This window comes from Prionailurus bengalensis, chromosome D1 (genome assembly GCF_016509475.1).
Source record: "Prionailurus bengalensis isolate Pbe53 chromosome D1, Fcat_Pben_1.1_paternal_pri, whole genome shotgun sequence".
Taxonomy (NCBI): domain Eukaryota; kingdom Metazoa; phylum Chordata; class Mammalia; order Carnivora; family Felidae; genus Prionailurus; species Prionailurus bengalensis.
The window spans coordinates 55,332,014-55,620,371 of record NC_057346.1 but is presented as its reverse complement, the minus strand read 5'-3'; the positions used below and the strand labels follow the sequence as shown (position 1 = coordinate 55,620,371).

The 288,358-nt window shown below is 42.8% G+C and overlaps 3 protein-coding genes across 7 annotated transcripts; all 3 read left to right on the top strand.

The window, feature by feature from the left end:
* Positions 1-22,361: 22,361 nt before the first annotated feature.
* Positions 22,362-36,856, top strand: TSKU (tsukushi, small leucine rich proteoglycan). 5 transcript variants are annotated; one of them, XM_043580160.1, is made up of 3 exons: positions 22,429-22,469; positions 29,051-29,837; positions 34,366-36,856. In XM_043580160.1, the coding sequence occupies exon 3, from the start codon at positions 34,374-34,376 to the stop codon at positions 35,445-35,447; it is 1,074 nt and encodes a 357-aa protein (XP_043436095.1). In that variant the 5' UTR covers positions 22,429-22,469; positions 29,051-29,837; positions 34,366-34,373; the 3' UTR covers positions 35,448-36,856. The 5 variants fall into 5 exon arrangements, with proteins under 5 accessions (XP_043436094.1, XP_043436095.1, XP_043436096.1 ...); XM_043580159.1 differs by lacking the exon at positions 29,051-29,837 and having other exon boundaries at positions 22,362-22,469; XM_043580161.1 differs by lacking the exons at positions 22,429-22,469; positions 29,051-29,837 and adding an exon at positions 23,255-23,478.
* A 51,180-nt stretch (positions 36,857-88,036) lies between these two features.
* On the top strand, positions 88,037-265,647 carry ACER3 (alkaline ceramidase 3). The gene is made up of 11 exons (XM_043580156.1): positions 88,037-88,263; positions 150,029-150,139; positions 186,855-186,907; positions 205,637-205,689; positions 207,886-207,967; positions 212,588-212,623; positions 226,034-226,092; positions 242,902-243,003; positions 245,376-245,480; positions 255,296-255,341; positions 255,863-265,647. The coding sequence occupies exons 1-11, from the start codon at positions 88,161-88,163 to the stop codon at positions 255,914-255,916; spliced, it is 804 nt and encodes a 267-aa protein (XP_043436091.1). The 5' UTR covers positions 88,037-88,160; the 3' UTR covers positions 255,917-265,647.
* Positions 265,648-274,645: 8,998 nt separating this feature from the next.
* B3GNT6 (UDP-GlcNAc:betaGal beta-1,3-N-acetylglucosaminyltransferase 6) lies at positions 274,646-275,976 on the top strand. The gene has a single exon (XM_043578860.1). It carries the CDS (start codon positions 274,801-274,803, stop codon positions 275,974-275,976), a length of 1,176 nt encoding a protein of 391 aa, XP_043434795.1. The 5' UTR covers positions 274,646-274,800.
* Positions 275,977-288,358: the final 12,382 nt, after the last annotated feature.

Below are 288,358 nucleotides of genomic sequence, written 5' to 3'. Positions count from 1 at the left end.
TAGACGGAACTTAAGAAATTGTCAGTTTGGGGGTGTCTGGGAGGCTCCGTCAGTTGAGCGTCGGATTCTTGATTTCAGCTCAGGTCATGAGCTCACGGTTCTTGAGATCGAGCCCTGCATCAGGCTCCGCGCTGGCATCCTGGAGCCTGCCTGGGATTCTCTCTCTCCCTCTCTCTCTGCCCTTCCCCTGCTCTCTCTGTCTCTCTCTCTCTCAAAATAAATAGACTTTAAAAAAAAAAAAGCAGTCGTCAGTTTTTCAAATAATGGTTTCACCTAATTATCATCTTTATCAGTATTAGCGTAATTATTATCAACCGTGCATTCTTGTGCATGTTACTTTGTCTCTCAGTTCCCTCATCCAACAAAACGAAGATGGTACATGCAAAGCATCTTGCGTAAGACACGGCACATGGTAGACGCGCACTAGAACTTGGTCTCCTCGGCTCCTCCCCCTCCTCATGCAGTCACTGTGGGAGGTCACTCTTCTCTGAGTACCACAGCCCTGCGAGGATGAGGATGAAATTGTGACTGAGAGACGGGGGAAGAGTAAGGAGCTGACTCCGAAAGTCATCGTCTCAGGGCAACTTAAAAGGCTAACAGGAAAAAATACCAAGTCCCGTTTTCAGAAACCTGACATGGTGCAACCCTGTCAAGCCATGCCTGGGACTTCAGGTCTCAGGGACAGGAGACCAGAGCACTGTGGATAGACACTCCCTCTTCTACTCCTCCCCCCCCACCCCCACCTCACCGCCTCCCTCCTGAGGGATTTAGCAAGACAGTCAGTTCAGTGTATTCTGGGTCATAACTGAGCAAACAGCCAGAATGTCCTTTTGGCAGCTGGATGCCACCTGGAACCATAGCGGAACTGAAGATTCCAGATCTGGGAACGCCCCTCCTTTCTGAGTCCAGCCTCCTGCCTCTGAATGGGTGGCTGTCGGACCCTGAGTGCAGAGGCTGGAACCCTCCAACGATGGAGACGCCACCCCGGCTTTAATCCCCTGCAGGGTTTTCTCTCATGCCGGTCAGGAAGCCTCCCTTTTGTCCAGCCTCGGCCCTTCCCCCCTTTTATCCATCAATCAATAAGTGAGGCTTATCAGCATCTCTGTGCTGGCACGCGGGACACAGGGACAAACAAGAACAGGCCCTGTCCACTCCCCAGGCTGTCTCACTGGATTGCTGTCACTTGTCGAGCCCCCAATTTCTCCACCGGTCTGGATACAGGTTAAGGCTAGACCCCAGGTGAGGCAGGACCCAGGTGAGGCAGGACCCAGCTGGCACAGGGCATGTGGGAGGTACTCCCGTAAACAGTTGTTCAGTGTTAAATGAACGAACAGCCAGGCTCTACGGGAACATTTTCAGGAACAAGGTGCTCACTGTTTCACAGGTAGCCCATGTCCCTGAAGGAAACAGGTTGGAAGTGATGGGCCCAAGCCGAGGCAGGTGCAGCTGGCCACCCGGGTCTCCTTCTGCCCCTGGGCTGGCTCTGCCCACTGGAGAGACCACAAACCTTCCCACACATGCCTGGGCTTCAAACCAGGAGCTGGGGGATCCCCAGGTCTGGAAATTCCCTCAAGCCTGGCACTCGGCTTTCCTATTCCATCCCACCTCCCCCACAGGCCTGGATATTCTCAGCACCATTTCTTGGAAGGAGATACTGGCTTATGATCAGAAGTGCTGGAATTCACTACAGGAAGTGGCCATTTGAACAATGGGGAGAGGACCCTGCCCGAGGAGCCAAGGACTCCAGGTTCTGGTGGCCCCTCCAGCAATTACACGCTTAGGACGCGGGACTGGGTTCAACTCTAGCTCTACCGCTGAGGCGTGGTCCGATTTTCTGGCAAGCCATTCACCTCACTGAGCTCCGGTTTCCTCTTTTTAAGAAGGGATTATAGTATCTGCCTCAGCAGATTCCTGTGAGGATTAGATGGGGAACCAGCTATTCGGCTGGCATGCAACGATTCTAACTTACTGCGGCGTGGCAAAATGGCTGCTGCTCCGAGCCCCCTGAGTGCCCTCCCATCCAACACGTCACCACCCCCACCAACTAAAGGGTTCGGCGACGAAAGGGTTAACGTCTTGCCCGGTAGAGGAGCTCCAGGACCCTGCTGACCCTTCTGATGTGTTGGTGCCCATATTAAATTAATGGGTGTGAGTAAATGCTTTGGAAACTGCCAGGTGCTAGCTAACCCTTAGACCCGCACCTCCAGCTCGGGTCCGTCTCCTGATTGTGGATATTTTGCCCTGCCTCCTGGACCCTATCTGGATGCCTCATGGACACGGCATGCTCTCCGCTCCCAGGCTGAACTGGGTTCTGTTAAACCCAGCCCAGGAGCTGGCTGCACCGTCTGTCCCTGTCTGGCAACTCTGGTTCCCCTCAGTCCTCTAGATCCGTCCCTCCTTCCTCCCCCCACTCACCTCCTGCCCTCACCATTCCTCTGTCGATCGGATCAACCTCCTCACTGGCCCCTGCACTCCAGCCTCTCCCCCCATCCCATTCTCACACGTTGACATCCCTCGGTGATAGTTGTAACAGGCTGGGCTCCTGGGGAAGGAGATTCTGAGATGAATATTGGCTGACAGGAGGCTTATTGAGGATTGATCTCGAGATCAATCCCTGTGTGTGGTGGGGGGGGGGGGGGGTGTGACCAAAGCAGGACTGGGCAGAGGGACAAGTTGGGCTGTGGTGCAGACCCCCCGAAGGGTTCAGCCCACCCCTCAGGGAGCTCTGTAGTTGGAATGAATTTTCACAAGTTGAACCAAATTGAGGCATGGGGGCTGGGCATTATACCCCCATAAGGACCAGTCACTAGATGTGGGCTGGTCCCAGCAAGGGGACTGACATTAGGTGAGAAGGGTCTCTTCAGCCTAAGGCTGGGAAGAGCATCTCGGCTTGTGAGCTGTCAGCCATCAGGGGGATGAATGTCCCAGTCTGAGTGGGGAGGCACGGGGAACTGGGCGGTGTATATGGTGCCCCCTAAAGGTGCTTTGGGTAGGGTAGATCCTCAGGACTGTTTGTTGCGTGATGAACAGATGAACCCTCCATTGCCTTCTACATACGTTTTGAATCAGCACATGAGGTTCTGCGTGATCTGCCCCCAAACGTCCTCTCCATCCTGCTCTCATCTCTCACCCCGCCCCACTTGCTCTCCGCTCTCTTCCCATATTGTGCTTCTCGCAGTTTCCCAAGCCCCACGTGCCATTTCACACCTCCCTGCTTTCACACATGCTATTTCATCTGCCCGGGATGCCTTTAAATGGAAGAAGAAATCCTACTCTCTCCTTGCAGCCCACCCCTGCTCCTCCATCGAGATTCTGGCCAAGCTCTGCCTCCCCCGGGGAAACCTTCCACCGATTCCTCTGCGCGTGCTGCTGCTCCCACCACACCCAGGGCGATGAGATCTTCGTCCAGCCTCCGATCCCTGGGGCCTGGTGCCTCGAGGGCCCTCGGCAGCCCAGGACGCATTGCGGAGCTGTGGTAGGAGAGTGTCGGGAATGGCAGCCAGGGAGAAGGAACAGTAAAATGCAGAGCCCGGAAGCTGGAAAGTTCGGGCACGCTGGGAGAGGGCCTCGCAGTGTCTCATGCTGCCCAACGTGACTGTCGTTGTCATCCTTCTCCCCCACTGCCGTCATCACCATCATCATCCTGTCAGCAAGGCCACACTGTTGAGTGCTTACTATATACCAGGCACTGGGCCAAGGTTTTTACAGACACTCCATTTAACCCTGTTTTATCCTCACTATTAATAAATGCCCCCCAACAGTAGGGGTTATTATTAAGTTCAGGAAGGTTAAGAGCTCTGCCCAAGGTCAAACAGCTGGTTCATGGTCTGTCTGGCCCAAGGACTATTCACTCACCAGCAGGCAGCTGGGCCACACTGACCTCATCCCTTCCTGCCCCTCCCGTCCCATCACCGTCTGTGGGAACTTTTTTCGTAAATGAAAGGACATTCCGCCAAGAAGTTGTAGGGTGGACCCGGCTGCGGCCCCGAGAGAACTGGAAGGGGTCTTGGGAGAGGATGGGGGAGCACATTCGGAATCGCATCTGCCCTTCCGGGTCAGACCAAGATGGCGTTTGATTCAGCTACAGCTACGAGTGCTGCTTGAAGAGGCTTGTCTGAAAATAGGAAATCTGAAGCCCTGAAGGGAAGGAGCCCCATTCAGGGTCACACTGTGTTACAGCCTGGACTCTGGGCTCCCAGACCAGGGCCCTGCCCACTGCCAGGCTGCAGCAACAAAGGCCCCCTTTAACGGAAATTTGGGGATTCAGGGAAGAGCCCCTCTTCACCAGCCCAAAGGTGTGCCTCCCAAGGCTGCTGGGATGTGAGGAATCCCTCCAGGGTGACAAGCCTCCTGACCCTTGACTCAGGCCCAAAGTCTCCACCCCAGCTGGAAGCCACCCGACCAGCTCCCTCGTCTCAGGAAATGCACAAGCAGCCAGGGACTGACTCCGAGGAGGCTCTGGGAGTGAGCAAACCCCAAATGCGGTCATGACAGGGCCAGATGAACAAACAAGAGGCAGCATAACCCAGTGAGAGGATTTAGCCAGACTGGTTTTAATCAGGCTCCAAGTGTACTGGCCAACTACAAAATGGAGTGGCTATCTGGCGAGGTTGTTGTAAGGATTCGACGAGATAGACATTGAGGGTGTTTGATGAGGCAACAGGCCCGGTGCCCAGAAGGGGATGTAGGTGGCAGCTGGAATATAACTGAATTTGGGGTTGGGGGGGAGGGGCACCCCGGGGGGCTCAGTCGGTTAAGCGTCCGACTTCAGCTCAGGTCATGATCTCACGGTTTGTGAGTTCAAGCCCTGCATCGGGCTCTGTGCTGACAGCTCGGAGCCTAGAACCTGCGTCAGTTTCTCTGTTTCCCTCTCTCTCTGCCCCTCCCCCACTCACACTATCTCTCTTTCTCTCAAAAATGAATAAACATTAAAAAAATGTAAAAAAGCATCTGAACCTGGGGTTGCACGGAGCCAGTGGATTTGTCCACATCTCTCCTATCCTGGCTGGACGACACAGAAACTTCTTGGGCTGGCACCTGGGACACTCCCCTGCCTTTTCACCTCTTCTCACTCAGGCCTTCTTCCAGCGGTTCCAGGGCTCTCTGTCGTCACAGAAGCTTTTACTGAAAATTTGCCTTCTGGTCTGTCTCCCCAACTTGGCAATGATCCCCTAAAGGAACACGACCATTTCTGGTTCTCCTGTGTCCCCAGAATCCAGCACAAGGCCTGGCCAGGGTTCCCAATGCTGAGGGTTTACTGAATTACACAGAGCTCTGTAGCTTCCGAAGGCAGGCTTCCCAGTGGTTGGGGGTTGGAGGAAGAAAGATACAGGGTGAGGACGGCCTTTCTGCTAGAACTCTCCAAAGGCAGAAGGGAGCTGCAGATGTGGTGAGTTTCTTGGATGCCTCCAAGCAGAACCTGGGTGGGTATTTGGCAGTCACGTGATCACCAAGGACACCTGGATCGCAAAATCAATGCACCTGGGAAGAATGTCTGAGTTGGAAAGCCACCTAGAGGCCCTCGAGCTCAACCTCCTTAACATGCAAATGGGGAGACCGAGGCCCCAGGGTACCTAGGGTGAGCCAATGCCAGATCCAGCATGAGGAGCAGGTCCCCTGGCTCTGCAGAGAGAGGGCAGATACCATTAACATCCATTTTACAAAAGGAGAAAGTGAGGCCCAGAAAGGGGCCGAAATTTGCTGAGGTCACCGATAGAGTGGGCGATCGACAGGCATCCATCTCCCCGGCTTCAGGGCTCCGCCATGGCTGTCTAGGCTCAAAGGTTTCTGGCTGGAGAAGTAGGAGCCAGAGGACTGATCCCCACCCTTAGAGAGGCTGGAACAAGTCACATTTCCTGGGGCCATCCTGCAGTGCCTCTCGGCTGGAAAAGGCACCACGTGTGCCCCAACCCAGCTCCACCAGCCAAAACACCAAAACTCCAGGAGGGGAGGCCTGCAAGGCACTTCTTACCCAGCTACTGAGAGTCTGAGGAGGAAAGGGGCTCGGAAAGGGGAGTGGCTGCTCCAGGATCTTGCCGCCATCCCAGCCTGGCCAGGCGGGCCTTGACCCCCAGCCTGTTCTCTCAAGAGAAAGGCGGGGACAGACACCATTGCAGAGGGGAGATTGTGCTAACCTGGGAAAGTGGGGCAGGAGGGAGGAAACATGTGCCAGCACTCAGCGCAAGTGACAGACTCTGGGCAGCCCTGCCTCTCACTAGTTGGGGGGCCTTCGAGAGCTGGGAGAAGAAACAGCTCAGATTTGCACATCCCTCAGCTGTGCTCCCATCAGCCCCCCTGCTGTCCTCCCAGGGACCCCCTCCCTACCCTAGTACTCATCCTCCAAGTTGCCGCACTCATTGGCCCTACCCTGTCTTTATAGCATCAATCAACCTTAACTTGAGGTACGTGGGTGTCTCAGTTGGTTAAGCGCCAACTTCGGCTCAGGTCATGATCTCACGGTTCGTGGGTTCAAGCCCCGCGTCGGGCGCTGGTGCTGACAGCTTGGAGCCTGGAGTCTGCTTCCAATCCTGTGTCTCCTCTCTCTGCCCCTCCCCCACTCATGCTCTGTCTCTCTCTGTCAAAAATAAAATAATAATTAAAAAAAAAACCTAACTTGACATGACCTCTCATGCCTCCATGTCTTCCACATGCTGTTCCTTGCCTGGAATGCTGTTCCCTCCCTTGTCCCCCTAAGTTTTACTCATCCTTTACTCCTTCAGCTGAGGCTTTCCTGAGAGGCTACCCAGGCGCTCCCATCCAGCCCTCCCCTGCACCCTGAGGCAGGTCACATGCCACCTGTCCTAACTTCCCCCAGCCCAGGTGCCTCCTTCACTCTGTCACAGGGCAGGTCTCATCATGGTAACTGTCTGCGTCTGCCCTTCCCAACAGACTGGAATGGAAGCCTCTAGAAAACAAGGTTAGGCTGTGATTTAGGCAACATCCACAGATGCAGCAAAGAGTTGACCACAAAGGATTCACTCATTCATTCATTCATTCCACAAACAATGACCAAACATTGACCATGTGCCAGGAACTGTTCTATGTGCAGGAGACAGAGCAGGAACAAAACAGACGAAATTCCCGCTGCATGATTCCCATTCTGTGGGGGATAGGGAATGAGAGGTAGACGATAGTGAAAATGTAATAGTCCAAATAAGCTTAGATGGTGACAGGCGCGATGAACAAAGTAAAACAGTGTTTCTTGAACCAGGAACTGCAGAGAGGGAGGCGGGTTTCAGACAGGCACAGTAGGCTGGAGGGAGGTACATTCCAGACCCACTCACCTGTAGGGCCCTCTCGTCGCATTCCCTCAAGCTGCCAGGCACTGCGGGAAGTAGGCATGTGGGAAGGAAGCCTTGGGGGCCCCCTGGAAGTGCCAGACGTCTCTCCCACCCACAGGCACACTTCCTGGCTCTCCAGGAATTCGATTCAGCAACAGTTACTGAGCAGTTAGTTATGAAACAGTCACAATAGCTGCCATTTATTGCGAGCCTGGAGGATTCCAGGGGCAGAGATGGCCTCCCTCTCTCATGGAGCCTCTCAACAGCCTGGTGAGGTGGGGGACTTGTCCAGAGTCACGCAGTAGTCCCTGGCCCAGCTGGATTTGGGCCTAGGTCTGGTGACTCCTGGGGCCATGTACTTCCCACCACAGCCCACAGCCGCCCAAGTAAGTGGTCCCACTGATGGAAAGAGCCAGGACCTAAGTCTGGATTCCAAGGTCCTCATCCCAGCATGGGGTTGCTGAGTTCAGAGGAGCCTCTGAAGTCCTTTGGGCCTCAGTTTCCCTTTGTGTCAAGAGGAGCCCATTAACCCAGCTCACCTGACAGGGTTGCTATGAGCATGAGATGAGATTCAGAGTGTGAGTATGTTAGGAAATACGACCACAACACAATAGTCAGCACCTCCACCCCGAGGGCCCCTCCTGGTCCACCCTCCCTATCCTTCCGACCCTGCCCTGCTGTTGGGGCCTAAACCGAGCTGGCCAACAACTCACAGCAGGTTTACTGCTGAGCTCAGGCAGAAGCAAAAGGCTCTGTGAACCCTGATGACCTCACAGCCCGGCAGACAGAAAGCCAGTGTCAAGGCCAGGGGTGGAGCTGAGAGCAGCATTGCCAATCTGGGGAAAGATGAGTTCCAGGTCAAGGGTCAGGGGTCCTGGAAGTTCATGCTGAGGCAAGATGACTCAGTAACATCCCTATTCCCCTCCCCGGAGGGGAGAGCCAGCTGCTGTTCCCATGCTAAGAGGGGAGGCAACGCCAGCATTCGCGAAGGACCTACTATGTGTTGGTGCTTTCTCAGGCATTACCTAATTTAATCTACGAATGACACAGAAAGATTAAGGTCTATGCTCGAAAACGCATAATGAGTATATTAGTGTGCTCAGGCTGCCATAACCAAGTACTACAGACTGGATGCCTTAAACAGAATTTTTTTTTTTTCCTCACAGTTCTTCAGGCTAGAAATCTGAGATCAAGCTGTCAGCAGGGTTGGTTTCTTCTGAGGCCTCTCTCCTTGGCCTGTAAGAGGCCATCTTTATATTCACATGGCATTCTCCATCTATACGTGTCCAAATGTCCCCTTCTTATAAGGACGACGGTCATACTGGAATTGGGTCCACCCTAATGATCTCATTTTAATTTAATTACTTCTGTAAAGACCATATCTTCAAATATAGGCACATTCTGAGGTACTGGGGGACAGGACTTGAACATACAGAACTGGGGGGTGGGGGGTGGCTGGCAGGGCGGTCAATTCAGCCCATAACAACGATTAAGTGGCAAAGCCAGACTTTGACTTTGGGTCTGCCTGCCTCAAACATCTGCCCTCTTTCTATCATACCCAACCATTTCTTCTTCTTCTCCTCTGAACCCAAACATTTCCCAATGGCCAGCCACAAAGGGGAGCTAACATACTGTAGGCATCTACTGTGAATCAGGGGCTTTGCCCCACTGCTTCATGGAAAACAACAACCCTGTGAGGTGGGCACCTTAAAGAAACTGAGGCTGAGACAAGAGAAGTGTTCTGATGGCACACGGGGAGTGAGTAGCCGAGGCAGGGCAAGAACACGCGTGCCTGACCCTCTCCACCCTGCCATGCTGCTTTCCCTCCCAAGCAATATTCACATTACTCAAAGGTGGTTCGGCCACACAGCAGTATGGCAGTGTGGCCAAAAGGAGCACGGCATTCCAGGCAGGGGCAGAGGGCTGGTCAGGCATGAACTACTTAACTGCCAGGGTACCCTGGGCCGAATAGAGAACATCAAGGGAAGTTAAGGAAAATGCAGAATATTAAATTCTTTTATAATCGGCAAAGTACTTCTGACGCGTACCAGCCCTATTCTCCGCCGTCAGTCATTCCTTTGAGAGTTAGGTCAACACTAGAAACCAGAATTTTCTGGTGGAAGTGGAAAAACTCCTCCTGGCCTAGAAGGTGCTGGACAAGGAGTTTCCTTCCTTTGAAAAGACAAGCCACGTCTAAGGAGTTATAACTCAGAGTCGGGGGGGGGGGGCAGGGCTGGAAGGGGCCTGAGAAATCATACCCACCAAGCCCCTTACCATACAGATGGAGACATCAATACCCAGGGACAAGGATTTACCCAGGTTTGTGCAGTAAGCTGGGTCAGAGCCAGGCCTGGAACTCCAGGATCCTGCCTCCAGACTACATCTGCCCATGCCCCGACCTCACTAGAACAAGCCCTCCCACGACCATCCATTGCCTCACCCCAAGAGGGCTTCCTGTGAGTTCAAGGGCTGCTTGGTCTGCTGGTTGCCCCTGGAGATAAGAATCCCAGAACAGTGCACCAAAGTCCCTAGAGGGCCTAACCTGCCCTTCCCTATCCTGCTCTGCCTGGGTTGGGCTGAACGAGCCTGGGAGCCATCCCTCTTGAAGATGCCTCATCTACTGGCCTGTCCAGGGCCAGGCTAGCTGACCTTGGTGTCCATTGCAGGGTCTGGTTGGGCCCCTTTTTTTTTTTTTTTTTTAATTTTTTTTTTTAACGTTTATTTATTTTTGAGACAGAGAGAGAGACAGAGCATGAATGGGGGAGGGTCAGAGAGAGGGAGACACAGAATCCGAAACAGGCTCCAGGCTCTGAGCTGTCAGCACAGAGCCCGACGTGGGGCTCGAACTCACGGACCGCGAGATCGTGACCTGAGCTGAAGTCGGCCGCTCAACTGACTGAGCCACCCAGGCACCCCAGGCCCCTTTCCATGAACTGGGGGGAAGGGGCCTCGTGGCATAATTGGAACTCCCTCCACCCTGAACTCCCATGTGAGTGAAGAGGTTAAGAGTACAGACTCTGGGGGCATCTGGGTGGCTCAGTCAATTAAGCTTCCGACTTCGGCTCAGGTCATGACCTTGCGGTTCTTACGTTGGAGCCCCACATCTGGCTCTGTACTGACAGCTCAGAGCCTGGAGCCTGCTTCAGATTCTGTGTCTCCTTCTCCCTCTGCCCCTCTCCTGCTCTCTCTTTCCTTCTCTCTCTCAAAAATAAATAAATGTTTAAAAAAGAAAAAAAACCACAGGGGCGCCTAGGTGGCTATGTCTGTTAAGCATCTAACTTCAGTCAGTCATAATCTCATGGTTCATGAGTTCGAGCCCTCCATCAGGCTCTGTGCTGACAGCTCAGAGCCTAGAGCCTACTTTGGATTCTGTGTCTCCGTCTCTCTGCCCTCCCCCACTCCCACTCTGTCTCTCTCTGTCAAAAGTAAATAAACATTAAAAAAAAAAAAAAGCACAGACTCTGAAACCAGAGGGTTAGATTCCAGTCTATTCCACGTCCTAATTCCATGAAGCAAGTTTTTTAACTTCCCTATGCCTGTTTCCCTTTCTATAAAATAGAGATGACAGCAACAGAGCCTTCCACATGGAGATGCAAGGATTCGATGAGTTAAAACAAGAACCGTGTCTTGCCCGTTAGGAACTTCGGCTAAGCTGTTAACTGAAGCCACTCTCACAGGCGCCCAGAGCTCAAAAACTAACCTCAAGTCCCAGTTCTGCCACTTTCTCACTGTGTGAACCTGGACAACCACTTCCGGTCTCTAAGCCTCAGTCTGTGAAATGAGGGCATGAGCGCCAGCGCCCCCCCCCCCGCCCCGACCCCGCCCAGGGTCATTGTGAACATCAAAGGCGGCCACAGCGTGAACCCTGAAAAACACACATGTTTGATTCCTATGACTACCACCAGAAAATTGAAATGAAAGCAGGCTGACAAACAAATATCCTTTTTTCCTTCGTGGGTCAAGGCCTGCCCCGCAGCTCCAAATAGTAGGACTTCGATCTGGCTGGGGCGTGAGGGAGACCACTGCCCCAGCCATAGGCAGGTCACTGACACTGACTCACCGAGCTCACCCTGCGCTGAAGCAATCCTCCTCTGTATCAACATTCCCGGGGTATCTGTTCTGGTAGCACAAAGCCCACGGCTGATGAACTTTCCTCACCTACCTGGCAGGGCACCTGAGTTTCATCATGCACTGGCCTTGAGCCTGCACCCATGTGTGCATGCACACTGGTCCTGCCCTGGTCTTTCACCCTCTCCTCTCCCTCCTCCTCCTGGCCCCCTCTCCTTCACCCCTTATTTTCTACTTTCTGCATCCTTAAACTCAGACCATCCTCCTCAGGTCCTGGTTGTGAGGACAGACCTTGACCTTCCACCTCCTTAGGCCTTTAATTAGAGACGCTCTGGATGTCACTCTTTGGTGATGGAGGAGCGGTTACTGTGACTAGCAGAAACATCCAGAGTAAAGTGGAGACGGTGGAAAGCACTGAAGTGCCTGGGGGCTTGTCGCCTAGTGCAGGTGACTGGCAACTATATATGGGACTGGCAGACGCGTGGTGGGATCTGAGCGGGACGGGCAGGTGGAACCTCACCTCATGATCCCTCCAGAACAAGGAGAGGTTCGGAGTAGCAGAGGCAATGGGGCAAAGCCCCGATGGTCGTGTGCCCTGGGATCAGAGCTCACTCAGAGGGTCTGGAGGGGGGGGCTGAACATGGATCAGGGCACGAACGAGGGACCGCTCAGCAGGTGAGCTGAAGCTGAACCAGGTGAGAAGCTGTTGGCAGGGGTGAGCATAGAGGCGCATGGTCAGGTGCTCCCGGCTTCTCAGGTCCTACAGCCCAAGATTTCAACCTCCATTTAGCCATTCCCAAGCCATAGAACAACTTCCCCTCTCTGAGCCTCAGTTTCCCCAACTATAAAATCAGACTAATAATTGCATCCACTTTGTCGCGAGCTTTCACAGAGGGGATACCAGCATCTATGACATTTAGCACCGTGCCTGGCGCCCGGAGAGAACTCGGTAAATATTAGCCCCTTTTCTTGCCCGCAACTGCATTACTCTCTGGTCTCAGCTCTGAGGGCAGGTGTCTGAACGGAGTCACCCCTATTATTCAAGAAGGCTTTACTGAACACCTCCTTCTAAAACATATACTGTGAGGCACCTGGTTGGCTCAGTCAGTTGAGGGTCCAACTCTATCTCAGCTCAGGTCTTGATTTCAGGGTCGTGAGTTCAAGCCCCACATTGGGCCCCACACTGGTTGTGGAGCCCACTGAAAATTTAAAAAAAAATTTTTTTTTCAATTAAAAAAATTAAATTTTTATTGTGAGAGATTATTATTAATAGTAATAAACACTTACTGAGCAATTACTATGTGTCAGAATTGTGTGAACCACTTTATATAAGGGATTCCATTGAATCCCTGCCACCATCTTGCAAGGTAGTCATTTTCTTCGTTTTACAGAAAAGGAGTCTTTAAGGGGCTTAAAAGGAGAAGCAGAGCCAAAACTCAACCCCAGGTCCATGCGGCCTAACAGCTGAGCCCTTCCTCACTTTTTCTTGCTGTTCCCACCGTATTTTTTGGTCTGTCCGTTTTCCCAGCAGCCTCCCTGCTCTGTCCATTTCCCAGGGCATGAGGCAGTGAGTGCCTAAGGCAGGCTACATCATGCAGCGGAAACAGCATGAGCCTCAGAATCAGAGCCCCGGGTTCAAACCCAGGCTCTTCCCCTTGTGAGCTGACTGATTCGGGGCAAGTTGTTCTGACTGTCTGAGCCTCAGTTTCTTCATCTAAATTACAGAGATAATATGAAATCATGGATACGTGCACTCAGCTCAGGCTCTGACCTAAATGCCTCTTTCCTTCTCTTCATCGCACACAGGGATATGAGAACCACTTTGTGCACGTGACCTTGCTCCGGTCATGTATGGAAGAATTACCTAGAACTTTCCGCGTATCTGGTAAACCCAGAATATAATCATCTGTCACCATCTGAAGCCCTGGAACATTGCTGCCTTCAGAAACCACAAGCCTGGTTCCTATTGTTCTAGACCAAAGCAAATGCCTTCAGATGGTCTAGACCTAGGGAGGTTGAGAATTTAAGCAGAAGCCTGAAGAATCAGAGCCCAAAGGAGTGGATTCTAGTTGTGGTTCTGCCCCCACATGCTGTGTGACCCTGGATGAGCCCCTACCTTCTCTGAGCCTTGGTTTCCCCATCTGTAAAATCCGGGCTTCTAAGGCAGTTCAGCCTGTCCTGACTGTAGAGAATGCTTCCTGAAGGGTGCTTGTCCTCTCTCCCAGGCCCTGATCCTGAGCACTGATGTATGCCAGGCTAGGACAGAGAGGCTCTGTCCTCTGGGGCCCCGGGAAAATAGGCCCAAAGCAGTCAGGTTGGGTAAAATAACCCGATCGAGGTCTCCCCATCGGAACCCCAGGATATTTGTTTGGTTACAAAGAGACTCACTGAGGTCAGACAACACTACCTTCACCCACGTATCAGCAGGAGCAAGACGACGTGTATGCTCACAGTTGGACTCCATGGTCCCACTGCTCGCACCCCTAGACTGTGCAGGCAGGGCCTCTTATCAGCACTTTATAAAAAATTAAATGGAAAGTCAGAGCAAGGGCTTCATCAACTTGCTTGAGATTACAGCTGGCACATGGTAGGACTGAAATATTCTCTGGTCCCATGCATCTACCTTCTGTGAATCCAATCGTTACATCTCTATGATTCCAACGTCCTGTGACTCTGATCGTTAGCAGCCTGTGTTCCAAACATCCGGCTACTGTTCCTTCCGAGCAATCGTGGTGTTTCTGTTTTGCTTCCAACACTCATTAAGTCTAAACGCCCATTCTTTCGGGGTGCCTGGGTAGCTCAGTCAGTTAAGCATCTTGGCTGACTCTTGGTTTTGGCTCAGATCGTGATCTCACAGTTCACGGGTTCGAGCCCCACGTCAGGCTCCATGCTGACAGCACGGAGCCTGCTTGGGATTCTCTCTCTCCCTCTCATTATGACGAAGTGTGGTAAAAGCCATGACAGAAGAGGCCGAGGATGCTGCAAAAGCACCGGGCCGAACTCAGGACCCACACATAGTGGGCCAGAGACAGCCTCCTGAACAACAGTCAGCTAAGCTGTAACTGGAGGAAGCAGTGGGCTTTAGCCAGTGTTCCAGTGAGAGAGAACAGCAGGGGCAAAGGCTGGCGGGGGGTGGGGGTGGGGGACCTCACCCAAGGAACTGAAGATGGTTGCACATATCCAGAACTCAGAGGTACAGGTGAAAGGTGAGGCAGGAGAGAGAGAGGCTGGGGCCAGATAACGCAGGCTTCTTTATGTCATGGTAAACATGGTAAGCTTCATCCTAAAAGCATCAGGGTAGATTTCAAACCAAGTAGAGGCAAGATCAGTATTGCATTTGAAAAGAAACCCTCTCACTGTTCCAAAGAGCTTGGTCTGAAGGTGATGATATGCAGGCAGCGAGACCTCAAGGAGGTGATTTCCATGGTCTAGGCAAGAAAGGCTGTCACCTCTCTCACTGGAACACTGGCTAGGCTCCAGTGATGTGAACAGAGAGAAGGGGACAGACAGAATTGAGACACTTAGGGATGCCCCAACCCCGGGGACAAGGAAGAGGAGGGAGTCCGGGATGGGTACCAGGCTCCAGGTTTATACAGCTGGGTGGGCACCTTTCCGTAAGATGAGGATTCAGGAGGGGCAGGTTTGGGTGGGAGCAAAGCTCTGAATGAAGTAAACGAAGTGTAAGGCCTATAGGACTCCCTAGTGAAGAGGGTGAGCAGGCAGATTGGCCAGAGAGGTCTGACAGAGGCTGACATGAGCAGCGCCACCAGAGACAGAACATTCTTCGGCATCGGGCAGTAGCAACTGAAGGCATGGGGCAGGGAAGGGGTGAGCCACCCAGGAAACCCTGCAGAGTGAGAGGCATAGGGGATGCAGAGCAGAGCCTGGGGAACCATAGGGCTGGGAACCAAGGGGGAGCCAGCAAAGGAGAGCAAGAAGGAGCAGCTTGTGGTAGGAGACAACGTGAGGGGGGAAGCCAAGGAGAAAGACAGAGTCCGCTATGACAAATGTCACATGGTGAGAGTCGGTGAGCCACTGTCAGCAGCTTAGCAGTGGCAAGGACCAGTTTGTGGTTTTCTACAGGGATGAATGGGAGTGAGAAAGTGGAAACAATGAATCTAGACTGTCATTTAAGAAGCGTAACTGATGCAAGCTGGGATCTTCCGTAAATGCTCAGCAAATATTTCTAAGTGAATGCATCAGTCAGAGAGATGGCTATGGGAGGCATTCTCTGGTTTTCTTGGCTGGTTTGACTTAAACACCAGAGATACTAAAACAGAGGTTCTCAAACTTCCCATTTTAACTTGGTGGGACGAAAAATCAATTTACAGGGTTATGTCCACCTTTGCTATAGCGAATAGAATAGAATAGAATAGAATAGAATAGAATAGAATAGAAAACATCAGAGCATACTACCTGTGGTAAGGGTAAGTATCATTCTGTCAAACTTTTGTTTCTGTACCCATGTCCCTGGTTGTGTGATACTACGCATTTCTTACTACAGGCTGTCATTTAAAAAAAAAGTCTGAGGGGTGCCTGAGTGGCTCAGTTGGTTGAGCATCCAACTTCGGCTCAGGTCATGATCTTGCAGTTGACGAGTTGGAGCCCCACGTCGGGCTCTGTGCTGACAGCTCAGAGCCTGGAACCTGCTTTGCATTCTGTGTCTCCCTCTCTCTCTGCGCCTCCCCCGCTCATGATCTGTCTCTGTCTCAAAAATAAATAAACATTAGAAAAAAAATTTTTTTAGGTCTGAAAACCTCTCGATAGAACAGGTTTGCTTATGGATAGGAATGATTCCAATGTTTTCTGACAGTCAACTTGTGTGGGGGTAGCATTCTGTAGTCTGTTTGTCCCTGGGACAGAAGGTAATAAATTGAGCACACAGCCCTTTGCATGCAATAATGTAATCATGTAACCCAAGCCTGATAACAAAGGTCCCCCGAGTTCACTGGCCCTCAAGGACTGAACCTAGTCAGGAAGTCTTCTGCACGATGGTGTAAATGAGACATCTTCCCTATAGAGGGCGCTGTAGTGAGGGGCCAAGGAGACACTGGCTAGACTGACTTTGTCAGCTGGTAATGGCCCTGCAAATATATTGTTATTAATAAGCTGCTCTTGCCCAGGTCAGTTGGTGACAAAGCCAGGACTGGAATCCCACATCTTGACCTCCAGACAGGGGCTTTTGCCTGCTGAGGGTAGTGGTAGGATACAATCTTGGGCCTCTTTGCAAGCCAGGGTCTCCTGCTGAGAGGGCGGACCAGAGATCCAGGGGGCCAACAGAGGGAGCCTCCCTCTCTACTGTGTCTCCCTCCCCACTCCCTAGGCCAAAGCCACCTTCCTTCCATTTTTTTCTCTGCATCTGGAAAACAAATCATCGTGCCTACCGAACTTTCCACACCCCACACTGTGTTCTCTAGGGCCATCCAATCAGGCTCCTGCTTCAGTTTCCCTGTCAATTTTTACAAACGCTTGTCCTATGCTGTAGGATGAATAAATAAATCATAATAGTAGTAGCCAACATTCAGCAAGTGCTCACTATATTCCAGACACTCTTCTACACATTCTGCATGGATTCATTTTAATCCTTACAACAACCTTTGAGGTAGGGACTATTTTTCTCACTTTACAGATCAGAAATGTAAGGCAGGGGCTCCTGGTTGGCCTATTCAGTGAAGCATGCTACTTTTTTTTTTTTTTTTAAGTTTATTTGAGAGAGAGCAAGCGTGAGAGCAGGAGAGGCAGAGAGAGAGAGGAGGAGAGAGAATCAGAAGCAGACCCTGCACACTGTCAGCATAGATCCTGATGTTGGGCTCGATCCCATGAACCACAAGATCATGACCTGACCTGAGCTGAAATCAAGAGTCCACTGCTTAACTGACTGAGCACTCAGATGCCCCTGTAGCATGCTACTCTTTTTTTTTTTTTTTAATGTTTATTTATTCTTGAGAGAGATAGAGACAGGGCGTGAGTGGTGGAGGGACAGAGAGAGAGAAAGAGAGAGAGAGAGAGAGAGACACGGAATCTGAAACAGGCTCCAGGCTCCAAGCTGTCAGCACAGAGCCCGATGCGGAGCTCGAACTCATGAACCTTAAGATCATGACCTGAGCCCAAGTCAGAAGCTTAACCGACGGAGCCACCCAGGTGCCCCTGGAGCATGCTACTCTTGGTCTTGGGGTTGTAGATTTGAGCCCCATCTTGGGTATAGAGATTACTTAAAAATAAAATCTTAGAAAAGAAGAAGAAATGTAAGGCAGAGAAAAGTTTAAGAACTTGCCTACTGTGGAGCAGAGATTCACACCTCAGCAGTTTGGCCCCCAAGTTTGCACCTTGCTGTAGTGAGTAAGTGAATGAATGAACCACCTTGTTCATGACAGAGGTAGCTTCACTGTCATGGAAGGACAGAGGAAGAACCCCCCAGGGATAAAGTGAAGGAGTGGGAAAGTTAGGAGAGGTTCCCTGGAGGTGATACTTCAGCTGAATTCTGAGTAAGAGATGGGATGGGCTAAGGGCCACTCCCGTAGGGGGGGGACAGCAGGAACAAACACACGGAGGCAGTGAGCCACTGCCAGAACCTGCAGGGATCCCCAACAGCTGGGGGAGGTCGGGGCATCAAGTCGCAGCAGGGGGCAGGGTGGAGAGGCCCCCCACCCCCCCAACCCCCTAACCCCCCCCCCCCCCCCCCCGCAAAGAAGCACAAACCAAGTGCTTCCAGGCTCAAAGGAAGAGAAACTGTGGGGAATGAAAATGTCTTTGTGGAGGAGGCAGCAGGGCTTGGAAGACCACGAGGACTGCAGCTGGCAGACTGAGCCGAGAAAGTCATTCCAGGCAGGGGAAAAAGCATGGAGGTGGGAGAGTGGGAGAGAAATATTTAGGGAAGCATTTGATTTAGCAGGAGGAGAAGGGTGCTCATCGCACAGTGACTGCTGAGGCACCAGCAAAGCCCGTGCACAGAAGTCTGCAGAGGAAGGGCTGGAGTCATTTCAGAGCCAGTTTTAAACTCTGTGTGCCCCTGGACGTGTCACTTCTGAGTCTCCGTTTCCACACCCGTAAAATGGAGATGAGAGACTACCTAAGAAGTTTGCTTAGAGGTGTAGACATGAGAATGTGTGTGCAAGGACTCTGCAAACTCTAAGGAAGTTCTGCCATGACCCCCGGTCCCCGAACGGACATCAGAATCACCACACAAGCTTTTATTTTTTTTAGTTAATTTTTTTTTTTTTGAGAGACAGAGAGAGACAGCATGAGTGGGGGAGGATCAGAGAGACAGGGAGACACAGAATCCGAAGCAGGCTCCAGGCTCCGAGCTGTCAACACAGAGCCCGACGCGGGGCTCGAGCCCACAAACTGTGAGATCATGACCTGAGCCGATGTCGGACGCCCAACCGACTGAGCCCCCCCAGGCGCCCCACCACACAAGCTTTTAAAAAACAGAGCATACCACAAGCCAACTCAGCTCTACGAAATCGGGGGGGGGGGGGGGGGGGGGGGGGGGGGGGGCTAGGAAAGGCATTCTTTTTCTTCCAGCTCCTCTTTTCTATTATTTCCTCGCATAGTCCTGGATGCTCTATTAACTTTACATCTGCCAGCTTCGACAGCTGAAAAGAAGAAAATGCAGCAAGAAAAAATAGTTAGAGATCTGGGAGTTTCATGGAAATGCATTGAACTTGGAGGTTTTTTTCTGGTCAGGCCTTGATATCCATGATGAGAGAGAGAAAGCTTTCTCAAAACATGGGATATGAGCAAGGCAACCAAAGGGACTACTGGTGCCTTTGACCTCCAGTCTGGAGAGTTCTGAGAGAAAAGAAATCCTCAACCAATCACCCTCAGTTATAGTATGGCCGGTCAAGTTAGTCAATTACAGGTACACAGCACCCTACAGCTTACAACGTTTTCGCCTTTGTGTTGATTCATTTGATCCTCCCTACATCCCTGTGAGGTAGGGCTTCTTGTTTATTCCCATTTTACAGGTAAGAAACTGGGGCTCAGGGGAAGAAAGGGACTAGCCCCAAGTCCATAGGTCGCCACGAATATAGCAACAGTTTGCTATAAGAATCTGGGGCTCTTCAGTTCCAAGGCCTCTCTTACTAGACTGCATTCTGCTTTTTGCGTGGATTGTAAGGTAGTACAAGGAACACCAGAGCCCTGTTTGTTCCATTTCTGCAGAAAACAGGTTGTGTGACCTCAGACAGATCTCTTGCCTTCTCGGGCCCTCCACCACTATCAATCTGGGTGGTTGTTACAGGGATTGAATGATACAATGACCTTTTAAAGTATCTAGCCGCAGTCCCTGGCATGTGATCACGGTCAGGATGACCCCAGAAGGGTGAAGAGAACGGTAGTGAGAGTGCATACGTCTAAAGGGAGTGGCAACAGAATATAATGAAGGACCTACTTTACCTGGCAGAGGGCTTCTGGGGGAGGGGAATCTGAACAGAGACTTGAAAAATGTACAGGGGCTTCCCTCCCCCAGTTCCATGTAACTAGAGGACTAGAGCTTTAAATGTGTAAGAGGGAGTGGTCAGAAAGGAGATTGAAGAGGTGGGAGTAAGGTGGGGGCGTATCTCATGGGCCTTGAATGCCGAGCCAAGGAGTTTGGCTTTTGCCTTGGAAAGGTTCTAGGCAGACAAAATGTCATAATCAGTTTTGTGGATTTGCAGTTTAGGAATGCTATTTCTGCTGCAGTATAGACAGCAGACAAGGCTGCTGGACATTCCCTCTCCAAAGCCCCAGTTAGGAAAGATCAGGGAAATGATGAACGTGGGGAAGCTGCCTCCAGCCACCAACCAAGATGTGAAGAGCTGTTCATCACGTGTCTGTTAAGTGAAAAAGCCCTTTGGGGGAGCCTGGAGGCTCCAGCCCAGCGGGTAGACCCTGCATACAAAGGGCAATGGGAGGTAGCATCCCCCTTCCCCCACCCCCTGCATTCCCTGGGAGTTGATTATTAATCTCCATTGCTCAAACGCTCAGCAGGAGCCTCACTCCGTAACTCCACATCAAGGAATGTGAGTCTCCAGGCCAGGGCAAAGGCGGATTCACCAAAAGAAAGCCCCCTCCCCCACGGGGAGGGGGGCCAGAAAGTCAGGTGACCATGCCCCCTTCCCCTCTCCTCCCAAGCCTGCTGGGCTTTCCAGACTCTGCACCATCCCTGATGGGAGACTTCTAGGTATAACAATAATGGCAATTTAACAATACAGGATGGCGCTTCCTGTGAAGCCGACTGAAGTTTTACTAAGTTACCTTGTTTACTTCTCACAACAGCCTCTTTTACAGAACCTCAGAGAGTTTAGGTAACTTGCCTAAGATTAGGCTACTTGCCGGCTAGCTCCGGTTGGAGCCTAAACCCAGTCCACCCTCAGGGCCCTCACCAAATGCTTTTTGGGGGTCTCCTCCCCCAGGCAGGGAGGGGGCTGTGGGAACGGTCTGACTCCTCCTGAGGGTTCTGGGATGCAGAGAATGATTAGGGGATGCAGAGTTGAATCTTAGTGGCCCATTTAGTATAAGCTCCACTGTGAGGAGGTGACTGGATGCAAAGGAGCCTATGGTACAATTTCAAAGACTGATGCGAAGGGCTGGTTGGTCCCTCTGGCCTCCACCTCTGGCAGCTGGGTTTCTAACTCCGGGAGGACAATGGGCAGAGGAGAGGGGTGAGCTCTTCCTGTGCTGCACTGATAAGATGGGGCTCCCAGCCTTCTCCCTTCACCTCCCTAACCAGCAGGGACTCTGGGGGGTCTCAGCCCAGGTGAGTGGCGCCTTCAGGACCACACAGTGACTGGGTGCTGGGAGGACTTGCACGAGTACTTGGTTCTCCGTGCAGCAGATTCAATTTTGCTGCCCTGAGGCCTCCTCTCCTCCTTCCCCATCTCTCTACGTGCCTCCCTCCTTCCCCAGGCAGACAGGCACACATATACACACAAGCCCCAGCAACTTTTTGTAATTAAAAAAAAAAAAAGTAATAAATAAGGATCAAAAAGACTGGGAGTGCGAGTCTGGGCCACTGCAGGGGGAACATTGCCCAGTCTCTGCACCCAGGGGCCCTCTCCACACCAGAAAGTTCCTGGGAGGTCCAGGGTCAAGACCAAAACCTCCCTCAGCCCCTGGGCCAGATACCTGGGGGGTGCCTAACAACCTCCCTCATCCCTGTCTAAGCGTGTAGACTGGGAGACTCAAACTCACCCTGTGCGCCAACCCCACATAGGGATTTCTCCCCCGACCCCCACCTTTAAAAGTTTGGGGTTGTTTTATGTCTTCCTGCCCTTACAACCATAAAAAGGGGTGAAGAGAGGATGGACTGCAGAGGGAGGAATAAACCGGTGGCGACTCACACACACAGTTTCCCTTCTTAGAAATCCAACCAGCAGTCCACGGTCCCCTTCAGAAAAAATTAGTTTGCTGTTTTCCTTCTCTCTCCCCAGGTTTTCTGCCTGAGCCTGTCTGTCTCCTCTCTGTGGGTTCGTCTTTCAGCCAGTCTTTCAGTTTCAGATTCCTGATGTACTTCTCACTAAAGTCTCTGGACCTCTTTTTCACTCATTTAAAAAAAAAACAAACGGGGTTGAACTCGAGAAGAGGGGACCCTCACCCACCCAATCTCTTTCTTACCAACATACCCCCCACCCTCTGTCTTACACACACACACACACACTCTCTCTCTCTCTCTCTCTCTCTCTCTCTCTGGCGACCTCCAGATGTTCCCGACCGTGCGGCCATCTGCTGAGGTTGCTCAGGCGCTCCGGGGGAGGGGGCAGGGATCCCGGTTGCAGGAAGCTGGGAGCCAGGCCGACTGGAGTGGGCGGGAGCTGCGTGCGCACTTTTGAGACGCTCCCTAGGGTGGAACCCGGGCTAGGCTCGGGCTCGGCAGGCGGGCGGGGGGCGGGGCGGGCGCGCGCCGGGAAAGCCGTCACTTTGGCGACACTCCCTAGGTCGCCAAGCTGCGGGCCCGAGCCGCCACTGGGCGCCTGGCAGGCGGGGCCGCGGGGCGGGGGGTGGGGGGGGGAGTGGGCTCCCAGCGGCGGGCGGGGGCCGGGGGGGGCGGGCCGCGCCGCGCGGAGAAAAGCGCCGGCCGAAGGGCCCGCGGCCGGGCCGCCTGGGTGAGCGCGCCGAGGCGGCTGCGGCGCAGGCTTCCAGGTGGGTGCGGGTCCCGGGTGGAGCGGGAGTCTGCGCTGCGGGAGAAGGTCCGGAGCCCACGACCCCAACCTCGCCGCCCCATCCGGCGAGCAGGCGGGCGGCGCTGGACTCTGGGGGCGGGCCCAGGGCCCCTCAACTTTTCGTGGACCCAGGGCGTCGGCAGCCGCTGCCGGACGCCCCGGCCTCGGCCGGGGTAGGGAGCCCGAACTAAGGGGAGAGGGCTTCCAGGAGACAAAGGCTCTGACCGGGGGCCGGCGCCTCTGGGGTCTTTGTGCGGACACGTGCATCACGCGTTTGTGGGTCTTTGTGGATTTGGATCCGGGGACGTGCATCTGCCTGCGCCTTTGTGTATTTGTGGCTTTGCGTGGCTGTTTGGTGCCTGTGTCCACGTTCTGTGGGCTAGCGTTTGGGTGTGGGTGGGCGCATCGTTGTGTGTCCGCGTACGTGGTCTGTGCCTGTCGACGTGTCTGGGTTGGGTGTCCGTGGAGTGTATGCGCGCCTAGATCCAGACACCGCCCCAGCTCCTCGCTCCCCTGCTGTCCACCGGGGCCCCACACTTGACTTCAAACTTTTCTCCTGGTTCCTCGGGCAACAGCCCTGGTCCTCCTCCCCCTGCAGCCCGGGCAGGGGCGCTGGCAGCCCTCCCCTCCTTCACCTCCTGGGGTCCTTAGTGCCGCGAGGGGATAGGATGGGGGGGGGGGGGTGGTCAGCCGCGCTAGCGGACTGGCCCGGGGCTGGGAGGAGCGTGCCGGACGCCCCAGCCGAACCAGCTCGGACGAGAGAGGGAAGCGGCCAGTCCTGGGCCCCGGCGGGGGGCTGGAGACAGGAAAGGAGCCGGCAGCTGGGTTTGCCCGCCCTGATCTTCTCGGTGCGAGTGTATGTGACCGAGAGAGACGTGTCTGCTCGGCGGAGAGGCCGGCCCCAGCCCCCGGCTCCGCTTTGAGATCCGCTCTCCGCTGGCGTCCCGCCCCCGGGGGCTGGTGGGGGGACCAGCCCTCCGATCCTGTAGGTGAGGAGGCGACGGCTTCTGGGCTCCTGGGATCCGGGCGCGTCCGCGGCGCCGGCTCCAGTACCCTCAGCTGGCCTGCAGAGAGCAGGAACCGGGCACCTACTGGTTTCCGATGGGACGGCCACGGGCCCACAGTCCGGCTCTGGGCGAGTTGCTCAGCCTCTCGGAGTCACAGTCACCCTGTTGTGAGTGGGGGCGAGGAGCTTGCGGTGGGGATTACCTGCGCCGCGGGAACCCGCCTGAGAGCCTGCCGCCCACACTTGGCCGGGGCGAGGAGGTGACTCAGGAACTCTTCTCCCATCCTTCCTCCCTGCCTGCTCTACCCTTCAGAGAAGTCCAGACTTGCGGAGCCTAGGTCTGATAGTGAGGGAGGGCTCAGGGGTGGGACTCTGCTGGGCCTTTGATCCTGAGTGGGAAGATAGTAGCCCTTACACTTTCACTCCCCTGCCCCCCTCACCCCCTACCCTGCACCAGTCTTTAACCTAGAATTTTACCAGATGCTGCAGATGTGAAGGAGGGCCACGAGCCACTCACATAGGAAGGAGGCTACCATGGGCTCTATCCGTTCCCCTAATGGGCTTCAGTTTACCTTCTGGAAAGGAAGGTGTTGACTTCTCCCCTCCCTTGCTGTTGTTGCTGACTGGTTGAGACCCCAGAACCTGGGGACACTTTGATGTTTAACACACACCTCCATTCTGACTTGAGAAGTTCCCAGGCACTAATTTGCTGTGTTGAATGAGGGGGAGGAGAGGTGTCTTTGAAGTTAGGGAGGGATGAAGTGAGGGGGGCCTGGAGCCCCTGCAGCCCTGGAAGGGAAGGCTGGAACTCGGCAGCCAGGGGAAGCCGGGGAATATGTCCAGGAAGCAGGAAGTGTCTCCCACTGAGGAACACCACTGCATGGCTCTGTGTTTTCTGATGACACAGACAGAGGTGGACAGCATTGTGGACCAACAGATGCAAGGTGTGTGTTTGGGGGGTGGGAATTGGACTTCAGCAGGAAGGGAAGGCAGGGGCCAAAGATGAGGGCCTTGAATGCCAGGCTTAGGAGCTGGAATTTGAACCTGTAGGCGGTAGAGAGCTGCCGGAGGGTTTAAGCAGGCATAATAGAGTGGGATTGGTAATTCTAAGGAAACTTCCTCTGGTTTGTGGGTGGTGTTGGAGACTGGGAGACCAGTCTGCAGGCAGAGTTAGTCAAGAACCTAGATTGTACCCCCACTCCATTGCTTCCTAGCCCTGTGGCCTCGGGCGGGTGACTTTACCTCTGGTTCTTAGTCTCCTCATCCTTCAGATGTGAATGGTAGTAGTTCCTGTCTCACTGATCTGTTGTGTCAAGTGGCGTAATGAATTACGTGTGCTAACAAAATGACACGAGGTTTGTAGTCTGCCTTACGTTGTTGGATTGCACTGACAACAGAAGGCAGAGACAGCATCGACTGTGGTCCTAAACCTGATTTCACCACTTGGCGGGGCCCTCAGTCTCCTGGAAGCTCGAGCCAATTGTTGCCCTCACCAAGCAGGAGGAAGCTCTCTCTCGTCTGCTCTATCCCCGTTCACCTGGCCAGACCCCACACAGGAGACGAGCTGGACACAGATACGAAGATGGCCACAGACCACAAAGTGGGCAGGAGCTGCCCAGGGGCCATAGGAGCTTAGGAGGACCGCGACCTTTTGTTGGATGAGGGGCAGATTAGGCCTCACAGAGAAGGTGGCTTTTGACTTGAATGTGTGCATTTGCGTGGTAGACAAAGAAAAGAAGGACATCTCTGTCATCTTCATCACAGAGGACAACCTGTGCAAAGGTGTGGGGCCCTAGAAGCAAGATAGGCTTCTAGCGTGGCAAGCTCTCTTTGTGGGAGGGGTTTTAAGTGGGAGGGGTTTTATTATTTTTTTAATTTTTTTTTTTTAACATTTTATTTATTTTTGAGACAGAGAGAGACAGAGCATGAGCGGGGGAGGGGCAGAGAGAGAGGGAGACACAGAATCGGAAGCAGGCTCCAGGCTCTGAGCCATCAGCCCAGAGCCCGACACGGGGCTCGAACTCACGGACCGTGAGATCGTGACCTGAACTGAAGTCGGACGCTTAACCGACTGAGCCACCCAGGCGCCCCATAAGTGGGAGGGGTTTTAAGTGAGAGGGGTGGTGAGGGCCGATTCTTCTGTTGGGACTGTACTCCCGACGCCCAGCAGGGCTGACAGTTGGAGGCAGGGGGCCAGGAACAAGGCTGCTGTAGCAGTCCAAGTCATGAGGCCTGCTGAGCCCGACCTGGGCAAGGCGAGGTAACTGCCTGGCTTGGGGGGATGAGAGAGGGGAAGATAGTGACCCACCTACCCAGGCATAGCCGCTGATTCTCCTTCTGTCCTCATTCCGCCACATGTGCGCCACAACTGTTTCAGCCTGCTTTGGCTCCTGCCACCTTTCCAAACCCCCTTCCCAATTCCCAGATAGATCCTGCTCAGCACTAGTGGCCCTGGTAGGGCCCTGGATGGTGCACTAGAAGAGAATCCAAGGCTTGAGGACGCATTTTGGATTCTTCTCTAAACCCTGCCACTGCCTCGCTTTCAGATCAGCTGGTGTCGAAGCTCCTTTTTCTTTCCTGGCCCCTGCAAGGTGTCACTGGGGGCAGGAACCCACACACAGTGAGCACCAAAGCGTGCCAGGCCCGAGGCCGAGTTTTCATTTTACCTTGTGTAATCATCCCAGTGACCTGCTGGGAGCAATACTAGAATTCTCAAGCATGTTACAGATGAAAGCTCAGACTCAGGTGAGGGCACGTGCAAGCCTCCTAGCAGGAGAGGCCCTCTGGGGTTGGAGCCCGGTCTACCTGGCTGCAAAACCCATTCCTGTGCCCCATACTGCCTCCTCGTGTGTCCCCACATTCTGCGTTACACCGAAGGGAACTTGGCAAGCTTCAGGAAGAAGATACGCTGCCTGGCGAAAATAGTATGGGGAGCCTGGCCCGTCTCTCTGTAGATCATCCTCCTTAGGCAAGGTTGCTGGGCCTCCAGGGCCTACCTTCACCAGGGATAATGTCACCGAGGAGGCCAGGCACTGGGTGTCAGAGTTCCTGGATCCTGAGTCCAGCCCCTGTCTTCACGGGCTGTGTGACTCTGGACAGACGACCAAACGTCTCTGGGTCTCTTTACGCAACTGCAGGATAGACACAGCGCTGTCTAACCTGCTGATCTTACAGAGTGCCTGAACAGCTAATAGTTGAGGCATTGGAAAGGTTGAGAGGTACCGTTTGGGGAAATAATAGTATTCTACATGCCTGGTATATCTTCATATAATACCGGCTCTGTGCCAGCTCCAGTGCTTCCTTAGCTCCAAGGACATAAAAATCAACCTGATCCCATCCCTACTCCCAGGAAGACAGACAGGTAAACGTAATTAGAGTCCAGCACGATCGGCTCTAGCCGTCACCCACACGGGCCCATTTGGAAGTAGAGTCACAGTGGCCTAAGGAAGGGTTTGGAGCTCAGACATCTGGATTCGAGACCTGGTTCTTCGACTACCCAGCGGAACAGTGTCATCTCTCTGTCTGCAAAATAGGGACAGTAATCCCTGCCTGCGGTCAAGGACGGTGATGAGGCAGAAGTGAGACGGTGACGTAGAAGCGTGTGGTGAGCTGACGTGTTTGTACAGATGTGCGGCATTAGCGATCGTGTCGGGAGAGCCAGCCCTCAAGGCTCTGGGAGTTTGGCCCTGAAATTCTTTTTGCCTTGCGTTTCCAGAGCTGACCAAGTGGCGGGGGTGGGGGAGGGGTGGGCAGGATGCTAATGGAATTTCCACCTGGGGATTTCGTTGGCATCATCTCAAGTGAGCTCATGGCAAAGGGAGCCCGGTGGGAGGCAGCTCAACATTGAGCAGCTGGTGGAGGCAAAAGTCTGCCTCAGGTGGGTGCTGGGGCCCTGGTCCAACCGAAGGTTCAGCCTCCTCCCCACCTCATCCCTGTGCCAGGAGCTCCCTCTTGCAGGTGTGGTGAGGAGTCTGGCAAATCTTGGGGCCAGAAATGCTGTGGTGCAGCACCAGGGGCAGGCACGTGGGGCCAGGACGGCCCAAGCTAGAACCCCTAGCTCTAGACAGGTCTCAGGGGAGGAGGAGAAGAGGGCTTGGGGCCTGGCCAGCCGATACCAGCGCACTGACCCAAGAACATTCGTACAACCGGTCATAGACCCGCCAGGTGCCTGGCGCTGCACTGGGGACTTGGGTAGGGGGGAACGTAAAGGAGAATAACATGGTCATTACCTTCTGGAATCTCAGTACATCATCACCATCACCGTCTATGGGGCACTTAGCATGAGGCAGACATTGAGCCAAATGTTTCACACACCGTCCCTTAATGCTTTTACCAACCCCGTGGTGTTCTCCCTATTGGAGACACGGAGACTCAACCAGGCGAGTAGGTACAGGGCTGGACTTTCACCTGGGTCTGAATCCCACAGTTGATCCTGAATTGCTGGGCCGCCCACTCAACCGACAGTATTTGCCATGCCTGCCAGGCCTGGCTCTGACCCCGGGCGGAGGTCTGGGGGGAAGGGATAAACAGGTGAAGATGTCAGAGTCAGGGTCCCAAGCTGGCCGCACTTCCAGTCGGGAGATGGGCAGGTGAAGAACGGTAGAGAACGTAGTCAGTGTGCAGCCGGATGGACGATGTGAGAGGCCCGGGGAGGGAGAGGTGGCCCGGGGGCCCCAGCGGACAGAACAGGCTTTGTTCCACTGGCGGGGCCAGGGCAGGCCAGGTGGGTGTGGGTGCGGGTGCAGCTGGCAGCGGTGAGGCATCGAGACCCAGGTCCTGCTCTGCCATTTCCTTGTTGTCACTGCCCACTCTGGGCCTCCGTTACCCGTGCGTTATCGTGGGGGACCCTCCAGTTCCCCAGCCCTGAATTCTCTGAATTTGAGGAAGCGTGACAGGGCCGGGAGTTGTCCAGGGTCACCACCGTGGGTTCGGATCAAGATGGGGGCTCAGCTAGGGGAGGGAGGACGGTGGGGACAGCTGACAGATGCCCTGTGCCAGGGAGAACTGGATTTCTGCGGGTTCAAGTAGAAGTTGGGAGGTTTTTGGGAAGGGGAGTGATGTGGGCAACGCTGTTCTGGAGGGTCTCCTACCAGGGAGACCTACCTGGCGTCTGTTAGTAAATAGCCACACTGCTTAGTCTTTTGACCTCACAGGGCCATCAGCAGACTTTCCTAGTGTCACAGTGGGTGCACCAAGGAGTAACTCCTGGCCCCTGCCCAGAGGACCTTATGCTGTGTCCCCTGAACCCAGAGTGGGGAGCTTCTTTTTTTTTTTTTTTTTAATTTGTTAATGTTTATTTATTTTTGAGAGACAGAGAGAGGCAGCATGAGCGGGGGAGGGGCAGAGAGAGAGGGAGACCCAGACCAAGGAGCAGGCTCCAGGCTCTGAGCCGTCGGCACAGAGCCCGACGCGGGGTTCAAACTCACAAGCCAGGAGATCATGACCTGAGCCGGCTCAACCGCTCAACCGACTGAGCCACCCAGGTGCCCCCAGAGTGGGTAGTTTCTAACCCCTCGTGTTCTGTAAGCTGGCTGACCAGTGTCTTTGATCCGCAGGTCGGGGTTTGGAAAAGAAGTGATACATCTTGGGCCAAAGATCTCCTTTCCTCCCTCAGCTTCAATGGTGGCCCCCTGTCCGCCTCTCCCTTTCTCCCCAGGGTAGATCACAGGTCCCAAGAGGGAGACAGAGTTCATACTGTTACACAGATGAGAAAACCAAGGCTCAAAGAAATAATGAAAACCATCAGGGTCACACAGGGAGTGGCAGACCTTGGCACTAGAGGCCTGGTCTTCTGGGTCCAAGACAAGCGTTAGTGATCTTGTTCTGAGTTGGTCTCCCGTCCCCACGGCTGGTCTGTAAGCCTCATGAGGACAGGGGCCCTGGTACCCCCAACCCCCACCCATCATATACCTCACATGGCCTTGCACAGCACGCCCTGCACTTCGTAGAGATTTAGTAAACGCTCCTGATAAGTTCTGGACTCCTGAAATGCTAGAGCTGCACTGTCTAGACTCAGCCTCTTACTGTGAAGCTAGAGAAGCTGAGGCCCAGAGAGGAGACGGGACCTGTCCGCAGAGGGAACAGGCCAGGCAGAGCAGGGACTAAGGCGGGCGCCCCTGACTGTCCTCCAGGGTCTGTCTTGTCACCATGCACAGTTGTCCTCCCCTTCAGCCCCAGAGAGTGGTGAGAGGGATGGGGAGGGGCCTCGGCGGCCCTCTCTGGGGGCCCCTTCTACCGTGTAACCTAGGAGAGGCATCCACTGTTCATCTGTCAAGTCCTGGCCCTGTGGTCTCTGATCCTCACAGCAACCCCTCGAGGAAGGGCTTGCCGTCTCCATTTTCGGTGAGAAAACGGGCTCAGGGAGAGGGAGTCGCTTCCCAGAGTTGCCCAGTTTGGCATGTGACTGCTTCCCAGTGTTGCAGCTCCTTCAAATCAGGGAACTGATCCCAGAATGCCAGTTTTTGTCTTCAGCCCCAACTCTGATCAGTGGGTAGAGGCCTCCTAGAGCACCGTGTCCGGAATAGCTCGGAGGCCCTGTGCAGGGCCCCAGGAAGCGGTGCTGTGATTGATTCGTGACCTGTGCAGTGGATAGGGCTATAGGTAAGATCAAAAGGCACCACCTTTCCATTATGTGGCCTCCACCCCCGGGGGCCCCATTTCTCTATAGGAACGTTCGACTTCGCCTTCACAGTCCCCTCTGAGGCTGATAAGGACCATCATTTCCATCCCAGACTCATAGTCTAAGGAACTGGTCCAGAGATGCAAAATGACTTGCCTGGTTCACCCTGCCAATTAGTGTCCAAGGTTTCTGGCTGTGAAGGCCTTCTCTGCCCACGACGCTGAGGCTGGTGGTTTTTGTCAAGGGGAACTCCCATTACTCATCCCTTCCCAGAGCCAGCAGCGCTGTTGAGAAACTCGGGCCTCCCAGGAAAGAATCGCTCTTCCAGAGGGTGCCGATAAGAGCTTGGGCACGTCTGATACGTGTGTGCCGAAGCAAGGAAGAAGAGAGATGGGGCAGCCCCCGCCCTCCGCTGGTGCCCACGCACCTGCTCCCTGTCTGTGGAGGAAGGCGGGGGAGCCCACACTGCATTCTCCCCATGTGCTAGGAAGGCTGCCAGGTGCCGCCCTGCCATCGTTTCATTTCGTCCCCGTGATAGTCCCGGGAGGTGGCTATTAATATCTCCATTTTACAGACGAGGAGACTGAGGCTCAGAGATAGTAGCTACACAAGATCAGAGAAAGCAGAGATGGCCACGGGGCACTCTTTCAGGAGGCTTTGTTACTATGTTTGCCAGTGTGTTGCATGCATTTTTTACCGTAAGAGAGGAAATAGGGGTAGAAAAGGAGATTAAGCCATGTTTAAATCACTCAACGGTTCTACCATCTGAAGAGAAACTACTGTTGTGTGGATAGATTTTCTTCTAGACTTTCCAAAGTTAGGATCTGGGTGGTGGTTGTTGTTTTTAATGCATAGTTATAATTTTCCTAGACATGCAATTTATCCTTACGATACCTAGCATTATGGCATCAGCCCCCTCTGTGAAGCCGCAGGCTTTTCTGAGCATGACTTTTATGGACTTTGTAAGATCCCCAGGGGACTTCCTGAGTCTCAGCAGCCATCCTGAGCGGGCTGGGAAGCCCTAGGCCTGGAATGAGCAGACCAGAGCCTGAACGCCACCTCCTCACGGGGAATCCGTGGACAAGTCACTGCACACGGGGTCACAGCCGCCTCATCACTAAAGTGCCAGATTTCATGCCCTGCTCTGCCGCCCTCATGGCATCAAACGAGCAGAGGCCTTTTGTAAACTCTAGAGAGCTGTGCCCCTGGCAGGAATTTTCCTTATCTTCCCTCGGTCTCCTTCTGAGAAAGTTCTGCCTTCCCCTTGGCCCCTGAGCCTTTTGCTAAGGGCTTAGAGCAATAGTGGCAGACCCTAGCATCTCCGAGACATGCATACCTAAGGCATCCCTCCCAGAGGGGACATCTCCTCAGAGCAGGACAAGGGCACTGACCCTCAAAGACCACCAACCCACACACCTCTGCCTTTGCCCCCTTCTGGGTCCACGTTGTAAGGCATCTCAGGGGTTTCTCCCTTCTTTCAACCTCCTAGGAGACCTCTGAGAGGCCTCTGGGCTCTCTTCTTTTCTCAGCTAATACAGAAGTGCGTGTTCCACTTGAACCAAACCAGTTATAAGGTCACCGAGGCCTGAATTCAGTTCCAGGCTCTGTCACCTTCCCTTTCGCGTCCTCGGTTTACTCTAAAATGGACACAAGATGCTGACCTCCTGGAGTGACCGCAGAAGTGGGAGAGAATGTGAGTCCGGCACTAGCCCATAATGGGGACAGGCTCCGACTGTCCCCGTCAGCACTTTCCACTGCCAGTGTGAGGCCCGGAGCGTGGCCCCTGTGCAGGGCTGAGCGCGGACCTTGTCTAGGCTGCCCTGGGAGCATTGGCGAGCACAGGCATCCAGGTGGGTCTCGATCTGTGCTCCTGCTCCCTTTACATCTGCTGTTGTGTCTCCAGCGGCCCAGGAATGACCACCTTGCATTCGTGCACAGCTCTTCACAGTTTGCATTGCACTTTGGTGGGAGTCGAATCACCTGACCTGAGGAGGGCAGGGCAGGGATTATTGCCTGTGGTACAGAGGAGAGGCTAAGGCCCGGGGAGGGCAGTAAGAGGCCCCTGCTCTGGAGGGAAGGTTTGGGCTGTGTCTGGGCTGCCGGTTACATAAGCAGGAGCTCACGAGGGGCCATCTGGCATTTAATAGGCACATTGTATAATCACCTTGGGGAACCAAAGCGCAATCTCAGGGCCATTGTGTGTGTGTGTGTGTGTGTGTGTGTGTGTGTGTGTGTGATGTTTGTTTAAACCCCAGGAAGGGTGGGTATGGACAAATAGGCTTGGCAGGGAAGGTGGGGCTCTGAGTGGTAATGAACCCCTGTGGTGAGAAGCTCACCCAACAGAACAAAGGGGGCCTGGAGCAACTCAATATTTTCCTTTTGGTTCCAGACAACTGGAACACTCTGTCCTGCCTCAGTTGGGACAAAGTCCAGGATGCACCTGGGCCGGGTTTAATCCTCAAATTGGCCTCTACAAAAGAAAGGGGTGGGAGAGGAGAGGCCCACAGAGGGGGGCGGAGAGAAGAGCCCCATTTCTCGCTGTCCCTGTGCAGAGCCAGAGTGTGGATCAAATGGCGGCCCCTTTAAAGTTTCATGTAGGGCTAGTAATGCTATCCTGCTTCTCCCTCCCCTCTACCCCCGCCCTGAAGGCCAGTAGGGGCAGGTGGGGAAGGGGAGACTGGGCAGGGGGGCAGAGCAGGGCCACGCCAGGTGAAGAGACCTGCTGGGGTGAGGCAGGGTGCCTTCTGTCCCCCCGGGTGGAGTGGTCACTGTGTGGCAGGAGCGGGGGGAAACCCCAGACTGTCCGGTTAGAGGCCTTCATTACTCAACCCTCTCTTTCATCCCCCTGTGAGCCCCTCCCCCAGCACCTCTGTCCGTGGAGCTACGGTGGGTGTGAGCTCAGGCTCTGGGTCACACAGATGTGCGTGGGTGTGAGGAATGAAGGTGACAACACACATGCAGGTCTGGCGTCGCTGGCAGCTGCTGTTAGAATCATACAGGGAGGGAAACCGAGGCCAGGGGAGGGTAGTGGCTTGCGTCATGGCAAGTGGCAGTGGGAAGAACGCCTCGTGGGCCTGTCTCCACTGGCCACCTGACCAGCCCTGCTTGAGGCAGCAGGTGAAAATAGCGGAATTGGGGCTGAGCAGGCGTGGGTTCTCGTCCTGCCCTGCTTTTTACTAGTTTGGGATAAAACCCAGGTCCTCTCTGAGCCTCTAGTCCTTCTTCCATATGAGGGAGTCAGCCCAGCTGCCTGCCCTGGGTTAAAGAAAGGGCCAAAGAGGCATAACAGCTGTATCAGCTTTGGGTAGGGAGGGACAAGGTGGGGCAGGGGAAGGGACTTGGGACAAGTGTCCCCAGAGCCCACCTGGAAGTCTAGACACAGGGTCCCCAATTGGAATGAACTATGCTGCTTCTGGAGGACAAGCCAGGGAGAGGGCTTAGGACTGTGGACTCAGCTATTGTTACCCACAAGAGGGGTCAGGTGGGTAGTCAATGCAGGCCCCCCTTACAGGGCGAGACCTCCGTCTGAGCGGATGGAGTATGGGTCTCAGACGTGGTTCCAGCCACTGCCAAAGCACGACAGTGAGTCATGCCTCCCCTGTACTCCATCTAGTTCCATCCCCCTTACGTGTGGCCATGCATAGCTTTCTGAACCTTTGCATCTCAGTTCCGTCTTCGTGAAGTAGCTGCCTTGAGGTGTCTGTAATTGTGAAGGTTAAGTGGGGCCAGGCCGTGATGGCGGGTAGCGTAACAGCCAGCTCATGGCGCACGCTCAGAGCTGGATGGAGCACCCTGACCCCTCCTCAGCAGGGCCTAGGGCAAGACCAGCCCATGGACCCTCGCCCATCAGAGCCGGAGGGGCCAGACCCATCTAGTCCAGGGGGTTTCCGGCAGGGTTCCTCAACATCCTACGGCAGGACTGGTAAGGAGGCCTGGAAAATTCCAAGTCCCCACCCTCATGTCAGCCAGAACATGCCCATTTTCCTCTGCTAATCTTTTTCTAAGAAAGCCTTCCGCTGCTTTCAGTTTACAATCCACCCACCTGGCCTTTTATCACACAGATGGAGAGACTGAGGCCAGGGAGGAATTACATGAGGAAGGGTGTTCGGGGAAAGCGTCCTGGGAGGACAGGACTGGTGGTGGCAACTTCCAGCTGGGCCTAGATACGCTGGCTCGTGTCTTACGTGGTAGGCCAGAACCACCTGGTGTGGGGTGCCTGCTGCCTTCCCTCACCTGTGGCTCTCCTTCCAGCCCCCACCATGCCGTGGCCCCTGCTGCTGCTCCCACTGCTGCTGCTGGCCGTGAGCGGGGCCCAGACGACCCGGCCATGCTTCCCCGGATGCCAGTGTGAGGTGGAGACCTTCGGCCTCTTTGACAGCTTCAGCCTGACACGCGTGGACTGCAGCGGCCTGGGCCCCCACATCGTGCCCGTGCCCATCCCTCTGGACACAGCCCACTTGGACCTGTCCTCCAACCGGCTGGAGACCGTGAACGAGTCGGTGCTGGCGGGGCCGGGCTATACCACGCTGGCAGGCCTGGATCTCAGCCACAACCTGCTCGCCAGCATCTCGCCCACCGCCTTCTCCCGCCTTCGCTACCTGGAGTCGCTCGACATCAGCCACAATGGCCTGGCAGCTCTGCCGGCGGAGAGCTTCACCAGCTCGCCCCTGAGCGACGTGAACCTCAGCCACAACCGGCTCCGAGAGGTCTCGGTGTCTGCCTTCACGACCCACAGCCCGGGCCGGGCGCTGCACGTGGACCTCTCCCACAACCTCATCCACCGCCTGGTGCCCCACCCTGCAGGGGCCAGCCTGCCCGCACCCGCCATTCAGAGCCTGAACCTGGCCTGGAACCGGCTCCGCACCGTACCCGACCTCCGGGACTTGCCCCTGCGCTACCTGAGCCTGGATGGCAACCCGCTGGCTGCCGTTGGCCCGGGTGCCTTCAGGGGGCTGGCAGGCCTCACGCATCTGTCACTGGGCAGCCTGCAGGGGCTCCCCCAGCTGGCGCCCCATGGCTTCCGTGAGTTGCAAGGCTTGCAGGTCCTGGACCTTTCAGGCAACCCCAAGCTCAAGTGGGCGGGAGCTGAGGTATTCTCGGGCCTGGGCTCCCTGCAGGAGCTGGACCTGTCAGGCACGGGCCTGGTGCCTCTGCCTGAGATGCTGCTCGTCCACCTGCCAGCACTGCAGAGCATCAGCGTGGGCCAGGGCGTGCGGTGCCGGCGGCTAGTGCGGGAGGGCGCCTATCCTCGGCAGCCTGTCTCTAGCCCCAAGGTGGCCCTGCACTGCGTAGACCCCCGGGAAAGGGCTGCGGAGAGCCCCAACGCTTTGTGACAAACGGTGTGGCCCGGGGCCGTCTGATACACTGCTGCCCTGGGCTTCCTCAGGGCCTGGGTAATTTATATTTTCATGTGCCAATGCCAGGGGGCACCCTGCAGGCCTCTGTAGCAGCGCGGAAGAGAGCTGTGGACCTAGGGAGAGCTTTGGGGCTGGGGCCGACACCCAGGAGCAGAGTCTGGCCCCTCTGTCTGTGTTGCTCCCCAGACCATAAGTAGAAGGTCTTAGATGCCAAACCCAGACGGCAGTCCCCTGCCGTCCTTCCCCGTTTGTCCCCAAAGTGCCTTCCTTCAGGCCTGGGCCAACCTGACCTGTGACAGGGGGAGGGTGGAAGGGCGATACTGTTGCAGAAAAGAGGTCAGGCCCACGGCTGAGCATCCCCTTGGGCCCACGGTCCAGTCACTCAGGGGCATGAGTTTCTTTTATGAGGTAGCCCCCGCTTTGCCCTGGGCCCATGAGGCCCACCTCATCCTTTTGTTTTCCTCTAGAACGCTGGGTAGAACCTTAGTCATAGAAGGGACTAGAGAAAAAAATCAAGTGCACCTCCTCATGTGACAGGTGGGGACACTGAGGTCCAGAGAGGGCAAATGGCTAATCTAAGGCACTAGAGCCATGAGGACATAACCGGCCCCAGCATCCTGCCTCCCGGCGAGGCCTTGTGCACTTCTCTGTCTTCTCTAAATCATGCCCTCTGTCCCCTTCCTGGGCTCCCCCATCCTGCCATTTGTACCCTTTCCCTGTCTTCCCCAGGACAGGCAAGGGCCTCAGAGGTGGGACTCGGACCCGAGACCAGCTGTATGGCACAGGTTAAGTGAGTTCACCTCAGAGCCTCTGGAAGCTTCAGGCATGCCAGTCCCAGCCCTACCAGTTTCCCACTCTGCAGTGGGGTCCTCCAGCGTTGAGACTGGAAATTCGTCCATTGACCCCTGCGGTACTGCCTCGGAGTGCAAGGAGTTGATGCAGTCCTGGAGCCCCAAGGGGCCTCCTGGACTCGGTCCCCACTGGCCCTGAGCCCAACAGCCTCTCTCACCCATCTTTGGGCAGGAGGCAGGTACCCCCATCAATGTTTATGCTCTCAGCTTCCCAGCCCTGGGCTCTTTCCTTTGTATTTGTTCTATAAAAGTTGTTGCCTCTGTAATGGACTGTTACTTCAACCACCCCTCCCCCCACCCCTGCCGGCAGGGGATGGAAACGTGTCATTTGTAAAAGAAGAAAAACATTGCATTTGTTCACTTTTGTAATACTGTGTCCTGGGGGTGTGCTGAGGGAGGAGGTGTTGGGGGGAAGCGATTGGGCATCAGGGGTCCCAAGGAGCCACCCACAGGACAAGGAGAGCTCTGTCCTCCCCCACTTAGCCCCACCCTACACCTAACTGATCCTTGATTTAATAAACACTATAAAGAGTCCATCTTTCCATCCTTGGACTAGCACCCTCCAACATGCTCTGGGCAGCCTGTTGTCCCGGAAAAGCCCCATCCCCTCTCGCAGGATTTGAAGAGTGAGCTGACCTGAGGGAGGGAGTTACTGGGGGGGGGGGGGGGGGTAACTGAAAGGAGTCGTTCCTTTCCCTGTGGCTTGCACCCCGTCCACCCTTCTCTCCCCTCTCCCTGCTGCCCCAACTCCATGAACTTGGCAGGCCCTCCCACACCTCTGCTTTTGCTCAGGCTGTTCCTCTGGGGCCTTGCCCTCCCCGCCCCCCCCATCCCTGCCTCTCAGCTCCTTCCCACCCGAATAGCGCCAGTTCCGGCCTCACCTCAGAAGCTTTCCCTAAGACCCCCTCCCCTCCCTCCTCTGAGCTGCTGCAGTATTTTGTGACTTCTTGGCACTTTGCCTGCTGTGGTACCCTAAATCCTGTTTGCACACTTCCAGTCGCAGGGAACTCCCTTCCAGTTCATCTGAATGGGTCCGCTGTCTGTAAGTTATTCCTTCTCACTGGCCAAGGTCTGCGGGAACATCCATCACCATCATCACCAACAATGACCAGTTTTTTCTGATATCTACTCTGCCAAGGGAATCTTGTTCTTGGGGTGTGAGTGGGAAGGACACACAGAAGACACCTGAGTGGCAGGTAGCTGTGAGAGCCTGCCGGGGCAGGGTTAGGAGGGCTTCCTGGAGGAGGCCGGTCCACAGAGCTGAGAAGAGCAAATGGACCTGGACAGAAGAGGATGGCACCTAGGAGGAGGGAGTCACAGGTGAGCTATGGCACAGAACCTAGAACATTCAGGCTACTGGGAAGCTTGCCCGTCATGTCACTTAGGCCCCCCAGGCTTGGGCTCCAGGTGCTGGAGGCTGGCACCCATCAGTCAATATGGTCATAGATAACAGTTCTCAGATTGGTTCTCCACCCTTCTCTCATCTCCTGGGATAGGGGAGCCTTCAAGTGCAGGGGCAGGGGAGGGATCCCAGGGGCTTTCGCCCAGTGATGCTGGGCCCTCCCCAAAGCTCCCCTTGAAGAAGAGTCGTGGGGGGAGAGAGGGAATGGAACGTAGGTGTCTTTCAAATGGGGACAAAGGCACCGTGGGGAGGCCGAGCCTTCTGCGGGAGACATGTGAGTGTGTCTTCCGGGGCAGGTCACCTCTGGCCTGAGCTGGAGCTTCACATCCGCAAAATCGGCAGGGATGAAGCTCTATGGCGAGGATGGGACCATCACATTGTGGGGCTCCCCCGCACATCCCGCAGCTCCGGCCTCTTGCAAGCCTTCGGGAGAGCAAAAGCCCCGGGGGCCAGCGGCCCTCACCTAACCCCGCGTCCACGTGCCCCTCCGGAGGCTCCCAGTCCGCAGCGCCACCACGTGGCCACGCATGGCCAGACACCCCGGAGCGAGCTGTCGCGCAGCTTGCAGGCGAGCACTCCTTCCCGTAGCCACACGGCCTTCATGCTGCTACAGTCCGCCCTCCTGGGATCCTGGGGCCGAGAAGGAGGACATTGCAGAATTAGAGGGATAAGTGCAAAGATTCCATTTTGGAGTTCACAGAAAAGGGGTAATTAAAATCCTGGGTCCATCACGAACCAGTTGTGTGACTTTGGCCGAGTCACTGTACCTTTCTAGGCCTGGAAAATGGGGATGAAAATATCTCCCTCCACAGGACCCAATGAGCAAATGAAGTAATGTTTGTAAAGAATCGAGTACAGTGCCTGGCACAAAATAGACACTCCATAAATGCTTGGTCCCTCCTTCATTCAATCACAGAATTATGAAATAGGTCAGAGAATCATGCGGTCTTAGACTCCTGTTTTGATAACTGACTCAGAACCGAAGGGTGTCATAAAGGTTCGGGATTGTGGCTGCAGAACAGTACTCGAATCCACAGGATCTTTGCTCTGTGTGCCGGACATAGACAAGAACTTCGACACATGCCAGTCAGGTTTTAGGGATGGGCAGACGACTGAGGCACAGTTTGTCATCACAGCACAGGCCGGCTCACAAACATTTCCTTACGTTTCACTAATAATCAGCTGCCACTTACTGGACACATATTCCTGGGACTTGGAGTACTGCTAACATTTCCTCCTCACAACTGCCCCGAGTAATATTGTTCCCATACAGGTGAGGATACCAGCCGGGGCCTGGCTGCATCTGACCAATGGTGAGTCGTTTTTGCTTGTCCGATATCGTGGCTGGGCCAGCTGTATAGACCTCACGTGTCAGAGAGGGCAGAGGTGCTCCGAGAAACCAAAACAACACTGGGATCCCATTTATTTTCCTGTTGAAAGTAAACTGGGGAGGTTATGCAACTCTAAATGTCTCCAATCAGACCCCTGATTCTAGACCCTAGAGCATGAAAAGCCAAAGAGCCAAGTCAAAGTTCTTCCCCTCCTGGTCCCCATTTCACAGAGGGAGAGACTCAGGCCCAGAGAAGAGCAGCCCAAGGTCGCATGGCAGGTGACCAGGATTCTTTTCTTCAGGACTGACTACACAATTCGTGCGACCCAATGTAAAGTGACAATATGGGTACTCATTCAAGAATCTCGGGATGGCAAGAGCAGAGCGTTAAACCGAGCCCAAGACCCTTCTAATGTCCCACCGCCCACGAAGCCAGCCCTGCTGTGCTTCAGTCACATCATTTACGGAGAAGGAAGGAGCCAACGCCCAGTTTTGGTCAAGATGGCAGAAGAGAGTCTGTGTTGATTTGTGTCGATTTGTGTGTAACCCCATCCCTCTGGGAGCCAAGGAGTTTCCCTCCATGGGTGTTACCATACCACCTCTTTGATGTCCCCAAACTGTCACGGCCAAAGGCTCTCAGAGAGAAAGGGCGGATGGAGATAGAGATGCTTCCACACCAGCTCACAGGATGTGTCTCTGGGCAAGGCCGCCAGGCATGTCTGGGGCAGAGGCCTACCCTCTGTTCCTACCTGATGTCCACCACGACGGTAGAGGTCATCATAGGTTAACAGGGCCTTGTCCCATCAGTGCTCAGTGCTCTGTGTTGGCCAATGCTCACCAGGGAGCCAATGTTCACTGACACCTAACACTTAGTACCTAATGTCCATCAGTGACAGTCCCCACCAACAGCTGATATCCACAATCGGAAAATGTCCAGTGGTGGTAAGGTTCACTACTGCTCAACACATACAAGTGCCCAGTGTTTGCAGGTATCTAATTGCATTGTAACCGCTCTAGGCATCCATACCTAATGTCAGTCCATAGTTCCACACCTTAACCATCCAGTTAAGTCCTATGGCCTGTGTTTATTCTTTTATTTATTTAAGTGTCCGTGGTTGTATTTATGGATATGATTAGGTCATTGAACTAGGCAGGAGCTTCTTCCTGGGTTTACTGTTTAATTCCAAAAGCTGGGGCACCTGGGTGGCTCAGCCGGTTGAGTGGCCGACTTCGGCTCAGGTCATGGTCTCACGGTCCGTGAGTTCGAGCCCCGCGTCGGGTTCTGTGTCTCCTTCTCTCTGATCCTCCACCCGTTCATGCTCTGTCTCTCTCTGTCTCAAAAATAAATAAACGTTTAAAAAAAAATTTTTTTAATTCCAAAAGCTATTTATTATTTTATTGTGCATACCTGTTAGTCAAAATATCCAGATTTAGGAATACACACTTGTGTTTATGTAGGTGTATATGTAACGTGTATATACAGTATGTAATTATCATGTACATGATACAAGAAGACAGAGAAAAAGAGAAAATGCTTTTGGAACAGAAGTGTCAAGCCAGGAAACATTTTCTAACTAGTTGCTTCTTAAAAGCAGCAGCTTTTCCGAAGTTGAGTGGTGATTCAACGCATCAGCCCTCCCGCTCAGGTAAGGTCAAAGAGCCCGACTTCAGGCTGAAAAAAACCCAGGTTCCCAAATCGGTTAAGGCCCTGAATGAGGGCTCCTTAAAAGCAGCGTAACCTGCAGTGAAGGCCCAGGCTCGAAGCCCAGCTCTGCTGCTTATAGCGAAGTGGCCTGGGCTAAGCCATTTAACCTTTGAGCCTCAGTCTCCACATCTGTGAAATGGAGTTGGTTGCTATCTCACAAGCTTGTTTGTAGGGAATAAGTTAGTCAATGTACAGTGTGCTTAAACTAGTGCCTGGCATATAATAAGTGCCATATAATAAATAGCATAAAATACTGGGTTGTTTTTTTGAAAATTCTTTCTTTTGCCAAACTTGTTAGCATGCTATGATGCAAAATATTCTCAGGCAGGGTTTCTTCAGTGGCCATCAGGTGAACCTCATATTATGCTTACGAATTTGCCTGAAGAGAGGTTCTACCCTCTGCATCGGTACATTTCAAAATACCCTTGGGGCGCCCGGGTGGTTCAGTCAGTTAAGCGTCCAACCCTTAATTTCATCCAGGTCATGATCTCACAGTTCGTGAGATGGAGCCCCCACATCAGGCTCCGTGCTGACAGCGCAGAGGCTGCTTGGGGTTCTGTCTCCTTCGCTCTTTGCCCCTCCCCACTCACACATGTGCACACACTCTCTCTCTCTCTCTTTCTCTCTCAAATACATAAACATTAGCACTGGGTGTTATATGGAAACCAATCTGACAATAAATTATATATTAAAAATAAAACAAAATAAATGAACCGTTGTTTTCATTAAAAACAAAAACCAAATTGCCATGCAGTTTCCTTCCGACCCGATACTTGTAAGGGCACAGTGCTTAGGCAATCTCCTAACCATCCTCCTCGGGCCTGGCGGTCATGGATGGAGATGCAGGGCAAACCTTCCATTCCCGTCTCTCTTCCTGACAGCCTCACTCCGTCTGAAATCCCACCGTCACTCTTTGGCTTAAGCTATGGAGACGAACAAGTGTCTGTGTGGGATTAGGGCATCTGCGAACTGATGGAGAGCAAAGGGATACCTGACCACTTTCTCCAAATGTGATACACCCTAAAAGTGACTTTAAGGGGATGTGCTCGGCCAGTTGCGGAGGCAAGATGGTGAGATCCATAAAGAAGGATAAGGTCTCTTACACACGCGGCCTTCTCTATCAACCAGTGTGATATCCTGTTACATTGATGACCCCATGACCCACCTCCTAGTATTATCACCCAGTGTGGAAACATCCTTTTGAATATGGATTGGATCTGTGATTTGCTTTAATCAATAGAACACAATAGAAGTGGCTCTGGGCCAGTTCCAGACCTAAGTCTTAAGAAGGCCTGGTACAGGCGCCGGGTGTCTCAGTCGGTTGAGCGTTGACTCTTGATTTCGGCTCAGGTCACGATCTCACGGTTCATGGGTTCACTCCCCAGGCTGCACTACCAGTGTGGAGCCTGCTTGGGATTTGCTCTCTTTGCCCCTCCCCTGCTCATGGTCTCTCCTCTCTCTCAAAGTAAATAAATAAACTTAAAAAAAAAAAAAAAAAGGCAGCCTGGTAGCTTTCACTTTTGCAATCTTGGGAGCCCAGAACTGCCACGTATGGAGTCTGATGAGACCGTGCAGAGAAGCCGTAAGGCCATATGGAGAGAGAAAACTCAACCATCCTGTATCCCAGCAGATCTTGGACCCCCGGGTCCAAATCACCAGCTTAACATGCCAGGGACCCCCAACAAAACCAGCAGGGGAATCTCAGCCCTGATTGTAGAATCATGAGCAAATACAAGGATGGTTGTGCTAAGCCATTATTCTTTGGAGCGGTTTCTTACAAGGCAATAAACAACCAAAACAATCCAGTCTTAGGCCCCACGTGCCCTCAGCCCCACTGCCCCTGTTTTACCCCCTCTGGCTTCCCTGGTAAAAGAACTGCTAACCAAGCCCCGGGCCAGAGCAGCTGAAGATGCAAGGGGACCAAGTGACAAAGCCAGACAGCCAGAGCCCCCTCCAGGGACGGGGCAGAGAGGCACAGGTGGCAGGAAACACAGGTAGCAGGTGTTTTAAAGTTTACGAGGTGCTGCCCTGCCCATGAGCTCATCTCTCGTCATACTTGTGTCTCATGGCCTCCCAGGGAGCTTGGCCAGGCCCCCCTCAGGTTCACACTCTCCTCGAAGCCCCCCGCCCCCCACTCCAGCCCACACAGAGGACTCGCAGGTCCTCCGACAGACCACCTCTCAGCCAGGGACTTCTCTTGCCTCACCCCCACTCCCAGCCGAGAACTGGAGGCGTCAAGAGCCAAACCCTCTGTCCTGCCAACTGCCTTCCCCTTCTCTCTGGGGCTTTCTTCCAGACGGAGGGACTTCCTTGAGGAGCCCGAGGCCAGTCACAGACGGGGGCGGGGAGAGAGAAGCTGGTCTGGAACACAGCGGCACCGAGCGGACCACAAAAGAGGCGTAGCTTTTTGTTGCTTCCCGCAGACTGTGGGCAAAGTCATACTTAGCACAAGCTTTAAAAATCCTCTCCCCACACACAGACACAAACACTGTAATTCGCTTGAGTTGCCCCACCCGCCAGCTAAATCCAACATCGTGTACAGACATGTGAGAAGCGGGGAGGAACCAGGATGGGTGCTTGGAGGGAACGTTCTCTCGGGGTTCAGAGCAGACCTCTCGGGAGCGGCTACACAGAACTTCCCTTTGCTAACACGTTCTGAAGAAAGCTCCCCGTCGAAGGAGTAAGGGAGGGGGCAACAAATGCTTCCCGGTCCTCACACCCACCAGCCTGATTACCTCCCACGTAGCCTTCCTATCTCAGCATCCATGCCACCACCTCTGGGAAGCCTCCCTTGACCACCCCCCCGCATTCTTCCCCAGGCAATGTTAGATGCTCCTCCTCTGCGTTAACCCAGTATCTCACCTTCCCTCCAGAGTGACACTGATCGCATTTATTTTCTGTTTATTTTTCCAGCTTACACTCTGCCCTGAGGGCAAGAACTTGCTTTCCAAAGGGTCCCTAGCACCGAGGCTGGTGCCTGGCACATAGCTGGTTGTCAATACTTCCCTCAAAATAAGTAAATGTGTCCGTCTCATCCATTTTACCGACAGTTAAATGGAGGCCCAGGGGGGTTAAGTGACTTCCCCAAGGCTGCACAGCAAGCTCATGGCAGAAACCAGCTCTTCGGACTTCCAGCTCCTCTGTCCCTGTCCCCTCCTCTCTCCCTCGGGTGGCAGGTGTGTGCTTCACCACCTGAAGCTGGGATGGGGAAGGAGTCCCCTGTGAGTATCCCCTCCTCCTCTCCAGATCCTTGGCAGGGAACTACCTCTGTTCTGACTTCCTCCTGGGTGACTAGATCTGTGCTTCATCCACCCCAACAGCAACCCTACCGGCAATCAGTTCCCCCCTGAGCCTGCTTCCCCAGCTGTTAGCATGAGTCCGCCTCAGAGGGCAAGGGGCTCCTTCTAACCAAGGGTCTGTGAACCCCTACGAAAAAGACCGAAGGAGGCACGCCCCATAACGCTTGCGGTGGCACACAGCACAAACCTTCCCCAAGCACCAGAAAGGCCCAGAGGTCTCATTCTTTCCAAATGTGCCAACATTTCACTTCCACGTTCCGTAAGTTTCAAACTTTCACACGTGCATGCTTGGTATGTCGGTACCCACACGGACGGTGGTGATGGTAGTTTTGGGGCTTCAAAAACAAATCCTGATGATTCGACTGCATCACCAGGTTCGGCCAGCATTTTAAAATTTTTTTTTTTTTTCTCGACGTTTATTTATTTTGGGGACAGAGAGAGACAGAGCATGAACAGGGGAGGGGCAGAGAGAGAGGGAGACACAGAATGGGAAACAGGCTCCAGGCTCCGAGCCATCAGCCCAGAGCCTGACGCGGGGCTCGAACTCACAGACCGCGAGATCGTGACCTGGCTGAAGTCGGACGCTTAACCGACTGCGCCACCCAGGCGCCCCCGGCCAGCATTTTAAAGTTTGCACAGAGGGGCGCCTGGGTGGCTCAGTTGGTTGAGCGTCGGACTTCAGCTCAGGTCATGATCTCACAGTTCGTGGGTTCGAGCCCCGCATCGGGCTCTGTGCTGACAGCTCAGAGCCTGGAGCCTGCTTCCGATTCTGTGTCTCCCTCTCTCTCTGCCCCTCCCCCACTCACACTCTGTCTCTCTCTCCTTCAAAAATAAATAAACATTAAAAAAATTTTTTTTAATAAATAAATAAAGTTTGCACAGAGCTTACATTTCACACCCATCCCTCATTTACTCTTCACAACCTTCTCATGAGGGAGGCCGGGCAGGCCTTATCACTAACCCGTTTCACAGACGGGGAAGATGATCCCCAGAGAGTAGGCGGCCGACCCCGGGGGACTTGTACTCAGAAGCGCTATTCCAAATTCTGTTCTCCCCACAGAGTGAATCTGTTTCAAAACGTAAAGAAACGAAAGAGAGAAAAAAAAAATCAAGAAGGACGAAGATAATTTTCTAGGAGATGGGAGTGAGTGGTGACAAGAAGAATAAAACCCTAGGACAAAGGTGACAGGACGCTGAGAGAGTGACTCAAAGGATTGGGGCAGCCCAGGGGGTGAGACGGCAGGCCTCAGGGCTCAGGATCCACCCACACACACTTTGAAGCCCTGCAATTGTCAGGAAGACACCACAGTCTGGCCACAGGGCGCCCAGACACCCTGACCCTGGCGGCTCCCCAGGACTGCACCAGAAGGTGGCATAAGTGAGGCCAGAGCCCGAGCTCCCATCCGACAGAGTGGTGGGGGAACCAGGGATCCTTGCAAGAATCGAGTTGGTGGCAGAGCCAGGAGCAGAATCCAGGTCTCTGACCTGTCGGGGCCGTTCCCACCAGAGGGTGCGGCCAACGGCACCTCTTTCTTTCTCCACCCATTTGCCCCTTTTCTTTTTTTTTTTTTTTTTTTTAAATTTTTTTTTTTCAACGTTAATTTATTTTTGGGACAGAGAGAGACAGAGCATGAACGGGGGAGGGGCAGAGAGAGAGGGAGACACAGAATCGGAAACTGGCTCCAGACTCGGAGCCATCAGCCCAGAGCCTGATGCGGGGCTCGAACTCACGGACCGCGAGATCATGACCTGGCTGAAGTCGGACGCTTAACCGACTGCGCCACCCAGGCGCCCCAGCCCCTTTTCTTACACCCCCTGTTTCTGGCCTGAGGCTTGGGTCAGGGAGGCATCCCCAGGAGGGAAGAGCAGAGGGGGACTCGCAGAAGTAGGAGTCTGAACGAGCAGTGGATTTCGGTAGTCACCAAGGACTGCCTTGCCTTGACATCTTCCCCTCTGATTAAATAACTTCCAATCTTTGTGCTTTACAGAATTTTAAAACATTTTTCTCAGGTGTGTATGTGTGTGTGTGTGTGTGTGTGTGTGTGTGTGTTAATTCAACAAATAGTCACTGCTTATATGTTGATTTATTTCATCCTCACTATACAGGAAGATGTTTGACAGATGGGACTCCTGAGGCTCAGAGAGGTTACCTGATTTACCCAAGGCCACACAGCAGGTAAGTGACAGATTTCAGATTTTCTTTTTTTAAGTCAGCTCTATGCCCAATGTGGGGCTTGAACTCACGACCCCGAGATCAAGAGTCGCATGCTCCACCCACTGAGCTAGGCAGGTGCCCCCCGGATTTCAGATTTCAAAAGCAAGTCTGGAGGCACCTGGGTGGCTCAGTTGGTTAAGCACCTGACTCTTTTTTTAAAAAAAATTTTTTTTCAACGTTTATTTATTTTTGGGAAGAGAGAGACAGAGCATGAACGGGGGAGGGGCAGAGAGAGAGGGAGACACAGAATAGGAAATAGGCTCCAGGCTCTGAGCCATCAGCCCAGAGCCCGACGCGGGGCTCGAACTCGCGGACCGCGAGATCGTGACCTGGCTGAAGTCGGACGCTTAACCGACTGCGCCACCCAGGCACCCCAAGCACCTGACTCTTAATTTCAGCTCAGGTCATGATCTCATTGTTCATGGGATTGAGCCCCGCGACCAGCTCCATGCTGACAGCACAGAACCTGCTTGGAATTCTCTCTCTCCCTTTCTCTCTGCCCCTCCCCAGCTCATGCACAGGTGTTCTTTCTGTTTCAAAATAAATAAATAAACATTTTTTTTTAACATTTATTTATTTTTGAGACAGAGAGAGAGAGAGAGAGAGCGCATGAACAGGGGAGAGTCAGAGATAGAGGGAGACACAGAATCTGAAACAGGCTCCAAGTTCTGAGCTGTCAGCACAGAGCCCGACGCGGGGCTCAAACCCACAGACTGCGAGATCATGACCTGAGCCAAAGTCGGACACTCAACCGACTGAGCCACCCAGGCGCCCCAATAAACATTTAAAAAAAAGAAGAAAAAGCAAGTCTGTCTGACTCTGGAGCCCATAAATAAAGTGCGTATGTGGAAAGCACAATGCTAACCTTACAGAATCAGAAACAGAAAATTCTAAAGTGTCAGCCTCCTTGGCTCTTCCCTCACAGTAGCTGAGGCTGGGGTTTGGTGGGAACCTTGGAAGGGACTTGAGGTCCTGAGGCTAGTGATCTGACGGCTCTGGTTCCCACTCCAGCCCAGTCCAGCGACCTCTGAGCAGGGCCAGTCACCCCTGCTTGGTTATCTCGCTGGCCAAGGGCGGTTACTCTGGGGTTGGGAACCCCCTCAGAGAAAGGCCTTGTGGGCCCAAGCCTTCATTCTTCACCTGCTCAAAGCCACCCAGTCGAGTGGGCCTGGATTTGAACCGGGGTCCTCTGACCTTCCTGTCCAGGCCTCCTCCCGGCCCATGCTGGGGCCCTGTGCAGCATGAGGTGTACCCAAGGATGTCTCATGGGCCACTGCCAATTGTGGATGAGTATGGCATAGTCCCCGCCCAAGTCCGTGGCTCTTTAACAAGGACCGCAGAGATTTAACTAAAAATGTTTGGTTATATGGGGATACCGAGGCATGAAGGTAGGTCAGCAGGGGAAATATTTAGCCTCTGGAATCAGGGGGGCAGGAAAAGTTGGGGCACCTTGCATCCCGGCTGCTCCTGCCACTTCGTAGCGGCATCCCCTCAGCCAAGACATTGGAGCCCCAGGTCCCTCACCAGAGTGGGGACATCAAGGCTGTTTGCAGCACATTCACACCACCCTCAGAGTCCCCATCACACTGAGGGCCTCAGATGGTGCCGGCAACTCCCCCACTTCCCAAAGCTGAGATTCAGGCCTGTGTCCGTTTTGACTGGGCAGTACTGGGTGCCACACTGGTACGGAAATCCTGTGACTCTCTACGCCATTAGGTCTAAGCAGGACCCAAGTGGTGATTGGGCCATTATTTCACTGACACCCGGCGCTGATAAGACAAATTAATGGGGCATGTAGCCAGAAACTAAAGAGGAAAAGGAACTAAAAGTAACAATAAAATCTGTCGTCTGAACAGTATGTAATGTTTCAGAGCAATTGCCTATCCGCGATAATGCTTAGATCTTAACAAAAACCTTGTGAGGAGCCCAGATGGCATTGTTAGCTCCTTTTACAAAAGAGGAAACTGAGGGTCAGAGAGGAGGTATGTGGTTTGTCCAGGGCCCTGCATGCAGTGGCAGAGAGAATGAGTGAACTCTGGTCCTGGTCCCCGACCTGGTGAGAACAGGGGTGGGAAGTAAGTGGGAAGATGTGAGAAAGGAGGGAAGGACGTGGGAGCACAGAATTCCCCCTATGTCTCCCCCCACCCCGAATTGCCCTTAGTAATAAAAAAAAATACAAATTAGGGGCGCCTGGGTGGCTCAGTCGGTTAGGCGACCTGAGACTTTGGCTCACGGCATGATCTCATAGTTCGTGAGTTCGTGCCCCGCGTCGGGCTCTGTGCTGACAGCTCGGAGCCTGGAGCCTGCTTCGGATTCTGTGTCTCCCTCTCTCTCTCCTCCTTCCCCCTCCCCCACTCGTGCTGTCTGTCTGTCTGTCTGTCTCTCTCAAAAGTAAATAAACATTCAAAGAAAACACAAATTAAAACCCTGTGGAGATCCATTTGCCCTGGCTTTGTTTCATTTCTAAGAGGTGGTCTCTCCTTGGAGGCAGGAATGGGAAAATAGCCAGTCTCATGCCCAGCTCAAGAGAGAGAGAACTTTGGCACAAACCTCGAGAAGGAGCAGTTTGGCAATACGTACGCAACGTCCTAGAATTATTTCAAAATAAATGAAGCTGCAAGAACCCCAGCTAGGGGATGGGTTGTTGCGAGAAGGGGGGCCTGAGGACACCCCCTGGGGGCGTATAGGACAGTAATACCCTGTCCTGTTGATCTGGTTACACTCTGTGTTGTGAAATTCAATAAGCTGTACCCCTTGACACATGTACTTTTCTGAGTCCATATTACACTTCAGTACAAAGATTTTTTTTTAAGGGTATACCCACAGAATAACATTTAACTATATATGTGCGTGCGTGTGTGCGTATGTGTGTGCGTGTGTATGTAGTTGTTACATTTAACTATATACATATATATAGTTGTTTCAAATGCTAACCTTCCATATTTGCATGGGCTTTCCTAGCTTGTAAGTATTTTTTAATAACCATGTTCTTGGAAAGATCCACAGGACAGAGATTATTATTCCCATTCCACAGATCAGGGAACAGTAGCCCCGGGAGGGAGTCACTTATCCAAGACCTCACCACGGTTACCTATGGAGTGGCTAGCCTCAGGCCTCCCAGCTCCTGCACTGAGCTCTCGCCACTACCCTGCTGACACAGCAAAAGACGGTGCTGGGCACAAAGGAATTTCAAAGGTAACTAAAATCAAAGCTCTCTGAGTCGGACTTCACATCTCATTTAGTCCAATCCTACGATCTTTACATCACGCCCCCAAATGGCTACCGGTCTCTACGTACACACCTCCAAGGACAGGGAACTCACTATCTCCTAAGGCAGCCCCTTCCATTCTAGATCTGCTCTATGCTCCATAAATTACCCAGCATTATCGCTGACTCCAAATCTATACCCACTCCTCCACCTTCCTTCATCTATCATCCCGCTCATTGGGCTACGCAAACAAATGTGCTCCCTCTTTCTTGGGTCAGTCCTCTAGAATTGGGGAGGCAACAATCTGTCTCTCGTTCCTAAGGATAGGACTTTAAGCTTCTAATTTTCTAGACCCAAACTCTGAGACCCGGAGAAATTGAATGGCTTACCTAAGGTCACCCAACAATGTCAGTGGGTGATTACTGTATCTGCCATGGTACAACACATTCTGTTGACTCTGCTAATATGGCTGGAGCCGCCTGGACACTGGGGGGGACCTCCTGGGACCTCCTTTTCAGGAGTAGGGAGTGGAAAGGAGACATATCTCAGTGCCAAACCTGCTTCGGGGTCCTCCGAGAGCCATAAGCACCCTACCCTCTTCCCCCACCGCACGCACTCAGGGAGTCGGCACTCCACCCACACACTTCACTGCCCAGGATTACTTCCCAGCGTCCCCAAGCCCTCGGGTCCTACCAGGAGTCCCAGCTCTGCTCCTGCAGTCCTGGGGGAAATGACTCAGGCAGGAGGGGCTGAGGAAAATGTAGGGAAGGAAGGAAAACAGCTCCTGGTCTCTCACGGGGGGGCTCTGAGGTAACCTTGAGCAAGCACTTCTCTTGAGAGCTCAGCTTCCTCATTTGCCCACCAACATGCAGGTCCCCACCCTGACCCAAATCAGGACTGCTGTGAGGATCCAGGAGGATCAAGGATAGGGAAGGGCGTAGGCAAATCAGGGACCTGGGATAACAGAGCGGTACAGGAGCTATTGCTGTTTAAAACGATCTCAGACCCTCCTTTCTTCCCTTCTCATTCATTCATTCATTCATTCATTCAAACCTCCTCTCTCGGCCAAGCCTTGGGCCAGGCACTAGTGATAGAGACATGAATCGGCCCAGGTACCACCCTCAGGAGTCCATGGTGGCCAGAGGCTGGCGGGGAAGGGGGGCAGAACACAGGCAAGTAAACCGACAATTGCAAACGGTAATGAGAAGCTCAGGGCACTGGGAGAGAATCCAGAGAAATGGAGTCAGCTCAGTCTGTGAGATACAAGGAGGGGGAAGTGGCCTCTGGCGGGACTTTGAAGAAGCCCTGGTAGACAAGATGGAGAAGGGCATAGAGCAGAGGCATGGATGTGAGAAAGGCCTCCCCTCCTGGCCCCAGAACGGCTTTCTAAAGATGCCTGCAAAGACAGGAGAGACTCCCCGGGAAGGAAGGGCGTGAGAAGCCGCCCTCTTTTGCCTTGCTATGGACAGACAACGTGAAGCAGAGAACAGAGAAGCTGGAACAAAAGGCCTTTGAGGTCTTCCTGAGGTCTGAGATTCCGAGCTGACCTTGATTAGAAGGAAAGCACAAGGTCGTTTTCCCTCTGTGCCCAAGAGGCCGTGTCACATCTCAGGACTAAAGAAGGATCTTGAGCCGAAAGATTACAAAACCCTCGGTGGCATTTGTGTGCCATTGGAGCAACCTCAAACATGCACAGCCTCTCCTGCCCTGAGGGCCCTCATCTTCCCAGAATTCAGCTTTCAGCATCCCATTCTGAAGTTCCTCAGGGAGGGCCTGGGCCCCGCACCTCCTGCCAGGGTGAAGATCCCTAAGAGAGGGTGTGGGTGGGGGAGGACCCGGAAGGGCTTCGGCTGGCAGAGGGGGGCTGGGCCTCCAGCAGCACAGCGGCCCAGCCAGTGACCTGACCCCCAGGACTTCTAACTAGCACCCAAGTGGTATAGAGGTCCTTTCCCACATGGATGCCAGTCACCCATTTCTCCCCTGTCCCCTTGGACACCTACCCCCTTAAGACAAAGGTACAGCGATCCCCTTAATCACAGTTGTCCTCCTCTGCCAAGACTAGCAGCTTTGGCTTCTCTCTCTGCCCTCAGGGACCTTACTGGGTAAAGGTAACACCATCCTGGTTCTGAGATGAGTCAGAATGGAGACAAAGAGGAGTTAGGGGGCAACCCCAGGAGGCGGAGCCTCGGTGATAGTCCCCAGGGAGTGGCTGAGGTCTGAGCTGGGGCTGAGGGCCGGCAGAGGAGACCACCACAGGATTAGATGTGGGGGTGGGCGACAGTGAGGGGTGGGAGTCGGCTCCATATTCTGGAGTGGCTGCTGTGTGGGTGGGGAAATGCAGAGGAGAAAACCAGGGGAGAGGGCTACAAAATGAGCTAGCAGGAAACGCCCATCATCTCTTTTAAAATTTGACCTCATGGGGGCGCCTGGGTGGCTCAGTCGGTTAAGCGTCCGACTTGGGCTCAGGTCACGATCTCGCGGTCCGGGAGTTCGAGCCCCGCGTCGGGCTCTGGGCTGATGGCTCAGAGCCTGCAGCCTGCTTCCGATTCTGTGTCTCCCTCTCTCTCTGCCCCTCCCCCGTTCATGCTCTGTCTCTCTCTGTCTCAAAAATAATAAAATAAACATTAAAAAAAATTTTTTTTAAATAAATAAATAAAATTTGATCTTATGAGGGGCGCCTGGGTGACTCAGACGGTTAAGTGTCCGATTCGTGAGCTCACTCAGCTCAGGGCAAGGTATCACGGTTGCCAGGTTCGAGCCCCCGCACCCGGCTCTGCTCTGTTGGTGTGGAGCCTGCTTGGGATTCTGTCTCTCTTCTCTCTGCCCCTCCCCTGCCGGTGTGCATGTGCTTTCTCTCTCTCTCTCCAAATAAATAAACTTAACCAATTAAAAATAAAATTTCACCTTATGCACAATAGGAAAATAATTGTGAATGACTTAATTAGTAGAGAGTTAAGTTAAATAAACTGTTACATCCATCCTAGGCTATATCACAAAATACGAGGTATGGGGAAAGAGTCACAGTAATTTATGTTTTGAAAGTGGGTCATAAAAAATATTGCATAATCTTAGTTTTATAAAAATAGATGTATGTATCTTTATATGAATTTTTAAAGTGAAATAGCAAACAGCAAAATATTAAAAGAGGTTATCTCTCTTCCTCTCTCTCTTTCTCTCTCTCTGAGAGAGAAAGAGAGAGAGTTCAAATGGGGGGAGAGGGGCAGAGGGAGAGATAGAGAGAATCCCAAGCAGGCTCCTTACTCCAGAGCCTGTCACAGGCTCGATCCCACGACCCTGGGATCATGACCTGAGCTGAAATCAAGAGTTGGACACTCAAAAGACTGAGCCACCCAGGCGCCGCTAAACATGGTTAACTCTTAAAGATGAATCACTGGGGATTTTTACTGTCTTCTTTGTGCATTTTTTTCTATTCTTTCATAAGGAACAACAAGTATTACTTACCAATGTGCTCTGTTGTGAGGAATATATGGAGATATATTCCAGATATGGAGTCTGGACTCCTTGAAACAATGACAAAGCATCTGAAGATACTTCTGCCCCCCTGTGTGTGTCCCCCACCTTGCGTGTTCTGTCATGTGGGAAAGCAGCCCTTTGGACCCAAGCAGCAGCTGGGTGCTTGCTTGTCTGGGTTCTAAGTGGCACAATTCCTTTTGATTCTTGTGTCCCGATCCATGTAGGACAGAGGCCACCAATAAATTGCACCAGGATCTCTGACCTAGAAGGGCCCTGGGAGCTTACCCCAAGTGGAGAGAGGCCGACCTGCCAAGGCCAAGAGTCCAGAAGAGAAAAAGGGCAAAGGTAATGTGCTGTTGAGCTGGTCCAGGTGCATGTGGTAAATAAAACCAAATAAATGTTCATTAAAAATATACTGAATGAATTAATTAAAGGGCAAGATCAACTTTGCAAATCTTTTTGATATGTGGGAATTTTTTTTTATGTTTATTTATTTATTTTTGAGAGAGACAGACAGAGAGGCACAGAGAGTGAGGGAAAGAGAATCCCAAGCAGGCCCTGTGCTGTCAGCACAGAGCCCGATGTGGGGCTTGAACTCACAAACCGTGAGTTCATGTCCTGAGCTGAAATTAAGAGTCGGACACTTAACGGACTGAGCCACCCAGGCACCCCAGGAATTCTTTTTTCAAATGACAAGTGAATTAAACAGAAATTTAAAGAAATTAATTCAACACCAAATGCTAGTCTGTAGATCAGCTGCCCCAGATTAGTAGTGCTCAGTCTTAGTGAGATCCAATGGGCGGGACACACGACTGGCCCCTTGAGATCCAACTGAGCTCTGCTCTTCTCTCCTGGCAGGGCGTGGTCCATGGTGGCGGCTCAGTTACATTCCACTAAGTGAAGGGAAGGGGATGGAACCAGGGGCCTTACTAGCTGTGCCGTTACCCCCCTGAGCTCATTAGTTTCTCACACGTCCCTCCAGAAGTTCTGCACACACGGGATGTCCTTGGACACTTGCCTGAAATTGGCAGAAAGCCCCTGACCTTTTCCTAATGAGAGCGTTATTAATGTTCTCTGACTCCGGAATGACAGCTCACTGCTTTTTTTTTTTTTTTTTTTTTTTCCTTCCTTCCCTGAAAACCTATTAATGTAGGAGCATCTGGGGGATTTCAAAGTTGGCAATGACCTTGACAGCTTCTCCAGCCGCTCTGCCTGCGGCGCCCTCGGGCATTCGGTGGTATTTCATAGGTTCACAGAAGCCTTCCAAGGAGCTCCACGATTTCTAGACCAATTCCCATCCAATCACTCTGACATCTTCTGAGCAGACAAGGTTACCCTTTCCTGGCAATTATTCTTCATCTCGCCTCCCTCTGTTCTGCACCACTGTGGTTTCTGCCCCCTAACACTGCCACAGGTTTAGAATCAAATGCTGAGTCATGGACTCATGAAGGTCAGAGCTGGAGGGGTCCTGGGGGATAGGGGGCAGTGGCAGTGTAGGTCCAATCGTCCCCTGTGCAAATTCATTTCCCTCCTTTTCATCCTTCATTACCAAGCTGCTCCTCTGTGCTGGGCTCAGTGCCAGGTTCTGGGGGCACAGAGCTGGTGCTTCGTAGTCTCCCCAGCAGCCCTTGAAGAATTTGCTCGCACAGAGAGGACTGTAAACTTACCAAATTGTTTCAGAAAGATAAGGCTTCAATAGAGGGCTGGATAAAGTCTGGGAGAGGGGAGCATGGAACAGAGAAGCCAATTGCACTTGGTGAGATCAGAGAAAGCATCATAAGAGGAGGTGAGGTTTGGAGTTTATAATTTGGCATTTTAAGTATAATAATCAAGGGCGTGTCAGGGAGATGGGGGAGTAACAAACGTTTTCAACAAAAACGGTGGCCTAATCGTGCGGAGCTTGGGCTGTGGAGTCAATCTGGCTGGGTTTGATTCCATCTCTAACTGGCTACGTGGCCCTGGTCAAGTTCTTCATCTTCTCTCTGCTCAGCTTCCTCATCTGGAAGATTCACGGACCCCTGTAAGGAAGGCTGTCGCATGCAGCCTGCAGTGTAGGTCACGGTGCCCCTTCTCAGGACGTGCCCTTCACCGCTAGGAGTTGTGTGCTTGTTACCAAAGTTTTCTAGTGGGTGGTAGTCGAGTGCTTGCTTTCTCAAGATATTGTGACAATTGTTACAGACTAAAGCCAAGTGTTGTGAGGAGGGGTGCTCTTTCCTAATTTACACAAAAGCACCAATTGTACTGCAGGTAGGTTGGTACCTGTGGTGTCTTTCTTTCTGCTTTCAAACGTGAAACTCTAGGGGGCGCCTGGGTGGCTCAGTCGGTTAAGCGTCCGACTTCGGCTCAGGTCACGATCTCGCGGTCCGTGAGTTCGAGCCCCGCGTTGGGCTCTGTGCTGACAGCTCAGAGCCTGGAGCCCGCTTCAGATTCTGTGTCTCCCTCTCTCTCTGCCCCTCCCCCACTCACGTTCTTTCTGTCTGTCTCTCTCAAAAATAAACATTAAAAAAAAAGTGAAACTCTTATTAGGCAGGGGTCAGAGGAGCTTCAGTCTTGCCTCTCTTGGGTTGTCCATGGAGAAGCACCCCTGGCTATTTGGGGTCGCTGCCCACTGAGCTACATTCTTCTCCACAGTGGCCTGGAAGATATGGGAAGGGACAGAGCTCCTTGCCCTCACTCCTCTGTCCCTTCAGTGCCCCTCAGATTACACACTGAACTGGGCAGGGGGTAAACCTTTCTGCACAGATGGTTGGGACAATCCTAAAAGGGGATAGTGACAGGAGATGTGCTCATTTAAATAGCATGCCAAGAGTCTGCAAGCCCCCAGCCCCAGCCCCTGTGCTGCTGAGAGGAGTTAATTTCCTGCTCTATCTGGAAACCCATCAGAAGAACCAAAATGTGTGCCATCACCCTTTCACACAGTGTCCCTGTAGGTAAGGTTTCCCAACTCCTGTGTCAGTGTCACCTGAGGGCTTACTAAGATGTCTGAGCCTTACTCTAAATCCTCCCCTAAACGTGCTGAATCAAAATCCTTGGGCGGGGAGGGGAAGGGGAGGGGAAGGGAGGGTGAAGGCAGAAATCTGTGCTTCTAATAGAGTCCCAGGTGGTTTTTAGGCCTGGTAGGTTCGGGGAAATTCTGCCCCTTGGTTGCCTCTTTCAAATAAAGGAACGACCAGGAGCACCTGGTGGCTCAGTCAGTTAAGCATCTGACTCTTGATTCCGGCTCAGGTCATGATCTCACGGTAATGATGTCACAGTCTTGAGATCAAGCTCTGCATCGTCTCTGGGCTGAGTGTGGACCCTGCTCTCTCTCCCTCTGCCCCTCCCCTACCTTTCAAAAATCAATTAAAACCAATTGACCATCCTGGTCAAAGGATTTTATGAAATTCTTTAGTTCTCCTTATGATGGGTGTGGGTGTGAGTGCGTGTATGCATATGCGGGGCGTGTATATGGTGTGTAAGCATATGTGGTGTGCATGCATATGTGGTGTGTATTTGCGTGGTGTGTGATGTGTGCATGTGTGTGATGTGTGTGCATGTGTTGTGCGTGTGTTGGGAGGGCAGCAGGCAGGGTAAAGGTGGATCAACTCTTCACACTACACATTAAAAGATAAAAGTTCTGGGGGGCGCCTGGGTGGCTCAGTCGGTTAAGCGTCCGACTTCAGTTCAGGTCATGATCTCGCGGTCCGTGAGTTCGAGCCCCGCGTCGGGCTCTGGGCTGATGGCCCAGAGCCTGGAGCCTGCTTCCGATTCTGTGTCTCCCTCTCTCTCTGCCCCTCCCCCGTTCATGCTCTGTCTCTGTCTCAAAAATAAATAAACGTTAAAAAAATTTTTTTTAATTAAAAAAAGATAAAAGTTCTGGGATGCCTGCCTGCCTCAGTCAGTAGAGTATGAGACTCTTGGTCTTGGGGTTGTGAGTTCAAGCCCCCCATTGGGAGTGGGGCTTACTTGAAAAAGATAAAAGTGCTTCTCTTTGGGTAGTGGAATTAATGGTTATTCTTCTTTCGCCTTCTCTGCATTTTTCAGCTTTTCAACAAGGGACATAAATGACTTACACAATAGAAAAGAAAAAAATTAAAAGCAGCCCACTGTATTTCATTGTCATCCGCCTTGAATCCTTTAGTCCCAGCAAATCCTGTGAGTGTCCTTCTATCTCAGTCTGATGTGTCAGTGGAAAAACGCTCACTGACTGTTTTTAGTCTGGCTACAGGAGCCATCTGGAGACAGGGGCCCCACCCTGTTCTGTCATCCAGGGCTTGCCCAGATGGCCTGGTAGGGCCTCCTGAGCATTTGAGTCCCAGGTTCCAGGCATCTTTGGAGCTGGATCCTGGCCAAGGGGGGAACCAGGCGCAGAGTCCAGCTCTGGAGAGAGACCCGGTAAGACATAGGAAGGCACCAGAACAGCCCCATCCAAGAGAGCTGCCATGGCTCCTCACCTCCACGACATGCTTGTCCTCCTTGTGTTGATTTCTGAAATGGCGGCGGGGGCGGGGGGGGGGGGAGGGAGGAGGGGACTATCTGGAAATTGACATGTACATTTAGTGAGGTGATACTTCTTGTTTTCCTGAAAGGCTCTTATTAAATCTGCAAGTTATACCCAAAATGGAGCACAGTGGCAGACTCCTAATAGATGCCAATAAGTCTGTTAATAAAAGAATACATATATTAAAAGGAAAAAGATAAGGGGTGCCTGGATGGCGCAGTCGGTTAAGCGTCCGACTTCAGCCAGGTCACGATCTCGCGGTCCGGGAGTTCGAGCCCTGCGTTGGGCTCTGGGCTGATGGCTCAGAGCCTGGAGCCTGTTTCCGATTCTGTGTCTCCCTCTCTCTCTGCCCCTCCCCCGTTCATGCTCTGTCTCTCTCTGTCCCAAAAATAAATAAACGTTGAAAAAAAAATTTTTTTTAAATAAATAAAATAAAAGGAAAAAGATAATACCTATCTTTTTGTAAGTGCAACCTGCCTCCCACTGATCCCAAAGGAAGCGATGCTTGTTTTGGGGTCTCCCCTGGGCGTGGTTAGCTTGGCACAGTCCCCCTGGGAACCTTGAAGAGACACAGTGACCTGTGAGCCCTGTCTGAGGGGACAGGGCACTTCCCCTCATGTCTTCATACACACAGAGTTCCTCATCCACCTCCCCAGGAGTATGAGAAAGTTTCTCCTCAGGGCGCAAAGTTTCTGCTCAGTGCTGGGCTCCACCGTGCCACTACCTCCTCCTGTCTGTGGCTTGTGTAAGATTCTTATCCGAAGGAGGGCTTTCCTTTAGGAACATCTGTGCTCACAGAAGATAAGGGAAAGAACTGAGCTGCCACGGTGTAACCACATGCTCATTTAAAGCAACAGGCACCTCTCACATCTATTGCAGAGCGAAAGAATGGCAATATCTAAAGAGATATTAGGCTGACCCCTACTAATACGAAAAAAAAAAAAAAGGATTCATTCCAGACGTGGAGTGTTTCATCATTATAAAAAAAATGAACTATTTTGAATGATTGTCCCCTTGGCCTCAGAAGGGAGTGACGGAGTCCAGGGTCCAAAGGGGTGTGGTCCAAAGCTAGTGGTCTCTGAGTGGGTCCCCTTGGTGGGCCTGGCACCTCCACCCCCATTCTCTGGCTGCTATTGTGCCCCCACCCTCACTCCCCTCCAGCACACTGGGAGGTGCAAGTGGAGATCAGGAACAGACAAGGATTAATGTGACCGTTGCAGATTTAACCTGGCATTGGGTCCTTCTTCAAGATACCTGTGCAAAGTCACTGGCATCTGTCTTGTGGGAAGATCTGTGGGATCCCCCATCCCTGGGGAAGTCCCTTGATATGGTTTTGCCTTTTCTGGCTGAAAGCTCTCCTCTCGTCTCAGCTCAGCTCCAGCTTGTCCCCTCTGAGAGGCCACCTGCCCTCTTAATCCAACTCTTCTCCTTGGGGGCACATCTGGCCCGTTGCAAAAACCCCCTTGCTCAGCCAGAATCTGGGCTGTTCTTAAAGTAAAACCATCTCCTGATTTTGCCACCAGTGGGCGCTCTAACCAAGCCTCTAGCCAATCCACGTTTTTAGGTGCGGATCAGGTACTGATCTCTACGCTCACAAAATGTCGAAGCCACATTCTCTGGATGGTTTCCTGGAAGCCCCCTCAGTTGGCTTCAGTAAGGAAGAGGATCCCCTTTAGCCTTCCCATGTGGAAGTCAGGATGGGGCACAGGCAGGGACAGAGATGGACAATACCATCCACTCTCCAGTGAAACCCTCACCTCCCCCTTCTCCAGCTTTCTGTGTATCTTCACAGTAAGGGTTTTAGTCTCTTAGTAAATCCCATGTAGATTGTTCTTCCCTTGGTCTTTAGTGCCTCCATGGACACTCTGAGAGAAACAGGAAGTTGTCTCAACCCTGTCGGGCTTCACTGATTCTAGATTCACACGGAATCTGTGGGATGGAGATTCAGATTCCCACCCTTTGCATAACAAGCCCTTTGGGCAAGTTGCTGAACTTCTCTTGGTCCCAGGTCCCTCGCTTGCAACTTGGGCTTTAAAATCCTTATTTCACAGAGTTTGGGAGAAGTTTCGGCAGATAATATTGTGGGGCATTGGGCATAGTGCCCGGCTTATAATAAATGCTCCCCTAAATGAGAGTCATTATTCACGCGGTCCTGCTCAGGTAGAAGCTTCCTGCTCTGGGCCTGGGAGGCATCCAGGCTTTCCAGGGCTGCTCTGCAGAGGGGTAAGCTCATCCATTATGCTGCCAGTTGCCAGCTTGCCTCCTTGAGGAACCGTAGGGAAAGACCACAGGTGTTCTCTTCACGCAGGGTGGGTTCTCTTTCTACCCTACCACTGCTCAGCTAGGTCACCTTAAACATCTCTGAGCTCCTGGTCCCTCCCCTGAGAAGTGAAGGCAACATCAAACTGTTTCGGAATGAAACCTTCCTTGGTCTCAGCGGGCTGCTGTAAAGATGAAATTAAGTGCCATATGGCAGATGTCTGGCACAAGCCTTGCGGCCCGGGAGCCCTCAGCAGTGATTAAATCCCTCCTCCTCCCCCTGAGAGGGATCAGTGGGGCTGGTGCCTGTCACTTGCATGTCTTCATCCACAAAACTGCTGTGATGGCTGAAGAAAAGAGCGTCCTGTCACAGGTCGCCTGCCCTGTAAAGGGAGAATGGGCTCTGACCATTAGCAGGAAGAAAGAAGAGACCAGAGGTTCTGGGAAAACTTCCTGCAGAAGAAACCACTCTAAATGTTCCTCCCCAGGGAAGATTCAGAACGGTCTGTTCTGCTGAAACGCGGGTTTCTCTCACAGAGGTAGTTGCACACGATTGGTAAGGAGGGCTGTAGTGTCCATATTATGTGGGAGCCATATTGATTCCTGTATAATATATTCCAGCATGCTTGTGTTTTGAGGCAATTAGGAACAAGCTTTCTCACCACTAAAGAGGAAGCTCTAGCCTTTTCAGAAGATCTCACAGAAATGCTGAAAATCCTGCAGAAGTGCTTTTCTCTGGTATGTGTTGTTGCTGATTTAGTGGCTTCGGGAACCACTGTCCTTTCCACTATGTTAGGCTTTCTGAGGAAGCGGATCGTGCAGATGAAGAAACTGTGGAGACACTTCCTCTTGTATTTATGAGAAACTGTTTTAGCTTTTGAAGAAGTCTAAATCATAGCTCAGGGATCCGAGGGATCCCAGAGGGGGGGCAACTCCACAGTTGTCACTTTGATGAATCCGGTTCCGTCAGAGGCAAATGCCGCAAAAATCCTACATCTGGGACGAGGTACCTCAGGCTTAAGGCTGCTAGCACAAAGTGACCTTGATGCTGGGTAAAAAGGCCGGCAGCCACTGAGCCACCATTTATTAGGATTGGTGCTGTTTTTGTTAGAGTTCTGCTTACAAAGACCCATAGGTTTTAACTTATTCCACTGTTGTTGTGAAACCCTATCATTTTTACACCAGGGGATTTTGCAAAAGGATTTTCGTTTGTTTTCTTTTCAGGGCCATGCATATGACATTATGGCAAAAGTGCCCACATTAGGATCCCGTGGGCCAATCAAGATTATCCAAACCTCCAAGAAGCAAAAATTAAGAGTGCTTTGGGGCAGTTCAGTTCCCCCTCAACCTCGTGTTTTCCAGGGTTGCTAGAGCCATGTTTCCAGAACAAGAGAATATGCCTCATATAGGGAAAAAAAATAAAATAAAATTCAGATGTTACCTCCTCCAGGAAGCCCTCCCTGCAGCCTTCTACCAGGCTGGGCTAGGGCCCCCCCTCTGGGATCCCTCAGATTCCTGCATTTCTCTGTGTCAGGTCAGAGAACGTTGTGTGATAACTGCCTACATCCATCTCTGCTTCCGCCCCTGAACTGGTCTCACTGGTCTTCAGAGTCGGAGGTCCAGGGCCCAGCACAAGGCCAGGCAGTGGGGTGGCCTCAGGGAGTGCTGTGAACTGAACAGAATGATACATGAACACCGCAGGGGGCTGGTGAATATAAATAGTGTGACCCTGCCTGTACTTCTAGCCAGTGAGAACTCATTTCAGGGACAGTTTACCACTAGAAGCCAGTAGTAAGCCTGTGTGTAAACACTTTTTACAAAGCTTGTGAAGTATTGAGCTTTGTTTACGAGCTCTGGGCCAGGCCTCCCCACAGCCCCCAAGTCCCCCTGAGGTTTGAGTAGCTGTGTGGATGCACAGAAAACCCAGTTCAGGCCCCAGAATGCTGTGCGTGACGGGGAAGAAAACCAAAGCAGGAGCGTGTAGGGAGGGTATAAAAGTGCTGGGCTGTAAGTGAAGCCATGCTCTAAGCCACACTCTGACGTCCTCATGCCGCACGACCTAGAGAGTCACTGTGACTCTTTGGGTTACAGTTTCCTCATCAGCAGAATGAGGTCCTTGGAGTAGGCCCCACCATTTGTTCAACATATATTTGTTATCAGGACCTACGCAGTCCCTCCGCAGAGGGAAGAAGAATTAACATTTACGGAGCACCAACTGTGTCCCAGGCACTTTGTATCTAATATCTGACTTAATGCCTCCTCCAAGGTAAGCATTATAATCCCCATTTTATCGCTGTGGAAACTGAGGCTCAAGAGGTTAAGTGACTTATGTGTTTGTGGAGCTAGCAAGTGACAGAGCCGGCATTTGAACCCAGATCTGCCTGACTCTGAAGATTAAGATGATTCCCATTCAACCTGAGCAGTCTATGATTCCCTGATTTAAAAACATAATACTTCAGGAGAATGTGTACTCATTGCTGTCCTTAGATCTGTGCTTTTAATTATTTAAATGTTTTAAATTTTCTGGGACCCCCCCCCCTGAGTGGCTCAGTCAGTTAAGCATCTGACTCTTGACTTTGGCTCAGGTCATGATCTCATGGTTGTGGGATCGAGCCCCTTGTCGGGCTCTGCACTGACCGTGGTGCCTGCTTAAGATTCTTTCTCTCTCGGGGGCACCTGGGTGGCTCAGTCAGTTCAGGGTCCGACTCTTGGTTTTGGCTCAGGGCATGATCTCATCGTTCATGAGATTGAGCCCCACGTTGGGCTCTGCACTGACAGCACAGAGCCTGCTTGGATTCCCTCTCCCTCTGTCTCTGCCCCTTTTTTCTCACTCATGCACTCTCTCACTCACGTGCTCTCTCTCTCTCTCTCAAAAACAAAAATTAAATTTTTTTTTAATTACAATAATCTGATTCAGAAAATGGATAACATCCTGCTCTAGATTATATGTTACAAACATCTGAAAGATGCCTCATTCATCCATTCATTTATTCACTCGATGATTCAATACTTATTGTCTATGTACTGACCACACACTGTTCGAAGCACTGGATAATCATAATGAACAAAGACAGACAAGGTCTCTGCTCTCATGGAACTGATGTTGTATTGGGAAATAGACAATAAAGATATAAACAACTAAGTAAGAGGATTTCAGTTCATTATAAGTTCTAAGACAAATGTAAACTAGGAGAAACAATATGGCAGACTGCAGATCCACCTAAGTCAAGGCAGTTAGAAATGGCCTCTCTGAGCAAACAAAGTTTCTGCTGAGATCAGGGTGAGAAGGACCCAACCATGTGACGATCGAGGGCAAGTACTTCCTAAGTTGAGGGAACAGCAGGTGAAAAGGCGCTGAGGTAGGGACAAGCTTGACTCTCTGAGGAACAAAGAGGAAGCCAGTGTGGCTGGAGTAGATCAATGATTCGGAAAGTGGCAGAAAATGATGTGGGAGGTGGCTCCGTGAGGCGACGGTACAGGGTTTACATAGCTGTACAAAGTCACTGGCAGAAGGTAAGCAGGGTAATGACATTGAACCTTAGAGAAGACAGGAACCTTAGAGGCACTCTGACCCAAGCATCTCACATCGGTCATGAAAAGACCTGTTCAGAGACCCAACAAGGCCAATTAGTGGGGGAGCCAAGAGTTAATGGAAAACCCTAGTCTCCCTGCTCCCCAGAGTATTAAAACAGAGCTCTTGGGGGCACCTGGGTGGCTCAGTCGGTTAAGCGTCCAACTTCAGCTCAGGTCATGATCTCGCGGTCCGTGAGTTCGAGCCCCGCGTCGGGCTCTGGGTTGATGGCTCAGAGCCTGGAGCCTGTTTCAGATTCTGTGTCTCCCTCTCTCTCCGGCCCTCCCCTGTTCATGCTCTGTCTCTCTCTGTCTCAAAAATAAAATAAACGTTAAAAAAAAATTAAAAAAAACAGAGCTCTTGGCCAAACCAGGGACCCCCTGGCTGTGATGGAACTGCCCAGGCCACCGTTGTGTCTCTGTTCTGATCAACTGCACCAACCTTCACTGGTCTTCTGACTCCCACCCTTACCCTCCTAAGGTTTATTGTCTACACAGCAAGCAGAGCGATGATGTTCACGTTAAAACTTAATTTAGCTCATGTCAGACCTCTGATCAAACCCTCCGATGGTTTCGCTGTACCTCACCATACCTGTTCATTTCTATGTCTTCCCACCAGAGTTGAGGGCAGGCTCTTGTCGTAGGTATCCCTGGATCCTTGGTGTGCTGAACATAGGATTCGGCAAGCAAAAAACACTTCGATAAGTGCTGAAGGAATAAACATGTATAGATATAAAATGCTGCAAGCAAGCAGACCTGGTGATTTACTTTATGCCTCTGTAGGAGTCCGTCTGGTTATCATTTATGCATAGCACATTGGTTAAGAGCATGGGCTTTGAAACAGCCTGCTAAGGTCGAAAACCTGTCTCTTCCACTCACCAGTGGTTTGACCCTGGATAAGTTACTAGCCCCTTTGTGTCTCAGTCTCCTTGTTTGTGTAATGGGGATAATACTAGTATCTAACTCACAGGATTGTTGCAAGTATTAAATTAGCCTAGTATACCTGAAGTGCCTGGAACAATTCTCGGTACTTCCCCACTACTCGTCATTGATACTATTACTGATATGTAGTAGCGTATGTAGATATGCAGCGAGGAAAATGAATTCATGAAAGGTCTAGATGGCTTCAATGGAGACTCCCGGTATAGGAGACAAAGCACGGCCTTTGGAGGCTTCCCCAAATTAGCCGGTGTGAACTTGGGCAAGTCACTTCACCCTTTAGAATCTGTTTCCAAATCTGAAAAATGCAAATGCACCCATTTGACTATAGCTTTGAGATCAAGTGCGATTATATATATCAAATTTCTAGCTCAGTACCTGGCACGTCCTCAAAAGGCGACGAACGTTTCCTTTCTTCTCCGCCTTGGTCTGTGAGTTCACCAAGCCTGCCAAGCAAGGGATCCTTGTAAACTGCGCCTGAATCTGCCCACACCCTTAGTGCCTAGCACAGAGCCTGACCCTGTGAACAGACAATAAACAGTAAATGGACAATAAACAGCAAACAGACGATCAGCACTTGTGGACTCTTACTTACATAGGCTGCCTTTGCAATATTTCCCACACCTCTCCCCTTGGTTTCTTTCTTTTCTTTTTTTTTTTTTGCTAGAAATCTTGTCCAGAGCATCATCTCTCACAATGGCTACGCCAATGACCACCTACCTATTTCCCCACCCTGGGAAGGGCTTGTCCCTTCAGCTGTGCTGAACATGGTACGAGATTCATCTTTCTGAAGCACAGCTCAGACCATGCCCCTTGCCTTGCACAGAAGACTTTGTGATTTTTCTAGGGCTGGCCCAACCGACCCCTGCTCCTTAGGCTGGTGTTTGAGGCTCACCACGGTCTACCCCTAGCTGCCCTGGCCATCTCCTCTCTCTCTCCTTCTCTAATCATACACACACACACACACACACACACACGGACACCAGACTGAATCACCGTTCCTTGGGACTTGACATCGCTGTGCCCTCGCTCAGACTCTTCCCTCTGCCTGGAGTGGCCTCTCAAAGCATCACGGGTTCCCCCTGGCTGCCCTTGCCACATCCCAAGGTCCCACTAAAATGCCGCCCCTCCATCTGGCCTCACAGAGTTCTGCAAGCTAGGACTGTCCCTCTGGCACCTCTGTCTACGGCACTTCGTGGCACTGCTCCTGGCACAGTTCGCTTCTGCGGACCTTCTGTTGTGTTCCTCTGTGTGCACGAGCCAAGCAGGCACTCCGTCCACACGGTGAACAGATGTGTGTCGGCCTCCCCCTGTAAGGGTAGGGACGGGTCTCCTCCCTCTCTGTACCTCTCCTCTCTCACACACGTACATGTTTTCTTAAACATGAAGAAGGAGCATAATACATACTTGACAGATGAGTCACCTAGCCTGGTCCGTTCTAGGGCGCAAAGGTGTCTAGAATCAGTCTCTTGTCCTCAACCCTGCTGCTGCCCTAAGTCAGGCTGAACCACCTCTCACTTGGACCATTAGGACAGCCTCCAGCCCCCTGGCTGTCTCCCTTCTGTCCTTCTCAGCCCCACACAGACTACCAGAGTGACCTTCCTAAAAAGAAAATATCATCATGCCTTTCCCCTGCTGAAAACCTTTGATGAGCTCCCCACTGCCATGGGATAAAGCCGCCTTCCTCTTCAGCCCAATCTCCTGCTCGCGCACCCTGCTTTTCCCCCACCCCATTTCCCCGTGTTCCCCCAGACCTGCTTGTAATACCATGGCAACCCTGTGCTGCTTCCGGCCTCCGTGGCTTCGCATATGCTGTTCCCTCTTCTTCAAACGACACCCCACCTCTCCTCCACATCCCCATCATGTGATAACAGCTGCCCATGCATGCCTCAAAACCCAGTTCTGCTGAAAGCTTCATCTGAGAAGAGACAGCCGATGTATGAGCACCCCCACCCCCGCACCCACCGTACATTTGCCCTACAAACGCTGGGCATTCTCTGTGTGCCAGACATTCCCTCTGCGTTGATGTGAACGGTGCTCGTATCTGCCTTGTTTCCTCACCTGGAGCCCTGAGCTCCAAGCTGCTCCTGGCTCTTTTCTCCAAATGCTCCAAGCTGCTCCTGGCTCTTTCCGCCAAGTGCCCCTCCTCACTGAGTGCTCACACGGTGTTCACGAATTGAGGGGTGGGGGGCCGTGACTGAGCCACACTGCGGGCACAAATGGTCTACCGGTCCATTTCTGAAGACTGAGGAAGGCAAGTGCGGAATGGAGCGGGACAACTTCCGAGGTCTGACCAAAGGCTGGCAGGGCATCTTATTTTGGAAACTTGCTGATCAATAGCAAAGAGATGCTTCGGCTTTGGCTATCCTGGGGCCCCTGCTCAGGCTTCGGTTGAGTGGCTCCCAGGGGCAAAGTCCTCAGAAAATTTCCCTGCAGCCCCCAAAATGTTGGGCCAGCGAACGGGTCATACAGGCTGTGGACAGCCCAGCACAGTGCAAAATCAGCTCTGTTATCATAGGGGTGGCAGCTGTTCAGAGCCTCAAAGTATCCATTCTTTTCTTTTCCCCTTCCCTTCCCTTCCCTTCCCTTCCCTTCCCTTCCCTTTCCTTTTTTCATTCTTTTATTTAACAAGGCTTGCTGATGCTCGCTTTGTGCTTGGCACTGAGGACAGAGAGAGAAATGAAACTGTCCCTGCCCTGGAGAAGCACCTCGTCTGTGGAAGCAGGCAGTGTGTTTCAGGTAAGTCACCGCATGGCTAAGTCTCAAAGAGCTACTTCCTGAAGGAAGAAGGGACATGGTGCATTCGAGGAATGGCTAGAAGACAAGTGAGGAGCACCTGGCGATCAGGGGAAAGATCCCAGGTGAAACTGGACACCTCGTGCAAGGTGGAGGGAGGGGGAGGGGCGCAGCCTCGTAACTGTAGTGAGAGCTAACATCGGTGTGGCACTCACCGTGTGCCAGGCGCTCTTCTAGATGTTTTGCACGTGGTAACTCCTTTAATTGTCCTAATAAGCGAGGAGATTAATTGTGACTATTATCCTATGGGCCATGCAAAGCCATTGAACGGTGTCAAGCAGGGAAGATAAATCAGATTTATGCATGAGAAATTTCCCTCTGGCTCTGGTGTGGCACACTGAAGGGGGCCAGAGTGGATGCCAGGACACTAGTCAAGAGGCCTCTACAGCAGTGGTCCGGGGCAAGATGCCAGGAGCCTGGACCTGGGAGCTGGCTGTGGGGGTGGAGAGAAGTAGGCATTTCTGAGAGCTGTTAAGGGGCAGAGTTGATAGAACTGGTTAGCGCTTACTCATTCTTCAGGACTCAGCCAGGCGTCAAACAAACCTCCCCTCCTCCTCTAGGCGGGGTTAGGATCCCTCTCCCGGGCTTGGCCACCTTGTTTCCTTCTAATAGCCCTGATCTTACTCAACACCAGACTCCAGGCCAGTTTTCCAACAAGCACATCACAGAAAGCCAGCTGCCCAAATGAATAATTCCTCAAACCACCACTTTGCCAAATGGCTAATAAGCCAGAAGCTGATTCACAATAAGCCAAATCGTTCAAAGCTAATTCCCTAAATTTGCTTGTTTCCCTTTTTTTGTTTGTTTGCTTTTCTTGAGAGAGAGAGAGAGAAAACACGCGCACGCGCGCGCACACACACACACACACACACACACACACACACTTATGAGTGGGGGAGGGGCAGAGGAAGAGTGGGCTCCGTGGTTAGCGCTGAGCCTGATGCGGGCTCCATCTCAGGACCTGAGATCATGACCTGAGCCAAAACCAAGAGTTGGATGCTTAACTGCCTGAGCCACCCAGGCGCCCTGGCTTGTTTCCTTTTAAAACTATTACGTAATTTACAGCAGTTGGTATTAGATGGGGCAGGTTTAGATGGTTAACAGACACATGAAAAAATGCTCAACATCACTCATCATCAGGGAAATACAAATCAAAACCACAATGAGATATCACCTCACACCTGTCAGAATGGCTAACATCAACAACTCAGGCAGCAACGGATGTTGGCGAGGATGCAAAGAAAGAGGAACCCTTTTGCACTGCTGGGGGGAATGCAAACTGGGGCAGCCATTCTGGAAAATGGTATGGAGATTTCTCAAAAAATTAAAAGTAGAACTACCCTATGATCCAGCAATTGCACTATTGGGTATTTATCCAAAGGATACAGCAGTGCTGATTTGAAGGAACACATGCACCCCAATGTTTATAGCAGGGCGGTTGACAATAGCCAAAGTATGGAAAGAGCCCACATGTCCACTGACAGATGAATGGATAAAGAAGATGTGCCATATATACACAATGGAATATTACTCGGCAATCAAAAAGAATGAAATCTTGCCATTTGCAAATACGAGGATGGAACTAGAAGGTATTATGCTAAGCGAAATTAGAGAAAGACAAATATCATATGACTTCACTCATAGGAGGAGTTTAAGATACAAAACAGATGAACATAAGGGAAGGGAAGCAAAAATAATATAAAAACAGAGAGGGAGACAAATCATTAGAGACTCTTAAATACAGAGAACAAACTGAGGGTGGCTGGAAGGGTATTGGGTGGGGGGATGGACCTAACAGAGGACACTTGTTGGGATAAGCACCGGGTATTCTTTGTAAGCGATGAATCACTAAATTCTATTCCCGAAAGTATTCTTACACTAACTTGGATTTAAATTTTAAATTTTTAAAAAAAATTTTTTTAACATTTATTTACTTTTGAGACAGAGAGAGACAGAGCATGAAAGGGGGAGGGGCAGAGGGAGAAGGAGACACAGAATCCGAAGCAGGCTCCAGGCTCTGAGCCATCAGCCCAGAGCCTGATGCGGGGCTCGAACTCACGGACCGCGAGATCGTGACCTGGCTGAAGTCGGACGCTTAACCGACTGAGCCACCCAGGCGCCCCTTTAAATTTTTTTTTTTTTAAAGATGGGGCAGGTTTTTAAATTTTTTTGTATTAATATTAAGCAGGTAAAAAAGAATACTTACAAAATATGCATAAGGCATTAAGAAAACAAAGATACAACAAAACTCCTGCGCCTAAAACCAATTTTTAAAAATGAATATTACTTCTACCTTGGAAACCTTAGTGCTCCTCTCTCATCCCATCGCCCTCCTTCTCATGCCAGAGATAATAACACTCCTAAATTTTCTGACTTTCTCACTTTTCTTTATAGTTATGTATTTGTATCCTCAAAGAGTGTTTTCTTTAGTTTTGCATGTTTTTAAATTTTAAATAAAAGGAATTAGAGTATATGTATTTTTCTGTAACTTATGCTTTTCATTCAACATTGTATTCCCGAGATTCATTCTTGTTGATGCGCAAAGTTCTAATTCATTTGTTTTCTTGGCTGTATAGTAATCTGTTTTATGAATACATTATAATTTGTTTATTCATTGAACTGAGGGACACACTTAAGATGGTTCCAGTGTTTTCTACTACACATAGTGCTGCTAGAACATTCCTGGATAGATCTCCTAGGGCACAGATGCTATAGAATTGGTCTAATTCATTCTTTACAACAATCACATGAAGTACAAATAAATGGCCTCATTTTATAAAGTACTTGAGGTTCAGAAAACTTAAATGACTAAGGATATGAATCTAATAAAAAGTGCAAGATTTTATACATTGAATCTCCCATATCATGAAGGGGTCTGTGAGAAGAGAAACTCAGCCTCTGACCCATTCTCTAAGCAAAGAGTTCCTCTTTGGACAATTCCTACCCCCATTTCCCCCACCCCAATATCCCGTTCTTCCCAGCATACCACTAGCCCCTCCCTCCGAACCTCATTCCTCCCTGTCCCCTCCTCTCTATCCCTGAAACCCACCATTGTCCACTGTTCAAATTAATGTCGACCACCACTGAGTTAGAACAAAGAACTAAGGACCTTAATCTCCCACCCACCCCTTCCCGCCTTCCCTATCCCTCAGCCTCTTGCCCCCAGGCAGGAGTCTTCCCTCCCCCTCTGACCACCCATAGCTGTGCCCTACTCTGATGAACCTGATTACTGGGCCCAGGATGCAGTATGCCTCACCGAGGTAGGAGCTCTTTGAGCAAGGGTCCATCTGGGTCGTTCATGTCTATTTTCCCAACAGCTCCAGAGAACTTCTCTAGTGGTATTTAGCACTTTCTATCTCATGTTATAAAGGACCTGTTTTATTCTCCTTAATCTCCCCAGATCTCAGCTCTGAGCCTTGCACAGAGTGAGTAACAAATATTTAATGAAAGAATCCATTTTCACCCAAACCACTTCCCATGCCGTGCTTGGATTAATTTCAGTTTATGTTTACTGATCTGCTTGAAAGTACCAAATACTGTGCAAAGTCCTCCTGTTCTGGGCAAGCCCAGCCACTCCCTCCATCTCATCTCTCCAAGCTCATGCAGAGGGACGACCTACCGTGCATCTGGTAACTTCCTGGACATAGTCTCCCTCATAGAGACTTCCTATAAGTCTGGCGCCTAATGACAAGCACTAATATTCACATAGCTCTTTCAAGTTTAAGCAGCACTGTCAGACACATTTGATCTACCCAACCACTCAGTGAGTGTTACAGGTGTCATGATCACCATTTTGCAGAAAAGAAAACCAGGCTCCAGAGATATCACATGATTTGCCCTGGTCCACACAGAAAGTCGCCTGAATTGAATCCCATTTTTCTGAAGTGAGAGTCCTTGCTTATCCACTACAGTAAGCCATCCCTCCATGAAATCATGGAAGTTGACAAGGCAGTATGATGTAGCAGGAACAGCTGCCAGCTTCATCACTTAGGAATTGTGTGACTTTAATCAAGTCATTAATTTCCCTAATCCTGAATGTTTCATTTGCAAATGAGGCAGTGACATCTACCTCACTCACAAAGTAATGAATATTCAATGGAAAAAATGCGTGTAAGTTGCCTCACAGGGCGCCTGGGTGGCTCAGTCCGTTGAACATCTGACTTCAGCTCAGGTCATGATCTCACGGTTCGTGAGTTCAAGACCCACATCAGTCTCACTGCTGTCACAACAGAGCCCACTTCGGATCCTCTGTCCCCCCCCCCCCCCCTCTCTGCCCTTCCCTCGTTCACACACTCTCTCTCAGAAATGAATAAACATTAAAAAAAAATTGCCTTAGGTATGGTCAGGGCTCAATAAACCTCAGTCCCTTACCTGGCCCCACCATGCCCTTACCCCACTCCCAATCTCTGTGTTCTGTGCCCTAAAGTATTAGTCTGTGCATGCAGGGAATCGCTCACTCACAGAAGATGGGGACACTGAGTTCAGCACAAAGGACAAATGCATATTCATTTCCTCACTCCTGCACCCAGTTCTTTATTTTCCTCTGGTTGGTTGCTTGCTTGCTTTCTCTGAGGCTTTTCAGAGCATACATATTTGAGTTTGCCCCTAGCCTGATGGGGCCTGTTTTAGCTACAGAGCCTGGTCTCAGCCTTCCTCCCCCATAGTGAACCCTTTACCCCACCACCCATCAGCTGCCAAGCTACAAAGGAGTTTGTGGTTCCTTGAAGCCCATGTCACCTTCAAGGGAAATTTTGTTTACAGCTGTTTTTAATCTCAGACACTATTCCCTGCCAAACAAAGGGTCTATCTGTCCGTTTCTGAAGACTTAACTAAGTGCAAATGATGCCACAGGCCAGGTACCAGGACCCGGAGGGGGGTCCCCGAGGACCAGCCAAGAGGGTGCCTGGCTGTGCACAGGGTAGAAATCAAGCGAGAGCCAGCAGGAGGTGAAAGCAGAGTGTATTGTAGGTACAGAGAGAATGCAGGCACAGACAGTGTCTGGGAGACTCAGGAAGGAAAGGAGGGAGCCTGGTCTTTGTTCCGGGTCTCGGGGTTTTTACTGAGGATAATAGCACGGTGTACCTGTCCTCTCAGGCATCTAGGAACCCGTCCGAACAAAGACCAGGACCCAGGTGTTATACTCCTTGGTGCCCAGGGGTGTTGGCATGGAGATGTCTAGTTCCGGTAGCGGTCTGGAATACACATATGATAGCTTCCTCTGCTCATTTTCACCTGGTCCTTCCTTACATGTTATTTATTTTTTTAAAAAATCATTAACTCCTTGTCCCTTACAAGGAGGACATACCTATTTACCTCCTGAAACATGCGTAAAGTGGGGATGTAGATCCTAGCAAAAATAGAAGCAGAGAAAGGAGCAAAAACCAGGCTTTTTATCCACTCTTTCAGTTTCCCTATCTCACAGATGGATGTGGCACATAATTACTATAATGACCGAGGCTGGCAGTTACTGGGCATTTATACCTGTGCAATGGCACCAAGAGCTTTATACATACGATCTCATCTTATCTTTACAATAAAATGGTGGGATGGGTGGTTATCTTCGTTTCAAAGATGAGAAAGCAGCATTAGAAATGCTTGGTGACTTGCTCAAGAATGCACTGGTCGCCGAGCTGAGGTTCAAGACCCTGTCTGGATGCCAAGCTCGACTTCTTACCCTGCCCTAAGACTCTCCCCAGTCTCTAAATGGGAGCTGCAAACCCAGAAACAAATGCTTCATTCGTTCCAAATGGCCCTTTGTTTCTGATGATAAAAATTGGTTCAGAATACAAAAGTCCTGCTCTGGCAGAGGAGGATTAAGGACTGAGATGAGAGAAGGACTTATGTTTTGAGTACTTTTTTGTACTTGGTGAATTTTTGAACCTGTGCAATTTTTTTTATTTTTTAAAAAAAAATTTTAATGTTTATTTATTTATTTTTTAATTTTTTTTCAATGTTTATTTATTTTTGGGACAGAGAGAGCCAGAGCATGAACGGGGGAGGGGCAGAGAGAGAGGGAGACACAGAATTGGAAACAGGCTCCAGGCTCCGAGCCATCAGCCCAGAGCCTGACGCGGGGCTTGAACTCCCGGACCGGGAGATCGTGACCTGGCTGAAGTCGGACGCTTAACCCACTGCGCCACCCAGGCACCCCTAATGTTTATTTATTTTTGAGAGAGAGAGAGAGAGACAGAGCATGAGCAGGGAAGGGGCAGAGAGAGAGGGAGGGAGACACAGAATGTGAAGCAGGCTCCAGGCTCCCAGCTGCCACCACAGAGCCCGACGTGGGGCTTGAACTCACGAACTGTGAGATCGTGACCTGAGCCGAAGCCAGACGTTTAACCGACTGAGCCACCCAGGCGCCCCCCCCCCCCTTTTTTTTTAATCTAACAAAGCAGTGGTAGAATAGGCCACCCAAAATGGCCATGGTGGCATGTGGATTATTTTACGCTGAAGGCAATCAAGACCCAGCAGACTAAAGAAATCTTTTTATCTTCCCTTAACAGCCTAAAAGAATTTAGAAAGGGGGCCTCTAAACAGGAACAGGGCTATTACCAGAGATCACATTTTCAACTGAGAGACTTCCCTGCAGGGCAGGGCAAACGTTTGTTTACCAAACATTTGCTCTTCTCACCTTCCTGCGAATTGCTTTCCCCCACCCCCCTTCTCAATCCCAGATCCCTATCCTTTTCCTTAGATCGGAAGGTATATATATAAGCCTCAACCGAGGTGGTTGCCTTTGAGTCCCATATCTTTGTGGGAATTTGTTTTTCTCCTGTTAATCTGTTTATTATGGGTGGGGTCTCAGCCAAGAACTTAGAAGAATAAGGAAGAACTATTTTCCCACTCTTACATTCGTTTTAAAAGCCAATTAAGGGGCGCCTGGGTGGCTCAGTCGGTTAAGCGTCCGACTTCGGCTCAGGTCACGATCTCACGGTTCGTGAGTTCGAGCCCCACGTCGGGTTCTGTGCTGACAGAGCCTGGAGCCTGTTTCAGATTCTGTGTCTCCCTCTCTCTCTCTGACCCTCCCCCATTCATGCTCTGTCTCTTTCTGTCTCAAAAGTAAATAAACGTTAAAAAAAAAAAATTAAAAGCCAATTAAAACAGAGAACATTTAGAAAATAGAGCCAGGAGTAAAAAAAATCACTCTTAATCCCACTTTACATAGATACTCATTTCCGGCTTTTTTTTTTTTCCTAAGCACACGCTAAAAATGAGATTATATTTACACACACCGTTGTGTAACCCGCTCCCCCCGCCCCCCGCTGGCCCATCATCTGCATCTTATGACGTGCTACCACGTGGACCTTTTCACGTGCGTGAGTACAGATCTGTGGCACTGGTGGCGTTCAGGTGGTTTACAAGCCCTTACGCTAGGAGAAAGCCGAGTTGAACTTTTTGGAATGGGAATCTGCAGCGGCCTGTGCACACCCCTCTCTGCTCCCGCTGACGCTCCTAACGCGGAGGCGGGGACCGCGGGCTCAGCGCAGGGCATGCTGGGCCCCGACAGGGTTCGCCAGGACCGGGTGCCGCCCCCGGACTGGTGTCCGCAAGTGTCCCACCAGAGCTCCCTCGGGTTGGGCTAGAGCTGGGCGGAGCGGAGGTCACGCAGCAGAGGCTCCCGGCTGGGTCCAGCTCCCGGGAGGGGGACCTCCCTCCTACTCGGCCTCTAGGCTTGGTGGCACCTGCGGGCAGGCGTTTCCGCCAGCGGGGGAGTGGCAGACCCGGTCATGCCAGTGCCCGGGGCTTGCTGGATTTCAGAGCTGCGGGCGTCCGCAGGCGTGGGTCAGTCCCTGTGACCCTGTGTAAGGGGAGGCCCGCACCCCCCGCCCACCTCCAGGACAGCTAAGAGGCTTGAGGAGGGCGACCACCATCACAGATGGCGGTGAAATGACCCCAGAGATTTAGGGTGCTTCTGGACCTCAAAGTCCCTACTCTATATGTTCTTATTGAAGCCTTTAAAAAATTATACGGCATACACAAAAATACAATAATATACCTCTATGTACTCTTTACCCATCTTAAGTCATATCTTCGTATTTTCCTGTATTTGCTTCAGGTCTTTTGTTCTTTAAGAAATGAAATGTTAAGAACACAGTTGAATGTCTCTGTGAAACTCTCTAATTCTTCTATCTATGCTTCTAGGTCACTGCCATTTTGAATTTGGGGCTTATCAATTTATTAACTCAATGTGTGTGTTTAATTGCTTCTAGTACATACCTATTTAACCACACAAAAAAGATGGTTGTTTTGCATGGTTTTTTTTTTTAATGTTTAGAGAGAGAGAGAGCGTGTGTGAATGGGGGAGGAGTAGAGAGAGAGAGAGAGAGAGAGAGAGAGAGAGAGAAAATCCCAAGCAGGCTCCATGCTCAACACAGAGCCGGAGGCGGGGCTCAATCTAAGGACCCTGGGATCATGACCTGAGCCCAAATGGAGAGTCATTTGCTCAATTGACTGAGCCACCCAGGCACAGGGGAAGGTCAGAGAGAGAGGAGGACAGAGGATCCCAAGCAGGCTTCTTGCTGACAGCAGAGAGCTCAATGTGGGCCTCGAACTCACAAACCCCAAGATTATGACCTGAGCCGAAGTCAGATGCTCAACTGACTGAGCCCCCTGTTTCAAGCTCAGTATTTCACTTATTCATAAGAGCAACCTCTTGAGGTTAGGACACCTATTAGCTTCATTTTTCAGATGAGGAAGCCAAGCAAATTGCTCAAACTCACAGCAGCTCCATTGCTGGATTCAAATCTCTGGTCTGCTAGGGAGCTTAGACTTGAAGCTGCGGACAATGGAGAATCACTGAAGTACAATCACTCTTATTTGTTTGCCTATCTGACAATAGTTTGTGCTACCCTATAAATAGCAGTCATTGTTATTATGTGGATGAGGCAGGTAGAGGAGATGAAGGACAAAGGATTGGAGCTTGAAAGGTGACCTATTTTGTGCCTGGCCCTGTGTTACACACTAGGGACATTCTGGGGACCAAGACACTTTGCTTGCGCTGAAGTTGCCTAGAGTCTGATTCAGTGTTTCTCCAGATCTGGTTCCTACGCCATCTGTCTCACAATGACCCAGGCTGCTTGCTCCACATGCAGATTCCTGGGCCCCCAAAGACTCTGATTCTGCAGGTCTCTGTAGGAACATAACAAGCCTCAATTCTGAAATTCTCATAAGTTTAAGAGTCACCGATCTCGCTGTTGAGGAAGACACATAAACAGATGACTACGATGCAGAACGTTAGGAATTACAATGGCAGATCTGGGAAGAGTTTCTGGAGGAAGCCGTGAGTGATCTGACACCTGAAAGATAAGAATTAGCTAAGGGAGGGGGGGGCGGCGCCTGAGTGGCTCAGTCAATTAAGCATCCGACTTTGGCTCAGGTCATGATTTCATGGCTCATGGGTTCTAGCCCCACGTTGGGCTCTGTGCTGATATCTTGAAGCCGGGAGCCGCTTAGTATTCTGTGTCTCCTCTCTCTCTGCCTCTCTCCTGCTCAGGCTCTGTCTCTGTCTCTGTCTCTGTCTCTGTCTCTGTCTCTCTCTCCAAAATAAATAAACATTAAAAAAAAAGAGGAAGAAGAATTAGCTAAGGGAACAGGAAGGGAAGGGGAGATTCAAGCTGATGGGAAGATGTCTACAAAGCCCCTCAGTGAGAAAAGTGGCTCTTCTAGGAAAGAGTATTTAAAAGTATTTTAATGTGACTGGAGTGTGGGAGGCAGCAGTAAGGCCTGAGAGGTGGGCAGGGGCCAGGTCAGAGAGAACCCTGCTGGTCATGTCAAGGAGTTTGGACTTTTTCCCACAGGAAAAAGTGGAAATCATTGAACTATGAGCGATTATTCAGAGGAGGGCATTGACACTTTTGAATTTAAGAAAGTCTCTGGCAGCTGCAGCGGAAAGAATAGTAGTGGAATTAGAACAGGGCAAGAGTTTCCTCAGGGCTGCGAGGGAGGGCACAGGCAATAGTGACCTGGACAGAAACAATGGCAGTGAGAGGAGGGAGGGGGACAGCCAGAAGAACCCATAGGGTGCTAAGTGATTGGATATGGCTGGATGGTGATAGGGAGAAGTCAAGGTTTCTTTCTTTAGCAAACTGGGTCAATGGTTGTTAATTTCACGGTAGTAAGAAGCCAGTGCAAGAGGAACCAATTTGGAGGGCAGACAATGAGATCACCTGAATTTGAGACATGCTGAATTTGAGATCCTTCTGAAATATCCAAGTAGAGCTGTCCAGAAGATAGTTGGAAATGCATGCAGGTCTATGGGGTATCCTACTTAATCCTCTCCCCGTTCTTTTCCTAACAGAAGCCAACTTTGGGACAGTGATGTGCCTAGTTAAAACATCCGAATCTCGGGGCGCCTGGGTGGCTCAGTCGGTTGAGCGTCCGACTTCAGCTCAGGTCACGATCTCACCGACCGTGAGTTCGAGCCCCGCGTGGGGCTCTGGGCTGATGGCTCAGAGCCTGGAGCCTGCTTCCGATTCTGTGTCTCCCTCTCTCTCTGCCCCTCCCCCGTTCATGCTCTGTCTCTCTCTGTCTCAAAAATAAATAAACGTTAAAAAAAAAATTAAAAAAAAAAAAAAAAACATCCGAATCTCTTGCCAGTCTTCCCAGACTCTCTATAGTTGGTCATGAGACCCAGTTCTGACCAATAAGTGGACATCACTGGGTGGAGGTTCCAGAAAAGGCTATTGTTTTCCTGATAACAATGGACAGACCCACCTGGCCTTTTACCATTGTCCTTCTACTTTCTTCCTGCCTAAACAGACTTCTGATGCTTAGACAAGATGCAGCCATTTTGTGACCATGAGGATCAGGCCCTTAGCGTTCTAAGGGAAGCAGAGAAGAAAAACAGAAGGAGTCTGGCACTGTGGAGCTGTTGTGTGGCCCTGAGCTGTCTACCATCTGAGGAAAATAAACCCTAATTTAGTTAAGCCCCTGGGATTGGTTTTCTGTCACTGCAGCAAAACATGACCCTAATTGATTCAGGGCTAAAGCTCTGGAGCCAGATCTGGGTTAGATAGAGATTTGGGTCAACAACTAGATGATAACTGACAGCATTTGGGTGGATACAAGAAAACCAGCACCGGAATAGTCACAAATGTAAATGTTTTCAGTTTTATTTATTTAATCTCTACACCCAACATGGGGCTCAACCTCACAACCCCAAGATCACGAGCTGCAGGGTCCTCTGAGCCAGCCAGGTGCCCACTAATGTAAATGATTCTCACGAGTTGAAGGACAGAGAGGGCTCAATTTGCAGGCAATGTTGAAAGGAGAAATTCCTGTTCACAGGGCAAGTGTCTTTAGGTTACCTTTGTTTGTTGATGTTTCCATAACCACTTAACACAAAACAGTCAATTTAGGGCTATTCAGTTAATACTCAACCCCATGAAATTTATTTTGTAGCAAATTTCGAAGGGCTTACCCAAGGGCAGTGACTCGGTTCATATGTGTGGTGACTTACCTCCCAGGGTGTGGTGTGTTTGGGGCTCAAGAACTGACTGGGTAAACCTCACTTCTCTGTTTTCCGTGAAACAAGAGCCCTTGGAATTCCTTTCGAAAAGACGAGTATGAGGACCACCCAGGACCTGTATTGCGATTTAACCTGACTGTCCTGTCTTTTCCCAAGATTATTTGCCACAGCCTCCTCATTAATTATCAAGCTGATCAGGCTAATTTTCCTGATTCCTCTCTTCTCCCCACCCTGCCTCCTACAAAAAAATCCCAAACCCTAAAGTCTACCTGAAAACACGTTTGCCATGTTCCAGAGCTGACACTATTATCCACTATGCCAGATTGCTTCATAAAAGTGGGTGTTTTATTTAGCCTGAGAAATATCTGTGGGTTTGCTCACATGCTGGGCACTGGGAACGTAGAGATACATATGGGTGATCCTTTGTCTCCAGGAACTCATAGCTGCCTTCTGGGTATAAGCTAGTCAACAGGCAATGAGGCCAAGTGAGGGTGCTAGGGAGCAAGGAAAAGAAAGCACTAACTCTGCCTGAAGGGTGGGGCCTGGTGTCCAGCTACAGACGTGACAGTTGAGCCTTAAAGTCTGAGATTGAGAGTCAAGATTATTCTAGTGATGTTTCTGGAAGAGTAAGCCTCAGCAGGCACATGCACATTTATTGTTTGATGTTTGTCATGTATTATAAGTGAAAACAAGAAACTCCAAAATGATTTGTATTTTTAAACTCTATTTTAATAAAACATACATTTGGGGGTACCTGGGTGGCTCAGTCAGTTAGGCGTTCGACTTCAGCCTAGGTCAGAATCTCGCCATTCCTGAGTTTGAGCCCTGCGTCGGGCTCTCTCAAAAATAAATAAACATTAAAAAATTAAAAAAAAAAACAAACATACATCTGCATATGTCTTAATAAAACACACACATGCATACATACACAGAAAAAAATGGCCCAAAATAATCACTACCGAGTGATAAAATTTCAGATGATTCATTATATATATATTATATATACACAATATTTATACAATAAAAATATAATCCACACACACACTATATATATATAGTATTTAGTATACTATATATATATAGTATATATATATACTATAGTATATATATATAGTATATATAGTATAGTATAGTATAGTATAGTATATACTATAGTATATATACTATATAGTATATATATACTATATATACTGTATATATACTATATATACTAGTATATATATAGTATATACTATATAGTATATAGTATATAGTATATAGTATATAGTATAGTATATAGTATATAGTATATAGTATATATATAGTATATACTATATAGTATATAGTATATATACTATATATATACTATATACTATAGTATATATAGTATATATAGTATATATAGTATAGTATAGTATAATATAGTATATATAGTATAGTATAGTATAGTATATACTATAGTATATATACTATATAGTATATATATACTATATATACTGTATATGTACTATATATACTAGTATATATATAGTATAGAGTATATAGTATATATAGTATATAGTATACTATATAGTATAGTATACTATAGTATACTATATAGTATATAGTATATATAGTATATATACTATATACTATATAGTATACTATATATAGTATATAGTATATAGTATACTATATAGTATATATACTATATAGTATACAGTATATAGTATATAGTATACTATATAGTATATATACTATATAGTAGATAGTATATAGTATACTATATATAGTATATAGTATATAGTATATTATATAGTATATATACTATATGTATACTATAGTATATATAGTATATATATAGTATATATATAGTATATACTATAGTATATATATAGTATATATATATAGTGGATTATATTTTTATTGTATAAATACAATTTTGTTGTGAAATATAGCTTTATTGTGGACATGTAAATTGGTACACCCACTTTCGAAAACTATTTGGCATTTTCTAATAAATTTGAAAATGTGCAGCCCCTTCCATTCACAGATAGTATGTTGAAGAAAGTCTTGCACATGTGTACCAAATGTGTACAAATGAGTGTTCAGGGTAGCCTTGGTTATAAATAACAAAAATGGGAAACAACATATATCCATCTCATGAAATGGATAAATACAATGTGGCATGGCTGTACAATAGAGGACATTATAAAAGAGTAAAAATGGAAAAAACTATATGCTTTATACAACAGCATAGCTGAATCTTAAAAGTATAATGTTGGGCCAAAAAAAAAAAAAAACCAAGTCTCAGAAGAATACTTACTATATAAGTCTAATTTTATAAAACAAAGAAACATGCAAAAATCTATGTTCCAGGATACAGTCATGTGATAAAAGCATAGAAGGTAAAAGAATGATAAAAACAAAATACAGGAAAGTGGTTACTTCTGGAGGGAGAGAAGTAATAAGATTGGAGAAGGATACATGGGGCTTAAGGCATTGGTCAGGTTCTAGCTCTCAGTTAGGTTCTGTCCTAATCAGGTTCTATCTCATTATTATTCTTAATATATTTGGTTATATATTGTTTTTATATACTATGTATTTCATAATAAAACTGTTTTTTCTCATCCATATTTTAAGATTTCCCATAATGAACATGTACTGTTATATGAAACAGAAAGATAACAAATATAATAACATTTTAAAAATTGCTATTCTCTTGTAGCATTTCTCATCCTTGCCTTTTTATATTTCGTTCACCACATATTAATTGACAACTTACTCTGTGCCAAGCTATATGTTGGGGACACAGTGACGTTACATAGTTCCTACGCTTCTGGAGCTTAGCTTACCCTCATGGGGGCTCTCTGTGTTCCCGTATCCTGTAAAATTCTCAGAGTTTGGCTTTGCTAGCAATATTCTACAAACTCATTAGCAATTTTTGTTAATGTAGCTGTTAAGCACCTGTGCTCTGCGCTAGCCGCTTACATTCAAATCCTGACTGCTACTAACTACTTATACATATTTAGGCAAGTAACTTAACCTCTTTGTACTTTCATGTCATTAACTATGAAATGGTGAAAGCATAGTATCTATCACATAGGCTTATTGTAAGATTTTTTTTTTGTAATTTTTTAAAACGTTTATTTATTTTTGAGAGAGAGACAGAGCATGAGCAGGGGAGTGGCAGAGAGAGAGGGAGACACAGAATCCGAAGCAGGTTCCAGGCTCCGAGCTGTCAGCACAGAGCCCGACATGGGGCTTGAACCCACAGACTGTGAGATCATGACCTGAGCCGCTGTCAGATGCCTAACCCACTGAGCCACCCAGGTGCCCCTTGTTGTAAGATTTAACTCAGTTAATACAATGTAAAGAACCCAGAACAGGATCTGGCTCATTGTAGATGTTTAATAAATATCTATTGTTATTGTTGTGGTTCTTTAAATATTCCCTGAGCACGAACTCTGTTCAGGCCCCATGAGGGACTGAAGATACAGAGAAAAAATGAGACGGAGTTTGGAAGACAGACTACCATGAAAGGTGAGAGAAACAACAGTGGAGAGAAACCAGGGCTGCAGGGGCACAGATGGGGTCCCAGCCAGCCTGGGGGCAGGGGCTCTTCCCAGAAAGGCTAGGGGTTGTATCCCCAGGTTGTGGTATGTTGCATGTAAGTGACGTTCTAGTATCTCCCACATATGGAGCCAGGAAGTGTTGATAGGCTATCCTAAATGGGCCTTGGTATTAAGAGAGGCCAAGAGGTAACTTGTAGATCATGAAATCTCTTGATCTGTGGTGATCCTACAAACTTGGTTTCTTCGGTTTCAAATTTTCCTTTGCAGTTATGAAATGGCGCAACATATCTCGTGTGGAAAAAATGGATTAGAGCTTGGATTTCTTTTGTTGTCTTGGGAACTAGTAAAAAGAGTTTTCACTAGGAATCTGGGTGAAAGCTCCCAAAATGTGGGTTCTCATTTGTTAGCTGAAAAGTAAATTTAGGGATTGGAAACAACCTAAGTACCCAGTAATGAGAGAAAAGTAACATGGATATGTGATAATTAAGTATATTGTGGTATGTCTCTAATATTGAATATGATATAACTATTATATGTTTACAAGGATTTTTTGACAGCATGAGAAATGTTTATGGAAGAATGTGAAGTACAAAGGCAATATTAGCTCTATCATGTAAAAAAATCCATAGATAAAATGCTGGAAAGAAACATACTCACACGTTAACAATGGTTAATGCTAGTTGGTGGGATTATGAGTGATTTCCTTATATTTTGCACTGTTTTAGCTGTTTTCTCAATTTTCAAAAATAGGAATGTTCTAACTAGAATACTTAGTGTATGTTTTAAAGTATACAATTCTGCAGGGTGCCTGGGTGGCTCAGTCAGTTAAACACCCGACTTCAGCTCAGGTCACGATCTCGCAGTCCGTGAGTTCGAGCCCCGCGTTGGGCTCTGTGCTGACCGCTCAGAGCCTGGAGCCTGTTTCGGATTCTGTGTCTCCCTTTCTCTCTGACCCTCCCCCATTCATGCTCTGTCTCTCTCTGTCTCAAAAATAAATAAACGTTAAAAAAAAAAGTTAAAAAAAAAAGTATACAATTTTGGGGGGTTGTCAGTTCGAGCCCCACATGGGTGTAAAGATTACTTAAAAAGGTAAAAAAATCTTTAAAGAAAAATAAAGTATGCTATTATATTTTAATTTTTGGCATATTCAGAGTTGTACAACCAAGGCCACGCTCTAATTTTAGAACACTTTCATCGTTCCCAAAGAAACCTTGTACCCATTAGAAGTCACTTCCTATTCCCACTCCCTGTTTCAGCCAACCACGAATTTACTTTCTATCTCTAAAGGTTTGCCTCCTCTGGATGTTTTATGCAAATGGAATCATACAATATGTACCCTTTTGGGTTTGGCTTCTTTGATGAGATATAATGTTTTCAAGGTTCATTCATGTTGTATTATGTATCAGTATTTCATTTCTTCTTATTGCCAGTAATATTCCATGGCGTGGATATCTTATATTTTAGTAATCCATTCATCAGCTCCCACTCTTTGGCTATTACGAGTAAAGATGCCTATGAGCATTCTTGTACAGGTTTTTGTGGACGGATGTTTTCAAATTTCTTGGCATATAGCTAAGAGTAGAATTGTTAGGTCATATGGTAACTCTGCTTAATATTCTGAAGAAGTGCCAAACTGTTTCCCAAAGTGCTTGTATCATTTTACATACCATCAATGTATGAGGGTTCCAATTTCTCTGCATCTTTGACAATATTTATTCTTGTTTTTTTTTTTTTTTAACGTTTATTTATTTTTGAGACAGAGAGAGACAGAACATGAACGGGGGAGGGGCAGAGAGAGGGAGACACAGAATCGGAAGCAGGCTCCAGGCTCCAAGCTGTCAGCACAGAGCCCAACGCGGGGTTCGAACTCACGGACCGCAAGATCATGACCTGAGCCGAAGTTGGCCGCTTAACCGACTGAGCCACGCAGGCGCCCCTATTTGTTCTTGTTTTACATTTTGATTATAGTCACCCTAGCATACGTGAAGTGGCAGGCATCTCATTGTGGTTTTGATTTGTGTATCTCTAATGGCAAATGTGAACAGCTTTTCTGTTCTGATTATTGACATTTGTTTATCTTCCTTGGAGAAATGTTTATTCATCTGCTTTGCCCATTTTTAATTGTGTTTGTTTTGTGTGTGTTTTTATTGAGTTGTAAAAGTTCTTTATATATTCTGAATACAAGTTTCTTATCCAATATATTGTTTGTAAATATTTCTTCCCATTTTGGGGCTGTCTTTTCACTTTCTTGATGGTATTACTTGCAACCAAAAGTTTTTAGTTTTGATGAAGTCCAATTTATCTATTTTTTCTTTTGTTGCTTGTGCTTTTGTGATTTTTTTAAAAAGTTTATTTATTTTGAGAGAGACAGAGTCAGTGCGAGCAGGGGAGGAATTGAGAGAGAGGGAATCCCAAGCAGGCTCTGTGCTGCCAGCGTCGGGCTCAGACCCACGAAATCACAAGATCATGACCTGAGCCGAAACCAAGAGTCTGACGCTTAACTGGCGAACCCACCCAGGCACCCCTGCTTTTGTGATTGTATATAAGAATCCACCACCTAACCTTAGGTAACAAAAATTTACTTGTATGTAAACCAAGAGATTTATAGTTTTAACTCTTACATGTAACTCTATGATCCATTTTGAGTTAATTTTATTCAGTGGCAGGAAGGAGTCTAATATCCTTCTTTTGTGTGTGAATATCCAGTAGCCCCAGCACCATTTGTTGAAAAGACTATTCTTTCCCTATTGAATTATCTTAACATCCTTGTTGAACATGAACTGACCAAAAACGTAAGGGGTTTATTTCTGGAATCTTCATATTATTCCAGTAATCTGCATGTTTTTACTTATGCCAGTATTATACTGCCTTGATTAGCATAGCTTTGCAGTGTTGAAATTGGGAGGTGTGAGTCCTTGGACTTTGATCTTTTTCAAGCCAGTTTTGGCTTTTCAGGGTCCCTACATTTCCATGCATTTGCTTTTATATTTGGGAAAAACTTGTCAGCTAGACAGAGAGATAGACGTTGCTGAGGGAACTGTGAAATCCATTTTGTTTTTTGAAAGTGATATTACCGCAGTGCTTTCCTGGTCAGGGGAATTTTTCTCTCCTAAATTTTGTCCTGGTCACAGTAGAGGTTTTTTGTTTTGTTTTGTTTTGTTTTGTTTTGTTTTCCACTGTTGATGAAAATGTGATGAAATATGCAGGGTACTGATTTAGCCAAGGCTTCATCTCCTGCCTTGAGTCACTTGGCTGGGTCAGTGGTTCTTTCTACATAGGGGTTCCCACAACACCCTACTTTTTGGTTTAGTCCTAGCAAAATATTATCACATTATCACACTCTATTTTTGTGGCCTCTCCCCTGTTTTTGTTGTAATCTCATCAGCAAATCACTGTTTTAAAGATTTTATTGCTAAGTAATCTCTCCACCTAAAGTGGGGCTTGAACCCACAATCCCAAGATTAAGAGTCCCATGCTCTACCAACTGAGCCAGCCAGGTACTCCAGCAAATCACTTTTGAGTATGTATTTCTGCATATTCACTTTGAATATACAAATATCTGTATATTTATTCATTTATACATTATATACACATGATTCTTATACATATTTAAAAACATACACAAAACAGAAATTTTAGAGGTTGAAATTGAAAAAATGCTTAGAAATAGAAGTTTCCCCAGGCCTCAATGACTTTTATTTCTCTGTATATTACCCTCTTGGATTCTTCCTATATTTACCTCCGTGTGTTCCCAGCACCCAGCCAAGGGCCAAGCTCCATGCCTGCTGTTCAAAAGAGAATTTTCAGATATCCTGCTATTTCTATTAAAACACACTGCCTCTATTCCTAGGTTCTGCACCCTGCAAGTAGAGATTTTGCATCTATCGTCTGCTACGGCCACTTTGCAGAGAGGCCATAGGCTCATTTCCCCATTTTCTCTTTTACTTTGATTATACCTTATCCGACTAGTTCCTTTAGAAAATACCAATTGTGCCATCCTTAACTACAATCTTCAGTTCAAACTGCGTGGTCAGGCAGAGTCCTGGGTGGTAGGACCATAAAGAACAGCTAGCAAGTGGGGCACCTGGGTGGCTCAGTCGGTTAAGCACCTGACTCTCGCTTTCAGCTCAGGTCACGATCTCACAGTTTGTGGGATCAAGCCCCCTGCGCTGACAGTGTAGACCCTGCTAGGGATTCTCTCTTTCCCTGTCTCTCTCTGCCCCTCCCCTGCTTGTTTTCTCTCTCTCTCTCAAAATAAATAAATAAACTTAAAAAAAGTAAAGAAAAAAAAAGAGTGGACAGCAAGGTTTCTGATCAGGATGTATCACTGGAGGATGTGGACAAAGGGCAAGGGAGCTCTTGGGGTGAAAATTAGGCAGTGCTTCAGGAAGCTAATTTAATTTATTTATTTATTTATTTTTTAGAGAGAGAGAGAGAGAGGGAGAGAATGAGAGTAGGGAAGAGAGACAGGAGAGGCTCCATGCTCCCTCCATGCAGGGCTCGAACCCATGACCCTGGTATCACAACCTGAGCTGAAATCAAGAGTCAGATACTTAACTGACTGACCCAGTTACCCCAGGAAGCTAGATTTTAAAGGGCCAGTGAGAGCCAAATAGAGAAGAGTGGAAGACAGTCCAGCTGAACAGCAGAGCAAAGGCTGAGACGGAATGGACCCAGTACATTCCCAGCTAAGGAAGAGTTTGTATAGCTGAACACAAGGGGCAGGGATAGTTGTAATTTGTTTTTTAAAGATCCCTCCAGGGGCACCTGGGTGGTTCACTGGTTAAGCATCTGACTCTTGATTTTGGCTCAGGTCATGATCTCATGGTTGTGAGATAGAGCCCCTTGTCTGGCTCTACAGTGACAGTATGGAGCCTGCTTGGGATTCTCTCTCCCTCTCCCTCTGCCCCTCCCACGCTTGCACTTGCTCTTTCTCTTTGCAAGAAAACAAAACAAACCCAAAAAACAAACAAACAAAACCATTTAAACGACCCCTCCAGCAACTCTGTGGAGTATTACAGTCTTGAGGCTGGAAGAAGGGGAGGCTGTTGGTTGCCTGGAGAGTAAGGGCACAATTATAGGTAGACAGTAGAAACCTCTACTGGGTTTGGAAGCCTGAATTGAGGCATGCAAGCTCTGCTTTAGTTGAATTCTTAAACATATATATTTTTTTTAATTTTATTTTTGGGACAGAGAGAGACAGAGCATGAACGGGGGAGGGGCAGAGAGAGAGGGAGACACAGAATCGGAAACAGGCTCCAGGCTCTGAGCCATCAGCCCAGAGCCCGACGCGGGGCTCGAACTCCCGGACCCCGAGATCGTGACCTGGCTGAAGTCGGACGCTTAACCGACTGCGCCACCCAGGCGCCCCCTTTTTTTTTTTTTTTAAACATTTTTTTTTTAATTAGTTGAATTCTTTTACAGGATCTGAATGCCCTCGCCCTCAACCTCCCCGCCCCCGTTTTTTTTTTTTTTTTTTTTTTGCTCCAGGGTTGTTGCCCTTTCCCTTTGTTCCCAAGAGACACTTACTTATATCTTTATCAGAAAAGCACTGTTTATTTCCTAGGAGTCCCCGGGGCTGGGAGAGTTCTGTTTCTGGGTTCCGTTTGAGGCCTGCGGTCAAAGGAAGACGCTGAGAAAGACGCTGTGCCTCTGCACAGGTTTTATCAAGCCAGGGCTTGCCGATGGCTTCAACCCAACCCGCCTTAGTTTAATCAAACCACACACACAGACACACACGTACAAAGAGATAGAGTCTCTGACACGTCCAGACAGAAAACAGCCTCAGGGATATCAGAAACCCCAAGCCTACAGCCAGGGGCGTGTCTGGGCGGGACAGGCAGCCTGGGTAACCGTCGTCCCGGTGACCTGATCACAGCCCTTTCCTGGGAAAAGGACCCCCCCCCCCCCCACCAGGGGAACCCCTGTGGCCTCGGGGTGGGCGGGGCGCCTCCTGGCGAGGGCGGCCTGGAGGCGCCGGTGGGCGGGGTCTCCCGCCGGGCACTGCCGCTGACGGAGCCGGCCCCTCCCCTAAGGGAGAGAGGGTGGGCGGAGCGTTCGGTGGGCGCGAGAGCAGGGCCCGAGCCGGCCTGGGAGCTTGCCGAGCCGATCGCGGCCAGCGGAGCGCCTGGGCGGCGGCGGCGGCGGCGGCTGCGTGCGCTATGGCTCCGGCCGCGGACCGCGAGGGCTACTGGGGCCCCACGACGTCCACGCTGGACTGGTGCGAGGAGAACTACGCGGTGACCTGGTACATCGCCGAGTTCTGTGAGTGCGGGCGCCCGGGCCTGAGGCGGGAGGCAGGGAGGGAGGGCGCCGGTCCGAGGGGAGACGCCGCGTGAGGAAAGCGGAGGGCGGACCTGGCCGCCCAGGGAGGCACCAGGCCTGGCTGGGGAGGTGGAGTGGGGAGCCCCGGCCTGGGGGCAGGAATGGGAGCTTTGCCGAGGAGGGGGGCGGATGGGGGAATCCAGTGTGTCGGGTGAGGCGTGCCGGGGTCCGAACGGGTTGGGGAGGGTTGAGTTTGGGGATCGGAAGAGAAGTGGGGAGCCCCCCGCTGGACCTGAGGGGAGGCCTGAGGGGCAGGACTGGGGATGGGAATTCCTTTATGACGGGAGCAGTGGGGCAGGCTGGGGCGGCCCTAGAGGAGGTGGGGAGAGTGGAGGATTCTGCTGGTTAGAATGAGGGCCTGGGACACCTGCTCCTACTGTTGCTGCCACCACCTTCGGCCTTAAGGCCACGGGAGAAGGGAACAGGTCCTAACTTAGTCTCACCCCAAACGTGGAAACTCCCAGGTCTTTTCCTTCCTCTTTCTCTGTTTTCTTCGGACCTCTTCGTCACCTCCAGGGAAGGTGTCGGGCTCACAGGAGCACAGGGGACCAAGTCCCTGTGCCACTCTGCCTGCTTCCTTTCCTACTACCTAAGGGTTAGAGTTCATTTGAGGACACTACTTCCACTGATTGCACCTTCTGAGGACTTGGGGAAAAATCCTTCTCCAACTGCTTGCCCCTGACAGGCACCAATTGCCCCCTAGGTAGGTAGGTAGGTAGGTAGGTAGGTAGGTAGGTAGGTAGGTGTGTGTGTGTGTGCGCGCGCGCGCGCGCATTGCCCCAGCTCTTACTCCACTAGGTAGGTAGGTATGTAGGTAGGTAGGTGTGTGTGTGTGCGTGTGTGTGTGTATTTCCCCAGCTCTTACTCCACTAAGTTAGGAGAGCACAGGAAAAATCTGCCATTTCTTTTATGCACTTTACGTGGGTTAAATTTTGAGAGCACAATGTTTGATCCTTCTTCCGGTACCTACCTGTTTCTGGCAAAGTATAGAGAATATATATATACGTGTATATATACATATATATACATATACATACATATGTATGTGACATATACATACATATGTATGTGTATATATATGTATATATATACACATACATATGTATGTATATGTGTATATATATATATACACATATGTATATATATATATTTTTTTTTTTTGGCTATTACTGCCGCCTTTTAATTGGACCCACTTTCTCAGGGCATGAAGCAACTCTTCTTAGCTAACCTTCCCATTGCTACCGCCTTTTCCCAGACATTTGTTTGGCTTTGTAGGGAAGAGGCAAGAGTTTCGTGCCAGCTGATCCCACTTGATTCTCTTCACAGTAGTTGACTCAATAGAAAAAGAAACCCGAACTCTTGTTAGTGTTCAAGATGTCAAACCATTCCTTTGAAACCATGATTTGGGCTTAGAGTCATGTTTCCTGAACTAGTAAAGTAAAAATTTTTATATAATAATGGAAGAATATGGGCAGAGGGATCACTTGTAGTATAATTACTTGGCAGCCCAAATGTTGGCAAGGAAGCGCTTTACCAATTTGTTGTTAGATCATGTTGGCAAGCCCATACCTGGTCCAGAGAAGGTCCGTGAGAGGAAGGGACTTAAAATCATGCTTTCTGAACTGGAAGCGTGTAACATGGAAGAACAACATGAAGACATTGCCATGGTCTTCAAACATTGGATGGGCTGTCATACAGAGCAGTTAAACTTTCTAAATTTCTCTAGAATGTGGAATTAGAGTATATGGATGGAAACTAACAGTAAGGGGAGAGATTTTGCTTCAGCCTAAGGAAATTTTTTAACTGAAGATAAGCATGGAATGGCTTGCCTGGAGGTGGAGGTCACTGGAAGTGTTGAAACAGACATTACTGAACTAACTCACATGAGTATTTTATGAGGAATTATTTAGTAAAGAAAAGGGGTTGGCTTTAGTTGACCTTTAGGCCCTTTGCATATTTATGGGTGGATATAAGTAATAATGGCTCTTAGTTTAGAACCAAGGATTAGAATCAAGAGAAAACTGACGGTTAAGTCATGTGAGCTATGAGGGTGCAAGATAGCTGTTCTGCCAGATAGCTGTGAGAAATGGGAAATGGCTTTTGGTCTTAATGTCCTCAGAGGAGGAAACTGAGAAGACTGCAGGGGGGGTTTTGACATAGGAATCAAGGGTTGCAAGAAGAGAGTAAGTGAATGTTGGCTACCCTTTGCACATGTGCCTTGGGAGAAAATTATTTGGAGGAAGTTGAGGTCAAGTCTTTTTACCCAGGAAGCAGAGGGTATCCATCATTTTTTGGAGTAAGAGAATTTAATCTTTGAAGAATATGCTGGTTAATAATGATGTGTTTAAAATAAATACAATTATATCATTATTATGATATTTACATTAATGATAGGAATAGTAAAGATAATGATGATAATAGCCATATGTAAGTGCTTACTGTATACGACACTTTGCTAAGCACTTCCTCTTCTCTCTTTCAGTCTTTACCTAAGGTTGCAAAAAGTGATGTAGAGATGGTGTTTAAGTTGAGGTCTGATTCTAAAGCTAAGTCATACAGAGAAAGACAGATACCATATGTTTTCACTCTTATGTGGATCCTGAGAAACTTTACAGAAGACCATAGGGGAGGGGAAGGAAAAAAAAAAAAAGAGAGAGGGAGGGAGCCAAACCACAAGAGACTCTTAAAAACTGAGAATAAACTGATGATTGATGGGGGGTGGGAGGGAGGGGAGGGTGGGCGATGGGCATTGAGGAGGGCACCTGTTGGGATGAGCATTGGGGGTTGTATGGAAACCAATTTGACAATAAATTTCATATTAAAAAAATAAATAAATAAAAATAAATAAAGATTAAATGAGATAAAAAAAAATAAAGCTACTATATCTTGTACTATCACACACTCATTGTTTTGTCCCTGCATGCAAGAAGTAAGGACAGGTGAAATAGAATACTGTCACAACGGACAAATTGAATAATTATTCATGAACCCCGTCTTTCAGCACTAGGCTGTGTGTATTTTGAGTAATAAAAAGAGGAGTTTGGGGAATTGCATGTTCAGATATGGCAGCAGTTCTTAGTCACTGAAATACCAGAAAATCTTTCTTCTTAACATCCCCCAAGATCATTTCAAATTCCTTTTCTGTTTTTTTTTTCATTTTTTTTTTTTTCAAATTCCTTTTTTGTTTGAGCAGATTGTAAAGGTAGAGGTTTTCTCTTTAGTTGTGAAATAATGTGTTCCTTGATGTGCCAGAAGTTATAGGTACAGGCAGTCCTCACTCTTTATAGTTGTGTAGGACAGCACAAAGGACCTTGCAAGTTAAAACCTGGCAAAGTAGTCTTAATAATCAATGGGAAAAGTTATGATTGTTTTGTCACCTTTAAAATTTTTTTGTCAAGCACTATAAACTCTCTTATTGTTGGTTATAGATATATAGAGAAATGAAAAAATAGTAAAACTAATGTTTAGTATACTATAATTTGAAACATCATCCTTTTCTCACAACCACTTTCTTCATTTATGTGGGTAAGTTTGTCTTCATTAAGTTCCTCTGGCTGCATATCTAGAGTCTCTGGAATGGCAGCAGTCAACATTGTCAGTGTCGGCGGTTTCTTCAATAACTCCGTTTATGTTTGATTGGAATTTCACTTCCAACATTATCACTTTTTGTTTCTTTGCTACACTTTCATCATTATTGGCCATTTCCCTCTTTTGATTATTCATGTTTGTAAAATATCACCTACATTCATCACCAGAGACAAGGAAGCAACTCAGCTACATGCCTTGCTGTCTGTACATGAACTGATTAACAGATGTGCAGTGAATAATCACCAACAGTTTTTGCTTTGATGTCTTATCCATTGTTAGATATTTAGGCAGTTGGGGTGCCTGGGTGGCTCTGTAGTTAAGTGTCCGACTTTGGCTCAGGTCATGATCTCATGGCTCGTGAGTTCGATCCCCGTGTCGGGCTCTGTGCTGACAGCTGGGAGCCTGGAGCCTGTTTCAGATATTCATTCTCTCTCTCTCTCTCTCTCTCTCTCTCTCTGTCTGTCTCTCCCCTGCTCACACTCTCTCTCTCCAGAACAAATAAACATTAAGAAAAAAAAATTAAAAAAAAAAGAAATTTAGGCAGAGAGTTAATTTTCTCTCAGCACTTTAAATATGTTATTCATTATCTCCTGGCTTTTATCATTGCTGATGAGAGGTCTACCATCAGCTTAATTTTTGTTCCTTCGCAGTTTATTTTGTCAAATCCAGCAACAGACTTTGAAAGAAGTGACTTTTCAAGTCAGTTAGGCGCTGATTGTGATGTGCTTCTATTATTTACATAGTGATTTGTGGACTGAACACCTAGTCGTGAAGTTTGCACTATATTCAGTCACTCACGGTTAATGTACTGTGGTACCTGAAATTTGAATTGTGTTGTTGGGGAATTGGAATTATTTAACTAAACTGTGTACCTGGAATTTGTGCATATTAGAACTCTTTAAAGTGAAGATTTCCTGTGCATTTCTATTCTTTACAACATTCCTAGTGAGTAGGTACGTGGACTTCCCACTTTATTGATGCAGGAAGTGAAGTAAACTGCTCAGCATCATACAGCTATTAAGTGGCAGAAATGGTATTCAAATATGGGTCTGACAATTCTTTCTACTAACACATAGTTCTGTGGGAAGTGGAATTTCAAGCACTGTTAGTTTCATGGAAGAAATGTTACTAAAGGGAGGTGGAAAGGAATCCTTTAATTATGGTCTCAGAGGAGAATTACCCAGATAAACTATAGTGTATAGAATATGCAACTATATAAAGTCACCTGTTCAAGGTGGCTGATAGGCCAGTGGGGGTATAAATAGGTAAGTACTATTAGGCATTTTCTGTTTTCAAGGGAAACGCATTACTCAAAATGTACTTGAAAGAAGAATGTCCCAAATTGATGTATTATGAAGGAGGGTTTATTGGAAAGCCAAAAAAAATTATAATTTCTAATTATGGGTTTTATAGAGGTTACCTCAGTCTGAGGGGGTAACTTAGTAAGACTTTCATGAATGGGGAGAATGGGTGGTAACTTCTGGTAGGACCATCCAGCCATCTCCCTTTTGTCCTTGGGCTAGAATGATTCAATCTGGGTAGATACCATCCTTCTCGTAGCTTTGTTGTCCCCCTCCCCATCCTATTCATAGGAATTGGACAGAAACAAAGTAGGACAACCCTCAGTTTTTATACCATTATTATGGGATTTGCTTAGATGAGGTAAAGGGGTTTTTCTTTGACACTATAGCACAAGACCAGAGAGGCTTCAACCAGCCTCTCTCCCATACACTTATGCCACTCAAGGCATCTAGCTGCTAGTGGCTCATTGCTACCTTTCTTTTCCTTTCCTTTTTCCAGGCCCCCTCCCACCCATCTTCTCTGAATTGTAGCCTCAAGTAAGTGAGTGTGCTTCAGGCTTCTTTTGGTCCTGGAGTTCTGTGGGCTGGCAGAGGTGATACTCCTGTCACCTAAGGAAGGCAGTGATTTTCCTGAGGGTTATTGACAGGCAAGCAGCACTGCTTCACACATAGCTCAAAGTAGTAAGTCAACTGAAGACTGAGGCCAAGTGAAGGGCCAAATTCAGTGTACAAAAAGATTTAGATTTAATATGTACAAGTCAAAGATTGCCAGTAAATTGTTTCCAGTGCTGTGATGGATGTATATATGTGGTGCATTGGAATACAAGGAGAAGTTACTCGTTAAGAGCTTAAAGTATAAAAGCTTTATTTACAGTGTTAATACTGGAAGAACAGCCATACAGTTTATTTATTTATTTAAATTTGTTTAATTGTGCAAAAATGCACATAGAATAAAATTTACCATTTTAACATGTATAGCTTAGTAGTGTTAAGTACCTTCATGTTGTCTTGCAATGAATCTCTAGAACTCTTCATTTTGCAAAACTGTAACTCTGTACCCATTAAATAACTGCCCATTCCTTCTTCCTCCCAGACCCTGGTGACCAGGGTCTCTGTCAATTTGACTACTCTAGGTGTCTCATATAAAGACAGTGCTGTCTTTGTCTTTTTGTGACTGGCTTATTTTATTCAGCATAGTGTCTGTGTAGGTCAATCCATGTTGTAGCATTAGTTAGAATTTCCTTCTTTTTAAAGCCTGAATAAAACTCCATTATGTATATATACTACATTTTGCTTATCCATTCCTCTGTTGATAGACATATGGGTTGTTTCCACCTCTTGGCTATTGTGAATAGTGCTGCCATGAACATGGGTGTACAAATATCTCTTTGTGACCCTAAAGTGGAATTGCCGGATCATATGGTGACATAGCAGCTATTTAAACCTGTTCATTAGAAAGAAATCCTTTTATTATTTTCTTTCTTGGGTCCCATGAATTTATTATTATTATTATTACTTAAATTGTAATTTATTATTACTTATATGTAAGTTGTTAATGTACTTTATCTCCATCTTAATTAAATAAAGGTGCATGTAACTGCCAGAGGAGTTCTAGTCACTGTTACCACACTGTATTGATCCATGTGAGGTGTGTAATGTCTTGATATAATTCTAGTCCAAAATAAAACAGCATAATATTTTCACTAAAGCCTGGTTGTGGATAAATATGATTTTTGAAATATTGAAAATAGTAGAAATAACAATAGCGAACATTATGAGGCAGTTAATAGATGCAAAGCTCTATGTGTATAGGATCTCATTAGAATCCCTATTATAATCCTTATAATAGCTCTTTTAAGTGAGATTCTTGTTAGTTGTCTTACAAATGTGGAAGTTGAGGGCTCATAGACGGGTTAAATAATTTTGTACAAAGTTGTTTACTTTGCAAGTGGCAGAGCCAGGATTTGAACTCACACAATCTGACTCTAGAGCACATTCTCCTTCCTTTCTCTCTTTTTCTTTTTTACTTTTAAAATTAGCTTTTCGTGGGGCGGCTGGGTGGCCCAGTCAGTTAAGTGTCAGATTCTGCTGTCAGCACAGAGCCCACTTCAGATCTTCTGTTCCCCTCTTTCTCTGCCCCTCCCCCGCTCAAAAATAAACATTTTTTAAAAATTAGTTTTTTGAGGCATAATTTACTTAAAATACATCCATTTTAAGTGTATGGTTTGAAAAATTTTGACAGGTGTATATATCTATGTAACCACCATTGCAGTCAAGACGTAGATTTTCTATCACCCTAAAAAAGTTACCCAGCAGAGCACTTAGTTGTAACCATATAGTATACTGCTTGATCTCTGAGGTAGGTACTGTTATAATCCTAATTTGCAGTTAAGACATTACAGTTTAGGAAAATTAAATAACTTGCATAACTTGCCCTCGGTCACACACTATTTTTTTTTAAATGTTTGTTTATTTTTGAGAGATAGACAGAGAATGAGCAGGGGAGGGACAGAGAGGGAGACACAGAATCTGAAGCAGGCTCCAGGCCTCGAGCTGTCAGCACAGAGCCCAATGCGGGGCTTGAACTCAAAAGTCGTGAGATCATGACCTGAGCCAAAGTTGGATACTCAGCTGACTGAGCCACCCACGTGTCCCCCTCGGTCACACACTATTAAGTGGCAGAGCCTAAGTGACCCAGGAGCCTTTTGATTCCAAAGATATGCTCTTAATACCATACTATGTTGCCTCCCTTCATTACTACTTTTTCAGACCTCAGTGGGTCCAGGGACCTCAGATTGGGAACTAGTGGTCTGATGCTTTCATTTTTTTGTAAGAAGAAAGACCTTGAGTATTGAAGTGATTTGCCTAAGATTATGTTACAAATTAGTGGTAAAACCTACGCCAGAATCCATATTCAGTAGTTTTTCAGGGAAATGGTAGCTGCTGAGGAAGATGATGTCAGTGTTGCTGATGTCATATTGTTAATGAGTTACCAGATCATAGGACTTCCTCAGAAGGAAAAGAGCTCCCAATGGGCTAATTTTTATGGTGAAGATACCTAACATCTGTAGTATGCTTTACAGCAGTGCTTCTCAGAGGTAAATGTGCATGTTAATTACCTTGAGATCTTGTTAAAGTGCATATTCTGATTAAGTAGGTGTGGAATGTGGCCTTAGATTCTGCATTTCTTATAAGTTCTCAAGTGATTCCAGTGCTTCTGGTCTGGAGCTATACTTGGAGGAACAAGGGTTCAGGTTCACAAAGCACGTTTAATTCTTTTTTTCCTGTGATGTGTAGGTGTTATCCCTGTTTGTATGTAAGGAAACCAAGTTCAAAAGGATAAGTGATTTGTTCAGGATCATAGGGCTGGTACTGGAACCTATGTTTCTAACTTTGAAAACCAAGCTAGGTGTTGAAACCCTCCAGCCCCCCATTCACAGTAACAAGACTGAAAACACTGCATGTGAAGGAGAGCTTGGAAGTGATTGTCCTGGGTAGTAAGCAAAATTGAACTTAAAGTTGAACTTACTTTTTCATTTCAGAAAGTTTTCATTCTCATTTGCTCCTAACACTTTTGCCAAGCTCAAACCAAACCACTTTTTAGACTTAAGTCTGTAGTTAGTAATTAGTGTTTAGTAGTACTTGAAGGCTGAGAGCATTTTTGAAGTCTCATCCTAACTTAGTTTTACCCATGTTGTCAAAGATACTAACTAGGAAGAATTGTCATTTGGTAGCACATGTTGGAAGAAATGATAGATTTTTATTGTTTTAATGGAACAGTAATTGGTGGGTGGGTAAATAAGAAGAACAAATACCTCAAATAATAAATTGGGGAACTTTACTAAGCCAGAATACATAGAATAGTGAACATTTAAATGAAAATCTTGTCCAGTGCATTATTATCTTAGGTTAAAATTTTAAGTTGTTTCTTTGATTTTGGGTTCACCCTGTTCCTTTGCCAACTGTTTCCCAGTCAGTGGGGGAAAAAAAAAAAAAAAAAAAAAAAAAAGCCCTGACTTGGAGGGTTTTAGGTAATGCAGAGAGCATTTTAAAAGAAGTAGGGGCATGGAGACACATTTTAGGATTTTAGGACCCAGCAAAATGATACAGCCCAAAAGAGACAGCAAAAGCAGTTAATGGGACACAAAAGTCCTACATGTTTTACTGTGGGGAAAGTACATAGTATAATGACTTGGAGTCTGAATCAAGATTCCTATTTGTTGCATCGAATGTGTTGTGACTTTGGGCAGATCCCTTAATCCTTCTTTGTATCAGTGTATTTTCTTTTTTTTTTTTTTTTTTAATTTTTTAATGTTTATTTTTGAGAGAGCGAGCGAGCGAGCATGAGCAGGGGAGGGGGGGAGAGAGAGAGAGGAAGAAACAGAATCCAAAGCAGGCTCCAGGCTCTGAGCTGTCAGCACAGAGTCCGACGTGGGGCTTGAACTCACAGATCATGACCTGAGCCGAAGTTGGACGCTTAACCTACTGAGCCACCCAGGCACCCCATGTATCAGTTTATTTTCTATAATATGAAAATAATGATATCCAAGAGGGTTATGAGAATTAAATGGCATGATACACTTGAAAGTGTACAGTGAGGTGAAGCGCCTAGCAAATACTAGGTGCGCAAAAAATGTTAGTTGAATTCCCTAATTCAACTGAGCCTGGGTGGCTCAGTTGATTGACCAGCTCTTGGTTTTGACTCAAGTCATGATCTCATGGTTCATGAAATTGAACCTTGTGTGGGCTCTGCACTGACAGTATGAAGCCTGGTTGAGATTCTCTTTCCCTCTCTCTCCCTCTCTCTCTGCCCCTTCCCTGTTTATGCTGTGTGCATGTGCTTGCTCGCTCTCAAAATAAACAAATATTAAAAAAAATATTAGCTGAATTGGGATCTAGTGAAAATAAGTTTTAAAAAAAATCATACTGTGTTATAGTTGTGGCCTCCTCATCTGTGATGGTTAATTTTTTCTGTGAACTTGGCTAGGCTTTCGTATCCATTTATTTGATCAGATACTAATCTAAGTGTTGTTATGAAGGTATTTTATAAATGTGATCAACATCTACAATCAGTTGACTTTAAGTAAAGATTACTTTCAGTAATATGGGTGGGCCTCATCCCCTCAGTTGAAAGGCCTTAAGAGCAAACACTGAGTTTGGGGGAGGTAGAGGAAGGTTAAACTTTTCTGGGGGGACGTCTCCTCCTTGACCTAATTGACTCCTTGCTTTAGTGGGCCTTTCCTCTCTTCTCTTTTCCTCCCTTTCATCTTTCTTTCATTTGTTTGAATATATTAAGAATATACCAGAATTTTTAGATGTTTTCAGTGGGATTGCTTTTGCACATGATGTTCCCTTGTCATTTGTAGCTGCATTCTCTCAGTGGATACCTCTCTTCTATTATTATTATTATTATTATTATTATTATTATTATTATTATTTAATCTTTATTTTAAGTAGGCTCCATGCCCATCGTAGGGCTTGAACTCACCATCCTGACATCTAGAGTTGCATGCTCTACCAACTGAGCCAGCCGGGAGCCCCAGTAGATACCTCTTTAAACCTTGATTGATTACTCCTTACAGTTAGGTGCTTCTGTTTTCCTTAGAGGACTTTCTGTTGACAGAAGGATAGAGACCGAATTCTAACATGGCATGAAAACCCCTTTTTTTAAATGAATATCTTTACAACAAAGTCGGAAGAATTTTGCAGTGACTATCTGTTCAACTATTGTCTAGATTCTACTATTAACGTTTTATTATGCTTTGTTTTGTTGCATGTCTACCCAGTTGCCCATTCTTCTATCAGTTCATTTAAATTTTTGACATTATTAATTTCAAAGTAAATTGCAAACATCTTTATACTTTCCCCTAAATCCTTCAACATACATATCATCAATTAAAGTTCAATTCTTTGTTTTTTTCTTTGGAGGTAAAACTTATATTTGAAGTAATGTGCAGATCTTAAATGTATATTTGCTGAATTTCAAGAAATTGATACATTTGTGTAATCAAAACCTCTATTAGAATATGGAACTTTAGCATCAAGTGAGAAGGTTCTTCATGCCCCTTCCCTGTTAATTCTTACCTCCACCTTCCCCTTCTCTTCAGGGCTACCACTATTCTGATTTTTTTTCCCCCACCATAGATTAGATGTGCCTGTTCTAGAACTGTATGTAAGTGGAGTCAAACAGTATTTACTGTTTAGTATAAGATTTCTTTCTTTTTTTTTTTTTTAAAGTTAATTTATTTATTTTGAGAGATAGAGCATGTATGCATGCACATTGGTTGGGGAGGGGCAGAGAGAGAGAGAGGGAGAGAGAGGATCTCAAGCAGCCTCAGTGCCGTCAGCGCAGAGCCTGACAGGGACTCAGTCTCACAAACCATGAGATCATGACCTGAACCAAAATCAAGAGTCAGATGCTCAACTGATTGAGCCACCCAGGCACTCCTGTGTAAGACTTCTTTCACTCAGCATAATGTTTTTGAGACTTCAGCAATGTTGCATGTATTGGTAATTCCTTTTTATTGCTGGGTAATATTCCATTGTATGAATATACCACAGTTTATTGATTTACCTACTGATGAACACCTTGCTGTTTTAAGGTTTGATAATTATGTATAAAGCTGCTATGAACATTCTTGTACAGGTCGTCTTTTCTTGTACAGGTCGTCTTGTGGATATGTATTTTCATTTCTCATAGGTAAATACTGAGGGTTGGAATAACTGGGTCATAGGTGGTTGTGTGTTAAGTTTTATTAGAAACTACCAGATCTTTTCTCAAAGTGGTTGTAACGTTTTACATTCACAGCATTTCATCCACTTCCTCACTAACATTTGGTTAGTCTTCAATTTTTGCCATTCTGGTGGTTGTGTACTTTTAGCTCATTGTGGTATCCAGTTTATTCTAAACTCTTCAGTCTGTGTTCCTCCTTTTCCCTATAATTCCTGCTTTCCCTACTTACACTGTACTTTTGCCAAAACAGCCTGTTTACGTATTACATTTATATTCCTGTGCACCTTTCATTGTATGTGTTTTTCCCATGAGAGATAATAAATTGTTTTTATTTATTTATTTATTTATTTATTTATTTATTTATTTATTTATTTAAGAAATTGTTTTTTGAAGCCATCAAGTTTGGGGGGTGGTTTGTTATTCAGCAGTAAGTCACTGAAACAGTGTCTAAAGTTGAGTTTTGAGCAATTTTGATTTCCTGTTGTATAAACTCCGAGTATGCCAAATTACATCATGCTTTTTATTCTTAGAAGATGAAACTTTAAAAAGAATAATAAAGTTTAATATAGGCCCTCTATCTGAAGATTTCAAAGAATTTTTATAAGCATCATTTTATTTATCCCTATAATGTACTCATGAGACTCAAAAGAGGTATTTTGCCCAGTGAAAGTACATACGTACTTCAAGGTTGAAATAATTCAATTGCATGACTGGAAAAATCTTTGACTCATGATAGGTGTGGACTCTTTTAAAGTACTTTAACTTTTCAGAGCAAGCTGCTTTTAACAGCAAGAGGAAAGACTGAATGAACTCAGAAAACAAAACAGAACTCTAAAAATTATGCATGTTAAAATCTTGACACTGTTATAAAAATTGTTTTATGATTGGAATTCATTCATTTACTCATTTATACAAAATGATAAGGAGGTATTCTAGATAAGATAGTATTCCCAAAATGAAATATATGGTTTTAGGCTATTTTACCTGCTGGGTAGCAATCCCTCCTCCACCCTCCCCACCCCCCTTGTAAAGTAGACATGAGGACAGTCTGGTCTTATTGTCTGAAATCCAGTTGGTCACTGGAGTTCATTCAGTCTTGCCAATCAGATGGATGTTCTCTCTTCTTTCACTATTGTAGGAATGTCCAACTTAAAGCTTGACGATTGAAGAGAATTATGACCTTGATAAAGGAGGACTGTTCTTTGGTTAAGAGCATTCATTAAATAATAGCTCCCTCTTTGCCTTTCCCTCATTCCATATTCTTCCTTTTTCTCCAGAGGTAACTGCTATCCTTAATTTAGTGTTTATCATTTCCTACCTTTTTACCACTGTGTGTTTCTAAAGAATATACTGTTTAGGTTTGCTTGTTTTAATTTTACATAAGTGGAATTGTACTATATATATGTATGTGTGTGTGTGTGTCTCTGTGTGTGTGTGTGTATTCTTCAACTTGCTTTTTTCACTCAATTTGTGGTCAAATATGTATCATCCATATTCCCAAGAATCTTCTCTGTTGATGGGTTTAGCTATAGTTCATTTATTTTTACTGTTTAGAATTCCACTATATGAATATATGGATTTATCCATTCTTCAGTCATTGGATATTTTGTTGTTTTCAGGTTTTTGCTGTTACAAATGTTATAACATTTTTGTACATCATCTGGTACACACAAATTTGAGAGTTGTTGTGTCTATTGAGTAGTATAATGGTTAGATTGTAGGGCATGCCCATATTCAACTTTTACTAGATATGAAGTGCTCAAGCTTTTTTTGTCTCATCTCCTTTATACATTTAAAAATTGTTGAGGACCCTGAAGAGCTCTGTGAGTTAAATCCTTTAGTGTTTACTGTATTAGAAGTTAAAATAAAAAGATTTAAATTTTTTATTAATGCACTTAAGATTCATGCTTGTGAGAAATGAGATTTCACCATGTTGTATCAGTTTATTCCTTTTTATTTAATTTTTAAAAATTTTTCAAAAGATTATTTTTGTTATCTCCACACCCAGTGAGATTTAACCATGTTGTTGTATCAGTAGTTTATTCCTTTTTTATTTAATTTTTAAAACATTTTTTGAAGATTATTGTTCGGTTATCTCCACACCCAATGTGAGGCTTAAATCCACAACCCCAAGACCAAGCGTTGCATGCTGTACCAACTGAGCCAGTCAGGCACCCCAATGGTTTGTTCCTTTTTATTGCTGATTAGTAGTCTACTGTATGGAATATACTAGTTTGTTTATCCATTGTCCTGTTGATGGACACCAGGACTATTTCCAGTTTTTGGCTATTGTGAATAAAACTGCTGTGAACATTTTTATACAAGTCTTTTCATGGATATATATTTTCTTTTCTTTTCCTTTCTTTTTAAGTTTATTTATTTACTTTGAGAGATACAGCGTGATTGAAGGAGGGGCAGAGAGGGAGAGAGAGGCAGACAGAGAATCCCAAGCAGGCTCTGCACTGTCAGTGAGGAGCCCAGCCCGATGCAGGGCTTGAACTCACGAAACTATGTGTGGGTCATGACGTGAGCCAAAACCAAGAGTCCAACGCTTAACCAACTGAGCCATCCAGGTGCCCCAGCATAGACATACATTTTCATCTTTCTTGGGTAGATTCATGGGAGTGAAATTGCCAGGTCATAGAGTTGGTTTCCGTTAAAAGACTGCAAGACTTTTTTCCAAAGTGGTATCTCATTTTATTATAGAAGTTTTAGGTGTTCCACATCCTCAACAACATTTGGTGTTATTCTTTTTGAAAATTTTATCCACTCTGGACTATATGTAGTGGTCTCTCATTGTGGTTTTAATGATCATTTACCTGATGAATAAAGATGTTGAGCACATTTTCATTGCCTCTTGGACATTCCTGTATCATCTTCTGTGAAGTGCCTTTTGCCCATTTAAAAAATCTGTTGTCTTTAAAATTTTTCTTTTTTTCTTAATTTTTTTTTAACATTTTATTCATTTTTGAGACAGAGAGAGACAGAGCATGAATGGGGGAAGGTCAGAGAGAGAGGGAGACACAGAATCCGAAACAAGCTCCAGGCTCTGAGCTGTCAGCACAGAGCCCGACGTGGGGCTCGAACTCACGGACTGCAAGATCATGACCTGAGCTGAAGTTGGACGCCCAACTGACTGAGCCACCCAGGCGCCCCTAAAATTTTTCTTAATTGAAGTATAGTTGACATACAAAATTTATTAGTTTCATGTGTGTAACATAGTGATTTCAACATTTATATGTATTATGGAATGCTTGTCATGGTAAGTGTAGTTGCCATTTGTCACCATCCAAAGCTGTTAGAGTATTGTTCCCTAGGCTGTACTTTTTTTCATCCCCATGATTTATTTATTTTATAACTGAAACCTCTTAATCTTATTGAAATCTGGTACCTCTTAATCTTATTGAAATATTTCATCTATTCCCCCCATCCCCTTCCCCTCTGGCAACTACCACTTTGTTCTTAGTATTTATGAATCTGTTTTTGTCTGTTTTGTCTGTTTTATTTTTTAGATTCCCCATGTAAGTAAAATCATATGGTATTTGTATTTGTCTGACTTATTCCACTTAGCATAATACCCTCCCTCTGGGTCCATCCATGTTGTCAAAAATGGCAAGATTTCATTCTTTTTTATGGCTACATAATATTCATTTGTGTGTGTGTGTGTGTGTGTGTGTGTGTGTGTGTGTGTGTGTTTGTGTGCATCCACATCTGTTTATCCATTCATCTTTCAATGGATACTTGGATTGCTTCCATATCTTGGCTGTTATAAATGTTGCAGTAAACAGAGGGGTGCATATATCTTTTTTAATTAGTTTTTTTCATTTTCTTTCTCTACCCAGAAGTAGAATTACTGAATTTTATGGCTTTTTTTTTTTTTTTTTTTTTTAATTTTTGGAGGAACCTCCATACTGTTTTCCGTAGTGGCTGCACCAACAGTATACAAGGGTTCTCTTTCCTCTATATCCTCACCAATGCTGTTCTTTCTGGTCTTTCTGATATTAGCCATTCTGACTGGTGTGAGGTGATAATCTCATTGTAGTTTTGATTTGCATTTCCCTCATGATGAGTGATGTTGAGCACCTTTTCATGCGTCTGTTGGCCATCTGGATATCTTCTTCGGAGAAATGTCTATTCAGGTACTCTGCCCATTTTTTAATTGGATTTCGTAGAGTTTTTTTGGTGTTGAGTTGTATGAATTCTTTAACATATTTTGGATATTAACCCCTTATCAGGTATATCATCGTAAATATCTTCTCTCATTTAGTATGTTGCCTTTTCATGTTGTTGATGGTTTCCTTTGCTGTACAAAAACTATACATATTTAAAGTGTATGATTCGCCAAATTTTGACAGATGTACTCCCATGAACCCATCACCACAATCAAGATTTGAACATACTCATCATCCCCAAAAGTTTCCTTGTGCACCTTTGTTGTTTCATTGGTGGTTTCAGGTAGGAGAGTAAATCTGGTCATTGTTATTCTATCTTGGGTGGAAGTGTAATGTGCATTACTTTTAATTCTGTCATTTATATAGGCCATCTTGCTTGTTACTGTTCTCTATTAGAATAATCTTTCTTGCTTATATGGCAAGCTTGCTGCATTAGGTATCTTCATAAAATTGTTCTACCAGCTATGAGACTGGTACAAAGCCATGTGTACCATCAGTAAATGGTTTGCTTCTTTAAGAGATTGGACAGGAGTGCCTGGGTGACTCAGTTGTTAAGCGGCTGCCTCTTGGTTTTGGCTGAGGTCGTGATCTCATGGTTTGTGAGATCAAGCCCTGCGTCAGACTCTGCTCTGAAAATACGAAGTATGCTTGGGATTCTGTCTCTCTCCTTCTTTCTCTATCCCTCCCCTGCTTGCACCCTGCCCTCCCCACACACTCTCTCTCTCAAAATAAATAAATAAACTTAAAAAAGAGAGAGATTGGGTAAAATATGGCCCTAATTTTTAAAAAATATGAAATTTAAACTATAGAATTTATGCTTTAAAATCTATTTTGTTTCGGGGTGCCTAGGTGGCTCAGTTGGTTAAACATCCAACTTTGGCTCAGGTCATGATCTCATAGTTCATGAGTTCAAGCTCCGAGTTAAGCTCTGTGCTGACAGCTCAGAGCCTGGACACTGCTTAAGATTCTATGTCTCCCTATCTCTCTCTCTGCCTCTCCTACCCCTCTCTTTTTCTTTCTCTCTCAAAAATAAATAAACATTAAAACAATTCTTTCAAAATCTATTTTGTTTCTTTTGCGTGGCATTTTTTTTCCAGGCTTTTATTGTCAGCTATTGTGTACTCTTATGTTTAAGGTGTTTATCTTGTAAATAGCAGATAGCTGTCCTCTTATTTTTGTAATTTTTTAAAAATTTTATTTTAGAGAGAGAGAGAGAGAGAGCATGGGAGAGGGGCAGAGGGAGAGAGAAAGAGAATCTTAAGCAGGATCCATACTCACCATGGAGCCCGACGTGGGGCTCAATCCCACGACCCTGGGATCATGACCTGAGCCGAAATCAAGAGTTGGACTCTCAACCAGCTGAGTCACCCAGGCTCCCTTCTCTTATTTTAAAAATTCAGTCTCATTTTCTATCTCTCTGTGATTACTGATTTACCCTGATTATTGATACATTTTTATTTATTTCCACCCTTTTTAATGCTTTTTATTCTATATTCTCCTGTATTTCTTGCCTTCTTTTGGCCGTGATAGGTTTTTTTAAATTCCTTTCTCCTCTCTGCTGGATTGGAAACTACTGGTTTGTTCTAGTTCTTTTTTACTGGTGCTTACTTAAACATTTTTTGAATACACGTTTGACTTAAAATACAAACTTTTCTTCTCCTTTTAGATAATTCAAGTAAGCTACTTTAACTTTGTATATGCTCCTCCTAAGTTACATGCTATTGTTATTCAGTATGTATTAGTCTTTGATGCATAACAAATTTCCACAAATGTAGTGGCTTAAAGCAACACAAATTTATAATCTCACATTTTCTATAGGGTAGAAGTGTGGGCCTGACTTAACTTGGTTCTTTGCTTAGTCTTACAAGGCTGCAATCAAGGTGTTGGCTAGGGCTGTGGTCTCATCTGAAGCTTGAATAGAGAGGACTTCATTAGCAGAATTTGGTTCCCTGTGGTTGTAGAATTGAGGCTTCAGTTTCTTGCTGGCTTTTGGTTGGAGGATACTCTTCGCTCCTGGAGGTTGCCCTCAGTTCCTTGCTACATGGGACCTCTAAAATAGGCGAAATAAAATAGGCGACCCAACAATGTGGTGGCTTGCTTCTTCAATGCCAGCTCACTATGGAACGACTTTCTTACTGTTTTTCTGTACTAGTGGGTGGTTACTTTTCTGTTTCACTTAACTACTGAGTAGGTAGTCCCTCATGCATCTCATATAGATGATCTCAGATCCAGTTCCCATCCTTCCATGGTCCAGTGCCTCATCTCTTATTCCTATGTGAGCGCTGAAACTCTACTTCCTACGGTAATGAGAAAGGCAATTCACTGCCATACCTGTTTCTGTCTGTAGGACAGTCATAACCAGGTATCATATTGATTTTCAGATTTTTCTCAATTTTTCCCTCTGGGAATTACCTTTAGTCTTTTGGGAGTTGAGCTGTGCATTGAAAAATATATTCTTAAACTTTATCTAGCATATCTAGGTATTTGTAATGAGAGGATTTTTGGGTTATCTGCCATATTGCTCAATAGCTATTTCTTCATTTTCTTTTAGCTAAAGATTCATACATTTCAAAGCTGGAAACAGTATTAACTATATATACATGTAAAATAGGTATACTTACAGATGTATAAGATAAGAGTTTCTGATAATCAGTTTTGCCCATGTGGAATGTAGAATTGAGAAGTATAATGGAGAAAGACTTTCATAATCCGGCCTTGATGACTTTTCTGATGTAATCTCTTGCCTCTCTAAACACTTGCACTTTATACTTCAGCAGTATAATTCAGCTTTTATTTCCTCCAACACAGACTGCAGCTTCATAGTTTCCTGTGTTTGCATACATTATTCTTTCTGTCCAGAACGTCCTGTTTATCTCTCTCATTTCTCTTTACTTGGTTAATTCAGCCTTTTTTTCTTTACATTCATTTTTTTTCTCTGAAGCATTTTTAATTATTATATTTTTCATTTTTAAAGGTTCTGTTGTTTCTTTTTCACATCTGCCTGACAACTTTTGATAATTTTTTTCTTTGGTTATTTTTTATTGCTTTCTTTCATTTCTTTAAACATCAAACATATTTAGTGTCTTATATCCTTAAATTTCAGTGTGTTTCATCTTTGCTTGTCTGTTTCTGTTGCTTGTTGTTTCACTGTTCTTCCTTTATGGTTGCATGTTTCCTTATGTTTTCTTGTGATTTTTTTTTCCTTTGAGGGAGAGTGCAAGTGAGCGAGGGGCAGAGAGAGAGAGAGGGAGAAAGAGAGAGAAAAAGAGAGAAGCAGGGCTCACCCAGGGCAGGTGTTTTACCTGAAGCGTGGCCCATGTTCACCTGGAGCAGGGCATGAGCTCACCCAAAATGGGGCTTATGCTCACCTGAAGCGGGCTCGTGCTCACCCAATATGGGACTCGAACTTACAAACTGTGAGAACTCATGAACTGAGCTGAAGTCAGGTGCTTAACGACTGAGCCACCCAGGTGTCCTGTGTTCTTGTGACTTTTGACCATGAGTTCATTTTTTTGCAGACTTGGGAAATCTTTGAGGCCTTGTTAGATTATAAAGTCTATGAAAGGAGGGGCCCTTGTTCATTGCTGTATCATAGGGCTTCTTACAATGTTTACTACATGAGGTTTTCACTAAATATTTATTGATGAATGATGTGTGTACATTTCCCATAGTATTGTAATTATTTATATATATGCCTATATTCTCCACTATATTAATAATGCCTTAAGTTAAAAATCTTTTTAGCTTTAACTCCGTATCCATAGCACTTAGCACAGTATCTAATATAGATTAAGTTCTCAGTAAATGTTAATTAAACCAGTGAGAAGTTGCTTGACATATTCTGACCATTGTAATATATAAGAATAAAAAAGATTTATTTTGTCTGGTTATCATTTTGAAGCCATTGTCTAGTGGAGGCACTAGAGAGATGATGAATCAATTCAGGTAACCAGTAGTATGCCTTCATCATGATTAATTAAAACAGAACCTTTTTCCAGACTGAACTACAAAGTCAGAATTTTTTTTTTTAAGTTTATTTATTTGAGTAATTTCTACCCCTAACATGGGGCTTGAACTCATGACCCCAAGATCAAGGGTTGCATGCTTTTCCAACTGAGCCAGCCTGGTGCCCCTAAAACCAGAACTTTTAAAGTCCGGTGTCACTGAAGGCTGATTGCATCATCATCATTCACTGATTTCAAGGCATTGTGAATATACAAGAATATACAAAGTGTTCAACAAATATTTACTAAATACCTACTATAGGTATATTACTTGGCAATGTTGTATGTTCCCAATTTATGTGCTAGGTAAGGTATAAATTTCAAAATGCAAAAAGGTGACTAGCACAAAAGATAAATGATTCATTTCAGCAGTGAACAAATTGTCTTAAGACAGTATCATTTCTTTAACCATATGGATCATGAATGAATAAATTCTATAGAGGTTGAGGTAAGTCTAGTATAGTTGCCAGAATTACATGGTTTGCTTGTCTCTTAAGAATTATTAGTATACGGGAATGCAACTGTGGAAAACAGTTTGGAGGTTCCTCATAAAACTAAAAATAGAACTACCCTACGACCCAGCAACTGCACTACTAGGCATTTATCCATGGGATACAGGTGTGCTGTTTCAAAGGGACACATGCACCCCCATGTTTATAGCAGCACTATCGACAATAGCCAAAGTATGGAAAGAGCCCAAATGTCCATCAGTGGATGAATGGATAAAGAAGAAGTGGTATATCTATACAATGGAGTATTACTCAGCAATCAAAAAAAAAATGAAATCTTGCCATTTGCAACTACGTGGATGGAACTGGAGAGTATTATGCTAAGTCAGAGAAAGACAAAAATCATATGACTTCCCTCATATGAGGACTTTAAGAGACAAAACAGATGAACATAAGGGAAGGGAAACAAAAATAATATAAAAACAGGGAGGGGGACAAAACAGAAGAGACTCATAAATATGGAGAACAAACTGAGGGTTGCTGGAGGGGTTTTGGGAGGGGGGATGAGCTAAATGGGTAAAGGGGCACTAAGGAATCTACTCCTGAAATCATTGTTGCACTATATGCTAACTAATTTGGATGTAAATTTTAAAAAATAAAAAAAAGAATTATTAGTATAGACCAACACTCATGATTGTGTCTCTCTCTCTTTTTTTTAATGTTTATTTATTTTTGAGAGAGACACAGAATGCGAGTGGGTTAGGGGCAGAGAGAGAGGGAGACGGAGAATCGGAAGCAGGCTCCAAGCTGTCAGCACAGGGCCGGACGCGGGCACGAACTCACAGGCTGTGGGATCACGACCTGAGCTGAAGTTGGACACCCAACAAACTGAGCCACCAAGGTGCCCCAATTGTATCTCTTTTATTCTCTTTTTCCATGATGTGGTGGTAGGAATACAGCTTGTTAAAGAGAAATGAGATTGAATCTAGATATTCCCACTTGGGAGCTTTATGACACTGGGCAGATTCCTTAATCTTGCTATAGCTCAATTTGCTGATATGTAAAATAAGAATAAGACCTAGATCACAAATTGGTATTTTATTTTAGAAAGATTATGTAAATAATGCCACTAGTAGGTTCCAGGCGTATAAACTCAATAGATGTTAGTACTCTCCTGCTTTATATTTTTTCTTTTATTATCTAATTTGTGTGATTTTTTTCACAGTTTCATTCTCTTTCTTTTTTTAAATAAAATAAAAATCAACTTTAAAAATAAAAAGTTAGTGTTTAGATTAAAGGTTATGGAAAAGACCGCGGAAATATTCCAGTTACATATGTGTGTGGGTGTAACAGTTGCTGTTCTAGTTGGATCACAGAGAAACTTTTGTTTGCTACATGGGACACTTGTCTTGGCTGACCTATCTCATTTTCTCTGCTTTTCTTTAAAGCAGTTTTTTTTTAGACCTTTTAGGAGCTGACACTTGGGCAGTGAGTATCCTAAAAAAAGTCTTTTCCAGTGGAACTTGGCCCATAGTTATTTGGATAGAATTAGAATGGTTCATTTGAGAGATTTGGGAATTTAAAAAATTTTTTAAAAACTTGTATTTTATAATCTTTAATTTTTTCCTCACTGCTTAAAATTTGATTTAAATTAAACACTATGTGAGGCTTTAGGTTAAATGAAATACATTCATAAACTTATATTTTACTTAATATGTTCTATTGGAACAAGTAGTTGCTTATACTGTTAAAGAATGAAATACTGCTAAACATTAACATGCACCGTGAAATCAAGCCAAATCAAGCCAAAATCAAGAGTCGGATGTTGAACTGATTGAGCCATCCAGGTGCCCAAGAAATGGATTATTTTTAATTTCATTTTCCAGAAAACTGCTTGAAATTACCAGGAGGTTAAAGATATGTAATTTAATAAATATTTAAGAAACATATTTATAACCATCAATTAGAAAGAGAATAAAGTTACTAAGATAGTTATTTTTTTTTTAATTTTTTTTCAACGTTTATTTATTTTTGGGACAGAGAGAGACAGAGCATGAACGGGGGAGGGGCAGAGAGAGAGGGAGACACAGAGTCGGAAACAGGCTCCAGGCTCTGAGCCATCAGCCCAGAGCCCGACGTGGGGCTCGAACTCACAGACTGCGAGATCGTGACCTGGCTGAAGTCGGACGCTTAACCGACTGCGCCACCCAGGCGCCCCGTAAAGTTACTAAGATATTTAAATTACTTTATCTTACTTTAAAATTTCAATTGTTAATTATTATGATAAAATGAGAAAAGATTTTACTTAATTATTTTTACTTTGTGGATTTTTTTTAAACAAAATGAAATAGGACATTTCTATCCAAATCAGTGTAAGAATAAGAGAAATAGTTTATAAAGTAGAAAAAATCAGGTTATTAGCACCCTTGCATTTGAATCCTGTCTGTCTTCTACAGGCTGTGTGATCTTGTATATATTAGGGCAGATTACTTAATTTTGATTTCATTTTATTTAGCTGTGAAGTTTGATTAAAAAATATCTTACAGGTTTGTTTTGAGGATCAAGTTAGACAAAGTAATGACCTTATGCAATCTAAAGTACCATATAAAATATTCGTTAATGACTTCCTTAAGAATTCAGGATATCAGGGGCACCTGGGTGGCTCAGTCGGTTAAGCCGTCCGACTTTGGCTCAGGTCATGATCTCACGGTCTGTGAGTTCGAGCCCCGCGTCGGGCTCTGTGCTGACAGCTTAGAGCCTGGAGCCTGTTTCAGATTCTGTGTCTCCCTCTCTCTCTGACCCTCCCCCATTCATACTCTGTCTCTGTCTCAAAAATAAATAAACATTAAAAAAAAAACTAAAAAAAAAAAAAAAAAAGAATTCAGGATATCAGATTAAGCAGTTAAATTCAAACTTTCTTTTCATCTATGAACTGAAAAAGCATTCATTTTTCTCTTTTAAAATGTCTCACTTTTTGCTATAATTAAGCTCCACCTAACACAGTATCTAAGGCCTATAATAGGTGCTCATATAATTGTGGAGGGAAGGAATGAATATGTTCAACCTCTTGATATCTTGGGAGGCAGCCTATTTTAATTCACAGACCTATATACCCTTAGGCTTGAGTCCCGTTCTGCCCCTTACTGGTTGAGCAAATGTGGATAAGTCATTTAGTCTTTTGACTCTGAGTTTCTCTAGTCTACTCCTTAACAGGGTTACTTTGGGAATCTATTGTTAGTGTATGTGAAAGTATTTATAAACTAAAAAGTAGTACAAAATTTAGAAATTTTTATTTTATTAAGATTGACAGGGATATGAGCTGAGTCATATGGCTTATTTTTACATTCATGGAAGTGTACAGAAAATAGTATTGCAAAGATTTCACAAATTTGGGTGTTCAAAAGGACTCATGTCTCCATAGAGCACATTCACCTAAGGTTTTTGTTTAAACGTAAAGGATCTTGTTTAGTAAGAGAAAGAGCGGACAAGCATTAAGGATGTGGGGGACATTACAGGGAAACTCTCTAGGATTCTAATTTGTACATAGGGCTATTTCATCCCTGGATGAAACCACCAAGATTTGTGTGATAAATCTTGGGTTGAGGAGAACTCAAGGCTGAAGTTCCCAGTGGGGTGTTTTTATGTTGCTCTGGTTGTGTAGTCAAGCCAGGCTGGCTAACCAGTTCTATCATGTGAAAACCTATTAGTAAACAAACTGGTTTACAGGTCACCAAGGGAGTTTTGGACTTTATTTATTTATTTATAAATGTTTATTTATTGAGGGGGAGGAGGAGAATGGGAGAGAGAGAATCCCAAGCAGGCTCCACACTCAGCACAGAGATGGACAAGGGGTTTGATCTCACGACTGCAAGATCATGACTGAAGCTGATATCAAGAGTCAGATGCTCAACCAACTGAGCCACCCAGGCACCCTGAGTTTTGAACTTTAAACAGCACATCATAAGGGTGCCTGGGTGGCTCAGTCGTTGAGCGTCCCACTTCGGCTTGTCATGGTCTCGCAGTTCATGAGTTTGAGCCCCGTATAGGGCTCTGTGCTAACAAACAGCTCAGAGCCTGGAGCCTGCTTCAGATTCTGTGTCTCCCTCTCCCTCTCCCTCTCTCTCTCCCCATCCCCTGCTCATGCTCTGTTTCTCTCTGTCTCTCTCAAAAAAAAAAAATGTTAAAAAAAATTTTTTTAAACAACAACACATCATAAATTTAATTGACCTTATCTTGTTCAAGAGCCAGACATTCAGATGTCCCCAGAGATGAAGATCAAGTTTTCTCAGTCTAGCTGTAAATTGACCCTATCCTACACAATTTTTTAAATTTATTTATTAAAAAAAATTTTTTTTGTAATGTGTATTTATTTTGTAATGTGTATTTATTTCTGAGACAGAGAGAGACAGAGCATGAGTGGGGAAGGGGCAGAGAGAGAGGGAGACACAGAATCCAAAGCAGGCTTCAAGCTCCTAGCTGTCAGCACTGAGCCTGACGTGGGGCTTGAACTCACAAACCGTGAGATCATGACCTGAGCCGAAGTCAGTCACTCAACCGACTGAGCCACCCAGGCGCCCCTACACAATTATATTTAGAGCACCTACTGTGCACAATATATATACTATGCCTTTGAAATACCAAGAGGATTAAGGCATCATCCTTGACAACTAGAAAGATCAGAGATTAGCGAAGAAAAAAATAGAAAGTCAACAAAAGTGATATTGGCAGCTGGAGTAATAAGCAGCTAACTCTGTCCAGGTGTCTAGGTGGTTTCCTGCTTGCTTATTTAAGGCTTCACTGAGGAAGTAACACTTTAGATGGCTTTACATGGTGGGAAGAATTTTGCCAATTTCTAGCACAAGTGCCTGGCCAAGTAGGCATTCAGAATATTTGATATATTTAATTATAATCTTTATGCACCTATAGTAAGGGATAGTATATTCAAATCCATATATGATGAAAGTACAAAGCTTGTCTGGAGAACAGATGATCTAATGTGACTATGCAAAGAATTCATGGTGATAGTAGCAAAGTGATTTAGGAACAATTAAAGCTCTTGGGGTACCTGGCTGGTTCAGTCATAAGAGCATGCAACTCTTGATCTCAGGGTCATGAGTTTGAGCCCCACTTTGGGTGTAGAGATTACTAAAAAAATAAATAAACTTAAAAAAATTAAAAAGCTCTTAGATGACATCTTAGTTTCAATTTTATCAAATAACAGGATATCCTATAGACCAGCAGTTCTTAAACAGTTTGGTTTTGAAACCCCTTACACTCTGCAAACTTAATTGGGGTCATCATAGAACTTTTTCCTTTTTAATTAATTTATTTTTTAGTGTTTATTTATTTTTGAGAGAGAGAGACAGTGCGAGCAGGGGAGGGGCAGAGAGAGAGGGAGACAGAATCTGAAGCAGGCTCCAGGCTCTCAGCTGTCAGCATAGAGCCTGACACAGGGCTCGAACTCATGAACTGTGAGATCATGACCTGAGCTGAAGTCAGACGCTTAACCGACTGAGCCACCCAGGCGTCCCTAGAACTTTAAAAGAATTTTTTTTTTTTTTACTGCTTATTTATTTTTGAGGGAGGGAGAGAGAGAGAGACAGAGAGGGAGAGAGAATGTGAGCGGGGGGAAGGGCAGAGAGTGAGGGAGACACAGAATCTGAAGCAGTCTCCAGGCTTTGAGCTGTCAACACAGAACCTGATGTGGGACTGGAACTCATGAACCATGAGATCATGACTTGAGCAGAAGTCGGACATTTACCGACTGAGCCACCCAGGTGCCCCTAGAACTTTTTAATATAGGTTATACCTACCAATATTTCCATATTAGAAATAAACATATTGGTTCACTTTTCTAACCATAGCTGCAAGCTGTTTTTTTTTTTTTAAATTAATTAATTAATTTTTAAAATTCTGTGAATGTATAGTTCAGGTATCTGCCAGAGACTTGGATAGAGCTCATACATTGAATATTTGGATTCCTCTTTTCTGGCACCTTCCCATCTGAGTTTCTCCCCTTACCTTCAGGTGGCAGTGGTTGCCCTGGATTCTCTCTCTCCCTCTCTCTCTGTTCCTACCCTATTTGTGCTCTCTCTCTCTTAAACTTAAAAAAAAAAAATTGTTAATTGAAACTGGCTTTTTTTTTTTTTTTAATATTGTGAATGTATGGTGATGGGGAAGAATATAATGACTGTAGTGTTGTTTGGTTGCTACTGCCTTGATTTGTGCAAAGATGCCAGCATTTGTACCTGCAATTGCTTTTGTACCATCAGTGTGTGAAAAGTAAGGGAGGTGATTCATTTTCAGAAATAACAAATAAAAGCTGTGCTGTCTAATTAACAATAGATTGACAGTCTGTTGGAAATACGTATGAACCTCCCCCACCCCCAAAGGAGTGCCAAACCCTTAGACACTTCACTTCCTGGTTCTGGTTCTTCTCCTCTCCTTTTCTCAGTCTTATTTCTGCAGGCTTTGCAATGAGCATGCGCCAAAGAACAAAGGGAGGAGGGGCTGAACGTCTCTGTGTCACCTCAGGGAATGTACATTTGTTCCGTTCAGACTACTTTTTGCCTTACGTGGGCATAGGCGAAGTCCTGGTATGGCTGTAACCTCTGTAGTACTCAGCCAATGAGGAATCTGGAGAGGGGCTTGCATGCTAGGAGATAAATTGTCTGCTGTAACTGCCCTGAGTGTGCCTGTCCAGCAGACACATGCTTTTGTAAGAACATTTATTAAAACCTTGCTTCACTGTGCTCCGAGTCTCTGCATCCCTCCTTTGATTGGGTCGGTGGGTTTATTTCTAACAAATTTGGGGGCTCCTCTGGGATTCACCTTGACCCACCGGATCCAGGTCCTCCTGTAGGAGGGGAGATGCATCCCACCTCAGTTTAGGTGGCCTTTCTGTGGAAGGGCCACTGGCCGCTGTGTTGTGGGATCCGTGGAGCTCAACACTTTTTACCTTTGGAGACAAAAGAAGTGAAAAGATAGGCACTCTGGTGACCCGATAACTGTGCACTGACCAAGGTAGGAAAATAAGACTATAAGTACTGCCTTGGCAGTTGGGAAATCCTCAGAGGCTGAGTGTGTGTGACTGAGATGTATCCTAGATATGAAGCGAATGCTGAGTCTCAATCCATGGTTCTCTTCTCCCAAGAGGAAAACAGATGGAGACAGATGAAGTGGGTTCTGGAGAGTGCAAGAAACCTCCATTAAGGGTGGTTGAGTGCCCCAGGGAAACTCAGGAGCAGGAACTAGCCTGGTTGAGGATGGGGAGCAAAAATTCTAGGGGTAAGGGAAGAAACACCCAGAAAGAGGCGGGTTCTCTTCAGATTGTCCCAGATAGTAGGCTGGGGTGAATGTTAGAGTACTGGGAGGATGCTCCTTGTCTACTGGTTTGTATCCGAATCTCAGGAGGGAACTGGAACAATGTAAAAAGGACATTGAGAGCTTCCCTCTTCCTTCTGGGGGCTCAGGAAAGGGTTCTCAGCAATTCCCATTAAGGGAGGTCCCTTTGGGACAGGGAGAAATTGGCTTTGTCAATGCCCCCCTTACCATACAAGGTGAGGAATTTCAAGAAGGAAGTAAACCACTGTTGGAAGATCCACTGGGCTTGGCAGATCAGGTTGATCAGTTTTTAGGACCTAATATTCTTGGGCTGAGCTGATGCCTATCATGAATATCTTATTTACTAGAGAGGAAAGAGAAATGATCAGGAGGGCTGCAGTGTCTATTTGGGAGAGAGAGCACCCACCCAGCCAGGGTGTTCAGCCCGGTGAACAAAAGTTTACCAACATAGACCCTGATTGGGACAATAATGATCCTGGGAGCAGGGTTAGGATGCAGGATTTAAGAGAGCTAATAATCAAAGGGATCAGGGAATCAGCTCCAAGATATCAGAATGTTACCAAGGCTTTTGAGATACAGCGAGAGAAGGAGAAAACCCCAACTGTTTTCTTACAGAGGCTTAGGGATCAGATGAGGAAATATTCAGGCCTAGATCCATAGGACCTAGTGGGGTTTTGTCACTAGAAGTTGGCCTGATATTGCCAGAAAGTTACAGAAGATGGATGGATGGAATGAGAAGCAGATAGAAGAATTGCTCAGGGAAGCACAAAAGATATTTGTAAAGAGGGATGAGGAGACACAAAAACAGAAGGAAAAGATTATGGTAACTACTGTGGAGATGATTGAAAGGAAAGGGAGAAATAAAGGAATTGGGGTGGGGGGAAATGGTGAGGAAAACAAAGGCAAGAGAAATGTAGCTGAAATAAATTTCCTTACAGCTTGCAGCCCATGGTAGACACCTGAAACATGCAGAGCTGTGACCTTCCTGGAGAAACTCATGGCTGCCTTGATGCCTTAATGTTTTTGTTTTATTACCTAGGTTTACTAAAGGTCAAATAAGTTCATGTTATCTCTGTTGTTAGCAAAAAGACACTTAAAATGATGGCTCATTCTATCTCAAAAGTTTTCGTGGGTGGATAACTGTTAAGATAGCTTACTTTAAAGTTTTGCTTGCACCAATAAATGAGATTAAATTCACTGGATACCTAATGAGATAAAATGCTAAAGCATTGATTACTAAATATTGATTTATGCTTTTAACTTCTTATTGCAGAGAAACTAAGGCTATTTGAGTCTGTTTGTAAACATACTTTGTGCTTAATAGATTCATAAATTTGCCATCTAAAGAATAATGATGTAACAGTTCACAATTTGTACCTACTTAGTTTTCACTGGAGAATAAGGTTTTTAAGAGTTAAAATGCTGCTAAATGCAGTTAAGGCTGATGGAAATAAGGAAAACAACTGTGTGTGTAAAAGTAGATATGTAAAAAAATACATTAGAAAACTGGAAATACATTTTTGTTAAAGGTAAAAGAAAATAATTTTGTCCTAAATGAGACTGGTTGGTTAGAGAGGGATGGCTTAGGGCAAAATCTAAATGTAAAGGCAAGTTGTAGAAAGTTTGTGAAGGGAAATCTATGGAAAGGAATTTTATGTGTGGCCAGATGGACTAAGGTTAAAACGAATGGATTTTGGGGTGCCTGGGTGGCTCAGTCGGTTGAGCGTCTGACTTCAGCTCAGGTCATGATCTCACCGTCCATGAGTTAGAGCCCCGCGTCGGCCTCTGGGCTGATGGCTCAGAGCCTGGAGCCTGCTTCAGATTCTGTGTCTCCCTCTCTCTCTGCCCCTCCCCCGTTCATGCTCTGTCTCTCTCTGTCTCAAAAATAAATAAACGTTAAAAAAAAAAAAAAAAGAATGGATTTTAAAAGCAGTGGTATAAGAGTAAAATTCTCCTTGATTTTCTGTTAAAAAGACAAAGTTTTCTTGGATTGTTGGTCTGATTTTGATATAAAAAACAAAAGGTAAACAAAGTAATTTTTTTTTTGTTTTTTTTGTTTTTTTTTTTGGCCTAAAAAGATGCAAAGAACTATGATTTTAACCAAAGGGCAGAACGGTGTGCCCTTTTGAGTTGTTTTGCTCAAGCCTTGGTTGAAATTGCCCCTCCTTTGATCCAAAGGCTCGGGATACAATGGCGATGTTCTCGCTACTATACTGTTTCTACAAGGTGGAGGAATGGATGCCTGTGCCCTATGAGCGATGGATGACTATGATATATGAAGGGCTTTTACTCGGATACATAGGAACCGTTTTGCTACACTTAGCCCAGTGTATGCTGACTTGTACTGATCTAGATACTTTACAATGGTCACCCACATGTCTGGAACATATTTATGTGGGCATTGCTAAAAAAAAAACAACTGGGGAATAGACCCCAACTTTGGTCCTTTTAGCTCCCCTCAGCGGCTGAGTTTATCCTTAGAAAAATGGTTTTTGCCAGCCCTTTAAAATACATTTGTAAGAGGAACAGTTTTATTATAATTGATATGTATATTACTGTTGGGCCAAAATAAAATTAATGCTTCCCTTGACAACCAAAGGAATCTTGCTTGGTCACAGTCAACACCCCCAAAGTCCCGCAGATGGGAAGCGAAGGGGTAGGAGAAACAGGGAAGACCCGTCAGCTCTCAGAGTTAGGGTCAACCCTGAGTAAGAATGACTACTCCCAGCACCTGGAGAAACTGACAAGGAGTTTGGCTTCCAGTTGCATAGCCAGCCAAAACAAGGGACCAGGAGGAGATAAGGCTTCTCCAGGCCAACTATAAAGGATGCCTTTTCCTCTTTTTCCTATAAACGGACAATTCCTCAACCAAGGCCAATACTCCTTTGGGATGTATTCTGAAGAATTGAGATTGTTTTGATCCACAAACCCTAAAGAAAAAGCGACTCATTTTCCTTTGCACTGAGGCTTGGCCCTAATTCAAATTGGAGGAGGAAACCTGGCCACCAGAAGGAAATATCAGTTATAATACTATCCTACAATTGGACTTGTTTTGCAAATGTGAGGGGAAATGGGAAGAAGTCCCCTATGTTCAGTGTTTTTGGGCCTTAAGAAAAAATTGACATAGGGGTGCCTGAGTGGCTCAGTCAGTTAAGCATCCAACTTTGCTCAGGTCATGATCTCACAGTTCGTGAGTTTGAGCCCTGCTTCAGGCTGTGTGCTGACAGCTGAGCCTGGAACCTGCTTCAGATTCTGTGTCTTTCTCTGCCCCTCTCCCACTTGTACCCTCCCCCTGCCTCAGAAATAATAAATTAATAAATTTGAATAAACTTAAAAAAAAGAAAAAAAATCAAGATATATGTAAGCACTGTAAGGTTGATCCTAGCTTACTGGCAACCCTTTCCAAAGTCTAGCAATCAGGAAGGGAAACAATTAAGGGCCTCTTGCCTGTATCCAAAGCAGACCTAGAGAAGGAGGAAGAGAAGTCTTCCATGCCCACCCCCTCCCCCTTGGGTCCTTGATCTACATACCCAGACTTCAAAAAACGTGCACTTCTGCTCCCTGCTGCCCACCTTATCCAGGCCTGCCCCATAATGTAACACGCATGTTTCCCCTGCAAGAAGCTAGAGTGCTGGAAGGAGAAACACAGGGAGGCACCACCATAATAAGATTACAAGTATCTTTTTCATTGCAAGATTTAAGACAGGTAAAAGAATATCTAGGTAAATTTTCTGATGATCCGGATAAGTACATAGAGGCTTCTCAGAATATTAGGTATGTTTTTTAGTTGACCTGGAAAGATATAATGCTTTTGTTGAATCAGACTCCTAATGAGACAGAGAAGCATGGTGTTCTGTCAGTGGCTGAGAGATATGGGGATGAATAACTCCTTAATTATCATGAGACTGGAGGTCCTATTGGGAACTCCCAGTTCCCTACTGGGGGTTCAGGCAGTTCTGTCCCAAGATCCTATTTGGGACTATGATAATCCCATTGGGGAATGGTATCGGTGCTACTTTCAAGCTGGTGTTTTGGAGAAATTAAGGAGGTCTAAGATTAAACTCTTAAATTATGCTAAATTATCCACTATTTTACAGACACAGGACAAGAGCCTGTTGGCCTTCCTGGAAAGGTTAAGATTAAATGTACAGCTATGTCTCCTTACACACCCCGAAGCTGAGACAATTCTAAAGGACAAATTTGTCACTCAGTCAGCCCCAGGTATTCTAAGGAAGCCGCAGAAATTTGGCTGTTGGCCTGGAAAGGACCCTGGAGGAACTCTTACAAGCTGCTAAACATGTATATATTACAACCAAGATCAAGAGGAGAATAAGGAACAGGAAAGGAGGCTTAAGAAAAAAAATCTTAGGCCTTAGCTGCAGCCTTATGTACTATGTCAGATCAGACTTCCTGACGTCCTGGTACCAAAGTGCCATTTATGTGGCCATTCAGGGCACTGGAAATGAGAATGTCCCCAGAGGGGACAACTGAAGTCGAAACCCCATAAGCCATGTCCTTTGTGTGGAGACAATCACTGGAAATCTGAATGCCCTTGGGTATCTCTATCTTCAAGGGCTCAGATGGCCAGTGTCCCTGAAAGGGACTGACGGGCCTTGGGCTCTTACAGTGGCTCCCCTAAACCAACTACCTATATTGGAAACCCAGAGCCTCAGGTAACTCTGGATGTAGAAGGAAAACTGATTAATTTCCTTCTTGACATGAGAGCCACCTTTTCTGTCCTCCTTTCCACTCCTGGCCAACTATCCAAATGCAGCATAACTATTAGAGGCATCTCCAGAAAACTTATGACTGAATTTTTCTCTCAGCCACTAGGGTGCATATCAGGAAACTTGATTTTTTCTTTTTCTTTTTCTGTTAATTCCAGAGAGCCCGACTCCATTGCTAGAAAGAGAGATTATGACTAAATTAGGGACTATAGTGCTACTAGCTTCAGGACAGATAACAATTACCTAAATTTATAGTAATCTGGGTATCGAAGAATAATCTTTCCTTGAGATAAAATTAAATATGCTTCATGGAGTTGTTCCTATGGAAACTGGATGGCCAAAGGAAGATTTGAGGATTCAGAACCAAAAACTGGTTCATGTGCTTCATTATTCTTTTTTTTTTTAATTTTTAAAAAATTTTTTTCAATATATGAAGTTTATTGTCAAATTGGTTTCCATACAACACCCAGTGCTCATCCCAAAAGGTGCCCTCCTCAATACCCATCACCCACCCTCCCCTCCCTCCCACCCCCCATCAACCCTCAGTTTGTTCTCAGTTTTTAAGAGTCTCTTATGCTTTGGCTCTCTTCCACTCTAACCTCTTTTTTTTTTTTTCCTTCCCCTCCCCCATGGGTTCCTGTTAAGTTTCTCAGGATCCACATAAGAGTGAAACCATATGGTATCTCTCTTTCTCTGTATGGCTTATTTCACTTAGCATAACACTTTCCAGTTCCATCCATGTTGCTACAAAGGCTCATATTGCCACGTAGTACTCCATTGTGTATATAAACCACAATTTCTTTACCCATTCATCAGTTGATGGACATTTATGTTCTTTCCATACATGTGCTTCATTATTCTAACCAACAATATCACAAGATCCAAATAAATATGGAAGAGGGAGGAAAAACTATAGCTAAATTAAAAAAAAAAAAAAGTGACCAGACATGTCAGAGACTTTTTGGATGGCCACAAGGTGTTTTTTCTTCCTGTGGTGTGACCTCCTCCCTAGGAGGCATTGCATTCGGGATATTTAAAAAAATTTTTTTTTAATGTTTTATTTATTTTTGAGAGAGAGAGACAACAGGGGAGGGTCAGAGAGAGGGGGAAACACAGAATCTGAAGCAGGCTCCAGGCTCTGAGCTGTCAGCACAGAACTGGACGCGGGGCTTGAACTCAAGAACTGTGAGATCATGACCTGAGCTGAAGTCGGACGCTCAACTGACTGAGCCACCCAGGTGCCCCTGCATTTGGAATATTAATGCTTATTGGTCTAATTAGTTCTTTTTGTATGTCATTGTAGAAGGCATTGCATATGCCAAAAAAACAAGACATCCAAGAAAATTTTGCTAGCCCAGATGTTCCAAATGCCCTCCCATTATTTTGGACCTCTGGATTGACCTCTGAATCTGTCCTGACTACCGTTCTCCTGTCGTTATCCCCTTTCAGCAGGAAGCAATTAAGATGGGTTGTCATCCCAATTCCTAATGGCAGTTAGGAGTCATGTGTTCAGGGAATATGATAGGAAAATAGGATTCAATAGGCAGAGATGGAAAGGTTAGGACCTGAGGTCCCTGTGTGGGGAAAAAAAACCCCACATATTTTGGAACAATTCTGGGAGTGTCTGACCACAGCAAACCCCCTTGCCAAGAGGAACCTTGGGCATAAGTTTCCTCTTAAGAATGTAACAGACACCACCTACTGCCCCTCAGGTTTCCCTCAGGAATTTGACAAAAGACCAAACTAAAAGTAAGTAGTAGACCTTAGAATGTATGACCCACAAGGAATGTATGGCCCTAGACCATCCCTCATACAATGGAATCAAGCCGATCAGGAATGGACAGTTCAGCACTGAGAGCTATCAAGCCAATAAGGGTAGGACCTGAGAGGGAACAATGGGGAAGAGAAATGGGGGCTGACCAGAGCCTTATAAAACAAATGTCTGTGCCTTATGCCCAAAACAAACTATTATTATTGGAAGATAAACCTGACTCTGAGGAGGAGAGCCACCACTTGCTGAACATGTTTGAATGAGACCTCAAAAATAAAAGAAATATAAATGAAAATAGAATCAACTTAAAAAAGAAGAATGATTGTGGGAAGTAAAGATGATTCATTTTCAGAAATAGCAAATAAAAGCTGTGCTGTCTAATTAACAATAGGTTTACAACCTATTGGAAATATATACCATCCTCCCCTCCCCACCCAGTGGAGTCCAAAACCTTTAGATACTTCACTTCCTGGTTCTTCTTCCTCTCTCTGTTTCACGGGCTTATTTTCCCAGGCTTTGTAGTGAGCATGCTCCAAAGAACAAGGGGAGGAGGGGCTGAAAGTCTGCATCACCTCAGGGAATGTACATTTGTTCCAGTCAAACTACTTTCTGCCTTATATGGGTATAGGTGAGGTCCTGGTAAGGCTGTAATCTCTGTAGTACTCGTCCAGTGAGGAATCAGGGGAGGGGCTTGCATGCTAGGAGATAAATTGTCTGCTGTAACTGCCCTGAGTGTACCTGTCCATCAGACATGCAATTTTGCAAGAATGTTGATTAAAACTTCACTGTGCTCCAAGTCTCTGCATCCCTCCTTTGATTGGGTCAATGGGCTTATTTCTAACAAGTACAAATGTCCATGCAGTTAATAAGGTAATGAATTCTTAGAATTATGAAAATAATTAACCTCCAGGACTCCTGTAATCCACAAACCACAGTTTGAGAAATGTCGCTATAGCCTACTAAAAAAGATTTGTCCATTCATACATAGTCTTTATCATTTCACTTTTTGGAGGCTGCTTCTTTGCAGAGGGGTTTTAATAGAATATATGTTGGCAGGAAGTAAGAAGATATAATTATTTGTTGCAGAAAATGGGCCCTACCCTGTGCACAGACATATTTAAAATCCTCATGGGTAGGGTGTCTGGGTGGCTCAGTCAGTTAAGTGGCTGATTCCGCTCAGGTCATGATCTCCACAGCTTGTGAGTTTGAGCCCCATCTTGAGCTCTGTACTGACAGCTCGGATCCTGGAGCCTTCTTTAGATTCTGTGTCTCCCTGTCTTGCTGTCCCTCCCTCACTCATACTCTGTCTCTCTCTCAAAAATAATAAATAAATATTAAAAATAAAATAAAATCCTTATGGGTGACCTCCCTACCACTGTTAAATAGTTTTATGTACTTCCTCTTTTATTTATTTTTCAACAATTAAATCTTATGAATTCTTTATGTTCTAGGCAGCAGGGAAGATTTAAATTCTGAGAACTCAGGACAAGATTTCAAGGAGGCATACAGCATAGGGAATATAGTCAATAATATTGTAATATATTTATCATGGTAAGCATTCTATAATGTATAAAACTTTTGAATCACTGTGTTATACACCTGAAACTAACTTAACATCATATATTGACTGTACTTCAAAATTAAAAAAAAAAAGATTTTAAAGAGGAAGCACTATTTGTTAAAGAATATACAGATTTCTAGGGAAAAATTAGTTCATTTTTTGACCTTCTGGTAATATTAAAAACAACAATATTAATATAGCAGCTCATTTATTGGCACTTACTATCTGCCAACCACCATCCTGAGCACCTTATTGCAATGAAAAATCTGTTTTGGAAATATTCATGGTAGTGGCCCTGCATATTTAAAATTATTTTCTTCTTCTATGGAAAGGAAGTGGGTAACTTTCTTAACATTTTTGACATTTTATTTTTCAGCAAAGTAATAAATACACATTTATATGCTTTTGGTTGCCTTTTGCATAACCAATTGGGAATAACAATTAGGAATATATTCTTTCATCATAGAAAACTCTAAAATTAGTCATTCATGCCTTCTCTTCCCTCTTTCCCATTTTGCAGCCACCTTAGTTCAATCCCTCATCATCATTTATTTGGATTATTGCAGTAATATCTTATTTGTCCCCTCCCTAGTACATCTCTTCTATCAAGCTTATCTTTAAGTTACTTCAGTTAAGATTACTTAAAGTTACTCGTTTCTATCATTCCTCTTCATCACTTGCTCAACATTTGCTCTCTGGAACAGAGTTCAAACTTTTCGTAACTTGGTGAGGACATCATAGACATGTTATCCATGCTTATCTTAGTTCCAGTTTATCAAAGTAGCTGTGTCTCTTGACACAACTTGCCCCCTAGACATAATAAAAGTTACTTGTCATGGTTTCCTAGGTACACCATGTTCTTTCTTGCTTTTGCACATTTGTGTGTTATCTCTGCCTTGAAAATTGTTCTCTACAGTTGCCTAATTCCTATTCACCCTTTAAGGCACTCTCAGATACTATCTCTTCTGTGATGTTTTCATCAATTATGCGAAGCTAAGGGTTAATGAATTGATACCGTTTTCTGTGAAAGTCCATTCTGGTATGTTGTATATATGTATTTATTATTTTGAGAGAGAGTGAGCGTGAGTGGGGGGCTCACAGGGAGAGAGAGAGAGAGAGAGGGAGAGAGAGAATCCCAAGCAGGCTCCGTGCTGCTTAACCAACTGAGTCACCCAGACACCCCATGTATTTTTTTAATTGATGTCATGTTCATATGGATTTTCTTTGCGGAAACAGCTTTTCATGTTTTTATTAGAAAGTAATTAATTTCTTATTGTAGAACATTTTGAATCAGCCAGCAAACATTGACTGATTGCTTTCCATATGCCAAGCACAATGTTAAGCCTGGGAGAAAGAGTGGTAAAATTTTCATGAAGTGCGTAGTTAAGACTTGGTGAAGTACTTAAATAAATGGTTCAACTCTTTAAAATGTTGTGAAGAGAAATATAGAAAATACACAGAAGCAGAAAAAGAAAATGAAAAGCACCAGTAATCACTCTGCCATAGAACTGTATTACAAAATGAAATGTAAACGTCAGACCTGGCCCATGCAGGCCCATGAGGCACAATCGAACTGCATAGGCGGTGGCTTAGATTCCGTGGTACCAACTCCTGCATCTCGACCTCACCCTCAACCCACACCTGTGGGCTCATGGAAAGTTTCTTATAACCAATTAATTTGTTTGCTGTATGTCCTCCACACTTTCTTTTTCCCTCTTTCTATATGGACACACACATATTTTTTTAAGTAAAAATATATGACTGTTCCTTATGTAATATTTTGTGGCTTTTTCTCAGTGAATATGATGAATACTTCCATGTCTTTGAAAAGTTATTTAGAAGATAAAATTTATTTTTATTCTCTGAGCCTACTTTAAATTAAAATAAAATATATTGAACCTATGTTTATTTCTCTATCAAAAGTAAAAAAATATTTGTTGACTCCCCTCATGTAGAATAATACATTGAATATGCATTGTTCTTTTATTTTTTCTTACTTTACTCTTTTTTTTTTTAAACCTCATAAAAGTGAAGTGGCCCTGAAATACGGCAGTGATAGTGAGAATGAATATAAGGGAACTCTACTCTAGTAAACATTCCCATCCATTGCTCATTGCTCTGCTGCCTCCCATGATCACTCAGGACTCTTTTCCGTCTCTTTCCTCTTTTTCTTTTCTTCTTCCCCGACTAGGAAGACTGTTCTATATGCATATAAAGCAATGAGCAAGATGCTTATATAAATATCTGTAAAGAAAGATGTTCACTGAAATATTGTTTAATAAAAAAACAAAAACCTAGAATGTCCAGTGGTATGGGAATAGATAAATAAAATTTGGTATATTCCAATGAAAGCATACTATATACCAGTTGAAAGAAATGAACTAGTGTAATTATCTAATGGAACTCTAAATTGTAATTTTTATTTATAAAAACTTTTTACAGAATAATATATACACAGTTATCCCATTTAGATAAAAATAAAACAAAACTATGTTTATGGATATACATATATGTAAAATAATTTTTAAGTGAATTACAATTATGCATCCAAATTAACACTAGCCATTATCTCTGGAAATATGTGAAGGGGAATTGGACTGGCGAGATAGGTGACTGATTGTATCGGTAATAGTTCATTTATTTTATTAAAATAAAAGGTGTGGGAGTGCCTGGTTCGCTCAATTGGAAGAGCATCCGACTCTTGATCTGAATTTCTTTTTTTTTTGTTTTTGTCAACTGTTCCTACAGGAGGAGTGGATCAGTGTAATCAGTAAATAACTGGGATGTTATACAGCCAGTTTAATATCCCAGTTATTTAAAGCTTCTCCGACCACTTTAAAGATACCCTCCTCTCCCACAATGGTGATATATTCTAAGGTACAAATTCAGGAAGTAAACATTCTTTATGACAGATTGGGCCAAATATCAGTTCTTAGGAGAAATACCAATATACTCTGTCTGGCAACTTTTGTATTGTTACATGGTTATTATTTCTGCACTTGAAAGTGTTCTGTAAATTACAACTCATTGGACACTATATCAAAGAGTTTATTGTGAAACCTGTGTTATTTAGCTAATTTTTTTTCTTTCAAATTTTTCTTTAAATTCTAGTTAGTTAACATATAGTGTGATACTAGTTTCAGGTATAGAATTTAGTGATTCAGCACTTCATACGACACCTGGTGCTCATCACAAATGCCCTCCTTAATTCCCATCACCTGTTCCATCCATCTCCTCCCCCCCCCCCCACCCCCAACCACCTCCTCTCTGGTAACCATCAGTTTGTTCTCTATAATTAAGAGACTGTTTCTTGGTTTCCCCATGTTCATTTGTTTTGCTTCTTAAATTCCACATGTGAGTGAAATCCTATGGTGTTTGTCTTTCTCCGACTGACTTCTTTGATTTAGCATTAGACTCTGTAGTTCCACTCCACATCATTGCAAATGGCACGATTTCATTCTTTGTATGGCTGAGTAATGTTCCATTGTATATATATACTACATCTTCTTTATATATTCATCAATAGATTGACATTTGGGCTCTTTGCATAATTTGGCTATTGTTGATAATGCTGGTATATGAACATTGGGATGCACGTGTCCTTTCAAATTAGTATTTTTGTATCCTTTGGGTAAATACCTAGTAGTACAATTGCTAGGTCTTAGGGTAATTCTGTTTTTGAGCAGCCTCCATGCTGTTTTCCACAGTGGTTGCACCTGTTTGCATTCCCAGCAGCAGTGTAAGAGGGTTCCCTTTTCTCTGCATCCTCACCAACACTTGTTGTTTCCTGTGTTGTTAATAGCGAATTTGTTTTTAGTGGACATGCTCTTGGTGCATTTATATCTCTGTTTCTGTGTTTGCCTCTTTTATATTTTTGGGAGCAAAGACAACTGTTAAAGTCATGTAGACATTGTATAAGGCACATGTAGGTGACTTTCTTGTATGCTTTTGTTTTCACCTTGAATTTTAACTGTTCAGATTTATAAGGCTATTATTTATTTATTTATTTATTTATTTATTTAATTTTATTTTGAGAGAGAGAGAGAGTAGGGTAGGGGCAGAGAGAATCCCAAGCAGATTCCATGCCTGACGTGGGTCTCGATTCCACGACTGTGAAATCATGACCTGAGCTGAAATCAAGAGTCAGGTGTTTAAGTGACTGAGCCACCCGGGCACCCCTGGGCATACACTGTTTTTCTATTCATAAAAAAAAAATGGCTATTTTTAGAGCTGGAAGGTCATTTTATAGTTCCCAAGATTACTCTCTACAGTCTCTGCTACCATATGGTGTTTAATATCTGCTACTATCTGCCCATCTGCCTTTTTCTTCTTTCTCTATAAAACAGCTTTCTCTGCTTCATTATATACTTGGCCTAAATATGGATGGCTTGGCTTTAGCTTTACACCACCTTCCGGTATACGTGCTTAAAAGAGTGTCATTTTTATTTGCATCCTGATTTTCCAGACAATGTCTGGAATTAGTGTGAGATTTGTTGAGGGGGTAAGGGAATGAGGAAGATCTTATAACTTGCCACCTCCTCCAGCAGGAGCTAAGGAGCCAGCTCTAAAAGGAAGCTGGGCAATTTCTCTAAGAGGAGATTTCTACTCCTGGAAATTCATCCTGTGAACTTAGTAAAATGAATAAACAAGTATGTTCAAGGATGTTGTATTGGCTTGAATAGTGTCTCCCCAAAATTCATGTCTACCTGGAACCACAGAATGTGACCTATTTCCGTTTGGAAATAGGGTCTTTGTAGATACAATTTAAAGATCTTGAGATGAAGTCATGCTGGATTTAGGGTGGGTCCTAAGTCCAATGACTGACATCTTTATAAGGAGAAGAAAACAGGGGTGCCTGCATTGCTCAGTTGCTTAAGCATCTGACTCTTGACCTTGACTCAGGTTGTGATCTCATGGTTCATGAGTTCAAGCCCCGCGTTGAGCTCTGTGCTGATAGCACCCCGCCTGCTTGGGATTCTGTCTCTCCTTCTCTCTGCTCCTTAACCGCTTGCACTCTGTTGTTCTCTCAAAATCAGTCAATCAATCAATCGGTCAATCACATGGAGACACACAGAGAAGGCAGTGTGAAGATGGAGGCTGAGATTGATGTGTTTACAAGCCAAGGAACACCAAGGATTGCTGGTAACAACCACAAGGGGAGAGAGGCATGGACAGTTTTTCCCCCAGAGCCTCCAGTCCTACTGATACCTTGATATTCTGACTTCTGTCATCCTGAACGGTGAAAGAATAAATCTTTGTTGTTTTAGGTCATCCAGTTTGTGGTCATGTATTATGGTAGCCCTAGAAAACTACAGTTTTTGTTTTTTTTTTTTTACAGATGTTTACAGTACTTTTTTTCAATGTAAAAACCTAGAAATAACTGTCTACCAATTAGGGATTGATTATGTAAATTATATCCAGACAATGTAATACTATTTGATCATGAAAAAAATTATAGATCTCTATTTCTGGATTAAAGAAAGCAGTGATACATCATTAAAGAAAAAGAAAGTTATGGAATCCAGATCACTCATCTTTGGAGAGGGATCCCTGGGAGTCTTGATCAGAGTAACTGGGGGCAGTAGGGCAGTGAGGAAAAAAAATTGTTTCCTTTGTGTCTACTATATGAGAGAATGAGCTATTTAAGAAACTTTTTTTTGTGTGTGGCATGTTTTAGGCAATTTAAGTTTTTTATGCCACTGTAAAAAACATTGAAAATAAATCATAAAAATGTGGGATGATGTCCTTGGTGAGATTTTAATAATAATAAAGTCTGTATTTTTGTTAAAGTTAATTTAGTATAAAATTTTAAATGTGTTTTACAGGACTTGTGTGTTCATGGTTTTTAACTGATGCATTTCAGCTCTAAGTAAGTGAAGAGTGAGTGAAAAATTGTAGTGAGATTAATTTTGAGTAAAGGATAAATCTGATACATGAGATTAATTTGTGAGTCAAGAATTACTCCCATTACATCATAATTGAACTACATCTAAAATTATGTCTATTAGTTGTTTTTTTTTTTAATGTTTATTTTTGAGAGAGAAACAGAGTGCAAGTGGGGGAAGGACAGAGAGCGAAGGAGACACAGAATCCAAAGCAGGCTCCAGGCTCCGAACTGTCAGCACAGAGCCCGACGCAGGGCTGGAACTCATGAACTGTGAGATCATGACCTGAGCCAAAGTCGGAAGTTTGACTGAGACACCCAGGTCCACCCCCCGCTTTTTAACGTCTGTTAGCCTTTTAATACCTTTACTTTTTTGTAAATTTGGCACTAGTTTAATCTGCATGAGAGCAGAATCTGTTGTTTTCTTTTGTATTCCCTCATAGTGCTTTTCATAATAGATGCTTAGTAAATACTTGTTTTCGAATGAGTGAATGAATGTAAGCCTGCTGCTCTCAAGAAATTTAACTTAAGGAAATAGATATAAATACTTACATTTTGATTTAGTGAAGAGAGAGCTATCTGTGCTAAGTGCCAGATGAAGGGTTAGAACAGTGAGTGCTGGGAGTGATCATTTTCAGTAGGGTGATTAAGCAAAACTTACTTTATTGAATTGGGCCCTGAAAAGAAGGTTTCAGTAAAAATGGAGAGGAAGTAGGAATTATCAAAATAATTATTTTCTGATTTTGTAATTTCAAAATGCTTCTTCATCCTGAACATGGTTAGGAAACTTCCCCTTTTTTGACCTTTTTGTATCAATTTGAAATCTTCATTTAACCAAATACTTCTGCAGGGAGTTCAAGACAGTCTTACTTCCCTTGTTCTTCTTCATGTCTTCTCCATCATTCTTACCTGTTAATTGTTTATTCTCAGCTCTCATCTTTGAGCCTTCTTCAAAGAGGCATTATATATAGGTAATCTTTTTGCTAGGAGTCTTTCCCCTTCCCTGTAACCTCCATATTATTAGACTATGGTTTATCTGAGCCATAAATGATGTGGAGCTCCCAAGTTCTTCTGTTATCTCTTTACTACAATGTACTTGGCCTTTCTTCCCAAACCTAAAATGTACTTCCTCTTTAACTTATATGAACATCTTCATTGTTATAATAAATGGTTTAAAAATATTTTGGGTATAGGGGCAGCTGGGTGGCTCAGTGGGTAGAGTATCCATCTCTTGATTTTGGCTCAGGTCATGATTTCAGGGTCTTGGGACCAAGCCCTGCATTGACTTCTGTGCTGAGTATGGAGCCTGCTTAGGATTCTCTCTCTGTCTTTCTCTCCTCCATCCCCTTCTGCTCCTCCCCTGCTCACACATGGGTATGTACTCTTTTTCAAAAAAATGAAATTAAAAACATACATTTTTGTTATAACTTACATGCAGAAAAGTGAAAGTAGAAAGTATGTTTTAATTTTTTAAAATGTTTTATTTATTTTTGAGAGAGAGAGTGTGAGAGGGAGAGGGGCAGAGAGAGAGGGAGACACATAATCTGAAGCAGGCTCTAGGCTCTGAGCTGTCAGCACAGAGCGGGATGCAGGGCTTGAACCCACAAACAGTGAGATCATGACCTGAGCTGAAGTCAGAAGCCAAACTGACTCAGCCACCCAGGTACCCCAAGAAAGTATGTTTTAAAACATAATATGTAAAATGAGTTTTCATAAATAATTTTTGGAAGCTACTATATTCACTCTAAAGAAAACAGAATGACTCTTGTATTAGTAGTGATATAAATACTTTCAGGAATTAGCTCAAATGCTAGCTGCATACTGACGCTCCTCTTGGGTTCCCTCCCTTCCCCTGGGTATGTTGTTGGGTGCTTGTTGGTCCTGCCATTATCCCTTCCTAGTTGTTTCCCTGTCTCTTTCCTACTGAATTGTCTGCATGCATTCTCAGGACAGGAACCAAGGTTATTCACCTGCTAACCTTTCTTCCCATTTCCCATCTCAGTTGCCTTGCCCATAGGAAATACTTAATAAATGTTTGTCAAGTTGAACTGAATTAGTGCTTATTATTTTTTAAAAAGTAAGACATACCTGAATTGATTTCCTGTTTTTATGCTGATATCTGTCTTAAAAGATACTATACTGAGGAGTACCTAATACTATAACATTTATATGATTTTTTTTTTTTTTTAACTCAGTGAACCAGCATATACTGCAACTTTCTTTGTTATTGGTCTGGGTTGGAAGACAAACTTTCTTCCTTGTGACTGCTGTTCTGAGCTCAGATCTAAGTACCAAGACAATTCCCAGGCAGCACTTAATTCTTAACATAGCAAGATTGTGGAAGTTCTGCATAATGTTCAGTGGATCTTTGTCATATGAGAAATGATTTGGGGGGGGTCATATTTATTGTTTTCATCATACTTATTTAAATAATTTAAATATTTTTGGGGGGTTTCCCCCTCATTTTACAGGTCAGGAAACTAAGTCTTAAGCATAAATAAGTTTCCAAGTTAACACAGCTAGAGAGTGGTAGTAGGTATGAATAAAATGTTGCCTGATATAAACTGAGGAAATTAAACTAGGTGATCTGCCTGTCTTCTTTCAGCTCTAGAGTCTCTGAAGTTCTGGGAACCTTTGACATTATTTGAACATTTGCATAAGCAGTAAAATACTTGACAAAATGAACTTGCTTTGGGGAAAGTGCCAGGTTGCTTTCAGGCTCAAACCAGGTACAATTCTCACTCATCTAGTACATCAGCTAACTGTGCAAGAGGGTTCCTCACAGTGACAGTGAACCAATATAGATAATTTTTTCAGCTTTACCAGGTTTTAATGGTTCTGTTTTTTTATCTTTAGTTCTGGGTAGTGGTTATACACTTATAAATACAACTGAGCTCTCCATTGTTTGTCCAGTTGCCCCAGGGCTCTATGTATTTGGCCAGATTACGGAGAACTGTGGAGACTGCCCTGCACACTGGCTCCACCTACTGTCATCCCGAGGCAAACGTCTTCATACTATTTCTTCATTCAGAGTTGTTTCAAATTTACTTTTGGGGAGAATAAAAAGAAATTGTGTTTGGGGATATAAAAATATCATAGTTTCAGATTTAAAAAAATTCCTTAAGTCTATTTTCAAGCAGGATTCTATGAAAAAAAAATTTTGCTTTAATGTTTCAGTATACTTATTGTGTAGTATGTGAATGAATCTCTGGTTTTTATTCCTGGAAAAAAAAACGTTGAATTTTCTGGGAGCACCCCAAACCCAATTAAACTCTAAGTGGAAGTAATTTAGCTTTTATTTTCTGTTATTCATTTATATTAGTAATAGTTTAATTGAAATTTAAAACACCAATATAACCACATTGTAGAAAATATAGAAAAAAAAGAGAGAAAATCATTTTACCATCTTAAAAAAACCATTCTTATCATTTTGGTATTTGGGGAACCCTCACTAACCATAGTTATGCCCAGGCCTGATGAATGAAAACATAGTTTTATAATTGTGTTAGTTGTCAGCTTATTACCCGTCAGCCCCGAATTCGTCATTCATTGCACGCTCTGTGAAAATGGAACTGGGCCCTTTCAGTGTTTCTTTTGACAGCTGGCAGAATGTTAAACTTTGTCAGTAGAGGGCACTGGAAAGACATTGCAAGAGGGAAGGGTTTCCCTTCCTGGTTCTGGTGTGCTGGCTTGGCTTCTCCAGTGCCTAGCTCTTGCAGTGCAAGTGGCTTAACTAGCATCTGTCTCTTACAGTGCATGAAGCTTCCCCTAGTGCCCAGATCCTAAAGCTGGGTCAGCTTTTATGCTAGTCAGTAGCTCCCCCACTCGATGTGATCAGCTTCCCTGGCCTCCTAGAAGGGCATATGAAGAACAAGTTCTGAAGGGTGGATTTTCAGAAAGCTCTGCAGGTGTGGCACCACAGGAAACTTTTCTGCTGTTCTATGAGCTATGGCCATGCCTTCTCCCACAAGGTCTAGGTTTCAGCCCTGGCTGGGACCTCTTCTTTTATTGTTCTATCTCCGTCTTAGGGATAGCGGACTGTTCCTTATATCTGCTATTCCTATAGTCTGTAGACTTCTCTTTACTTGTGGTGGGGGGGTGGGGCGGGAGAGGGACAGAGGGTGAGAGAAAGAGAGAGAATGAATCTCAAGCAGGCTCCATGCCCAGTGTGGAGCCTGACATGGGGCTTGATCCCACAACCATGAGAGCATGACCTAAGCCAAAACCAAGAGTCTGACACTTAACCAACTGAGGTGCCTCCTTTTACTTCTTACTGGCTATCTTTCGTTACTCCATTTCTCTCATAGTTAATGATTCTTTATCATAAACCTTTCTTGTTCAAATTACTCTGGTTAGGGTTCCCTTAAACACCAAAATGATAAAAATGGATGTCTTAAGATGGTAAAATAATGGATTTTTTTTCTCTTCTTTTCCTTATATATTTTCTACAATGTGGCTATATTGTTTTTAAATTTTTAAATTAAAATGTTAATGTAAATGAATTATAGAAAATAAAGGCTAAATTACTTATACGTAGAATTTGATTGGTCTTGGACTTACACCATTTTTTAACCAAAAATTTTTCAGTTCATGATCATTTTATGTGCATTCTTTTTGGTCAGTAAAGTTAAATTAGCTGACATTTATATGTCTCCTTATTTACAAAGCAATTTCATATCTATTATTCTTTAAATCATCTTTTTGAAAACAACCTTTTATTCTTCTTGACTTTATAGTCTTAGCTTGACTTTGTAGCCTTAGCTTCTTGATATTATAGTTTTTTTTTGCCTTTGTGGTTAATTCTTTTTGTGTCCTGTTTAAAAACTCATTGGCGCTCCAAGGTCATCAAGATGTTTTGCTGTGTTTCCTTCTACAAGTTACATTGTTGTACCTATCATGTTTAGATCAGCAGTACATCTTGAATCTATTTTTGTATAAGAAGTGTGAGTTTGGGGTCCAAGTTTGTTTTCCTCCCATGTGAGTATCTAGTCGATCCAGAAAAGAGCATTTTTTTCTGTTACTGCACTGCAGGGCCATGTTTGTCATAAATCAGGTGACTATACAAGTTTGCTCTTGGGATCTTTTCTATTTGTCTATTCTTGCTAATAGGCCATGATATCTAGTAGTGTAAATACTCTAATTTTGTTGTTTCTTAAGATTGTCTGGGTTGTTCTTGGCATTTTAAATTTTCATATAAAGTTTAAAATCAGTTTCTCAATTTGTACCCAGAAAACCTGCCTAGAGTTTTATTAATATTTTGTCTTACACCTTTTTTGTTAGATTTTGTATCTAAGTATGTGACATGTTTTGATGCTATTAAAAATTACAGGTGTAGCACTACAGCTTGCAGTTACAGATTCAAGCTGTCAGTCTGACTCGGGAGTCAATAATGTCTTTATTATGTTTTATTAGCTGTGCAGAGAGAGTGGGTATAGCATTTTTATCTGATTTCAATACCTATTATCTACCAAAATACATAGATTTAAGTATAATGCAGTAATCCTTCAGGAGTCTAGGCAAGAAAGCAAGTCTTCTACAAGGGAAACATTTAGGCTAGCTTCAAACTTCTCCCTAGTAATGTTCAATCTTGAAGACGACAGCACAATACTTAGCAACTTCTGAAGGAAAGAGAGATCCCAACATAGCTAAGTCATCTTTTGATAATAAACGCAGAGCACAATGTTCTCAAGGACTCAAGATGTCAGGGAATACAACATGTATAACCCCCTGAAAAACTATGTGAAGATGGGTGATGAAATCTAAACAAGTAGAACTTGTTTAAAAAAAATAAAGGCAAGGGGGGTGTATGCCTGGGTGGCTCAGTCGGTTAAGCGTCCAACTTTAGCTCAGGTCATGATCTCACGATTTGTGGGGTTGAGCCCCGCATCGGACTCTGTGCTGACAGCTCGGAGCCTGGAGCCTGCTTCAGATTCTGTGTCTACTTTTCTCTCTGCCTCTCCCCTGCTCAAGCTCTGTCTCTCTCTCAAACAAACAAACAAACAAACAAACAAACCATTAAAAATTAAAAAGAAAGAAAGAAAGAAAGGCAAGGGGTGCCTGGGTGGCTCAGTGGTTGAGCGTCTGACTTCAGCTCGGGTCGTGATCTCATTGTTCATGGATTTGAGCCCTGCCTCAGTCTCTCTGCTGAAAGTTCAGTCTGGAGGCTGCTTCAGAATCTGTGTCTTCCTCTCTCTCTGCCCTTCCCCCGCTCATGCTCTGTCTCTCTCAAAAATAAAAAAAAAAAAAACAAACATTAAAAAAAAAAAAGGCAAAATGGGAAGAACAGCCATGGGGAAAAAACTAGTAAAGGTACTATATCCATTAAATGGAGAACCGAGGCTAAAAACAAGGATGACCATAGAATTACCGTATGATGCAAGAATTCCTCTCCTAGGTATCTATCCAAGAGAATTGAAAACATGTCCACCCAAAAAATTGTATATGAATGTTCATAGTACATTATAATAGCCAAAGAATGGAAATAATCCAAATGACCACTTGATGAATATATAAACAAGATGCGGCATATCCATTCAATGGACTATTTGGCAATAAAAAAGAATGAAGTTATAGACACATGCATGCGACAACATAGATAAGCCTTAAAAACATTATGCTAAGTGAGAGAAGCTAGACACAAAAGACTACATATTATATAGTTTCATTTATATGAAATGTCCAAAATAGCCAAATCCACAGACCTAGAAAGTGACTAGTGGTTTCCAGGGACTGTGGGAAGGAGAGATGGGGAGTTGACTGCTAATGGGTGTGGGTTTTCATTTTGAGCTGATGAAAATGTTCTAAAATTAGTAATGATTGCACAAATCTGTAAATGTATTAAAACTACTGAATTGTACAGAAAAGGGTAAGTTTTGTGATATGTGAATTATATCTTGATAAAGCTGTTATTTAAAAAAGCACAAGAATGGAAAATGTGGCTTACAGAACTAAACGTAATCCTTGACAATGTGAAATATATGGTCTTCGACAATGTGGAAATGACTAATAAAAGAAGTAAATAGGGGAAGAGAGGTGGGAGGAAATTTAGGAGTGTAAATTTCTTTATGTTTCATAGCAAGGATGCATTTGCTATTAAAAACATGTGAAATTCAGTTTCACTTTTTTTTGTTACAATATGGTATTTTTATACTTTTAAAAAAGAGTATGTCTAATGCTCTTTTCTTCTTCTTCTTCTTCTTCTTCTTCTTCTTCTTCTTCTTCTTCTTCTTCTTTTTAAGTTTATTTATTTATTTTGAGAAAGAGAGCCAGGGGCAGACAGAGAGAGAGGGAGAGAGAATCTCAAGCAGGCTCTGTGCTGACAGAGCAGAGCCCGACATGGGGCTTGAACTCACGAACTGTGAGATCATGACCTGAGCCCAAACCGAAAATCAGATGCTTAACTGACTGAGCCACCCTGGCACCCCTGTCTTTTCTTTTTCTTTTTTTTTTTTTAATTTTTTTTTAACATTTATTTATTTTTGAGACAGGGAGAGACAGAGCATGAACAGGGGAGGGTCAGAGAGAGGGGGACACAGAATCTGAAACAGGCTCCAGGCTCTGAACTGTCAGCACAGAGCCTGACACGGGGCTCAAACTCACAGACCGCGAGATCATGACCCGAGCCAAAGTCGGCCGCTCAACCGACTGAGCCACTCAGGTGCCACCCCCTGTCTTTTCTTAATTCATCCATTCTTTCATCTCTCTCCATATGTAAAGCTTAGCAAAACAAGCTGCTGTCTGCTATAACCATTGTTAAATCAAAAGAGAAGAAACATGTACTTTTATGAATAATGCCAGAGGATAAAGGAAAAATTATACTCTGGTTTCACTGAGCATACATGCATGCATTTATTCATTCTATCAGATTTTCTGGAGTGCCTGCTCTGTCCTTGGTATTGTGCTAAGGGAGAAGCATACAAGTGTAAGACATGGCCCCTGCCCAAAATAAGGCAGCTTATTACACTTTTTTTTGGACAGCTCTAATTTTAGAATGTTGAGTGGAAATCTGCTTCTCTGTAACTTCATTGCTTTTAATTGTTATATTTTACAACTGCACTACACCTCATTCACCTGTAATTTAGCAGTCCTTCAGGTATTTAAAGACCAGAATCATGCCTTTCTCATATGACATGTTTTATTAATTAAGTAAATGATTCCTTTATTTTAGTTTCTTCTCTCAGTATTTAAGATCTGTTTGTTTAAAGCAGAGTGCCACAAATAGGTAAACAGTCCAAAGAGATGCTGAATTAAAGCAAAGAGAAGGATGACCACTATCCAGCTCTTTCCATTTTTAACCTCTAAATCTTGCTTTGAGATAGTATATTCAGATTTTCCCCAAGAATAGTCTACTGTCATTTTTCTGCCTTTGGATCTTTCTCTCACAGTTGTCCTTATTCTGTCTCTCACACTAGCCTATATTTAAGGTTTGTGTTCCTCATTCTAATTTGTAAAACTTTGCGCTGACCTTTAATTGAGTTTCCTATAGTTTGTAGGACTCTCTCCTACCCCCTGCCTTCCAGGTTATTCGAAATGTGTTTCTGACCTCCGTAGTATTGACATCTCAGCAAAATTTAATACTATCTGTGCTTTTGGGCATATTTCAATTCCTTTATCTCAGCCATCAGTAAAGATTCTTGTTAGTTTGAGGGGACATAAAACGTTTTTAATAGAATATTCTTTGATATAATTTTTAAAACATCAATAAGGACCTCTGTGCAAACATTGTGCTTGTGCATTTAAAGGGAAGAACATTTAGGGGCAGCAGGGTGGCTCTGTTGGTTGAGCATCCAACTCTTGATTTTGGCTCAGGTCATGATCCCACGGTCACAGCCCTGCGGTGGGGTCTCTGCTGAGCATGGAGCCTGCTTAACATTCTTTCTCTCTCTGTCTCTCTGTCTCTATCTCTCTCTGTCTGTCTCTCTCTGTCTCTGTCTCTGTCTCTGCCTCTGTCTCTGTCTCTCTCTCTCGGCACTTGGATGCCTCAGTGGTTGAGCATCTGACTTCAGCTCAGGTCTTCATCTCGCTGTTTGTGAGTTTGAGCCCGGCATCAGGCTCCCTGCTGTCAGCACAGAGCCTGCTTAAAGATCCTTTGTCCCCCTCTCTCTTTCCCTGCTTGCTCTCTCTCTCTCTCTCTCTCTCTCTCTCTCTCTCTCTCAAAAATAAATAAACTTAAAAAAAGATTCTCTCTCTCTCCCTCTGCCCGTCTCCCCTGCTCATGCACTGCAGCTCGCTCTCTCTCTCTCTCTCTCTCTCTCTCTCTCTTAAAAAAGAAAAAAAGGAGGGGGTGCCTGAGTGGCTCAGTTGGTCAGGCCTCAGACTTTAGCTCAGGTCATGATCTCACAGTTTGTGAGTTGGAGCCCTGCATTGGACTCTGTGCTGACAGCTCAGAGCCTGGAGCCTCTTTGGATTCTGTGTCTCCCTCTCTCTTGGCCCCTCCCTACTTGTGCTCTCTCTCTTTCTCTCTCTCTCAAAAATAAACATTAGAAAAAAGGGGGGTGGGTGGGAACGTTGGCTCTAAGGACAGATAGACCTGGAATAAAATCTTGGTGCTGCCATTTGTTTATTGCGAGAATTTGGGTAAATTGTATAATCTCTTAGCCTGACTTTATTGTTCGTTTAATGAGGTAACAATGTTTCACAAGGTTGTTGTGAGAAGCAAGTTAGCATGTGTGTAGTGTGAAGTCCAGTACCTGATACTTAGTAGGCTCAGTAGACTTCAGTTCCTTTCTCTCCTTTCAGGTTCCAGCTCAAATTTTATCACATCTATGAAATTCTCTCCATCTGTTTCATTCCCTTTCCTAAAAGTTTCTTTAATTTTTTAAATACATTTTATTTATTTATTTTGAGAGAGACAGAGAGCATGCTTGTGAGCAGGGGAGGGGCAGAAAGAGAGGGAGGCAGAGAATCCCGAGCAGGCTCTGCACTGTCAGCGCAGAGCCCACTCTGGGGCTCGAATCCACAGAGCGAGATCATGACCTGAGCTAAAACCAAGAGTCTGAATGTTTAATCGACTGAGCCACCCAGGCACCCTGAATTAGTTTTTATCAAAATAATAAATTAAAAATATAAAAATCCAGTACATTAAAAAATAGATTAAAATCTAGGTCATGCTAAAAAAGGCTTGTAAAAAACCAGAAAGCAGTACCTTTCCCTAACTCTTTTCTCTCTATGCTCTAATTTTACTCCCTAGAGGCAGAACAACAAAAAACAGTTTTATCAGGTATAGTTGACATACAACAGAGTGTGCCTACTTAAGTGTACAAACTAAGTTTTGACATATGTATACACGTATGAAACCATCACCACAATCAAGATAATGAACATACCCATCACCTCCAGGTTTTCTCATGTCCCTTTGTAAGTCTTCCCTTTCCCACTGTTCCCTCTACCTCTGCTCTACCCCATAACCACTGATCTTCTTTCTAGTTTGTATTTTCTAGACTTTCATATAAACTGTTTTAATTTTTGTTTGCTAATTCTAACATATGTATGAGTTCCGGATTGGTTTCCCTGGATTATTTTTCTCAATATGGGTTGTGTTTTTTCTTTATATGCTTGGTAATCTTTGATTGGATGCCAGACATTGTGTTTAATTTTACCTTGTTGGGTGCTGGATATTTTTTGTATTACCAGAAATAGTTTTGAATTTTGTTCTAGGATTCAGTTAAGTTACTTGGAAATAGTTAGATTTGGTGGAGGCAGGGTGGGGGGGGGGATTTTCCACCAGTTATATTGAGATATAATTGAAAAGAGTTGACCCTTGAATAATAGTGAGTTAAGGGATTCCAACCCACCCATGCAGTTGAAAAGCTATGTATAACTTTTTACTCCCCCAAATATAACTACTAATAGCTTACTGTTGACCAGAAGCCTTACCAATAAGATAAGTTGATTAATATATTTTTGTATGTTTTATGTATTACATACTGTATTTTTACAATACAGTAAGCTAGAGAAAAGAAAATGTCATAAGAAAATCATAAGGGGGTGCCTGGGTGGCTCAGTCAGTTGAGCTTCCAACTTCGGCTCAGGTCATGGTTTCACGGTTTGGGAGTTTGAGCCCCACATTGGGCTCTCGTCAGCGTGGAGCCTGCTTCAGATCCTCTGTCCCACTCTCTCTCTGCCCCTCCCCTGCTTGCTCTCTCTCTCTCTCTTTTATAAATAAACATTAAAAAATAATCAAAAAATCATAAGGAAAATAAGGTGTATTTACAGTAGTGTATTATATTTATTGGACCCATACAGTTCTTTTTTTTTTTTTTAATTTTGTTCTGCTCTCCGTGACTCTTTTTTTTTCTTTTTTTTTTAATGTTTATTTATTTTTGAGACAGAAAGAGACACAGCATGAACGGGGGAGTGTCAGAGAGAGAGGGAGACACAGAATCGGAAGCAGGCTCCAGGCTCTGAGCTGTCAGCACAGAGCCCGATGCGGGGCTCGAACTCACGGACCGCAAGATCGTGACCTGAGCTGAAGTTGGACACTTAACTGACTGAGCCACCCAGGCACCCCTGGACCCATACAGTTCAAATCTGTGTGGTTCAAGGGTTAACTGTGTAATGTTATATAATTTTGATACATACAGTGGGTTGATTTGATAAGCTTATGTATTGTAAAATGATTACCACCATAGCATTAGGTAATACCTGCATCTTACCACATAATTACCATTTGTGTGTGTGTGTGGTGAAAACATTTAAGACCTACTTTCTTAGCAACTTTTAAGTGTATAATATAGTATTATTAGCTGTAATCACCATGCTGTACATTAAATCTCCAAAACTTGTCAATCCTGTAACTGGAAGTTTGTACTCTGGCTAATTTCTCCACCCTCCATGCACCCCACCCTCAGCCCATGGTAACTACCACACTGTTCTGTTTCTCTGAGTTTGGCTTTTTTAGATACCACATTTCCATGACATCATATAGTTTGGTATCAGGGTCATGCTGGATTCATGAACGCATGATTGGAAGTATTCCTCGCTCTTCTATTTTTTTGGAACAGTTTGAGTTTTGGTGTCAATTCTTTAGATGCTTAGTAGAAGTCACCAATGAAACTACTTGTCCTCAGCTTTTCTGTGTTGGGAAATTTTTTATTTTTTTATTTTGAAATTTTAATTTAATTTTGTTATTTTTTTTTTCAACGTTTATTTATTTTTGGGACAGAGAGAGACAGAGCATGAACGGGGGAGGAGCAGAGAGAGAGGGAGACACAGAATCAGAAACAGGCTCCAGGCTCTGAGCCATCAGCCCAGAGCCCGACGCGGGGCTCGAACTCACGGACCGCGAGATCGTGACCTGGCTGAAGTCGGACGCTTAACCGACTGCGCCACCCAGGCGCCCCTTGTTATTATTTTTTAAAGTCATCTCTACACCCATTGTGGGGCTCAAGCTCATGACCCCAAGATCAATTCACATGCTCTACTGACTGAGCCAGCTAGGCACCCCTGGAAGGTTTTTGATTACTGATGCAATATCCTTACTTGTTATTGTTTCATTACGATTTTGTTTCTTCCTGATTTAGTCTTCATGGATTGTATATATCTAGGAGTTTATCAATTTCTTCTAGGTTTTCCAGTTTGTTAGCATATAATTGTTTATAGTTGTCTCTCATGATCCTTTTTATTTCTGTAGTGTTAGTTGTAATGTTCTCTTTTACTTCTAATTTTATTTATTTGAATTATCTTTTTTTCCTGAGTTAATCTAGCTTAAAGCTTTGTCCATTTTTATCTTGAAAAAAAAAAGCAACAAACAGCTCTTAGTTTCATTAATCTAATTTATTTCCATTCTGATCTTTATTTCTTTTCCTAATTTTGGGCTTAGTTTGTTCTTTCCTAGTTCTTTGAGGTGTAAAGTTAGGTTGATTGAGATTTTTTTTTTCCTTAACACAGGCATTTATTGCTGTAAACTTCCCTCTTGGAACTATTTTAGCTGTATCCCATAAGTTTGGCCTATTGTGTTTTCATTTTTATTTATTTCAAGATTTATTTATTTATTTATTTATTTATTTATTTATTTATTTATTATGTTTGTTTATTTTTGAGAGAGAGAGTGTGCACACGTGCGCAAGAGGGAGAGGGGCAGAAAGAGAGGGAGACACAGAATCTGAAGCAGGCTCCAGGCTGTGAGTTGTCAGCACAAAGCCCAACGTGGGGCTCGAACCCACGCACCAAAAGATCATGACCTGAGCTGAAGTTGGATGCCTAGCCAACTGAGCCACACAGGCGCCCCTACTTCAAGATATTTTTTAATTTACCTTTTGATTTCTTCTTTGCTCCATTGTTTGTTCAGGGGTCTGTTGTTTAATTTCTACATATTTGTGAATTTATAGTTTTTCTCCATGTTATTGATTTCTAGTTTTAGACCACTGTGGTCAGAAAAGATACTTTGTATTACTTCAGTTTTAAAATTTGTGCTAAAATTTGTTTTATGACCTATCATATGATCTGTCCTAGAGAATGTATGTTCTGCTGCTCTTGGATGGAATGTTCTGTATATATGTCTGTTGGGTCCTTTTGGTGTCAGGTGTAGTTTAAGTCCAACTTTCCTGTATTATTTTTCCATCTGGATGAACAATTCATTGTTGAAAGTGGGGTATTGAAGTCCCCTACTATTAATTATATTATTTCTCCCTTAAGATCTGTTAGTGTTTGCTTAATATATTTAGGTGCTCTGATGTTGGCTGTATACATATTTACAATTATTATATCCTCTTGATGAATTAAGCCTCTGTTATTACATAATGATCTTTGTTTTTTGTTACAGTTTTTGGCTTAATATCTATTTTGTCTAAGTTAGCTACCTTTGCTCTCTTTTGGTTTCCCTTGCATGGAATATCTTTTTCCATACCTTTACTTTGAGCATATGCATGTCTTTAAACCTGAAAAGAATGTTTTGTAGCCAGCATATACTTGGGTCTTGATTTTTTTTTTTTTTTTTTTAATCCATGCAGCCATTGTATGCCTTTTAATTGCAGAATTGAATCCATTTACATTTAGAGTAATTATTTATTGATAGTCAGGACTTAACTAATGCCATCTGGTTTTCTGGCTGTTTTGTAGTTTCCCTATTCCTTTGTTCCTCTTTTGCTGCCTTTATGAATTGATGATTTTCAATAGTTGTATGCTTTGATTCCCGTCCCCTTATCTTTTGTGATCTATGGTAGGTTTTTGCTGTATGGTTACCCTGAGGCTTACATAAGACAACTTATAGCAGTCTTTTTTATGTTGATAACAACTTCACTCACTAAACCTCTACCCTTTTATTCCCTCCATGTAGGTTTTTAATATTATAATTTACCTGTTTTTTATTGTCTATTCACTAATAAATTGTTGTAGCTAGTTTTTTTTTAATTAAGTTTTTAATTTTAATTCCAGTACTGTTTACATACAGTGTTATATTAGTTTCAGGTGTACCATAATAGTGATTCAACAACTACTCAGTGCTCATTACGATAAGTGTGCTCTTAATCCCCATTCCCTATTTAACCTGGCCCCTACCCACCTTTCCTCTGGTAACCATCAGTTTGTTCTCTACAGTTAGCAGTCTGTTTCTTGGTTTGTCTTTCTCTTTTTTTCCCCCCTTTGTTCAAATTCCACATATGAGCGAAATCATATGGTATTTTGACTCTTTTTGCTTAGCATTATACTTTCTAGATCCAGCCATGTTGTTGCACATGCCAAGATTTTATTCTTTTTTATGGCTGAAAAATATTCCATTGTGTGGAATATATATATGTGTGTGTGTGTATATATATATATATATATGTATATACACACACACACACACACACACACACAGCTTCTTTACCCATTCGTCTATGGGTGGACACTTGGACTGCTTCCATAGTTTGGTAATTGTAAATAATGTTGCAATAAACATAGGGTGCATATTGTCCATTTGAATTAGTGTTTTCGTATTCTTTGGGAAAATACCCAGTAGTGTGATTACTGGGTTGTAGGGTAGTTTTATTTTTAACTTTTTGAGGAGACTGCATGTTGTTTTCCACAGTGGCTGTACCAGTTTGCCAGTACACAAGGGTACCTTTTCCTCCACATCCTTGTCAACACCTGTTGTTTCTTGTGTTGATTTTAGCCATTCTGACAGGTGTGAGGCAATCCATCATTGTGGTTTTTATTTGCATTTCCCTGATGATGAGTGATGTTGAGCATATTTTCATGTGTCTGTTGGCCATCTGTATGTCTTTTTTGGAGAAATGTCTGTTTGTATTTTCTGCCCATTTTTTAATTGGATTATTTGTTTTTAGGTGTCAGTTCTTTATATATTTTGGATACTAACTCTATTGTCTATGTCATTTGCAGCTTTAGTTCTTTTTAATACTTTTGCCCTTTTAACTTTTTAAGTGATAGGCTTACATGTTTAATATACCATCATATTACAGTATTAGAGTATTCAGAGTTAGACCATATACTTATCTTCACCAGTGTGCTGTATATTTATATATATATTTATGTTACTAATTACCATTATTTCATTTCAGCTTGAAGATCTTTCTTGATTTTTGATGTTTGAATTTAGCTATGAATTTCCCCTTAGCCCTGTTGTATCCAATTAATTAATTAATTTTGGTATGTTGTGTTTATTTTAATTCATCTCCAAGTATTTTCTACTTTCTCTTGTGATTTCTTCTTTGACCCATTGATTGTTTAAGAATATGGTATTGGGGCGCCTGGGTGGCTCAGTCGGTTGAGCGTCCGACTTCAGCTCAGGTCACGATCTCGCGGTCCGTGAGTTCGAGCCCCGCGTCGGGCTCTGGGCTGATGGCTCAGAGCCTGGAGCCTGTTTCCGATTCTGTGTCTCCCTCTCTCTGCCCCTCCCCCGTTCATGCTCTGTCTCTCTCTGTCCCAAAAATAAATAAATGTTAAAAAAAAATTTTTTTTAAAAAGAATATGGTATTTATGGGGGTGCCTGGGTGGCTCAGTCGGTTAAGCGTCCAACTTTGCCTCAGGTCATGAGCTCATGGTTCATGAGTTGGAGACTGGCATCGTGCTCTCTGGTCAGCGCAAAGCCCGCTTCAGATACTCTGCACACCCCCCCCCCCCCCCCCCCCCGCTCACGTTTCCTCTCTCTCTCTCTCTCTCTCTCAAAAATAAACTTAAAAAAAAAAAAAAAAGAATATGTTTATCAAGAGAGTATGGTACTGGCACAAAAATGGACACATAGATTAATGGAACAGAATAGAGAACCCAGAAATAAACCCACACTTATATGGTCAATTAATCTCCAACAAAGGAGGCAAGAGTATACAATGGGGAGAACACAGTGTCTTCATGGTGCTGGAAAAACTGTATAGCTACATGCAAAAGAATGAAACTGGAACACTTTCTTTTTTTTTTTTTTTTTTTTTTTTGTATTTTAGGGAGAGTGAGGGTGCAAGTGAGTGAGGGGCAGAGCAAGAGAGGAAGAGAGAATCCCATGAGGGGTAGAGAGAGGGAGAGAGAGAGAAGCAGGGCTCACCCGAAGTGGGGCTCATACTCACCCATTATGGGGCGTTGTCTTACCCGAAGTGGTGCTTGGGCTCACCTGATGTGGGACTTGAGCTCATGAACCATGAGATCATGAGCTGAGCCGATGTCAGATGCTTAACTGACTGAGCCGCTCAGGCGCGAGAAACCGGAACACTTTCTTACACCATACACAAAAATAAACTGAGAATGGACTAAAGACCTAATGTAAGACCTGAAATCATACAACTCCCAGAAGAAAACATAGTAATCATTTCTTTGACTTTAGCCTTAGCAACATTTTTCTGGATATGTCTCCTCAAGCAAGTGAAACAAAAGGAAAAATAAACTGTTGGGGCTACATCAAAATGAAAAGCTTTTCACAGTGAAGGAAAGAAATCATTAACAAAATGAAAAGGCAAGAGTGACTAGAATTAAAAAGACTAGAAGTAAAAAGTGTTGGCGAGGATGTGGAGAAAACAGAATGCTCATGCACTATTAGTGAAAATGTAAATTGATGCAACCTGGAAAACAATATGGAGATTCCTCGAAAAGTTGGAAATATCGGGGCACCTGGCTGGCTTTGTTGGTAGAGCATGCAACTCTTGATTTCAGAGTTGTGAGTTCAAGTCCCGTGTTGGGTGTAAAGATTATACTTAAAAAAATACCCCAAAGTTCAAAAAATATATTAAATAGGTTAGAAATATAATATGGTCCATTAATTCCACTGCTGGGTATTTATTTACCCAAAGAAAATGAGAACACTAATTTGAAAAGTTATATTCACTTCTTTGTTTATTGCAGCATAGTTTACAAACAGCTGAGATATGGAAGTAGCCCAAGTGTCCATCCATAGATGAATGGATAAAGAAGATATGACATATATATGGAATATTGCTCAGCCATAAAAAAAAGAATGTGATCTTGCCATTTGTCACAACATGGATAGGCCTAGATGGTATTATGCTAAATGAAATAAATCAAAGAAACACAAAAAACATGATTTCACTTGTATATGGTATCTAAAAAACAAACAGCAAAAACAGTTCCATAAATACAGAGAATAAATTATGGTTGCCAGGAAGGATGGGCAAATGGATGAAGTGGGAGATACTGACTTCCAATTTTGGAATGAATAAGTCACAGGGATGAAAATTAGGGCACAGGAAATAGTATTGTAATTAGCATTGTGTGGTGACATTGGTAGGTACACTTGTGGTGAGCACAGCATAATATATCGACTAGTCAAGTCACTATGCTATATACCTGAAATTGATGGAGCATTATGTGTCAACTGTAATTTAAAAAGGAGCTGACATGTTAACTTCATTTTTATATTTATCTTTGCATTTTAACATTTAAAATAAAAAGTGAAAACGGTCCTCATAAAACATTTGGATTAATTTAGGTTTATCATTCATGTAACAGCATTAAATTTAAGAAAGATGTGTAATGACTCAAAGACAGGCATTTGTCTTTCAGTTTCAGTTTCCACTGTATATTCACAGAGAAAAGGCTGTTAGCATTTTTAATTCAAATGAAATAAGGTGCACTAAGGACATCTTTTGCATCAGTTAGGATTAGGTTTGGCCGTGAGTAACAAATATGTGATAATTAATGCTTTAAACAAGATGTAGATTTATTTCAGTCTGAAAGGCAGTTCGGGGCTGGGGTGGCAGCTCCATGGTATCAGGGGCCCAAGCTTCTCTTATTTTGTTGCTCAGCATGCTTAGTATAGGGGGCCGGGGCAGGCTGCCCAAGATGGGCCATTTGGCATAAAGATTATTTTAAGTTAAAAGTAATTGAAACCCAGCAGAAGCAGGAAAAGCTCTCTGCCTCCCTGCAACTGCGAAATTTACAATGGAAAGGAGAGCCTGTAACAGGAAGAGAACTATTAACAGAGACTCCCTTTTACCTAAGGAATTCACCTGCATAATAGGGCGACCTTGTTTTCCCATACATCTCCTTTCACCTTCTTGCTTATGGTCTTTATCCCCTTTGTATCCTTAACTGATCCCCTTTTCTTAACTGATGTAAGTTTCCTGTTGCCTCATTGTCTTTGGAATTTCATGTCTGTGTGGATTCCCCATATATACACCTACTAAGTTTGATTTCCTCCTGATAATCTGTCTCATGGTCAGTTTGACTCCATGTCCAGCCAGAGGACCATAGGGCAGAGGAAGGTCTTCCTCCCCCAAATTGGATTAGATCCCTACTGTCCCCTCAGAGACCAAGATGGCTTTAGTCATTGCATCCACATTCCCTGTAGCAGAAAAGGGAAGGAGGTGACAAGAAGGGTGTAATCTCCATTTTTCTTGAAAGTACCATACCAGACTTCCACTTACTTACTTACTTAACTTACTTACTTACTTACTTACTTACTTACTTACTTACTTACTTCCTGCAAAGAGGTCTTGGAAATGTAGTTTTCTTAGCTAAGTGGCAATGTATCCAGCTTAAAAATTGAGAGAGAGAGCAGGGGAGGGGCAGAGAGAGAAGGTGACCGAGAATCCCAAGCAAGCTCTGCGCTGTCAGTACAGAGGCCAACTTAGGGTTCAAACTCAAGAACCATGAGATCATGACCTGAGCCAAAATCAAGAGTCAGATGCTTTAACTGACTGAGCCACCCACACATCCTGTCTTTCTGTCTGTTATTTATTTCTAACTTCATTCTGTTGTGGTTGGGAGAGATACATACTTTGTATGTTATCTTTTTCAAGTCTGTTAGAATGTATGGCCTAACATATGCTCTATCTTGGAAAATGTTCCATGTGTACTTGAGAAAAATGTATATGCTATATGGTAGAGTGTTCTATATATGTCGATTTGCAAAAGATATGAACAAAAATCAGATGATGATCCATTGCTTTTCATATTTTACCAGAAACATAGAAACTAGAAGTTAAAAATATTACCATAAAGTGAGATTTTAAAAAGATCTATAAAATACAAACCTCAATTCATTGCTATTTGATTCAACAGATAAAAGTAACACAATTCTATATTTTACCTTTTCATCGCTGTATCTGTGGACCACTCTCTCAGTTGCAAATGGCTACCTTCAACTCATTTTTTGCTATATCTTTGAGGTTCTTTTTGAGATAGTTTTCTTTTTTACCTTTAGAATTTAGAAATTCCTTTAGTGGGTGTTCTGATTGAAAAATCTTCGTTTCATTTGTCAAAAATTATCTTTATTTTTTTTTAAAGATTTTATGTTATTATAATGTTTTTAAGTTTATTTTTTGAGAGCGAGAGAGAGGGGGAGAGAGAGAATCCCAAGCACGTTCCACACTGTCAGTGCAGACCCGGACGTGGGGCTCAAATTCACCAACCGTGAGATCATGACCTGGGCTGAAACCAAAGAGCCAGCCACTTAACTGACTGAGCCACCCAGATGCCCCAAAAGATTTTATTTTTTTAAGTAATCTATACCCAGCGTGGGGGTTAAAGTCACAACCATGGGATCAAGAGTAGTATGCTCTACTGACTGAGCCAGCCAGCTACCCCAAAAGTTATCTTTATTTCACTCAGATTCTTACATAAAATTTTCATTCAGTAGATAATTATTTTCCCTTGGTGCTTTGTAAATATCTTTCCACCATCTTTCTGAAAAGTCACCTATTTAATTTTTATTAAGGGCCAAGTGCATGAGTTTTTATTTAAAGGGGTATTAACTAATATAATTATTTTCTTGTGTTTTTCTCCTGTAGGGAATACAGTGAGTAACCTGATTATGATTATACCTCCAATTTTTGGTGCAATTCAGAGTGTTAGAGATGGACTGGAAAAGCGGTACATTGCTTCTTATTTAGCACTCACAGGTATGTGTAACACTTCATATAAAAAATGATGTACAGTATTCAGATGGGCTATTTTTCTCATTCATACCTAAATTGGTTCTTAATTTTATGTTATTACACAACTTGAACATAATCTGAAACTTCTGATTTAAAACTCCGGTAAATTGAACTGCATTTTTTATTAAAACCCAACCACCTTTTTTTTAAGTTTATTTATTTGTTTTGAGAGAGAGACAGAACATGAGCAGGGGAGGGACAAAGAGGGAGACAGAGAATCCTAAGCAGACTCCATGCTGTCAGCACAGAACCTGACACTGGGCTTGAACCTACGAGATCATGACCTGAGCTGATATCAAGAGTTGGACGCTTAACTGAGCCACCCAGGTGCCCCAAATTGAACTGCATTTTGAATAGTTTTTTAAAAATTAAATTATTTCAAGCATACAGAATAGAGATAACAAATATACCCATGCTATCTTACCACCCAACTTTGTCAGGTCTTAGTACTTTGCAATATTTGTTTCAGATCTTTTTATTTATTAAATAAACTACCATGGATGAAATTGAAGCTATATTTGTATTCCTGCCTGATTATATTCCCCTCACCCTCCCAGAGTTAACCTCTATACTTAATTTGATTATAATTTTCTCACTTGGCTTTGTATTTATACTACATATATATGTACACTTAAAAGTATGTATAGTATGGTTTGCATATTTTCAAACATTTTATAAAGGGTATTGTACTTACTGCAACTTACTCATATTTCTCTACTTGTCTGTGAGTCAGGGACTGTCCCTTAGTTATCTTTGTGTCCCTGTTGACTGGCAGTTTAGTGGTCCTCAATAAGTGTTGAATAGATGGATAAATGAACTTTACCAGAATGTAAGATCAGAAAATCTGTCATGTTCTTGCATTATCATCATAAAGACAAAAATAAGAAAGAAAGTTGATTTCTGGTTTATTTATTTTATATAACCTTCTAAACACAATTTCGTTTGTTTTAGCCCAAAGTAGGTATTATTTATACGTAGGCAGAAAGGACTTCTAATTAGTACAAAACTATAAGATAGAATGTATCCTACCAGATTTTACCATAATTAGATTGAATATGAGAGACTTTAATTTCTGAATCTGTTTCTTATATGCTTGATGTTTTAAGAAAGTTACTTGGTTTAAGAAAGTTACTTCAGGGGCGCCTGGGTGGCGCAGTCGGTTAAGCGTCCGACTTCAGCCAGGTCACGATCTCGCGGTCCGTGAGTTCTAGCCCTGCGTTGGGCTCTGGGCTGATGGCTCGGAGCCTGGAGCCTGTTTCCGATTCTGTGTCTCCCTCTCTCTGCCCCTCCCCTGTTCATGCTCTGTCTCTCTCTGTCCCAAAAATAAATAAAAAACGTTGAAAAAAAAAATTAAAAAAAAAAAAGAAAAAAAAAAAAGAAAGTTACTTCAGACGGAAGACTTGTCCACAAACTTAGCTCTTTGCTTTACTTCCTGAGATGTGTTAAGAATGTTTATAAAATATGGGGCTCCCGGTTGGCTCAGTTGGTTAAGCATCTGACTCTTGATTTTGGCTCAGGTCATGATCTCATGGTTGTGAGATCAAGCCTGCCTAGGCTGTCAGCACAGAGCCTGTTTGGGATTCTCTGCCTCTGCCCTTCCTCCAATCATGCGTAGGTACTCTCTCTCTCAAAATAAAAAAATTAACTAAAAAAAAAAAAGAGAGAATGTTGAGGTGGCTCAGTCAGTTAAGCGTCCAACTTTGGCTGAGGTCATGATCTGACGGTTTGTGGATTTGAGCCCCACAGCAGGCTTTGTGCTGACAGCTCAGAGCATGGAGCCTGCTTTGGATTCTGTCTGTCTGTCTGTCTGTCTCTCTCTACCCTTCCCCTGCTTGCACTGTCTCTCTCCAAAATAAATAAACATTTAAAAAATAAAAAATAAATAGAAAATTAATAAAAGAATGTTTATAAAATACTGACAAATCACAATCAGTAATAACAATAAGAATAAAAAGATTCAAGGGACTTCCAGGTTCCCCTGGGACAATGGTGGCCTCCTAAATTAGAATTTGTCCACTTATCTTCCCAGAAGACCATACAGATTAAAAAGGAAAATAAAACCACACTTAATCGATACTTTCAGCTCTACTGTGAGAGAACGAATACTATGAACTTCAAATCATTTTTAAATTAAGAAAAAACCCCACCAGATTCCAACAGAGGTATCTTTTGATGTTTTAGGCTTGGGGTTTGAAAAACTGCATGGAAAAGAGGAGAGGGGTTGAGAGCCTGAGTCTGGAAAGCAAAACAAAACAAAACAAACAAACAGAAAGTGGAAGCTTCGCGGTAAATCCAAAATTTCTGAAAGCAGTCTAAGGTCTGGTAGATCACAGTACCAGTTAAAGGTAAAGGACTTGAAAGTGTGTAAGACCTAGGGTGGCATTTTTAGAAAGGTACCACTTCTGGTAAAGAGATAAATAGAGAGGGGGAGGGATCAGTGAAGGGAAAGAAGGAAGCTAGAGGGAGGAATTAAGATTCTACAGAAACAAAAGAAATATTAAACACATCAGACCTGCCCCCCTCAACTGCCCTGCCCTCGAATAAGTATATGAAAAAGGACACTGAACCTTACTATTCTGACAGAAGGGGGCAGTCTTGAACTAGGAATTTCTTAAGCCACCCAAACTTTACTCTTTCCACAAAATGGGCCAAAAGAAGCAGTCCATACAAAATTACTGTAAAAAGAAAAGAGAAAATGAGAATCAAAAATTTTTTGGCTTATGTACATTCTTCCCCCACAACTAATTACAAAGCAGAAAGAAACTGTAGCATAAAACTCCAAAATGAATTAAGTAGTCTCAAACAAATGAATCAAAAATTTAAAAACTAGTAACATTCTCTTCTTCCAAAAGAAATAAAATTAGAATTGATTAAACTTAGGAAAGGAAAGGTATTAAAGCTGACTTACAATGTGTTGAATATTTAATAAGGGTTATTTAAGAAGGCCAAGAAATAAGCAAAATAATGAAAATGAGATAAAGGAAAAGTGTCAGAGAGGGGCACCTGGGTGGCTCAGTTGGTTGAGTGTTCGACTTTGACTCAGGTCATGATCTCATGATTGACAAGTTTGAGCCCACGTCAGGCTCTGTGCAGACAACTCAGAGCCTGGAGCCTGCTTCCGATTCCATGTCTCCCTCTCTCTCTGCCCCTCCCCGACTCATGCTCTGTCTCTGTGTCAAAAATAAATATAAATATAAACATTGAGAAAAAAAGAAAAAGTGTCAGAGAGAAAGTGATTGAAATGGAATAGACTCAGCAAAGATCTCAAACACATAATTGGATTCCCTGGAGAAGAAAAACAAAACAGTGAAACAACTTATATTTAAAACTATAACTGAAGAAACTTTTTAGAAATAAGAAAGAAATGAACCTGCATATTAAAAGGACCATTTTTACCTCTTAAAACTGACTTGCAATGGTTAATTCTGAAACATAGCCTCAGTAAAACTACTGGATTTTAAAAATAAAAAAAAATTCTTAAAACGCTAGTGAAAAAGACCAGGTTACTGACTTAGGCAAATAAATCAGGCTGGCATTAGAGTTCATCAGCAACATACAAAGGCACCAGTGGAACAGCATTTTTAGTGTAAGGCATGGATTTTATATTACAATCAAGTTTATTTTTTAGGTATCCAGGTTATAGAAAGATAATTTTAAATAGGCAAGTACTCTCACCTCTATACAGGACTCCTTCTTGATGAATCCATGAGCACTGCATGAATTTAGTAGCTATTGTCCACATGTGGCAATTTAAATGTAAATTAATTAAAATTAAATAAAATGTAAAATTCAGTTCCTCTGTCACACTAGCCACATTTTGAGTGCTCATTATATGTGGCTGGTAGCTACCCTATTGGGCAATGCAGATATAGAATGTCTCTATCATCACAGAAAGTTTTGCTGACTGCATTGTACTAGAGAATGATGTTCATCCAACTAAGAGAGAACACTGGGAAAATGTTAGCAAAATGTGTAATGATGAGCCTTTTATATATTTAATATATCTGTCAGTGCACAGCTGGATGCGGGGCTCAAACTCACAAACCGTGAGATCATGACCTGAACCAAAAATCAAGAGTCAGACACTTAACCGACTGAGCCACCCAGGCGCCCTGAGAGTGCAATTTTTTAATGAGAGATGGAAAGGACAAAGTAGAATAAGTTTGTTGACTATTGCCTAGGTGGCAAGCTGAGTATTAAGGAATATTATTTAAAAGTAACAAATCAGACTGTAAAAGGTCAAGTAAGAAAAGAAAGGGGGACAGAGGGTACTATAAAATATGCATAAGTACAAAAGAAACACTAGAACAACAACAAAAAAAGCTCTTTCCTACATACCGAAATAATTTATTTTAATTTTTTAATTTTTTTTATTTTGAGAGAGAGCGAGCGCGCACGCACACGTGTGAGCGGAAGAGGAGCAGAGAGAGCCAGGAGAGAGAGAGAGAATCCCAAGCAGGCTCCACACTGTCAGAGTAGAGCCTGATTTGGGACTCGAACTCACAAACAGTGAAATCATGACCTGAGCTGAAACCAAGAGTTGGACGCTTAATTAACTGAGCCACCCAGGAGCCCCCAAAAGAATTTTTTTTTTAATTTTTAATTTTATTTATTTATTTATTTATTTTAAATTTACATCCAAATTAGTTAGCATATAGTGCAGCAATGATTTCAGGAGTAGACTCCTTAGTGCCCCTTACCCATTTAGCCCATCCCCCCTTCCCACAACCCCTCCAGTAACCCTATTTGTTCTCCATATTTATGAGTCTCTTCTGTTTTGTCCGCCTCCCTGTTTTTATATTATTTTTGTTTCCCTTCCCTTATGTTCATCTGTTTTGTCTCTTAAAGTCCTCATATGAGGGAAGTCATATGATATTTGTCTTTCTCTGACTGACTGATTTCACTTAGCTTAATACCCTCCAGTTCCATCCATGTAGTTGCAAATGGCAAAATTTCATTTTTGTTGATTGCCAAGTAATACTCGATTTTTTATATATACCACATCTTCTTTATCCATTCATCCATCGATGGACATTTGGGCTCTTTCCATACTTTGGCTATTGTTGATAGTGCTGCTATAGACTTTGGGGTGCATGTGTCCCTTTGAAACAGCACACCTGTATCCCGTGGATAAATACCTAGTATTGCATTGCTGGGTTGTAGGGTAGTTCTGTTTTTAGTTTTTTGAGGAACCTCCATACTGGTTTCCAGAGTGGCTGCACCAGCTTGCATTCCCACCAACAATGCAAAAGACATCCTCTTTCTCTGCATCCTCACCAACATTGATTGTTGCCTGACTTGTTAATGTTAGCCATTCTGAAAGGTGTGAGGTGGTATCTCATTGTGGTTTTGATTTGTATTTCCCTGATGATGAGTGAAGTTGAGCATTTTTTCATGGTTGGTTTGTCATCTGGATGTCTTCTTTGGAGAAATGTCTATTCATGTCTCTTGCCCATTTCTTCACTGGATTCTTTGTTTTTTTGGGAGTTGAGTTTCATAAGTTCTTTATAGATTTTGGATACTAACTCTTTATCCGATATGTCATTTGCAAATATCTTCTCCCATTCTGTCAGTTGCCTTTTAGTTTTCCTGATTGTTTCCTTCACTTTGCAGAAGCTTTTTATTTTGATGAGGTTCATTTTTGCTTTTGTTTCCCTTGCCTCCAGAGACGTGTTGAGTAAGAAGTTGCTGCAGCCAAGATCAAAGAGGTTTTTGCCTGCTTTCTCCTTGAGGATTTTGATGGCTTCCTGTCTTATGTTTAGGTCTTTCATCCATTTTGAGTTTATTTTGTGTATGGTGTAAGAAAGTGGTCCAGGTTCATTCTTCTGCATGTCGCTGTTCAGTTTTCCCAGCACCACTTGCTGAAGAGACTGTCTTTATTCCATTGGATATTCTTTCCTGCTTTGTCAAAGATTAGTTGGCCATACGTTTGTGGGCCCATTTCTGGGTTCTCTATTCTGTTCCATTGATCTGAGTGTCTGTTCTTGTGCCAGTACCATACTGTCTTGATGATTACAGCTTTGTAGTATAGCTTGAAGTCTGGGATTGTGATGCCTCCTGCTTTGGTTTCCTTTTTCAAGATCGCTTTGGCTATTAGGGGTCTTTTGTTGTTCCATACAAATTTTAGGATTATTTCTTCTAGCTCTGTGAAGAAGGCTGGTGTTATTTGGAAAGAGATTGCATTGAATATGTAGATTGCTTTGGGTAGTATCGACATTTTAACAATATTTGTTCTTCCTATCCAGGAGCATGGAATCTTTTTCCAGTTTTTAATGTCTTCTTCAATTTCTTTCATAAGCTTTCTATAGTTTTCAGTGTATAGATTTTTCACCTCTTTGGTTAGACTTATTCGTAGGTATTTTATGTTTTTTGGTGCAATTGTCAATGGGATCGATTCCTTGATTTCTCTTTCTGTTGCATCATTGTTTGTGTATAGGCAACTGACTTCTGTGCATTGATTTTATATCCTGTAACTTTGCTGAATTCACGAATCAGTTCTAGCAGTTTTTTGGTGGAATCTTTTGGGTTTTCCATATAGAGTATCATGTCATCTGTGAAGAGCGAGAGTTTGACCTCCTCCTGGCCAATTTGGATGCCTTTTATTTCTTTGTGTTGTCTGATTGCAGAGGCTAAGACTTCCAATACTATGTTGAATAACAGTGGCGAGAGTGGACATCCCTGTCTTGTTCCTGACCTTAGGGGGAAAGCTCTCAGTTTTTCCCCATTGAGGATGATATTAGTGTTGGGTCTTTTGTGTTTGGCTTTTATGATCTCGAGGTCTGAGCCTTCTTATCCCTACTTTCTTGAGGGTTTTTATCGAGAAAGGTTGCTGTATTTTATCAAACACTTCCTCTGCATCTATTGAGAGGATCATGTGGTTCTTGTCCTTTCTTTTATTGATGTGATAAATGACGTTAATTGTTTTGCGGATATTGAACTAGCCCTGCATCCCAGATATAAATCCCACTTGGTTGTGGCAAGTAATTTTTTTAATGTATTGTTGGATCCAGTTGGCTAATATCTTGTTGAGGATTTTTGCATCCATGTTCATCAGGGAAATTGGTCTGTAGCTCTCCCTTTTAGTGGGGTCTCTGGTTTTCGTATCAAGGTAATGCTGGCTTCATAGAATGAGTTTGGAAGTTTTCCTTCCATTTCTGTTTTTTGGAACAGCTTCAAGAGAATAGGTGTTAATTCTTCCTTAAATGTTTGGTAGCATTACCCTGGAAAGCCATCTGGCCCTGGACTCTTGTGTTTTGGCAGATTTTTGATTACTAATTCTATTTCCTTACTGGTTATGGATCTGTTCAAATTTTCTATTTCTTCCTGTTTCAGTTTTGGTAGTGTATATGTTTCTGGAATTTGTCCATTTCTTCCAGATTGCTCATTTTATTGGCGTATAATTGCTCATAATATTCTCTTATTATTGTTTCTATTTCTGCTCTGTTGGTTGTGATCTCTCATCTGCATTCTTGATTTTATTTATTTGGGTCCTTTTCTTTTTGATCAAAGTGGCTAGTGGTTTATCAATTTTGTTAATTCTTTCTAAGACTAGCTTCTGGTTTCATTGATCTGTTCTACTGTTTTTTGTTTGTTTCGATAGCATTAATTTCTGCTCTAATCTTTATTATTTCCTGTGTTATTCTCGTTTTGGGTTTTATTTGCTGTTCTTTTTCCAGCTCCTTAAGACGTAAGGTTAGGTTGTGTATCTGAGATCTTTCTTCCTTCTTTAGGAAGGCCTGGATTGCTGTATACTTTCCTCTTATGAACACCTTTGCTGCGTCCCAGAGGTTTTGGGTTGTGGTGTTATCATTTTCATTGGCTTCCATATGGTTTTTAATTTCCTCTTTAACTTCTTCGTTAGCCCATTCTTTCTTTAGTAGGATGTTCTTCAGTCTCCAAGTATTATTTACCTTTCCAAATTTTTTCTTGTGGTTGATTTTCGAGTTTCATAGTGTTGTGGTCTGAAAAGATGCACAGTATGATCTCGATCTTTTTTTTTTTTTAATTTTTTTTTTAACCTTTATTTTTGAGACAGAGAGAGACAGAGCATGAATTGGGGAGGGTCAGAGAGAGGGAGACACAGAATCTGAAACAGGCTCCATGCTCTGAGCTGTCAGCACAGAGCCCGACATGGGGCTCGAACCCACAGACCGCGAGATCACGACCTGAGCTGAAGTCGGACGCTTAACCGACTGAGCCACCCAGGCGCCCCTGATCTCGATCTTTTTACACTTACTTAGGGCTGATTTGTGTCCCAGTATATGGTTTATTCTGGAGAATGTTCCATGTGCACTGGAGAAGAATGTATATTCTGCTGCTTTAGGATGAAATTGTTCTGAATATATCTGTTAAGTCCATCTGGTCCAGTGTGTCATTCAAAGCCATTGTTTCCCTGTTGATTTTTTGATTAGATGATCTGTCCATTGTTGTAAGTGGGGTGTTGAAGTCCCCTACTATTGTGGTATTACTATCGATGAGTTTCTTTATGTTTGTGATTAATTGATTTATATATTTGGGTACTCTCACATTTGGCGCATAAATGTTTACAGTTCTTAGATCTTCTTGGTGGATAGACCCCTTAATTATGATATAATGCCCTTCTTCATCTGTTGTTACAGTCTTTATTTTAAAGTCTAGATTGTCTGATACAAGTATGGATACTCTGGCTTTCTTTTGGTGACCATTAGCATGATAGATGGTTCTCCATCCCCTCACTTTCAATCTGAAGGTATCTTTAGGTCTAAAGTGGGTCTCTTGTAAACAGCATATAGATGGATCTTTTTTTCTTAACCATTCTTTTACCCTATGTCTTATGATAGGAGCACTGAGTCCATTGATGTTTAGAGTGAATACTGAAAGATATGATATTATTGCCATTATGTTACTTGTAGTGTTGGAGTTTCTGGTGGTGTTCTCTGGTTCTTTCTAATCTTTGTTGCTTTTGGTATTTACATATATATATATATATATATATATATATATATATATATATATGTATTCATCTTTTCTCCCCTCAGAGAGTCCCCCTTAAAATTCTTGCAGGGCTGGTTTAGTGGTCACGAACTCCTTTAATTTTTGTTTGTCTGGGAAACCTTCTGTCTCTCCTCCTATTTTGAATGACAGCCTTGCTGGATAAAGAATTCTTGGCTGCATATTTTTCTGATTCAGCACATTGAATATATCCTGCCACTTTCTGGCCTGCCAAGTTTCTGTGGATAGGTCTGCTGCAAACCTGATCTATCTTCCCTTGTAGGTTAAGGACTTTTTTTCCCTTGCTGCTTTCATGATTCTCTCCTTACTTTAGTATTTTGTGGATTTGACTATGATATGCCATGTTGATGGCTGGTTTTTGTTGAATCTGATGGGAGTCCTCTGTGCTTCCTGGATTTTGATGTCTGTGTCTTTCCCCAGCTTAGGAAAGTTTTCTGCTATGATTTGCTCACATAACCCTTCTACCCCTATTTCTCTCTCTTCCTCTTCTGGGACCCCTGTGATTCTGATGTTGTTTCTTTTTAATGAGTCACTGATTTCTCTAATTCTTAAATCGTGTTCTTTTGCCTTAATCTCCCACTTTTTTTCTGCTTCATTAGTCTCCATAAGTTTGTCCTCTGAATCACTGATTGTTCTGCCTCATCTGTCCTTGCCGCTGCGGCATCCATCCGTGATTGCAGCTCAGTTATAGCATTTTTTGTTCATCCTGACTAGTTTTTACTTCTTTTATCTCTGCAGAAGGGGATTCTAATTTCTTTTTGACTCCAGCTGGTATTCTTATTATCATGATTCTAAATTCTGATTCAGACATCTTGCTTGTTATCTGTGTTGGTTAAGTCCCTGGCTGTTGTTTCTTCCTGCTCTTTCTTTTGGGGTAAATTCCTTTGTTTCATCATTTTGAAGGGAGAAAAGTTATTAATGAGGTAGAAAAACTTAAAATTAAAAAATATTAAAATTAAAAATTAAACACACACACACAAAATCGAATAAATGATGCTAGATCCTAGGTGTGTTTTGGTCTGCATGTTGAAAGTGGTTTAATAGATTAGAGAGAAAAGAGGGGGAAGAAAAAACAAAGGTAATCATTTGAGAATTTGAAAAAATGAATACACTGAAGTAGACTAAAATGAAATGATGGAAGTAAAATAGAGTTTGAAAAAATTTTCACATAATTAAAGAATATAATAGAGAAAAGTAAAGAAAAATATTTTTAATAAAAATTGAAAATAAAAATGAATTTTTTCTTTCTGTATTCAAGAAAAAGAAAAGAAACGAAAAAGGGAAAAAAAAAGGAAATTGTTTGGAAATTTGAAAAAGTGAATACACTGAAGTAGACTGAAAGAAAATGATGGAAGCAAAATAGAATTTGAAAAAATTTACACAAAAGTAAAAAATTTAAAAAATTAAAAATATTTTTAATAAAAATTGAAAATAAAAATGAATTTTTTTTCTTTCTGTATTCAAGAAAAACAAAAGAAGTTAAAAAGAGAAAAAAAAAGGAAAGAAAGAAAATTGAATAGATTCACTTGCTAACAGATTGAAATATGACTGAAATTACTTCGTTCTCCCCTAGAAGTCAGACTATGAGCGCTTTATAGTCCATAAACTAAGCAGGCAGTGAGACTTCTGTTCTTGAAGAGCAAGGTTGGCCCAGTTGGCGGGGCTGTGTAGCAGCTCCATTCTCCACTAGATGGCGCTGCTAGCCTACTGGGGTGGAGTGTTGTGGCGCTTGTAGGTGCATATGTGCATGCGTGGGAGCGATGTAAATGGCATCACACAGCTACCCAGTCTCTAGTATCGGAACTCTGTTCTCCCCGATCAGCAATCATGCACCCTTCCTTTGTTTTCAGCTTTCATCCACTCCCTGCATTTTCACTATCTGTGACCAAGCCCCGGTAGTACCTCTCTCCAGAGTTTTGTCTCAAATGCAGCTGTTTTCCTTGGCTCCTTACTTTTGAGGGACTGCGGCTTTGACCCGTTCCGCCCCTCTGTGGAGGGTCTCACCAAGCAATGGCTGAATGCCCGCCACACCCAGGAAAGCTTGTGAGACCATGCTGCTGCCAGTGCCCAGAGACTGTGGCCAGTGTAGTGGCAGCATTTCAGGAATTATGGAGAATCACAACACACATCTGGCACCAGGCTTCACCCTTAATGACCTTGTTCCAGCACCAGCGAATGTGGCCATTCTCTGGGGTCTGCTGGGACCAGGTGGCCTCAACAGTCTCTACCAAATGTCCTTCCAGTAGTGGAACTGCTTTTCCCTGTGTGGCTCATGAACCTCCCGGACCCCACTCTCCTCCTGGGGGTTCACCCTTCCCACCAGAGCACCACCAGGTATTGAGCAACGGAGTTACAGACTCTGCACTCCCCTTGTTTACAGTGTTAATGGAATTTAAACCCTCTCCTTTCTCCTTTCTCCCTTTTTAGTTTAGTCCCTGCGGCTGTTTCCAATTTTCCACTTTCTGTCCAGCTGCTTTTGGGGAGGGGTGCTTTTCCTGTATTCTCCCCCTACCCCAATCCCGTCTCCATCCTCTCTCCGCCCTCAAAAGCAGCTCCCTGTCCGCCTTAGCTTCTCTCTCCCCAAGTTCAACTCTCCGCACTGTGTATCTGCTGAATTCTGTGGTTCAGGTTATACAAATTGTTGTGTTAATCTTCAGATCAGTTCTCTAGGTGTGCAGGATGGTTTAGTATTGGTGTAGCTGTATTTCATGGACACGAGACACACAAAAAACTTCTGTGCTGTTCCACCATCTTGGCTCCGTCCTCAAGAATTTTTTTTAAAAGGGGGGGATAAAAAGAAAAGTGAAATATTAAGATGTCGAAGGGCAAGAAAAAAGACCACAAAGTAAAGCTGATGAAAGTTCAAGGGAGGAAATTATAAAGACATAAACAGAAATTAATAAGACAGAGAACAGAAAAACATAGTACTAATTAATGTAGCAAAATTTGTGGTTTTTTTTAAAGAAAAAGTCTGCTAGCTAACTTAAGAATGAAAAAGCAAACATAAACATACATAATAAGTGGCAAAGGGAAATAGCCATTGAAACAAAGGAATTAAAATTTAAAACCTCTGTATAAATAAATTTAGAATTGGATAATGTACTAAGAAAGTAGGTTGCCAACCCAAAAACAAATAATCCAATGAAGAAATGGGCAAACGACATGAATAGGCACTCCGCCAAAGAAGACATCCAGATGGCAAAGCGGCACATAAGAAAATGCTCAACATCCGTCATCATCAGGGAAATACAAATAAAAACCACAATGAGATACCACCTCACACCTGTCAAAATGGCTCACATTAACAACTCAGGCAACAACAGATATTGGCAAGGATGCGGAGAAATAGGATCTCTTGTGCACTGCTGGTGGGAGTGCAAACTTGTACAACCACTCTGGTAAACAGTATGGACTTTCCTCAAAAAATTAAAAATAGAACTACCCTACAACCCAGCAATTGTACTACTAGGTATTTATCCAAAGGATACAGGTATGCTGTTTTGAAGGGGCACGTGCACCCCAATGTTTATAGCAGCACTATCAACAATAGCCGAAGTATGGAAAGAGCCCAAATGTCTATCAATAGATGAATGGATAAAGAAGATGTGGTATATATATACAGTGGAGTATTACTCAGCAGTCAAAAAGAATGAAATCTTGCCTTTTGCAGGTATGTGGATGGACCTAGAGGGTATTATGCTAAGTGAAATTAGTCAGAGAAAGACAAATATCATATGACTTCACTCATATGAGGACGTTAAGAGACAAAACAGATGAACATAAGGGAAGGGAAGGAAATAGAATATAAAAACAGAGAGGGGGACAAAACATAAGAGACTGTTAAATATGGTGAACAGAGGGTTGTTGGAGGGGTTGTGGGAGGTGGGATGGGCTAAATGGGTAAGGGGCGTTAAGGAAACTACTCTTGAAATCATTGTTACACCATATATATGCTAACTAACTTGGATGTAAATGAAAAATAATTAAATTATTAATAATTAAAAAGAAAAGAAAATAGGTAACCAAAATTGACCCCAGGAAAGACAAAGCTTTGAACAGACCAATTTCTATGTAAAAAATAGAGTAAGTTATCAAGGAACTCCTCCACAGAATAATACGACACCCAGATAATTTCACAGAGTTCTATGAAAACTACAAAGACCTGATAGTTCCAGTATTATGTAAATTTTTCCAAAGCATGCATAATGAAGGAAAATTTCCAAATCCTTTTTATGAAGCAAACAACATTGTTATGTAAACCTGATAAAAATGCCAAAAAAAAGAACTAATACAAATATCAATGCAGATATCATAAATTATTAGGAAATAGAAAGGAGTGAACTACTAATGCATGTAACAACATGGAGGAACCTCAGAAACATTTGGCAAATGAAAGAAACTAAAAAACACAAAAGAACACAGATTATATGCTTCTGTTTATGAAATCATGTGATTTGTAAATTATTATAAATTATATAAATTCTTTATAAATTATATGATTCTATTATGAAATTTCTAGAAAAGACAAAATCATACAAAGGAAATCATTAGTTACCTGGGGTTTAGGGTGGGAGTGGATGTTGACTGCAGATGGGCATAACAACTTCTTTGGGTGTTGCAGTTACCACAAAACTAGATTGTGGTGATGGTTGCACAACTTTTTTTTTTTAAGTTTATTTATTTACTTTGAGAGAAAGAGAAAGTACAAGCAGGGGGAGGCCAGGGAAAGGAAGAGAGAATCCTAAGCAGCTCCACACTGACAGCGCAAAGCCCAATGCAGAGCTCCAACTCACAAACTGTGAGATCATGACTTGAGCAGAGACCAAGAGTCAGATGCTTAACTGACTGAGCCACCCAGGTGCCCCCACAACTCTTTAAATTTACAAAAACTCGGGGCGTCTGGGTGGTTCAGTCGGTTAAGCATCCAACTTGGGCTCAATTCATGATCTCTCGGTTCATGTGTTCAAGCCCCGCATTGGCCTCTCTGCTGTCAGCGCGGAGCCTGCTACAGAGCCTTGGTCTGCCTCTCTTTATGCCCCCCCCCCCATCTCAAAACACTAAATAAGCATAAAATTTTTACAAAGATAAATTTAGTTTGGCCAACCAATCTTTGACAAAGCAGGAAAGAATATCTAATGGAATAAAGGCAGTCTCTTCAGCAAATTGGAAAATTTGACAGCAACATGCAGAAGAATGAACATGGACCACTTTCTTACACAGTACACAAAATAAACTCAAAATGGATGAAAGACCTAAACATAAGACAGGAAGCCATCAAAATCCCCAAGGAGAAAGCAGGCAAAAACCTCTTTGACCTTGCCTGTAGCAACTTCTTACTCAACACATCTCTGGAAGCAAGGGAAACAAAAGCAAAAATGAACTATTGGGACCTCATCAAGATAAAAAGCTTCTGCATGGCAAAGAAAACAGCAAAACTAAAAGACATCTGATGGAATGGGAGAAAATATTTGAAAATGACATATCAGATAAAGGGCTAGTATTTAAAATCTGTAAAGAACTTATCAAACTCACTGCCCAAAAAACAAATAATCCAGTGAAGAAATGGGCAAAAGACATGAATGGACACTTTTCTAAAGAAGACATTCAGATGGCTAACAGATATATGAAAAAATGCTCAGCGTCACTCATCACAGGGAAATACAAATCAAAACCACAACAAGATACCACCTCACACCTGTCAGAATGGCTAAAATTAACAACTCAGGCAATGACAGATGCTGGTGAGGATGTGGAGAAAGAGGAACCCTTTTGCATTGCTGGTGGGAATGCCGACTGTGCAGTCACTCTGGAAAACAGTATGGAAGTTCCTCAAAAAATTAAAAATAGAACTACCCTACAATCCAGCAATTGCATTATTAGGTATTTATCCAAGAGATACAGGTGTGCTGTTTCAAAGGGACACATGCACCGCAATGTTTATATCAGCACTATTGACAATAGCCAAAGTATAGAAAGAGCCCAAATGTCTGTTGACAAATGGATAAAGAAGATGTGGTATACACACACACATACACACACACACACACACACACACACACACACACACACAATGGAGTGTAATTCGGCAATCAAAAAGAATGAAATCTTGCCATTTGCAACAACGTGGATGGAACTAGAGTGTATTATGCTAAGCGAAATTAGAGAAAGACAAATATGATATGACTTCACTCATATGTGGAATTTAAGGTACAAAACAAATGAACAGAAGGGAACGGAAGCAAAAAGAATATAAAAACAGGGATGGAACAAAACATAAGAGACTCTTAAATATAGAGAACAAACTAAGGGTTGTTGGAGGGGTTGTGGGTAGACAGATGGGTTAAATGGGCAAGGGACATTAAGGAGGACACTTGTTGGGATAAATATAGGGGATGAATCACTGGATTCTACTCCTGAAATCATTATTGCACTATATGCTAACTAACTTGGATGTGAATTAAAAAAATAATAAAATAGAAAGAAAGAAAGGAAGGAAGGAAGAATGAATAAAGAAGGAAAAAGAAGAAAGGAAGAAATTAATTGAGTAGCGCCTGCATAGCTCATTTGGTTAAGCATCCGACTCTGGATCTGGGTCAGGTCATAATCTCTCAGTTCGTGAGTGTGAGCCCCGCGTTGGTCTCTGTACTGCCCATGTGGAGTCTGTCCCATGAGGATCCCTCTCCTTCTGTCTCTGCCCCTCCCCCCCTCAGAATGAATGAATGAATGAATAAAAATAAACTTACAAAAACTCAAAAAGTCATACATGTACAATGAGTGAATTTAATGGTATATATCAATACTTGCTTTAAAACTAAACATGAATGGACACAGGAAATGGAGTAATGTGCATACTATGTGAGAGAAGGAGGGACACGTTGAGTGTTTACATCTCAGAGGTGGGGCTGAAGGAAGAAAAGCAGTAGAGGAGAATATAGATACAGAAAACTTGAAATCAGCGATAGTGTGTAGAGTAGCAGTATCTCTTTTCTGGTGGAGTATAGCTACTTTTCCTGTTGTACCTGGTGTTTAGGATCCAGGCAGCCACTCTTAATTGTTTTGTTTTTAATTTTTTTAATGCTTATTATTATTATTTTTTTGAGAGAGAGAGTGTGAGCAGGGAGGGGCAGAGAGGGAGAGAGGGGGAGACACAGAATGTGAAGCAGGCTCTAGGCTCTGAGCTGTCAGCACAGAGCTCGATGTGGGGCTCAAACCCATGAACCGCAAGATCATGACCTGAGCCAAAGTCAGACACTTAACTGACTAAGCCACACAGGTGCCCCACTCCTAATTTTTGAAGATTAATGAATCCTATTTGTCACCCTGAGTTTATAGATATGATGTTTTGAGTAACTGTTCCACATATTGTGGTAATCTCTCTTCTGATATTCCTGTGATTATATGGAGGTACATATTTTCTGAATTATTTTTTCCTGTAATCTTTTTCCAACTGAAAAAGGTTTAGGGGTGATTAAAGGAGATAAAAATAGAGCACAATAGAGGCAATATAATGAAATTTTTGGGACTCTGTCTCTTGATGGAAGGCATCCTTATGAAATTTATTCTCTAAAGGTTAGAGAAAGCCCTTACGCTCAATTTTTAAAGCAATTTCTTCCAATTATACCACTGATATAGATTAATAAGTCCTTATTCAATTCCTTAGAACCAGAAGTATTTCTGAATCCAGATTGCTTTTGGATTTTAGAAAATTAATAGGTTGTATATACTGTAGTCTACCTACGAAGTCCACCAAGGCTTGGGGCAGCACTTCATAGGTGAACTATTCATATTGCTGCGTAACATGAATAGTCACACTAACTGGGCTAAACATTTATTATAAATAGCCTTATGTCCAGTCAGGTCAGATTTTACTGTCAAGTCAATTTGTGCCAAACGTGATGAGCAAAACAACTTTTAGTTTTAAGAAGTTTTCTTTTTTTGAGTTATTAAGCAAGATATTTAAGTTTATTTGACTCTCTTTTTTCTTATTCATTATTAAAAAAATTTTTTTTAATGTTTATTTGTTTTTGAGAGACAGAGGAGGCCACAGAATCTGAAGCAGGCTCCAGGCTCTGAGCTGACAGCACAGAGCCCAACGTGGGGCTCAAACTCACAAAAAGTGAGATCATGACCTGAGCCGAAGTCAGACACTTGACTGACTGAGCTACCCAGGCGCCATCCTATTTCTTATTTTAAAAAGTAGTAGATAGTAAATAGAATCTGACCCTATAGTAGGAAAATAACAACCCATTACAACTGGAGTTTGTTACCCAGGGTTCAAGATCATTGAAATTTAGAGGAGATCCATTAATAGAATTTATTATAATAGCAAATTCAAGAAGAGAAACCATGTGATTATCCTCATAAATGCTGAAAAAGCCTTTGTCAAAATTCAGTACCCATTTCTGGCTAGAAATAAAACTCAAGACTCAGTCGGTTAAGCGTCCGACTTCGGCTCAGGTCATGATCTCGTGGCTTGAGAGTTTGAGCCCTGCGTCGGGCTCTGGGCTGATCGCTCAGAGCTTGGAGCCTGTTTCGGATTCTGTGTCTCCCTCTCTCTTCCCCTCCCCTGTTCACGCTCTGTCTCTGTCTCTCTCAAAAATAAATAAATATTTTTTAAAAATTAAAAAAAAAAGAAAACTCAAGAAAATAAGAATTGATGGATGCTGTCTTAACATGGTAATATACATACCTCTGTCCTAAAGCCAGCATTTTTACTCAGTGTGGAAGCACTAGAGATATTAATCAATGCATTTCTACCAGAGAAAATGATTAAGTGCCTAAGTATTAGGAAAGAAGGGAAACTATCTCTGTTTACAGACATCATAGTGTTTCTGAAAACTCTAGCCTAGAGAATCAGTTTTCACACTGACTCCAACAAAAAAACTATTTGGTGAGGTATCAGATTTAAAATTATAAAAAGCGGTATCCATGGGGCACCTGGCTGTCTCAGTTGGTTCACCATCCGACTCATGATTTTGGCTCAGGTCATGATTCCAGGGTCGTGGGATTGCTTCTCTCTGTCTGCCCCTCTCCCCTCACTCGTGTGCTCTCTATTAAAAAACAAAAAACAAAAAAAGGCAATAGCCTTCATATATACATACATTATCCCATTAGATATAATAGTAAAGAAGACCCCATTTAAAATATCCCCCAAAATAAAATATCTAGGAATAAATTTAATAAGAAATATGTAAAATCTGTGTGAAAAAACTTTAAAATGCTTTTGATGCCATGAAAGTCAATCTGAACAAATAAAAAGTTGTTTCTGGATAGACAAAGATGTCTGTTATGTTTAGATTAATTTATTGAAATAAATAATACTAATAGAAATACTGGTAAGTTGTTTCCTGGTATAAGAATAAGACAGATGGATACTAAAGTTCATATGACAGTATAAACATGCAAAGATACCCAGGAAATCTTTGAAAAAGAATAGGTAAAGGATATACTGGTCCTCCTGTATATTAAAGTATACTATAAAACCTGCATTGGTGAATAGTATATTGTACTTGTATTCCAATAGATAGTAAAATAGAATTTTTTTTATAAGTCCTAAATAGACCGAAGTCTGTGTTACATTTTGGTATGTGATAAAGATTACATTTCTGATTGCTGGGACAAAGATGAATATTTTAATAAATGGTATTTAGAGACATAGAATAGATGTCTGTATACCTTGTATCATACATAAGAGTAAGCTCTAAATTGATCAGAGACCTAATTATAAAAACTCAAATCTTGTAAGTACTTGAAGAAAACACGTGTGAATTCTTCTGCATCCAGCGTGTGAGGAAACTATGATTTAACATCCAGATATAATAAAATAAAATGTCCAATTAATTAGAAACTTCGGCTTGGAAAAAAAATACTATAAGCAAAGTCCAGAGAAAAGACCAGTTGGTGAAAATATTTATGACGCATGCTATTGGTAGAGTTTTAATATCCCTAATGCAAAAATGACTTTTAAATATTGAGGATAGAAAGGAGCAAAAGTCCAATAGAAATAAGTGGTCAGAGACAGAAAATTCTCCAAAAAAGATGAAAAATAACCAACATATTTAAGAAAAGGTACTCAGTTCATTCATAATAAAAGAAATGCAAATGAGAACTATACCGATGTATTATTTCTCATTTGTCAGACTGCCAAAAGGGGAAATACTCAACAACACACTTTTGGCAAGACTGTGGGAGAAATCGGCACTCTTCATACGTTGCGGGTGAGAATAAAACACTTTTGTAGGTGAATTTGGCAATTTCTAACAAAACTATATATGCAGTTATCCTTTGACTCAACATTCACATTTTAAAGAATTTTCTGTGAAGATATATCCCCAGTAATTCACAATTAAATAGACATATGGATATTTATTACAACTTAAAACATAAGCTTTAAACATAAAGCCCATAAAGGATTTAAAAGATGCAGAGTGTCGGGGTGGATGGGTGGCTCAGTCGGTTAAGTGCCCGACCTTGGCTCAGGTCATGATCACACAGTTCATGGGTTCGAGCCCTGCGTTGGGCTTTGTGCTGACAGCTCAGAGCCTGGAGCCTGCTTCGGATTCTGTGTCTCCCTCTGTCTCTGCCCCTTCTCCCACTCTGTCTCTCTCTCTCTCTCTCTCTGTCTCTCTCAAATAAACATTAAAAAAAAAGAGTGAAAGATACAGAGTGTAAAAGTATATACTTAAAAGGATAGAGGAGGGGAAACATATCTTTAGTATACCTTTTTGTATTTTTATTTTTGGAACCATATTATGATTCCATATACTCAACAAATATAATTATATCAAGCAGAACAGGAGTAGTAGAAATTAGGGAGAAGGACCCTGACACTGAATATAAAGAAAAATGAATTGCAGAAGATAACATCCGATAATTGTTATCCAAAATATAAAAGAACTCTTTGTATACAAAATGTAAATGTAAAACTCAACAGTAGGAAACAATTGGTTAAAAAATGGACCAAGGACCTTAACAGACACCTCACCAAAAAGCTTATTCAGATGGAAAATAATATGAAAAGATGCTCCACATCATATGTCATCAGAAAAATGCAAATTAAAATAACAGTAAGACCCCATTAAACATGTTAATATGGCCAAAATCCAGAACGCTGACCAAATATCGTTGAGGATGTGGAACAACACAAACTCTCATTCATTGCTGCTAGGAATGCACAATGGTGCAGCCACTTTGGAAGACAGTTTGGTGGTTTCTTACAAAACTCAGCATAATCTCACCATATGTCAGCTGTCATGCTTTTTGATATTTACTCAAAAGACCTGAAAACTTAGGTCCACCCAAAAATCACACAGATGTTTAATTCAGCTTTATTTATAATGCCAATACTTGGAAGCAAACAAGAAGTCCTTTATTAGGTAAATGGATAAACTGTGGTACCTCCAGACAATGAAATACGATTCGGTGCTATAAAGAAGTGAATTATCAAACTACAAAAAACAGTAAGGAACCTGAAATGCCCACTAGTGAAAGAAACCAGTCTGAAAAGGCTAAATACTGTATGATTCCAACTCTCTGATGTTTTGAAAAGGCAAAACTATGGAGACAGTAAAAAGATCATTGGTTGCCAGAAGCTGGGGGGAGGGAGATGTGAATAGGCAGAACGGAGATGATTTTTGGTACAGTGAAACTATTCTAGATCTCTGTGATACTGTACTATTCTGTATCTCTATGATACTGTAATGGTGGGTACATGTCATAAATTGGTTCAAACCCGTAGAATGTACAATACCGAGAGTGAGCTATAATGTAAACTATGGACTTTGGGTGATAATGTTGTATTTATGTAGATTCATTTGTTGTAACAAATGCACCTCTAAGGATGTTGATAATGGGGGAGGCTATGCATGGCAATGGGGGGTTAGTTATTATATAAGAAATATCTGTACCTTCTGTTAAATTTTTCTGTGAAATGAAAACTTCTATAAAAAGCTACAGTCAAGGGGTGCCTGAGTGACTCAGTTGGTTAAGCATCCAACTTCAGCTCAGGTCATGATCTCACTGTTCATTAGTTCGAGCCCCACATCAGGGTCTGTGCTGACAGCTCGGAGCCTAGAGCCTGCTTGTGATTCTGTGTGTTGCCCCTCCCCCACTTGCACTTTGTCTCTCTCTCTCTCTCAAAAATAAATAAACAAAAATAAAATAAAGTCGAAAGAAGGAAAAAAGGTACCATACCATTTATCAAATGAAGAACATAACCACATAGGAGAAAAGTGAAGTATTAATCCAGTTAACTTTGAATGTTATTTTCATTAAATGTCCCCAGTTTGAAAACAGAAGGAAATTCAATGAAATCTTGAACCTTAGTGCTAACTTTATTTATTTGTTTGTTTGTTTGTTTGTTTGTTTATTATTTGTAGTGGTATGAATATAGCAATTCTGAAGTTCTTTTTGTATGGCTTTCAGGATTAAGCAAATGAGGAAATACATTGAAATGTATTGTTGGGAGGTGAGGGTTCTCATGTTGAAGAAAGATGTAAATTTGGATGGGGGAAAATAAGGAAGAACTCTGTGGTATTGGATTGGAGTTAGAGGTAACAGCGTAATTAAAACAAACAAAAGATTTCCCGTGTTTTATCTTAGGAAAGGGCCTGGAAGCAATGAGTCTTATGTAGCAGCGAACACACCTAGTGTTGAGCCTTTGGTTTCTAAAAGTCCTTCCTCACTGAAAGAATGTGAAGACTTCTTGGGGAAATGACTGACTTCTGGGGATGAGGTAATGAGACTACAAGATGAGTCTGGAACATTTTGTCATGCCAAAAAGTAGAAAGTGTCCAAAAAATGAGGGGATAATGTCAAATAACACAGAAGGCAGTTGGTCAAACCAGGACAATTTGAACTTCCAAATGAAAAATGACAGAATTGGGTTACAATACATGATGTAAAAAAAGAATCCACAAGTTTGTACTGATACTCACAAGCAAACAAATGGTATGAGAAGGGAAGGCCTTTTTTTTTTTTAAGAGTAGAATTGCCAAGACAAGAAACAGACTTTTTTTTTCTTAATTTTTTAAATGTTATTTATTTTTGCGAGAGAGACAGAGTGCGAGCAGAGGATGGGTCAGAGAGAGAGAGGGAGACACCGAATCTGAAGCAGGCTCCAGGCTCTGAGCTGTTAGCACAGAGCCTGACGCGGGGCTCGAACTCATGAACCACAAGATCATGGCTTGAGCCAAAGTTGAAGTTGAAAGCTTTGCCAACCGAGCCACCCAAGCGCCTCAAGAAACAGACTCTTAACTACAGAGAACAAGCTGATGGTTACCAGAGGGAAGGGGACGGGGGAGGGAGGGAAATGGGTGAAATAGGTGATAGGGATTAAGGAAGGCATTTGTGATGAGTACCAGGTGTTGTATGAAGTGTTGAATCACTAAATTGTACGCCTAAAACTAATACTACACTGTGTTAACTAACTGGAATGTAAATAAAAATTTTTAAAAAGTGGAATTGCCAACTAATAACTATAAACAGAATGATAGATTTGGGTTCTTTTTTTTTTTTTAATCCATCTATTTTCTTGCAACCATCATAGTAATGATTGATTGAGACAAGAGTCATCAGTGAATGCTAAAAATACTGGATGAAAGTGGAAAACATAATTACACAGCCTGAAAGTATCTTCTGACAGATTACTCATTAATTACAAATGGAAAAACACAAATGTGGCAGATATCACCTTATTCAATTAATCAAAGTTAACATCACTGGGGCGCCTGGGTGGGTCAGTCAATTGAGTGTCTGACTTCAGCTCAGGTCATGTTCTCGTCATGTGTGAATTTGAGCCCCATCTCGGGCTCTGTGCTGACAGCTTGGAGCCCGGAGCCTGCTTTGGATTCTGTGTCTACCTCTCTCTCTTCCCCTCCCCTGCTCACGCTGTCTCTTTCTCTCTCTCAAAAATAAAATAAAATATTAAAAAAATTTTTTTAAGTTAACATTAATAATGATACAGACTAACAATTGGTTTTTCCTGGTGTGATGCACTGAAAAGGAAACATCATTTATACAATATCTCTGCCAAAAGTGCATAACCTTAAATGATGAGGAAACAATCAATCAATCAATAAATAATTCAAACAAATTAAGGGGTATTCTGTGGAACAGTTCACCTGTTTGCTTCAAAAATTGTTAAAAGTAGTGAAAGATAAAGATTGAAGAAGTGTTCCAGGTTAACAGATAAGTGCAATATGGGATTGGCAGCACGCAGAGAAGAAAGTCTAAAGGGCAGCACTGGGCAAATCAGTGAAATTTGAATAAGGACTGTATATTAGATAGTAATATTGCGTTCATATAAGTTTACTGAATTTGATCAGTGCATTGTGATTATGTAAGAACGTTCCTGTTTGGAGATACCTGGTAAAGAATTTAGGGGTAAAGGTCATAGTCTCATCAACTTACTCTCAAACGTTTCAACAAAATAACACTAATGTGTGTATTACTTTATTTTATGTACATTTTTTATGTAAATAGAAAGATGGCAAAATGTTAGTGAATCTATGTTAAGGTTATATAGAGTTCATTGTAATATTTTTATAAATTCTGTAATATCTTGAAGTATTTTCAAAATAAGGGTTTACTTTTTTATTTTATTTTATTTATTTTGAGAGAGAGAGCACGCACTAGCTGGCTTAGCAGCTGGGGGTTGGGGGAGAGTAAGAGTGAGAGTGAGAGAGAGAGAGAGAGAGAGAGAGAACCCCAAGGAGGTTCTACCCTCAGCACAGATCCTGAGAGAGAGAGAGAGAGAAAGAGAGAGAACCCCAAGGAGGTTCTACCCTCAGCACAGATCCTGACATGGGACTTGATCCCATGACCCTGGCATCATGACCTGAGCCGAAACCAAGAGTAGGATGCTCAACTGAGCCACCCAGGTGCCCTAAGTGTTTACTTTTTAAATAGATTTATTGAGCACTAATTGTCTGCATGCCAGAATACCAAGCAGTTTAACAGTAAACAATAGATTTGGAATAAATAAATATAGGAATAAAAATGGACAGTAATTACAGGAAGGATGTGTTTGCTGATCTAACAGTCTCTTCTCTGTATTACTCCTATACCTCATTCTTCCTTTTGTGATTGCAAGCATATCACTGTACATATTAACTGTCATAATCTGTTTTTTAAGTGTCTGTTCCTTCTGAACTTCCTGAAAGCAGGGCTGAGTCTTACTCTTCTGGATTTCTGGCATTCAGCAATCCCTGATGCAAACTAAACACGTGAGAATGTTTGATGAATGAATTAATGCTTTCTTTTACACACCTTGAACATCAGACATTTTTGCTAAGACTTCTTTTTCATATATATACTTGTTTGAATTTTTTACTGAGATAAGTCTCCCCCCTAAAAATATGTGTGTATGTGTGTTTATGACACACACACACACACACACACACACAGAATAAACTTTATCTGGAAACAGAGATTTGATTAACAAATCCAAGGACATTTAGTAAATACGTCAACAAGATTTTCAGTATTTTAATTTTGTGATAAAAAATCCTTAATAACTACTTGAGATGCACTTAATTTTTGGAGTTGAGGGAGATTTTAAGAAAGAATTGGGAACTTTCATGTTGTGTTGAGGCATATTAGGGACAGACTGTTAGTTATTTATGAGGTATATTGTGTTCTGGCTTGGAACCTAAATCCACTAAGAATTTAGTCATTTTCCAATTCATGCAACAAATGTTTACTGAGAATCTATTATATACTAGGTATCATTCTTCAGTCATTGTTATTTGGAGCTTATGGTTTAGCAGCAGAGACAGGTATTAAATCATTTTATAATTGAGTATGTACTGAGGGATATGTTCAGTGTTAGGAAGAAGAGATACCAAGTACAATGAGGAAGAATTAAAGAAGTTAAAGAGTTAAAAATGTTATTTTTTTTCCCGTCCTGTGTCCCTGAGCAATTGCCAGTTCTTCTGATAAGCCTGATTTCAACTGAATTTACCATCCCAGTTATAGCTGCTTTGGAACCACCCAAGTCCCTTTGTCTAAAAATCTTACTCTTTTGGGTTATTTTTCTACTGTATTGTTCTCTATGTATACAGTTTATGAAAGGAAGAGATGTTCATAACATCAATAGGAGAATCAAAGGTGTTGCCTCTGATTATCTTTCTAATAAGTCTATTAGAAAAGTAGAAATGCTATTAAATTGAAGGGGGAATAGGAACATAATATTTGTTTTAAGTAAATATTTTTGAAACCAGCAAAATTATTTATATAGAGAGATGAGTTTAATACTCCTTGTCTCATAATAAAACTAGGAGAATAAATTGAAAAGCAAAGACAAGTTATTTGAAGCTAAATTCTGCCTGCCTGGTTACTATTTAATGTTTGATGTTAGGACTTTCAGAATTTTCCAAGCTTCATGTGACTATGGCTTAGTCATTAATTTTTATGAGGCCATAAGATTTGCTGTTAACATTGATGGAGCTTGAAGAGACAACAATAATTATCATTTATAAGGCATTTATAATGTACCAGACTCTGTGGTAAGTATATTAATTTATATTATATCATTTAAAATTCTCCACAACCTATGAGGAACTCTTTAACCTCATTTTATAAGTGAGTATTTGAGAAGTAATTTGACCAAGATCACAAAATTAGTAATGATGAGCAATACCTTGAACTCTGATCTCTATGCTTTAAATCATTATGCCATAAACCAGTAATTTAAAACTGTTCATAATCTAAAATAGAACCATGCCAAAAGAAACCTTTTCCACAAGATTTAATTTTCTTTCATGAGATTTAATTTTTCTCTTTACCCCCAAACTTACAAAATTTGTTTGTAGTTGTACAAATGTATTTGTTGTGAGTTCATCTAAATAAGTAGGTAATTGTCAACAACAAAACAAAATGAATTGTAATATAGTCAAAACATATATAAAGATCTTTATTATCTCTTTCTAAGTCTAGTGGTGAAATGAAAGTTATTGAAGTAGAAATGTCACAGAGACACAAAGTCATTTCCTCGTGAAAAGGACCATTGAAAATTTTTTGCATGGAATAGCCTTAAGTTTAGTTATGATCTTACCTAGAGTCTGCCACTGCCAGGCTAAATCAAAGTCCTCTGAAATGATCTTAAGAACATGATGCCTTTTGTTCTAGGGCAGAGTGAGTGGAGTATAAACTAGACTAATAACCTTTTAGATTATAGCAATTACAGTTTGTAATGAAACAGACATAAAATCAATGTGCTGTGGAAAAGACCTTTAGAAATCATTTTATAACCTGCTTATAACTTATTTACTGGTAATAAATAAGTTTTAGCTTCAGTTTTTCAGACATTGCCAGAAACATCAATGATCTTTTTTTCTAATCTGTTGAAAAAAGTAATGTGATAGTAAGATCACCCAACAGAAAAGGTGTTTTCATGTTTTGGTTAATATTTCTTAATCTTTGTGCGTATGCAAGTGTGGTTTTTATATGACTATACTTTGAATGAACATGTTCAGCCTAGTAGCCAAAACCCAGGGACAGGCTCAACCACAGATTCCTAAGTCCTGTGTAGTCCGTGGACAGGAAGTGAGGAAATGAGACGGCCAGGAAAGGTGCCTGGTAGAAAGTTAAAGTGGGCCAGTAGAAAGCATGGTAAGAAATAGCCTTAGGTGGAAAGCAGGCCGCTGTAATGGCTCTTCACCTGGTTCCTATGGCCTCAGTTGTGACTTATTTTAAATGTTTTAGGCTGGAGCCAGAATAAGATGATAACTGAATGATAGTTATGTTCTAAGAAAATAAATATTAAGAAATTATAACATCTAGTCTCATTTCTGTTATCATGTCCATTATTATTGCTTGCTGTAGCTCCATTCTGTTGAACATACCTTAACCTCCCTAGGCAGTCTAGATATTCCCCTGTGTTGTCCATAGATACCTTTAAACAGAATTACTTTGGTTCTCCCTTCAATTACCATATTATCTCTATCCATTATTATCATGTTATTTTGTATTCTTACTTATCCTCTACCTGTGGAATATTTGTTTGTTTCTTAACCTGCCTGGAGGCATGGATAGATGTTCCAGTTCCAGAAACAGTATGAAGAGTACTAAAATCACTTACGTGGGAGTATTTGATGGGCAAAGTATATTTGGAGCACAGCAGACAAGAGGTTTCCACCTCCCAATTCTTCCTTTTTAAAAATTGAGGTATATTTCATATGTAGTAAAATGTGCAGATCGTAAGTGTACATATAGCTCAATGAGATTTTACCCATGTGACCACCACTCACATCAAGATACAGAACATTTTAGTTAGGCCAGAAAGTTTCCTTGTGCCCTTTTTCAGTCAACACTCTCCCAAAGGTAACTACTGTTCTGACTTCTAGTTCCATATTTTAATTTGTGTGTTCTTGAACTTTATGGAAATGGAGTCACAGAATATGTCCTCTGGCATCTGTATTCTTTCACTTGATGTAATGTTTTTGAGATTCATCTGTGTTTAATATCAGTAGTTCGTTCACTTTGTATTGATATGTAATATTCTGTTGTGTGAATATAATTCATTTGCCCATTTTTCTGTTAAGGGCATTTGGGTTATTTTTGGTTTGGGACTTTTGTGAATAAAGATTCTGTGGATATTGAATATGTCTTTTGATGGACACGTGCACTCATTTCTTTGAGATATGCCTAGGTGTAGAATTGCTAGGTCATAGGGTAGTCTGCATTTAGACTTAATTAGCAACTGCCAATTTTTTATTTTTACTTTTAAATACTTATTCTTGAGAGAGTGTGAGAGAGCACAAGTGGGAGAGGAGCAGAGAGAAAGAGAGGGAGATACAGAATCCAAAGCAGGCTCCAGGTTCTGAACTGTCAGCTCAGAGCCCAAAGCAGGGCTTGAAACCATGAACCGTGAGATCGTGACCTGAACCTGACCGAGCCACCCAGGCACCCTGTCAAAACGATTTTTTAAATGGTTAGACCATTTTATACTCACACCAGCCATATGTGAGAGTTCCAGTTCTTCCACATTGTTGCCCATGCTTATTAGTCTTTTTAATTTTAGTCATTCCGGTTTGGTGTGTAGTGATATCTCATTGAGGTTTTAATTAGATTTCTTCATTGAATAATGATAATGAGCACTTATCAAAAACTTTTTGGCCTGTTGGATAGCATCTTTTGTAATGGCTCTACAAGACTCTACAAGTCTTTTGCCCATTTTAAAATTGGGTTGTCTTTTTCTTACTGATTTTTGTATTGCATTTTCTGGTTGTGAATCCTTTGTCAGATAATGTATTGTGAATATGTACTCCCAGTTTGTAACTTAAGCCTTTTTACTTTTTCTAGTAGTCTTTAGAGGAGCCAAAGTTCTTAGGCAAGAGTTTAAAAAAACCTTTTTTTTTTTAACATTTATTTATTATTGAGAGACAGAGCATGAGCATGGGGGGCAGGGGCAGAGAGAGAGGAGGAGACACAGAATCCGAAACAGGCTCCAGGCTCTGAGCTGTCAGCACAGAGCCCGATGCGGGGCTTGAACCCACAAACCGGGGGATCATGACCTGAGCCAAAGTCAGATGCTTAACCAACTGAGCCACCCAGGTGCCCCACTTAGGCAAGAGTTTTTAAAGGCACTTCAGATACCAGTTTATTAACTAATATACTAGCCATTGTTAGTAATCGTGTTGTTTTATTTTTTTAATGTTTATTTATTTTGAGAGACAGAATAGAGCATGTGAGCAGGGGACAGGCAGAGAGAGAGGGAGAGAGAATCCCAGGCAGGCTCCGTGTTGTCAGTGCAGAGCCCTACATGGCAGGGCTCGAACTCACGAACTGTGAGATCATGACCTGAGCCAAAATCGAGTCAGACACCTAGCTGACTGAGCTACCTAGGCACCCCAATCATACTGGTTTTCTATTGCTACTATAACAAAGCACCACAAATTAAGTAGCTTAAAACAATAAAATAAATTTATTATCTTATAGTTCTATAGATTAGAATTCTGACACAAGTCTCACTGAGCTAAAATCAAGGTTGGCAGGTCTGTGTTTTTTTTTTTCTGGGGGCTCTAAGAGAGAGTCAGTTTTCTCGTTTTTTCCAATTTACATGGCTCATCGGCCCTTTCTAGCGTTCTGTAGCCTTCCTGGGCACATGGCCACTTTCCTCTATCTTCAAAGCTAGAAACTTTACATCTCTGAGCATTTTTCCGTAGTCCCATCTCCCAAAGTTTCCTGCTTTTGAGGACTCAGGTGATTAGGTTGGGCATACTATAATAATCTAGGATAATCTCCTCAATGCAAGGTCCTTAATTTAATCACATTTGCAAGATCATCTTTGGCATTTAAAGTAAAGTGACATATTCATTCATAGGTTTTGGGATTGAGATGCAGACATCTTTGGGAGCCATTATTCTGCCTACCATTCTAATGTAGTTACTACTGTTGCCCATGAATTGCTAAACTAATGTAGTAGCCCATCAGCATCCTCATTGATGCTGAGTGGGACAGGAGAAAGGAGTCCAAAACAATACACTGATAAGGCTAAATAAATAGGATATTCTGGCTCCTGTATGTATATGTGGTACTATAATAAGGCTATATACTAGGTAAGTATTAAATTAGAAAAGGGAATGTGATCAGTTCCCCTTAGGGTAGGTGGGAAACAATTAGAAAAGCTCTTATTAAATACCTTAAGTGACTTCTCATCAGTTTAGGCATAAAGTACAAACTTCTTAGGTCACCTCTCCAAAGCTCATTCTTTTAATCACTACGTTCTGCTACCTCTCTAATACAGTAGTGCATTTTGTTTCTAATGTGAATGCTAACTTCACCAGGAAAGTACAAACACGCATACCCTGTAATTGTAGCTGGCATTGTTTTGACACCACCAATAACACCAAAATCTCTAACCTGAGTTCATAATTTTAAGATAATCACACCTTACACCATTAATGCCTTTGATACTTTATAATAATATGCCCTTCTCCTTTTTCATCTATTCGGGGTCCCTTCTTATACATTTTGGTAAATCATGATAGGCTTTAAAAGGAGCCCAGTTGTTCGTGGACCTTTAACTTTCTGTCATGGTAAATAAGCTAACCTACTTCAGAAATCTAATGACTGCATTCTCTATGTACATGAATTTTTTTAAAAAATTTTTAAGTTTTTAAATTTATTTTGAGAAAGACAGAGAGTGAGAGAGGGGGAAGGACAGAGAGAAAAAAGGAAAGAGAGAGAATCCCAAGCAGGCTCCACACTGTCAGCTCAGAGCCCAATGCAGGACTCGAACCCACAAACCGTGAGATCATGACCTGAGCCAAAACCAAGACTCTTAACCAACTGAGCCACTCAGGTGCCCTTACATGAATTTTTTTAATAGCTTGAGTTAGGGATTAGAAAATAAAATTTATTGATGCCTACTATATGTCGGGTATATGCGAGGTAATCCTCATAGCAACCTTTCAATGATAAACATTGTTGTCTTTATTTTACAGTTGAGATATCTGGGTCTCAAACAGACTTAAGCAACTTGCCAAAATAGATAAGTAATAAGTGATAGACTTGGGATTGTAGTTTAGATCTGATTCCAAAGCTTTATACACTCTTTCCATGGTATGGTCAGTCAAATGGATCAAAATAAATGGGTATTGGAACATATCTGTATTCTGTTGTAACCTTGAAAAACTTTGGTAGCCTGCCAGAATATTTAAATCAAGAGGTTCTAACTCAGTGAAATTCTATTACATGCTTGAGAGACTTTGAAACTGTACTGAAGTGCTGTGAATATGAACATCTAATTAGAAGATGGTACATTGACCTTTTTATTCCAATTCCATTACTATTTGACTGCCTCGGTTTTCACTTTAGCTGTGGCCATGTGGGGAAACTTGTCCCTGTTGCTTGTTTTTTGGAACGTTCTAGATAATTCCTATAAATGTGAATTTTATTTTAACTTTGATGCCTCAGACTTTTAAGGGAAACATTGTGATGAAATGTTGGCTAACAATCACCCTTACATTAATTGTCTCATTCTCCATGGGATTGAGTCAATTTACATGTCAAGAGCAAAAAAAAAAAAAAAAAAAAAAGAAAATGTTTAGATTCCTTTTAAAGAATCTCCAGAATTTCTAATTTGTATAATTTAAGGATCAATGAACGTTGTTTTGTTTTCGCACATTTCACATTTGTTCCTTTGGCTTGGGCAACTCAACCTCTCTATTCTTGAATTTCTTATTTGTGCTAGTTGGGATACTATTCAGAAAATATACACCTGTTGACAAATTGTAGCATGTTAGTGGTGAGAACTGGTTAACTGTGCTAAAACTTTGCCAGGGTTCTCCAGCCGGGCATGCCACTTTTAATTCAACCATTTTCTCTTTAAAAGAGATAACTGTTTGAAAATCTGTATGCCTTGGCGGGTTGGTGCTAATCTGGATTCTCTGCCTTTACTGGCCTCATCTTCTACAACTGTCCCGGGTGTACTTGATATTTTATATCAAACGACTTGCTATTTTCAGAACCACCTATATTTTTTTACATGTCTGCCTTTAACCCTCTTTGTCTGGCAAATTCAGCATGTCTGTCCTTCTGGACTTGGCATAGTATCATTTCCTCTAGAAAGCCTGCCTTTTAAACTTTCCTCAGTCCCTTTTCTGTGCTCCACTGAATACAATGCGTATCTTTACCACAGCACTTAATACACCATATAGTAATTACCTGTTTGCTTTCTCTCCCTTAATGTTCTGTAGTAGTTAAGGGGGGAAAGTGGCAAAACACGAATTTGGAGGCATTTAGGCAAGAGCCAGATCATGCAGGGCCAGAGTAAAGCATCTGGATTTTATTCTAAAAGCCAGTGGAGGGTTTTTAGTAGGAATGTGACATGATGCTATTTATGCTTTTAAAAGATCATTCCGGATGCTTGGTGGAGAATGGGTTTTTTTTAAATTTTTTTTTAACATTTATTTATTATTGAGAGACAGAGACAGAACATGAGCATGGGAGGGGCAGAGAGGGGGGAGACACAGAATCTTAAGCAGGCTCCAGGCTCTGAGCTGTCAGCACAGAGCCCGACATGGGGCTTGAACTCACAAACTGTGAGATCCTGACCTGAGCCGAAGTCGGATGCTTAACCAACTAAGTCCTCCAGGCGCCCTGAGAATGGTTTTGTAGACAGTAAAAGTGCAAGCTGGGAAACCAGTTAACAGACTGTTGCAGTGGTCCAAGTGAGAGATGATAGTGGTTAACACTGGGACAGCACCAGTGGACACTGGAGAGAAGTGGATGACTTGGGATGTGTTTTGGAGAGAGTGCCAATAGGGGTTATTAATGTGTTAAATGTGGGGGTTAAAAAAAAGATTTTCAGTTGACTTCTAGGTTTCTAGTTTATGCAACTGTGTGGAGAGAATATCTTGCATTCCGTTTTGATTATGTTGAGTTTTTAAATGCCTGTGAGACATTAAATGCAGAGTCAGGTAGATGTTAAAATATGTGAGATTGGAGTTCAGGGGAGGGGGTTAGGCATCATTGTCAAAAGTTGGTATTTAAAGCTGTGGGAACTGAGGGGATCACCTGAGGGAATGAACGTAGAAAGAGAAGATGGCTGAAGATGAATATAAATACCACAAGTTCATCACCCAAAGGCAGAATCTGGCATGTAGACGTGTTTTGATTGGGTTAAATTTAAAATTTAACCATTTTAAAATTAGTTGCCCAGGGGCATCTGGGTGGCTTAGTCAGTCGGTTAAGCACCTGACTTCACCTCAGGTCATGATCTCACTGCTTGTGAGTTCAAGTCCCGCACTGGGCTCTGTGCTGACAGCTCAGAGCCTGGAGTCTCTTTCGGATTCTGTGTCTCCCTCTCTCTCTGCCCCTCCCCTGCTCGTGTTCTGTCTCTCTCTCAAAAATAAATAAACGTTTAAAAAATTATTTTAAATAAAATTAGTTGTCCATATTTGAAAATTGAGAGAGTTCCCATAGAAATCCAGATCTTTGCCTTCTCTTGAATAATTAGAAGATACAGCATCACTGAGCCTGTATTTCTGCATGGGAGCTGTCAGCGCAGGCTGTTCTCTTCAGACTGGTCTATACATTTGACCACAATCTCTACTGTTCCTTATTGTTCTTCACTTAGCCATTTTACTTAAATGCCTCTCTGGGCATTTGAGTTTACAGCCCCTGATTTAGACCTGAAGGATAGAAGGAGCCAACAAAGGAACCTAGGAAGAAGCAGTCATGAGATAAAAACCAGGAGAATAGGGCATTACAGAAAACTAGAGAGGAAAGTATTTCAGTTACTAACTGCCAGTAAGAGAGTGAGTGAGATGAAGACAGAAAAGTGCTGTTTTAGTGGTGTGAAGAGGTTTGAGGAATCGATGGGGAATAGAGGTAAGGAAATGGAGACAGTTCTTTTGAAAACTCACGGAAGTGAAGAAGCATAGGTAATGGCGTGGAAAGGTGGCTTTGGAGATACTATGAGAGAATATGTAACAGTCCCTTAGAGAAGTAGATGTTAAAGAGACAGAAGAGAAAGGTGATAATAAGTTGAAGATTTAAGAGAACAGATGATATCTTAGAGCACAAGAGCCTGGTTGGCCTTTACTAGAAGGAGACATGCTGCTTCAGGGAAGGAAGGAGAGCATTGGTCCTGAGGGGGTAACAGTATGGAATATGTTAGATAAAATGAGAATCTTCAGGGTTCACACAGAACCAGAGAATTACCTTAGGCTGAAGATTTAGACTAAATATAGACTTAGATTTATAGACTTATATAGATTTATTTAGACTAAATCATGCACTTTGGAATTTAATCTGTTAAAATCTGATAGTTTTTTAAAAATTTTTTTAATGTTTATTTATTTTTGAGAGAGAGAGAGACAGACACAGAGTGTGAATGAGGGAGGGACAGAGAGAGGGAGACACAGAATTTCAAGCAGTCTCCAGGCTCTGAACTATCAGCACAGAGCCGACATGGGGCCTCTCCTTCTCTTGTTTACATGCAGGCAGATAAGAGAGTGAGGTCCTGGCTTTTCCTCTTCTTAGGAAGACACTAGTACCATCAAGGGGACCTTACCCTCCTGACCTCTTCTCAACTTAATTACCTTCTAAAGTCTCCACACCCAAAGGCTCCACATTTGGGGTTAAAGCTTCAACATATAAATTTGGGAGGTGGGGACACAGACATGCAATTTGTAACAAGTTCCATCAACTGGTGAATGGATGAATAAAATGTAGTGTGTTCACAGAATAGAATATTATTCATCCATGAAAGAAATAAATTATTGATCCATGCTATAATGTGAATGAACCTTGAAAATATGCTCAGTGAAAGAAACCAGATGTAAAAGGCTACATACTGTATGATTCTATTTATATGAAAAGTCCAGAAGAGGCAAATCTATAGGGACAGAAAATACATTAGTGATTATCTAGGACTGAGGAGTGGGGAGAGGTGAGGAGAAATAGGGAGTGACTACTGATAGATAGGAGATTTCTCTTTGGGATGATAAAACTATTCTAAAATTAGGTGATGATGGTTGCACAGTCTGAACATTTAAAAACAGTTGAATTGTGCATTTTAAATTAATTTTATGGCATATGAGTTATATCTTGATAAAGCTGACAAGCTTTAGCAAAAATTAGTTTGCTTTAAGGTGGCAAAATAGAAAATATTGTGTCGAGAAAGGTGATGCTGTTCTATTACATTTCTTTGCTTTCTCAGTAGATTGTTGAAAGGAAGTAAATTGTAGAGATCTCTGAAAATCAGACTTTTAATGCTATATGATAAACAGTACAAGAGAACATTTGAGAAGGTATGGACAAAAAAATTCTTGACCAAATCATGATTAAGTAGCCAGTCTACCTTTCAAAATGAATAGTCATCCCTCTACATTAAAAAAAAAAATGTTTTTAATGTTTGTTTATTTTTGGGAGAGAGAGACGGAGCACGAATGGGACAGGGGCAGAGGGAGAGAGAGGGAGACACAGAATCCTAAGCAGGCTCCAGGCTCTGAGCTGTCAGCACAGAACCCGACTCGGGACTCAAACTCACGAATCACGAGATCATGACCTGAGCTGAAGTCAGACACTTAACCGACTGAACCACCCAGGTGCCTCATCCCTCTGCATTTCATTTTTATTCTTAGTATACTGTATGCCTTTATCTCACAGTTTGTGGGTTCCCCACCCCCCTTCCATTAATTTATCCACCTTTGCACCTTCTAATTTCTCCCTTGGTAAAAAGACCTCAACTATTCTACTTCCTCATTTCTTTAGAATGAATACAGTAATTGTTTACTTCTGTCATTTCATTTTGAATATTAAAAAATATGTGATAACATATTTAGTGACTTTTTTTAAAAAAGCAATGGTAACAGAACTTGAAATTTTTCTCAAGTGGCTTTGTACAATTTTGTGACACCCCCATTTACCATGTTTGTTGACCATCTTAACCACCCTTAAGGCTCTTAACCATCCTTAAGGCTAACTCCCCTGGTTTCTTTTCTCTGTCTTCCTTTGTAAGTGCCCTTCTTCTGTGCTCTCGTGGTATTCTGCATATCTCTTTATTATATCTCCATCTACTGGCATTTTAGCTGCCTGTCTCTTCCATTAGACTATATGCTTCATTCAGGTCAATGACTGAATCTTATCTTTGTAACTGTAACTGAATTTGGCAAATAGGAGGTGCTCAGTAAGTGCTTGTGGAATTGTTTAATATACCACAGTAGAAACTTTTTTATCAGGTTTGATAGGGGCTTGTATTTGGTCAGCTAATTTTTAAAACTTCAAAGCATAGAATGATTGAAAAGGTAATATAAACACCTACCTTAAAATTTTATTTTAATTCGAACATATAATTGTATAATCTTTGACAATTATTTGATATACAGTGTGGCCTTTAAATATGGGATCCTAATTAATAGTTCTCCTTAGACTTTCTTGGATTAAAAACAAAAATTTTTAAAAACCTAAAATGAACAGTTTATTTAAAATAGAGGCACTTGGAAAGAACTTTGAGATATAAATACAATCTTTAAATTTTTACTCTTTTTCTCAATCTAACATATCTTACCCACGCTTAATTCAACAGCAGTTTTTATTAGCAACTCTCTTTTATTGAGCCCATTTTAAGCATTTTAAATAGTTTCTGGAGAAACAACGGCTTTCTTTGGAATCATATTTCTGATAACTACATACAGTGGCATTAACAGGTTTGGTAACAGACATAACTGTCTGACTCTTAGTATACAATTCAGCTATTTGGCTGAGCTGGAAGTGCTAGGAAATACTAAAGAGTAGCTAACTAGCTATAAACACTAAAGCTTATCTTAGGAGGTAGACAGTCTCTCCTTTGCTGTCCTGCCTGCCCGCCCCTCCCTTGTGGTGTATTCAGTAAACTTCTATATACGTTCAAAAAAAAAAAAAAAAAAAAACTTATCCTGAGCATTGGGTAGTATATTTTATAGAAAGAATGGAGAATATTGATTAGTCCAGTAAGTCCACTTAGTAGAGGGAATTTATGAGAACTTGTCCTGTACTTGGGTTTTTTTTTTTTCTATATCAAAATTTCATCAATTATAGAGCTTATGCAGAGTCTACTATATCCTGCCATAAGATTTCATAAACTTTGTTCTTAAAACTCAGTGCTTTGCAATGTCATATTACCTTCTCAAGTCACTCTGGCTACCCCCAAAGAATTTCACGCTAATCTTTTTTTTTTGTTTGTTTGTTTTAATTTCAGTGGTAGGAATGGGATCCTGGTGCTTCCACATGACTCTGAAATATGAAATGCAGGTCAGTAATGACAAAATTAACTAAATGCTTATTTCTCTTCACCCAGACACTTCAAATTTGAGGGAAGAATACATTACTAGAGGATGCTGTTGAGACGAGCGACTAAAAGAAAAAAAAGAGATTAAATATCTCTTTTTTCTTCAGGCCAGAGGATCCAAATTGACTAAGTGGAATAAAGAGGCGAGCAAATAAATTATTCATAGAGAAAACAAGTGAGAGCAGTATAGCGTTGACTACCTCTGTGCAGGCATGAAGTGTTAGAGAAGGATTGCAGAGTACAGACCCCTGGGTGTATTTTAAAAAGTCAGTTCACCAAGGTAGTATATTCTTAGATGCCTGCATTTCCCATGTCTGTCTTACAGCATCCATTTGAATGGATGGTTCCTCTAGCTAGCAAAGTGTTAGGGCTATGCAGGGATTTTACTGTCCTTGCTCTAAGGAGGCTATATATCTAGTCATAAATCTTTTGACCTCTTTTTTTTTTTTTAATGTTTGTTTATTTTTGAGAAGGAGATAGAGTGCAAGAGGGGGAGGGGAAGAGAGATAGGGAGACACAGAATCCAAAGCAGGCTTCAGGCTCCGAGCTGTCAGCACAGAGCCTGATGTGGGGCTTGAACTCAGGAACCCCGAGATCATGACCCGAGCCGAAGTCAGACGCCTAACTGACTGAGCCACCCAGGTGCCCCAATCTTTTGAGCTCTTTATTCCTCATTAATAACCTAGAAACTTCTGGAACAGCACTGTCTGGTAGAAATACAACATGAGGATATATGTAATTTAAAATTTTCTGGGAGCCACATTAAGAAAAGCCATGTTAAAAAGAAATAGTTGAAATTAATTTTAATAATACGTTCATTTAACCCAATATATGCAAATATTATTTCAACATATAATCAGTATAAAAATGTATTAATGAAATGTTTCTTATCTTGAAATAAGGTGTATATCTCAGTTTGGATTAGGTTCATTCAAGCACTCAGTAGCCAGATAAGGCTGGTGGCTGCTGGATTGGACAGTGCTATTCCAGAAGGATTTGTGAATACAACAGTCTATGAATTATTAATTACATCTATATTAAATGTATAAGATAATTTTTTAGGATTGATTCTGATAGTCAACACATATTTATAGTAAGGTGTTCTGTGTGCAGGTTGTGCTTGCTCTGGAGAATACACAATTGAATGAGACACTGAGCTGACTTAATTGAGCACAGAACATACTTCTCACACTTTCTAGCAGAAAAACAGACTTACAAACAATGGCATAATATGAAAATTATTTTTAAAAAGAAGTACAAATCTGTGGCATCACAGTAGAGTTTGGAAGAATGTATAAAAGTCAAAGGCATTTAACCAAAATTTGAAAGATTTAGTTAAAACTTTCTAGGTACTGAAAGGATGAAATGACATACCAGACTTCCATCGTGCCATGGAGAGGCGGGGAGTCATTTCATTGTTTGGTATATGTGGCAACAGTGATAAAACGAGCACTTAAAATGTGTTTCGAGAATGGTGAAAAATGGCAGGAATGTTGTTCAAAATATTTAACAGCTATAGGGTAAGAGTTCCAACAGTGAGAATGGTGATACCAGTGAGCAACAGCTGAAATATAGACCCTGAAAATAAGGCTTCGTGTTTGATCGTACTAAAAAATAATTGGAATTTTTCCAGCTCTAGCTATCATGAAGTGCTTTCATATAGAGTATCTTAAATAGTTATTACCATGTTTTATAAATTCCAATACTAGAACTGAAAGAGGCTAATTGATTTGACCAAAATCACCCACAGTTTATAAATGATGTATCTCCTATATATTTATATATACACACACATATATTTCTATATACACATATATACATCCATTCTCTAGGTCTGCCGGCATGGGAGCAGAAGAGCATACCTAACATTCAGATCTGGTTTCTAAAAACCATTCTCCATTTAAAAGGAACGGTGCTGGGGTGGCTGGCTGGCTTAGTTGGTGGAGCACGTGACTCTTGATGTCAGGGTCGTGGATTCGAGCCCCATGTTGGGAATAGGGTTTACTTTAAAAAATAATAATAATAAATAAAATCTTTTAAAAAATAATAAAAGGAACTGGGGCTGTTCAGAGGGCCGAGGCAGAAAAAAAGGACATTATGAACCTAGAACATCTTTTTATGCTAGAAAGAATGGAAAAGCTAAAAGAATGATGGGCACATGTCAGAAGAACACTGGAAACCAACTTAAAGGGGTTCCCATGGGCCAAATTTGGGACAGTTTGAGCATCAAAATAAATATTGATAGTAACAGTTTATAATAGTTACCAAACCCATTGAGCATATAACCCATTGAACAAAATGGGAAATTATGAAGTCATACTAAAATAATAAGCTATATATAATTGAAACAATAAGTGATCATAAGTAAATGAATAAGTTAAAAAATTGATGCTGAATTTACGTAGTTTTGAAGTACTTTACCATAAAATAATTATAAAGGGAAAAAGTAACTTTACAGTGAAGGAGCAGTGAACAACCTTAGTCAAATAGAGTGAGTATCTTCAATGATGGGACAAATCAAAGTTGTGTGCCACCTGACAAGATACAGTGGCAAGAACATAGCATCACTTCTCTGATATTCTTGCCAAAGATGCATGATCTGAATCTAGTCATATGGAAACATCAGGCAAAATCAAATTGAGTGACGTTCTATAAAATAACTGGCATGTAATCTTCAAAAGTATCCATGGTCATAAAATTAAAAGACTTGAAGAACTGTTTGAAATTGAAGAACACCAAAAAGACATGACCACTACATATAGTGTGTGATTCTGGACTGGATTGTGTGTGTGTGTGTGTGTGTGTGTGTGTGTGTGTGTGTGTGTGTGTGTTTACATTTATGATATTGGGACACTTAGAAAAACTTGGATGAAGTCTGAGGATTACGTGGTAGTAATAAATTAATGTTAATTTCCTGATTTTGTTGATAGTATTGTGGATATGTAGATGAATCTTTTTTTTAAAGATTTAATGCACATTCCATAAAGTTCACCATTTTAAAGTATATAAGTTAATTGCTTTAAGTATGTTCACAAAATTGTGATGCCATCACCACTAATTCCAAACACTTTCATCATCCCAAAGAGAAACCCCATGCCCATTAGCCATCTCTTCTCATTACTCTCTGTCTCTGTAGATTGGCCTATTCCGGACATGTCATTGCAATGGATCATACAGTGTGTGACCTTTCATGTCTGGCTTCTTTGACTCAGGGTGAATAATACTACATTATATGGGTATACCACATTTTGTTTCTCATTTGTCAATGAATGGACTTTGGGCTGTTTCCACTTTTTGGGTTTGATACATAATGTTGCTGTGAACATTTGTGTGCAAGATTTTATGTGGATATATGTTTTCAATTCTCTTAGATATTTATTTATTAGAAATGGAATTGCTATGGGGAGCCTGGGTGGCTCGGTCTGTTGAGCATCCGGCTTCGGCTCAGGTCATGATCTCACGGTTTGTGAGTTCGGGCCCCGCGTCGGGCTCTGTGCTGGCAGCTCAGAGCCTGGAGCCTGCTTCTGATTCTGTGTCTCCCTCTCTCTCTGCCCCTCCCCCACTCATGCTCTGTCTCTCTCTGTCTCAGAAATAAATAAACATAAAAAAAAAAAGAAATGGAATTGCTAGGTCACATGGTAATTCTGTTTCTAACCTTTTGAAGAGCTACTAGACTATTTTTCAAAGTGGCTGTGCCCTTTTACATTCCCACCAGCAATTTCAGCAATTTCTCCATATTCGTCCTTCCTTTTGAGTATAGCCATCCTGCTGGTTATGAAATGATATCTCATTGTGGTTTTGATTTGCATTTTCCAGTGATGTTGAACGTTTTTTCATGTGCTTATTACCCATTTGTATATCTTCACAGGAAAAATATCTATTCAGATCCTTTACCCATTCTTAAATTGTGTTATTTGCCTTTTTATCATTGAGTTTTAAGAGTACATATCTTGGGTATTAGACCCTTATTGAATACATAGTTTGTGAATATCTTCTTCCATTCTGTGGGTTGTTTTTTCATTTTCTTAATAGCATCCTTTGAAGCAAACAGGTTTTGATTTTTTTCTTAGGTTGCCTGTGCTTTTAATATCATATCTAAGAAACCATTGCTTAATCCAAGGTCATGAAGATTTATACCTGTGTTTTCTTCTAAGAGCTTAATAGTTTTAGCTCTTACATTTAGGTCTTTGGTCCATTTTTTAAAATTCCAGTATAATTAACATAAAATATTATATTAGTTGCAGGTGTACAGTATAGTGATTGAACAATTCTGTATGGTATTCATTGCTCATCATGACAAATGTACTCTTAATCCCCTTCACCTATTTCACCCAAATTTCACTCACCTCCCTCTGGCAACCACCAGTTTGTTTTCTATATTTAAGAATCTCTTTTTGTTTGTCTCATTTTTTCTTTGGTTTGTTTCTTAAATATACACGTGAGTAAAATCATATGGTATTTTTCTTTGATTTATTTCACTTAGCATTATATCCTCTAGATCCATCCATGTTGTTGCAAATGGCAAGATTTCATTCTCTTTTATGACTGAGTAACATTCCACTGTACATATTTACCACATCTTATTACCACTCATCTATGGATGGATACTTGGATTGCTTCCGTATCTTTGTTATTGTAAATAATGCCACAATAAACATAGGGGTGCATATATCTTTTCAAATTAATGTGTTTTTTTTTTTTTCCTTTGGGCCAATACCCAGCAGTGGAACTACTGGATCATATGGTAATTCTGTTTTTAATTTTTTTGAGAAGCCTCCATACTGTTTTCCACAGCGGCTGTACCAGTCTGTATTCCCACCAACAGTGCACAAGGGTTCCTTTTTCTCCACATCCTCACCAACACTTGTTTCTTGTGTTTTTGACTTTAGCCGTTCTGACAGATATGAGATGATATCTCATTGTGGTTTTGATTTGCATTTACCTGATGATGAGTAATGTTGAGCATCTCTTCATGTGTCTGTTGGCCATCTGTATATCTTCTTTGGAGAAATGTCTGTTCATGTCCACTACCCATTTTCTAATTGGATTGTTGTTTTGGTGTTGAGTTAATATACTTTTGATACTAACCCTTTACCAGATATATCATTTGCAAATATCTTCTCCCATCCAGTAGGTTATCTTTTAGTTTTGTTGGTTGTTTCCTTAGCTGTGCAGAAGCTTTTTGTTTTGATGAAGTCCCAATAGTTTATTTTTGCTTTTGTTTCCCTTGCCTTAGGGGACATATCTAGAAAAATGTTGCTATGGCCAATACTGCCTGTGTTCTCTTCTAGGATTTTTATGGTTTCAGGTTCCACATTCAGTTGTTTAATCCATTTTGAGTTTATTTTTGTGTATGATATAGGAAGTGGTCCAGTTTGATTTTTTTTTTTTTTTTTGCATGTAGTTGTCCAGTTTTCCCAGCACCAGTTGGAAGAGATTGTCTTTTTTCCCATTGTAGATTCTTGTCTCCTTTGTCATAGATTAATCGACTGTATGATCCTGGGTTTATTTCTGGGCCCTCTATTCTGTACCATTGATCTGTGTGTCTTTTGGGGGGGAGGGGGCAGTACCATACTGTTTTGATTACTACAGCTTCATAGCATATCTTGAAATCTGGAATTGTGATGCCTCCAGTTTTGTTCTTTTTTTTTTTTTTTTTTTTTCAAGATTGCTTTGGCCATTCAGGGTCTTTTGTGGTTCCATACAAATTTTAGGATTATTTGTTCTAGTTCTGTGAAAACTGCTATTGCTATTTTGATAGAGATTGCATTAAATCTATAGATCACTTTGGGTGATCTTTGGGTAGTATGGGTAGTATGGACATTTTAATAGCATTTGTTCTCCTGATTCTTTAATCCATTTTAAGTTCATTTTTTTTATATGGTGTGAGGTCAAGGTGTAGCTTCATTCTTTTACACGTGGATATCCAGTTGCCCCAGAATCATTTGTTGAAAAGACTATTCTTTTGACATTGAATTTTCTTGGCACCCCTGCCTAAAATCAAACAATCATAAATGTATGAATTTATTTCTTGACTCTCAGTTTAACTCTCAGTTCTGTTCCATTGGTCTGTGTCTGTACTTGTACTAGTATCACACAGCCTTGATTACTATAGATTTGTAAATTTTGAAATCAGGAGCTGTGAGTCCTCCAAATTTGTTGTTGTTCTTCTTCTTCCTCTTTGGGGAGAGAGAGAGACCATGCACGTGCACAAGTGCACAGGCAGGGGGTGAAGGGCAGAGGGGGAGAGAGAATCTTAAGCAGGTTCCATGCTCAGCATGTAGCCTGACACAGGGCTTGATCCCATAACCCTGGGATCACAATGCAAGCCAAACTCAAGAGTTGGATGCTCAACTAACCGAGCCACCCAGGTGCCCCTGTTCTTGTTTTTAAAAACTGTTTAAACTATTCTGGGTCCCTTGCATTTCCATGTGAATTTTAGGACCAGATTATCAATTTCTGCAAAAATTAGCTGGGACTTTGAAAGGGATTCCATTGAATTCACAGATCACTTTGGAAAGTATTGCTTTCTTTAATAGTGTCTTCTAATCCTTGAACATAGGATGTCTTCCCATTTATTTAAGTCTTTAATTTCTTTCAGTGATATTTTATAGTTAGTGTGTAAGTCTTGACTTCTTTTGTTAAATGTATTCATTCATAAGTAATGTATTTTTTGGTGCTATTGTAAATAGAATTTTCTTAATTTCATTTTTATTTCTCATGCTAATTTATAGAAATAACAATGATTTTTGCATATTTTTGTATCCCGCAGCACTGCTGAACTTTTTTTTTTTTTTTTTTACCTCTAGTAGTTTTTTGTGTATGCATATGTGGATTTGTTAGGGTTTCCTGAATACAAGATCGTGTCATATGCAAATACAGTTTTATATCTTACTTATCAATTGGATGCCTTTTACTTATTTTTCTTGCCTAATTGCCCTGAATAGAACTTCTAGTACACTGTTGAATAGAAGTGGAAAGAGCAGACATCCTTGTTTTGCTCCTGATCTTAGGAAGAAAGCTTTTAGTTTTTCATCATTAGTTATAATGTTGGCTGGGGTTTTGTGTGAATGCTCTTTATTAGGCTGAGGGAGTTCCCATTCTATTCCTAGTTTGCTGAGTGTTTTTATCATGAAAAGATGTTGGCATTTTCAAATATTTTTTTTCTGAATCTCTTGAGATGACCATGTGGTTTTTCTCCTTTATTATGTTAGTATAGTCTAGTACATTGATTGATTCTCCTATGTTGAACCAATCTTGCATTCCTGTGATAAATTTCATTTGGTCAAGGCATATAATCCAAGCGAATATCTTTGTAAGAAATATACATACACTAAAGTACTTGGGAGTAATGGAACCTCATGTCAGCAACTTATTCAAATGGTTCAGAGAGAGTAAAGTTCTTTGTACTTCCCTTCAAACTTTTCTGTACCTTGAAGTTGTTTTAATTTTTTTTTTAAAGAAAAACATTGTACATGTTCTTTGACCCAGTAATTGTACTCCTACATATACGTATACATCCTAAAAAAGTAATCAAAGATAGGGAAAAGATGTTTTACAAGTGTGTTACACATGTGACAGTGTTACACATGATACAGTTTTTATTTTTTTTTTTTAATTTTTTTTCAACGTTTATTTATTTTTGGGACAGAGAGAGACAGAGCATGAACAGGGGAGGGGCAGAGAGAGAGGGAGACACAGAATCGGAAACAGGCTCCAGGCTCTGAGCCATCAGCCCAGAGCCTGACGCGGGGCTCGAACTCACGGACCGTGAGATCGTGACCTGGCTGAAGTCGGACGCTTAACCGACTGCGCCACCCAGGCGCTCCCATGATACAGTTTTTAAATGATCTAAATGTTTAACAAAAAGGAGACTGTTACATATACTATGATATAACTATGTGTTGAAGTGTACTATAGCCATTTAAAATAATATTTTGATGGGCGCCTGGCTGGCTCAGTCCGTAGAGCATGTGACTCTTGATCTCAGAGTGTGAGTTCAAGCTGTACATTGGGCATAAAGGTTACTTAAAAAAAATAAAATAAAGAAAAAATGATCTCTGTTTGAGTGTCTTTTTTTTTTTTTAATGTTTCTTCATTTATTTTGAGGGAGAGAGAGCGTGGGCACGCGGGGTTTGGGGCAGAGAGAAAGAGGGAGAGAGAATCCTATGCAGTCTCCATGCTGTCAACCCAGAGCCCATGTGGGGCTCAATCTCACAAACTGTGAGATCATGACCTGAGCTGAAATCAAGAGTCAGATGCTTAACCAACTGAGCCACACAGGTGCCCCTCTGATTGAATATCTTTAAAAATTAAATAAATAAATAATATTTTGAAGACCAGTAAAATGGGAAACTGTCATAAAGACAAAACTTTGTGTAATGTAAAATCAATCTTATAAACAATAGAAAAAAGACTGGAAGGAAGTACATTTTGCTTCATTTCTTTTCCCTTTTTACAAAGTTTGTAATCTGTGGCCCGAAATTACAGTAACTCCCACCTACCCATATAAATATTCTCAATATTGCCCCTTGCTTCCTGAGCAGTATTCAACCCAGATCAAGCTAAGTTATCTGCATATCCTGTGCCTGAACTGAGTAACTAAACATTGCTCATAGAAATTATATCCCTTTGTTAAATTATCTCACTTTTAAATTATTTTTTTTAATGTTTATTCATTTTTGAGAGAGAGAGAGACAGAGCGTGAGCAGGGGAGGGGCAGAGAGAGAGGGAGACACAGAATCCAAAGCAGGCTCCAGGCTCTGAGCTGTCAGCACAGAGCCTGACACGGGGCTCGAACTCACAGACCGTCAGATTACGACCTGAGCCAAAGTCAGTGCTTAAGCGAGTGAGCCACCCAGTCACCCCCTCACTTTTAAATTATTGAACGAAAACTCAAATAGCCGCTCAGTGCCATAAGACAGTACCATTACATTTCCCTGACAATTTCCATTTGTGTTCTTCAGAACTGTTATTTCATACTTGTCCCTCTTTCTTTTTTGGATTTCTTTTTATATCTTTTTTGCCTCGTTTCCCTTTCTCCTCACTAATATCTTCAATATTTCACCAAAAATATAGAAGAAATCAGTAAGAAACATCCTCATGTTTCTACCACTATCATCTTCCTCCTGTTTTTGTGTGGGAGAAATGTTCCAACTCCTATCAAAGGCCAGTCTCCCCTCCCACCTCCTCAAAGACTCATGCCTGCGGTTATAAACTCCATCCCAGTCTCTGGCTCCACCATGGTCTTTAGAAAGTCACTACACTGGTTCACTGCCATCTGCATGCAAACATACTCAAATAACTCCCGTCTTTTAAAAATTACTCCTCCCTTGACCCTGTGTCCAGCCCCAGCTGTTGAATCATGTTTTGGCTCCCTTTCACATCAAAACCACTCGAGTGTCTTTGCTCTCTCTACACTTACCTCCCTCTGTTTTCCTCTTATTACAGTTAGGTATTTTCTTCCCTTCATTTCACAGAAACTGCTATTGTCAAGGTCACCAGTCACCTTCATCTTGCCAAATCCAGTAGATACATTTCTACCTTATTATTTGACCTCTCTATAGCATTCTACACGATATTTGCTTTTTTCTTTGTGAAATACTTGTCTTGACTTTCCAGTTTTCCTTTAGGTAAAAGGAAACTCCCTTATTCTTTTTCCTTACCTCACTGGACATCGTGTAAGCTATCACCATCTTATTTCTTGGCTACTGCAGTAGTCAACAGTTGCCCCTCCAACCATCCAAGGTAGTCTTTAACATTTTAGATCATACCATTCTTCTGCTTAAAGCTCTCCAAGGCATCCCTTTGCACTTCAGGTGAAATTTCAGTTCTCTACTATGGCCTGCATGATCTGGCCCTGGTCTAGTTCTCTAACTTCAGTTTTTACTGTTCCTCTGCGTTGTTTACTGCACTCCAGCCATACTGGCCTTACTGTTCTTCAGACACTGCCTCATGGCCTTTGTGATTGCTGTTTCCTCTGCTGCAAAACTTTTCTCTCATATCTTTGCATGTCTGCTTCCTTCTGGCTCCTCAGTGCAAATGTTACCTACTCAGATATGCCTTTTATAACCACTTTATGTAGAGCAGTCCTTTCCACAAGTGACATTTACTTTTTTCATAGCACTTATCACCATTTGAATTTACCTTATTTGTAGTCTTCAACTAGAATGTAAACTTCTTGACAGCAGAGATTTCACTTATCTTAAATACCACTGGACTTTAGCATATAGACTAGTGCTGGCACATGGCATGTGCCCAATAAATATGTAAATGGAAGGGAGGAAGGGAATGAGGAAGGAAGGAAGGAAGGAAGGAAGGAAGGAAGGAAGGAAGGAAGGACATTTAACCACATGAGTGAATAACTAAAGAGATGCATTGAAGTATTAAATAGTAGTTATCCCTGGATTATGTATGGGATTATAGAGAATTATATTTCATTTGTGTGTTTTCCAGATTTCCTATAATGAGCATAAAATACTTTTGCAATAAAGAAAATACATGTTTATGCTTGTTTTAAAAGAAAAGAGACTTTAAAAGATTCCAAAGGTGCTTTGGAGGAATAGTAATGATAATAAGCCAATCTGAATACCCTTCATCCTAAAGCAGACTACCTCCTGTTCTTGGAAGGGGGGGTGGAGGTATTTAATTCAGTTTTGAGTTTTATTTATGTGGCGGATTATTGTATTTTCCAAAGATGTTAACACCAGTATATCTCATCTCACCCGCTGTTATTACAATGTGACATCGACTCTCTTCAAGAGGTAGGATCTCTGATCCTTGACCTTGAATCTGGGCAGGACTGTTACTATGGTGGACAGGAAGCTATATGACTTCCAAGGGTGAGTCACAAAAGGCGAAGAACTTCTTCCTCATCCTCCTGGGATGCTTACCCTAGGAACCCAGCACCTTGTGGTAAGGAAGCCAGTCAGCCATGTGGAAAGGCCATGTATAGATGTTGCTGCCACAGCCTCACCTGAAGTCCCCAGACTGCAGCCAGCATCAACTGCCCAAAATTTGAGTGTGTGAATCTTTAGATGATTCCAGCCCTCAGCCTTTGAGCTGTCCCAGCTGACATTGAGTGAAGGAGAGATGAACTTCTCCCTCCCAGGTCGGCTCAAAATGCATACTAATCAGCAAAGTAAATATTAGTATTTTAAGCCACTGAGTTTTAAGGTGGTTTGCTATACAATAACAGGTAGCCAGAACAATTTACAAAACATACCTAGTCTAATTCCATGCATACAGCAACCTCTGACATTCCCTTAAGCACATGTTTTCTAAGAACTAGATAAGTTTTAAAATCTCTAGGATCATTCCTGCTGTCCATTCATGCTATTCCTAAAACAGTAACCCTGGAAGGTAGCGTGTGTCTATCACATATATAAAGAAACAACTGGGGGGGCGCCTGGGTGGCGCAGTCGGTTAAGCGTCCGACTTCAGCCAGGTCACGATCTCGCGGTCCGTGAGTTCGAGCCCCACGTCGGGCTCTGGGCTGATGGCTCGGAGCCTGGAGCCTGTTTCCAATTCTGTGTCTCCCTCTCTCTCTGCCCCTCCCCCGTTCATGCTCTGCCTCTCTCTGTCCCAAAAATAAATAAACGTTGAAAAAAAAAAAAAAAAAAAAAAAAAACAACTGGGGCGCCTGGGTGGCTCAGTTGGTTAAGCGTTCAGCTTCGGCTCAGGTCATGATCTCACAGTTAGTGGGTTTGAGCCCCATGTTGGGCTCTGTGCTGACAGCTCAGAGCCTGGATCCTGCTTCAGATTCTGTGTCTCCCTCTCTCTCTCTGCCCCTCCCCCGCTCACATTTTATCTCTCTCTCTCTCTCTCTCAAAAATAAACAATCCTTTAAAAAATGTAATAAAAACAAAGAAACAAACAGCTGCATGAATGTGCTGAGACAAGGTGAGACTAAGAATCTGAGCGAAGGAAGAAGTAGGCTCTCCTACTGTGTGCTGAATAGATCATGACAATATTCAATTCTGAGGACTGACCTGGCTTGTGTTCAAATGCAAAATACCAGAATGGTGAAAGAACTAAAAATATAGGGGCACCTGGGTGGCTCAGTTGGTTAATGTGTAACTCTTGATATTGGCTCAGGTCATGATCTCATGGTTGTGAGATTATGCTGACAGCGTAGAGCCTGCTTGGGATTCTCTCTCTCTGCCCCTCCCCTATTTGTGCCCCCCCCCCACCTTCTCTCTCTCCCTCTCTCTTAATAAATAAATAGAATTAAAAAAAATAGAACTAAAAATCTAGTCCTGATGCTTGAGGAGAAGGAACTGAGAATATTTAGCCTGAAGAAGAGAAGACATGCCCAGTTCCCCCAACTCAGCTGTACAGAGCAGATTCTCTCAGTTCTCTGCATTTTTCATGTCTGGCCCTGTTGCATTTCCTTCTCTCCCATGGACAATTCCTGTTCGTCCTTTAAAGTCTCAGCCAAAGCAGCAGCTCCTCTAGGCGGCCTTCCACGGCCCCAGGGTAGGATATGTACCCTTCATATGTTCTTTCACAGCACTCTGTGCTTCTCTGTTACTTCCCTTATCTGTTGTCTCATAAATATATTTATGTGTTTTTCTTCTCTATCATAATGTGAGTTACCCAAGAGCAGGAACTGTCTCTGTTGACCTTGGTATATCCCCTACATGAATGTTTTATGAATCAGTGTTTGAAGGGTTGACATGTTGAAAAGGATTAGATTTATTCTTTGTGGTTCTAGTGGGGTTAAAGATAAAGAGACACCTTGGTCAACATAGAGAAAAATTTCTGAGCCAGTAGATGATAAGAGCTGCCTTCAGAGATCTTGACTTCTCTGTCCTTATGCCCAAGCAGAAGCTGGACAAACATTTTCATTAGTTCAAAAATTGGTATCTGGGCAACAGATATGCATAGGTAAAAATGATATAGTCCTTTCCTCAAGGAATCTGTGGTCTAGTAGTGAAGGTAATATGCTAGTGAGTGCAGTGGTAAAGGGGCATACAGGATGCTATGGAAATGGAAAGAGAAATTTTTTAGGGGAAGTAGGTCAGCAAAGGGGTTTCACGCAAATGACTCAGACACATGTTTGAGTTGCATGTTCAAGGATGGGTAGGAATTTGCCAGGCCATCTAGAACCCACAGAGTTGAGTTTGTCTGGCATCTCGGGGCACTGCAATTAATACACTGTAGCCATGGATGGAGTGGGAATATGTGGTAATGACGGCCATAGTGCTGCCAGTAACAATAGCTAACATTTGTTGCATTGTTGAGCACCTGCTCTGGGCAGCCTTGAACTAAATGGTAAGAGATGTGTTTTGGGAAACTAACCAGAGGCCAAATCTAAGCCTCTTGAACTTTATCCCCTATAAGCCATTAATAGATTTGGAGAAGAGGTGGGACACACTTTGATTTGTGTATCAACTTAATTGTTGGTAAGATTGTTACCAAGATAACAGCATTGGAATGGACCAGATAGCCTTTGAACCTGAGATTGTAGATTCTGTGCTTTATCATTACTATGATACTACTTTACCAACTTTGGGGACAGATTGGACAGATGCCTTATTTCTTGCCCCTTTTGTTCTACAAAGGTGTGGTTTTATGTGCTTGCCTATCTGTGCAGAAATGATACATGACCCAATTCCCCAATGATTTAGGAAGGAAGAATCATCAGTATTAAAGGGCTTTTTTAAACAGCGTCCCTATCTCTCTAATTTAAATACAAAATGATTGTGAATATTCCTTGAAGATTCCCTGTCTTGTCTCCTTTCAGGATAAATTTGGCTCAACTATGGTAGGCCATCATTTTTTTTTTTTAATTTTTTTTTCAACGTTTATTTATTTTTGGGACAGAGAGAGACAGAGCATGAACGGGGGAGGGGCAGAGAGAGAGAGGGAGACACAGAATCAGAAACAGGCTCCAGGCTCTGAGCCATCAGCCCAGAGCCTGACGCGGGGCTCGAACTCACGGACCGCGAGATCGTGACCTGGTTGAAGTCGGACGCTTAACCGACTGCGCCACCCAGGCGCCCCGGTAGGCCATCATTTTTTATGCACAGTCACTGAAGCAGCATAAGAAATGATAGAGTTGTACTTCACGCATATGTGGAATTTAAGATACAAAACAGATGAACATAAGGGAAGGGAAGCAAAAGTAATATAAAAACAGGGAGGGAGGGGCGCCTGGGTGGCGCAGTCGGTTAAGCGTCCGACTTCAGCCAGGTCACGATCTCGCGGTCCGTGAGTTCGAGCCCCGCGTCAGGCTCTGGGCTGATGGCTCGGAGCCTGGAGCCTGTTTCCAATTCTGTGTCTCCCTCTCTCTCTGCCCCTCCCCCGTTCATGCTCTGTCTCTCTCTGTCCCAAAAATAAATAAACGTTAAAAAAAAAAACAAAAAAAAAAACAGGGAGGGAGACAAAACATAAGAGACTGTTAAATATAAAGAACAAACAGTTGCTGAAGGGGTTGTGGGCAAGGGGATGGGCTAAATGGGTAAGGGGCATTAAGGAAGACACTTGTTGGGATGAACACTGGGTGTTATACATAGGGGATGAATCAGTGGAATTTATTCCTGAAATTGTTATTGTACTATAGGCTAACTAACTTGGATGTAAATTTAAAAATTAAAATTAAAAAAAAGAAATGAGAGTGTTTCCACTGAGCTGACCCTGGTGGTCAGTGAACAATTTCACCAGCTTGTTATAGCTGTAAGAGAAATTGGAGGCCTAGTCTTTACTTCTGCCTACACTGGGCACAAGCAGATATTGACAGTTCTGTCTTACTCTCTTAAGAACAATTTGGAGCTTGGATGGTATTTTCTTTAGATTTATTATTGCCAGGTGGCTCTTGGGCTCCAGTTCCAATTCTACTACCACTTTGCTGGCTGTTTGAGCATAGATATACCACTTAATTTTGCTGAGCTTTTGTTTCTTCATCTATCTAATGGATTTAATAATACCTATAGGAGTATTGTGAGGATCAATTGATTGGCATTTGTGAAAGTGTCATCATAGGATCTGGTAAATAAGTGTTTCATAAGTAATAGTTTCCTTCCTTTTTCTTTAGCTAGTCAGAGTGCCTGAAACCACCATTATGGATTCATTGTTAGTGATTCATTCCTTTGAGTACTATTATGTGTGCCTCAGTGAAGGGTAATATTGTAAGCTATGACTAACTCCTTTCTCAGGATTAATGTGTCACATACTTTTGGCGACTAGCCAAAAGCAATGCATTTGGGACTGGGTTTGAGAAAAACATTAGAGGAGGAGTAGAGACACTAGTAGAGGACTTCAAATGAAAAGTGGAAAGTACCAAAGAATAATTTAGAATCATAGAATTTTAATATTAGAAGAGATTTTTAGGTATTCTCTACTGAGCATATATGATTGATAGTGGAAAAAAATAGATGCTAGTAAAAAAAAAGTACTCATCTTCTTCTCATAAGTAAAAAAAATTAAATTTCTCATACTTATCCTAGAAAACAAAACCAAAGAAAAATGTTTGTTCATCTATAATTTTCCTTATAATACAAAAACAAAAATAGCTTACATGCTATTGTAAATAATACATGTTCTGGTTATAAATATTACCCTTCTCGGGGCCTGGGTGGCGCAATCGGTTAAGCGTCCGACTTCAGCCAGGTCACGATCTCGCGGTCCGTGAGTTCGAGCCCTGCGTCGGGCTCTGGGCTGATGGCTCAGAGCCTGGAGCCTGTTTCCGATTCTGTGTCTCCCTCTCTCTCTGCCCCTCCCCCGTTCATGCTCTGTCTCTCTCTGTCCCAAAAATAAATAAACGTTGAAAAAAAATTAAAAAAAAAATAAATATTACCCTTCTTTCTCCTTTGCTCCCTATCTCAATGAATGGAAACACCTTACACTGAAAGCCCAAGCTAAAAACCTGTGATTCATCTTTAATTTCTTCTGCTTTCTCACTACTGGAAACACTGAAAGCTCTTGATTCAACTTCCAGAGTAGCTCTCAAATACATCTACCTCTAGCTGTCTGCACAGCCACGACCTTAATCCATCATCCCCAGTCCTCATTTCTGTAACTGTTTCCTAATTGGTGTCCCTGCCTCCCCCATCCATTTGTCATACCAGAAGACAAATACTGTTCCTACAAACAAAACTAATTGTTTCCATTCTTTGAGCAGTGTTTGCTAGGCTTTGTACAAGTGTTAGAAATGAGATGTGTAAAATATAGTCCCTGGTCTCCAGAAGGCATGTCACTTTTTAAACATCTTTAATACTTGCCATAAGTCAGGCTCACAGGCTGTGATCTGGCCTCTGCCTACCTCTTCAGACTCCTCTTCAGACACACACCCCACGCTATCCTGGAACTCTGTGTTCTTTACCAGTCATAATTTTGCTACTTATGGTTTTGAAATAGGACTTTCATATTTGTGTTACCCAGATTTTAAAATCCATGCCCTAATCACCACCGCCACGTACCAGATAGCTCCTAGCCCCTAGAGCCTGCTGAAATTATTCAAATTAGCCAATGCTAAGCCTGCTTACCCTCCCTTACTTTGCCTTTCTCTGGGAAACCACAATAAGGGTTGTCGTCTATGCTTCCCCCTTGCTCATTGTGCCTCCTGACTGATGGTGGTGCTTTCCCTTGTGGCCCTGCTTGGCGTGGCATGCCTCCTCTTAGGAACTGTGAATAACAAACTGTCTTTTCCATGGCAGTCATCTCCTGATCTGTTGGCCTCACCATACCTGAAAAATAATAAAACCTATATTTTAAACACACTACCACCACCACTATAGAGTGAATTGTGTTCCCTCGTATGTTGAATCTCTAGAACCGTGTGTGACAATATTTGGAGATGGGACCTTAAGATGGTCATTTGGTTTAGATGAGGTTATGAGGATGGGGTTTTCATGATGGGATTAGTGTCCTTCTAAGAAGAGACCAGAGAACTTGCTCTCTGTTACCCTTTCCCATGTGAGGTTACAGAGAAGGCAGCCATCTGCAAGTCAAGAAGAGAACTTTCACCAAGTACCAAATCTGCCAGTATCATCATCTTGGACCTCCCAACCTCCAGAGCTGTGAGGAATAAATTCTGTTGTTTTAGCTGCCCAGTCTAAGGTATTGCTATAACAGCCCAAGCTCATGAAGACAGCCACTTAGTTTAAATCTTTTCAGCGGCTGGGGCATCTGGGTGGCTCAGTCAGTTAAGTGTCCGACTTCAGCTCAGGTCATGATCTCACTGCGTATGAGTTCAAGCCCTGTGTCGGGCTCTGTGCTGGCAGCTCAGAGCCTGGAGCCTGCTTCGGATTCTGTGTCTCCCTCTCTACTCACGCTCTGTTTATCTCTCTCTCTCTCAAAAAATAAACATAAAAAAAAATCCCTTTCAGCCTAAAACGCTTGCCTGATCTATTTGCTGCTTATCTCTCCAGCCTCATTTTATGTCCTTTCTCTTCATCATTAATTAAGCTTCAATCGCAATGAACATTTTCATTTCTTGAAATCCCCTTCCTGCAACAGGACCTTTGCACATTATATTTCCACTGCTTACGGGTTCTCCTCTTCCCCTCAGTCCCTCTTCATCTTACTCATATCTGCGTATTTTCTAGGTCTCAGGTTATGTATCACTCCTGTAAGGAAAATCTTTATGACTCTTATGGTTGTCAAAATGGAATCTTTATATTTAATCACGTTTTTCATTCCCTCCACCTCACTAGAATGTGAATCCCTCAAAGGCAATGACTATGTCTTGTTTTCATTATATGCTCAACAACTAACTTCTATAGGATTGGTTTAAGGATTAGAAACAACCTATCTGCAACATTTAGCTTAGTGTGTAGCTTGTAGTTTAATACGTAATAGTTATAATTATTATTGCTAATAATATTTTTCAGCAACATAGGTTACTTAGATTAACCGAATGACTTTCCCAGCCATTAATATCCCTTCTTAATGTATACTCGTGGACATTTTATCCATCTTAGGTGTTCTAGGAAAAGGGAAAATGCAAAAGAACATTGATAGGACCCACACCCCTATAGATGATAGGCATATGTCTTTCCTGGAAGTATGATAACATAGTTTGTGGTACCGAACTGATCTGAGCTGCCTGGTGAGTCAGGCGTCCTGTTTAGGTGTGTACATTAGAATAGATGGATGGATAAGCTTGTTTGTTCAACAACAACAAACCAACCCCCATAAGCAGAGGGCAGAGAAAGGCAGAAGAAAGAGGCAGGCCACTCCAGGTTGGTAGTTGGCAGTTTTAATAGGCAGAGAGTACTTACATACGAGGCTTGTCTTGGGTGGCAGCAATGGGTCTCCCCACCTGCCCACCGAATCTTAAACATTCATAAAGAGGCCTTAGTTAGGTTCAGCAAGGTATACCTTGCAGGTGTTTTCAACAGCAACATCACTATCTCAAGGGTACCACATCATTGTCTAAGACTATGTCTAAGTCTACGTCCTTGGAACTGCCTCTGGGAGCAAGAAAAGCAGAAGTCCTATTCCAAGGATGGGTGGAGGTGAGGAGCCCCCAATTGCCCAGGTCCAGTTCACAGGTCAACCAACGGTCACTTCCTTTCAATGACCTTCCCCAACACTCAGAGTAAGTAAGATGTTAAATATATGAAAGAATTAGTAAAAGGTATTAGATAATAAGAGGTGACTATCATAATCATTCTGACGTTTTATTTTTATTTGTATAATAATTGCACCTCTACAATATTCAAGTGTTCTTTCTTTGTTTCTTATAGCTATTGGATGAACTCCCAATGATTTACAGCTGTTGTATATTTGTGTACTGCATGTAAGTACTTAACGTTTAAAATTCAGTTGTTTGATACATTTTAAAATTCATATTCACTTCATACTGAATTAAGTAATATAGTTAATCCTGTTATATTACTGGGAGGTTGTAGTAGTGTAAAAGGTTCTAACTTCTGTGATCTTCATGTAAAGTATAATATCTGGGAAGTTATAATAATGTTGTTTATTAACTTTTATGATCTCATAAAAGTTTAGATAGACTCTGACTTAAATTTGACTTGCATAGTCTGCCTTTCCTTGAGTTATGAATGTATGCAAATTTATTTTTTTTTTTAATTTTTTTAGTGTTTATTTATTTTTGAGAGAGAGAGAGAGATAAACAGAGTGTGGGCAGGGAAGGAAGAGAGAGAGAGGGGGAGACAGAGAATCAATCCGAAGCAAGCTCCAGGCTCTGAGCTATCAGCACAGAGCCCGACGCAGGGCCTTAACTCACAAACCGCAAGATCATGACCTGAGCCGAAGTTGGACATTTAACCGGCTGAGCCACCCAGGCGCCCGTACAAATTCATTTTTATTTAAAAAATTTTTAAGTTTATTAGAGAACACGGGGGAGGGGCAGAGAGAGAGAGAATCCTAAGCAGGCTTCATGCTGAGAGTATGGAACGCCATCTCATGGACCCGTGAGATCATGACCTGAGCCAAAATCAAGAGTCAGACGCATAAGCAACGGAGCCACCCAGGCACCCTGAATGTATACAGATTAGGTAAAAATTTTATATAGTGTGCCATAAAAATAATATTTATGTCCTTTGTACCTGTAATTGTGCTAGGCAGTGTAAAAGCCATCTCTAATTCTCTCAGTTGTGCAAGGTAACTTGGTATTATCCTCATTTTATAGATGATGAAGTAAAGCACAGATTTAGTAACTTTTCTAAGGACATAAGCCGAGCTTCTGCTTAGGTGACTTGCCTAAGCTGTGTAGTTGTAAGTGTCAGAGTTGGAAATTGAACTACAAAGTTTAATAACCTTGCCTTCTAAGTATGCCTTCAGTTCCCTAGCACTAGTACTTAAAACTTCTCTAAAGCCTTATGTGATGTGTTATCTGGTTCTTTTCGATGTGATCATCATTGCTAGCTCAAGAATATTTTCTTCTAAAGATATCTAAAAATCAGAATCGTTTGAGAAAATATATTATTAAAAAGAGCTCATCTGAATTTTTTTCTGTAAAGGGACGGATAGTAATTATTTTAGGTTTTGTGGGCCTGTGGTCTCTGTTGATCTTCATCTCTGCTTGTGTAGTGTTGAAGCTACAGGCACCCCAATAATAGGTAGACAAATGCTCGTGACTGTGTTATTTACCCAAAAAGAGCTTGAGCCTTTGGGCGGTAGTTTGCTGCTCCTGATCTAGAAAAACACCTTCAGGTGAGCTTTTTTTAATAAGTCATCAAGTAACAGAACTTAAAGGTAAAAGAGATCTTAGAAATAATGTGGGCCAGGGCTGCCTGGGTGGCTCAGTTGATTAAGTGAGCCTAGTGATTAGATACATGAAAAAAAGATTTTATCCCTGCACACGAGTTGTTCCCAATCTGGTTGAGGAGACTGGTAAAAGAAATCATTATAATACAGTGATATTTTCTGTAATAGCGTGCCTTAGTCAGAATGGCTCACAAGATTTAGAAACCTACCCAAGCCGGCTTGAGTTCAGAGAGATTTATTTATTTTAGGGACATGAGGAAATAGATGAAACATAATAGCAGGAAGTATAGCCTGGCTACAACTCAAGGGCAGATTCTGTCTCCCGCTCTTCTCCCCATTCCTTCTTCGCATGGTCTCAAGTCTTTGAATCTGCTTTATTTTTCTCTCCATGCAGATCACTTCTCTGCTCATTCATCTTCTTGTTCATTCAATTTAGCTGCCCAAATACCAGCATCAGATTTTCAATCCATAAGCCTTTATACTTGGATTCTGTACACTTAATTGATTCAGTCTCTGGCTCCCAAGCTCCCAAGTTTTCAGGAGAGAGCCTCTCATTGTTCCAATTGAAGCCAGGTACTCCTGATTCACCCAGCGTCTTGGCGGAAGTGCAAGTAGGCAGTACAGATTCTCTAAGATGAGAGTTTGGGAGGAAATGGGGGCATCGCTGGATCCAGAGATGTGTACACAAGCGTTAAAACAGCATTCTATTTGTTTTCCTAGTTACATATTCTAAAACAAGTTTTTCTCTATTTTTTTAAAGGTTTGAATGTTTCAAGATGAAGAACTCTGTAAACTACCATCTGCTTTTTATCTTAGTTCTTTTCAGTTTAATAGTAACCACAGTAAGTCATATTTTGTTCCTAAGAGATTAAGCATGTGAACCAGCCATGTGCGGAGTTTGGCACATTTTACTTCTAGTGATTGCTTCATGCTGTTCAAACTGAAATGTTTCTACACAAAACTCACAGATACTGTTTCTTTTTCTCCTGTTTAGGTGTTATTTCTCAACAAAAAGTTGAGACAACTTTTTAAAAATCTGTTTATTTATTTATTTGAAGGGAGAAAAAGTCAAAGGGCAAATATTAGCAATGGGGAAAGAATTAACTTTTTTTCATGGATGGACATAGTACTTCCCATTTGTTAAAAGAAAGTGATTGATTTTGCTCTGTTGGGCCTACTGTGACTACTTTAATGGTTAACCTTTTCCTGATAATGAGTTCATAGTCACTTCTCATCCTATCCTAGTGCTTTTTTCCCTCAAGTAAAGTGCATTTTGTATTAAGAGATAATTCATTTCAACAAATGCGAATTGCAAACCTATCATATCAAGCAGTAGAAAATACAAAGACGGCGAAGAAGCAGTTGCTATGCTTAAGGAATACATTCAAGTAGAGAAATCAAAGATGTAAGCACAGAATTGCATCAAAAGATGATGATTACAATAATAATGGTAAGAACTAGTTAAATGATGAGAAGACACATGAATGAAAATTACTTGGGTTTGTCAAGGAAAGCTCCTTTTCACTGGCTTTTAACTGATGGTTAAGAGTTTGCCAGGCCCCTGGGGCAAGAATGTGATGAAGTATTTCTAAATAGACTGTTACATTGTCCCTAGGCATAGAACCTTGGAACATAATAAACTATCGTTTTTAAGCGCTTACTATGTGCCAGATACTACACTGAGTACTTCATTTTCTGATTAAATCATCACCACCAGCAGAAACAGGAGAGATTTAATATGGCTAGAGTATATGTTAAGTGGTGATGAGTGAATGAGTCTAGTTAATGAGATAAATGTCAGATTATAAAGATCCTTGTATACACTGGGATTTTTATCTTCAAGGTAATTTGAAGCCATTAACTGATCCATAGCTGAGGAAGAACATGGTTAGTTAGAAAGATGACTGATTTTAGGGGATGGGTTAGAGGAATATGAGGCTAGACTCAGGGACTTTTGCATTTGCTTAGGCAAAATATGAGACTCCAACTGAAGTAAAATAGGTGTGGGCATGAAAAGAAGCTGTCATAGGGGCACCTGGCTGGCTCAGTCAGTAAAGCTGTGTGACTCTTGATCTCTGGATTGTCGGTTTGAGCCCTACATTGGGTGTAGAGATTACTTAAAAAAATAAAATCTTAAAAAAAAAAAAGACGCTGTCATAAATAACAATCCATAAGACTTGTGACCCACTAAGTAGAGGGTGTGGGTATGGGGTAAAAAGAAGGAATTGTCTAGAATGATGCCTCTGTTTACAGCCTGGCCATCGTGGTACATAATAGGTTCTTAACCAAGATGGAAAACTTCAAGGAAGAGCAGATTTTGCAGGAAAGATAATGAGTAGGTTTGTGTCACAGAGTAGAGGTAGATAAATTCAATTTGGAATGTGTTGAGATTGAGATGCCTGATGTTAATGACACCTGAGGCTTATTAACAGGTAGGCTGAGCTAAAGATGTGGGTTTGAGAATTGTCAGGGTATGGGAGGTACTAGAAATGCGAGACATGAACCATTAAAATTACCAAAGATGCAACCCTATGGAACACTTTTTTTTTTTTTGACAGAGATAAACAAGAGTATACATTTATGATACTTTACCCTAAAAGTTCTAAAAGTTACAGTTGATTTGTCTATTTGATATTCACATCCTGTCACTATGCAAACTTTCGTAATGCCTAAGGATTTCAATGAGTCAACACTTTAAAAATAAAAGTTATATACATTCAAGGTATACAGCATGATGATTTGATATGCATAGTGAAATGATTACTATAGGCAAACTAATTAACATAGCTTCTCACATAGTTGCCGTGTGTGTGTGTGTGTGTGTGTGTGAGAGAGAGAGAGAGAGAGAGAGAGAGAGAGAAGACCACCTGAAATCTGTTTTCTTAGCAAAGTGCCAGTATTCAGCCCAGTATTAGGTATAATCACCATGCTGTACATGGGAACACTGACATTTGAGGGTCAGGTAGGAGAAATGGAGCCAGCAAAGGAAACTGAGAACAAGTAGTCAGAAACATAGGCAAACTAGAGAGCCTAATATCACAAAGTATGAAGAGATTTCCAGAAGGAGTAACAGTATTAGTTGCCACTGAGAGGTTGAGTAAAATAAGATTGAAGTGTGACCCATAAAAATTTCAATTAAAAGACCAAGTAACCATAATAAGCATACTGTCAGCAATAGATTGATTGAGGCAGAAGTTAGATTATCAGTGAGCTGAGAAGGTGAATAGAAGGTTGAAAGAACAGATACACTATTTTCTTATGCTTCTACACTGCCCTGCACTGTCCTTGCATAAACTACATACTCCTTGATTGTGAGAAAATCCTAGTGTTTCAGAGATGAAAGGAAATCTTGTTATTGTAAAAAAGAAGAGAACAAAGTCCAGAGAGTGTTAATGACTTACTTGTCTGGCCAGCCAAGTTCATACAGAAAATTGGTGGCAGAATTAAGACTGGACCACTTTCTTTTTTTTTTTTAATTTTTTTTTTTAATGTTTATTTATTTTTGAGAGAGAGAGAGAGAGAGAGAGACAGAGCACGAGCAGGGGAGGAGCAGAGAGAAAGGGAGACACAGAATCTGAAACAGGCTCCAGGCTCTGAGCTGTCAGCACAGAGCCCGATGTGGGGCTCGAAGTCACAAACCGTGAGATCATGACCTAAGCCGAAGCTGGACACTCAACCAACTGAGCCACCCAGGTGCCCCAAGACTAGACCACTTTCTAAGTTCAGTGGTTGGAAATACAGGCTTGGGAGTCGGTTAGATCTAAATTTGAACCAACATTTAACTGGGAACCTTGGGCAAGTCACTTGGCAAGTCACAAGCCAAACTTGGGCATTAGTTTTCCTTGTCTGTTCAATGAAGATAATAATAGTGTACATTTCATGTAGGAACATTAATAGTTGGCACATAGTAAGGACTCCATAATTCTTTTGCCTTAAAAAAAAGTCTTAAAGGGCATGCCCTTTTGCATTTCATTTATTAATAACAATGAGAATATGAAGCTATACAAAGGAAAATTAATATTTTGACAACACATTTCAGAGATGAAAAGCATTCTTCCTTACTGAGTTTAGAGTTACAGATAGATAGTGTCTCATACACATCTTCCTACTAAAGCTGTATGGGAAAAGAAATAAATCCGCTGTTAAATAATCTGCTGTTATTGTAGTGAGGGTAGGAACTTCCTACAGGAATAAGAAATTTTGTAGCCAAATTGTAAAATTACATAAAATTTTGTGAGATCAGCACTATATTAAATGAGGATATGGAGATATCTGCCAAAGAGATATCTGTCAAAGAGATTATTGCCTTGTAGGGGAGAGAAACAAACCAACAAATTACATGATGTTTATACATGGTCAGTGAGGGCCTGAAGGAGGGTGAGTGGCAGCTTCTGCTGAGTGGAGAAGGACCCAGAAAAGACTTCAAGAAAGAGGGATGGTTTGAGCTGAATCTTGGAAGATGAATGTTTGCGAGCAGGGGAGGATTTCTGAACAAAGTAAAGGGCAGCATGTTTAAAGATCTGGAAGTATTGAAGTAGCACATTTGGGGAAGCTGTACTTTTTGGAGCCTAGGATGAAATAGGGACAAGAGGAGAGCAATGAAGCCGAACAGAAAGTCAGGAGTGAGATCATGGAAGGCTTTGAAATTTGGGCTTGTCTCGTAAGTGATGGGAATCGTTCCAGGATTATGATTTGAATTTTGATTACTCTTTACCATGTCATTTTAAAGGCATACTCCTACAGGGCAGTAAATGCATGCTGAATCTTAAACAGGCATTGCACTTAATCACCCACATGACACTGGAACCTAAAACTAGGGTTTGTGTAACTGGGAATGCATCTAGGTGGACGGGTTAGAGGCTTTGGAAGTAAAAGAAAGTACAAGAAATTTGTTGTAAATGTATTCAGTTATTGAGCATGCATTATATGCTGAACACTTTCACGTCTTTTAGCTTATTGTTCCCCACCACTGTTATTCCTATTACCCAGATAAGGAAAAAATGAGTCTTTTGGTTAAGTGAGTCCTTGCTCGAGGTATGTAGCAAGTCAGTGGCAGAGTCTGAAATTGAACTCCTGTCTTTAACTCCAGTGTTCTTTCTGTTGTAGAAAAAACTGTATTATAGGCATTGTCAGTAGACCCTCTTCAGCCCTTATGAGTAAACTGTGTGCATCTTTGCCCTTCCTTGATGCTGATGCAGAGGCCAAGAAGCCAGAGTAATCCAAAACAGCCTTGAAACATTTAGTTTACCGTGGTCAAACGAGCACTGGGGGAGACCCGCCAGTAGCTACTATCCCTTCTGTGGCATGCCACCTAATCTGACTGGTTTTACATGGCTGGAGTCCGATCTAAGTAACAGGACTAGGAGGCAGGGAGGTTTGGGATTTGCAGAATTACTGGAATAGGTTTTCTTCCCCCTCAGTAACACACTTCATTCACATGTGTTTCTTTTAATATTTTGTAGGTTTACCTTAAGGTAAAGGAGCCTGTATTCCATCAGGTAAATTAAAAAACTATTAACACTTAATTGTTTAACAGTACTTGCCTGCATTTCCTTTCCTTTTCTGGTAAATTATATGCAGATATAATTTCTGAAAATAAAGTGGTAGATGTCCTATGAAAGTATTTAAAACAAACTCAAGTGCCTATAGGATACCAATGCCCAGACCCAGCTGGCTGTAGTCGGTAACGCAGGTGCAGTGTTCCTTATAAGCAGAAAAAAAAAAACAGAGAGCATTTATACACATACACGTACAAAGTCCTTTTTATGACACTATTTTCTAGAAAAGATAGACTGAAAATTCCTTGAGTATTTTCCCCCTAATGCCTATTTTAATGAGTTTTTTGAGGTGGGAGGTTAATTTACATTGAGAAAAGCAAACACAGGAAACTTTGCTATAGGAAATAATGATTTAAGTGCATCCCGTAGTGGAACCAGAGTAAAATCAAGTAGTAGACCCTAAATAAAGAGAGCTCTTTTTTTTTTTTTTAATTTTTTTTCAACGTTTATTTATTTTTGGGACATAGAGAGACAGAGCATGAATGGGGGAGGGGCAGAGAGAGAGGGAGACACAGAATCGGAAACAGGCTCCAGGCTCTGAGCCATCAGCCCAGAGCCTGACGCGGGGCTCGAACTCCCGGACCGCGAGATTGTGACCTGGCTGAAGTCAGACGCTCAACCGACTGCGCCACCCAGGCGCCCCATCTTTTTTTTTTTTTTAATTTTTTTAACGTTTGTTTATATTTGAGACAGAGAGAGACAGAGCATGAATGGGGGAGGGTCAGAGAGAGAGGGAGACACAGAATCGGAAACAGGCTCCAGGCTCTGAGCAGTCAGCACAGAGCCCGACGCGGGGCTCGAACTCACGGACCGCGAGATCACGACCTGAGCCGAAGTCGGACGCTTAACCGACTGAGCCACCCAGGCGCCCCATAGAGCTCTTGTTAATTGAATGCTACCATGTGCCTGGCACTATGCCCATTACTGCACAGACTCTAATCTTTCCAGCAGTTCTACGAATTAGGCATTATTATTCACATTTTAAGGGAAGTGAGCTCAGAGATATTAAGAATTTGCCCAACAGTTACACAGTTACTAAGGGACAGAGCCAGGATTGTAACCTAGATTTGTTTGACTCTTGTCACCATTCTTTTAAAAAGCCAGCAAACAAACAAACAATACATAAATAAGGACACATTATCAGAAGCCTTGTAATTTTAGAATATTTTGTGCTTATATAAAAAGTAAGTGTTCCTGTAACTTTTTAAACTTGAACTAGATAATAATCATCTAACTGAAATCTGTTTTTTGAAACAAATTCCAAAACCACATTATTGTGCCACATTATTTTTCTGCAGACAAGCTGAAAGTAGGTGTTATAAGAGAGGACATCTTCACTTTCCTGTTTGTTTGAGCTTAAAGTAGGTCATTATGGAATTACCTCTTTATTTAGAAAGATTTATTGGCACAGCGTAAAGAATGAAGTTTATTTATAAGAAGACTTCGGCTTTTGTAAATTTCTTATTGGTCTTTATAAGAAAGAAAAAACATAGCCACAAAAAAATGAAATTCAGAAATTTGAGGTTAATTTTTGTTTTGTGTTTTCCATTTTGTGTTTTAGATCTATTTTATACTATGGTTATGTAATAAAAGTATCAAACTATTTGTCTAACTTCCCATGCTGCAACTTTCATGTGTTCTTTTCCCAGTAATAAATTTTTTTTCTCTGTGGATAGTGGTATGTATGGATGTATGCTGATAGGGAGGGAGGCAGGATGAAAGCTTATAGTTCTGTGTTTTATCTCAGGCCTTCTCAGGAGCGAAGTAAAGAAGTAGAGGAATGCTAGGGTGAAACGGAGAAGTAGTCTGAAGGCAGAAGACATTCATTCAACAGATGTCCACTGTGTACCTTCTCAGTGCCAAATACTGAGCTGGAAGTTGGAAATAGAGAGGCAATAGAACAAAAATTTGAAGATAAAGTCAGGCGGACCTGGATTTAAATCTGGTCTCTCCAATTACTAGCTGTATACACTGGACAAGTTACTTAACTTCTTTGAGCTTTGGTTTCCTCATTATTCCACGAATACTTTTTAAGTGCCTTCAATATGCCAGGTATGGTACTAGGTATAAGAGATAACACTATTGAATAAAATAATAAGGTCCCTGCTCTTGAGAGCTCATTATACTGTGTCTCTAAAATTGGTATAATAATTTCCTAAGGTTGTCTGAGGATTAAATGAGCTAATACAAGGGTGCTCAGTTTGTAGAACATGCAACTCTTGATCTCTGGATTGTAACTGAGCGCTGTGAGGGGTGTAGAGATTACTTAAAAATAAAATCTTTTTAAAAATAAATCAATAAAAAAATGAGATAATGTATATCTCCTACCATGGGAAGTACTCAGTAAATGTTAATTAATATTAAGAAACCAAAGTAAATGAGACAGGGTCGCTGGTCTCAAGGAACTCGCTGGTCAGGAAGATAGACTTGTAAAAAAATATTTATAGGGGCCTGGGTGGCTCAGTTGGTTAAGCGTCCGACTTCAGCTCAGGTCATGATCTCACGGTTTATGGGTTTGAGACTCGTGTTGGGCTCTAGGCTGACAGCTCAGAACCTGGAACCTGCTTCAGATTCAGTACCCCCTCTCTCTCTGCCCCTCCCCTGCTTGCACTCTGTCTTTCTCTGTCTCTCAAAACTAAACAAATGCTAAAAAAAAATTTTTAAACATTTATAGTATATACATCTCATAATGTGTAAAAGCAGTGCTAACCAGGGTGCAATCTGTCTGCTTGGGTGACTCAGAATAAGGCTATAAAATACATCTGTTACATATAGCTGAATTATTTCTTCCTCTTATATTGAAAAGCAAGATAGGGAAGATGGCCCACTATATTTCCTGCTATTGGTAAAGCTTTATTTGAACAGGCCTTTGTCCCAAAGTCTAATCTAGAATATCCTATGCTGACCTGTTAAGTAATTAGAATTGATTTTCTTCTTTTTACGTGAGCTCTGCACTCAACGTGGGACTTGAACTCACAACCCTGAGATCAAGAGTCACATGCTCTACCAAATCACCCAGCCAGGCACCCCAGAATTGATATTTTTTATTTATACTTAACGGCTTAAAAAAATCTATCCCTGATTAGTTTCTTGGTATCATTCTTAAGAAAAGAGAACTGCTTTTTCTGAGAAACTGTCAAAATTTGTAGAGTATCACTCATTCTTTCATATCATTGTTAATATGTACAGAGACTTAGAAAAATGGTTTTGAAATTTGTATTTGGAAAAATTGTTTTGGAATTTGTGACAAAATTTACAGTTAGTCTCAAGATCTTAAAAATAAATGGAAAAAGAGGGAAGAGAATAATGTTATCTAATCTAAAGGAGCTCTGGCTTGAGTGTTTGGAATCTCGATTTCTTACCACTTTGATGGCTTGAAGTTTGGAATCTTGTATTTTTTTTTAATGTTTGTTTATTTTTGAGAGAGAGAGAGAGAGAGAGAGAGACAAAGTGCAAGCAGGGGAGGGTCAGAGACAGAGAGAGGAAGACACAGAATCTGAAGCAGGATCCAAGCTCCAGCTGTCAGCACAGAGCCCGACGTGGGGTTCAAACCCACGAACCATGAAATCATGACCTTAGCCTAAGTCAGACACTTAACCGACTGAGTCAGGAATCTGACTCACCCAGGAATCTCAGATTTCTTAACACTTTTGTTATCCATGGACAAATTTCTTGTTGTGCTTATTCTTCAGTGTCTCATCTATAAAATGTTTAAGACAAGGAGAGGGATTATTTCACAAGGATAATATAAAAATAATATACAAGGAAAAGCATAAAGCAATATAATATGACACTAAAAATACATATGAAGAAGTAAGATGACACAGGAAAGTTTCTGTCTATGATAATCACAGAAAGCTTCTAAAAGGAGGTATTTGAGTAGGGCCTAGAGAGATATGTGGGGTATACAATTAGAAGGAAAGAGTTAATAAACACTGTAAAAGTATCTGTCACAGCCAGGATGGTTATCTTGCTAACCAGATTAGCTTCCTTGAGGGAGAGAATACTGATAACAATTCTACTTACTGATTTAAATCCAAAGTGATCCAGACATCTCCAAAAGAGAGCCAAATGCTATTTATTTAATTTGATGGCCTTGCAAAGGGTAATAATAAAATCATATGCCTGCCACATTCAGTAGAAATATTAATATATCTTAAGAAAACATTAGAAAAGTATACATGAAAGTAGATCAAAAGAACTTTTAAGTTAGTAAACCTTCTTTAAGCTAATTGATGAATCAGTAATTGAATATCTCAGATGAGATCTCCTCTGTTATCTCAAAGAGTACTATTGCTTAAAATCTTCCTGCCAAAGTAGATGTCTCCTAGAGATTATTTCTAGACTTGACATGTCAGTATTTTACTACCCTCCCTTCTGATTTGACCCTCAAGGTTTTAAAAAAAATTTTTTTAACGTTTATTTATTTTTGAGACAGAGAGAGACAGAGCATGAATGGGGGAGGGTCAGAGAGAGGGAGACACAGAATCTGAAATAGGCTCCAGGCTCTGAGCTGTCAGCACAGAGCCCGACGCGGGGCTCGAACTCACGGACTGCAAGATCATGACCTGAGCCAAAGTCGGCCGCTCAACCAACTGAGCCACCCAGACGCCCCAGACCCTCAAGGTTTTTAAGAAACAACACACTATATAAACAGTTTGAAAAACAGGGACGTAAGCAGATAACTCAAGCAAATAACTATTATTTACATTTTATTCTGTTGTGTTTGTGCCATTTTATTACAAATTAGGAATGTAAGGAAATTCCAGTGTAAGCACACTTGGAAAAGAAGCAAAAGAAGCTGACATTTTTGAGCGTCTGCTTTGTGCTGAGTATTATATATTCTTTCATACAGTTTATATAGACTTAACTACTATTATCTTAGTAAATATCAACAAACCTGTATAGAAATTACCATCTTCATTTTACAGGTGAGGTAACCAAGAGTCAGAAAGGTTAAATGATTTGTCCAGTGTTTCTCACCTAGTTACTAGCAGAGCTGGAAATTGAACCCAGGTCTTTTTTATTCCAAAGCCCATATTCCTTCCGTGGTATGATGATGACCCTGTAGCAGATTACTTTGGAATTCAATTTGTTATCATGAAGATCCATTTTTTAAAAGAATGAAAATAATTTTAGGTGAAAATTACAAGGAGCAAACAAGTATGTATTCTATTTGGTTTTTTTTTTTTTTACTTAAAAATAACTAATATTAGAATATGCATAGAAAAAAGTTGTGAAGGTCCTGTGTCTATCTCTAGATGCAAGAGAGACTGAGAAATCAAGCTTATATAGCTGGACATATTGTCGACTGGATAAAATGTCTTCTGTAAAGACAAAAAAAAAAAAAAAAGAATGGATACTGAGTAGATACTAGCAAGGTCTGCCACAGATCCTAGGAGAAAGTCAGAATGTATGGGATAGACGTGCTTGTGGAAAGAAGAAAATTAATCTGGAAAAGCCCTCTTGCACTGCAAGAGTATAGTCTCTTCCGTATTCATTATTTGATGTCTTTAACATACTCTGAACAATCCATTCCCCTTGACTTCTGTATGGTGATGATTCATAAATATGTTTCTTCAGCTCAGATACTTTCTTCTAAGATTTAGACCCAGATATCTAACTTCTGCTAGAGATCTCTACATGAATATATCACTGATACATCAGACTCTGAACCTATCTAGAAATGAAATCACCATTTTTCTCTCCAGTATTTCTTCTCTTCTTGTAGTCCCTAACCCAAGGAGCAGTTTCACCATGGACCCTAACTGCTAAAGTCATAAACCAGGCCATCATTGACTTTCCCAACTCTTCCTAACTTCCATATCAAATTGATTATCAGTCTAAGCCCTAAATATCTCTTTAATCTGTCCATTTCTCTCCCATTCCCACTGATAGTACCTTGGTTCAGGTCCCATTACTCACCTAGGTTACTGTAGTACCTTGTCACTGGTTTGTTTTCTATCAGTCTTGTCTCCCTCTAATTCATTCTCCACCCAGCAAGAGGGATATCTTTCTAATACACAAGTGATCATGTTGCACTATTGCTGAAACTTCCATTGACTTCCCTTTACTTTTAAGATAAAGTTCAACTCTTTAACATGACCTGAAAAGCCAGTTTAAACCTCTGCTTACCTTTCTGACTTCATTTTTCCCACTCTTCATTCCAACAGCATATTCTAGACATCCTTACTTTCGTCCCCAAAATATAAGCTGTGCCAGTTACTTTCCTCCAGCTTCTCTTAATAATATTTTGGTTATTATTGGGGCACCTGGGTGGCTCAGTCGGTTGAGCGTCTGACTTCAGCTCAGGTCATGATCTCACGGCCCCGGGAGTTCGAACCCCGTGTCGGGCTCCGTGCTAACAGCTCAGAGCCTGGAGCCTGCTTCAGATTCTGTGTCACCCTCTCTCTTTCCCCCCTCCCCCACTCATGCTCTGTCTCTGTCTCAAAAGTAAATAAACTATTAAATAATATTTTGGTTATTATTAATGATGCTTCTAATGCTTCAATTATAAAATGAAAAATCATATCCTCCATATAAGTCTTTTTGATCTGCCTAAGTCTAGATTAGGTGGCTTTTGTATGTACTTACAAAATACTCTGTATAGCTCTTGTCACGGAGTTAAATACTATATTTTTAATTGCCTGATTACTTATCTCTTTTCACACTAGATTGTGTGAGAGCATTTGCTGTGAGGGCAGGGATTGATGCCTTTCTGGTTCACCATTAGAGCACCATGGCTGCAGTTACAGATTCAAGCTGGCAGACAGCCTCTAATCGGCTTTAATTTAATGCTGTGTTTATTTAGCTCTATAGAGGGATACAAGGTGGAAAATATAGCAAATATAACATTTTCATCTCATCAAGAGATCCAGAGCTACTTATATACAGATTCTTTTTGCCCTTTCATCCACCTAAGTTATGCACAGCTGCCAGGGATGAGAGCTAAGTGTAGTGGAGGGCACTGTAACACATGGAAGCTACAGCCCTTTTTGCTTACCATCCTTTTTTCTTTCTTTCTTTTCTTTTCTTTTCTTTTCTTTTCTTTTCTTTTCTTTTCTTTTTAGAGCTCAAGCAGGGTAGAGGGGAGGAGGGAGGGAGGGAGGAGGAAAGAGAGAGAGAGAAAGAGAAAGAGAAAGAGAATCTTAAGCAGCCTCCACGCTCAGTGCAGAGCCCCACACAGGGCTCAATCCCACCACCCTGAGATCATGACCTGAGCCAAAATCAAGAGTTGGACCTGGCACCCTTCCTACCATTCTTTATGATGAGCACCTTTCATACTGTTCTCATGCAGACCCCAAGCCTCCAACCTAGGTGCAATCCTTCACAACTGAAGCAAACATAACATTTTCATTTATCTTAACTGTTGTATTCAAGGATGGGAGACTGAGGTCATTCTCAACCTGGCCTACATCAGTCAATGCTTGATATTAACCCTTTACTCCACACCATTATATCCCCATGGTCTAGTACAATGCTCAATAAATATTTGTTGTCTTCTACTATTGTAGAGAGACCATAAGTAATAGGCAGAAGTCATAGCAAGACCTTATAAAAGAGTCCACCTGAAATATCAAGATGTGGAAGGGTTGAAAGTGAAAGTATGGAAAAGTATGTACCATACAAACACTAAGCATAATTGTGTTATATATATGTGGTATAATTTTGTTATAAGACAAAACAGACTTTAAGAAAAAGCACTTCTATTATTAAGAAGAGATTACTAATAAATATTAAAAATATTCATCAGAAAATTATGATAATTTAAAATTTGTATCTCTAATACATATAATTCTCAAGTATATAATGAAAAATTGACAGAACTAAAAGAAAAATAGACAAATCTATAATCTTAGGTGATTTTAATGCATACCTTTCAGTAAGTGATAGAGGATATAAAAGATTTAAAAACATGATTAAGAAACTTGACCCATAACCCAAATGTAAACTACTGCATCCAACAGTTGGAAAAACACATTTTTTCAAGTCTTTAGAGAACATTTACAAAAATTGACCATATACTTGCCCACATAGCATCTTAAATTTCAAAGGATTAGAATCAGAATATATGGAGAACAAATGGAGGGTTACTAGAGGGGTTGTGGGAGGGGGGATGGGCTAAATAGGTAAGGAGCATTAAGGAGTCTATTCCTGAAATCACTGTTGCACTATATGCTAACTAACTTGGATGTAAATTTAAAAAAACTTCTTTGACTATAATGCAACTATGTCAAATATAAATAATACAATTTTAAATAACACATGGATCAGAGAAAATCATAGAAATTGGAAAATATTTTGAACTGAATCATAATGAAAGAAAATGCATATTAAAACTTGTAGGACTTGGCAAAATTAATACTTGTAGAGAAATATATAGCCTTAAAACGTATACACCAAAAAAGAAAAGGAAAAAAAGCCAACAAGGGGAGTTTGGGCATATATTTCAAGAAACTGGGAAAGATAAAAAGCAAAAATGAATACAACAGAAAACAAATATACCATAGATAAAATCAGCAAAGCTGTAAGTTGCTTCTTCAAAAAACAAATAAAATGAACATATCCTTGGTGAATTTGACTAATGAGGGAAAAGACAAGCACAAATAATATCAGAAATGAAAGGGGGATATCACATAAAAATCCACAGACATTAAAAAGTTAAGAATATTATGAGGAGCTTTATGCCAATAAATTTCAAATTGTATTTTTTTTTAGGTAGACAGATTCCTAGAAGAAGTGTAACCTGCAGAAACTTAATAAAGAATAGAAAATCTGGGGGCACCTGTGTAGTTCAGTCAGTTAAGCATCCAGCTCTTGATTTCAGCAGGTCATAATCTCATGGTTCATGGATTCAAGGCACATGTTGGCCTCTGGACTGACAATGTGGAGCCTGCTTGGGATTCTCTCCCTCCCTCTCTCTCTCTGCCCCTCCCATGCTCACTCACTCTCTCTCTCTCAAAATAAGTAAGCTTTAAAAAAAAAGAATCTTTCCAACCTTTAAAGAAAAAAGAATTGAAAATCTGAATTGTCCTGTAACCATTAAAAGTAATTGAATCAGTAGTCGGAAATCTACCCACAAATATAACTTCACTAGAATGTTCTACCACACAAAGAAGAAATAATTCCAATGTTAAACAGATTCTCGTAGAGAACAGAAGAGGAGAGCTACTGTCTAACTCATGTATGAGGCTAGCAAAACTTTAATACCAAGAACAGTATAAAAGAGTTAAAATTAATTAGGTAGAGGTCGTAAGCAAAATATTTGCAAACCAAATCCAAAAAAAAAAAAAGATAAAACATCATGCCTAAGTTGTATGTATCCCAGGAAAATAAAGTTGGGTAGACTATTAACCAGTCTCAGAAAATCATATTCAAAGATTAAATGAGAAAAATTATATAATTATTTCAAGAGATGCAGAAAAAGTATTTGATAAAATATTAATTTATTTTAAAAACCCTTAGAGCAAATCAGAAATATAAAAGATCTTTTTAATCTGATAAAGAGTATTTAAAAAAAAATTTAAGCCTATCACCAATATTACACTTAGTGATGAACTATTGAAATTTTTCCCTTTGAGATCAAGTGTGAGATGGCAATGCTTGTTATCAGTAGTTCTATACATATTGTACTGTAGGGTTTGGTAGGATGAAAAAAATATTCACAAGTGATACACAAATGTATACATAGAAAATCTAAAGAATCTACAGATAAATTATTAGAATTTGAAGAGATTTGAAAAAGCAAAGTCACATGATACAAAAACAGTATACAAAAAATGGTTGTTTATATATATATAAAACAGCCTTTCACATATGAGTGAAATCATATGGTATTTGTCTTTCTCTGACTTATTTCATCTGGCATAATACTCTCTAACACCATCCGTGTCATTGCAAATGGCAAGATTTCATTCTTTTTTGTGGCTGAGTAATATTCCATTTTATGTATATGTGTGTGTGTGTGTGTGTATACACATACATATCACGTTTACTTTATCACTGTATTTTACAAATTTAACTACAGTATGTCTTGGTGTTGGTCTGCTTTTGTTGATTTTGGTGGGAGTTCTCTGTGCCTCCTGGATTTGGATGTCTGTTTCCTTCCCCAGATAGGGAAGTTTTTTGCTTTTTGCAAAGAAACCTTCTTCCCCCTTTTCTCTCTCTCCTTCTGAGACTCCTATAGTAGGAATGTTACTATGTTTGGAGTCACTGAGTTTTCTAGGTCTACTCTCATGATCATTCTGCTTTCTCTTTTTTGTTCAGCTTCAATATTTAACATAATTCTATCCTGTCTCACTTGTTCATTCCTCTGCTTCTTCCATCCTTGTGGTCATTACATCCAGTTGGTTTTGACTCTTAGGTACTGCATTTTTCATTTCTGCCTGATTGTTTTTAAGCTCTTTTATCTCTGCAGTAAGGGTCTCCCTAATGTCTTCCATACTTTTCTCAAGCCCAGTGAGTATTCTATGATTCTTGCTTTAAATTCTGCAGAATGTTAATTTTGTCTGTTTCAATTAGAGCTCATTCTTTTGGAATGAATTCCTCCATCGTGGCATTTTCTCTAGGTCTTTGTCTTCTGTACGGTATAAATCCTGTTATGTTTCCTGCGTCTTTGAGTAATGGCTTTATGAAGAAGAGATCATGTAATGTGCAGGGCCTGGCACTTCAGGAAGTGTCTCTGGTATGTGTTGTGTCCACTCTGCTACTGTGTTTTGGCTGGTCTATCCCTCAGGTCAGTTGTCTGTAGAGGCTTTCCTTGCCTGTAATGGACAGTGTTTGGTCCTTGACCAGAGTGTGGTGAGTTTTAACTAGGTGTGTCCTGTTCTGCTTGTTAAATGAAACCTGATGCTATTTACACCAGAACAGAAGCTTTGCAGAATGCTGTAGTCAGTAGATGTGTGTGTGGGAGTTTGTGCTGGTCTTCCAGGAAGCGGCTTGTTGCACTGTTCCTTAAGCACACCTGCCAAGAAGAGCATTACCAGTGGATCACAGAGGGGTGGGACCTGGTATAAGCATTAGGCAGCCAGTGTTGGTGCTGTGCTGTTTACTAAAGTTGGTTTATGCTAAGGAGCGGGGGAAAGAAATGGTATGAGCCACCTCCTTAGTCCCCAGGGAGGGAAGGCCACCCTTGCTGCTTTCAGAGAAACCCTCCCAGAAGAATGCATAATTAACCTTTGTCTGTCCTATGTGTTTTTAGATCGCCATTTTCACACTGTCTGTCTCCAGGTTGCTTGCCTGCCTGGAACAGCACAGTGTCCGTTGTGCTCTGTCGTAGCCAAGCCTGCTGCCTTTCAAAACTCCAAACTTTAGGAATCTGGTGTGGCAGGGACTCATGCTGGTCTTCTGGGTGAGGGTCGCATTACACTGGGACCAATGCAGGTTTGACCTGGAAGGGCAGCTGCACCAGAGCCAGGAGCAAAGCAACTAAACACCCATTGTCCAGGTTAGCCACCCACAGCAAGTGTCTCTGCACCTATGGTGAGGGGTAGGGGAGCGAAATGGTGCCATCTGGCTCTTTGTCCCCAGAGAGGCAATGCTACCTCTCACAGATACGCTCCAAGAAAAGGGAACAGTCACCTCCCCATGTGCCCCAGGTGATCCTCAGATCACGCTTTCTGCCCAGGAGCACTTGCCTGCCTTCACTACAGGAGCAAGACAGTACCCTTGGGTCCCTATCCTAGACAAGCCCACAGATCTCCAAAACTCTAGTCTTTGAGCCCTGCTTATTAAAAAAACTCACAAAAATCAGCCCCTCTAGTTTTTCCATCAAGTAGCTTTGGGAAAGTATTCTTGTGTGCATTCCTGTGCTCTCCTCTCTATCTCATCTTTCTCTGCAACCAGGGCTCCCTCCCCTCTGCAGCACCCATGATCCATTTCTTCCCCCAAACCACATCTCTGCATGCCCTACCTTCCTGTGGCCTTTCCTCTCTCTCTAATTGTATAGTTTATCTGTCCACAGGTCTATTTCTTGGGTACTGAGAATGTTTGATAGTTATCTAGCTATGCTGGAGGGACGAGGCAAGCCTAGGGTCCTCCTACTACACTGCCATTCTAGCTCCCACTCTGTATACCACATCTTTATCCATTCATCAGTCAGTGGGTACTTGGGCTGTTTCCATAATTTTGCTGTGGGAGATAATGCTGTTATTAACATTAGGGTCCATGTATCCCTTTGAATTAGTATTTTTGTATTCTTTGGGTAAATACCTAGTGGTGCAATTGCTGGATCATAGAATAGTTCTATTTTTAGCTTTTTGAGGAACCTCCATGCTGTTTTCCAAAGGGGCTGCACCAGTTGCATTCCCACCAACAGTGCACGAAAGTTCCCTTTTCTCCACACTTGTTGTTTCTTTCTCACCACCACCTGTTGTTTCTTGTAGTGTTGAGTTTAGCCATTCTGACAGGTGTGAGGTGATATCTCATTATAGTTTTGATTTGTATTTCCCTGATGCAAATGATGTTGAGCATCTTTTTATGTGTCTGTTGTTCATCTATATGCTTCTTTGGAGAAATGTCTATTCGTACCCTGTGCCCATTTTTAAATTGGATTATTGGGTTTCGGGGTGTGGAGGTTTATAAGTATTTTTATATATGTTGGATACTAACCCTTTATCAGATAATCCTACAATTTGTGTGGAACCGCTAAAGACCCTGAATAGCCAAAAGCAACCTTGAAGAAGAAAAGCAAAGCTAGAGACATTACAATTCTGGACTTCAAGTTACCTTACAAAGCTGTAGCAATCAAAACAATATGCTACTGGCACAAAAAAGACACATAGATCGGTGGAACAGAATAGAAAACTAAGAAATAAACCCACAACTATATGGTCAATTAATCTTTGATAAAGCAGGAAAGAATATCCAGTGGGAAAAAGACAGTCTCTTCAACAAATGGTGTTAGGCAAACTGGACAGCCACATGCAAAAGAAGGAAACTGGACCATTTTCTCACACCCTACACAAAAATAAATTCAAAATGGATTAAAGACCTAAATGTGAGACTTGAAACCATAAAAATCCTAGAGGAGAGCACAGGCAGTAATTTTTTTGATATCTGTGGTAGCACCTTCTTTCTAGATATGTTTTTGGAGGCAAGAGAAGCAAATGCAAAAATAGACTATTGGGACTTCATCAAAATAAAAAGCTTCTGCACAGCAAAGGAAACTGTCAGCAACACTGAAAGGCGACCTTTGGAATGGGAGAAGATACCTGCTAAAATTCTGTTCTTTAAATGTAACAAATGATAGTAAATGTTTTATTTTATTGAGGGCTATTTTTGTAGGCAAAATATACTTCCTTTGCCAAAGAATAGTGATTTTACTGACTTCATTTTTCTTTTCTTATTCAGGTTATGTATGGAATGTTGGTCTTCACATTAGTACTTCGATCTATTTATATTGTTACATGGTAAGTAACTTGGACCATCAACACCATGATTAGATTACATTCAGGCAATAAATCTATAGGCTAAATTGAAATAAGACATAAAATGCAACACCAGTAGGGATATTAATAGAAAACTATAAACCAACATTTATTGTGGCATAAGGTAAGGAATACTAGTTCTTTACGCAAGTTGTTAACAGGCATTATGTAAAAACAAATGTTCCAAAATTAATTTGAGGAAAGCTGTGTATGATGGCTTCCTTTTGAATATTTATAACGTACCTTAGTATATTGCCTTGAGAAGTCCTACAGTAAAAACAAAAACTGTTTTTGTGCTCCTCAGACTAGTTGACTCAGAACCCTTTTTACAAAACACTATTCAAGGAATGCTGTTAATGTCACAAAGAATCAGTATTCCAGAAAGATGGTTTAGGAAATAGCATAATCTTTATAGAGTTTATGAAGATTAAATAATATTCATGTGAGTACCTCCCATGGGGCGTGGCCATACAGCAGCAGGTGTTCAATAAATAATATGATTTATGGGTTTATTCTAGTTTTTTTCTTTTTTAATTAAGCTTTTTGTTTTGAGGTAATTGTAGAATTAACATGCATTATAAGAAATAATAGAGACCTCCTATACCCTTTACCAATTTTCTCCAATGATAATGTCTTGCAAAACTGTATAGTACAGTATTACAACCAGGATTTGACATTGACAAAGTCAAGATACAGAACAGTTCCATCATCACAAGGATCCCTGTGTTGTCCTTGTTTAGTCATACCCACTTCTGTCTCACCCCACCCTCCCATCACTTGTCCTTAACCCCTGGCAACCACTAATCTGTCCTTCATTTCCAGATTTTTTTTTTTTAATTTCAAGAATATTACACAAATGGAACCATATAGTATGTGTAACCTTTAGGATTAGTCTTTTGCACTCAGCATAATTCACTGGAGATCAGTATAAGTTGTTGAGTGTATCAGTAGTTCATTCCTGTAGTATTCCGCGCTATGGATGTACCACAGTTTAACCATTGACCTGTTAAATGACATCTGGATTGTTTCTAGTTTTTGACTATAAGGAATAAAGCTGCTGCAAACATTTGTATATAGGTTTTTGTATGAATATAAATTTTCACTTCTCTGGAATAAATGCCCCGAGGGGAATTGCTAGGTTGTGTCATGGTTATATGTTTAGTTTTTCTCAAAATTGCCATACTGTTTTCCAGGGTGGGTTTATCATTTTATATTCCCACCAGTAGTGTATGAGTAACCCAGTTTCTCTGCATTCTTGCCAACATTTCGTGTTGTCACTTTTTAATTTTAGCTATTCTTATAGGTAATCTCTCATTGTAGTTTTAATTCCCATTTTCTAATATCTACAGATGAGCATATTTTCATGTGTTTATTTGCCATCTGTATATCCTCTTTGTTGAAATGTTTGTCTTTGCCCATTTTCTGTTGGTATTCTTTTTTTTTTCAGTTGAGTTTTAAGAGTTCTTTATATATTTTAGATAGTAATCCTTCATCAAATACTTAGCTCACAAATATTTTCTCCCTATCTATTTCCTTGTCTTTCCATACTCTTTATAGAGTCTTTCACAGAGCAAAAAAGTTTTTAATTTTGATGAAGTCCAATTTATCAATTTTTATTTTATGGATTGTACTTTTGATGTCGAATATAGGAACTCAGTCCCTAACCCTAGACTTATTCTGTTTTTTTTCCTAAAATTTTTGTATAGTTTTATATTTTACATTTGAGTTCATAATTTATTTTTAGTTAATTTTTATGTAAGATATGAGGCTTAGGCTGAGGTCCATTTTTTTACCTATGGATGTCCAACTGCCCCCAGGAACACTGATTGAAAAGGCCATCTGAAATTTCTCCACTGAACTGCTTTTACTCTTTTCTCAAAGATGATTTGTATGTATTTGTATGGATCTATTTCTGTGTTTTTATTCTGTTACATTGATCTGTGTGTCTTACTTCCACCAGTGTGACACTCTCGATTAGTGTAACTATAAAACAACTCTTCCAGTCATGTAGACTGATTCCTCTCACTGCTTTTTAAAATTGTTTTAGCTGTTTAGGTTCCTTTGTCCTTCCATATAAACTTTACCATAATATTGTCTATATTTAAAATTTTGTTGGGATTTTGATAGGAATTGCCTTAAACCTGCACATCAATTTACAGAGAATTCACATCTTTTAATTATGTTGAGTGTTCCAATCTATAAACATAGCACGCTTCTCCATTTATTTGGATCGTCTTTGATTTTTTTTTTTTTTTTTTTTTTTGGCCAGCATTTTGGAGTTTCCATTTTTTGAGCAATTGTAAATGGTATTTTATTTTTAAATTTTTGTATTTACCTGTTAATTGCTGTTATATAGAAATAAAATATCCTTTTTTTTTTTTAATTTTTTTTCAACGTTTTTTATTTTATTTTTGGGACAGAGAGAGACAGAGCATGAACGGGGGAGGGGCAGAGAGAGAGGGAGACACAGAATCGGAAACAGGCTCCAGGCTCTGAGCCATCAGCCCAGAGCCCGACGCAGGGCTCAAACTCCCGGACCGCGAGATCGTGACCTGGCTGAAGTCGGACGCTTAACCGACTGCACCACCCAGGCGCCCTGAAATAAAATATTCTTTATGTTTATCTTGTATTCTGCCACCTTGCTGAACTTAATAGTTCTAGAAGACTTTTGTAGATTCCTTGAGATTACCAATTGATTTGATCATATGATTTTTTTCCTGTAGGCTGTTAGTGTGGTGTTAATACATTGATTACTTTTCAAATATTGAACAAGCTTTGTAATCTGAATGAACCACACTTAGTCATGGTGTAAAATTGTTTTCATATGTTGTCAAATGATACTTGTTAATATTTTCTTAAGGATTCTTACATTTATAATTATGAAGGATATTAGTTTATAGTTTTATTTACTGTTTCACAGTTATGGAAGGCAGAAGTCAGAAATCAAGGTGTCAGTATGACCATGATTCCTCTGAAACCTGTAGGGGAATCCATCCCTAATTCTTCTTAGCTTCAGGTGGTTTGTTGGCAATCTTTAGCATTCCTACACATTTATTCACATAATTTCAGTCTTTGCATTTGTCATGACATGAGGTTCTCCTTGTATTTCTGTGTCTTTACATGGCCATTTTCATACAAGAACATCATTCATAGTGGATTAGGAGCCCACTCTACTCCAGTATAATCTCATCTTAACTAATTATATCTGCAATGACCCTATTTCCAAATAAGGTCACATTCTGAGGTACTGGGGCTTAGGACTTCAACATATCTTTTTTGAGGGGGAAAAATTAAAAAGCAATTTTTTTAATGTTTCTTTATTTTTGAGAGAGAGAGAGAGAGAGAGAGAGAGAGAGAGAGAGAGAGAAGCAGAGAGAGAGGAAGACACAGAATCCGAAGCAGGCTCCAGACTCCAAGCTGTCAGAACAGAACCCAACATGGGGTTCGAACCCAGAAACATTGAGATCATGACCTGAGCCAAAGTTGGATGCTTAACCAGCTGAGCCACCCAGGCACCCCAAGGGGGACAAATTTAACCCACAACTGTACTTTTCCCTGCTCAACTTAAAATATGCATTTTGCATGCACTTATAACCACATCAGACAGTATTACAATTTTTGCCCCACCATAAAACATAATAGGAGGAGAAACAAAAAGGAGAAGAAAAATGTATTTACTCATATTTTTACTCTTTACATTTCTCTTTCTTCTTTTCTAACATGCTAAGATTCCCTCTGTCATCATTTCCTTTCTTTTTTTTTATTTAAATTCTTTTCATGTTTATTTATTATTTTGAGAGATAGAGCACAAGCTGAGGTGGGGCAGAGAGAGAGAAGGAGAGAGAATCCCAAGGAGACTCTATGCTGTCAGCACAGAGCCCAGCATGGGGCTCTGTCTCATGAACTGTGAGATCATGAGCTGAGCCAAAATCAAGAGCCAGACACTTAACCAGCCCATCCACCCAGCCACACCTCATCATTTCCTTTCTGTTTAGAAAACTTCTTTAAGGTCCCAAAGTCTCTAACCTTCATCTGAGAATGTGTCTTGATTTCTGTTTCATTCCTAAAGGATATTTTTGCTGGATATAGAATTCTAGGTTGACCATTCTCTTTCAGAACTTGAAAAATGTTGTGTCACTTCATTCTGGCCCTCAGGTTTCCTGAGGAGAAATCCTGTCATTCAAATTCATTTTCTCCTATAGCATAGGTAAGGTATTCTTCTCTGTCACTCTTTTCAAGATTTTTTCTTGTCTTTAGTTTTTAGAAGTTTGTCTATAGTATGTTTTGATATGAATTTCTTTGGGTTTAACATGTTTGAGGATAGCTCAGCTTCAAGTCTGTGGCTTCATAATGCTGGTTTTTTTTGTTGTTGTTGGGGGAAGTAGCCTTTTTGTCTAAATTTGAAAGTTTTCAGCCATTATTTCATCAAGTACTTTTTCAGCCCTGCCTTCTTTCTTCTCCCCTTCCAGGACACCAATAACATGAATGTCAAATCTGCTGTTTTAGTCCCAACTTCCTATGGCCTGATGAGAAAGGAAGTCTAGACTCCCCATTCAGTCTTCGCAGCATGGATGGGGTTGAGGCTACAGGTTTTTTTTGTGGTGTATGACTATAGAATATTAGTTTTTGTGTAAGTTTTCTGTCTTGCTAGGCTGTCTCTTTCCTAGTCATTTGGCTAGACAGAGCAGGTTTTTGTTGGAGCTGTTTTGTCTGTATCTAGTGGCATTTCTGGGTTGCTAGCATCTTTAGTTCCCACTTTGGGATATATGAGGCAAAAAGAAAACACATGGAATGTATTGTAATGTAACTCAGGTCCCAATCTCTAACCAGTTGGCCTTCTTTCCACCTTTCAGAGTCTTCTTGTGCTTGTTTTTATATAATGTTCAGGATTTTTAATTATACTTACTGGGAAGAACAGGGAAAAGTGTACCTGTTTCATCTTCCCAGAAGCAGAAATCCCTAATTTATTCTGCTTTTAATCTAGGCACCTTAGGGAACTGTAAAGAAGCATAAAATACAGTCCTTGCCTTAAATCAAGTCTAATAGATAGGATACCAATACTTTTAGAAACACAAATGACAGACCTGTAAAAAGTGTGTAACAGTGGAAGTCCTAGGAGATAAAACATCTTTTCTTCTATCTGCCTTGCCACAGCTTCTTTCTTATATTTCTATTTGGTAATTATTCCATTTAATACTGTTCATTGTTTACATATGTGTCTTGCCTATCTAGATTATAAGTGTCTTCAGCTCTTAGTTGAAACTCAGGATAGTGCTTATCAGTAAAGATTTTTTTAAACCAGGTTGAGGGGCACCGGGGTGGTTCAGTTGGTTAAGCATCCAACTTTGGCTCAGGTCATGACATCACAGTTCGTGGGTTCAAGCCCCGCATCAGACTCTGTGCTGACAGCTGGGAGCCTGAAGTCTGCTTCATATTCTGTGTCTCCCTCTCTCTTTGCCCCTCCCCTGCTCATGCTGTGTCTCTCTCAATGATAAAATAAACATTTAAAAAAATTTTAACTAGGTTGAAACTCTAGAACTTGTTTTGTTTTGTTTTACTATGTCTGAAAAGATATATCTGAAAATCTTCGGTAACAAAACATCTAGAAATTTTGGGTATAGCACAACAAACATCCTTTTAAATGCATAACTGAGCTCAAAAAAACAAAAAAATAAAGAAAATTCCAAAGCATCAAATCCAAAGAAGGACCTGAAAACTAAATTGACAAATGAGTTCTAAGATCATGAGCAGTGACAAGGCACCTTGTCCTTCAGCCTCAGTTTTACATAGGAAAAATGACTACCCTGAGAATTTGTAGTCACTCTTCTTCCTTCACACAGGTTTGGGATTTAAATACATATTTTCTTTATTGTCGGGAAACCTCAAGGTATAAAAATACCTTAAATTGGCCCAACATTCCTAGAGCCCCAGTATATATGAGAGAAGCAAAAGTAAATCATCTTTTAAAAAAATGTACTTTCATATATAGGCCCTTGAAGATTTCTGTAGATTGGATGGAGATCAAACTAGTGTGCACAATCAATTCCAAAACCAGAAGAGGAAATAAGCTACCATAAGCAAAAGTCAGGAGAAACAGAAATCAGTAGAAATAAGCCTCCCAAATCAGATGCTGAAATATAAAGTAACTATTTAGAAAATATTTAATGAAATGAAGGATAAAATGAAAATGTGACCAAGGAATAGGAGATTATCAAAAGTGAAATTCCAGATTTGAAAAAGAATCAAAGAATTTCTTTTTTCTTAAATGTTTGTTTTTGAGAAGAGAGCATGTGTGTGTATGCATAGGGGAGGGGCACAGAGAAAGGGAGCAAGAGAATACCAACTAGGCTCCATGCTCTGTGCAGAGGCCAATGTGGGGCTCCATCCCATGACCCTGGGATCATGACCTGAGCTGAAATCAAGAGTTGGATGCTCAACCAACTAAGCCATCCAGGAACCCCTAGAATCAAAGAACTTCTAACATTGAAAAAAAATACTGAGATAAACTCAACAGATAAGTAAAAGTAGATTAGACACAGATGAAGAGAAAATTAATTAAATTGGAAGACAAGTCTAAAGAAATAAAGCATTACAAAGAAATAATACTTCTTTTTGTAGTTCCAAGGGAAAAAAATGGCAAAAATGGAAACAGAAGAGATATTCAAAGAGATAGTAGGTGCATATTTTCTTGAAATGATAGAAGACATGATTCCTTAGCTTCAAGGACAATAATTCCCTAGCAGGACAAATTAAATCTTTCTCAGGTATGGCAGATGTGGTAGATTAGCTCATTCACTATCATTCCAGCCTTCGTCAAGAATTCATTCCTATATGGGGCGCCTGGGTGGCGCAGTCGGTTAAGCATCCGACTTCAGCCAGGTCACGATCTCGCGGTCTGTGAGTTCGAGCCCCGCGTCAGGCTCTGGGCTGATGGCTCGGAGCCTGGAGCCTGTTTCCGATTCTGTGTCTCCCTCTCTCTCTGCCCCTCCCCCGTTCATGCTCTGTCTCTCTCTGTCCCAAAAATAAATAAAAACGTTGAAAAAAGAATTCATTCCTATAATATAAATGAAAAGCTGAAAGTTATATTTCCCATATTTGTTTTGCAGGTAAGTTTCCAGATACATTCAGGTTCTGCCAATCACATGTATTCACATGAGATTGAAATCAAAACCAAGTTAACTTGTGTGGGAGAGAAGTGGTAGTATGTAAGGCATCCATTTACTGTTGTAGATCAAGGGTATGCATCATGGCCCTAGAAACAGGTATGATGACAGCTTCCTGATCTATGAATTATAGCTAAAGTTACAGTATGATGCTGGGTGCAAAGTCCTCCCAGTTCTCTAGCTTCCTAAATGTGAAAAAGAAAAAAAGTTCCTTTGGCAAGATAATTCTGTGGTAGTGTTCAAAGTTTAGAGTCTAAACCTTACTCATTCAGCATTTCAGTTGGAATTGAATATTAAATTCTTTTCTGCTTTAAATAGAGATAGTATCTGCAGTTGAATCCTGATTGTTGCCTATAGAAAAACCATACTAAAATTGCTGAAATCCAAAGACAAAGATCTTAAAATATCCAGAGATAAAAGGCATATTGCTAACAAAGGAATAGTCAGCAGACTTACCAACAGCCAAAACAATGGAAGCCAAACGCAGACTATTATCTTCAAAGTGCTAAGAGAAATTAACTATCAGCTTCGAATTATATATGCAGATATCTTTCAAAAACAGAGGTAACATAAAGACATTTTGAAACAAACAAAAATGGAGAAAGTTTACCAATATATCTCACTGAAAGATGTTCCCCTGTAAGAATCTCTTTAGCTGGTGGAGAAAACGTGATAAACCTTTGGGATTATCTGAACAAAATATTGTGACTCTTTAATATCTAATTTGAGAGATTTTTAAATGAAACTAAAGTGGTGGACCAAATAACGTGAGATATGAGGATAATCTTAGTTACATAGTTGCTAAGGTCTTTTTTACTTGGGAAGAAGGTACATACAGTGATTAATTTTAGATTTTACATGTGCATTTTTGGTAACCATTAGAAACAGTGATTTTAATCTAAAAATATCTAATCTAAATTTAATCTAAAAATTTAATCACTAAAAATAGTGATTTTATAGTGACTTTTGAAAACATGAGGGAGTAAATGGAATGATATAAACTGGATCCAAAAAAAATCAGGAAAAGAAGGGTAAAAATGGAAGCAGGGAGGAGTCAGAACAAATACAAAGCAGAAAATAAAGGGTAGAAAAAATTCAAAATATATCAGTAGTCACTTATCAGTGATTTATCAGTCACTTATCGGTCAATATAAATGGACAAAGCTAAGCAACGAAAAAGACTCAAGCAGGGGAAAGAAATCCAGCTATGTGCTACTCATGAGAAGCATGATTAAAACATAAATACACAGTACGTGGCACAGCCACCACAAAAAATACATAGCTTAAAAGTTGCATCTCTTGGGGCGCCTGGGTGGCTCACTCAGTTAAGCATCTGACTCTTGGTTTCGGCTCAGGTCATGACCTCACGGTTCAGGAGTTCAAGCCCTTAGTCAGGCTCCACACTGACAGCATGGAGCCTGCTTGAGATTCTCTCTCCCTCTCTCTGTTCCTCCTCCACATGTTCTCACTTTCTCTCTCCCTCTCTCTCTCTCTCCCTCTCTCTCTCTCTCTCAAAATAAATAAGTAAACTTAAAAAAAAAAAATTGCAGCTCTTAGCAGGTACCAGTTCTAAATAAGAATGAACTAGGGGCCAAAATGTAAAACCAAAAAAGAAGCAGCTATCTGTGGTTAGTAATTTCTAGTTTAAACTGTAACTGAACACTGTAGCTTCATATGTCTTATTTTATATTACACTTTTCCCATTACTGATAGTTTTGACTTTAATAAAAGACATCCCATAGTTTTTAATGTCACAAAATGAGAATTTTTCCACAGTATGTTCTAGAAAGTAATATACTAACTGGAGTGAATGTTTGTATCTATTTTTTTTTTAAAGACTCTTGAAGTATAATCTTTTTTTTTAATTTTTTTTAACGTTTATTTATTTTTGAGACAGAGAGAGACAGAGCATGAGCAGGGAAGGGGCAGAGAGAGAGGGAGACACAGAATCTGAAGCAGGCTCCAGGCTCTGAGCTGTCAGCACAGAGCCTGACGCGGGGCTTGAACTCACAGACTGCGAGATCGTGACCTGAGCCGAAGTCGGACGCTTAACCAACTGAGCCACCCAGGCGCCCCTGTTTGTATCTATTAAGAAGTAGCCTTAAACCTTTCTCTCATGCCTTCACTGTCAAGTGATTAAAACTCTTAAAAGCATAGTATTAGAGTCAGCATGCTGGACTGACAGGTAAACGCTGAAGCGGTTAGAGCTGGTACTGATGCTGTCAGTCTTTAGCACTATCCGCTTAGCTGTGTTTATGCTACAAAAGTGCAACATTAGACACTAGCCAGCTAGTACTGCCACCCTCCTGTAACTCCAAAGAGGAAAACGGGATTTGATTAACTAAGTGCACACGTCGTCTTTAAGTTACTCCTGTTGTCCTTGGCTTGGATACAGTGACATGCAGATTTGTGTCTTTAATTACTTTGACTAATACCGTGAATGGACAGCCACACATTCCCTCTTCACCTGACCAGCAATGGCCCCTCAACTGCAGTAGGAAAAAAGAAAAAACAAAAAACCGTTTTGTGTGAAAATGGGTGACAACTGACACTTAAGATCAGAAAGTTGCTTATACCTGATGCTTTAAGATGCTGTCTGCCCAAAGCTCTGAAAGACTTTAAGATGAAAGCAGTCATACTTACTACAGTACTATTGAGTTTTTGTAGAATTTACATTTGATAGTAAAACCTACCTGTTTCATCTTAAAAAAAAAAAAAAACACATAAATACTAATTTTAAATGAAAGGGATATAAAAACAATATGTGCCACACAAATACTGGCTAAAAGAAAGTTGGACTAGCCATTTTAATAACCAAAAAAATTAAGGCATTATTTAAAACGAATGTATTTGCTACATTGTTATTAAAAGATTCACCTTACCAGAAAAAAAAAAAAAAAGGCAGGTCTAAGTCTTCTATGGAAAATTTTAAGCAAAAATTGACAGAATTACTAAGAAAAATGTATCAGTGTTCCATCATGCTGAGTTATTTTAACACAGTAGCTCTATGAAAAAGGATATAGACAAAATTTGAGTAATACAATAACAAGTTGGTTTAATATGTTTAGCAGTTAGAGAGTGCTTGGTCTTCTCAAGCATGCACGGAGTAGTTATTAAATCTACCAGACACTAGTTTTAAAGCAAGGTTCAACAAACTTTAAAGAATTATTATCATACATAACATGTTCTCCAACTATAGTACAGACAGGATTAGCCAAATAGCCCATATATTTGTAAATTTAAAACCACATTTGTAAATACAAGTAAAAAATAGAAATCGTAGTAGAAATATCGTAGTTCATATAAAGTAATCACAGTGAAAGTACTACAAATCAAAGTAAGATACAGCTAAAGTGGTTCTTAGAGGGAAATGCATAGCCTTAGATGAAATAGGCTGAAGAATAATGAACTAAGCATACAACTTCAATAATTAGAAAGTGGATCAATAGAATCAATCCACATAGAAATGAAAAATGGGACTAATGAAGGGCAGAAACTAATGAAAAGAGGAGTGCCTGGGTGGCTTAATCAGTTAAGCATCCGACTTCAGCTCAGGTCATGATCTTGCAGTTCATGTGTCCGAGCACCACGTTGGGCTCTGTGCTGACAGCTCAGAGCCTGGAGCCTGCTTCGGATTCTGTGTCTCCCTCTCTGACCCCTCCCTGGCATGCTCACTCTCTCTGTCTCTTTCTCTCTCAAAAATAAAAAAGAAACCTAAAAAATTTTTAAATAATGAAAACAGATATAATATTAAAGATTAACGTCTTCAATCTAATTTTGCTCCCTTCTGAAACCCTGCTAAGACTCCAACGAAGGAATTTATTTATAAAGCATAAATCCACAAGAAGACTGAATAAAATTTTAGAAGCTGGAAAGTAGATGGATTACTGCTAACTGCCTTAAGTAACCCACGAAAGCTGAATTTTAAAGAACCTCCAGTTTACACCAGAATTTTCTAAAATATCAAACATTAGCAGCAACAGACAGTTTGGAAAAGGAGCTAGAAGAGATGTCTAAAATAAAGAAGACTGGTTAAAGCTTTAAGAAGCTGTGAAACGCTTACATCCCCTCACCTACTTCATACCGCTGAACAATTGCAGAAGCCTATAGGTTTATTCTCTGGGAAGGGTGAACAATATCTCTAGATTGGGTTTTGCAGACACAATCGAGCATGTGAATACCATGGTAAAATCAGGGAAATCGGGTGACCTTATGCAATCTGAATGTTGTATGTAAAAACCTCTAAGCAGAAAATTGAAAGAATTTTCTTTTAGGGAATATGAGGAGCCTAAAAGACCTAAACATTCTGATATTGGGGGTTCGCTAATAATTAGTCCAGCAAAATAACCCTACAATGAAGGTTACTAGACTAAGGGCCTCAAACATATGTTTAGAGCTTGTGGTCACCTTTTTAGTTTCCCATTCTTCAAAATGAGACGGTGCCAGACATATGATAAATGCAACCAATATGAAAGGTAGAGGTCAAAACGAATAATAAGGAAAGAAAAGCAACTTAGAAGAAAACAACTTATGCGTGAAGAAGAAAACTTCAAAAATAACAAAACAACAAATACCATTATTCATATTCCTAGAAATATACTACGTCTATGACTCAAGAGTAGGATGCAATAAAAAAGGAACATTCAAAGAATCTGCCCCCCCCCAAAAGAAGATATTAAAAATATAGTACAATGATAAACTGAAGTGAGTGGTTTGAAAGATACAGTCAAAGAAGCTACTGGAATTCCTTCTCCATTGTGACTGCATTATGGTCCATCATCCCTCATCCACCAGCAAGAATCTACCACAGGAAAGGCTTACTAAACCCATGGTATGGTCCAGAGTAAACAGGACAGCATGAGATCTCAGGGCCCTTGGGCCCAATCACCACCACTGCTGTGGAGAAACAGTGAAGTGTTTCCTCAAGTCCGTGGGCTTCCTGGCAGAAAGGGCAGAAGCAAAGACAGATGGACACACAGACACACAGACACACACACACACACACACACACACACACACACCTGGGTGCCATTAGGCTGATGAGAAAGAAATGGAGAAGAGATTCGGTAGAAATATTACTGGGCTGGATAGAAGGGCCAACATAGAAAAAGGGGAGAGGACAGTGCAGATAAAATGGAAGGGAGGGAATCATCACCAAAATTATTCAAGAAAAGATCCTATACATGAAAGACATGAATGATTGCATTGGAAAAACCCAGTGGCTGTTCACAATGGGTGGAAATAAATCCATGCCAGTTTCAGAATTCTAAGACAAAGAAGATTCCACAAATTTATAGAGTTAGAAGGCATATAATACTTACAAAGGATCATGAAGCAGAATGGTTTAGGACTCATCAAAACAAAAGTGGCAGCTGGAATTACAGAATTCTAACCTAGGATCTTGTAGTCAGCCAAACTACCAATGAAATGTGATGACAAAATACATCTTCTTATATTTGAATTCTCAAAAGAAATAGCCTATAAACTATTACTCAGAAACCTACTGAAGGATGTATTTGACCAAAGTGAGAGAGTAAACCAGAAAGGAGGAAGACATGAAATTCAAGATGGGAAATCCAGCATCGAGAGAGGTAAAGGCAATTCCCAAGGTGAAGAGGAAGGGAAGGGATTTCTTAGATGATAGCCATATGCTAGTCAGGAAGGCAGTCCAGAATGAAGCACTGTAACTCCAGATACAGATGTGTTGCGAGCCTTCTGTATTATACATTCTTGTGCCTGATGATAATGGGTAGTTTGTCCCCAGAATCTTATCTGTACTTAGTTTATAGGGACTATGTGCTGATGAAATTCTTGCTCTCTCCTGTGTACCCTGCTACCTGGATAACCAAAGACGTTCATTTCACCCCACAGAAGAATTTTGCTTTGAACTACTGCTGAGAGCTGAAGATTGGCCCTGGTAAGTAAGCTTAGAAGGAGAAAATGGAGAGTACTCTACTCCCACTGGTCATATTCTGTCACATCTCAGCTCCTGACCCACACTGATACACTGTCACATGCCTTCACTGTGTTGAGCCCTGTTAACTGGGACTCATTCTTGCCTCCCCTAAATGGGGTTATGATAAACTCTTTGAAAAGCTGAAGACATCATCTTCTCAGAGATGTTCATCAAACAATGACAATAATACTTTTTCCATGCACAGCCAGGTTTATGCTTTCCTGGTGGTTTTTAAATTATTTTTTCATTGATTTATATACAAATACTTATAGTTAAAATAAGAAAATATTTGAGAAAATCTATTCTTGTCATTCACCATATTAAAAAACAAAGGAGAAAAATATGTGAAGATAGCAATAGATTTAGAAAAAGCATTCTATAAAATTCAACACCTATTTACAATCTAAAAACAAAATAAATCCCTTTATAAATGACTAATAGAAGGGAACTTCTTAACCTGTAAACTCTACAGCATCTAACACATTTAGGCATGAAATGTTAAAAGAAATTTCTCTTCAAAATGAAGACTAAAACAGGAGTATATATTATCACCACTTCTATTCAACATTTTACTGGTTGAAGCCCTGTCCAACATAGTATTTGCAAATGACATGATCGTGTACAGAAAATGTCATAGGACACGTACCAAAAAACTGGAAGCAGTAAGTTGGAATTCAACAAGGTCATGAAACTCAGATGAATATTCAGAAATCATATTTCTATGTACTAGCAGTGGAACAATTGAGAAGTGAAATTTCAAAAGTACAATTTCCAATAGCATCAAAAAGCATCAGATGTTTAGGAACTAAATTTAGCAACAGTATGCAAGACCTGCGTATGGGAAACTACAGTGAACAGTTTTTTGCTGAGAGAAATTAAATAAGATCTAAATAAATGGAGAGATGCACCATTTTCATGGATTAGAAAACTCAATATTATTAAGATGTCTGTTCTCCCCAGCTGATCTATAGGTTTAATCAATCATAATCAAAATGTCTACAGGATTTTTGGTAAAAATTGAGAATCTGATTCTGAAATTTGCATGGGAATGCAAAGAATCTAGAAGAACCAAAACAGTTTCAAAAAAGAACAAAGTTAGAGGACTTACGCTTCTTGATTTGCTCTGTGTTACACTAATCAAGACAATGTGGTATTGGTGGTAAGAATAAAATACAGATCTTAGAGTCTGCTGTGCCTTCCTGAATAAAAAAAAAAAATAAAAATAAAAAATAAAATAAAATACAGATCAATAAAACATCCAAATATAGACCACTCATCAATACTGACCTGATGTTAAGTAAACATCCAAAGGTAATTCTTTTGGAGAAAGGATACTCTTTTCAATAAATTGTGTTGAAACAACTGTATATTCTCATTTTAAAAAGTGAACTTAAGGGCACCTGGGTGGTTCATTGGGTAAGCATCCTACTTCGGCTCAGGTCATGGTCTCACAGTACATGGGTTTGAGCCCCACCTCAGGCTCTGTGCTGACAGCTCAGAGTCTGGAGCCTGCTTCAGATTCTGTCTCCCTCTCTCTCACTGTCTGCCTCCCCCCCCCCCCGCTTGTGTTCTCCCTCTTTGAAAAATAAACATTTAATAAATAAATGAATTTAAACTCATGCCATTATAAAAATTTCTAGAATTGAATCATATCCCTAAATATTAAAGCTAAAATTATAAAACTTCCAGAAGAAAGTGTAGAAGTTTTTGCAGGCTTTGGTTAGGTGAAGTTATTATATAGGACACAAAAAGCTCTAATGAAAAAATTTGTAAGTTGAACTTTATCAAAATAACAAATTTTTATTCTTCAAAAGACATTCTTAAGAAAATGAGAGGCAGGGGTGCCTGGATGGCTCAGTCGGTTAAACATCTTAATCTTGATTTTTTCTCAGGTCATGATCTCATGGTTTGTGAGTTTGAGCCCCATTTCAGGCTCTGAGCTGACAGGGTGGAGCCTGCTTGGGTTTCTCTCTCTCCCTCTCTCTCTTTCTCTGCCCCTTGCCTATGCGTGCACATTTGCTCACTCTCTCTCCCTCTCTCTCAAGATAAATAAACTTAAAATAGTAATAATAAAATAAAATGAAAGGCAAATCACAAACTTGGAGAAAATACAACATACATATATCCAACAAAGGACTTAATGTCTAGAATATATAAAGAAGTGTTGCAATTAAAAAAAGAACTCTTAGAACTCAAGAAAGCAAGTATTTTTTTTAAATAGGCAAAGATTCAACAAACACTGTATTGAAGAAGATAATATGGATGGCAAATTGCATATAAGATGTTCAATAACATTAGTCATTAGGGAAATGCAAATCAAAACCATGATGAGATACCACTAACACCTACAAAGAACAACTAAAAGGAAACAAACAAAAACCGATGTTATACCAAGCGTTGGTGAGGATGTAGAACTAAAAACATACACTGCTGGTGGGAATGTAAAATGATACACACTTAGGAAAACAGTTTAACAGTGTCTTAAAAAGTGTAACATTCACCTGCCATTCAGTACAGGTGTTTGTCTCCTAGCTTTTTACCGAAGAGAAATGAAAACATATGTTCATACAAAAACTTACAATGAAAACATATGTTCATACAAAAACTTACTTGTCAACGTTCGTAGCTATTTTATTATAGAAAAAAACTGGAAACAACATAAATGTCCACCAACATTCGGACAGACAAACAAATTTTGGCTTATCCATACAATGGAATACTACTCAGCAATAAAAGGAAATGAAGTCGTGATACACAAAACAACATGGATGAATTTCAAAATAATTATGCCAAGTGAAAGCCATACAGTGAAGATCTACTGTATTATTCCCTTTACATAACATTCTAGAATATGCAAACTATGCTTTTGGAGATGGTGGATATGTTTGTTACCTTGATTGTAGTGTAACTTTCATGGGTATATACAGATGTACTGATCAAACGTACACTTGAAATATATTCAGTTTAACGTAAACCAGTGATACCTCATTGAAGCTGTAAAAAATATATAAGCTATTGTTCTTGTTTTGGGTAACTCACCAAGCTTCAGTTTTCTCATCAGTGATGTGCAAATAATAATACCTGCTTCACAGGGTTTATTTGAAGATTTTATTCACATGCTTGTGTATCTAATTTACTATGGTGCCTACCTGACACACAGCAAGTAACTCAGTCAATGTTAATTCCGTTCCAGCATCCCCCTGCCTCTTCCAGAGGACTGATACAGTCTGTCCGATTACTTTCTTGAAGTACATAGCAATCAAATGACACATTCTTTCTCATTTTTTTAATAGCTAAATCTAGTCTGCAAATGTACTAGAGAATTTAATAGATAGGTTTGCTTTTAATACTAACAAAAACCTTTCCTTCTCGGGGTACCTAGGTGGCTCAGTTGGTTGAGTGTCCAGCTTCGGTTCAGGTCATGATCTCATGGTTCGTGGGTTCAAGCCCCGCATAGGGCTCGCTGTTGTCAGTGCAGAGCCTGCTTCTGATCTTCCGTCTCCCTCTCTCTCTGCCCCTCCCCCGCTTGTGCTCTCTCACTATCAAAAATAAACATTAGAAACCGCCCCCCCCAAAACAAAAAACCTTTCCTTCTCATGAAAGTGATGGCTTCAAGCTCTGATGACAGGAGTTGACAACATTTCATTTTGCTTTCTCTTTTTTTCCCCACAGGGTTTATCCATGGCTCAGAGGACTAGGTTATACATCCTTGGGCATATTTTTATTGGGATTTCTGTTATGGAACATAGATAACATATTTTGTGATTCACTGAGGTAAGATGTGCATCTTTTTCAATCTTTGAGAAATATTTTTAGAAACAGTCTATAAGCAGAGAATTTCATAGGCATATAGAATTTTTAGTGCCACTAAGTGAATTTTTGCCATTGTTGAATTTAAAAAGTATGTACAGCACAATAAAGTTAAATTCTGAGAACACTTTTTTAATTAACCTAAAAATTTGGACCCAAGACTATTTCATAACATCTGTAGGGATTTTTTTGTGTGCACATCACAGAGCTATAGAGTTAATCAGATGTTAATTAGGCCTTTGAAATCTGCCTAATCTGTGTTGAAAGTGTTAAAGAAATAAGAATGATTTGTAAGAAGCATGGGATATATATGTGTATAATTTTGTACCTTAATATACTTAATGTTCTTTTCTAAGGCAAGCATTCCTTTTACCATCTTGTCAGCTATTTGTATTGACTAAAGTTTGAATTTTGGGTCTCTGGACCCTAATCTGTCATTAAGATACTATATTTCTGGGCCTCAGTTTCCATAAAGTGAACATGTTAAATAGGTTTAAACTAGCGGGTCCTTCCAATTCAAAATTCTGTGCCCTAAAGTTTTGCATAAACACATGTATTGAATAGCACCAGGGAGAGGCAATTAGCAAAATTCAGACTGTGAGAAATCTATAGGATGAATACCTGGTTTCTGCAGCATCAGTTGCAGAGGGGGTAAAAAAAGGGAGGAGAGACATATAGATTAAAAGAGACCTAAGAGGGGCGCCTGGGTGGCTCAGTCAGTTAGGCGGCCGACTTCGGCTCAGGTCATGATCTCACAGTCTGTGAGTTCGAGCCCCACGTCGGGCTCTGTGCTGACAGCTCAGAGACTGGAGCCTGCTTCAGATTCTGTGTCTCCCTCTCTCTCTGACCCTCCCCCCGCTCATGCTCTGTCTCTCTCTGTCTCAAAAATAAATAAACATTAAAAAAAAAAAATTAAAAAAAAAAAAGAGACCTAAGAGATTTACGGCATCAACCAAATACAATGGTTGACTTGTTTTGAATCTTGATTTAAGCAAACTGTAAAAAAAAAAAAAAAAAAAAATTCTAAACTTACAAGACAATTGGAAGTTTGATCAGTAATTGAATATTTGGTGATATTAAGAGATTGTTGTTAATATTTTATATGTGAAAATAGTATTATGGTTAAGTTTTAAAGAGCTTTTAATCTTTTAGAGACACTAAAATATTTAGAGTTAAAATACAATATCTGGGATTTGCTTCAAAATATAGAAGGAGAGAAGCTGATGAGAGTTTAGATGATTGGCTGTTAGTTACAATTATTGAAGCTGGACAATGGGTACATTATTATTTTGCCTATTGTTGCACATGTTTGAAATTTTCCATAAAATAATAAAAATAATAAAAAGTTAAATAAGTAAATTTAGATTTTAAATGTATATAAATAAACAAGTAATATACCTAGCTTAGAAAACTAAGGTCTGAGTGAGTAGTTCTGAATCAGTAATATACATCAGAAGCCCTATTAGAGCATTTACACTGCTGAGATTAGTCATCATCTTCTGGGTGAAAGCCACCAAGAAATAAAGTAAGTTCTTAGAGACGGTAATTGTCTCAAAAATTTATGGGCTATCTAGAAAAATAGTTTGGTGTTTAACACTGATTTTCTCCCTTCTAATAATGAGAATGTTAATATGGTACACACTTAATCAAAAGATCTAGAATCTGAGACTCAGCTGTGCCACTTGGCTGAGTGATTTAGGCAACTTGGTCTCTGAATTTTAGTTCCTCATCTGTAGAGCAAAGCTAATAATAGCTACCTCAATGTCTCACCTAAGTAGTGAAATAATATTTACAAAAGCACTTCATAGACTGTACAGTGCTCATCTAAGATGACGGTTGTATGTAGGCCAAGGAAAAGCATGTGTCTGGTTTCTTGACTGAATAGCTAAGTAGACTAATGTTTCCCAAATTGTGTTCCAGGAAACACTAGTTTCATAAAATGTTAGTAAGATACTACATTACGAAAGGGTTCTGTGCATTAGTTCATTACCTGAAAAAAAATGAAAATAAACTCTTACAGTTATGATAGGACTTCTCAAAGCCTTTATTCTGTTAATATATACTGCAGTTTCCAAGAGGGCAATAAACTATGTACCATTTCCCGCATTTTTTTTGAACACAGCATCATTTCTTCATGGAACTTCTGCTAGGAATGCTGTTCCTCAAAACACACTTTGGAAAACAATATGGCAGACTACAGCAGACTTAAGGAAATTAAATAATTGCCATGTTTGAGAGTCACATTTCAAAATGTTCATAGGTTGTCAGCGTTAGTTGCTAACTATTAAAAAAAAAAAGATAATAACATGGTGATTTCTTCCCTCCTCTTTTCACAGGAACTTTCGAAAGAAGATGCCACCTATCATAGGTGTTGCCACACAGTTTCATGCATGGTGGCATATTTTAACTGGCCTTGGTTCTTATCTTCACATCCTTTTCAGGTAGGAAATAGAGACTGTTTTAGCATAGTGTTGAAGTATTTAATTCTCTTACTCTTCAAAAAGAATGGTGTAGATATAAAAAGACAAAATCAGGAACTTATGTTCCAGCTTTGCCTCTGCCACTGGATGACCTTAGGCAAGTCCCTTCCTCTCTCAAGCTTAGTTTTCTCATCCTTAAATTAAAATTTTTTTTTCATGTTTATTTACATATTTTGAGGGAGATAGAGCATGGCACATGGGCAAGCGGGGAAGGAGCAGAGAGTGGGGTCAAGAGACTCCCAAGCAGGCTCCACACTGTCAACACAGAGCCTGACGCAGGGCCGGATCTCATGAACCGTGAGGTCATGACCTGAGCCAAAATGAAGAGTCAGACACTTAACCAACTGAGCCACCCAGGTGCTCCAAGTTTTCTTACCCTTAAAAGTGAGATAGTTGTACTAACTCACCTTGACATATGATCTACATTTTAGAGCAAGTAGGATATAAACATTTCCATTTCATGTCGATCAACATATCTTTGTTTATAGAGAACAAACTTAGAGGGGAAAAAGCAGCCAGATCCCCTGAGTAGGAGCCTGGGAAAGTATGAGTATCAGAAGTCCCCAGCTTAATTTGTCTCCTTCCCTGAAATAAGTTGGTTGCCATTTCTCTTCCCCTGCTCCTCTATCAAATGATTGTTGGAGGTCAATCATTTATAACAGAAATGAAGTTAGAATTCTCTCTGATCACCCTATTCAAATAATACCTCCATATCACTCTGTCTCCCCTTACCAGGCCTCATTGTTCTTCAAAGCATTTATAAGCAGTTATATATATTTACTTGTTTGCCTCCCCCAGCTACACGTTAAGTTCCTTGAGAGCGGAGACTTTATCTTACTCACTGCTACCCTCTCAAATGCTTAGAACAATACCTTTCAGATAGCAAGCACTCAGTATATATTGTTAAATAACTGAATGAATGAGTGTGTATCTATTGGTCTCTTTACTGGGGGTCAGACTATGTTTAATTTCAAATTCTTATTAAGAGTTGAGATAGCTGAAATAATTCTAGAAAGGGGAAGAAAATCTTCCTTTGAATCAATGTGAAAATTTGTAGAAAACCTGCAAAATAACATTTGCATCTCACCTCTCTGGAGATCAACTTATTTAGGTATCCTGAATTATCTAAAATATATCTACTAGTAGTAGCCACCTAGGTGGCTTAGTCAGTTAAGCATCTGACTTCTGCTCAGGTCATGGTCTCGTGGTCTGTGAGTTCAACCCCCGTGTCGGGCTCTGTGCTGGCAGCTCAGAGCCTGGAGCCTGCTTTCAATTCTATGTCTCCCTCTCTCTGCCCCTCCCCCGCTCACACACACATGCACGTGCTTGCTCTCTCTCTCTCTCTCTCTCTCTCTCAAAAACAAACATTAAAAAAATGTTTTTTTAACGTAACTACCTGTGAATTATAGAAAAGGAACTTCTGGACAGCTAAATAAGAATCATTGAATTAATGCTGTGAAGAGCTCAAGGTTATTAATCATGGAAGAGCTCTTAAACTTTGGCTGTAAGTATATTTATTTTACATTTTGCCACTTGTTACTACATTGCTTATTTGGATTCTCAGCTCGTAGCACATTAAAAATATCCAATTTAAAATGGAAGGGAGAGGAAATGTATGGTAAATCGATAGGTGCTAGAAAAAGAGAAACAAGAATAACTGTAGAATGAGCCTGAGAATTAAAACTTAGCACCTTAACACTGCCCTTGGGACTACCCAAGGACATTACTGCAGTGTAATATAGTACAGTAGTAAATGTCTATAATAAATACTGAAGAGGAGGTGAAAGCATACTTATCATATTGTTTTTTCCTTTTATACTTTCCCCTTTCCACCTCCCTTTCACTTTCTCCTTCTCTACGAGGAATGAGGAAAAAGGGGTCGGTGGTAGCAGCCTGCTGAGCTTCCAAGAAAACATGGTGGTGACGGGGAAGTGGCAGCTGTGTGGGGCAAGGAAGCAGAGTGATGAGGGGAAGTGATGTGGTGGGGTGGGTGGAGGAGGCGGCTGGAGTTAGGAAATGGGTTACACTGAACAAGTAAATCAATTAATTAAGCATTAAGTAAATATATTGAGGATAACAAAAGCCTGATTTCTCCACTCTCTCAGAAGGGATTTACAAATACTGAAAGAGGGAAAGCTAGAAAGAACCTTGAGGGGGTTAGATTGGAATTAAAAGTATTAGTATGAACTCAGGAGTATGTGACACACACATGTTCACACAGATATGGAACAAGTTGGATGTGTAGGTGTTGTATAGATTATAAATATATATGTATACATATGTTTACACATACATGCATTGCCTAGCTCTGTGAACCCTGTGAAGGCTGAAAGGCAAGCAAGCTTTGGCCTGTTAAACCTGAGATAGTTTGAATGTTAAAATTAAATAGCAAGAGTTTCAAGTTACACCCACCGAATAAAATGAGAATCTGTGAGTACATACGAATATGAATGAACGAGAAGGGAAAGCTCTTCTTTACAAAAAAATGCTAACTAACAAATGTAGAAGGAACAACGGACACGAACGATCACCATTTGGCAACTATCTTAGGGATAGTTGATAGGTATAAGTTATCAATGGATGCTCTGGCTGACAAGTGGGAGTAGGATGAGGAACACATATTTGTGTAATTTAGAATATCTCCCCATGAAATACTAATACAAAGGGGAAAATGGTTACTTTACAGTGAAGAAAATTGGCAGCAGCCACCTTGACCATGCATTTAAGTTAACATCACCCATGATGGAGCAAGTCATTAGAGTATGTCTCCTGATACAAGGCACCGAAATGAGCTCAGGTCATTTCTGTAGTGTTCCTGCCAAAAAAGCCTGGCTTGGGTCTGGGTATGAGGAAATATTGCTGGGCCTATGATGCAGGTCCTTCTACAGAATGAAAGTCTTATACTTTGTAAGACTGTCAAGTTTGTGAGGCAAAGAAAGACTGAAGAACTGTTCTAGCTATAAAAAGATTTTTAAGGGGCGCCTGGGTGGCATAGTCGGTTAAGCGTCCGACTTCAGCCAGGTCACGATCTCGCGGTCCGTGAGTTCGAGCCCCGCGTCAGGCTCTGGGCTGATGGCTCAGAGCCTGGAGCCTGTTTCCGTTTCTGTGTCTCCCTCTCTCTCTGCCCCTCGCCCGTTCATGCTCTGTCTCTCTCTGTCCCAAAAATAAATAAACGTTGAAAAAAAAAATTAAAAAAAAAAAAAAAGATTTTTAAGACATGAAAACTAAATGCAATTCATGTTTGTGTATAGCAACCTGGATCAGAAAGGAAGAAAGAAATTATTGGGACAATCAGCAAACTCGGAATGAATTCTTGAGTTGGATGTTAGCCTTGTATTAATGTTAATTTCCTGACTGGAAGGGTTGTATTGTAATTTAGGAGACCGTCCTTGTTTTATGGTGTACACATTAGAATATTTAGGTGATGGGCATCATGTCATACAGTGACTCTATAGGATATGTTTATACACTTGATCATAGGTGCATTTGTGTGTGTGTGTGTGTGTGTGTGTGTGTGTGTGTAAAACAAATGTGGTTAAATGATAGCAATTGGGTCATCTGGGAGAAGGGGATACAGGAATTTTTCAGACCAATCTTGCAACTTTCCTAGAAGTTTGAAGCTATTTTTAAATTTAAAAAATTAAAAAAGAGGAAGGCCTCCAGATCATGGTTTTGTTTTGTTTTGAGATATTTGTAGTATAAATAAGCCAAGAGAAAACTGATCATCTAAGTGATAATCAAAAAAATGCCTTCTAAAACAGTAGGTTATCCATTTTTGTGAATAAAAATACATATATGGACTAAATATGGACTAAATATACATATTTGCTTATAAATGCTTACTGTCTTTGTAAGGGTATGTTAACCAGTAGGTACCAGCAGTTATCTCTGGGCTGCAGGTCACAGCTAGGAGACAGACCCTCTTTTTCCGGTTTACTCTTTAGTACTGTTCAGATTTTTCACCAAATGATTGTATTACCTTTTTAAAACAATCATTTAGTGGTGCCCAGGTGGCTCTGTCGGTTAAGCATCCGACTTCGGCTCAGGTCATGATCTCACAGATCGTGAGTTCGAGCCCCACATCAGGCTCTGTGCTGACAGCTCAGAGCCTGGAGCCTGCACTGGATTCTGTGTCTCCCTCTCTCTCTGCTCCTCCCCCCTCCTTGTGCACACTCTCTCTCAAAAATAAATAAGCATTAAAAAGTTTTTTAAAAGAAAAAATAATAATTTAAAAATAAAGCAATGATATATATATACATATATACGCATATATGTGTGTGTGTGTATATATATATATATATATATATATATATATATATTTAATGTTTATTGTATATTTGAGAGAGAAAGAGACAGACAGAACATGAGCAGGGGAGGGGCAGAGAGAGAGGGAGACACAGAATCCAAAATAGGCTCCAGACTCTGAGCTGTCAGCACAGACCCCAGCGCAGGGCTCAAACTCATGACCCGTGAGATCATGACCTGAGCTGAAGTCGGACGCTTAACCGACTGAGCCACCCGGGCACCCCAACAATGAAGATATTTTTTATATCTATTAAGTGAGCTCTATAGTATTTTGAAATTCCCTCCTGTATTCTTTAGTTGCAGTGAAATGGCATGATCATGTATTACTTGTCAGTGTAAACTGATGTAACCCATTTGGAAAGGAATTCAACACTGTATGTGTTTGTGAAAATAAAATACTTATTTTATATTTTTTATCCCAGGTATTCTATTCCTTAGAACTTATCCTAAAGAAATAACCCAGAAAAATGAAAATGTGTGTGTAAACCCAAATATGTTTATCACAGTGTTACTTAATTAGCAAAGCAACAATAACAGTAGAAGAAAAATAAAACACACTATCCAATAAGGTAGAATTTTAAAGTAAATTATAGTATATCTTTTATTCAGCTATTTAAAATTATAAATATGAGGGGCGCCTGTGTGGCTTAGTCGGTAAAGCAGCCGACTTTGGCTCAGGTCATGATCTCACAGCCCGTGAGTTCGAGCCCCACGTCGGGCTCTGTGCTGACAGCTCAGAGCCTGGAGCCTGTTTCAGATTCTGTGTCTCCCTCTCTCTGACCCTCCCCCGTTCATGCTCTGTCTCTCTCTGTCTCAAAAATAAATAAACGTTAAAAAAATTTTTTTTTAATTATAAATATGAAAATTCTATAGCAACATAGAAAGATATTAGGATTACTTGGATTTTTAAGTGAAACAAACTAAAATCATATATAGGTAATTATTAACCCTGTGTAAAAGTTAATTTGTGTGGGGACAAAGGTTAAAGTAAATACAGAAAAAAAGGAAGCATTTTGACTGTATTTGGTGGCAGGTTTTGACTTTTTTTTGTTTTGTTTTACATTAATGTTAAAATGTTTTACTTTGACTTTTTTTTTCAATATATGAAATTTATTGTCAAATTGGTTTCCATACAACACCCAGTGCTCATCCCAACAGGTGCCCTCCTCAATACCCATCACCCACCCTCCCCTCACTCCCACCCCCCATCAACCCTCAGTTTGTTCTCAGTTTTTAAGAGTCTCTTATGCTTTGGCTCTCTCCCACTCTAACCTCTTTTTTTTTTTTTTTCCTTCCCCTCCTCCATGGGTTTCTGATAAGTTTCTCAGGATCCACATAAGAGTGAAAACATATGGTATCTGTCTTTCTCTGTATGGCTTATTTCACTTAGCGTAACACTCTCCAGTTCCATCCACGTTGCTACAAAGGGCCATATTTCGTTCTTTCTCATTGCCATGTAGTACTCCATTGTGTCTATAAACCACAATTTCTTTATCCATTCATCAGTTGATGGACATTTAGGCTCTTTCCATAATTTGGCTATTGTTGAGAGTGCTGCTATAAACATTGGGGTACAAGTGCCCCTATGCATCAGTACTCCTGTATCCCTTGGATAAATTCCTAGCAGTGCTATTGCTGGGTCATGGAGTAGGCCTATTTTTAATTTTTTGAGGAATCTCCACACTGTTTTCCAGAGTGGCTGCACCAATTTGCATTCCCACCAACAGTGCAAGAGGGTTCCCGTTTCTCCACATCCTCGCCAGCATCTATAGTCTCCTGATTTGTTCATTTTGGCCACTCTGACTGGCGTGAGGTGATATCTGAGTGTGGTTTTGATTTGTATTTCCCTGATGAGGAGCGACGTTGAGCGTCTTTTCATGTGCCTGTTGGCCATCCGGATGTCTTCTTTAGAGAAGTGTCTGTTCATGTTTTCTGCCCATTTCTTCACTGGGTTATTTGTTTTTCGGGTGTGGAGTTTGGTGAGCTCTTTATAGATTTTGGATACTAGCCCTTTGTCCGATATGTCATTTGCAAATATCTTTTCCCATTCCGTTGGTTGCCCTTTAGTTTTGTTGGTTGTTTCCTTTGCTGTGCAGAAGCTTTTTATCTTCATAAGGTCCCAGTAATTCATTTTTGCTTTTAATTCCCTTGCCTTTGGGGATGTATCGAGTGAGAGATTGCTACGGCTGAAGTCAGAGAGGTCTTTCTCTGCTTTCTCCTCTAGGGTTTTGATGGTTTCCTGTCTCACATTCAGGTCCTTTATCCATTTTGAGTTTATTTTTGTGAATGGTGTAAGAAAGTGGTCGAGTTTCAACCTTCTGCATGTTGCTGTCCAGTTCTCCCAGCACCATTTGTTAAAGAGACTGTCTTTTTTCCATTGGATGTTCTTTCCTGCTTTGTCAAAGATGAGTTGGCCATACGTGTGTGGGTCTAGTTCTGGGGTTTCTATTCTATTCCATTGGTCTATGTGTCTGTTTTTGTGCCAATACCATGCTGTCTTGATGATTACAGCTTTGTAGTAGAGGCTAAAGTCTGGGATTGTGATGCCTCCTGCTTTGGTCTTCTTCTTCAAAATTCCTTTGGCTATTCGGGGCCTTTTGTGGTTCCATATGAATTTTAAGATTGCTTGTTCTAGTTTCGAGAAGAATGCTGGTGCAATTTTGATTGGGATTGCATTGAATGTGTAGATAGCTTTGGGTAGTATTGACATTTTGACAATATTTTTTCTTCCAATCCATGAGCAGGGAATGTCTTTCCATTTCTTTATATCTTCTTCAATTACCTTCATAAGCTTTCTATAGTTTTCAGCATACAGATATTTTACATCTTTGGTTAGATTTATTCCTAGGTACTTTATGCTTCTTGGTGCAATTGTGAATGGGATCAGTTTCTTTATTTGTCTTTCTGTTGCTTCATTGTTAGTGTATAAGAATGCAACTGATTTCTGTACATTGATTTTGTATCCTGCAACTTTGCTGAGTTCATGTATCAGTTCTAGCAGACTTTTGGTGGAGTCTATCGGCTTTTCCATGTATAATATCATGTCATCTGCAAAAAGCGAAAGCTTGACTTCATCTTTGCCAATTTGGATGCCTTTGATTTCCTTTTGTTGTCTGATTGCTGATGCTAGAACTTCCAACACTATGTTAAACAACAGCGGTGAGAGTGGGCATCCCTGTCGTGTTCCTGATCTCAGGGAAAAAGCTCTCAGTTTTTCCCCATTGAGGATGATGTTAGCTGTGGGCTTTTCATAAATGGCTTTTATGATGTTTAAGTATGTTCCTTCTATTCCGACTTTCTCAAGGGTTTTTTTTTTTAATTTTTTTTTCAACGTTTATTTATTTTTGGGACAGAGAGAGACAGAGCATGAACGGGGGAGGGGCAGAGAGAGAGGGAGACACAGAATCGGAAACAGGTTCCAGGCTCCGAGCCATCAGCCCAGAGCCCGACGCGGGGCTCGAACTCACAGACCGCGAGATCGTGACCTGGCCGAAGTCGGACGCTTAACCGACTGCGCCACCCAGGCGCCCCTCAAGGGTTTTTATTAAGAAAGGGTGCTGGATTTTGTCAAAGGCATTTTCTGCATCGATTGACAGGATCATATGGTTCTTATCTTTTCTTTTATTAATGTGATGTATCACGTTGATTGATTTGCGAATGTTGAACCAGCCCTGCATCCCAGGAATGAATCCCACTTGATCATGGTGAATAATTCTCTTTATATGCTGTTGAATTCGATTTGCTAGTATCTTATTGAGAATTTTTGCATCCATATTCATCAGGGTTGACTTTTTTTTTAAGTTTATTTATTTATTTTGAGAGAGAGAGAGAGCAGGGGAGGGCAGGGGCAGAGAGAGAAAGAATTTTAAGCAGGCTCCATGCTGTCAGTGTAGAGCCCAATGCGGAGCTCGAACTCACAAACCATGAGATCATGATCTGAGCCAAAATCAAGAGTTGGATGTTTAACCAACTGAGCCACCCAGGCATCCCTACTTTGATTTTTTTTTTTAAGGAGGCAGGGAAGATAGAATATGTTTTAGACATATTTCATCCTAAATAACTAAAATAAAATAAGTTTGGATATTTATTTTTGAGAGAGAGAGAGAGAGAGAGAGAGAGAGAGAGAGAGAGAGAGAGAACAGGCAGAGGAAGGGGAGAGAGAGAGAGAGGAAGACACAGAATCCGAAGCAGGCTCCAGGCTCTGAGCTGTCAGCACAGAGGCCGACGCGGGGCTCGAACTCACGGAGGCATGAGATCATTACCTGAGCCGAAGTCAGACACTTGACCAGCTGAGCCACCCAGGTGCCCCAAGACTGTATACAGCAAGTAAATAACGTGGCTCAACATTGTTACAGTTATAAAGTGATGGAGCAACTATTTCAGCTCAGATATTTTTACTTCACTGTGTCAACTCTTTGAAATAAACACGTGTACAGTAGTCTTAAAGGGCACACGTGTTATATTATTACATTCTCAAATCATCCCTCTGAAATATTATTTGCATGCTTCATTCAATGACATAGCCATAGAATCAAAATTTCCATAACTGAGGCTTAAATATCCAAACTTCTTGGGGCACCGGGGTGGCTCAGTCCGTTGATCACAACCACTATTGATTTCGGCTCAGGTCATGATCCCAGGGTTGTGGGATTAAGTTCCGCATTGGGCTCCACACTGAGCATGGAACCTGCTTAAGATTCTCTCTCTCCTCCTTTGACCCTCTCCCCACTCATGCTCTCTCTACAAAAATTTAAAATTAAAAAAAAAAATCCAATCTCATTTTCAGCTGTTACTTATTTTAGATATTTCAAAAAAAAAATTTAATGTTTATTTATTTTTGCAAGAGACAGAGCATGAGCTGGGGAGGGACAGAGAGAGACACAGAATCCGAAGCAGGCTCCAGGCTCTGAAATGACAGCACAGAGTCCAACATGGGGCTCGAACTCACGGACTGCAAGATCATGACCTGAGCTGATGTCCAATGCTTAACTGACTGAGCCACCCAGGCACCCCCAGATGTTACTTATTTTAAAGGCTACTATGAGGAAGGCTTTCTGTTACCTTCCTGATTATTTCATACCTGTATTGTAATCCTCTTAGAGCTGATATAACCACTTCCAAAATATTCTAAGAATACTCTCCTTTAATCCTGGCTACCATATATCTTCAGAGATGAAGCTGGCAATTATGATATGAATCATCAAGCATGAGCTGAATGCTCCCTGCTAAACTACAAACATCTTGAGGTCACAGTCTGAGAGTGATCATTTCTCTGTCTTCCTTAGTATCTTGCCAAGTGTTCTGCATAGAGTAGGTGCTCGAAAAAATGGTTGCTAAATGAACAAAAGAATCTACCAATGTTGCTTTTTCTTTGTATGTACAGAGGCACTATGGTTAAATTTGTCAGTAAGCCAGTTTGCATGAATTAAAAATTAATCTGAAGAGCTTTTCCCCCTCCCCTTTTCTTTCAGTTTGTATACAAGAACTCTTTACCTGAAATACAGGCCAAAAGTGAAGGTATGCTCCCTTCCTAGGGGTATGTGTGCATGCGTGCATGCATGTTGGGGCAGGGGAGGGTATTGGGAGGATGGGACAGAGATGGGAGAAGCGAGTGGGTGGAAAGGTAGTAGAGAGAGTACAGGCTTTGGAACCAGATGCCCTTGAATCTTAGGTCTTCCACGTACTGCTTTATGACCTTGGGCACGTCTGTTCTCTCTAAGCCTTAGTTTTTTTCAACAATAAAATGGAGCTGTTAATAGCTACATTAGGGAGTGTTTTAAAGATCTGAGATGATTTCAGTGCCCTGCTCCATGCCTGACAAAGTAGAAACTTCAGCCATTTAAATAAGTTAAATAAAAATCATTTCTGAGATCTGGTGCAACTCGGAAAAGAATATGCTGGACTCAGGCTACTCAGGACAGTTGGTAGCAAACCTATGAAACACTGAAGCACTGTAGTATTAGCACATAAGTTCTTTTTTCAGGGGCAACATGGAACAGTTACTTTCTTTCATTTTGTCCTAACTTGTTTCCAAACAGTTTCTCTTCGGAATCTGGCCAGTGATCCTGTTTGAGCCTCTCAGGAAGCACTGATGAATTATTCCAGGAAAACAAAGCATCTACCATAGGCCTGGCCAAATGAATAAGGAAATCCTTAAAGATCTACACATTCAAATATATCATGACCATCACAGCAAAGGAGTGACTTTCTAACTAATGCTGCCAGTCACACAGAGAATAAGGAATAGTCTTGTTGGATATTGAGTTCGCGTCTTTATCTCATTTGTCCCTTCTCCTCCTCACCCTCACCCTAAGATGTTTAAAAAGAAACAGACATGATGTGTGTATATATAGTTGAATGCTGGAAAAATGAGGCTTTTCTTAACAGGTTAACAGTTCGTGCTGATCATAGGAAATTTAACCTTTTCCCCTTTTTTGACAAGGGTTGCATGTAAATTATACTTTGCTTAATATTTGATTAAATGATCCAAACAGTCAGCTAAGTATTGGCAAAACCCCATACCCAGATGGCCAGCTGTGGAGCTGGCCGTGTCAGCCTTGATTTGTGTTCTTGTCGTAGTAACCTCATGAATGGTTTTCCAAGGTGAAAAAGAGCTATCTGTGGGATTCTGGTAGTTCCTCACGGTCTGCCCTTGTGCTAGTCAGCATGTCATAAGCAAGCTCCAACTGGCCACTCGGTTCCCTACTTGCCATACCCCAGATTTGCAGTGGGTTCTGGGGTGTCTGTGTGTGGCCACCGCCAATCGGAGTTGAGTGGGTCACCTTGTAGAGTTTGCAAAGACCACAAGGACACCTGTGGGATGTTGTGCCTCCAGGCTGTTAGTTAAAGGTGGTTTCTCTGTTTTCTTTGATCTTTGCAGATCTTTAAGTTGTCACTGGTTTTATGGCTAGGCAAACATGATTGGTGGTCTGGCCTGCCAATATTCCACCCTCTTGACGGAACTTGTTTGAAGTTACCAGTGAATGTTGTTTGTTACACTCTTTATAAACTATGCCATATTTTCCAGTTTTCAGAGGGGCCTTGGTTATGCCCAGGGAAATGTATCAGGTTAACTAGAGCTAAAATGATCAGGATCCTATTTACATAAAGCTTATTAGAATGCCTGCCCCTTCATTTGTTGAAGGAAATAGATACAAGAGTTGAGAATGGCTCTCACTTACTTGAACGAACTCCCCAAAATTAAAATACTAAAAAATGGCAGTGAAATATCATCACAAAGCAGCTAGTTCTGATTTGGGTTCAGATGTATAACAAATTGAATTACATTTCACAAACATAACACCGATCTGGAGTAAAACCTTATTTGACCCCTTTGCCTGAGGTATCACTGTATTGGTAGCTCTGTACCAGTTGGCATTTTTGCGACTTTATTATAAAACCCAGATTGTTTTTACCGCGTGGTGACATTGACCCAGATTAAATCCTGAAGCTACAGCTTCAAAAGGAAAATCATTTTTTTCTTCTGCAAAGGTATAAAAACACTCCTGTCATTTTCCCAGTATCCAATAAGTCGCCTTTGTACAAATTTAAAACCAGTACAGATTTTGTTGTTCTTCTTCACCTTCTGGCCTTAGTTTTAGTCCAAGAACTATTTTCCTTACCAAAGCATGCCAACACGCCATTAGGCATAAACTTCTGCCTACTTTTATGATCCTCCAGCAGGAAAAGCACTTGCCAAAATAAATCTAAAGAACTTTGGTTGTGCCTTAAGAAAACCTAAAACTAAACAGTTCTAATACACAGCCCGTAAGACTGTTCTTTCGCCATAAGATTCTGACTTCTGGCTACATTTCATGTGCAGCTACCTAGGCTATCAGCCATCTTACATTTTTCAAATAGGTTCATTTGTTTCACACCATTGTCTTTTGTACTTTTCACTCAAGCTACACTTCTGTGTAAAGAACCTATGTTTGGCAACAAAGGCACAGCCTTCTTGATAGCACAGCCAGGCGCAGGGAGACTGAGGCTGTGCATATCACAGACAAGGTGTGGAGAGCCCCCACTGATACCCAAGCCCTTTCCAGCAGTTTGCTGAACGAACAGTTCAGCCACCACCCCCTGTAGTCACTTGCTGAATGAAGTTGTCCAGCACCTCCGTGGAGAAGCACGGGCACCACTGGGTGACTTGTAACGCTGTGGCCACTTGTTCAGAGACCCTTTTCTCTGCTGTGAAAACAGCTGGCATGGAAGCAGAAAGCATTTTAGAAGTGTTGAGCAGAAAGCAGAGACTGAATCCAGGCTCTAACTCTCCCAAGTTCGCCTGTGCCTCACATACGGCTCTCTTTCTAGCAGCCTAAGTATTAGCACACTCAAGACTTCTTTTCTGTGCCATAGCGAGTATTATGGAAATACTGCTGACCTTCAGGGTATTGCTAAATCAACTTTATTTGAATGGCTTTATTTTTCCCTTCTAGGATTCCAGGTAGGCATTGTAGGGTTGGGTTCCCTTTACTTCCTTGGCAGACTTCCTAAACTAGAGTATACAAAAACCGATTTCCTGCTGAGCAAACATATCTGATGTGAAAGGTGCTCCTCTGTGAGCCCTGTAGCAAATTACATTTTAGAAAATACTAGTATCTTATGAGGATATGAAAGCAGCAGCTGGCCTGTGTATCTTAATATCCTGCCATTTTCACTCCAGAAAATTGAAAGCAATTTGACTTTTTTTCAAGGAAAAACTAAATGAAAGGTGGTTGTCCTAATCTGGTTGGTCACTCCACCCACCCCTCCCCACCGTGGTGCTTTCATGAAAACATTGCCAACACCTGAAGTGATCTCTTTTATCTTTGCGATATTGTATAAATTGATGATTGGGGATAAATTGATGACAAACATTTGTTTTTGATTAATTTACAAATGAGAACCTCAAGTAGTGTATTTGGTTTAGTAGAATCAGATAAAATATTATGGTTTACCCTAAATGCACAGTTTCCAGGACCATTAAACTAGTCTTTCCTTACACTAAGAATGTTTTACTTATACTGATGAAGTTTTGGGGTGATGGTGGGGTAGTCCAGAGCTGACAAGAAAGAATTCTTGAAGATGCCTTTGGTGCAAAGGTGATTTTATTAAAACAAGGAGACAGGACCCATGGGCAGGAAGAGCTTCATGGGGTCATAATAGGTAACTCATTACATACCCTCAGGTTGGGAGGGGGTCAGGGATAGAGTAAGCCTCTAAGGAATTTTGGAAGCAAGGTTTCCAGGATCTTGAGGGGCTAGCTGTTGCTAGGGAAATGCCACTTATTACCACTTAATAAACCCTCAGTCATGAGACCCTTTAGATGTATATCGAGGGCCCATAAACTTGGAGTATGATCTCCAGTGTATACCTTGGGAGAGTTGAGACAAAGGAAGTTGACTTATAGGATCCTCGAGGTTGGGATAATGTCAACCCAAGGTTCTCTTTTGCCCCCAGCGAAGTGTCATCCTTGAAGCAGCTGAGCTAGAGGGAGGTCACTCTGCTGGTCTCAAGGACTTGTCAGTGGGCTCTAGGCAGTAAGGGAATTTAATTTTTCATTTGCCTTAGTTTCCCACGTTACCATGGCAAGCATTTAAACCCCTTTCCTTTGTTCTTGGGTAGCCAGGAGTATCCGAGGACTATCACACATTCCACCTGGTGGGGGGAGGGGGGTGGTGTGCCAGCCTGTATTTTGCCCTCAGCTTGCCTCATGCTCCCCCATCAATACTAAAGATAAAGAGGTCAGAGTCAAAATCAAGAGACCAAAAACTTTGCATGAAAATCTTTACATGCCAAAAAAAAAAAAAAAACCCAAAAACTATATTCTATTTAAGATTTGATTTTTAATAATCTCTACACCCAACATGAGGCTCAAACATACAACCCAAGATCAAGAGTCACATGCTCTACTGACTGAGCCAACCAGGCACCCCAAAACTAAGTTCTGTTTTAATGCCTACTCCTTCAGAATTTAGCCAGTGCCCCTTAAAGTGTAATAATTTAGTTTTAAGGTTTTCTTATGAGTCGTATGGGTTCCATATTACTTTGCTCTTGAAAAGAAAAAAGAATCATGTGTTGCAAAGTTTTAATAGTTTTAACTCTCAGTTGCACGTTTACATGGCAAAAGAAATTATTATAACCCTGTGGTTTATGATGTGCTACTGGATAAATATTTATATAAAACTGATGTTTCAAAGAGAGTCAGTTATAATTGGAACTTGCAGACTGTATGGCAATTTGCAGATCTACCTCTGTTTTACATTTTGCCTCTTATCGGTGCCATAATGTAATTAGTTTGATTGCATTAGTTTGTCTTGTTTTTCAGTGTCTAAAATTACAGCTTACTCACTGTGCTGTAAACATTTGAAAATAATGACTAAAATTTGGCTAAAAGTAGTTAAACGCCTTTGTAGCGAGGGCTATAAAATGAAAAAAAAAATAGTCATGGCCCATCTGAATGGAAAACTTCAATGCTATTTTTTAAACTCTTGCACTTCAAGAATAAGGAAACTTTTAAAGGTCTAATTGTAGTTGCTAGATGAGAAATTGCCAGTTTTGCTGGGGTTCCTGTGAGCATGCTGCTGGACTTAACAATGTCTCCTGTTGGGGAGGAAAAATCTCTCCTTTACCCTCTTAGATTCAGTAGTTGAGGGCCTGGGAATTAAACTGACAAATGAGAGACGAGCAAGAGAAAATGTAGATTTTTATTCGCATGACACAGAGCATTCAGAGAAAGGTGGGGCCGGAGGCAGGATTTGGGGCTTATATACCATCTTAACAAGGGGAGGGGAGGGAAAGAGAGGGCACTGAAGGGAAAACAAATGATGTTCAGAATGGATAAACGGGCCCTTAGGAGAATAGATGGGAGATTGGATAGTTTTGTGACAATGTCTGCTCATTTGTGATGCCAGAGTCAAAACTACAACAGCTGAGTTCTTTGGGGGAGGTTCTGCTTTTAGGCAGATAAAAAGGGAGTTCAGGGAAAAAAGCCTCTTCCTATATCTGTTGATTCTCAAATGCCGTTAGCACAAAATAACTGTTATGCCACAGTGGTACGTGCCCCCTCCCCACATCTAAGACTTCCTTTATTTCCCCTAAGACTTCCCAAGATGTTTCAAGGACCAGAAGCGGAGATGGTGGCTGTGGAGAGAAGATTCAGGTTGGAAGTTGGGAGGTAGGAGATCTGCAAAGGGAAAGAAGGCATAGATTCATGGAGAAAGAAAAGGAAAAACAAAAATTAGTAGTTGGAGCAGATTATAAACTCAGTTTGAGTGCAGAGGACAGGCAGTCAAAAGGATTTCTAAACACTGGTCTTGAAGTGTCTTTAAAAGGCAGAGTCAGAATGGTAATGGCAGTCTCACAGTCATGGGTATTTCCTGGAGCTCAGACGACCGTGTTCTGGTGAACTTCCTGAGTGGCCCAAACCGTTGTGATAAATCCTTTGAAGTTCCCTTCAGCTTGCAGGGCTTAAGGAAATGGGCGCCTATCGGTGCCGAATCAGGAGGGTGGAAGAAAATTGGAAAAGTTATTTACTGACAAAATACACAAGGTGGCATGATCCAGCTTACAAAGAGGTGAAAATAGCTCAAAGAGAATGAACAGGACTAGAATCTGATAATCCACAATGGTGGGTTATAGTTTTCCATTGAAACCTAAAATTACCCCCATTTTCATCAAAGATAATCGAGGTAAGACTGTTTTTGTTTGTAGCAAGTCTAGTCTTACCAAATTTGACCTGGTTGTAAGTGTAGCAAGAATAGTAATTGACGTCATAGTCCTTTTTAAGTTTGTTTGGCTGGAACTTTTATTAGGGATCTCAGATTGGACTTTTAAACGCCTCAAAGCTAGGGGTGCCTGGGTGGCTCAGGTTATCTCACAGTCTTCAGTTCAGGTTGTCTCACAGTTCGTGGGTTCGAGCCTGCGTCAGGCTTGATGCTAACAGCTCAGCCTGGAGCCTGCTTCGGGTTGTGTCCCCCTCTCTCTCTGCCCCTCCCCTGCTCATGCTCTGTCTCTCAAAAATAAAATAAACATTAAAAAAATAAAAGCCTCAAGGCTGGGAGAACTCACCATCAGACTTCACTACAGATTTGGGTGAATTCCTTCTCAGGATCCCCAAAATATCCTAAATTTCTGGGCCTGCCAGGAAGTATCCTTCCTTACTCACCTGGAAGGCTGGGAATCCTGTAAGCCAGGCAGGTTGTCCAGGAAGGCGTTATAAGCTCTGGCTCCTTAAAGTCCACCTTAGTTTCCTAAAACTGGTCATCTCTGATTCTGTGCACACCATTCTCAAATATGACATTCCAGTCAAAGCCTAATATAACCAGTGTTTCAAATTGTCTCTTGTTATAAAGAGAACAAATTCTTACTGAACATCCAAATACTGCCATGAAAATAACATTCAGTAAGAGTTTCCAGACTCTGGACGGATGAGGCAGGGAGAAAAGGTAAATGTTTGTTTTTGTTTACAAAGACGTAATCTACTGAACTGCTGTGTGGTATATAGATCATTTAACAGAAAGGGTTTCTGAAACCAAAAAAAAAAAAAAAATGAAAAACATTAAAGAACCAGCAATATTCTAAGCAAAGGTCACAGAAGAAATCATAATCATTCTTTATCAGTGTACTCAGTCTCACGTGATAACTTCAGGTGTTTCTTGATTTGGGATTAGCAGTTTTATGAATCCACAAGCTTTTCTGTTTGTTCTAGAAACCATTTGTCCAGGGATATGATCTTAAAATTACCTAAACAATGACATCAGAAGCCTGTACCCCCAAGTACCTATTGTAGTCTTTACCATGGGTCCGTGAGACAGTCTTTTTTTGTAAAACAATATCTTTGAGTGACAAAAGGCTTTAAATGGCCATGGTTAAAGATTTGATAAAGAGTTCTTTATAATGTAGTTGACAAGGAAATGTAGTCGTCCCTGTAACATTCACTTTAGATAACTGGAGGTGTGACTAATCGCTTTCTACCAGGACATGGACAGCTAGGACGTTGACAAATTTCCAACAATCCAAGAAACTTTATCCTTTTAGGAAGGAATTTCAACGTCTAGTTTTGCATCCATATACTATTGGGCTCATTTCTTCAAAAAAAAAAATTAAAAATAAATGCATTCAATCAGCCAGTTTACCCACATGAATAAGATATTCCCCGCTTTTTTTTTTTCTCTCCTCCACTCCTGCCCCCTTCTGTAGACCCTTTACAGCTTTCTATGCCCATGCGGGATTTTGTCCTTTCCTCTTCTTTCCTCATTCTGGAACAGCCTTTTTACAACCTCTGTGCAACTACTGTAGGATAAAATTGCTTTCCTTTTTTTCTTAACAAAACACATCTTTCATACCTTTCAGGCCTTTCGAGATGCGTCCCTTCTTTATTGTTTCTAGTACTCTCACTTACATATATTGATTAGCATTCTTAGCCCCTAATAACCTTAATTTCCAGTGAAAATGAGGAAGTTGACAGTTGTGAACTACCACATGTCAGCATTCTGTAAATTAGCATATTTATGAATGTACCACTTCAACTTCCAGAGGTAGCTGCTTCTTTATAATACAATTTATTTTTTTTAAGTTTTTATTTTATTTATTTTGAGAGTGAGAACAAGAAAGGGGCAGAGAGAGGGAAAGAGAGAATCCCAAGCAGGCTCTGCACTGTCAGCACGGAGCCTGACATGGGGCTCGAGCCCATGAACTGTGAGATCGTGACCTGAGCCGAAATCAAGAGTCGGGTGCTCAACCAACTGAGCCACCCAGGTGACAGTCTCTGGTACAGTTTCGTAATGTGGTGAAAGAACATGTTTATTAACAGGTCCCAAACATCTTTGGTCTTTCCGTAAAAATAAGTCAAAGGTAGATAAACTTATGTTTTGCAATTAACGTTTTAGTATTTTATTTGGAACTGACCTACACTCAGAAGCAGACAACTGCTTCGCTTGAATTCAAACTGAAGACACAACTCTGGCTTGGGAGCACAAACTTTGACGTTAGATACTAAACCCTTGACACCCTTGAGGGGAAAGTGGAAACTGTGAGGGATAGCCAGTCTCATCAAGCAACAATTCTTTCCCTGACAGGCGATCAGAGCTGCTAAGAAGACCGATCACTGAGGAAATGAAGCAGTATTATTAGCTACAGGATTTCTGCCGTTGCAGACGCACCGCTTGGCCATTTGCAATCCCGACCCCGTTTTTAACTCACTTTAAATAGTGAATTGAATTATTTCACATTAATGAATTCACTCACATTAAATGTGGATGTTATTTCACAAGGCCTTCATTTATCATTAAATCCAGCAAATGACTGCTTGTTTTGATTGGCAGACAATGATCACGAGAATATTTCCTACTACAAAACCCTAAAAACTCAAAAAATTCAACCACCGGTCTGCAGGTGGCCTAAAATCGCCCCCCTCTATTTAGCCCAGCCAGCAGCTGTTGGTATTCTAGCACCAACCACAGGTCACACTTTGCTCACGGTTCCTTTTCACCCCTTCTCAACAAGACCTGCTTCATTGCTTTAGAGTGCAACGTTGATACTTGAACTAGAGTTCGTCACTGGTAATTTGAATATTCACAAAATTATCATAAAAGAAGCTTTATTTGAGACTTCTGGCAAAGCCAGATCTGCAGAACATCGCTTTTGCATTGAGTTGGCCCAAGTAACTAAGGTTGCAGCAGAGCACATTTATTAGACAAATCTTTAAGCACATAAATATGGTTCACTGCAGATAGTCATCCTGAGATCATCTGCACCTAAAACAAAATGTTTTATGAGACCATTTTGCTCTAGACCAGGGATTGGCAAACTATAGCCCACAGACCCATCCAGTCTGCCGTTGTATGGCCTGCAAGGTAAGAATGATTTTTACATTTTAACGGTGTTATTTAAACATACAAAAAGAAAAAGAATAAGCAACAGAGAGGTGTGTGGCCTGCAATGCCTCGAACATTCACGATCTGGTTCTGGGATTTTGCCCTCTTCTCTAGGCCTTCAGCAAACGAACTCCATAATGGAAGTACAGTACTTCTCTCCACACTTCTCTGCAAGATGACTGGTGTATTTGTCAGCAGGAAAATATGTTCTGCACTTAAGACCTCTCTCACTTCTTTGTTGAATGTAGTAATAGCATTTGTGTTTAAATATTGACACTCTAACACCATTTCTTCCTATCAGTTTTACTAGATTGTCAACAGCCTGCTGCAAAGTGCCTAAACCTTTGGGGAAAAAATTACGTGATTTTGTTTTCTTTATGAAGGAAATTCCATTCCATACTGTAAAATCCAACAACGCTAGGTGCATAGTCATGGGTACTTCTTTTTTTTTTTTTTTCTTTCTAAAAGAAAAAGTTCGAAGCCCTTTCCACAATTAGTCCTTGTTTCTTTTTGCCTTTTCTTTTTAGAGCTAAATTATTTAATAGCAATTAACAAGTGAGTCTATTTTAATAGGTATTGCCAATTTCTGTTGAATGTACTGATCAGGCATTGTTTACTGTCCAGCATTTTCATACTTGTAATATTTCTGAGTCATTAATGTGACCAACAGATAAACTGTTCAAGCTAATGTAAAGGTTCCTGGTTTCATTTTGGTGCAAATGTCTGTTCTACTAGCAATTATTTAATAAACATAGGTTGTACTGAGTCTATACAAGGAACTAACCATTTTCAGGTGATCTCAGATCTGCTTATTCACTTTCTCCATTTGATTTGCCTGTGCCGCAATCATTTTTCTAGACGATAGTAGAACTATGTATTTTTATCTAATCTGCTATAATCTAGGCTATATTTCATTAATTACCTCTCTATAGGTGAAAGTATTAAAAACAATACTGTTTTGAATAAGACTTCTGGTAATGTTTTATCCCTGGTTTATATTAATATACACCATTTATATAAAGGTAGGGCCACCATGTTGTACAGTTTGCGCGCTGCACAAGGCACGCACTTGAAGGAGGGGGTTAGTGGAAGCTGAAATCTAACCTGTGCTCAGCTTGTCATGGTATGTGCCTTGGTAGGATTGTATCTTGGGACACCTTTTTCCGATTTCTAGGTGAAATGATCTGTATAGGCTAGCAGCAGTCCTGTTCGTGGGAAGGATCTTTGTCATTAGTTTTGAACTATATTGAAGTACCTTTCTACTCCAAGCCTGGGTGATTTGCAAAGCAAAAGCTAGTAACTTTTCAATAAAGCATTTATGACCTATAAATGCACAGCATTCTCAACTTTAGGAGCTCTAGAGTAAACACGTGAACCTTCCAGCTTCACACAACAAGGAGGAACAGGGCAGAAACAAAAAAACGTATGCCTATGGCTTCTGTCTTTGGCAATGGCTAAAGTGCCATCTGCAAGATGTAAAACGTAACTAGAATTTCCCACATCTCACTTAGTATTACAAACAATAACTTTTCAAATATTAGCTTTCCTAGCCAGACTGGCTAGAATGGGTAGTTTGAATCACTGCTGACCATCTGGTAGATTCTCCAACTAGTTCCCCCCTTGTGTGTCAGAAAGGACAGCCTTACCTGAATCAACAAGGATGGAACAGGTACACAAGAGAATTTACAAAGTGATTTGGACTCTGCTTTGTAAAAGGGATGCCTGAAAAGGGGTTGAGATTGCTTTTATTCCACCTCAGAACAGTACAAGCCTTTTTTTTTTTTTTTTTTTTTTTTTTTTTTTTTTTTTTTTTTTTTAGAGAGAGAGTGAGCGGGGGAAGAGGGGCAGAGGGAGAGGAAGAGAGAATCTTAAGCAGGGCTTGATCCCATGACCCCTCCATCATGACCTGAGCTGAAATCAAAAATCACTTAACCAATGGAACAACCCAGGTAGCCCAGTGCACAACTTTCTAAAGCCACCCTGCCATACATAACGTCTACAACAGGCATTCACCATTTGAGTGACTTTTTATTGAGCTGACTGGGGTGGGTTTGTTTCCCTTGCTTTGTTTTTTCCCAGCTTTCTCTCGTGCTTCAGCCCTGGACTAGAACACAGAATAGGTCTACCTAAGTGCTAGAGAGAGCAGGACCTATCTCACCTGGCAGGGCAGCCTAGTCCCAAAATAGGGCTGATTCTCAAATGTGGAGGAAGCATAAAAAGAGAAAGAGGTTTCATTTCTGGAACCTCGCTTTGAGGGAACCAAAGGGCACTGTGCCATCCACTCCACAAACTTTGGAATGCTGTGTCCATGTTAGGTGCTAGGAGCACATGGAGAATAAATCCTGCCCTAGGCAGCTATACTCTCATGCCCAGGAGTGTCCCGGAGGGAGGGAACAGAGAGCTTTGGGAGTATGCACTAGGGAACTGGGGTAAGGAACACGTCCCTGAGGAGGAACATTACGTTAAGACTGAAGGGTAAGAGGAGTGAGGAAAGGAAAGACAGGCTGATCACAGCAGGGAGCGGGAGGTGAGTGTCTGGAGAGGTGAGCAGGAATTAAGTCACACAGGGCTTTCAAAGCTGCGTTGAGAACCTGAATTTGGAGAGCACCTGAAAGGGTGGAGGATGGACTTAAAGCCAGTGTGAGCACAGGGATACCAGATAGAAAACACGGTGGTCCCAATGGTAGGTAGTGGTGAAGAGCGGCACTGGGCACAGGTATGGAAGAGCAGATACAACTGAGTTCTATGGGAAGCGGCAGGATTGGGTGAGTTATCGAGTAAGTCTGGGACTGAGAGGCAGTAAAATGCTGTGGACCTGGAGCTCAGCTGAGTGATCTGAGCTGAAGACAACTTTGGGAATCCAAGGCACACGTGATATTTGAAGGCATGAGAGGGAGATCACGGAAGGAGAAAAAGAGCATCTCAGACTGAGTCCTAGAAACCAAACTGTTTAGGGATCAGGTAGAGGGATTAGGAAGGACAGGGGCACCTCTCCAACCAAAGAGAATCACTTCTCACTTGGGAGGGAATCCGGGGGTGAGGGCCCAAGTTCTAGTTCCTCAGGATGCCAGAGGCCGGGCTGGTGCGGCTGTGGCTGCTGGCAGGGCTAGCTGCGTGCTCCATGTGGCATGCGGGGTAGAGGGCAGGGGCAGTCCTGACCCAACCCTGCACTGAGGCAGCAGGCTCCCAGGGGAGCCCACTGGCATTAGTCCTGACAGGGTGCAGTTACATTCTTCATGTCCTTGGTGGTGTCTAAAGTCGTGGCGTGGGCTCCCGGGGCCCCCACCGAGAAGGTGTCTGCCTGCCCGTAGGCAAGTCACTTAACTTTCAACATTGGAGTCTATAGCTGTAAAACGTAGGGTTTTGTCTGAAGGGTTAAGCACCATGGTGTAGTACGAATCTAATTATAATGGGCTTTCTGAATAGGATCCTTCCTTGTAAGAGTGCCTGGCCTTGGCCTGCCAGGGGTACCTCAAAACTCGTGGACGACCTTGAGGAGTCAACCTCTCTTCTGGATCCCGCTCGCACGACCAGCTCAACCTGGAACAAGGGGCCATCCAGCTTTCCTCCCCTTCCTGGTTGTCAGGTACCAGGCTGTGCTCACACAACCTGTTTGTCTTGGAGGTGGGGACAGTTTCCTCTGCCTTATCCCACCCGTTTTTCAGGCTAGGGTGTGGCCCAGCAAGTACCAGACTGGGACTTCTTGTACTGGATTAAAACACCCACCTTTCGTTGTAAAGAAGAGGGCTGGAAAGGAGTTAAGGCTGTTTTAATCTTTATTTTTGAGAGAGAAAGACAGAACATGAGTGGGGGAGGGGCAGAGAGAGAGGGAGACACAGAATCCGAAGCAGGCTCCAGGCTCCGAGCTGTCAGCACAGAGCCCGACGCGGGGCTCGAACTCACAGACCGCGAGATCATGACCTGAGTCAAAGTCGGACGCTTAAGCGACAGAGCCACCCAGGCACCTCTAGGCTCCTTTACTTCTTTCTCTGAACAGTTCACACCTTTCTGAAGCCACCCTGACACCCACATCCACTAGATACATCTCACTAGGCTCCTCGCTGGCCACTCCAGAACCTTCCTAGAGAGCTCATAGTTGCCTGCCCTAAAGTCTGTTCATTTTACTCCAATAAACCTGCCCCCATTTAACTTTTCTCCTCATTTTAATTCATTCCTAAACTTCCCCCAAAGGCATTTCTGCTGGGGGGGAAAGATGCATTTTTAGGGGGCTTGAAGAAAATGAGTTAACAAAATTATGTCATTCTGCTCACCTGGATGGCCAGCTGCTCCATGCCAGGCCCTGGACCCTTGGCCATGAGTGGGACAGGAGTTGCTCAGTGTGTGGAGAAATACAGTCGGCCCCTCTCTAGGGTTGTGCCCTTGGCCTCGTGTGCCCCAGATTTAATTGGTGCGCCCATCCTCTTTCAGACTTCACCTGCCAGCAACTTTCCAGGGAGTCTGGACTCCCCTCCTCCTTCAGTCTACTCTCACCATCCCCACTGAAACCTACACCCGAGCCCCCAGCTTCCTCCGACCACTCACTTCCCCCTCATCCTTGTTCCCTCACCCTTCTATCATCCAGCCACCCCACCCCCCCCAACCCCCTGCCGACCCAGGGCCCTCTAAATTAGCAGGAAGGACACGGAGCCTGAGAGGTGAACTCTCACACAATATCCAATAAAGCATCAATCTACGAAGACATCCCCTGCCCAATCGAGGCGGGGCCACGCCTCGCTGTCCTGTGGATCACCATCTGCCTCCGGGGTCCCTGCCTCCAGCCTTGCCCTCTCCAACAACTGTGCCACCATATGGGCTGCTGTAATGGACTCCGGAAAGCAGAGACTTGCCAAAACTTTCAAAGGATCAAGATAAAACGCCAGGTACGGTGTTCAAAGCCTTTCTCAGGCTACTTCTATCTCTGTATCTTCAACTCTCAATATTTACCCCTCCACACACATTAAGCCTGGAATGTTCCCCAGACAAGTCCCGTTTGTTCCCACCTCTGCACGTCACCTCAGGGTGCCTGCTGGGAAAACTTTCCATCTCAAAACCCACATGGTAGCTTAAAGGCGGCCATAAATTTTTGGAGCTCCTCCTCATCCCTTGTGTCTGGGCTGGCCCTGTGACTTGCTTTGACCAACAGAATGTGGACGAAGTGACATGATGCACATTCTGAAGCCCAGGCCTCCAAGGCCTTTGTCGCCTCTGCCTCCGCCATCTTGGAACCCCGAGACCACCGTGCCGTGAGGCAGCCCAGGATGAAAAGGCACCAGGAGAGCAAGGCCCAGCTGTCCCAGTTGAGCACTGCCCCTAGCTTACCAGTTAACTGAATAGAGCCACATGAGAGAGCCCAGGCGGGTCCTGCGCAAGAGCCTCCCAGGAAACCCATGGAATCCTGAAAAACATACATGCTGGTTGTTTCAAGCCATTACGTTTGGGGATGGTTTGCTACGCGGCAATAGACAACTGACAGAATCCAGTTCTGCTGTGAACTCTTCTTGGCTCACTCAGGTCCCCTTCTCCAAGTCTCCTCTCTGTGTTTTGTATGCGCCACATCCCTTTTTAACTATTCAATATCTGGCTCTCCCAAGAGACGGTGAGCTCTTGAGGACCAAGTCCGAGGCCGATTCACCTCTCTCCTGACCACTCACAGTGATAATGGGATGAAGCCCTTGACCATCTGCCCAATTCAGCACGCTCGGATGTCATTAATGTGTTTAGAAAATATGCCCGTATGGACATTTTACACACAATTCACTCAACAAAGACTTTAGAGCGTGTCCTATGTTAACAGAACAGATCCCAGGCCCTGGAGTTGCCCTCCATCCAGCAGGGAACGCTGGTCATCACAATACAGCATTATTTCAGTCAGGTATTTGCTGGAGCGTGCAGGGCAGCGGTGGGTGGAGTCAAAAAAACCAGAAGAGATGGCATTTAGCTCCACGGCAAAGGGTAAGCAGTCACTGTAGGAAGGAAGCTTATAGCTGTCCCCTATTTCACCCTCCCTCCAAGGAGGAGGAAGGAGGTCATGGATTGGTCAGATTCAAGAACACTGAACTGAGCCAAAGTCCTGGGGGTTGGGCCTCCACATGCAAAAGAAGGGGTTAAAGGTAAGTCCCAGTCTGGGGACGGCTCCTGTCTCTTCTCTCTCAGATACTCAAGGTAAGACGGGGGCTTGGGCTGCTTCCCATCGGCAAGGAGGTGCATTTTCTCCCCTCCTCACACCCCTCCCCCTAGAGGGTGAAGCAAGAACTAGAGGGAGGAAGGGGCAGGGGAAGGAACCAGGACAAAGCTTCCGAGTTAGGGCTCCATGCCTGATTGCCTACCATATCCGCTGTGCATATATTCCCCAGGAATACCTTAAGGTGCTAGGGGGCTGGTGGATGACCCAGGATCCGTGTTCCATTCAGCCGTCTCGGCATCAAACCAGAGGAGGGAATAACCAACAGGAACTTTGCCTGTTCCTGGGAAAATAAAGAGAACCCCAGGCAGAGTGAATGGCATTGCAAAGGAAAGCAAACATACGTGTAGAGCAATAAACAGAGAAAGAAAGGCGGTGAGAGGGTCACAGAGGAACTTCAGATAATCCTACGCCACTCAGTAAACTTTCTTGTGTTAGTTAATTGCTAATATTACCATAGTCCCCATTTACTGCACACCGTGTATAAGTCAAAGTGCCTTATACGGATCAACTCATTTCATCCCCTGAGGCACCGAGATAAATTAACTTGCCCACGTTCCCACAAATGAGGAACCCGGGGTTCTAAAGGGATACCTAAGTGGCAGGTGTGTCCCCTTTTCCCACCTTTGCCACTCAGCAGCCATGGTAACAAGGACACATGTTCCACTGAGCTGGTCGTACCAGGTTTCCTGCACGAGGTGGTACTTGAGCTGAGTCCTGAGAGACAGGGGATCGGGGCCAGCAGAGCCCCTGAGAGCCTGAGGTGGGAGCACCCCAGGAGACCTGGAAGAGCGCATTGAGAAAAGGGGGGAAGTCCAGCAAAAAGAACGACAGGGGACACCCAAAGTTTCACAGCGGCCGCATCCAAGAACAGGGTGTGGCAAACCAGCGCCACCCTCAGGATGAGACCACGGCCCACCCTGCTCGTTACTCATGTGGAAAAGTGGCCAGGATTCAGCTTCCTCGATGAGCGTTATCAAAGTAAATGCAAGTTTCCTTGACACAAGAATTACTTTTTCTTTCGCGAAATGGTTCTGGGCGGAGAGAAAAAAGACAGGGAGTGCTTTTCCAATTTTGTTTTTAACTAGCGTTTGTATGGCCCTTCGGCGTCAGTGATGTTATTTTCTCGCTGTGCCGCCGAGAGACGGGTGTTAACTTTCTCAATTTTTCAGTTGAGGAAACGACCTCTCACAAAGGCACACAGCTAGTGGAAACAGCCGGCTCAAGCCAGCTCCTCAGGCTCCAAAGTCTATTCTCATTCGTTCTTTTATTCTTTCGTTCACTGAGAAGAAAAATGTGTCGCCTGCCACAAATGTGCCAGGAACAGGATAAGCCACTGAGCGTATCGTGATGACAAAATGGACTTGGGCCATCTCACTGTCTCTCCCATCTCAGGGCATCAAACACTGAAGCAGGAATTCAGTAGGAGCTACAGGATCCTACGTCTAGTATTTCCAATGGGACTCAGTGATGACACCCACACTTTTGCAGGGTTCTCTCGCTTTTTTGGGTAGTTATCGGTACCTCCATTATTTCACCGAACACCTGCTTTGTGCCCATCTCACGCTAGACGTGGTGCAGGGACTATATAAGACACAAACACTAGAGCACAATTCAATCCAGTAACACCTACGACGTGCAAATGACTCGGTCTGAAGATATTTGTCGAGCACAGGCTTTGGCAAAGTATCCGTTCGACAAAGATTGACTGGCACCCCTGATAATCATAATAGGTAATCTCTGCTGAGCACCTACCATGTGCCGAGTAGCATGCCAAATTCTTTATACACATTACCATTTAATCATCATGGTGAACAACACAGATGTCATACCTGCCCTCAAGATGCTTACAGACTAGGGAGGAAGATACGCTTTTTTTTTTTTTTTTTTTTTTTAATTTTCTTTGAGAGGCAGAGGGGCGCCTGGGTGGCTCAGTCGGTTAAGTGTCCGACTTCAGCTCAGGTCACGATCTCACGGTCCGCGAGTTCGAGCCCCGCGTCGGGCTCTGGGCTGATGGCTCAGAGCCTGGAGCTTGCTTCCGATTCTGTGTCTCCCTCTCTCTCTGCCCCTCCCCTGTTCATGCTGTATCTCTCTCTGTCTCAAAAATAAATAAACGTTAAAAAAAATTTAAAAAAGAAAGAGAGGCAGAGAGAGCAAGTGGGGGAGAGGGGCTCTATCTCACGACCGTGAGATGATGACCTGAGCTGACATCAAGAGTCGGACGCTCAACCAACTAGACCACCCGGGCACCCCACAAGAAGATACACTTTAAAACAAATAATGTTCTGGTTTCCTTTGAGCAACGTTAAAGCCTAGCCAAGGACATTCCTATTCAATGGACCCAGAGGTTGAGGAGGCTGAGCAGGTGTTAAGCAGGCAAAGGAGGGAGGGGAGGGGGGTCCATCCAGGCAGGGGAGCTCCAAGGTAGAAAGACATAGAAAGAGCTTTGCCAGGCTAAGGCTGTGACTTGGCTGATGGCCAGGGCAGGTGGCTGACAGAAAGCTGAAGAAAAGAGCACGAGGAGTGGCATGAAATCTGCACGTTCACAGGTACCCCCAGCTACTGTGGAGGAAGGATCTGCTGAGAGCGAGAAAGCGTGTGGACAGAACTTCCGGTTAGCCTGTTGATAATGGGAATGGAAGTGGACAGGCTGATGAAACCCTTAGGCGTTAAAATCAAACAGGCTTGGGTGGAGGGATGAAGAAAAGGAAGGAGTCGGTCACGGTTTGGGGCCTGAACAAAAACCACAGTGTTGTGGCACTCTGGAGCAATCCTGGGGACGAAGATGAGAGCTGAGGTTGCACCCAGGGTGGCCGTGGAGCACCACACAGAGGTGCTTGGTAACAGGTGGCTGGTTGGACATATGGCACAGGAGCTTGGAGGCCCTAAAGCAAAGGAGACGTCTAGGACAGGACCCTGGGGACCTCCCACTCTTAAAGGTGGAAAGAGGAGGAAATGACCAAAGGGAATCTAAAGACGTGGCGAAAGAAGGAGACAGAAAGCCAGAAGGGAGTGGCATCTCTTAAACAGAGACAAGTGTGTTTCAAGGACAGGAGCCGGTGCGACAGGATTTAGCAGGGAGTAAATACAAAAAAGGCTACTGTGATCTGGGATTTGTCTTGAGGGGTTCTTCATGAAAGCAGGGCTTGAAGTGCCCCTGGGCAGGCGGGGGGAGTTAGATACACAGAAAAGAGGGCCTGACCTGGCATATTCAGGGAACAGAAAATAATACCAGCATGAAGAAAAAAAGGAGTGGGGTCAGAGGATGCCAACGAGGTTATAATATCGCTGACTGGCCACTTTATGCTCATTTAATGCTCCCAACAACCCTGCACAGTAGGAATCTACTAACCCTTTCTTACAGAGAACACTCAGTCCTAGAGATCTGAAGTGATGTGTTCAAGAGGACACATTAAGTGGTGATGCCAGAATTTGACGTGTGTCTGAGTCCATTGCTGTCACCTCAGGCTTCCTTGACTAAGGTGGCAAAGGAGGAAATAAATCAGAGAGGGGCAGGGCTGACAGGGACAGAGAGGAGGGAATAAGGGTGGAGAGATTTGGATGCAGAAACTCCAGGGTATGGAGTCTGGATATAAGCTGAGGGTGGGGAGAGTCCGGGCTTCTGGCTGGAGTAACTGAGTGGACGGTGATGCCATTTACTGAGGTAGGGAAGCAGGATAGGAATTCACAGGACGATGAAGATTTTGGCTTTGACATGAGTTCGCTGAGCCTGGGTGGATTCCGCCGGGGTGGGGGGGGGGGGTGTCAGGAGACAATGAGATTCTGAAGGTCAGAACACTCCAGACTGTGGGAGACGTGAGATGCTTTGGGGTAATCTTGAATTGTGGTTGGCCCTTAACCCTGTAGCAGCAAAGTTGAGAAGGGGCTGGTTCCGGGAGAGACGTGATGGGGCAAGGGTGCCCTTCTGCTGACACCGAAGATGACTCCTGGCTCACCTCTGACTCGGTTTCCCCCACAGATGGCTTTTCCCTGCCGCAGGTCCATGAATCCTAAGACTCTGACCTTCTTTCTGGTGGGTGTGAGTTTCTTGGCCCTGCACCTATGGTTCCTCCAAGCCTCCAGGTCCCCGCAGGAGACCATGTGGGATGGATCCGTCGAGGCCACCCCTGCTGCTCCTGTGGCCGCGCAGCCGTGGCTGTTCAGCCCGTGTGTGGCCAACGACTCGGCCAACGCCACGGACGACTTCGAGCAGCTGCCGCAGCGCATCCAAGACTTCCTGCGGTACCGCCACTGCCGCCACTTTCCCCTGCTCTGGGACGCGCCCGCCAAGTGCGCGGGCCGGCGCGGGGTCTACCTGCTGCTGGCGGTCAAGTCGTCGCCCGCCAACTACGAGCGGCGCGAGCTCATCCGCCGCACCTGGGGGCAGGAGCGCCTGTACGGCGGGCGGCAGGTGCGGCGCCTCTTCCTGCTGGGCACGAGCCCGCCCGAGGACGCCGAGCGCGCCGAGCGGCTGCAGGCGCTGGTGGGGCTGGAGGCGCGCGAGCACGGCGACGTGCTGCAGTGGGCCTTCGCGGACACCTTCCTCAACCTCACGCTCAAGCACGTGCACCTGCTCGACTGGCTGGCGGTGCGCTGCCCGCACGCGCGCTTCCTGCTCAGCGGCGACGACGACGTCTTCGTGCACACGGCCAACGTGCTCAGCTTCCTGGAGGCGCAGCGGCCCGACCGCCACCTCTTCGCCGGGCAGCTCATGGACGGCTCGGTGCCCATACGCGACAGCCGGAGCAAGTACTTCGTGCCGCCGCAGCTCTTCCCCGGGCCGGCCTACCCGGTGTACTGCAGCGGCGGCGGCTTCCTCCTGTCCAGCCGCACGGTCAGGGCCCTGCGCGCGGCCGCCCTCGACACCCCGCTCTTCCCCATCGATGACGCCTACATGGGCATGTGTCTGAAGCGCGCGGGCCTGGCGCCCAGCGGCCACGAGGGCATCCGGCCCTTCGGCGTGCAGCTGCCCGGCGCCCAGCAGCCCTCCTTCGATCCCTGCCTGTTCCGCCAGCTGCTGCTCGTGCACCGTTTCGCGCCCTACGAGATGCTGCTCATGTGGAAGGCGCTGCACAACCCCGGGCTGAGCTGTGGCCCGGATCACAGGGTCTCCTGAGGACGGGTGGGGCGTACTGGGGGAGGGTGAGCAACCCCCGCACGTGATGCGTCCCGCGCTGAGAGCGCATCTTTCCTGCTCTGGATACCTTCTATCCCACCCAGCTCGGTGCACCCGAACCCCAGCTGCACACTGGAATCACCTGGGGGGGGGGGGGGCGGGGGTTGCAAAAGCCTGGCTCCTGGCCCCACCTCCAGAATCTCTGATTGTGTTGGTGCCGGGTGTCCCTGGATACCTAGGTATTTTTTAAGTTCCTCGGGTGATTCGAGTGTGCAGCTAGGAATGAAGCCCGCTGGGCAAGGGAGGTCAGTTGCCCCTCCAAACGCGGCTCCACTGCCCCCTCTAGGAGCCTGCCGGGCCCGCTCCTGCCCTGAGTCCATGTGGGCAGTGGAACAAGGGAGGGGTGAGGAGCCGGGTCCGATGTCTCCTCTTGGGTACGATACACGAGTTGTCACGTCCATCGGTTCCTCCACAAGTGAGTAGACACGTGGCTCAGTGAGGACAGTGACTCATCCAGGGCCACGTGGTCATTCCCAGTCAACACACCATTGTGGTCCCCTCCACGCCCACCGACCACAGCTGATGGCCGCCTCTAGTGGTCTCGACTATGCACACCAGCGCCACCAGCCCTCCCACCCAGAGGGCAGAGACAGGCTCCCTGCCGGTGTCTGGGCCTGAGGGTTGGTCAGCCTTGGGGAACCAGGCTGGGGGGTTCAGGGTGGCGTCAGCGTGGGGGTCAGCAATGGTGAAACCATGCAAGACAGTGATAGGGGAATCTGGACACTATTTGGGAAGCCCGTGGAGGGCGACGTACAGAACTGTGTTGGGGGTGGGAGATCAGATTAGTAGCCTTGAGGGACAATGGTTAGGGAGTGTGCGGAGGTGACTGGAGTCGTGGATATCAGTTAGGAGGCCGAGGGGTCAGTGATCGGGACTCTGTGATCTCCAGGAGCTTTCAGTCATCCTGGCAAAGTAGGAGGATCAAGAAAACGGCCTAAGGGTGAGGCAGAAATGTGTATCAAGGTCCCAGCTGGGGGAGACGGACAAGAGGGAATGACTTCAGGAAGGAAGGAGCCCAGATAGGAAGTCAGGAGGCTGACCAAACGCCTTCCCTGCCCTTAGGACAAGGTCCGTTCCTCCCCACCGGCAGACTCATCCGGGCAGAACCACTCACGCTGTCCCTTCGCTTCTGTCCTCCCTCTGCGCTTCTGCACAAGCACCGATCCCTTTACGGGAAGTGTCTTTGAACCACCACCTTCCCTGTCTCTTGCGTCATGCAGGATGCCTGCGGGGGAGGCTGCCAGCTGTCTGCCAAAGTCTGCTACTCCCTCCCTCCTGGGCACACACCTAGACTACACTCCCCAGCCTCCCTGGCATTTGGGCATGGCCATGTGACCAGGCTCTTTGATGAATGTGGTGTGGACGCCATGAGGACCGCACTTGAACCCTGCCGCACCTGTGCTCCCCTTTCCTTTCCCCTGGATTGGAACATGGATCGGCACGTGACTCCGCTCTGACCTTGCAGGTGAGGACAACCCTCCAGGCCTACCTCAAAACGAAGGACTGCTCTACCCAAAATGTCCTAGTGCCGAGGTTAAGAAACCTCTTTTTCCCTCTGCAATAACCCGGAGTCCACCCTGAATCTCCAACAGACCTTCACTCAGCTCCCGATGCGTATCCACCTGCCTCAGTGGTCACCTCAGCTTGGATGTGCGGCAGGCACACCTCAGGCCTGCCTCTCCCCCGATGTTCCCATCTCAGTAAATGGCACTGTCATCCCTCGACCTGTCCACACCAGGAAGGGGGCGTTGCATCTCAAACTCTCCTTCTCTCTCCTACCCCATCCGGTCAATCACCAGGTTGGTCTTACCTCCAAAATATCTCTCCGGTCAGTTCTTGTCGGTCCATCTTCTCCATGGCACCAGATGGCCTGGGTTCCCACCAGCTCTTATGTGGGCCTCAGCCAGGGCCACCTAGGGATGCACTCTCCACCCTACAGCAGCCAAAAGGCAGATCTGGTCATAATTGGGCCCCCTCTCAAAATCCAGCCCTATTGTCCTCAGATACAAAGCAAATGCTTTCTGAGACGGGCGGTTTGACCTGCTTTCCTTTGACTTCTCCGACTTGATTTCTCCCCACTCTGCTGGGCCCTCTCGAGGTTCTGTGTACTCTCTCTGGCCCCTGGGCCTTCCAACAAGCTGTTCCCCTGCCTGAAACACTTTTCCACTCTCGCTTCATTTGATATAAGCTTCAGATATAAGATGAAGTGTCACTTCCTTGGAAAGGCCTTTCCCAACCCCCTCCTAGTCCCAGGGCACAGAGCTCCTCGCCCTACCTGGTTATAGCTCTGTGAATTCCCAGAACCCCCAGCATCTGCTGCTGTGCCTGGAACAGTGCTGTATTAGTTTCCCACTGCCGCTGGGACAAATTACCACAAACCTGGGCACTTAAACCCACGCAAATGTATTGTCTTACAGCTCGGCAGGTCGGAAGTCCAACACAAGCTTCATGGGGTTAAAAATCAAGGTGTTATCAAGATTGTATGCCTGACCGGAGCTCTAGGGGAGAATCTGCTTCTTGGCCTTTTCCAACTTCTAGAGGCCCCTTCCTCCATCCTCAAAACCAGCATTCTTGCATCTCTAACTCTCCTGCTCCTCCTTCCACTTTTAAGGACATTGGGCCCACTTGGATAATCCAGGATTATCTTAAGATCAATTGATCAGCAACCTTCATTCCCCCTCAACCTTATTTCCCTGTCCCTACTTAACCTAACCTATTTATAAGCTCCTGGGATTAAAGCGTGGACTAGGGCCATTATTCTTCCCACCACGGTGTCCAATAAATATTTGTCGAATAAATGAACAATAATTAAATAATAAGCTAAAATTAATAGATGAGCAAATGTGCTTCCTTCACACAGACCTCCGCGGGGCAGACTCTCGTGCTAGACCATTATCATTAATCCTGAATTCCCTTCTCCTTTCTCCCATTTACCAAGAGCTTGTAACAGACAAGAAAATGAGAATGCTGAGGCCAGGAGAAGACACCTTCCTTATTCTCTAGAAAGTCTGAATTCTGTGCCCTGATGACTTCCTCCCATTTCCCTGACAAGCAGATGGATTATCCCCACTTTACAGGTAAAGACATTGCAATTCAGGAACTTTACAGCTCAGAAGGTTTAGAACTCTGTAGTTATGGGCCTGCTGTGTGCCCCTCCAGGGTCCTGGTCACCCTGTCTGGGTCCCGGTGTCCCTCTGGGTCCTGGTCACCCCGTCTCTGAAGCTGAGCTGCTCTCATCATCAGGCGCAGCGAAAACCAGCAGCCCGCAGAGCCCTGGCACCACCGGTGTCACCTGGCCCTCAGAGCCACCTGGGCGCCACTCACCCCGCTGGTTTCCTCAGGCTCTTGCGACCCACAGCCACCAGGGGGCGCGCCCCGCACACGTTTTCTGCGCACAGGCTGGCTGCAGGTCCTTGGGTACATGTAAACCTGGGTCCTGGGACCTGTGCTCCCAACCACCGACCCGACCCGACTGTTATGGCCAGCGCTAATTGACAAGGACCACATAAGCAGAGAAGATGATGGGCTTGTCTCACAAACATACATGCGAAATCCTACATAAAATGCCATCAGACGGAGCGTGACGATATGTAAAAAAGCATAATATATCAGCATCTAGATGGGTTTATCCCAGAAATTCCAAGTGGTTTATTTAGTATTAGAAAAGCAATCAAGGGGTGCCTGGGTGGCTCAATAGTTGAGCCAAGGACTCTTGACATTGGCTCAGGTCGTGATCCCAGGGTCGTGGGATGGGTCCACCCATTGGGCTCCGTGCTGAGCGTGGAGCCTGCTTAAAATTCTCTCTCTCTCTCTCTCTCTCTCTCTCTCTCTCCCTTTGCCTCTCTCCCCTGCTCAGTCTCTCTTTCTCTTTCTAAAATAAAAAATAAATAAAAGTGAAAAAACCAATCAGAATGTATGGATAGAAAAGAAATATGTGTCAGTGTGGTATATCACATCAAGAGAAATGTATCTCCAACACAGGAGAAAAAAATGATACAATTCAACATCTATTCGTGATTAGAAAAAAAATCTTTGTAAAAGGTGAAAGCATTTCCTTTACGATTTGGACTAAGGCTAGATGTGCCCACTATCCACAGTGTTCAACATTGTCTAAGACATCTCGAGAATACAGCAAGGGAAGATAAGGATTCAAAAATATGACTTGAAAAAGAAAGAAAAGTATTAAACCTCAGAGGTTTGCAATCCTATCGGTTCCAAATTCCCCATTCTGGAACAAATTAATGCCATCCTCCGTATTCCGAAGTGAAATTCTTGGATAATATAATCTGTCACACGTGTGTTTTCAAAAAAATCAACATAATGCTTTAATTTTAATATGCGATTAATAAAAGAAAATACTTTAAAATAAAATAATATGAATTGTGATGTGTAATTTCTTGGGCACAACAAAACCCTCACAAATTTTCTAATCTCCCAATCAGGGGGCAGTATACCACACTGAGAACCATTAGTCTATGCAGAGAAAACTCCCCGAAACACACACACACACACACACACACACACACACAAATCCGACATATAATTGATTACATTAATTTGATAAAGCACCAAGTTTTCCAGATACAAAATTGACATACAAAAATCAATTTAATTTCTATACAGTAGTAGTAAGCAGTCAAGAAAAGTTTTCTTTTTTTTTTTTTTTAGTTTGAGAGAGAGAGAGAGAGAGAGGGAGAGAACCAGCAGGGGAGGGGCAGAGAGAGAGGGGAACAGAGGATCTGAAGAGGGTTCTGTGCTGACAGCAGAGAACCCAAGGCGGGGCTGGAACTCAGAAACCCCAAGACCATGACCTGAGCCGAAGTCAGAGGTTTAACCGATTGAGCCACCCGGGCCCCTCAGGAAAAGGCATCTTTTAAAAGAAGAGATAAAAAGGTACCTAAGAATGACTCTAAAAGATGTGCAAGAAAATTAAAAAAAAAATTATTTGAAGAGGTTTTGTGTTTTAGATGCCCCTGGGTGGCTCAATCAGTTGGGCGCCCAACTTTTGATTTCTGCTCAGGTTGTTATCAGGTTGTTAGTGGGATCAAGCCCCATGTCAGGCTCTGAGCTAATGTCGCCAAGCCAAGCCTGCCTGAGATTCTTTCTCGCTCTCTCTCTCTGTTTTTTCGATGTTTTTTAGTATGTAAATTAGCGTGGAGAGACAGCATGTTGTAAAGCACCTCTGAGTCCCTGACTGCCTTGAATCCTCACACCAGCCAGGGAACAGGGATTATTACCACCGCCCTTGGCCAGATGTGGAGACCGAGGCCCAGGTAGGAGAATGACCCGCTCAGACCTCCTGCCCGCCACTCCCGGGCCCTGACCGCTGCCCTAACCGCCGTGCCCGATGCCAACCACACCCAGACTCCAGAGCTGCCGCTGCACCAGCCAGAGGCTAGCGCTCGGGCTCCAGAGAGGAGGGGGCAGACGGCACTTTGTGTGCACGCAAACACACACAGCCATGACATCTTTCATGCCTTCAGCGGGAGGAAAACCTCCTCAGCCGCCCCCATCTCCGTGGCCCTGGGAGTGGGAGGCGGGAGGTGAGGGGGGAGCTCGCAGGTCAGGCCCGCCTCGGCTTCCTCGAGCTGCCCCTTCCCTGTCCCCTTCCCGGCTCGCCACCCATCCGGTTCCAGAACCCCACCTGGACGCCCACCCCGAGGCTGCCAGGGGCGACTGCCAATCTCTCTGCGTTCAGTCAAATCATAACGGTTTTTAGAGATGCCCCCTCTCCACCCTGGGACCGTCATTTACAGAAGTATTCTGTAGTGTTGGTGACCCTCTTCCTCCCTCCTGTCTAGACTCAGCCTGGCCTTTGAGTTAACGAACAGGCTCATTAACATAATTTTCCTGGTAGGAGAGCAGTCTTTCCGGAAGGTTCATTCTGATGCTCCCAAGAACCCAGAAATGACATTAGTCTGTAAAATGTCATCCTCTATTCTTTACTCCTGCTCTCAAGAGTTTGAAGTAATAGGATAGGAGATTGGATTTGTATTTCAGAAAGTTCATTCGGCTGCAGGGAAAGGGCTCTGAGGGGCAGGAGGGGGGCTGGGGAGAGTGAGGAGATGGGGAGCAGGGGAGCAAGGAAGTGCCTGACCTGGGAGGGACAAAGGAGTGGAGGGAGCCCAGAGGTCACGGCAGGTGGAAGGGACAGGGCTCGGAGCCTTGGAGTGCTAGGAGAGGGCACGGGAGGGGGCGTGCTTGTCAGGACAGAGAGGAAGCCTGGTTCAGGTCCGACCCAGTGACTCCACAGGGCTTGGGGACGGTCACAGTCCTCATAAGGGGGCTCTGGGCTTTTTGGGAAACAGTCTGGCAGTTCCTCAAAAAATGTCACATGGTGTTACTCTATGACCCAATAATTCCATTCCCAGGTATATACCCCGAAGAATTGAAAACACGGGTCCATACAAACCCTCATACGTGAATGTCCATAGCAGCATTATCCTTAGTAGCCCCAAAGTGGAAAGATCCCAAAGGCCCAGCAACAGCTGAATGGATGAGCAAAACGTGGTAGAATATTATCACAGCAGAATATTATCACACAGCAGAATATTATCCAGCCATAAAAAGGAATGGGTGTGCTGATCCACGCTACAACACGGATGAACCGTGCAAGCGTTCTGCTGGGTGAAAGCAACCAGGCACCAAAAGCCACATATTGTATGACTCTATTTATATGAAATCTGCAAATTATATGGATCTGCAAATCTGCAGAGACAGGAAAATAGATCAGGGGTCGCCAGGCATTGAGGGGAGGGACGACGAACGGGATGATGAAAATGTTCTGGAACGAGATCATGGCGAGGGCTGCACGATTTTGCAGTCTAAAATCCACTGACTTACCCCTCAAAAGGGTGCATTTTATGGTATGTAAATTATATCTCAATAATACACATTTTATTTCTTTGTTTTTAAATATTTTAATGTTTATTTTTGAGAGAGAGAGAGAGAGAGAGAGAGAGAGACAGAGTGAGAGTGGGGAAGGGACAGAGAGAGAGAGAGAGAGAGACAGAATCCGAAGCAGGCTCCAGGCTCTGAGCTGTCAGCACAGAGCTCGACGCGGGGCTTGAACTCACAGACGGTGAGATCATGACCTGAGCTGAAGTCCGACGCTCAACCGACTGAACCACCCAGGCGCCCCAGAATAATACACATTTTAAAAGATACACTTGGAGATGTAGCAGTCTCTCCATGCCCCTGCTCTCCCATTTCCACTCCTCACTCTCTCCACCTCTTTCCACCTGCCCCAGAGGAACCAGCCTCTTCCAAAGATTCACCTGTGCTTCCTATATTTCCTTTGCCCAGATGAGCAGATACCTCTGTGTGTTCTTATATTCTCTTCTTTCTGACATGAAGAGCAACATACTATGTTGACGCGCTTTGGGCCTTTGCCTTCCCCCCCCCCACACACACACTTAATAATGTGTCTGGAATTGATGCCACATCAATTCAGAAATCTTCCTCAGTTATTTTATTTTATTTTATTTTATTTTATTTTATTTTATTTATTTTTTAAAGCTGCAAAGGTCTCCATATGGCTCGGCTGTAATTTATTCAACTAGTCTCCCATGTATGATAGATTGTTTCCAAGATTTTGCAATAAAAAATTATGCTTCAATAAAAAGCCTTTTGCACATGTGTTTTCACATTGCTGGAAGCTTATCTGCAAAGCAGATCCATAGAGGTGGAATTGCCAGGGGCGCCTGGGTGGCTCAGTCGGTTAAGCGTCCAACTTCACTTCAGCTCAGGTCACCGTCTCGCAGTTCATGAGTTTGAACCCCGCATCGGGCTCTATGGCTGACATCTCAGAGCCAGGAGCCTGTTTCAGATTCTGTGTCTCCCTCTCTCTGTGCCCCTCCCCTGCTCATGCTCTGTCTCTGTCTCTCTGTCTCTTTCTCTCTCAAAAAATAAATACACATTAAAAAAAAAAAAGTGGAATTGCCAGGGGAAAGCGTAAGCACATGTTTAATTTCGTTAGGTAGTGCTAAATTTCTTTCCAGAAGGTTGCACCAATTTGCATTCCGACCAGCTATGTACTCAAATGTATTCAAATGCCTCGCCAACAGAATGTGTTGTGATGTTTTTCATTTTTTGTCAGTCTGATAGGTGAGAAATGGTATCTTTCTCAGAGTTGTTTTAATTTGCCTTTCTCTAATTTTCAGGGTCCTTGAACGTTTTTTTTCCAAGGGGCCAATTTGTTTGAGGGCCAATTTTTATACCGTTTTTGGTCAATGGTGTGCCATGCCTTTCCCTTCATTTTACTGTTGGGTTTTAGGTTTTGTACCTCAATTTTGAAGAGTTACTTATGTATTAGGGAGGTCTGCCTTTTGTTTGTGGTATGATGTTGTGAATTTTAACTTCCATGCAGTCAAATTTGTCAGCATTTTCTTTTGTGGCCTCTGGGATTTGAAACATCCTCAGAAAGTCTTTCCCAACACGACACCTAAGGAGGAAGTCACCCATGTTTCCTTCTAGTCTTTGTATGGTTTCAGTTTAACACTCAGAGCCCTAAACCGTGTAGTTTCTTTTTATTGGGTGGAACATATGGGTCTATTTTTTTTTTTCCTTTTTCCACGTGGCTACCCAGTATCATTTATGAGAAAGTCTATCTTTAGTATGTAACAAAGGCGCATCTCAAATCACTGGGATAATGATATACTTGGGTCTATTTCTAAATTTTTTAGTCTACTGCAATTGATCTATTCATGTGTCGGTGCCACCCATTTTTAATCACAGAAGCTTTTGTTGGTTTAATGTCTGGTACACATTTTTCTTAAGTATAGCCTCTACACCCAGTGTGGGGCTTGAACTCACGACTCTGAGATCACGAGTCGCACGCTCTACTGACTGAGCCAGTCAGGTGCCCTGGAAATTCCATTTTTAATGTCTAGTAAACCCTTACCGTGTTTCTTTCCCAGTGTTTTCTTGCCTGTTGTTGCGTGTTTATTTTTCATATGCCCTTTGGCATCAACTCGTCTCTCTTCATAAAATAGCTTGCCATTATTTTTAATGGGATTGTATTGAAATTGCAAATTAACATTGCGAGAACTAAGATCTTTATGATGTTGACTCATCCCTCAGAGGATGTCTTTTCAATTGTTTTTCTTTAGTGTCTTTCAAGAATGTTTCAATTTTTCCTCCTATGGGTCTTATACATTTCTAGTTAAATTTGCTCCTAAGCATTTAATCTTTTTTGTTGTTGTTATCACAAATAGGGTTTTCTCTCCCCTTAGGACCTCTGTTTATTGTTTGTATATATAAAAGCTATTGAATTTTATATTTTAACTTTACATCCTGCTACTTTACTGAACTCTTTTACTGTTTGAATTAGTTTTGTCATTGCTTCCTTGTGATTTTTCAGATAGTTTTGTTTCTTCTTTACTTATTGTCAGGCCTCCAATTGATTTATCTTGTCTAATTGCATTGGCCAATACCTCTAGTACAATGTGGAATAGTGGTGGAGTGAGTGGCCATTCTTGCCTGCTTCCTCATCTTCATGGAAATGCTATTAGTGTTTCTTTGATGAAATAAGATGCTGGCTTTAGAACCACATTTTATCATTTGAAAAAGTATCCCTCACTTCCTATGTCGCTGAGTATTTTTATCACGAATGGGTGTTGAATCTTGTTAAAGGCTTTCTTGGCGTCTATAGAGAATATCATATGGTTTTCCTCTTAGATTCATTAATATGGCACGTGCTTATTATGGGTTCACTTGCGTCCCCCAGAAGACATTGAAGTCTAACCCCCAGTACCTCAGAATGTAATCTTACTTGGAGATGGGTTCTTTAAAGAAGTGATCAAGAAAGGAGGTCATTAAAGTGGGCCCTCCTCCAATATGACTGGTGCCTCTATAAAAAGGGGAAATTTGGACGCAGAGATAGATACACACAAAGGGAGAACACATGTGAACGTGAACATATAGATCAGGGTGTTGTGGCTACACGAGAAATGCCAGGAAGCCACCAGAAGCTAGGAGGAAGGCATGGAATGGATTCTCCTTCACAGCCCTCAGAAGGTCCCAACCCTGATGGCACGTGATCTTGGACTTCTAGGCTCTAGAACTGTGAGACAATACATTTCTGCTGTTTAAGTGTCCTAGTTTGGGGAATTTTGCTATGGAAGCCCTAGCAAACTAACACAATGGATTCTCTAATATTAAACCAAACTTGCATTCCTGGAATAAATTCCACTTGGTTCTGGCTGGTTCTTAGTAATATCCAGGATACCAATAAAATAATGGCATTTTTCTCTGAAAAAATGTGTCAGAGAAGCATGGAATCAAGGGCAAATCAAAGGTAATCTTGCCCTCTGCATCGCCATTTTCCATGTGTCTGCTGGAAGTCCACCGTGACCCTCCCATCTCTTGTACTCTTTGGAGAATATACCGTTAGCAACCATTCCCAGCCTGAAAGTTCTGTGTGTCTGACTCAACTCCCCTCCCTATAATCCTGACCCCGTGGCTAGAGGGCAGTAGGGGAAGTGGTTGATGCAGTTATTTGAATATTTCCGCCCAAGACACCAGCCACTCACCATGCCGAGGGGCTTCCCTTAGGGTTTCTCAAACAATAGCTAACCAATTAGACGTGCTGAGATTTTTGAAAGAAATTATTATTGTACGAATTTCACCCGGGAAACCTGATTACACACAGGAGCAGTCAAGGTAAGGGATGTCTGGTCTGGAGCAGAGAAGATTCTGTGGCCAGGCTCTGGTGAAGTTGGGGAGGGGGGGCGTGGTATGGAGACCTGCAGAACCATGGAGAGGGAGAAGGGTCAGCTTTGGGTGACAAAACACTCTCCCCAGAGGAGTTGAAAGGGCTGCCCTGGGAGGGAACGAGCTCCCAGTTGCAGGGGGATGCAAGCAGAGATTGGATAGCCAATCAAGGAGCCCACAGAGGTGAATTTTCCCTGGGAGGAGAGAGGAGGAGGAGGAGGAGGAGGAGGAGGAGGAGGAGGGGAAGAAGGGGGAGGGCACAAGAGTGGCATCAGACAGGGTAGGTGTGGACGCCAGTTCTACCATTTCCTAATTGCATCGCTGGGGCATGTCTCTGAGGCTCAGTTCTGTCATCTGCACGATGGGCCTAACGAGGGCTTCTGCAGAGGGTGACCGTGAGAATTAAGTGGGAAAAGCACCTACACAGCAGGCCCCGTGATGGCACCGGTCCGTGACTCAGTTCGTGAAAACTGAGTGTCGCCAGGGCATCACTAGAGCCCCACCCCTTCCTCAAGCTTGCTGGGAGACCAGGTTTTTCCTGACTTGTCTGCAGACCATATACAACTCTCCCCTCAACAAGAGCAGGGCCAGTGCCTCCCCCTGCACCCCCAGCCAGGATGGGTGCCCTGGACAGGTCACTCTCTCTCTCTCTCTCTCTCTCTCTCTCTCTCGGCCCCTTTCCTCATCTGTCCGAGAAGGTGGGAACTGCCAGGGATGGGCTCTCAGTGGGCCCTTGCAGGACTGACCTTCTGGAAGGCCTGGCCTTCTAACCAGCCACGTGTACATGTCTCTGCTTCTCAGGACCCGGTGCCTGCACAGAATGAGAGGGGTGGACTGGATGAAGGTAACCTCGGCTGAACTGTGCTGAGCCTTGACTCTGAGCCCGGGGGCCACTCTAGGGGCTTTACAGGCATGGCCCACTTAGCTCCTTCAACTCCATGATGTGAAGGCTACTATACTGATTTTATAGGGACGGGACTGTGTTGCAAGATTTTTTTTTTTTACCACAATACCCGGGATCCATTGTCCCGCCGCTTCGAAGAACGAAGAGGTGGACACAAAATGAGCAGCAGGCAAAAGTTTACTAGAGTCTAAGATTAGAAAGGGAGAATAGTAGGGAAGACCTCTTTCCGGAGAAAGGGAATGCCCGCGACAATAGGCAAGTGTCTTTGTTCTATAAGGTTTTGGTTAGCGCCCCCCCCTCCCTTCTCCCCTGTTCCCTCTCGGGTCCCACCCTTATTGGCTGGATAGCTCTAGGTGCTGGGTGGTCCATTCCTGATTGGCTCGCTTCCATTGAATGAGGGGTGGTCTAGGGCCATACCCAGGTCTTTCCTCAGGTGCCTGAGGGAAACCTGAGGGGGAATAGGTGGGGTCCCTTACATTCTTAAGAGGAACCTTAAGCCTGAGGGGGCTGCTGTGGTATGACACATCGGGCATTGTTCCAAAATATGTGTTTTTCCACGTCTGGGTACCTCAGGTCCTATCCTTTCCCTCTCTGCCTATTTTATCCTCTTTTCCTACCATAAGTGGAACACACAGAGGTCAGGTGCCTTGCCCAAGGTCACACCCCTAACACAAATTGAGGCAGTGAGTCCAAAGTTCATGCTTG

Coding starts and splice junctions, on each gene's coding strand:
- TSKU (XM_043580157.1), top strand. CDS start 33,850: ATGGCGGGTAGCGTAACAGCCAGCTCATGGCGCACGCTCAGAGCTGGA. Junction 34,037..34,365: donor AACATCCTACGGCAGGACTG/GTAAGGAGGCCT, acceptor CTCTCCTTCCAG/CCCCCACCATGCCGTGGCCC.
- B3GNT6 (XM_043578860.1), top strand. CDS start 274,801: ATGACTCCTGGCTCACCTCTGACTCGGTTTCCCCCACAGATGGCTTTT.
- ACER3 (XM_043580156.1), top strand. CDS start 88,161: ATGGCTCCGGCCGCGGACCGCGAGGGCTACTGGGGCCCCACGACGTCC. Junction 88,264..150,028: donor CTGGTACATCGCCGAGTTCT/GTGAGTGCGGGC, acceptor TTTCTCCTGTAG/GGAATACAGTGAGTAACCTG. Junction 212,624..226,033: donor AGGAGCCTGTATTCCATCAG/GTAAATTAAAAA, acceptor TTTCTTATTCAG/GTTATGTATGGAATGTTGGT.